We start from the raw sequence: 288358 nt of genomic DNA on the forward strand, positions 1-288358 counted from the left end.
CAGAGGCCACACCCATGGGCCAGATATGGCTTCCTTTCTTTTAGAGGCTGGCCTTTAAGAGGTTAAAAGAAATAGGGCTGCATGATCTCTGGAAAGAGCACCAATAGAGCATTTGCCTGGAATCTAGTTGAGGTTGAATAAATTCCCACTCTTAAGCAAGATGGAAATAAAAGAGTAAAGATTCGGTCCAGGACACAAAAGGAAACTCAAGTGACTCATTTCTTACCCTATCCCTGACCCGACTCTAGTTCGGGGACACTATAAATGCCCTCAAGTGGAAATAAAAAGATGGAGATTCCCAAGCTCTCTTTACTAGCCAAGACACTGAGAAGGAATGACAGGAATTTCTGGAGTGTCCCTCTTGGGGCTACATTTTTATCTTTCTCCAAAGGTTGAGATGGAAACATCACTACCATCTTTGGGAGAGGAAGGCAGTGGCGTTGATGATGATGTTGGCAGAGGCAAATGGGCCAGCAAAGATGTCAACATTTCTGAATACAGTGGCTTGGGAGCTAGCTAGGAGCAGCTCTATATGGGGAAAAATGGTGAAAGCACCTCAGCACTAAAACAGTGACTCAGGACAACACAATACAACCAAGAAAGAGACAGGTCAGCAAGACCCTGACCGGGAGCTCTGACGCCTTTCCCTTCAGGGGTCACTGCCAGACAGTGGAGAAGGCAGAAGCTAAAATGGAGGTGGCGAGATTAACAGATACACAGAGGGTAGGGTAACGAGTTAACCAGGTGCAGACAGGGGACGGTGGCAGTGGAATGTGGAGCACAGCAGAAAGCTGGTGGTGGTGGTCGCCTCAATCCCCTCTCCAGGACCAGGTAAAGTGTCACATATTTGCATATGTTGCTTCCTTCTGGCGTCAAGTGGGAAACATCTAAACAGGGTTAGGACTTATCTAAGTGTTAAACTAACAAAAAAGATAACTTGCTCCATGATCTGCCCAGGGTTTATTTTCCTGTTATAACTTACGTTGCACTAAAACAGATACAGGAGAAGGTCTGTACCGTAATAAATGTGGCACCTGTCAACTCCTACCAGAACTGGATAATGGGGAAGGACAGGGCAAGGCACTATGAATAGCTCTGGCCACAGAAGGAACTGTGGCCTTAGATGAGATGCAATGATACGGAGGATGCACTGGGCTTGTTCTGACTAAAAAGCAAGTGGGAATGCAAGGTCTGCTGCTGGAGGAGAGCAGAAACCAAAATTCCTGGGAAGGAAAAGGCTGGGGAAAGAGATGCATGGGAGAGGAAGGGCTTTTAAAAATGTCCTCATGTATCAGGTAATCGAGAAGGCCAAGCACATGTCCAGGGCTGGAAACATGCTCAGAAAAAGTCCAAGAAGACCTAAACTTTCACCTCTAGCTGACCTTCAGACTCTGCGCAGCAGGGAGTGAAGACTGAGGCAGGGCTGTAGATGGACCGTCTAAGCACTGAAGGAGTGCCCCAGCAAAGACCCTATGCAGAGACTGCCAATGTGTCTTTGTCTTTCTTTTCCTTTTTTTTTCTTTTCTGTGGCTCCAGGCATTTAAAGAAACTCTGTCAAAACACTAGCTGACCAGTAAGCAAATGGAACACAGACTTCGGTGTGCCCACATGAGAAGTAACACAGAATTTACATAAAAAGTCTAGAAAATCACAAAACAAACCACCACCATCCACAACAAAGCAGCTACAACAAACTATTGGAGGGGGAGTATCTGAATTCTAGAATTGCCACATTATATTATTCAAAATGTCCAGCCAGTAACAAAAAATTATGAGGCATGTAAAGATACAAGAAACCACGGCTCATGCACATATAAAAAAAAATTAGTAGGAACTAGAGTGTATGCCATTTCCCCAAAACTAATACGTCCCTTAACAGATAAGTGGATAAACAAACTATGGTAAATCCATACGATGCAATATTGTCCAGCATTAAAAGGAAATGAACTATCAAGCCACAAAAATACAGAGTTGAATCTAAATACATATTGCTAGATGAAAGAAGTCAGTCTGAAAGGGCTACACACTGTACGAGCCCAATTATATAATATTCTGTAAAAGGCAACACCATAGAGAAAATACAAAATCTGTGGTTGCCAGGGGTGTGGGTGAAAGGGATAGTGTTGAGTAGGTGAAGAACAAGACCTTCTAAAGCGGTAAAGTTCTTCTGTGTGATATTCTAATGGTGGATATACGACACTATGCATTTGTCAAAACCAAGAGAACTTTACAGAACAGAGTGAACCGTAGCACATGTAAATTTTTAAAATATCACTCAGGAGTTCATGGGATCCTAGAATGAAATCCATAATGTGATAAAAGAATCTGACCATTTTACAAATATATGAAACAACCTCATTTGAAGGGGATGGAGAGAAAAGAGGGAGACCTAAGTAATTGAAAATGAGAGGAGTCTATAAGAAAAAGGTAAAAGGACCTGTACATAAGCATTGTACTCTCATCAATAAAGCTATTTTTCATGGGGGAGGGGTTGACTGATCTCATGCCACTATACATGTGAATTGAATAGTTAAGTAAATGATGGCGAATGGCAGTCAGGTTTCTCACTGTTGGATGGGAGGTTACACAGAAGCAAAGGGAAGAGGCCAGAATGATCTATGTAGTGATGAATTACAGCTGGAGATATCAGTGAGAATTCATGCTTAGCTTAATATAGATACAGGCAGTTATACAGAGAAATATGTATAGATACATGTATATACACAGTTTTAGGAAACATGCATATTTTCCCCTGTTCTGCTGGCCTAGAAGCAATGACACCCCAGTGACAATGAGTGCCCCAAGCCCCCAGATCTTGGTTTCTGATACAATTCTCCAGTGAAAGGAAACAGGGGTTCTTGGTAAAATGGATTATTTTAGGACTGGGGTAATAAATATTCAAGATGCACTAGGAGCATCAGAAAGTAAGAAAGTGCTAAAAATAAGTAACTATAATGGGGGTATGTCAAAGGGACACAGGGGTCAACTGAAAGAGCTCCCAATGACAAAAGCTGAAACAGTTTGAGCAACAAAATAAAATAACATTGGATTAAAATTCCGAGTATGAAGTAAACATCAATGAGTCCATAGTGATACCGATACCGATAAATAAATCAATGTGGGAAAACAGACAAATCTCCCCATACAAAAGAATTGCAAATTTTTTTACGTAGATAATCCATACCCAAGCAGGTAGAGTATAACTCCCCCTCCTTAACTGCAGTCTGTGCAAGTGACTTCCATCAAAAGATTGCAGTTTGGAAAGAAGGGCACAAAAAATAACTTTGGAGTAGGGAAACCTAATGAACAGTATCTCTGCCAGGTGACCAAAGTTAATACCAACAGTGATAAGTCATCTTGAGAACTTGTGGTCTTGATGTGATGTGAGAAAAATGGTACTTTGCCTCTGCAGTCTTCCTCCCCCAAACACATAACACCAGTGTAATCATGAGAAAAATATCAGAAAACTCTCAATTAAGGAACATTTTTGAAAGCATCTCAACAGGACTTCTCAAAGATATTAAGATCATCAAAAACAAGGAAATCCTGAAAAACTGTCACAGCCAAGAGGAGCCTAAGGAGAAACAATAAGTAGATATAATGTGGTATCCTTAGTGACCCTGGGACATATAAAAGACATTAGGTAAGAAAAAAATAAGGAAATCTGAATAAAATATGGATTTTAGTTAATAACAATGTATCGATATTGCTTCATGAATTGTCACAAATGTACAATACCAATGCACATTAAGGGAAACTTGGTGTGGGGTATATAACTCAATACCATCTTAACAAAATTTGCGTAAATTTAAAACTGTTCTAAAATGAAAGTTATTTATAAAGAGAACAATGATTAAAGTCATTGTATATTTCCTTCAAGAGTGTTTTCCTATTTTATATACATTTAAATTGATTTTGTTTGTACATATAATCTGGGGTTTTTTTCAATTATTCTAGACATAGGCATTTTCCCTCATTATAAAAAACCTTTTATTTAAATCATTGCAATTGCAGCAAAAATTATGTATGGAGGTACCATAATTTACTCAAACTCTATTACTGTATATTTAAAGTATTTAGAGTCTCTATTTATAAAACATCTTCCACACGGTAGAGTATTTCTTAAGGATTAGATATACGTGGGATTTTTCACTAGTTTTCAAGGATGAGTATCAGCCATGTGGTCATCCCAAGGGCACAGAGTAGGAAACAGTGCTATATGCTAAACACAATGTTTCTCACATTCTCAGATAAGACTGGCCTGCAGATCCTGTTAGTTAAAATGTAGATTCTGATTCAGTGGATCTGGAATGTGGCTTGAGATTCTCCATTCCCAGCAAGCTCCCAAGTGATGCCAGGGCTGCTGAGCCATGGACCACAAACTTGGAATGGCCAGGCCGTAAAGAGCCCTGCGCCTGGATCCCGGTGAGCCGGATTTTCTGCTTTACCATTTCTCTCTCTCATGTGACCTTCAAGAATCACATGCTGGGCTTCCCTCGTGGCGCAGTGGTTGAGAATCTGCCTGCCCATGCAGGGGACACGGGTTCGAGCCCTGGTCTGGGAAGATCCCACATGCCGCGGAGCAACTAGGCCCATGAGCCACAACTACTGAGCCTGCGCGTCTGGAGCCTGTGCTCCGCAACAGGAGAGGCCGCGATAGTGAGAGGCCTGCGCACCGCAATGAAGAGTGGCCCCCACTTGCCGCAACTAGAGAAAGCCCTCGCACAGAAACGAAGACCCAACACAGCCATAAATAAATAAATAAATTAAAAAAAAAAAAAGGAACAAAAGTATTTAAAAAAAAAAAAAAAAGAATCACATGCTATCTGAAAAACACATGCCCCTCCCCACCCCCGCCCCCAACCTCATTCTACTTTCCTCCCCTGGCTGTTATGAATCAGATCATGGATGTAAAAGCTCCCTGTGAACTATGAAACACCTAGTATAAGTATTTTTGAGCTCTTTCTTTCTCTCTCTCTCTCTCTCTCTCTCAATGGAAAGCTCACTGTACAAAGCCCCCCACATTGCACACTGCACTTTTGTAAAAGTGTCTCAAACACAAAAATGGTAACATTAGCAACTAAGACATGCATGAAATGGCTGTAGCACCATTAAGGTTCTTACAGTCCTGGTTGCCAAGAGTCAGACCGTTTAATCCTCATTAGGACTGATATCATTAACTGAAGGAGTTAGGGAGACTAAGTGGCAATAAAACCTGAGCCTTGTTTTCAAGGAAGTTGACACTCTTAGCAGAGCTGGGCAAGGTACCGGTCGTTAGGAATGGTGGAATCATCATTAAGCAGGAGCAAGTCAATCACACCGAAGACGGCAGGCAAACCTTGTGTTTTCCTAGAAACGATGCTCTCAGCAGCATGTTCCCATCAGGGGCCCATGACAATACTCTCACCAAAATAAAAAGGCATGTTGGGGTTTGCATTTCGGTCCCTGGGATGTGTGTCAAGTAACATGAGCTCCAAGAGATATAAACTCAAGACAGACAGATCCAGTGTAATAATCTAACAATGAGGAAAGCACACTTGATTTCACTTATTTAATTGACTGGAAATTAATCAAACAAATTAATATGACTTTTAATCTTATTATCTTATTATGAAGGCTTTGTCAGTGCTGATGGATGGATTAATACATAAGTGAAAAAATAAGTGAATTATAAGTGAAAGAGTGAGTGAATAAGGGTTTGACAGACCCAATCACTTTGAATTTGGTGAATAATGGAATTACATTTTTAACATGCCAAAAGCTCCATTAAACCTAAGGGTTCTAACACGTGTATGAAGAACTCTAAAGCTAACGAAAAGCAGGCAAATCAAATGTACCTACATGCATACTGTGAAATTGGGAAAGGAAAGAGAAAAACAGCAAAAGACTAGATCGAAAAATCCGTGAGGGAAGGAACGAAGCCTATCTTACTCATGTCTATATGTCCAGCACCAAGTACAATTCCTTACACACAATGGGCACTGAATAAATATTGCTGAATGAATGAATGAGAAGGTGATTGTAGCAATTGTGCTAAGACTTTAAAGTGGATGAGAATCACTTGTGGGGTATACACGAAGCCTCCATTTCTAAAAATTCTGATTCTGTGTGTACGCGGTGGGTCCAAGATATTTACTTCTTCAACGAACTATCCCTAGATGACTCAGATACAGGTGAGCCACACTGAGAAACCCCAACCAATTCTTTATAAAGTTATTTCCAGGTGCCCAAAGAGGCACTAGACATGCCATATGACATTCTGATGCGAACAGTTTAATGGCTCAGTATCAAAACCAGAACTTTGATTTCCAGTTCAAGACTTTGCCTCTGTAATGCTAAATTTGCTCGGCCATTGGCTGAATAGATAATTCTGCAAACAAGTTACACTTCAAACTACACTGTATGTTCAGAGATTTCTGGGTCCCACCTTTTCCAAGATATTGGTTAGTACAGTTGTTCTCAGTCCTAGATCAACATTAGAACCACTGGATGGAGGGATTTTAAAAAGACTGATGCCTGAGGTATATCATAAGCCAGTAAATTCACAAATCTGAAGACAGGGCTCAGGGATCAGTAGGTAGGATGGGTGTCCTCAATAGAACCAGCTGGAAGACCCTGCCTCATCGGCACCTGTACCACATTCAGTAAAATTTCACATAACCCCTCTTAACTCCCTCCTCACCATTGGTTGTTTTATTCTCTGAAATATGCTGGACTCAAAACATTTTATATCCTGAATTCTGGTTAAAATCAAGGGAAAAGCTCACTGCATTAAAATGAACCAGAGCAGAAATAAACCGGGAAAGAATCCATCTTTGAAATTGTAGTTTCATGTCATTTACTTTTATTTAATAATTTAGTTTGGAAAGGCCATGGTATGTTTCATTGCCGTGGCAGCTTGAATTTGGGAGGGGGGAAAAGGTTTTGCAAATCCAGTAAATGACCACCGTCTTACTAGCCTGCCCTTGAAATGACCCCCGTTGGCTGAGCTGGTATCCTCAGGTGAGAGAGGCTTATTCCCAAATACATACCTCCCTTTATGAGTTAAAAAAAAAAAGTATGTGCTTTATATATTGCCTATGCTCCAAAACAGATTAAGAAAAGTTCTTAAATGTAATTCTATATATATAAGGGAAACATACATTGGAAGTAGGTGAAGACAATGAAACAAAGAGAAGCAAGGGCACACCCATAAAATGAAGCCAAGTATGAGTCTATGTCACGGTCTTCTCTCCCCAGGACTCCCTGAGGCTCCCAGGGCCGCCCCAGTCTCCCCAGTACTATCAGCTTGCATGGTCTTCTGATGCTGATTTCATCATGCTGATCCCACCCCTCCCCACTGACTCACTGCACCCAGTTCCCCGTCTAGCATTTCTGCCCTGGCAGTGTTCCTCCAGCTTTGGCACACACAGGAATCTCCTGGAGAGCCTGTTAAAACCCCAGATTGCTGGGCACCTCTTCCTGAGTTTTTCATTCAGCAGGTCTGGAGTGGAGCCTGAGAAGGTGCCTTTCCCGCAAGTTTCCAGGTGATGCTGAAGCTGTGGGTCTGGGGACCACACTTTGAGACCCACTGCTCTTATGGTTTCCAATACAACATGCACTCTTTGGATCAGGACAATGTATTTCCTCTGACTTGCAAGGCCATGCAGTTCTGGCTTCTCCCTTCTTCTTTAGGTCTGTTTAGCAAGATTCTCTCCTGAGCCTCTAAGCTCCTACTACAACGCCCTTCACCCAGTTTCTTAAGCAAGCCATCCTTCCTTCTCCCACACATACAGTTCCCTCTCACCACTAACCTCATCTCACAACCCCTGCCCACCCCTAGTCCAATGCCCTCTTTGTCTAGTTAACTCATATGTCATTTCCACAGGGAAGCCCTTCGTTTAAATCAGTTTTTCTTGTTCTATACTCCCACACAAGCCTATTCCTTTCCTCTACAATTCGTATCTCAACTGATAACTATCCATTCATCAGTGCGACCTGTGGATTAAAGTCTTTCTTCTCCTCTACGCTCCAAGCCCCATGAGAATGGGAGCTGTGCTTGGTTTTGTGTACTGATTTATCCGGAGGTCCTGGTGTTACTGAACTAGGTTCTTTTAGCCCCATGTGCAGCAGGCCAAAACACTAAGGTTTACAGCAAAGAGAGGGCTTATTCACAAGGCAGCCAAGCGAGGAGATGCGAGAACAAGTCTCAGATCTGCCTCCCCAAAGGCAATGGGCTCAGGGTATTTCTGGGATAAAGAATAAAGAAGCATCATGGTCTGAGGCATGGGGAGTGTGGGAAAAGGCGGCTGGAAAAAGGTGTGGTAATCATCATTCTTCTCTGGTGCAACTAAGCTATAGGCCTCTGCACATTCAAAAATGGAGGTGCTTAGCATGAACTGAGGGTGGGGTTTTCGGCCTCTAACATCAAAATGTCACATAATGGACGCTGGCAGGCTCAGAAAGAGGGTTGGTGGTCCTGTCCAGTCTTAACCGGCTCAGCTCCAACTAGACACAGCTGACTCCAAGTTCCTGGAAAACAACTTGGGCAATCATCTCACTGTTTAGGCTACCTGCTGCCTGGAGGACATGCAAATCTTTTGCAGCAATATTTAAAATGACCTTGATTAGTGAAGGCAGGTTAAATGGATTTAACTGATGATTACTCACCGTTTCACTAGCACACTACTTGGGACAGAGGAAAGCCATTTACTTTTAGTGGCATAAGACTGCATATACTTGACAAAGTTGATCTCACATTTAGCTCTAACTTTCTAGCCACAATGTAAAAAAAAAAAAAAAAATGCTATTCACAGTCTATGTTACCCATAAGTTTCAAGGAAATCAATTGTTCAGAACTATTACAACCATCTCTGATTCTCTGATTCTTACACTGGCGTGGGGTCGCATGTAACCCAAACCTGCTAGTCAGTCAAAAGCAACAGAACATGCATTGATGTCATTCCAACTGCAAACCCAGTAATCAGGGTCTTGGCTCCTGTCTCTCACTCAGTGCCCAGCGTGGGCTGGGGGAAGACTTCCAGAGCATGCCATGGTGCTGATGGGGAGACACAATGTGATATTCTGCAGGTACATTGCTGATGGCTGATGCTCTGGTTTAATCCAGAGTTGACTTAGAGCCCTCAGAGGAATAGGTGGATTCTACATACTCCAGGCCGTAGTCCAAGAGTATTGTTTCTCTCGGCAAAACCTTTGAAAACTTGGATATCACCAGTGTGTTTAAGATTTCAATCCCTGGCAAGGATAGTTTGGGTGGGTTCCATTAAAGAGTGAAACCTTATGCTTTCCAAGCCAATCTAGATGAGGAATCTGAACCTTAGACAAGCTGCCCGGGGCCTCCTGGGATAGCCAGGGTCACATCTATGATCATTTTAATACTCATATTCTGGCCTCCCTGATCTGTAAGCCTAAAGCTTTCAGGCTCCAAATCTGTTATAGGAGACTGCAACGGAGGCACAAAGATTCGTGCAGTGGAAGCATGTAGGCTGAACATGGGTCACAGCAACCTGAGTTCAAATCCTGCCTGCGACAATGGCCAGCTATATCTCTTGGAGTAAATTATGTAAACCTTCTCTAACCACCAGTTTCCTCAACTGGAAATGTTAAACGTGTTTTTAAAAGATTAGGGATAAATAAGATAATGTATGTAAAGTGCCCAGCTTATGAAGTATAATAAATGCTAGGTTTTTTTTGTTTGTTTGTTTTTGTTTTGTCTTCCATGACTCACGATTTTAATCAGCTATTATTTTAAGAAACCCAAAGCTTGACATACTACCACAAAGTGATGTCACAGGAATTTTCATTTGTGAAGCAAAGCAGATTTGAGGTCAGGCTAAGCTGGGCTATCAGCCTTTGTTCTTGTTCCCTCTAACGCCTTGAGAAAGATGCAGTGGATGCTTTTTTTAAAACATTAAAATAGAAAAAAGTGACTCCCCAGGGCCTAGCGGATGACGGAGCCTGAAAGAATCAGGCTGCCTATTGCTCTCAGCCAGGTGGTGGCAGGGAAAGGCACCTGGGGCCCACCTCAGAGGCTTTTGTTCACAGCTGAGTCCTGCAACCAAGGGTGCTCACGAACACCTTGTAATTCAGGTATTAACCTGGTGTGCTCAGCTGCCAGACCTTCTCCCCAGTGGTTTCTGCAAAGAGTTTTAAGTTTGTCAGCTCATTTTTTACTTGCAGCATCTAACTTGGGAAATGGCAAATGGGCTTGGGCTGCCCCCAAACTCTGATTAGCATACAGAGCACTACTTAACAGAATTTTCCATTTTTAATATTGCTTGGAGTACCATAGTCAAGCAGCACTCACTTGGCATCAGGAGACATAGTTTGGACATGACTCTGCCCATAAAAGGGCATCCAAGGAGAGGGAATGGCATGTGCAAAGTTGCAGAGACAACCAAATAACTTGGGGTATGTAGAAAGAATGTGGAAACTCAGTGTAGCTGCAGCCTTTGGGTTCCTGGGGTGGTGATGGAGAATGAGGACAGGCAGGGATGTTGGGAAGAGTCATAAAAGGGCCCCTGTTGTTCCAGAGCTCTTCTTACTCTCATGAGCCACAAGAAATCAGCTCATGTAGGGTAGACATGGAGGTGTGGGCGCAATCAGATTGTGATTATGAAATGTCAGTCTCACTCTGGCAGGCTTTGTGAAGGATGGAGAGAAGATAATGTAGACACAAGGAAACAAAACACCAGTTGGGAAGCTGTTGAAGTAATCCAGATTTCTAAATTATATATATACATATAATATACATATTATATTTATATAATATTTATATAATATATTTATATAAAGTATATATATTTTTTCCTTATGTGAACATCTTAACCACCTCCTAACCATGCACGAACACACACACACACACAGTTTAAATAGAGAAATTACAGTGAGGATAAATAATAGTTATTAAATTGAGGAGGTGATCCTCAGAAAAAATCAACTGGATGTAGGAAGAAATGGGGGAAAGAGCAGGTGTTCAGTTTGCTGGCTTAACCTGTCTGGGTGGATAAAGAAGTGATCATGAGGAAAGCTCTAAACAAATGCCTTTCCCTCTAGGTTTTGGTTTTGCCATTTGTAAGATTAGCAGATTGGAAGACAGAACTTTACTGAAATAGAGGGAAAATGAGTGATCTCTGTTGCAACCACTATTGTGCCCAAGGTGGTCTTCTGGTCAGCAAGCAGCAGCTCTATTTTTGGAAAGAAGTTTGTGGTTTGAATCTGCAGCATGAAGCTCCACATGCAAATATTTAAAGAAGGGTTAATGTTTCAGGACATGTTGCATCTTTGAATACTAGGATGAGAACTTGTGCTTGATGAAATAATTCCATAACATGAGATAGATAACAGATACATAAATGTGGCTTCTCAGTGGGCCTGGGCTATTTCACTGAAAATTCAACCAAAGACAACATTTCTCAAAATTTGAGTTCTCTGCAACAGGCATCCATGAGCAGGTTCTATACCCTTAGATAATTTACATAAGTTGTCTCAGCCTTCATTTCCTTAACTCTAAAAGGGGTAATTAATACTGATCTCATCAGACTTCAGTGAACCAGAATAAGAGAAAGTTGAGTAAGATGACCACCATACAGTTTGATATATAGAAGAGCTCACTTGAAGTTAATCATTCCATCCTTCTGTTTAGAGGATGCAGCCTCATGTAAAGGAATATCTGATGATTTGGAATCAAATAAACCTAGAGACTGTCTTATGAACTTGAGTAATTTAAGTTCCCTGAGTCTCAACACTCTCGTCTGTAAAATGGAGACGGGAGTAGCTACTTTACATGGTTGATGAAATATAGCCAATGATGTTTCATTTAACATTGTTCAGTGTGTGGTAGTAATAAATTGTACCAGCTGTTACTGAATGAGCTTCAACAAAAGCAGGGTGTGGTTATGAGAGGTTTGCTCAGACAATTACAACCAATCCAGGAAAGAACTGGAACACTTCCTTTTTAACTAAGTTTACTGGTGATGAATATGTGGGAAAGATGGAGACCTCAGCTCTAAGTAAGTCTCTGAGAAAGAAGTGATGTCTAAATATTATTCTTTTCTGCACAATTTATTATATAACAAGATTATAACAATTCAATTAACAGCAAACAACACATTTGAGCACTGATCAAATACTATGTGGCAGACGCAGTACTTGGTTTCGAAAGTAATAGGAAAAGAAGAAAGAAAATACAAGATCTCACCTGCTTCCCAGGGAAAGTGATCCACAAGCAAATAAGAGTAGGGCATTGAATCAGTCTTTTAGTTAAGAGTATGCACATATGTAGCAATTCACAGACCTATTTCTTAGCTTGCTTTCTTTTCCTTAGGTGACCAATACGTGCCTTTACAAGGAGTTAATTCCTTAGTTAGGAATGCACCCAACAATTTTGACTACTTGAAGGACTAAATCACAAAGGTAACAGAAGACTGTGCTCTCTAAGAGAGGCTCACACAGAGACACGAAAAGACCTTGAACATCTATAAAACATGGGCCCTCATCGAGGGAAGCAGAATGCATTTTCTATTTCTAAACAAACTTAATATTTTTCATCTGGAGTTATTTCTATACTGTCAGCAGAAAAAAAAAATCTTTGCATGTGGTTGTGTATTTATGAGCGAGTTTTATCTCTAAACAGATTTGTAACTAAAAACAGAAATATCTTTTTATGGGAGACAGCTGGTTGGGAGATTAAAGATATACATGGAGAGAGAAAGGGTCTCAAATTAACAAACATTCCTAGACATAGAATGTCTGTGAGTATTAGGAATCTTTTGACTTGTGACCTAAAAAATATCTAATCCCCACTAGTTTCCCAGGATAGATTTCAGCCTCTTTGGCACTTAAAAGAAAAAAAAAAAATCTTGGAAAGCCTAGTACAGAGCTATAACTCTCCAAAATCTCAAGGAATCAGAGATAACCTATAAATACTATGTGGGGCATAAAATTCCTAAATATGCAGTTCCATTTATGGGATTCAGAAAAAAAATTAACCAGTCAAATCAGGCCAATTCTGGGCTTACTTTCTCCTTCCTGAAATACAGAAAAAGATGTGCTTCTGAAATTTTGGATTTGATCTCCAAATTTCAAGCCTCTGCCACATGTTTGTGCTGGGAGTGTGCTGTAGTTGCAATAAGGCTATTCTTGGGTTTATGTTCCAAAGGGCACTGATAAACTTGAATTTTTAAACCTTTTTATTGAGGCTGGGTAAAACACTTTGAATCTGGTAAACTAATCCCTAAATTGGATTTATAGGACACCAATGATTAAAATGTCTCTAGTTATTTCTTCCTAGTCCAGCAATGGCTTTTAAAATAAATGGCCAGTGCATAGCACAGGGAGATCAGCTCGGTGCTTTGTGACCACCTAGAGGGGTGGGATAGGGAGGGTGGGAGGGAGACACAAGAGGGAGGAGATATGGGGATATATGTATGTGTATAGCTGATTCACTTTGTTATAAAGCAGAAACTAACACACCATTGTAAAGCAATTATACTCCAATAAAGATGTTAAAATAAATCAATCAATAAATAAAAGGGCAAGAAAAATAATTAATTAATTAATTAAATAAAATAAATGGCCAGAACTCAGGCTGAATTCACTGGAGGCTGTGGTCACTGTCAGGAGAACACTGGTGAGAGAGGGTTTGAGGAAAACCACTTTTATGTAAAGAGCTCCATGCCCCAACTCAAGAATCACATGTGCTTTAAGTTGATTTAATTCTTGGAATCATCTGAATAAGACCAAGGCATACAGTTGGCTATACTCAATGATTTTAACAGCAAAACCAAAGTTGCAATCATCAGGGTTGGCTGATGCAGGAGAAATTAAGCAAAGTCTATTTCCCACACTCCTCCCAATCTAGCTAGGTGTTTCTCACAACTCCATTATTAAAACTGACTTACACATTTAATCTATTTAAAAAGCACAAGTATGCCTTTCTCATATATGGGAAACCAATATCAACTGCCACAAGCAGAAGGTTAAGTACAAATAAATACAATGAAAATAAAATAGTCCTAGAAACGGTTGCTCCCTGAAGACTCTCAGTCTGATGCCTACTCTTTGGTGGTGATTGTTTTTTAAAGGGAGGTTAGCAAGTTTTAATAGATGTTAAAGATAAATTACCAATAAAGTCATTGCATGGACTGACTGACTACTGAAAAAGTTATACATTTACATTTTGTAATATTTATTGTCATGTGCTCATACTACCATGAACAATCATCTATAATAGCATCTGTGGTTTGTATTTCATGCCTTGGGAAATCCTTCTCTAGTGGACAGCTGCTGCTCTATATAGAAGCCTTATCACTTGGTAATGCACAACTTTTTAAGAGCTTATGAGTCATTAGCACCTGGGAGTGGATGAAGTTTAGATTCTTTCTTGATCTCCTTCCTGACCATCTACCCTGCCTCATATTCTCCATTCCAGGGTTCAGACACAGGGTGAAGCTTTCCTTTACTCTTGCAGGTCTCCGTGCTTTTACATGTATTGCTTCTAGGATCTAAAAATTCTCTTCCTCAAGGCAATCCTTCCGCTCATAAACACATCTTTCTCCACTTAAGCAACTTTCATTCACCTACTAAGACTCAAAAAGCCATTAGAGAACAAATGGATTATAGATATTAAGTATGCTACACTTGAAGGAATTAATCAGAAATATTTTGTTAAAGGTATAAAGGTATGAGTACAAGAATGATTACTTTAGTATTGTTTGGAAAGACAAATATGGAAGTAATGGCAATATCTATAAATATAAGACTGGCTAAATGACCATGCTCCCTCCATAAAATATAATATTTTGAAGTGGTTTTAAAAATGGAGTCATCTATATACTTACATGGGAAGAGAGCCACTTTGTCTATACAATTTATTGAATGCCTCATTGCTATTTGCCTGGATTGATTAATTCATTCATTAACTCTTCACAAAATCATTAAGGGGTTGCAGTATTACCCCATATTACAGATGAGGAATTCAGGACACAGGAAGGTAAGGCCATTTGCCCAACATCACCCTGTTAGTGTAGAGCCAAGATCTAACCCAGGAATTTTAATGCCTTAGATAGTTCTTCTGAATTTTAGACTGTATCGTAGGGCTTGAAGAATATATGTTAAATTGTTAATTTCGTTTAACCTTGGAAGGAAGTACCAGATTCACAGGGATAGCTCTGTATCCCCAACTGAGCCCATGGTGTTTGTTCTCATTGCCTAATTGGCTGATGCCTTTAAGCCCCAGTTAGAGGGTGGAGACATGAGAGGGGACATGTCTACTTATGCTCTGGGTCCAGTAGCAGGCTCATAGTGTTACTCTGTGAGCCCTGACGTCTGGGGTAAAGACCTTCCAAAAGGACTCACCCCTTCAGGACTGGTTTATCACAATCATATTCCTACGGATCTCACTTGGGCTCACTAGCTCCCAGTCATGATTCCTCACCACTTCCCGCCTCTTTGACTTTTCTGTCTGGCAGTTCTTGTACCTATCTTACCTAGCTCTGTTCAATTTTACCTCTTCTAAGATTTAGGGTTCTTCTTAATGATTCCTGAATATCAGAGCTCAGCTTATTCCCCGTTTTTGTGGTGGGGGAATTTTTATTTCCAGAGTAATGCTGAGCCTGCACAATCGTCCCCAAGTTAGGATGGATAGGACTGAAGGTGATTATAGCCTGTGGTTTTAATCCTTGGATTCCACCTGCCTTTTCAAGGTGAAGCACAGAGATACAGTCTAGGGAGCTGTTGATGGAAGCACTGAGGCAGGAGCTAGCTTATTTTTAAGTACATAATAATCACTATTGGCAAATCTATTCTGATCATCTCTCTTTGAAAATGAAAGCTCTGGGCAGTATGACAAGTATTGTGAAATACCACCTTCCTACTGACAACAACATAATTATTATTATCATTGTTATTATCCCACAGAGGTTTATTTGCAAACTTTAAATGGCAAGTATTTTTATCTGGTTTCCTGCCAGATACCAGGTGTCCCTCCCTCTGTCTTGGTTAATAATGCCTATAAACATCAATTGGAAATAAGTCTGCTGTTCTATGAACATTTACGTGACGCAAAGTGGCAAAAGATGACTGAACGTTGGGGGACTGAACGATGGCAACAAGACCATCATTCCCGTGGGTCTGATATGGGGCAGACACTATTATTTTCTTCATATTCAGAATCTCTCATATTCTCAAGATAACATCAAGGTAAACTTTATTAAACCCCATTTCAGAGACTGGGATATTGAGGATTTGAGAGGTCATGTGATTTGACCACGGTCATCAGTAAGTGGTAGAACCATGACTCAGACACACACCTTCCTGACCTAAAAACCTCAACATGTTATCCAATTCCAGCTTCCATGCCCAAACCATAGACTTGCTTTAGTAACTTCCCATCTTTGAAAGGAGTTCCTTTGACAAATCTGAATGCTAAGGAAATTCCTCTCTAATTTCCGGGTTGTGGCCACCATGAAGTGGTGGGGACATATGGGTAGGCGTTTGCTTTTCTCCTTCCTCCCCGCAGCTATACATTTTGGAAGCTCCCAAACCTTGGCGCTGTGCTGCATCAGCACACAGCTGTGGGATGTCTTCCAGAGAAGATGTTTATTTTCACTGATCCTCCCTCTCCCGAGGTTTGGTGTTATTTTTTTTAAATGGGTTTAAGTGTGAACAATCATCATCCACATGAAATCTTCCAGCTGCTTCTGAAGCTCTTTGGAGACCAAGGTCCAGAAGCCATAGTCTACCCTGCCCTGCTGGAGGTGCTCTTTGAGGGAAGAACTCTAGGGCAGGGGCGAGGCTGGGAGGGAGCACAAGCCAGGGAAAATCCAAGCCAAAGATGCCTCTGGCCCCTCCGTGGCTGAGGGGGGCTGGCTGATGGGATGATCGGCAGATACGGACAGCCCTTCCAGCGCTGCTCCTGTTTATCTCCCTACTGGTCCTTTTTGTGGATTCCAGGACTTGCTTCCAAGTGATTTTTATTTGGTCTAAAGCAAAAGGCCCCAAGCTTTCTGTCAGGAGCTGCAACTTTTCACCAGATCAGAAGGTAATGAGATCTACTGGATACATTCCAAGTGTATTACAATGTTGCATTATGCACTTAAAAAAACCCAAATAAACAAAACTTCTTTATTGAGATAAAATTCACCATTTTAACCATTTTAAAGCATATACGGTGCAGTGGTTTCCAGAACACTTGCAATGTTGTACAACCATCACCACTATCTAATTTCAGAATATTCCCATCACATCATCTCACTGAACCCCATCCAATACCATGAAGGAGGTGTTCTTGTTGGCACTTTACAGATGGGGAAGTGGAGTCTCAGAGGCTTGAAGTGACAAGGGCTGCAAAGGTGTGGAGTGCGGGAACTGGGATGCAAGTACCAGAGTGCCTCCTTTCCAACCTCAGCTGAGCCTATGCGCCAGGGGCTGCTCATAGTAAGGTTTCTCGATACATGGAGACATTTAAGTGCCACTAAAAACAAGTGATTTACTTCTCGTAAGAAACCCAGAAAATCAGGTGGAGGAGAAACATTTGGTGGCATAGAGTTTAAAAACCTATCAGGGAAAAATTAGAGAGGTAGCAGGAGACTGCAATCTGTAAGTTACAATGGGGCCTGGGGGGTTTTGACTTGCACGTCAATACAGCAGAGGGTATAAATGAAAAAACAAATAATACAACAATAAAAGTATGTGTTCCCACCAGAAAGTCAACACATAGGTTCGTCCCTCTGTATCTTCGGGGCATTGGTTCCAGGACCCCCCCATGGATCCACGGATGCTCAAGTCCCTTATATAAAACGGCAAATAACCAAGACACATCCTCCCATATACTTTAAATCATCTCTAGATTACTTATGATACCTAATACGATGGATGTAAATACTATGTAAATAGATGTAAACACAATGTAAATGCTATGTTAATAGCTGCCTTCTGTGGCAAATTCAAGTTTTACTTTTTGGAATTTTCTGGAATTTTTTTCTAGAATACTTTTGATCATCAGTTGATTGTATCTGCCAATGCAGAACCCGTAGATACAGAGGGCCTACTGTATGTTGGGTCCATATCTCGTTATTTCAGTCATGTCTCTGCAGAACTCTTCAGCACGTTACTCTGATGAATGAACGTATTCTACACTCTTATCCAGGTATCAGTAATTTAGCCAACAAACTAAGCAGCTCATGTAGGGCAAGACTGGGTTAGTATAGATGGGAAACATTAGTTAGGAAGAATATTTACAAGATTGAGGAGAGGTCATGCCTGACACATGATCACTCAGCATTAGGGGGAGATCAACTTGGGCAGCAAAGACAGGCAGCAGGAGAGACCCAAGGATAGACGGTTCTAATCTCCTGCATCAGAGAGGGCTTCAGGCAGAATCCTAGAGGAGAAGGGATACTGAGCAGCTCCTGAGGCCACACCCAAAGCTTTTATTTCTCAATTAGGAGGCTTCCCTATTGCTTCCTCTCTTTCTCTGTAACATTCTGTCTCTCAGAGATGCTGCTTCTTTATTGCACAGCCTGGTTCACATGGGTCCCCAGCATAATTCTCATCACCTCTTCTTGCTGGGTTGGAGGTGAGAACTGGATGTGGTCTTCCAGATGGAGTTATATCACCCGTTGGATCTAGAGGACTGGCTTCAAGGTCAGAGGTGTGGTTTCCTCTTTCTCACTGCTGGTCAGTTAACTCCCTGCGGTTCTCTTTCTCCCAATTTACATTGGTTTTGGGGTCTGAGGTTTGCAGTTGAGCCATTCTTCTATCTGAGCCCTCATCCTCAACTCTCTTTTTCCTCAATGACTCCACTTCAACATGACACATACCCCTTTTTAATTCCTTACTCTAAAACTGCTGAAAATTCCCCATTCAAAAGACAACATTTAAAAGCAAAGAGGTCAATTTCTCTCCAAATTTATCTCTAAGTACCTCCTATGCAATTCCTATCAAACTCCCAGCAAGATTTCTTTGTAGACATATAGACAAACTTATTCTAATATTTATATGAAAAAGCAAAGGGTATAGAACAAGTAAAACAATTTTGAAAAACAAGAATGAAGGAGTCACTCTATCTGATGTTAACAGTTATCATATAGCTACATTAATTGAGACGGTGTGGTATTGGCAGAGGGAAAGATACAGAGCCATGAACAGAATAGAGAACCTATATATAGACCCATGTAAATATACCCAACTGATTTTTGACAAAGGCACAAAAGGATAGCCTTTTCAAAAAATGGTACTGGAGCAACTGGACATCCATAGGCAAAAAAAAAAAAAAAAAAAGGAATCTTGACCTAAAACTCAACTCAAATCTTGTACAAAAATTAACTCAAAATAAATTGCAAACTTAAATAAAAAATGTAAAACTATAAAACTTCTAGAAGAAAATAAAAACAGGATAAAATCATCAGGATCTAGGGTTAGACAAAACACCTTTAGCCTTGACACTGAAAGTATGAACCCCAAAAGCAAAATGCAATAAATTGGACCTCATCAAGATTTTAAAAATTTGCCCTATGAAAGATCCTGATAAGGGGATGAAAAGACAAGCTACAGACTGGGAGAAAATATTTGCAAACCACGTATCTGGCAAAGGATTAATTTCTAGAATATAAAGAGAACTCTTGAAACTCAAGAGAAAAAAAGAAACTAACAGAAAGTATTCAATTAGAAAATGTTCAAAAGACATGGAGAGATAGTTCACCAAAGAGGATATATTGATGGCAAATAAGTACATAAAAAGATGCTCAAAATTATTAGCTATTAGGGAAATGCAAATTAAAGCCACATTGCAATATCATTACATGTCTGTCAAAATGACAAAATAAAAAATAGAGAAAACACCAAATATTGGCAACAATGAAGAGCTACTGAACCATTCATGCATTTCTGGTGGAAATGTAAAACAGTACCACGACTCTGGAAAAGAGTTTGGCAGTTTCTTATAAAACCGAATCTGCAACTATTATATAACCCAGCAATCACACTCTGGCATTTATCCTAAAGAAATGAAAACTGACATTCACACACAAACCTGTACATGAGTGTTATCAGAAGCTTTATTCACAATAGGCAAAACCTATAAACAACCCAAATGTTCTTCAACAGGTGAATCGTTAAGCCACCTGTGGCTCATCCATACTGTTAAATACTACGCAGCAATAAAAAAGAAATGAACTATTGTTATACATAACAACTTCAGTGGATCTCAAGGGAATTATGCTGAGTGAAAAAAGACAATCTCAAAACATTAAATACTGTACAATTCCATTTATATATCATTCTTGAAATAACCAAATTGGAGAGACAGAGAACAGTTAATAGTTGCCAGGCCTTACGATTGGGGTGGGGAATTGGTGGGTGTAGCTATAATGGGATAATGAAAAGAAGCCTTGTGATGATGGAAAAATTCTACATCTTGATTTAATTGTGGTGGTGGTAATAAAATCAACACATGTGACAAAACTGTACATAACTATATATGCATACAAATAAGTGCATATAATTAGTAAACCTGAATAAGCCTTGTGAATTGTACCAATGTCAATTTCCTAATATCTATATTTTACATAGTTATAGAAGATGTCATCACTGGGGTAAACTGGGCAAAGGATACACGGGAACTTCCAAACATTCTTTTAAACTTCCTGCACGTCGATGATAATTTCAAAATAAAAAGTAAAAAAATAAACATTTCCTTGAGCACAGTATGTCAACAAATGATTCCCATTTTTTTCCTCCCATAAAAAAGAGCCTACCTGTATTTGCCTCTCATGCTTCTCTTTCGTTGATTCTATCACTCACAATCTCATTGAACCTCCTACCGATTCATTCTAATTATTTTCTTTGAGGTCCCTGGCAATGCTTTGGTCTCTTCTCAGTCTTTTAGAGGGATTTGATCATGTGGTGAATATTCACCAAACTCTGTCCTGAAGAACACTGATTTGATTAAAGATATTTGAGTAGGAAAATGTTAGCTGAGTCTGTTATTCAAAAGCATTTCTAAAATGTTGAGCAAAACAACTTGCTTTACTGCCAAATTGCTGAGAGCATTTAATGAGGTGATTTACTTTATGTCCTTCTAAGAATCTGTCAGAGCTTGAAACAATCCCTTAAGTATCTTTCCACATACGCTTTCTTTCAGGGAGCTAATTCATGGGACTGGTGTTCCACATGAGACCACTTTTGGCAATTCTGCTACGCAGTACATAGCCCCACACCCTTATACACCCACACGCACTTACACATCATTCTTTTTATATTCTTTCTCTGACCTGTGTGTTTCTTTGTGATTCATGTTGCCTGTTCTATTAATGTATCCCTAAAGGCTCATTATATTCCTTTCTTGCAACTTCCCATCCTGTTTCCCAAACGGTAATGTTTATTGTCTCAGGACAGTCAGTATCCAGGACACATATCTTTTTATTCTGCCTCCCCACACTCCGTGTCAATTTTCATGGTTTCCTTTATCTCTATGGGGCATCTTCTAAATCTGTCTCATTAGCCAGATGTTGCCTCTCTAATTCACACTCATGTATCCAATCAGCAACTGGCACCTCCATCTGGGTTGTGAAAGCAGCTCCAAACCAACTTGTCCAAAGCTGCGTTGCAGTTTCCCAATCCTGATTATGATGGACTGAATGTGTGTCTCCCCCTAAAATTCATATGTTGAAGCCGTAATCCTCAATGTGGTGGTATTTAGAGGTGGGGCCTATAGGAAGTAATTCGTTTAGATGAGGTCATGAGGGTGGGGTCCCCATGATGGGATAGTGTCGTTTAAGACAAGGAAGAGAGACTGGAGCTCTCACTTTCTCTGCCATGGGAGGAAGGACACAAGGAAACAGCCACCCTCAAGCCAGGAAGAGGGACCTCACCAAGAACTGAATCTGCAGGCACCTTGATCTAGAACTTCCTTGCCTCCAGAACCGTGAGAAATAAACATCTGTTGTGTAAGACTGCTATGGTATTTTGTTAGAGCAGCCTGAGCTCACTAAGACACTGGTGTTCTTCTTAGTTTCCTCATTTCAGGAAAAGCCACCTCCACAAACCCAATCATCTAAGCGAGACACTTGGAGGTGGTTCTACCACCTCTCCCTCCAAATCATAGTACCAGAATTACCAGTTGCAGAGTACCAGTACTTACCATATGAATTAGGTCGTATATACCCATTCCCTTATGGAAAATGTGATTTAGATGTTAAGTTCATACCAAAACAAAAGTAATGCACCTATGTCATAAACCTCTATTTGCCAGACATCAAAATCCAGAGTCTTTTCACTTAACCATTCCACCTCCTTTAAATTCAATATTTCAACAACCTTTAATATTCATTCTCCCCTTTCCATCTTCTCTGCAGTTCCCCATGGCTTCTTTCCTAAACACTTGTGACAGTCTCCTTAGCTAACTTTTCACCTCCAATCTTTCCCTTCTCTATTTAATATTTCACAGCACCATTACATTTTCATGACCTTCAGTAACAATTATTGCCTTCCACTGGATACTGAACTAAGTTTACAATTTTTAATCCCAAAATTAAAATGACTTACAATATGTCCCACCCTCTACCTCCATCTGTATATATAAAACTGCACTATTTTTAAAAATCAAACCCTCCTCTTTTTAAGTACTTATTTATATCTATGTCTTTGGTTTATCCATTTATTTACTGGTATCAGAACCTCTGGATTGGAAGCTCTGGGTCCAGTCTCTATCTTGCTTAATATCTTTTAGCAACTTGTATAAAATAACCTAAAGAACTTTTAAGAACATATGTGAGGAGGAAACCATATGGGAAATAATGTGATAACAAGAAGAGATTGATGTGAATTCAAGCCATTGCCCACCTTCACAGCTATTGGGTTGGCCCAAAAGTTCATTCGGGTTTTTCCATAACATCGTAGGGAATGAGTTGCAAAAGGATTAGTGGAAGAATGGATGCACGAATATAAGCATACATGGATGAAGAGGTAGCAGATCACAGTGTGTGTCATAGAATAAGATTTAAATATGTGGGGAAAAAAACAGCTAACTTCCTACATTGCTCAGCCTAAGACACCAAACAGGGAGAATTGGCTTTGCTAATCCCCTACAGATGAAAGCATGAAGACTCTAGCGTTACCCAATTCTCAGACTCCGCCTTTTTCCTGCCATCCTAGGAATAACTCCTACCTAGTTACCCCACATGAAATGAAAAGATACATTGAAAGACCATAAAACGAAGGGCAGGATATGTTGTCCTGCCTGATCAGTGGATTTCCAATGGACGTGAGTTTTCTCATCAGTAAATTGAAGACACTGGATAAAATAATGTGGTAGGATAACCCTCTCCTTAATCATGCCTTGTGAATCAGCCATGAGTTAAGCTCTTTCCTAGTGTGGCTTCCACTATAATGGCCTCAGAGAACCATGAATCACTTCCTGCATGAGCAGGATGGGACTATGGGGTCTCAGTAGATCACCTGCCTCTGTCTGAACTTCCCTGGATAACCCACCTATCTGTCTTCATTTCCATTGCAGGCTTGGTTCCCTGAGACGAAGATTAATGCTGCAGGAACTTTATTATGGAATATTCTTGGGATCAACACCTGTGGAAGGATAGGGATAGAAGCAGAATTGGCTAGACAGAAAAGTCAAGTGCAGTGTGGTCTCAAAAAGGGATTCAAATGACTTCAAGAGGAGCGCTGAAACCTGGATGGCCTTTTAGAGTTGTCTCCAGTTATAGTGGAGAGATGGGCCTTTATATCCCTGTGTCAACTAGACTTTGGATATAGGCTGCCCCAGTTTGAGCAAGGCAGTTCTCTTTAGCCAAGGCACTTCCCAAAGGGGACTGACTGCCTGGGGGCTATCTGCCAGTGGCACTTTCAGTAGCTGAACAATAGGCTCTTTCTTCCTATAATGGGTCTGGGTGGACCATTATAATGATGCATTCTGTTCCCTGTCCGGAAATCAGTAATGCCTGGCGAAGAAGTGGGAAGGCTTTGTGTTGGCAGAGGTGTCTTAGAGAATGGTTGGAATTCTTGTGTCTTTCTCACTGTATGGAGAATGATCTGTCACTAGTGATAGCTACCCACGAATTCCTCAATAGGCTCACTGTCACTGACACTAGTAGAGGCACCTACTGCCTGGCCTGTCCTCTTTCTCCCAATATTTTGTTGCCTGGCTTATTTTATTCTCCCATTCTCAATTCACCTCCTGGCCAGAAGACTTCATTTTCACTCCCTTCTGATAGGTCTCCATTGTTCTTCTGGATGGATTGCTTGGAATAGGTTCCTTCATATAAGGCTGACTTGATGGGTAAGCAATTTGATGGAAATTTGTGGAAAATGGATGGATTTATGGATGAGTGGATGGGTATATTTGATGGAAAAAGAGTTCCCTCTGGCTAGTTTATCTTAAATTCCTCCCTCTGTTCCTTTTGTTGCAATATCAGAAGAGAAAGAATGAAGCTCAAACTGGAACTTTGGTTGGAAAGAAAGAAAGAAAGTAAAATAAAGTACACCAGTGCCAAAGGGAACCAATCTTGCTGATCTCAAATGCACCAGGCTCAGGTCTGTCTCTGTTTCTTGCCTATGCACAGTTCTCTCCATCTGTGATTTTCCTGGTCTCCACTCTCGTTTCATCCATCCTTCCTGATCCAAAAGAATTCCCCCAGACATCTCTGCCTTCAACAATTTATCTTGTTCTCTGAACCAATTTAATACTCGCTGCCTGAATAACAGAACTCAAGGTAAGAAAAATTCATTGATCACCTATTCTGTGTGGGGACTGAGTTATGACTTCAAGATTAAAGAAAAATGGCCAAAACTCGGTTCTTCTTTCAAGAAGTTTGTTTTCCTTTTATACATATTTCATAGCAGTACAACATGGTAGTCATTACCACAGAAGATGCAAGACGTGTTGCGAACAGAAGGTGTATGGTAAATGCTCACTAATTTTTTTAAATGAATGAATGAATGAATGAACAGATTTGCATTTTAGCAATCATTCAGGTTGCATAGATAGTTATGATGCAGGAAGGCCAGGTAGAGGGTGTTGCCTGAAATGAGATCGTGAAAGAGGACAGTGGCAGAGAGGTCAGAGAATTAACCAGACAGTTGAGAAAATGTTGCCCTGCTCAGGGACACACACAGCTTCTCTCAGGGATCTATCAACACAGCATGTCGGGTCAATGAATGAATGGTGACGAGGTTTGCACCCTGTCATGTCCAAAATAATAAATTCACAAATTTAAAGAGAGTTTATTTTCTTTTTCTTACTATTTTAAGTCTTTTCTTGCAACTTCACATTTCTCCTTTTTCACCAGTTTGTAGCAAATTCATTTATAGTTCAATTTAAGTAATGGAGCATTTTACATAGTGATCTTTTCACATTTAGAATAATCACCCGGTTGTTTTCCCCAAACGTATTTATATTAAGGCTTTTGGGGAGCAAATTTGTAGTCTGCCAGCCATCAAACGTAAAATAAAGCCAAATTTTAGCAGTTTACCAATGAAATAAAACAGACTGAAATCTGAGTTGTCAAATTGTCAGTTTGGGTTCGGGAGTGACCAAATGAGGAAGTACAGGCTTTCTCCTAAGCTCAGTGCTATAGTACAGAGCACCTCGTTTATTGCTGATTTTTAATACTCGTAGTTTTGAATTTCAGACTTAAAAAAATTGTGTCTTTTACCCATCCCCCTGCCACACATGCATACACTCACTAGGCTCAAGCTATAAAAAACAACTAATTTCACCCCCCCAAACACTGTTTTTTTATTCTTCGTGCTTTTGTTCATGGGTTTCTTCAGTGATAAATGTCATCTGTAACTCCCTGTTGCTTAACTCCCAGATTTCCACTGTGAGAATTAGCCACTGTCTTCTCTGTCTTGCCTACATCATATTAATATGTGTCATTATTGATGTTTGGCACAAAAGCTGTGTTTGATAAACATCCACTGAATTAGATAAATGCAGGGACCACAAGAGAAAATAAAAGACCAAGAAAGAAATGCATTTGTAAAATCTCAATGAACATACAATTCAGATTTTTGCATTTCATTGGATATAAACTATTATATTTAAAGAAAAAATACTGTAAATAAATATTAACTCTAGTTAGTAATGTGCATACTGAAGTAATTAGAAGACGTATACAGGTATCTACCATTTACTTGGAAATGTGTAAAAAATAGATGGATCAATGATGGATAGAGGGATAGATAGATGGATAGATATGTGATTTGCAAAACAAGTAAAATGTACATGGTAGAATTTACGTGATAGGTATGTGCATGCTTACTGTAAAATTCTTTCAACTTTGCTGTATGTTTGAAAAATTTTATAATAAAATGCTGTGGGAAAAAAGGTGAAAAGGAAAGATTAACCAAGGAATGGATAAATGCAAACAAAGTAATCAATATGATCCCTTTTAACTCTGACAATCAGCATTACCTCAATTTTTTCCTCATTAACTTATTTTTAAGTACCCACTATGGTTCACATAACAATGTTGTGCTATAAAATAGGTAAGAAGGAACCTTTGCAAAATATTTCCATGGGAGAAGGAGACCACTAAAGGTCACCCAGGTGGTCACTCCCTTTATGCATACTTACCCCAAAATTTATCCATCAATCTGAGATGAAAACACAACTCATAAGTTCAGAGATTAATGATGGTATATATGTGTTTTTGAGGTATGGGCAGAGACATTTTATGAAAACAGCCAACCCAAGATTTGTAGCAGGATCACAGGGAGCTCTGGCCTGAAGCCATTACATCATTCGTATACAAAATTTTATTTATTTGGATTTCAAGGAAATAAATTAAGGACACATTTGAGGGGTGAGAATGAAGCTTTGTAAATCACATATATCTGTCTTTAGACTTTAGAGTTTAGAGTAGACTAATAAATAAAGGCTGGAGCTTGGTTGGTTAGATCTAAGGAAGGTGGATAAAACACTGCAGTAATGGGGACCCAGGTTAGCTAGTCCCTTGGGACAAGCACCTACCTCACAAGTTAATTCACAAATTAGTTCACTCACTTTATACTTTAAGTATTCTCCAAACTCTCCATACCTTAATTGCCTCATCTGTAAAATGGAGCAAGAGTCTCTACCTGAACTTCCTGCTAAACTTGGTGGACTGAACACATTGGTTTGTCTCTGATCCCTCCTAAGAGTTAACTAAAATGACACTATAAGACTAAAGGGGCCCAAGTCTAAAAGCACAAGGAGAACAAAGGAGGAAATCCAAGAAGAAAATGAATGAAAACACAGGAAGCACATGAACGAGAACACTGACTTAGTAGAAGGGACACAGTTAGGGGCATCAACAAGCCAAGCCACTTTGTGTCTGTTTTGAGAAAAGCTCTGAAATCAGACACTCCTGTTGTCTCCGAAGGCAGAATGCACTGTAAGACTGGACTCAGGTGACTTCCCTGGTAGCGCAGTGGTTAAGAATCCGCCTGCCAATGCAGGGAACACAGGTTCGAGCCCTGGTCTGGGAAGATCCCACATGCCACGGAGCAGCTAAGCCCGTGCACCACAACTACTGAGCCTGCATTCTGGAGCCCGTGCTCCACAACAAGAGAAGCCACCGCAATGAGAAGCCTGCGCACCACAACGAAGAGTAGCCCCCACTCCCCGCAACTAGAGAAAGCGTGCGTGCAGCAACAAAGACCCAACGCAGCCAAATATAAATTAAAAAAAAAAAAGACTGTACTCAGGAGGGCTTCTTCATTGTCTTTATATAAGGTTGCTAGGATGCTCAGGTCAGTTCTTCCATGCTGTGGGTCCAAGTCACCACCATCTCCCAACTTCAGTAGAAGACTGAACTTAATACTTAGAGAAAGAGAACCAGAAACTCTAGCCCCAGACCATGAGGTACAGATGAAAGTTTAAATGAGACAACATACCCAAAAAAGAGAGATTAAGTGAATGTTTACAGACTGAAAGATGAGACTCCACCTCAAACCCTTTCCTTGTTTGGCTCCTGGAATTCTGGTAAGCAGTCTTAGAATTGCAGGAAATGTGAGGATTCATTACTGGAGAAACTGACCAACTCAACATAAATGGAAAAAAAATAGATTAATGGACGGATAGATGGATGGATAAATGGATGGAGAGAGAGAAAGAGAAAGAAATATCATATAAAGCTTTTGTAGAAATAAAAAGAGAGGGAGAGAAAGATGGAATGTTTGACAAGAGGAAGTGTATATAAAAGAACTGAATCTCATCTTCATGCTAGGAAGTCATTAGATGGTATCTAAAAATGAAAAAAAAACCCAATATGACCTTGGGCATATTAATTAGAAACATGAAGGTATACACTTGGTGAAGACAACCAAATGATTTGAGAGCAATTGTTTCTGGGTAGAAGATATAAGGCTGGGGAAAGTTTGGGCAAGAAACTGCTGATTTTTGTTACCTATGTTATAGAATAATGTGATTTTTAAAAAACTATGCCCATATTGTACCTTTACAAAAAACTAGTTAACATAGCACTAGGGTAACATACGCCGTTGCACATAGTAGGCAGTGGGTCCTAGTGGTTAAGATGTAAGCTCTGAGCTAGGCTGTCTGGAGTCTTCCTCTGGCTCCACAGCCTTACAAGTTGTACGGCCCTGGGAAACTTATTTATGCTCTGATTGCCTCAATTCTCCTATCTGTACATTGAAGACAATTTCATAAAGAAAATGAAGGACCAGATGAATGGATAAAGAAGATGTGGCACATATATACAGTGGAATATTACTCAGCCATAAAAGGGAACGAAATTGAGTTATTTGTAATGGGGTGGATGGACCCAGAGTCTGTCATACAGAGTGAAGTAAGTCAGAAAGACAAAAACAAATACTGTATGCTAACGCACATATATGGAACCAAAAAAAATGGTACTGATGAACCTAGTGGCAGGGCAGGAATAAAGACGCAGACATAGAGAACAAACTTGAGGACACTGGGGGTGAAGGGGAAGCTGGGACGAAGTGAGAGAGTAGCACTGACATATATACACTACCAAATGTAATTGGATGGCTAATGGGAAGCTGCTGCATAGCACAGGGAGATCAGCTTGATGCTTTGTGACCACCTAGAGGGGTGGGGTAGGGAGGGTGGGAGGGAATCTCAGGAGGGAGGGGATATGGGGATATACGTATACATATAGCTGATTCACTTTGCTGTACAGCAGAAACTAACACAACATTGTAAAACAAGTATACTCCAATAAAGATATTTAAAAAAAAATGAAGGACCCATTTCATAGCTTGGCTGTGGGATTAAAGAATTAGTAAATTTCAGTGGATTAGTTTCCAGCTAAGTAGGAAGTGCTAAAAAAGTATAGTATCATTATTATACACAGCCTAGTATCATTATTATACAAAGCCATTGAAAAATGATGTTTCTATGTAAAAATATACAATAAATAATAAAAAGATAATAAGGTCTATATTGGGATGTTTGGTATATTTTTTTTAAAAATAGGAAAATCCTAGAAATAGAAGCAACATGTAAAGACTGATTTTCTCTTAGTTGTGAAGTTTTCTGTACCTTCAAAATTTTCTGCTGTGAACATATCTCACTTTTATAATAAGAAATAAAACCTTGATTTTAAAATGCAAATGAGTTTTGGAAGATAAATCTGGCTGTCATAGGGAGAAATGATGTGCAGATTAAATGAGAAATGGTAACATCTGGCACAGCCAGACAAGATATTAGCTTTGTCCAAAGGTAATATTCCGAAAGCAAGGTGACTTCACTAGTTTTATCCAATCTGGGCTCCCGTTGTGACCTGGGGTCCTGGCAACACACATACCCATCTCCACCAATATCTAAAGAAATTCCTTTAATCACATGCATGTGCAACAGTGATAAAATGTTTAATCAAAAATGACTTAAGGGCTTCCCTGGTGGCGCAGTGGTTGAGAATCTGCCTGCCAATGCAGGGGACACGGGTTCGAGCCCTGGTCTGGGAAGAGCCCACATGCCGCGGAGCAACTAGGCCCGTGAGCCACAATTACTGAGCCTGCGCATCTGGAGCCTGTGCTCCGCAACAAGAAAGGCCGCGATAGTGAGAGGGCCGCGCACCGCGATGAAGAGTGGCCCCCGCTCGCCGCAACTAGAGGAAGCCCTCGCACAGAAACGAAGACCCAATACAGCCAAAAATAAATTAAATAAATAATTTTTTAAAAAAAATGACTTAAATTATTAGTCATAAGAACTGCTATATATCAGTGTTTAATAGGTAGTAAACAATTTAAAAATACTTATTGATTGAACAGATAAAAACTATTGGGATAAGAATTACATACAGCCAAAAATAAATTAAATAAATAATTTTTTTAAAAAAATGACTTAAATTATTAGTCATAAGAACTGCTATATATCAGTGTTTAATAGGTAGTAAACAATTTAAAAATACTTATTGATTGAACAGATAAAAACTATTGGGATAAGAACTACATACAGCTTACTGTATCACTGTCTCAAGCGTAATATTTTAAAACAACCCATAAGAGTTGCTGATTGTATTCCTGATTTAAACCTTTAATTCCGCATTCATCGGGGAACTATTCAACCCTGTTAACAACCACTGTCATGGGGCCAGTGTATCAGCTGAAGTTTCTTCTGGACTTTTTTCCTGGTGCTGCCCACATTCTGCTGATGTGCTTCTATTCAGTCCTCTCTGCTCCTTTTCACATTTACCTGCATTCCACTCTCTTGTATTAGAGCTCTTGTTACCCTATGCATAAAATCCCTGGCTTTTGCTGATGTTCTCATTAATGTTCACTTTATGTAACTTAACATGGCAAAGAAAACTCACTTCCCTCCAAAATATATGTCAAATGTTTTCATTCATTCATTTACTCATTCATTCATTCATCTGTTTTGTCAACAAATGAGTACTGAGAACATACTATGTTCCTGATGTGCCCTGATGAGCAAGACATAGTTCCAGACCTTGAAAGCTTAAGTCTCGTGGAGACAAGAAACATTTCCCTTTACCTCCACAAGGGAGTGGATGCATGCCTCAGTAGAGGAAAATATAGGGTGCTGATGGGCATGTATAAGGAAGCACCTGATCCAGAGGGGGTGAGTCAGGGTGAACTTCTTAAGGAAGGGAAACTGTTCATTACCTCTGTTCCACTTTTCTAAATGGAATGCCAACTGGTGCTGCATTTCATTCTTCTGTTATTTCTGGGGCAGGTATAGTCTCCTAATGTATGATCGACATAACACATCAGTGTAACGTCATCAAATAAGCCCTACATTTACAACAGCTCAGGGAGCTTCTGTTTAACTTCTTCTCAGTCTGTTACTCTAAGCAAAATTCTGACTTCTATTAGAGCTGAAGAGCAAATCTGTCTTGTTCGTATTTTAACAAAAGTTTTTAGCACTGCTTCTCACATAGTAGGTGTTTTATGAATACTGGTTGGATAAATAAATAAGAGAATGGACTGTAGAAGATGAATGTTCACTCATCTTTCAAATTAAAGGGGTGGAAGAGATGCTCACCAAGTCCTGTTTCAGCTCAGAAATGCTTTTAGTTATATGTCAAATAGATCTTTTCATAATAATATTGGCCTCTTTGGGCTTTTCTTCAACTTGCCTTCAACTGCCTCAAATAAAAGACATCAAACAGGAACTTCCCTGGTGGCGCAATGGTTAAGAATCTGTCTGCCAGCACAGGGGACACAGGTTTGATCCTGGTCTTGGAAGATCCCACATGCCGCGGAGCAACTAAGCCCATGTGCCACAACTACTGAGCCTGCGCCCTAGAGCCCACAAGACACAACTACTGAGCCCGAGTGCCACAACTACTGAGCCTGCGCCCTAGAGCCCATGAGACACAACTACTGAGCCCGAGTGCCACAACTACTGAAGCCCGTGTGTCTAGACTCCGTGCTCCTCAACAAGAGAAGCCACCACAATGAGAAACCCGCACACCGCAACGAAGAGTAGCCCCCCCTCGCCACAACTAGAGAAAGCCCGCGTGCAGCAATGAAAATCCAACACAGCCATAAACAAAGAAATAAAAGAAAAGAGAAAAGAAAGGAAGAAAGGAAGAAAGACATCTAACAGTAAATCAAGGGGCTTGAGTCAAATGCTTATGGACCAAAGGTATGATGTAATGGCCTTGGACCCTGGAGTCAGACAGTTCTCGTTCTGATCCTGGTGCTGTCAGTTACTAATTGTGAATCCCAGTGTCAATTCAGACCCATTCTCTGGGTCTTGGCTTTTATCATCCTCAAAAGAGAAACAGCAATATGTGAGTGACATACAGAAGGCACTCAATACATATTTGTTGAGTGAATGAACTCAACAGAAAACTAGATGAAATAACCTATCTGTATTACCTGACATAAGTGTTCAGGTGTCCATTTCCTCCTTCCATGCATTTTACAGTCAAATGCAAGTAAATAGGATGATGGCAGGAATAATGTTTCCTCTGGATTTGAAAAAAGTATGCGTTATGGAAAATATTTAAAGGAATAAAACTGCATGACTTTCCTACTTTCCCACAGAATTTAAATAGAAAGGAACAAGTGAAACGAGACAAGCAATTTATTAATCCATTTCACAATAGGCCCCTATTACATTATCTTTAAGGTCCTTTAACAAACAAAAATTAATTTCCAGACCCACAAGTTGCTGGCACATTGACAGACTCCTCAATTACAGGGTCTTTGGTTTAGAAAATAATGATTGATTATTTTAGACTATATTTCACTTAGTTATGGATGAGACCCTGAGTATGTACACAGAGAAATTATTTCAAAGTTATTATGATTAATAAGTGTTATAGACAGGATGTCTGAGTTACTGCAAAATCTGAGACAATGAAAACAATTTTCTAGGGTATCTGAAAGGGTTGTTCTGAGGTAGATGACAGGAAATTGGGAAAATGAATTGTGCTTCTGTTTATTTATTCCACAAATATTTATTTGGTACTTTCTAAATATCAAACCTTGTGTTGGCCACAGGAGATACAAAGTTAGAAGAGACATGATTCCTGCCCCAAGAAGATTACAATATGATGGAGGAAACCAAATCCTACACAAATAAATTCAATGCAGTGATAGAGGTACCATGACAGAGCTCAGAGAGGACTCTCAAATGTGCAACTTTATTTGATGTGCTAAACAAACAAACACACATCACCTCCTACACAAGAGGACACAAGCTGAAGTTGTAGAGATGAGTAAGGGCTTCCTGGATGGACAAGCGCAGGGAAGAAGTACCCGATAGTTGAACCAGCCTGCGCGAAGGCAGCATTATGCTTAGAGGCCCCTTCCAGGAGCTTGACTGTGGAGTAGAGGGTACCAATAGGTGAATGGAAAGATGAGGCCAGGGAGGTGAACTGTCCATTGGAGGTTTGCAAACAAGCAAGGAAAGTGATCACAGTCACATGTTAAAGAGACCATTCTGGTGTCAATATGAAGGCCTGAAGATGGCTAAAACTGGTCCCATGAGGCCCTTTGAGAAACAATATGGTAAAGAGGGGGAGGCAATGCTGGGATCCAAAATCGCAGTTGGATGCAGTAAAGGTAAGGTGACCCTCAGATTTCTGAGTAAGGGTACTGGGTGTGGGGTAAAGAGTGAGGTCACTCACGGAGGTAGGGAACTCAGAGAGAGACAAAGTTTGATGGGTAGGATACATCAAAAAAAAAAAAGTTCACAGAGATCTGAACTAGAGGTGTTTTCCATTCATTAGAGATATATTCTTAACTAGATGTGATAAAGTATTTGACATAGTTGTCTTGGTTTTCCAAGTAAGGATCCAAGCTCTCTCAACCCTCTAGTTATTTTAACGCTAAGCAATGTGGAATGCTTTATGCTTTAGCCTTGCCAATGGAGTATAAGGGGAAACACCAGTCATAGTAATTTTTGTGGTAGTTGTTCTTGCTTTGGGATTCATTACTTGCTGTAAAAAGGGAGAGAGACTCCTACCTGATTCACAAGGTAAGGATATTAGGAGAAGGTCCGGCTAGAGGTGAGGAAAAGTATAGAAATTCATGGCTTTTCTCAAGCTGGGTTCCAAGCCCATGTTTGTGTGTTTAGTTACACAGGAATAAAAATTATAGGAGAATAAAATCTAACTCCAGGGTGACCTGAGGTGACTTCCATCTTCTTCCCATGGGTAATCCTTGAGATGGGGTTCTGTTCCTAATCTGTCGGTCTCTTTTTGTTCCATCTGTATCAAATTCCTTGGCAGAAGAGTTCAAGGAAACAGCACTGACAACAGAGATAAGATGTCACTGGATGGCCAGCTAAGGGTGCACCAAGACAAACAAATTGAAAACAAGTTCTATGTGTGTAGACAGTGGAAAATAGGGATTGTTCCAGGAATTGTGAAAAAGCAAACATTTAGGGAATATAAAGCCCTGGACAGGCAGAGATCTTACTCTTTTCACTTCCAACCTTTTGATGTAACATTCCTTAGACCAAATCCCCACAGAGGCGGTCTTATGTTACTAGAACGCCCCAAAATGGGTTGGAACTCTGGCTCAGTTGCTCTGTATATGACCTGGGGAAAAACTGCTGAATCTCTCTGATGTTTATTCACATTTATATATTCATTCATTCATGGAGGCAGGGCAACCACAATTGTCATGTATTTGGCAGTGCTTAAATGAAAGAATAAATTCACATTTTACAGGTGAGGAAACTAAGGTGCAAAGAGAGGTTACAGGGGGTTCATAGTGGAGCCTGGGCTTGATCCCAAGTATCGGGATAGTTACCGCGAGCATTTTCCATAGGAGATCGTAAAGGAGATCTCCTACCCTCTGCTTCAGAGAGTAGCAAGACTATGAACTTGATTTGAGTTCCTTGGAATCATATCACCATTTTTCCTCTGTTCTCAGATCTGTTTAGGGTTGTGGGGCTTCAAGGGTAACTTGGGTAAAAATATTTAAGTAATTTATCAACCCTCCACTTTGCTTAGGCTGTTCAGCTCTGGCCTAAGGGAGTCAAACCAGGAGCCTTGCTCACCAATAAAGGCTGTCAATCATTCAGTCCATCCTTGTCCCCAACCCACTGAGAAGAGCTGGAGCAGCTAAAGGGAAGTTTGTTATTATTTATGGAATAGCCAGTACATAAATATGGTCATTCAAGATGCACGCCTTTTATGGGGCTTCCCTGGTGGCGCAGTGGTTGAGAATCTGCCTGCCAATGCAGGGGACACGGGTTCGAGCCCTCATCAGGGAAGATCCCACATGCCGCGGAGCAACTAGGCCCGTGAGCCACAATTACTGAGCCTGCACGTCTGGAGCCTGTGCTCCGCAACAAGAAAGGCCGCGACAGTGAAAGGCCCGCGCACCGCGATGAAGAGTGGCCCCCGCTCGCCATAACTAGAGAAAGTCCTCGCACAGAAACAAAAGACCCAACACAGCCAAAAATAAATAAATAAATTTAAAAAAAGATGCACGCCTTTTAAAAAAGAATTTTTCACAAAGCACCCGGCTGATCTCCCCGTGCAATGCAGCTGCTTCCCCCTAGCTATCTATTTTACATTTGGTAGTGTATATATGTCAATGCCACTCTCTCACTTCGTCCCAGCTTACCCTTCCCCCTCCCCGTGTCCTCAAGTCCATTCTCTACGTCTGCATCTTTATTCCTGTCCTGCCCCTAGAGGGGTGGGATAGGGAGAGTGGGAGGGAGACACAGAGGGAGGGGATATGGGGATATATGTACACATATAGCTGATTCACTGTGTTATACAGCAGCAACTAACACAACACTGTAAAGCAATTATACTCCAATAAAGATGTTAAAAAAAAAAGAATTAAGGTAGAAAAGAAAAAAAAAAGAATTTTTTTTCTGCAATAAAAGGAAGTAATGATTATCAGGGCAAGACCCATGAAATAGCAGATAAGAAATAAAATAGGCTTTTATTAAGTCACCATTTCCAAGTGGTGGAAAGGGAAATAAATACCAGAAGGCAGAGCTAGGGGCTGAGAAAATATTGCCAAGGGTGGAGTCTCACGACTTGACTATGAAGCAAAGACCCAGCGAATTAAATATGTTGGTGAAATCAGAACGAATTTTCAAGTTCTCCACTGACCTTATGTGCAATGCTTCTTTGTTCCCTGACTTTTAAGCTCAAGATGGACCCTTTAAAATTTTTTTTCTTTTTCTGATCTCTCTTGATTTCATTTTAAGACGTTCTTAGCCGTTGTTAGGCTCAAATAAATCCTTTGATTCATTAGGATTCATTGAGATTTTATAATATGCTATTTTAAATAATACTGCAATTAACATTCTTTGTGCTCTGTGTTTTTATTCTCTGGTAAGCTCTCTTGTCTCACCTCTGTGTGCTGCCTTACAGCTATCATAGTCAATTTCATATGTGTATGTATATATATATATGATTTCATATTGTGTGTGTATATATATATATATATATATATATATATATATATATATAAAATTTTTCTGGTAGGTTGCCTAGGCTAGATTCTGACTGCTTTTATTTTGTAGGTCACTGCAATGTCATATTCATATTGAAGTCTTTAGTAAACTGTGCTTTGTGCTAGGAAAAAAGTAGAAACATGTTAATTTTCCTTCTCTTCTATCCTTAAAAAAAAAAATCTCACTTTTTAGCATATTGATGAATTTATAAATCAGGCTTTAAGGTTTTATTAAGTTTCAGGTAACAGTAAATTAAAATCTCATTCACAGATGCTTCATTAATTTCATGTTACCAATAAATGCATCTAGATTTCTTGCTACATTTGAATGTGTCCTATAAATATATATTAATAATGAATTCCTAGCAAGAAATATAACACATTGTTGTATAAAGCGTATTATAATGACAAGTATTTTTAAAGTATGTGTTTAATACATAATTCAAATGATCAAAATGTGGGTGTAATAAATCATAGCAGAGTTTAGAAATGAACTTTTCAAATGTGTATATGTAAATTTCTAGCAAGAATCTTTCTATTTCTTTCCATTTTTTTTTTTGTGAATGTGTGGGTTTGAACAATTACTTGATAGGAATCCACACATACTAATGGTTTCTAAGCATATCATAATTAATATGTCCTCCTAAATGTAGTGCAAAGGTAATTTTCTCTTTAAATTACTTTAATAGAAACAGTAAAAATGCCATAGCTTATGTTTACCAGATAGAATATCTTAACTGTGGCTCTCCTCTTGTTTCAATGAGTTCAGATACTGATATAGGCTGGGTCACTATTTTTGCTTTTGTGTGGTTTAGACAGAGCTGAGGAACTTGGAATGTAGACGGAAAGAAAAAGAACCAGGAACATCCAAGCTGTCTTCTCTCCCTGGATACTGTACCTTCAAATAGTTACCCTGAGGGTGTCAAAAATAAGGATCATCAGCAGGGAAGGGGGCTGACACTGGCTCTAAGTAGATGACATTAGCTCAATCTAGTCACAAATAATTAAATTGGAAACTATGTGTGAGTGTAATCGGTCCAACTTTAGAAAGAATGTCTGATCAGCCCAAAGTATCACAATATAAAGAAGACAGCCTTAGAGCTCATGTGTTTCCTGCTACTGGAAGTATTTATGCAAAGGCAAGAAAACCACTTGATAAGGAAGGCGGTTTCCTCTGGATGACCATGAAAGTGTCTCTCAACTTGGTTATTTTATGATTCTCCCCCTAGGTCAGAGGCTCCTGAGAGAAAACAATAGCTCTTGTGGATTCTTTTTTTTTTTTTTTTTTTTAAAGATTTATTGATTGATTGATTGATTGCTATGTTGGGTTTTCGTTTCTGTGCGAGGGCTTTCTCTAGTTGCGGCAAGTGGGGGCCACTCTTCATCGCGGTGCGCGGGCCTCTCACTGTCGCGGCCTCTCACTGTCGCGGAGCATAGGCTCCAGAGGCGCAGGCTCAGTAATCATGGCTCACGGGCCCAGTTGCTCCGCGGCATGTGGGATCTTCCCAGACCAGGGCTCGAACCCGTGTCCCCTGCATTGGCAGGCAGATTCTCAACCACTGCGCCACCAGGGAAGCCCCCATCTCTTGTGGATTCTTAAATCAGCAGGTCAAATACCTGGGGGTCACCTAGGTTGGTTTTATTCCTCTATGAGTCTGGTATCTCAAAATCTTAGAAACTTGAAACAGAGGGTACTTCTAGACATCTTCTGGCAAAGAGATGTCACGTTAAAGAAACCAGTGTTGAAGGACAGAGAGTGAAATGATTTAATTAAAAATCACATAGTAAGTTAAGCCTTGTTATGGCTTGAATTGTATCCCCAGAAATTCATATATTGAGGTCCTAACCCTCAGTACCTCAGGATGTCACATCATCTGGAAACAGGGTCATTGCAGATATAATTAGTTAAGATGACTTCATTAGGGTGGGCACTAATACAATACGACTGGTGCCCTTATAAAAAAGGAGAAATTTCAGACACAGAGATAGAAATGCACACAGAGAAAACACCATGTAAAGACTGGAATGCTGCCCCAAGTCAGGGAGCTACCAAAATCCAGGAGAAAGGCCTGCTGTGGATCCTTCTCCAGCACCTTCAGAGGGAGCATGGCTCTGTGGACATGCCTTGATTTCAGACCCAGAGGTCAGATTTCTCTCCTAGAATATGTCCAGTTCACACCCATGTCTGAAGACTGATCATGAAAGAGCAGAATTCCTTTACATTTAAAATTGTACCCTCTTTAATATTTTGACATCTCTTTGAAATCAATACTGTAAATTAGAACTCTTCCAAGATGAAGCAAATCTTCACTTATTTTCTTGCTCCATGTTACAGATATTGCCAGGCTATACTATAGTGGATCTTCCTGTCTAAGACAATCCCTGATCTGTAGCATGAATAAACACAGTGGCATCTGATACCTGGATCCCACTGGAATTTTATTTAGGTTCTGCTTGATTTGCAAAACACTTTGACACTTTCATTACCTGATCTCTTCCTACTATCAATTCCAGAAAGTAAGCAAAGAAGCTAGTATGCTACTTTAAATTTTAAAATGTCCTCATTTGTAGAAAGATTAAGTGGACTGTTTAGGATCACACAGCAAATTAATGACAGAGTAGGGACCAGTGTATTGGTATTTTGTGCCAAATGCTTTTCATCTAGTGGATGTCTGCATGTGTTTTACTTCCTTCGATATGGAACTCTCAAATATCTACTGTATCTACCTTGGCAAGGGTTAAATACTTTGGCTTCATTGTTTTCTGGTTTGGCCACATGACTTGCATGGTGAATGCAATGTGAGTGGAAATAACACGTTTATGTTTAAGCAGAAACCTATACATCATCATGTGGTCCCAACATGCATAGTCCCTCTGGCATAAGACTGGTAATATTCCCAACAGAAACTTTTCTTTCAGCTTGAGTCTGGCATAAAAGTGGCACACTGCAGGCCACATCCAACATATGATGGTCATGTAAAAGTGGATGAGAATAATCCTTGGTTGTAAACTATGGAGATTTGAGGGCACTTCCTTAGCATAACATAATATAAGCTACCTGACTAATATAGACTTCAAAGAAGTTATCTTCTCTATCCAGCCTCTGGAGGGAAGGTTTTACTGTTTTCCAAAAATCAATATAGGGACTTCCCTGGTGGTGCAGTGGTTAAGAATCCGCCTGCCAATGCAGGGGACATGGGTTCGAGCCCTGATCTGGGAAGATCCCACATGCCGCGGAGCAACTAAGCCCGTGCACCACAACTACTGCGCCTGTGCTCTAGAGCCCACGAGCCACAGCTACTGAGTCCGAGTGCCACAACTACTGAAGCCTGCGCACCTAAAGCCTGTGCTCTGCAACAAGAGGAGCCACTGCAATGAGAAGTCCGCGCACCACAACAAACAGAAGCTCCCGCTTGCTGCAACTAGAGAAAGCCCACGCGCAGCAACAAAGACCCAATGCAGCCAATAAATAAATAAATTTATTTAAAAAAATCAATATAGTAAAAATAGATATTGAATGTATTATGCAGACTCTTAATTTGATACATTAATATAGATAAATTAAATACCTGTGTGTGATAAGACCTAAAACTTACTGAATATCTATTATGTTTTTAAGCATTTTATACCTAATTTTCTCTAACTCTCTCACATCAACTCTGAGTTGTTGTGTGGTAGATTGTAGAAATGTTAACAAATTCTTTCCCTTCCTGTACCACACCTTAGTAATGTTAACATAGCAGGTCCTCCATGTAATGTAAGAGCTAGGAAATGTTAAAACAATAACAACAAGAGCAACAACACATTTCCTTTTTTAAAAAATGTGAAAATTAAATCTCAAAGAAAGGAAGAGACATATTCAATATTTCTCAATTAAGGTTTGTGAGAGAGGCAGTACTATAACCCAGTACTCTCTACCTCAGTGTTAGCATAATTGACTACCTCAGAAGAAAGGATTTTCTTGAGAAGTGTTGGACTTGTGTTCTTTCCCTTTCATCTATTTAACAACATTTATCTAGAGTTCCTCCCAGTCTAGAAGGTTGAATCACTCCTGCTTTGCATAAAATTTTAATTGTGAATCATTTTCATGATTGGTATCATCAGGGCTTAAATCATAGACCCACTGTATGATATGTAGACAAGAAGGGGCCCAGCATCTCAAGGTAAATGTGGAGTAGAAAAGTTTGGGACAACATTCAAGTAAGTTCTCAGTTTAGTAAGAGTATCTACGAAGATCACTATCTACATGTGGAGCTACTAGGATGGAAACCAAATACACGAGACCAGAGAATAAAGGTGGAAGGTAAAATCTGGTAGAGTTCCCTGACAGTGAAGAGGGTTATCAAAGTGTATTTTTTTAAAAGATCCTGATTTGTGAATGTGGACACTGATGGAGCTGCTCCAGGTGCTAACCTGGCCTGGACATCCAGAGGTGGGAAATGTTCCTTTCAGCAATTCAGGGGCAAAGAAAGTGCTAGATCCTGTGAATTTATAGTGGCATCAATTAAAAAGCCACTATAGAAGATGGTCTCATGCAATTGACATGCCTCAGAGAAGGTTGCAAAATAAACCAAGAAATGAGTGTAAGATGTATCAACCACTCATCACCATACATTTGAGAGTGGAGAAAAGGCCAGAAGACATAAGCAGCATCTGTCCTCACATCTTACAGAGGGAAAAACAATACTTGTGGAAAACATGAGACAACTGTAAAGAATGCCTGAGATCAACTACATATATTGTACAATATAAATCACTGTTAAATTGTTTTGGCATCAGTATAAAACTTAAATGATTTCAACATGAATGAAAAGAAAAAAAAAAAAAAAAAGCAAACCTGCAACGACCAGAAGAAAGGTAGAGGTTTAGGAAGAAAATATAAATGTCTTAGGTGTAAGAACAACACGGACAAGCATGTGTATAAGTTGGCATACAGACGGACAAGAATGCTTGTGAGGGTGGAGTTGGCCAGAGGAAGAGAAAGGACTTGCACATATTTTAGTACACTTAGGCCTATGACCTGTTCATTATAACCGCTTGCCCCTGCATCCCCTCTTGCTAAAATCAGAGCTCTTTCTAGATAAGCCACTAGGGAATATCTGTGTGATGTGATACAATGAAGAGGCACTGGCAGGGATCCTTTCTGCCCCCTGTAGTTCGCATTCTAATGATACTCACCCACATTTCCTAAGTAGAATCCTAATGACTGAGGTCTTTGACTCTCTCTTTCAACATTTTAAAGCTTTGCTGAAGTGTTTGAAAATTCATTATACTTTATTTGACTTCCTTTTATTGTACAGAAATAAGAAGTCCCTGATGGAATTCTGGAATCAACATTACAGATACTGCACCCAGCAAAGTAGAGGAGAATCTTTAAAAAAACCGATGCTCCCTGTAAGTCAATTAAGCATTTACACAAACATGTATGTTCACACATGTGTGCAAGCATATGCACCCACCCACTCACATGTGTATCATGCATGATACAGTCACACATTTCCAGCGAAGCCAACCCCCCACCCCTTGAAAATGAGGTCTACCCATCTTTGAAATAAATTACACATGTGGCAAATTACATGGGAAAAGAAAAAAACAAAAAAGTCCAAAAAAAGGCAATTCAAAAGGGTAACAGAACAGAGAGTAGTAGTTAATTATGATTTATAAACTTAAGTTGCTAATCATTGTAAGAACCAAAGAACACATTTAATTTTAAATAACATTAAAGTAGTGAAGTTGCCTAGATGAAAACACAAGCTAAGGAAATGTATTTAAAGACTGAGAAACCACATTTTTTTAGGAAATAGCCCAAATGTCACCTTTTAATTCAGCTTTCATCATTTAACATGAAGGCAAGTAGAACTAACACAGAATAATAACAACTCAACATTTCCTAGATAATTGTTATTAAGTGAAATAATGTGTGAGTTTTTTTCTTCCCTTGACACAAGTTGCATATTATTGGCAAAAACAAATTACCATGGCAGTTTATAGTTTTGAACTCTAATGTTCTTTGTGCACCTACTCCGTGCAAATCATGGTCTAATAGTCTCTATATTATGCATATACAACTAAGCAGAAGAAAGCATCATATCTTCTACTTTGAAAGCAAAAAAAGACATTAAAATGGTATAGAAATTTTGATATTACAGAAATCACCTTCATAATATGTGATGACAAAGGTAACAGTTATATTTGATTACATAATATTATGTTGAATTATAATTCTGAACTTCCCTGTTTTTGCCTTCTAGCATGTGAAACAAGAAGAAAATTTTAGTAAAATATAAATCGAAATGTGCTTCTTTAGGCGTATTCTACTTGCCAGTTCTTTACCACCTGGGAAGTGATTCTGTTCCTATACCAATCACTCCAAGTTTAACATGGATTGATGATCAGAGATAAAGGAATAACTGTGTGTCTCCCTATACTAAAAAGTTTTAAGAGACTAAAAACCTACCATACTCTCACCCTTTTTAAAATGACGCATACATTTCTACATAGCACCTGAGTTTTAGGTTCATATCCTACTTGTTTTCCTGAACTGCCCAAGTAGAGCTCATCTGTGCCCCCATAGAATCTAGCTCTTTTTTAATATTTATATATAATAAAACTGCACACGTGCTGAGCACTTATTCTATGTCAGGCACTGTGTCAAAGATTTTACAGAGATTTCCTAATTCCTCAAAAATAATCCATTCGCTGATGGGAAAATTGAGGATTAGAGTTTAATAATCCTCCCTGAAACATCAGGCTGAACCGGTGGAGCTGGAAGGGACCTCAGGCAGCCGAGCTTTGCAGGATGTTCTTAAGTCTCAAGCAGTGGGACCCATTTGGTGGATGGTTAGATGGCTGCTGGGTTGGTCAGTTAGTTGTTTGGTCATCTGTTTGATTGGTTTGCATGCCTTTCCCAATAAACAGGGAGCTTCTTGACAATAAGGATTACAATTTACTTATTTATTCCTGAAGCACTGATCTTCTACCACAAACTAGACACTGTTCTGGGTAATTGGGATATAACAAGGAATAAAATAGAAAAAACACCACAGTCTATTGGAGTTTACTTTCTGGAGGGGGAAGAAAGACAAATACAACTTTATAAATAGATAGTGTGCCTGGTGCTGTAAAGTCCTTATGAAGAAAAATAACCCAGAAAGTAGAATAGGGAATGTAAGCATTTAGAAGGCAGGAGAGCTAATTTATAAATGGTAATCAAGGAAGGCTTCAAACTGAGGTGGTACTAATTCCAGATCAGTTATTGCAAAGGCCATGAAGCATGACTATGTGAACTGTGTAAAAGAAACACCAACAAGAACAGGTGGTAGAAGGTGAGGTCAGAGAAGTAGCAAGATGAGGGAGGGACCCATCAGATAGCCTGAGACCATTTAAATCCTTTAGTTTATGAATACAGAATGGTTCCCATTCAAAAGGTTTTAATTTTTTTTTCAAAAAAAAAACAAACTTGACCTGACCTTGACCAGGTCACTCATTGTCTCACTGATGCAGAATCATTACCAGATAAATAATAGGGTTGGTAATTGATTCCTTGACATCTGCAAATCTGATTTTAAGTTTCACGTGTAAATTCATATCAGTATAAGGTCTATTCTTTAATGACTTGATAAAACAATTTGCAACCAAGACCAGCAATGTCCAAGATCAAAAAAACAAGAGATGACCCTAGACTAATGCTAGGTAACTATACTGTGCTCAGGACCATGGTTTTTTTAAGAATCTGGCCATTTATAGGATAATTTAAGGTGTTATGTGAGGGATTTAGTTACCTATTCAGCATTGGCTGTTGGAATACTCAGAGCAAAAGTGGATTGGAGGGGGGGCAGAGAAGGAGAGGAATGAGAGAAAAAGGAGGAGGAGGCAAAGGAGGAGAAAAAGACAGAGAAGAAAGGAGGTGAAGGAGGAAGAGAAGAAGGAAAAGAGAAAAAAAAAAAAGAAGTAATTTCTCAAGGACAGAAAACTGGACAGTCGAATCAGTCAAATCCGGGTTCAAATCCCAACTCTTCCACTTGGACATGAGAGAAGGCTGGCTGCCAACCTGCAGACATCCCATTTCCCTTCTTCCTTGATCACCTTGGTCTTATCTTCATTATCCTCTAAATGGCAATGTCACCAGGGAGACTAAGCCCACCTCAACTTCATGATCTGAATCTTTCTTGGTGTAAGGTCATATTATGGTGGTCTCATTTACCTTGCTAATTGAAAGATTTGGTGTATGTAGGTACAAACTCTATATGAATCTACAGTAAGGCTCTGGGAGAGCTTCTGGAAAAGCTTTCTGTGATCTTAAAGAGACACAAGACCGAAATGGTCCCTTAGTTCGGCCTCTAGAGAGTGCCAGCTGCATGTGCCAAGCTGCCTTATTTGGACAAGCTAAATTAAGGGTGGCAAAATGTGAAGCTGTTGGAAACCTGACCCACTGGGATGATGCTGAGTCACTGAATTAAACTGTCTTGGACTTGAAATAGCAGTAGTATCATTTAAGCCACTTTCAGATGGGTTTTATGTTTGTTGCAACTCAACTGAAAGCCAGCTAAGCAATGAAATTCACAAGACAAGTGATCTCCTTCCATCCACCAAATATTTAGTGAGTCCTAAGAACCATTCTAGGAGTGAAAGGTGCAATGATGATAAGGTTTCTTAATCCTGCTGAGCCTTAACTTACAAATTTGCAAAGTGGTGCTACTAATACTGACCTCATAATCTTGCTATGGAGAACAGGTTATTATTATTATTCTTCTTGAGCTTTGGAAACTGTAGGAAATCAGCTAAGGGATTATTATTGTATAAGTGGAAAAGTTCAACGGATGCCTCTGGCTGATAAAAGTGGTTCCAATACGAGCTTTGGTAATTAAACAAAGACCCCTCTTCAGAATATTAATGCTAAATGAGGATGTCTAAAATGTAGGTAAATTTTAGTTCCTTACCCTGAAGAAAGTTAGGTAATACCATTGTGGTGTCATGGAAAGAACACAGTTTGGAATCTGGGATCCAGACAGCTATATGATTTATTGCTATGTGACTTGGGGAAAGAACATAATTTCTCTTGATTCACTGAGAAAATAGAAACTATATACAGAAAAGAAGTTCCACCTGCTCCCATCAGCAATTATACTAACGTCTCTATCATTATCTGCAAAGGTGTGTCTTTGCTCCTGTTAATGAAGAGTGAACTCACTATGATTTGCAGGCCAATTTCTCCAGTATGCCCTGGGCTCTCTCTGACCTAGCCAAGGATCTCTCTTTTGCTGTTATCTTCTCTCTTTTTTGCATTATCAAGTTTCCCCTATTGACTGCATTGTCATCATACAAAATCACTGTAATATTTCCCACTTCACCAAAAGCTCTCCCTTTATCCCAGAACCGCCTTAAACTATTGCCTAATATCTATGTTCCCCTTTACAGGAGAACTCCTAGAACAAGATGTACATTCACTGTCTTGACTTTTCCCCTTCTTTGTACCCATTCCAATTAAGTTTTTAATGTGACCATGCCACTGGAACCACTCCTGTCAATTATTTCTCTCACCTAATACAATGGTCATTTATTAATCCTCACTGCACTTATCACATCAGCAGCAATTGACATAAACTCCCTTCATCTTTAAATACATAACTTGGTTTTAGAGAAAAACCGTAATTCAAAAAGATACATGCACCCCAATGTTTATTGCAGCACTATTTACAAAAGCCAAGACATGAAAGCAACCTAAATGTCCATCAACAGATGAATGGACAGAAGATGTGGTGTATACACACACGTACACACTGGAATACAATGGAATATTACTCAGCCATAAAAAAGAATAAAATAATGCCATCAGCAACATGGATGGCCGTAGAGATTATCATACTAGGTAAATTAAGTCAGACAGAGAAAGACAAATATCATATGATATCAGTTATATGTGGAATCTAAAAAAAAAGATACAAGTGAACTTATATGCAAAATAGAAATAGACCCATAGACAGAGAGAACAAACTTATGGTTACCAAAGGGGAAAGGGGAGGGAGGGATAAATTAGGAGTTTGGAATTAACATATACATACTACTATATATAAAACAGATAGCCAACATAGATCTACTGAATAGCACAGGGAACTATACTTAACATTTTGTAATAACCTACAAGGGAAAAGAATCTGAAAAAGAATATATATATATATACATATATATATACACATATATATATATGTATATATATATGTATATATATATATATATATATGTATGTATGTATATGTATAACTGAATCACTTTGCTGTACACCTGAAACTAACACAACAATGTAAATCAACTATACTTCAATAAAGAATTTTTTTAATAAATAAATACATAACTTGGCTTCTGGGACACCACTCGGTTCTCTTCTTACATCACTGGTCATCACTTGTCAGTTTCTTTTTCGTGTTTTCCCTCATTTGCCCCTACTTTAAATAGTGAAGAATCCCAGGGCCGAGTCCTCCTTTTATTTATCTAGCTCTACCTAATACCTAGGTTATCTCATTCAACCCTTTGAATGTTGAACTCATGTGTTTATCTGCTTATTTGATTAAACATCTCCAAATTATTCCATCCCAAGCCAAATTCCTCATTTTTTCCCATCCCACCCTGAAATTGGTTCCTTCTACAGTTTTCTCTTGGTAAATGGCAACTTTATCTTACTATCTTTATCTATCTTTACCTCAGTGCACAAACCTGGGTGTCAGGGCCGAGTCCTCTTCTCTCCTCACATCCCATTTCAAATTCATAAGCAAACACCAACAGATCCATCCCTGAAATATCTTAAATCCAAGCATTCTTCATGTTCCCTGCTGCGACCTTCGAGTCCAAGCTACTAATTTCTTACCTGATTCTGTTTTGCCTACGCTGCTCCCAATCTCTTCCCCTCACAGCAGACCGAATGACCCTTTTAAGATCAATCATGCCACACTTTAGCTCAGAATCCTCCAAATGCTTTTTATCTTTTTCGGTAAAAAAGCCAGAGTCCTGAAAATTGCCAGCAAGGCTGACGTGACTCCCCTGCCACCAACCACCACCCCGTGACCTCCTCTCCTACGACGTACCCCCCTCACTTATTTTTTTTGCAGGGTTCAAAGATTATGTTTATTATATAATTTTTTTTCATATTTTTATCATGTAATATTCCTTAACTTTATTTATTTATTTATTTTACATCTTTATTGGAGCATAATTGCTTTACAATGGTGAGTTAGTTTCTGCTGTATAACACAGTGAATCAGCTATACATATACATATATTCCCATATCCCCCCTCTCTTGTGTCTCCCTCCCACCCTCCCCATCCCACCCCTCTAGGTGGTCACAAAGCACCGAGCTGATCTCCCTGTGCTACGTGGCTGCTTCCCACTAGCTAGCTATTTTACATTTGGTAGTGTATGTATATGTCCATGCCACTCTCTCACTTCGTCCCAGCTTCCCCTTCCCTATTACTCAGCCATAAAAAGAAACAAAATTGAGTTGTTTGCTAACACATATATATGGAATCTAAAAAAAAAAAGGTTCTGAAGAACCTAGGGGCAGGACAGGAATAAAGATGCAGACGTAGAGAATGGACTCCCTCACTTCTTTCAAGTCATATTTGCTTCCTTTTCTCCAAGTACCTCCAGGGCCTTTGCATCTGGGGTTCTCTCTGCCTGAAAGCTTGTCTCCAGTTACCTACCTGGATAGCTGCCCCACTTCCTTCAGACCTCTAGTCAAACATCATCTTTTCTATGAGGCTTCTAAGACCAACCCATATAAAATAACCCCAATAGCACTCTAGTCCCTTATTCTATTTCGTTTTTTCCAAAGGAGTTTGATCAACTAACATACTATACGTTTGTTTCTTTCTCATATACCCTCCCCTCTTTGTAATATAAGCAGCACAAGACAGCAGTTTGGTCAACTTTATTCACTACTGTGTGTGGAACTGTGTCTACAATGTCATAACCTCTCCATAAATGCCCACTGAAAGAATAAACAAATAAATGTACTAATCATCTATGGTCATACAGACTATATACACAAATACTAACATCACACGTGAGTAGATTTAGCATTTGTGTATATTTCCTTCTTATCTTTTCCTACCTATACACATACCTTGTTTGTTTTTCTATTCTTTTGTCTTACAGAGTGGATATCTTTATATATATATATATATATATATATATATATATATATATATATATATTCATTCCATTTTATATTCTAATTGTTTCACTTAACATGAAAAGCAAACCATTTTCACACATTAAACTTTTCATAAATGAGTCTTTCAATGGTGAGGTAACCTTTCTTCAAAGAGATGAGTCAGATTTTACTTATCCATCTGCCCATTACTGGACATTTAGGTTCTTTCCATTTTTTATTTCACTCTTCTTATTAACAGGATAATAAGCATTTTTACCAAATAATTTTTTACTATTTCAAATAATGTCCTTAGGATCGGGTGAAAACAGAATGGGTGGGAGAGTGATGAGTTCTCTGAGATTTAAAAGATTGTTTATATAGCCTCCCAGAAGGGTTAAACCTGCTTGTACTCCAATACTGGGTTTCCTTGGCCAGCCTTGACTTTATGCTGATATGAATGTATAGCCTTGGTAAACTCTTTTCTTGTATTATTACTGTATTTATTCTTATTAATTCTCCACTCCTAGCCATTTCTAGAAATACATTTCTTAGTCCTGTTTCCAATGCTCCAGAAATACAGTGAATTTTTTTTTAATTTTTTAAATAATTAATTAATTAATTAATTAATTTTTATGGCTGTGTTGGGTCTTCGTTTCTGTGCAAGGGCTTTCTCTAGTTGTGGCAAGTGGGGGCCACTCTTCATCGCGGTGCACGGGCCTCTCACTATCGCGGCCTCTCTTGTTGTGGAGCACAGGCTCCAGACGTGCAGGCTCAGTAATTGTGGCTCACGGGCCCAGCTGCTCCGCGGCATGTGGGACCTTCCCGGTCCAGGGCTCGAACCCGTGTCCCCTGCATTGGCAGGCAGATTCTCAACCACTGCGCTACCAGGGAAGCCCACAGTGATTTTTTAAAATTAGTTTTCTTAAAGGAGTTGGATCACCCTTATCTTGATGGTCAGTGAGGCTCACGCTTTTTCATATGGAAAATGCATGACGTGGAGTAACTTGGCTATTTTTAGTACCACTCTGCTTCCAGAACTTTAACCTTTTCCACCAATCTTTACATGCTATGCTTTCCACCTGCCTAATCAATTAATATGAGTATTCATATTGGGTTGCATTATTGAAAAAATGTTTTCACAATAGGGTTTTAGGCCTCACTTTGTCCACACACCAGTGTGGACATCACTATGTTGTCTTGGGAAGAACATGGCCTTTGAGTTAGTTGGGTGTGGATTCGAACACCAGCTCTAACACATTCTAACTCTGTGACCTTAGACAGGTTGCTGAGTCAACCTGAACTCAGCTTCTTCACCTATAGGAACAGTGGCAGGAACTCATAGGGTTGTGGTCAAAACTGAATGACAACTGAATGAGAACAGTATATAAAGTTCTTGGAAAATTATAGAGTTGTTAGTTCTCTTTCCCTTTGTTCAACCAACTGTAGATTATTCTTTTGTTGTTGTTGTTGTTGTTGCTACAGGGGTCCTCCCTAAAGGAGGATTATACAGACTTATACTGTTAAACTCTAAGGGCCATGTGAATTGCTTTGGTCAGTGAAACATGGACAAAGCGATGTGTCACTTCTGAGCAGAAGCTTGGTCAATCACGCCTTGTTGTACTCTAGGTAATGACAACCAAAGGAAGACTACTCTATTAGCCTGGGTCCCAGAGTAAAGATGACAGAGGACAGAGCCCATAGCTGACCCTCAATGGGCATGCAGCATCTGAGAAAGCAGAACCTCCATTTTCTGAGTCACTAGGATTGGGTGCATGTATTATCACAGTTTAATTTTAGCCTAACCTGACAACCGACCCCTACAATAAAAGAAGCATCTAGAGTGTCTCCCCACTTCAATAACAAAAAAGAAGCATCTAGGGTATCCAGGTGAAAAAAATGTAAAACAAACCAAAACACACACAAAAAAAGCCATGCTAAGTATGGCCAAGATTCTCTGTGAGTTATTAAAATTATTTATAGATGCTACTTGCCCTCAAAGAGATCACAATCCATTATTTCAGCATATGTTGTTATAAATTATCTCTTTTCTGTTCACACAAGGGAGGATGCTCCCTGACCTGGAAACTTGAAGGAGATGTCAACAAATGTCCTTCTGCCAAAAGGGTGTGGAGTGAAGAGAGATTTTTTTTGTTTTTCTCATTGTATCTACATCATATTCTACATATATCCCAAAGCGACGAGCTCACTGCAGTGTCTGTTATTGTACAAGGACAAAAAGCAATTCCACAAGCTATTTTAGTTTTCCTAATGGAAAAACTAGATGCTGCAGATGAAAGAGTTATTAGAAAAATAAGTCTTAGCTATTCTATAAAAGAATCCAAAATGTGCTGCACATCCTGGCCAGTCCATCAGCACTGCAAAGGTGTACATTAACAGACAGGATCTCTAATCAAAATATATCTTATATTTCAAGACTTTTTCCCCAAGAAAGTAGCCAAAGAAGAAGAAGAGCCAGAAAAGACACCTGAAGTGAACGTGTTTTGATGCATCTGTTTGATGCACCTGTTTCCAACAGCAGACAGAAGCTCTGCGGCTAGTATTCACCCAGGCCACTCGCCCAACTTCTATTTTCTCTCCTCCCTTTCCTGGCATTATGGTTCCTTGTCTCCACTCTCAAGTTCTGCTTTTGATGATGTGCTTCTCTGTCCCTGATCTTTGCCATTTCTTCTTCTTTTGTTTAAATGTTCAATTGTGATAAAATACACATAATATTAAATTTACCATCTTAACCATTTTTAGGTGCACAGATCAGTATTGTTGTCCAATCAATCTCCAGAACTTTTTCATCTTGCAAAACTGAAACTCTATACCATTAAATAACAACTTCCAATTTCTCTCTCCCCAGTGCCAGCAATTACCATTCTTAGCTTCTGTTTCTATGAGTTTGACTACCCTTGATACTGCACGGAAATGAAATCACACAGTATTTGTCTTTTTTGTGACTGACTACTGTCTTTATTGTGACTAAACTATGTGCTCAAGTGTCCTCCGCGTTATAGCATGTGTCAGAATTCCCTTCCTTTTTAAAGTTGAATAATGTCCCATTGTGTGTATATATGACATCCTGCTTATCCATTCATCAGTTGATAGACATGCGGGTTGCTTTCACTTTCTGCCTATTGTAATTAATGCTGCTGTGTACATGGATATGCCATACCTTCTTAAGGCTGACTTTGTGCAGAACCTCAGCACAAGATAAAATGAGTTTTCTCTTCCCTCCCCAGGTGCGTCTGGGTAGGGATCAAACATTGGAGCTGGTAGTGGAGTGAGGTGATGAGGCACTTGCCTTGGGCATAAAGTCAAAAGGGCTCCAAAAAACTCAGCAATCAAGGCCCATAGTATTTCAATGCACTCTTTTAAAATACCAAAATTCATGCAAAAAATCCATGGTAGACAAACTATCAAAATTTTATGTAGAGACAATAACAGTAACTACTGTACAGAGCCATATTAGCACCAAAAGAAAAAGAAAAACATTAGTAATATTGATCTTGCCTTTATTTAAAATTTGTCATTTTGTTCATCATGGAATTTTTGCATTATTTTTTTTTAAATACTGCATTAAAATATTATCTGGATTAGTGAGCTTTTTGGTACCTTCATAAATGGTGTGACACCCATGACAAGAGCCTCCATTTCCTCACCCTAGTCCCAGCCCTGTGGAACAGATTAGAATTAGGTGCTTATGGTCCCCACTGGCTTTATAAAATCAGATCAGACCAAGCAATAGCTTCTTTATTATTATCTTTCTAAACTGAGAAACAGGCCAAGTTCTATAGCTTAAGTCATCATCAATCTTGCCCATGATCCTACCAAATATATCATTCTTTGAAACACCCCTTTTTGTGAAAATAAATTTTTCATGGCCAAATTGGTTTTGTAAGTGATCAGTTAAACACAGCTAAACAGATATTACTTGAGAATGTCCAGGAATATATGCTGAATGTGCTACTATATACTTATGTGTCAATATATGAGTCTTTTAGGTAGGTAGAGGCTGTTATTATATTCGTATTTGAGCAAGAAAGCACATTTTCAAGCACAAATCCAACTTGGACATCCAGGGAAATGCCTAGACAATCTTGGGGAAGAGATCTCAATAAACTCGAAGTAAATGTACACAGCTTGTGAAAAGGTAAATTGATAATAGGCATGCTGACACAACCTAAAAAATGATGTCACAACAGAAAGTTGAAAATAGCTCACTTGCTACCCCGGGGAAAGGAAGTTTACATTGGGGGATTTAACAGCCTCCTGTTGTTAGATAACACACAGCTTCATGTAGGAGAGAGTAGGAGAAATGTGAGTTATTGTTCACAACCTTTTTTTGGCTGATAGACTTCTCATTGACAGAAAAGTACCATTTTGCTGATTTCATTTTAACTTTCATAAAATCATCATTTAGAGTTGAAAGACAGGGTCAAAGCTGGCTTTATAAAAAGGTAGGGAAATGAAATTGATTAATTTGAAGGCATGGGAAAAGGCTTCTCTCTCAGCATAATAATGGCGAAATCCATTTCACTGGGTGAGACAATGCATAGGAGTTTCTTTTTATTAGATATTGGCAGATCAGTGGTCTTAAAGACATCCCATTGTAGAGTAGACAAAGTTTATTGGCTGCTCTCCATATGCCAGCTCCTGTGCTAAGCATTTATGTGGATTATCATATTTAATACATATGATGGTCCCATGAGGTAGAAATTATAATTACCCCCACTTTACTCAAGAGGAAATTGGGTTCAGAAAGGTTAAGTCACTTACCTAACTCACATACCTAGTAAATGATGGAGCTTGGAGCAGAAGCTAGGCAGTCTGACTCACTTTGCCTCATAACCTCTAGAGGCTAGAACCTTAAAACCTTTGCCTTCTAAGTACCAGCAAGCATTAAGTTGGCATCTATCTGGGAATACAAGCCATCTGGCTAGGAACAACTTAAATAACATATCTTGAAAGAATTAAAGAGCAACAAAGGGAACTGGTGGCAGGACTGTCAGCAGCAATTCAACAGGTTCACATTTTTTCATGCACACAATAGTCGAAGAGAAAACAAGAACGAGCACCCCATGCCACGGTGGAGTTGTCACAGTAAGGGCATTACTTCCTACGAAAACAGAAGATTAAATCTATCTATACCACATCATATCCACAAACTTCCAGAGAAAGAAAGAAAGTTAGAGGTAAATGATTCTCAAAACCTGACTGTGGTAAAGACATTCACTCTCCTCCCAAAACCTATGTCCCACTCCTCGTTTCTCAGCTCCCTTCCAAGAGGGCCATGGGGTGAGTTCTGACCAAGGGATTTGGCAAAGATTTAAGAACTACTACTGCATGACCCTTCAGCTCTTCTCTTTGCCTCCAGCAAGAACATAAATGGCAGAGTCAAAGAAGGAGTATCTTGGATGTTTCTGCAAAGACGACACCTTCTGAATAATACTGCACAGTATGTATGTACCACATCTTCTTTATCCTTCCAACCACTGATGGACACTTAAATTGTTGCCATATCTTGGCTATTGTAAATAATGCTGCAATTAACATGGGGCATGCAAATATCTCTTCAAGATTCTGTTTTCATTTCCTTTGGATATACACCCAGAAGTGGGATTGCTGGATCATATGGTAGTTCTATTATTAATTTTTTGAGGAACTTCCATACTCGTTTCCAAAGTGGCTGTACCAATTTACATTCCAACTAACAGTGCACAAGGATTTCCTTTTTTCTACATCCTCTTGGAATCTAAAAAAACCAAACTCGTAGAAATAGAAAGTGCAACGGTGGTTACCAGAGACTGGGGGGAACTGGGGAGATGTTGGTCAAAGGAAACAGACTTGCAGTTCAAAGATGTGTAAGTTCTGAGGATCTAATGTACAGCATGGTGATTAGAGTTAATAATACTGTATTATGTATTTGAAAGTTGCTAAAAGAGTAGATTTTAAATGTTCTCACCACAAAAAAGAAATGGAAATTAATTATGTGATATGATGGAGACGTTAGCTAACCTGTGGTGATAATCTTATTGCAATACCTAAGTGTATCAATCAACATTTTGTACACCTTAAAATTACACACTGTTATACATCAATTATATCTCAGTAAAGCTCGAAAAAATAAAGGGAAAAATAAAAAAGAGGACATCTTCTTTAGAGAGTCATACAAGCAGTGGATTTGTTGAGTAAGAATAAAATTTAATGTGATATGTTTCTGATATTTCATGTTTGATTTGTTACCACAGCATTACATAGCCTATCCTGATAAATACATGGTATCAGGATCACGTAGGGAGCATACAAAAAAATACAGGTTTTAGGCCCACACGTCAGTCTACTAAATCGAGGATGGAGCAGGAATCTCTGTCTTTACTCAGCTAGGATATTCTAATGATTAGCACTTTAAAAAAACACTGTTAGATGTCAGCTTCCTGCTTCCTCTCCAAACCCTACCATGATTGAAACACACACACACGAAAGTCCACATATATTGGAGCTAAGCCTTGGGTATTCTGGCACAGTATAAGGAAGAGCATGGATTTGGCTACCAACGTTGCTATTTATTACTGGCCTATTTATTGGGCAAATTATATAACTCCACTGAGCCCACTTTTTCTCATCTGGGAATTAGAGATAAAAATAGCATCTATTTCTGGGGTGATGGAAATATTCCTTTCTTGATTAGAGTATCAGATACACAAATATATACATTTGCCAAAACTTATGAAGTTATACAGCTAATATAGGTGCATCTCATTGAATTAAAGTTTTATAATAATAATAATAACACACCAGTCCCTACTAGGCAGATTAGTGAGGATTAAATCAGATAACCACGGAGAACACTTAGCCTGATGTCTGGCATTTTTTGGAAGTCTGGCTATTATTAGAAAATAGTAGCTATTATTACATTTATATTATGTGCTATGTGTTATGGATTATTTATTATGTATCATTATCAGAATATCCTCCAAAGTTACACATATCGAAAGCCATAGATTTGAGAAGGTGGGAGGAAAACTTAGGCTATTTTAGACTGAATTGTGTTCTCAAGATGTATTTCTTCATGTTTTAAGTGCATAAATTCTCTTTACCAAAAGTATTTCAAAAAGCAAATTTCATACTTACTCTGTGTCTTACAGAATGTTTTGAATTCATACCTCAGCTTATCCATGACTTATAATTTTGCAAATGGTGCATGCTCCAACACACAATATATATTTTGTTATGCCTCTGCTATAATTAATCAAGCAAAAAATGAGTATTATATTTCCTAATGATGACTTTGTGCCTGCAGAGAAAAACCTTTGCCACAATGTTAATATATCTATATGATCGCCTGCATCAAAATGCACAATGCTTAATTCGAATTTCAAGCTTTAATTGCTATAGGCCATACTAATAGGGATTTTTTTTTTAAATACACTTTCCGTAGGTTTTCTCTTTAAGAAATGCTACGTAGTATAATGATATATGACACCCAGAGAACAACAGGATAAAAAATACCAAGCATTACAAATGTGTTTGGAGACAGACAGATTAAGTTCCTACAAATTTTAATTTACCGGAACACAAGAAAATGCACTTAATAATAATAGACTTTAAGAATAAGGCAAAAGTTTTTGTAGTAAGAAATGTGTGAAATGGAATATAGACTATTCCTTCAGGCAGACCCCAGGGAATATGTGAGTGTTTACTGAGCTTCTCTTCTGTGCCTTGTTCTGTGTGGGGACGCAGACAATGAGGAAGGCAAGATTCCTTTCCTAAGAAACTTACACTTCACATTGGGAATGTTACCCATAGTTGGGGTTTTGATAAATTGCCAGTCTCCTGTCTCTAGAACTCAAAACAGTAGCAACAACAAACACAACAAGCTCAAGATTAAAAGCCTTAAAATAAAATAAATGATAAGTATGATCGTCACAAAGAGATAAATGACTCTTAGGCAACAGAAAGATTTGGCTGTAGCACAACTGCTTATATTAACATATTTGAAGAAAAGTGCGGCTATCAAAAGAGAGAGGAGAAGGAAATGACAGACAGATTTACAATGTGTCCCAGCAACGTTTGGGGGGTGAAACAGAGGCCAGACATGCCCACATGGACCCCTCTTCCTTTGACAGGGCTGATCCTATTGCAGGGGTGGTGCACAGGCTGTGAGTCTGAAGCACTGACAACTTGGATCTTCCCTGTGCTCTCCTCCTTCATTTGTGAGGCTCCCCAAAATCTAATTATAACAGGTCTTTTCATGCAATTCCCAACACACACACACACACACACACACACACACACACACTCTTCTTAGACTTTTCATTGTTACCAACTTCACTAACATGTTTAGTTTCTTATGAATAGTGGATATAAGTTGGCTTTCCCATAAGAAGATAGTAAGCACATGTTGAGTATTTACTATTTCCATATAGTTTACATTTTCTTTTTGTTTAATACTCTTAAGAACCCTAAAAGCTTGATATCAGTATTCCATTGTTATGCGTAATCCAAATGTCCCCTCCACCTTTAGTTTATAAGCTGCAGGGGAAGTCTTCTTTCTCACTGATATCAACTCAGATCCTCAACTCCTTTTTAATATCCTACCCCCCCAAAACAATTCAATGTCGTAAAAGCATTATCAAACATGATAGAACTGACTGAAGGTGTTTGGCAGGAAAATAAAGACGAGGACTTAACACTGCATCTATATAGAAAAAAAATTTCCGTTAGACATTCCTCTGCTCCATAGTCACCTCCTAGCTTTGATGCCAGTGGTATCACCTGAAGTGGTGTGATGTAGCAGCCTCGTACAATTTAGGCTCTGACTCCCGATTTTTCATCTCTCCACCAGTGAAGGTGCTCAGTCACAGCAAAAAATTCTCCTGGAGCTATAGTGTCCTTGAGAAGGTAATTTGGGAACCACATTGAGTGTCTTCTTGCTCCTCACCATCCATACCACATATTATTTATTTCTTCAAAACACATATGGGGCCCCTCTTAAGAAAAATTCTGGTGAATGAAGTTTCTTCCCTGCCTTACAATGAGATTGTGTGCTTCTGTTTTGTCCAGATTCAGTGCATTCTTCACAGTTAGAATACCCTGTAAAACTACTTAAGACCTCCAGCTGGCATTTCCCTAGTGATACTGTAACTTGCTATATGCATCTCTTGCCACTTGCACAGGAAAGGAAAACAGACTCAAGAGGGAATAAAATCCAGTAGTACAAGACAGCACATGATCCTGAATCTAATTTTGTGATGCAGAGGATAGCATCTACAGGAGCTTGAGAGAAAACACCAGGAATTAGAGAAGTGAATCAAGACTTTGTTGGGGTGCAGGTCTTGAAAGATGGCTGCAGAATGTATGACACATAAAGAGAACATCGTATGCGTAAAAAAAAAGAAGGCGCATGTACTTCTTATATATTTCCATATATTATTCCACTGAGGCTAGCATAATTATCTGAATCAGCTCATCCAACTTGGGTTTTTAAGTCCCTTGGGGGAAGAGACTATCTCTATTAAAATTGCTTACAATCATTTGTTTTCAGATATCTTTAATTTTATCATTCTTGATGTACTGACAATATCTCCAAATCTTCTCACCAACTTTGATTTTCCAATTCCTATTCAAGTTCTTCCACTTACCCTACCTAGGTCCCTTTTGATTTCTCCTTTGGAGAAGATGTGTGTGAGCCATACACATAAATTGACCTGTTCTCATGCAATTGTGAGGCAGCTCTTCTTATGAAGGATGCAGTGGCCACAGAATTAAGTGGATTCATCATAGAAAGAATTAAAGAATCTGTCTTTGATAACTGCAATTTACACAACCAGCAATGTACACCTAGATACTCAAGAAAGAACATTTCAGGAACAGAGTATCACTTTTTCCCAAATTAAATCTGATTTAAGCCTAGGATTATCATACGTTATTCCTCTCCTTTGATTTCCTCTCCTCGCCTCTTCCTTCCTCTCTTCTCTTCTCCCCCACCCTCTCTGTAAAACAGACAGGTAACTAATTTTGTGCTGAGACATACATGGGCTTGAGCGTTACTATCTGGCCAACCAGGAGCAGAGGGTTTCACCTCCCAGAGCCTCAGTCCCCCACAACTGCAAAATGGGGATGAGAGCATGGACCATTCAGGATTGCTGTGCAGGTTAAATGACATAGTGCATGCAACATGCCAAGTGTCTAGCAGAGGGAATATGTACCTTTTACACAGTAGCTACCCTGCAAATAGTAATAGTAATAGTAATCATAGTAGTGGTGGTAGTAGTAGTATAGTAGTAGTTTTACCATTAGTAGAAATAAAATTCTTTCCGAGGCATATGGTACTCCAACTAGACTTTTTACAGTTTCTATTAAAATTTATATTTAGATGAGATCATGGTGGTCCTGTAATATCTTCTCCTACCCACAGCAGAAGCCCCCCTGTGAAATATGATAATACCTGTCAGGCGGACGGCCAGTCTGAGTTCCTGTGCCTGACGTGAACCAAAGCCTCTGTTCTGAGGAGCACAAGATCTAGTGGCAGAGACCCTTCCGGCCAGATATCTGTCCTTAGGCTGAGCAGCATTTTCTCTCCCTCCCTGAAGTTTCTATCCATCAGTCCCAGTTTCGTACCCCCCTGGGGTGAAGCAAGATGAATCTAATCACTCTTCTTCATGACAGTGCTTTAGATATTTGAACAAAGTGACCATGTGCCCCCAGAGCATTCTCTTCTACAAACGATACAGCCTCAGATCATTTCTCCATGTGGCTTACATTCCGGGCTCTTCAATGTCCTGATTGTCAGTGTGACACCCAGGATTAAAAACTCTAACACCGTCTATGGAAGAATACAGAGGGCAGAGAACCACCTGTGATCTGCACTGTGTGTTTAACAATGTGGCTAAATCAGTTGTCAATCTCTTTGTGTTGAAAACTTTGTGTTGAAAACTTATCAAGTGTATGATTAAGTAAAACGTACAGATCTATGATGTGTGTGTGTTTGTACAGGTAAGTTGTACATGTGTATGTGTATTTATGTATATGTATATACACATATATTTGTGTGCATATTTCTTGTCCTCTCTCGCTCGCTAGAAATGATCCTTGTTAACAGTTTTAATCTCACCTGCAAGTTATGAGATTTAAATGAGTCTACATGTAAACTGCTTACACGGATCAGATGACTATAATGCTACCTATTCTTATTTTATCTTCACATGCATTAACGTGGTCTATTTGCCAAGGTCTGCGACAGGTTCTAGAGATATTGATATATCTGGGAATATGTATCCCTAAATTATGTATAAAATATGGTCTCTGCCCTTAAAGAAATAAGAGCCCTGGGAGAAAAAAAAATTTTTACATGATGGGTCAAGTACTGTACACTGTTCCTGACTTATGATGTTTCAACTTTACAATGGTGCAAAAGTGATACACGTTCAGTAGAAACTGTACTTGGAATTTTGGATTTTGACCATTTCTGGGAAAAATAATCTTACTTCATTTTATACATCTGCCACATCCAAAACAGTTTTATCTGATGATTGATTATTTTATAGGACGTCTTCCAACGTTTGCTTCTGTGACTCAACTGACGTAAAGAAAATAGACTGTCTGGGGCTAGTGATACATGGTCTGACAATCCCTCGTGCTGGGCAGGGCAGCGAGCCTGAGGCTGCCAGTCAGCCACCCAAAAGCAAGGGTAAACGACCAATACACTGCAACCGTTCTGTACCAGACAACCGTTCTGTTTTTCACTTTCAGCACAGTATTCAATGAATTACATGAGATATTCAACACTTTATTATAAAATGAGCTTTGTGTTAAATGATTTTACCCAACTGCAGGCTAATGTAAGTGTTCTGAGCACATTTCAGGTAGGCTAGGCTCAGTTATGATGTTCTGTTGGTTAGGTTATTAAACGCATTTTCGACTTAACGATATTTTCAAGTTACGGTGGGTTCATGGAGACGTAACCCCATTGTAAGTCAAGGAAGACCTTAAGAATTAGGCACGTGGTGGGGTGCACAGAACACAAAGGAAGGATACTAAGTTCATACTGGCAGCAGGGGAGAGAGATGGGCAAGGAGTATCGGGAAAATATTTCTGGAGGATAGGACACCTGAGCATGGAATTTTCAAAGAATAAATTGGAATTAGCCAGAGCATAAAGGAGCAAACTTGTTCTAAGCAGGGGGAGGAATATATGCAAAGAGGATGATGCTGTGGGCATCTGAGCACGGGCAGAGTTGAATAGGTTTCCATGCATTTGGCTTCAGGATATAGAGGCATTATACGATGTTAAATGTCCAGTTCATAGGAAGTTACCATCCCAGCAGACTGAATGCTTGCCAGTTTACATCTGAGAAATACCAGCGCATACTGGAATGAGAAAGCTCTAGGGAGACACCCAAGCTCCACAATGTCTAAGCCGTACCACCCTGGACATACAGCTTATCAGCTGGCGTTACAGCTTCTTCATCCGCAAAATCAGTGTAATTACACTCAGCAATAACACAGAGAAGGCACCTCCTTTCCAGTAACTGCTTAGGATGCTGCTGCCACTACTGCTGCTCACTTGTGACGTGATATTTAAAACAACATTGGCCGAATAAAATGTATAAGTACTCTAGAAGCCATGCTGTTAACAAAAGGAAAGCAAAAGATGTTTATTGTGGAAAAGCAATTACTGGGTGCTGGGCATGAGGGTGAGAAATAGGGTTAGGAGGAAAAGGCTGGAAAGGACTAGCTGCTATTCTCAGCTGCCTTTCTGCTTTGAAATCATACCTCCTTACAAGTGTTGATCTGGATAAATCTATTTGTTCCACCAGAATCTTTTGTAACTACACAAACTTTTAGCTGGAAAAATAATCTTACTTCATTTTATACATCTGCCACATCCAAAACAGTTTTATCTGATGATTGATTATTTTATAGGACGTCTTCCAACGTTTGCTTCTGTGACTCAACTGACGTAAAGAAAATAGACTGTCTGGGTGCATTTTCCCCTTCCATAGATATAAGAAAAGCTATAGGAGGAGAGCAAATCAGACTGTAAATACACATGATAAATTTTGCTTCTGTTGATAAACCTTTCTTAGTCAATCAAGAATTGCTTGTACTGGGGACTTCCCTGGTGGCACAGTGGTTAAGAATCTGCCTGCCAATGCAGGGGACACGGGTTCGATCCCTGGTCTGGGAAGACCCCACATGCCACAGAGCAACTAAGCCCATGTGCCACAACTACTGAGCCTGCACTCTAGAGCCCGTGCACCACAACTACTGAAGCCCGTATGCCACAACTACTGAAGACCGTGCACCATAACTACTGAAGCCTGTGCGCCTAGAGCCCGTGCTCTGCAACAGAGAAGCCACCGCAATGAGAAGCCCATGCACCACAACGAAGGGTAGCCCCCTCTCGCCGCAACTAGAGAAAGCCCACACACAGCAACAGAGACCCAACACAGCCAAAAATATACAAATAAATGAATAAATTTATTTTAAAATATATATATAAATATATATATATATATAAAAGAATTGCTTGTACTAAAGACTAAATGATGACTATATGTCACATAGTAGAGAACTACTAATGTAATTTGGGCCAGTTAATGGATTCTGCTTTTACTCTATTTTCCCTTCATATTCTATACCAAATCTCTTTAGAGGAGCTGGCCTGACATACGTGATTTTTTTTCCCCTCCTCTTTGGTCATCATCCCTCTTCGAGGATGCCTTCTTTTAACCTCTTTGGCAGTAAACGTTAGCAAACATTTATTGAACACCTACTGTATGTCTGTATGCTTGAGAGACAGTGATAAAGTATCAGTGATTATTGGTCTCTAGCTGTCTCCTGCAGAGGGACAGTGGCGGGACAGACGAGCATAGGGGATAATACACTGTAGCAAAATCAAACTGTAGACAAGACTGTGGGAAGGGAAAGGTCAGGAAGTATTTTTCTGAAACGTTTGATGCCTTAGTTCAATTTTGAGAAATGAAAGCTAATGAGAAGTAGGAGTGAGATGAGTGAGGAGCACAGGAGAAGAAAGAAAACACTCACTGAGTATTTACTATATTCTAGGCACTGCGATGTATCACCTTTCTAACTTACAACAATTCTCTGAAGGAGGTACCGATGTTATTAGATGTGGAAAGTGAGGATCACAGAGGTAAAGTATCTGCCAACAGCAAGTGAGGGCCATAACCAGAATTCAAACTTGGGCAGCTCAATTTCCAAGTCCATTGTCTGTGTCATGGAATCCTGCTCCCTCCCCTGATAGGAGCAGAGAAGGAGAAGTTAAGATGAGCAATGGTATGGACACTTTAGGTAAGAAAGTAGACAGGTAAAAATCTTTGGAGGCCTTGAACAGCAAGGAATTGTTGACAAATGGCCCTGAGTGGCAACATCAGGGGACCTGGCTGACCTTCGCACTGAGCTCTGGGGTCAACTGAATGCCCTCCGTGTCCTATCACTTGTGTTTCAGGGCAGGACTCCGACTGACACAGAATCAATATAAATGTATCCTTTGGACATACTTTTGAAAAGCTGTGCCTGGAGTGAAGGTAATCAGTAACCATGGACTTTCAGAGGGAAACAGAAATGTAGAAATCTTTCGGCCAAACTCATTTTAGACAAGAAGTGGCTCAGAGAGAGGAAAGTATTTGTCCAAAGTCGGCTCAGAGCTGAGGGATTTCTCTTTTTAACTAATTAAACATCAGGTGACACTGTCTTCCTGACCCAGGAGGATATTCGCGGGCACTGGAAAGGAGAGCAGCCTAGGGCCCAAAATGATTTCATAAAACTGCAGGTTGGGTTCCCAGCAGGCCTTACGCGCGGGAAGATGGCGGCGTCCCGGTGGAGGTCTTGAAGAGATCGGATCAGTATGGCGTTGGCGTCGGGGCCAGCAAGGCTGGCACTTGCTCGCCCTGGGCGGCTCGGTCTTGGGAGCTGTGGGGCCCCAAGACGTGGGGCCTAAGAGTGGGGCATGCGCTCCACGCGGAAGCCCGAGCCTCCTCCCCCGGACGGGGTGTACGAGATTCCTGGACTGGAGCCCATCACCTATGCCGGGAAGATGCACTTTATACCTGGTCTGGCGCGGCGAGTCTTCCCGCCCTGGGACCCTGGCTGGACGCACCCGAAGTTCCGCCACTTGCCCCCGCTTCACGAGCACCCGCTATACAAGGACCAGGCCTGCTACATCTTCCACCAGCGTTGCCACTGCCTGGAGGGTGTAAAGCAGGCCCTCTGGCTTACCAAGACCAAGTTAATAGAAGGCCTTCCTGAGAAAGTGCTTAGCCTTGCTGATGATCCAAGGAACCACACAGAGAACCAGGATGAACGTGTTCTGAATGTGATCTCTCGTGCTTGTCTCTGGCACTCTAATGAACGACATCCCCAAGAGAGAGACCTACTGCCCAGTCATTGTAGACAGTCTGATACAGCTGTGTAAATCCCAGATTCTCAAGCATCCTTCTCTGGCCAGGCAGATCTGTGCCCAAAACAACACGTTATCCACCACCTGGAATCGAGAGTCTACTCTTATTCAGGTCCATGGTTCCAGTGGAGCCCAGCTGAATGCCAAGGATCCTCTGCCCCCCCAACGCCTTCCAAGAGGAAGTAGAAGCTACTAAGAATCATGTTCTTGAGACCTTCTATCCCATATCTCCCACTATGGGTCTTCAGGAATGCAATGTTTATGATGTGAATGATGACACAGGATTCCATTTTGTGTGTGTGTGTGTGTGTGTGTGTGTATCTCACATCTTCTTTATTCATTCATCTGTTGATGGACACTTAGGTTGCTTCCATACCTTGACTATGGTAAATAATAATGCTGTGAACATTGGGGTGCACATGAAAAGACCCTCAGCATCACTAATCATCAGGGAAATGCAAATGAGGTAACACCTCACATCTGTCAGAATGACTATCAACAAAAAGATAAGACGTAAGTGTTATTAGCAAGGATGTGGAGAAAAGGGAACCCCTGTGCACTGTTGGTGGGAATGTAAATTGGTGCAGCCACTATGGAAAACAGCATGGAGGTTCCTCAAAATATTAAAAGTAGGACTACCATATGATCTAGCAATTCCACTCCTGGGTATATATCCAAAGAAAACAAAATCATTAATTTGAAAAGATCCATGCATCCCTTCTTTCTCTCATCCACTTGAAGCCACTATGCTCTTCGTCAACAAATACAATCAGATCACTTCTGCTTAAGAAAAAAAAAAATTCAACAACTGCCCATTGCATTCAAGATATAATTCACGATTCTTTCCTTGTCCTACAAAGCCCTGGGTTATCTGTCTCTGTATTTCCTCAAAGCTCATTAAGCATCAGTCTTACAGATATTTTTTAGCTCCTCAAAAGTTCCAAATTCCATCTTGCCTCAATGCCCTTATGTAGTCTATTTCTTCCATGAATGTTCATGTTCTCTCCCTACACTTATCCTAACTAGCCCGTCTTCATCTTTTAATTCTCAGCTTTGATTCATACCTTTACGGAGACCTCCACTCACCTCTCCTTACCACCTCTCCCATATAAATTAGTTCCTAGTTATATTCCCTTGTAGACTCTGAGCAGTTGTCACATTTAATTATTCATTTATTAGCAAACTATTTGAGTAAGCTGTCCAATTTTCTGAGCTTCCCTGTTCTTACCTATAAAATGGGCATAAGAATACTTGCTCTGTAGAACAGTTGTAAAGATTGAAATTAAAGTACTTAATAGGCATTCAATGAATAGCTATTAAAAGTGTTATTCTTTAATTCTACCCATGCCCAGAACAATACTCTTTGCAATGGGGAATCAATCATGGCTTAAGACCCAGAACTAAAGTGACTGTCAATCAGAATAGAAAGACTTTTCTGGAATATTGTTTCCAAGAAGAAAGCTCTTGGGCCACCTGTGTAAAATACTGCATTCCATTTTGACCTACCTTTGCTCTATGGAAACATCACTATTATCTCTTAGCCACCAAAAAGGCAACTGAATAGGGAAAGGGAAACACACAACCACTAGATAAAGCACTGAAATAGTCTATGCTGTGTAAGTTCACCTATCTTAAGCTGAGGACACTAAAGAAAGATTTTTTTTTAAGTCTTCTCCATCAGCTAAGGATCATTTCTGCCTTCCCTTCTCAGCACTGATAGTCAGTGTTTCAACATTCATGAAAACTGGAACACAGAGCTCTCAAATCCTGTAGTCTAAATCGTAGACTATTTGCAAAGCAAGCCGGTACCAATCTTGAAAATACTTCCAGTGGTTCTCCAGGAGCACAAAAATATTTAAATGCACCTATTCACAAGTTTAAAAAGTAACGTAAATGTATGCACATACGAACATTGAAATAGCCCTCTGTGAGGCATTTTATTAAGCCAATTTCTTTGTCCATACAACAAACAAACAAGAATTAGAAATCAGAATCAGAACTGTCATTATGCATACCTGTAATTCATTTTAAGAAATTCATATGTTCTAGAAAAGCTGCCTGCACACCACCACTTTGTAAATTGGATTATATTTTTAAAAGCACTAAACAAGGTAGCTATTTTAATTAGCTTTCGAATAAAACCTTTGGTAAAATGCAGAATCATTTTGTAGTGTGAATAACTGGCATCATTAAATTCACTTTGTAAACAAGGGACACTTGCACCACATTTAGATTCAAGCAGATGATTCATCTGCTCTTGGTTTGGGGATTCATTCATTCAGTTAGCATCTTTCATGCATATATTATTCATGTATTCATTCTGCAAATATTTACTGAGTGCTTACCATATGCCTGGCACAGTACTGGATGCTCAAGACACAGGAGTGAATGAGAGAGATGATGTACTTTGCCTTCCTGAAGTTTATAGCCTGGTGGAGCAAGATGACCAATAAAAACATGTAAATTAAAATACGTAATATGATGTCAAGTACATATATGTTATAAACAAGAATAAAGCAGACTAAAGGGATAGAAAGTGGTAGACTACAGGGGATTAGAGCATCGAATGGGTGATTCTGCTGGTGAGAGAGCCAGGTAAATCCTGATTAAATAGGCAAAATGAGGGAGCAGACCATGAAATAGGGGCAGGGTGCTTCAGGCAGAGGGCAGAACAAATGCAAATGTCTTGAATCTGGAGTACACGTGCATTTGAACAACAAGAAGAAGATAAGTGTGGCTTGAGTGATCAAGGGAGAGATTGGAAGATCAGCAAGATAGTCAGGGGCTGGCTCAAGTTGTACCATTGACACTGTGGAATGGAGGCAGGCAGGAGGCAATTGTTCTCAGCACCAGTAGGGGCAAGGGATGAGTGACCCTCAGAATCCACAGATTTCTGCCCATCACGGAAAGGTATGGTTTTTCCATATAGATCAACATACTTATATCTTTTCGCTTATATCCTCCTTCTTCCTCTTACTTTCTCCACTTCTGCTGACTTCCCCTTCCTCTCTCCCTTACCGCCTTTCACCCTTTCATCTTTTACCCTTCCATGAATACTTTTTTGTGTACCTACTGTGTTGCAGGCACTGTGCCTAGGGATCCGATAGATGCCCTCTGCCTTGGGTGTAGAGGAAAGTTCTTCTCTCTCTTCCCCACACACCCCCAAACATATCAAGACTAGAATCTGTTGCATGAGCTTCTCCACTCAAAGGGCAAGCTAGTGGGATGACTTGTGAGTCAAACATACATAGGCTGGAATCCCAGTTCCAGTACTTACCAGTTGTATTTATTTCAAGCAGGGCATATAATTTTCTTGTCTCAATTCTCTCATCTGTAAAATAAGGATAATAATACATACTTTGAAGGAATGTTTTGAGAATTTCTAGTTTTATATATAAGTTGGTGATTAATATTATTACATTAATATTTCTGCTTGCTTTCTTCCTTTACAACTGGAACTTCAAAGTAAAGGGAGGACATGGTTACAATTTGGTAAGACACTGAAATCGCCTTCTGATCTTCTGTCTCCTCTAATATTCTAGAATATTGTATTCATGATTATAGGATATAACCTATGGGACCTGACAACCCAAGATGACCCAGAATGGTGGCATGATGGAAATCTGTTTCTGCTTGTGGGAGAGTGCATTAATGGCCCCAACTCTTTACACTTCTCTGTATTCAGACGCTTTGCCATGCAACTTCTGAAGCTTCTTCCACTAAAAAAGCAGATTATATTTCTCCACCCATTAACTTTCAATCTGGCCATATGGTGTGCTTTGGCCAACAAAATGAGATAGAAAAGATAGTTTCCAGTTCTCAGCCTACTGGAGACAACCTCAACCTCAAGACACCACACATATTTCTGCTTGGCATCTTGTGCAGTGACCATCACCATGAGAATATGCCCAAGCTAGCCCTAAGGAGGAGGATGAGAAATACAGAAAGCTGAGTGGAGTTACCCCAGCCCAGCCCCAGCCAACCCACAGATGTATGAGAGTAAATAACTGTTATTTTAAGTCACTGAGTGCTGTGGTTATTCATACCCTAGTATTACTGTGGTGATACATGACTGATATACTGGCCTTAATTTAATAAAAATATTTCTTAATTAACATTATCAATTAATCAAATATATTGATTGGACTTCTAATGCACCAGGTGCTGGAGATACGGACAAAAACCAAAAAAGGTATCATCCCTGCCCTCGGGGAACTTATAGTCTAGGTGAGAGGGAAAGACAAAGAAACGCTACAGATAGAGTTAAAGTGGATTATGTTTGAGAGATAGGGGATTCTTGGAATCAGGGCTTCGCCCGAGATGATTGCCTGACTGCTCCTAGTGGTGGAAAGAGGAAATGCATCTAAGAGAGGTTTTCAATTTAACAGAGTCTTGACTTAAAAACTCCAGAATATCAGCTCTGGAAGTATCCTCCTCAGAACTTATGTTGAGTAAGCTCTCATTTACAGCCATGGGAACTGAGGCTCACAGAAAGAAAATTACTTACCCAAGGTGATTCAGTGAATTTGCAGATCTAGGACATGAACCCAGGGCCCCTGCCCCCAAGGTTGGCACATCTAATTCTATATGACCCATGACAGGCCTTACAGTGTCAGTAAATTTTGAACTGCTAAAATATTCTTGACCAGAAGTTTTATTACTAATATCATTTATGATAAGATTAATCTCCATCATTATTATAATTCATACTGTAACATGACTCCTTTCTTGCTCAGGTGATTTAAGGTGTGACAATAATCAGACCTCATAATTAATAATAGTAATTAATAACTTTCATTTATTAATTTTTATTTATTTATTTATTTTTGGCTGTGCTGGGTCCTCGGTTCGTGCGAGGGCTTTCTCTAGTTGCGGCAAGTGGGGGCCACTCTTCATCGCGGTGCGGGGACCGCTCTTCATCGCGGTGCGCGGGCCTTTCACCATCGCGGCCCCTCCCGCTGCGGGGCACAGGCTCCAGACGCGCAGGCTCAGCAGTTGTGGCTCACGGGCCCAGCCGCTCCGCGGCACGCGGGATCCTCCCAGACCAGGGCCCGAACCCGCGTCCCCTGCATTAGCAGGCAGATTCTCAACCACTGCGCCACCAGGGAAGCCCAATAACTTTCATTTATTGAGCCTCTGCTTTATGCACAGTGCTTACTGCTCTAGGTATGTGGGCACGTTTAATCCCTGCCACAATCTAGGCACAGATTACAAGCCCCATTTTACAGAATTGGAAACTGAATCTCACAGAGATTAAAGTCTTTGCTAGTAAGCAGCAGAACCAGGAATCAGACTCAGATCAAAGGCCTGTGGCCTCCCCACTTATCTCTGTGGCCTCAGCTGTGGGAATCTCTATCTGAAATGCCTGGTTCAGAAAAGGCATACCTGTTCAATCTTTCTCAGTGTTCTCCCTCTGCCTGGGGAAGGCATGATGCGGGCCTACTGCAATGTGATAAAACCATCTCCCTATTTGGATCTTGCCTCACTTTTTATACCATTTACCAAAGGATGCCTCTAGAGCAGGAAACTTTGAGAAGGCCCGGGGTAGCCTGGGGCTTCTAAGTGAAAACAAGGAACTGACTCAGCAGGGCCTGGCTATCTTCAGAGTCTGAGGACAGACGCATCAAAGGGATGAGAGCCTGGTAACTTTGATGAAGGAACCAACAGGAAATTACCAGCCTCTTGCTGACAAGGACAAAGACAAGAAAAGGCCCATTTGAGCCTCATCTCTGTCTGGACCGGAAGAGTCAGGAAGCAGAGGGGACCGTTCAATCCTGCCTCCCGAGCAACCCTGAACCCTGGCTTCCTCCCGTGAAGAACAAGGTGAAGGAAAGGTGAGGCAAGTTAAGATAAACACCCAAACTTTTGGCTGCTGGATGAACTGAATCTTTTAATTTAAACTGTCAGTGGGTTCTTTTTTTTTTTTTTTTTTTCTCTTTTCCTTTTTTAATCCAAACTGTAATCACACAATACTCCACCCAAGTGCTTGATATGGATTTCTAAGACAGATCCTAACATAGTCATAAAAAAATCCCCTCGGAAATGTGCACTTTGTACTGTGTCTATGTGTAGGTGTGTTTAAAATGTCACGAACTGGAATGCCTAACTCTAGTTCCCAGGAATTAATCACTTAGAAGAGTGAAAGGGGGGAATTAACTTGCTTTAACACTTATAAGACTCTCCAAAGCCGTTGCCAAAATAGAACTTGCTGAATAGAAGTATGGTTATCTTTCCATAAGAACTAGAACTCTTTTTTTTTTTTTTTTTTTAATATTTCTCTCTCTATAAAACTGCCTTGCAAAGTTTTCCCCCTGGGGCTCAGCTGTAGGTCATAGATACTCCGGGAATAAAGGTGTAAATTTTTGCCTTCCTTTTTGGTTATAATTCAATGAATTTTAATAAATGTATAGATTTGTGCAACCATCATCATTATCCAATTTTAGAACATTTTCATCTCCCAACACAGTTCCTTCATGCCCATTTGCCGTTAATTCCTATTCATACCGAGACAACCACTGATCTGCTTTGTCTCTATAAATTTGCCTTTTTTGAATATTTTATATAAATGGAATCAGAAAATATCTGGTTTCTGCATCTGGCTTTTAGCATGTTTTAAGGGTCATTCATACTGTAACATGCATCAGTATTTCTTTTCTTTTTAATGCTGAATACTATTCCATTATATGGATATACCACATTTTGTTTATCCACTCACCCATTGATGGACATGTTAACTGTTTCCAGTTTTTGGCTATAATGACTAACGCTGTTATGCACATTCAGGCACATGTGCCTGTGCGGACATAAGTTTCCAGCTGTCTTAAGTAGACTCCCAGGCATAAAATTGCTGGGTTGTGCAAAGGAATATTGAGTGCTGCTATACACTGGGTTCCATCTGACTCAGGTGTGCAATGTCAGTAGAAATCTGCCAAGCAATTTTTAACATACTTTTGAAAATCCGCTGATGCTATCATTCACGGAAGGGATGGTCTAAAAAAACCGACCACCACCAACAAACAACTGCTGTCACTTAACGAATTCTGAACCAAAAAGCAAAGAACACATTCCGGATAACGTCAGGTCAAATGTGACAAGGCTCATCCTTGGTCCTGTCTCCAAAATGGAATTAATGAAACTTTTCTCACGGATCAAGCGCTGTCCTAACCATCACCAATCCCCAACATCATTGTATACCTGCAATTAGACTGATGAGCCCTTCACGGTCCCTTCCTGTTTCCACTTTCACTTACGTGGAAAGCATGAGAAAATTCAGACAAGCATTAGTAGACAAACAAGAGCAAACTCCGAGTATCTCTGAGGGAGAGTGGGGCCCTCTTCCCTCCTCTCCTCTGTAACTTCATTTATAAGTGGAACCGTTGAGGTCAGAGCACCCCATCACCATGTTCTGCCCCTTTACAGTGCGGGGACCTGGGCGGTGGCGTAGGACATACTAAGCCCATACAAAGTTTCAGGGCTTAGAGCAGACAGAAGTGGCAGATGAAAAGACAGGACCAGAGAGGATGATAAAGGAAGCAGGCAGAGTGTGGAAGGGACCAACCTGTGGAGGGAGAAGAGACAGGCACCGCGTCCCACTCACTGCGCTCTCGGGGAAAGCGCTCCGCCTCCTCGGCCTCGCGAGGGCCTCGCACCGGCACGTGTAGGGCGAGGGTTGGGGGGTACCTAGCGCCCAGAGGCCTGTCTCCTTGCGGCATTTGGGAAGTAAAGGGGGGCCGCTTTACCTCCCAGCGGGAAACTCAGCGCCCCCGCCCCCAGCCGAGGAAACGGCAGTTTAAAGGCCACGGCCACACACGGAGGGCGAAGGACGCGGCAGCTTGGCTCAGGACGCCGGCTGGGGCGGCGGCCGACGCCTCAGGGATCCCGGAGCCGCCAAGAAGCCCGCGGGCGCACGGGGGAGCGTGGGCGTGGTAGCCGGATGGCCCCGCCCCGCCCGTCGCCCCCGCGCGCGCAGCCCCGCGCAGTCCCGTGCCGCGTGCAAACGTGAGGGTTCTGCGGACCGCTGGGACTCCGGCGCCCAGGGCTGGGAGCCCGAGAGCCGGCTTTGGCCGCCCCCACTCCCCTCCCACGACTACAGTCCCTTCCCCCTTCGCGCACCCTCCGAGGCTTTCTCTTCATTCTTCGACCTCATTAGTGTTAATTCCTCGACTCCTCTCCGCCCCTCTCGCCCAGCTTTCCCTCCGCTTCCTCCTTCCCCTTCTTCGCGGGCCCATCACTCCTTTTCCGTCCTCATCCCCGTCCCTCCTGGGATTCCTTTTCCCCATTATCCGTTTGCTGCTTCATCTTCCCTCCGTCTCTGCTTTTTCCGCCGCCTCCCACCAAAGGAACTTGTTCCGGCCAGGGGTCCCCGCCAGCTCACAGTCGTCCCCCTCCACCCTAGGGACGGCGGCGTGTGCGGGTCCCAGCACCGCTCCCGAAGCACGAGCGCCCCGCCCAGTCCCTGGTGTGATTCCGAAGCCCAGGCCCCGCCAGCCTTTTCTCCCGGCGACTCCGCGAGGGCAGGAAGCAGGCCCGGGGCCCCCTCCTCCAACAAGTCCTCCTGGAGGGCTACGGGGGCCACCCAGGGAGGATGCAGGCACTGCGCCCTCAGGCCCGGTCTCCCGCAGAACCGCACTTTCCACCGAGCCGGGGCGGGCGTGCGGCGAGGGGGCCTGAGGCAACAAGTGACGCTGCGTGCGGGCGGGGGCCACTGTACCTGCCTGGCACGGGGGCCGGGCCGACCCTGGCTAAACGACCCCGGCACCCGCCTTCCCCACACTAGGCTTTGGGGATTGGGGGGGGGGGAGGGAGAACTGGGAGAGAACAGAGACGTGGTTCTTCCCAAGTCCAAAGTCTCCCTCCCCCAGGTTTCACCACCCGCGCCCCAAGCAGAGTTTGCTAGGCATGGGGAGAGGGAGTAGGGCAGAAGCCACCGACGTGGAGGGATCTTTGGAACGTGGGGCGATGGGGTGAGGAAGCACGATGCCGGATTGCCTCCTCCACTTGGCCGACGCTTTCCCCCTACCCACCACCCAGGCCTCCTGGGCCAAGGGCCCAGCCTGACCAGCTGGAGCGGATTTGGGCGAAGGAGGAAAGAGGGGCCCCGGAGCCCTCCCCAGTCTCCCTGTGCCGCCCTCCCTGATTGGCTGTGCGTCCCTGGAGCCCAACTTCAGTCGCTCTGGACTCCGTCTGAGCCCCAGGGGAGCCGGAGTGCGGCGACCCAAGGCGGGAAGGGGGCGGCCACGAATCCCGGGGGCCCCTGGGGGGAGGGACGCGGACGGGCCGGCCCCCGCAGCCTCTGCGAGGCCCAGCTCGCCGCGACTAGCGGCCTCCGCTCCTCTCCGCCCCCCGCCCTTTCCTTCCCTCCCAGCGGCGGCCTCCCTCCTCCTCCGCCCCCCCCACCCCGCCCGCCACCTCCCCCCGGTTTCTCATTCCTGCCACCAGCGCGCTCGGCGGCTCATTCCGCGGCCGCCGCCAGACGAGGGGAGCGTCGCGAGCAGATGCCGCGGGGGCCGCTCGCAGCCGCCGCCGACTTGTGAATGGGACCCGGACTAGGGCCGGGGCTGACACCGCTGCGCTCGCCCTGCGCCAGCGACCGACGGCCCGCACCTCGCGCCCACCCTCCAGGGCCCCAGGTGAGGCGCACCGCCAGTGCCTTCCTCTCGCCTGGATGGGGCTTCTTCGGGTGGGGTGGGGGTTGTCTCTGGATGAGAATGTTTGGGGACGGGGGAGGACTGACTCGGGAAGGTTTCACTAATGCAAAGCAGAACCGGGGGGAGGGCGGAGGTAAGAGAAGATTTGTTTAAAAATCGAAAAGGAAGAAGCGAGCCAGCTGTGGGCGCGGGCAGCTTAGGGGGCAGAGGCGCCAGATGTGCGCTCCAGCCTCTCCCCCAGCTCCGGCCTTTTATGGGGTCTGCGCCGAAGCCGCGAGACAGGGGCTTTGCACCCGGCTGGAGCTAGAGGCTGCAGAGCTGCGCTCCGGACACGCCGACTGCCCCCCGGTCAGGTCTCCGGGGAAAGTCGCCCCCGGCGCGGTGTCCGCCCGCCCGCGCTGTGACTCTTTCCGAAAGCGAAGACATGACCGCGTTTTGCAGGGTCCCTACGCCTTCCTCCCCATCCCCGCCGAGCGCTCCCGGGGACTCAATTCCTCCATCGAGACCGCCGGGGAAGCCCCGGAAAACGGAAGGAACCCAGCTCGGGTCGGCGATTTCCCCCGCACTTTTACAGCGTGGGTTTGGGTCCGCTGACTGCGGCTGGGGCTGCCGACTGCGGTGCGCGCGCCAGCCCTCAAGCCGGAGTCTCTTCGGGTGCTCGGGGGGCCGTTTGTCAGCACCCGCCAGCTCAAGGGGTGACCCGTGAGCGGCTCAGACTCGGGCTCGGCTCTGGCTGGGTCTTGGTGGAGCTTGCCGGGGTCAACGTTAACTTTGCGAAGCAAGCCTTCTCCGCAGCCTGCGCCTCCTCCCGGAACGCGCCGAGCCTCTCCAGCTCCGCACGCACGGCCTCCCTCCCTCATCTTTGCCCCGGAACGGGAGCCGGGGGTGAGGAGCTTGGAGAACCCCGCAGAATGTGGGGGCCGGCGAGGAGAGCACCCCTCTCCCCCTACACCCGGGTACAGCTGTAGGAGGCCTGCCTGGTGCTGTGAAGAAGAGAGTCCCCAGAGAAATTGGGGTCAGGGAGGCCCCCGGGTCGCGCTTCTTCATCCCTTTCTTGCCAAGGCCTTGCTCCTTGCTTTCTGGGCGGGGGTGGGGTGGGGGTGGGCGGTTGTGTCCACACGCCTCCTTTTCCCGGGTGAAAGGTTTTCGAAATGCTAGAAAAAGAAAGCCCTGTTGCTTTTGCTGATAATGCAGCAGGAATTTAACGGGCCAGAGCACTGCTATTAAGAAATTGCATCTTTTAATTATTTAATAATGCCATCCCTGCATGACGACGGGTCGTCCCTAAGGGGTGGGGTGGAAGGTTGTTTCTAAAATCCTGCTGCATGAAGGTATACATCTGCCTATAAAGTCTTCCCTCCCGTTTCCCTCTAAAGAAATCTTTTTCGGATGGCTCTGCAATCTTTCCTGGTTTTCCTCTTCCTATCATTCCTATCAGTTTTCCTACGAGGCAGAGTAAGTTTTCGATTTAATCACAGGGAAGCCACGATAATTAATCTGGTGAGAGGATGGATCGATTTATCACTTGGGCTTGCAGCAAACATCGATGGTTTTGCGGGGTGTCTGGATTTCCCAGGGACCGAGGTGTAGAAGTGTTCTCAGGAGCGAGGATCCGCCAGCATCGCATGAGCACATTTGCCACGCTGGGCTCTGAGAGCTAGAGCCTAATACCATGAGAGAGAAGAGAAGAGGCTGACCTTCTTTTCATTAATCCTGTAATTATTTTCCCTACAAATACAGAGATGCAGCCATCAGAACCCAGAAGTAATCACTGCCCAACCCCTGCTGCAGGAAGCCTGGTCTTCTTCCAGTAGAACAAAGGAATAAAAGTTGCAAAACAAAGAGACAGAGGGTTGGGGCCAATGCCAGAGGGACCCTGAAGCTCCTGGTCACTGAAGTTCCTTAGTCATGAGCTCTAATTCAAAGTTTTAGAGTTGGCCAGTGGGCCCTAGAATTCAAACCTCTGTGCAAGACTGAAATCCTGCCTAGTACAAAGGAATGTGAGTAGTTTTCAAGTACAGACCAGGAAAAGGCATCTGAGAGGCCAGGAAACTTTCCTTGAGTGAGAATTATCTTTACATCTTGCTTTTGAAACACTGCAAATTAATACATTTAAAATGTCTTGCAGCTGCACTTTATTATTAATAATTATTATTACTATAATTATTTTCCTTGTTATTTCAGAGTCTGTATAAGCGGGTCATTTTATTACATTGTCAGAAAAGAAAGAAAGAAATAACCCTCCCCACCCCTGGGGGAGGGAAAATGAAATGAAGAGCCGCATTGAACGGACTGAGATAGGATAATCTGTTGAGGCCCAGACATGTAGATTTACTCAAACTGAGCTTATTGCTTACTAGAAAAATAGGCTTTTGAAATAGCTCTAATTGAAGCACTGGACCATCTTGATAGCACTTCAGAACTTTCATTATGTTCAGCATTCTTATCGAAACACCAGACAGTAAAATTACTAGAAACCTAAATTCTGTTTTCAATTAAGATGCAATATTTTGTTAATTTGAGAATTTTTTAAAAAGTTACATCTGGTTTTTTACGACCCAGAACTCATGTTTCCTCTTTGCAGTGGTGGCTGTGGATGTGTATGTTTGTTTGTTTATTCGTGTGAAGAGGAGGGGCAGGGTTGGCGAGCCATGCTGTGATTTGGGGGAATACAGATCAATTTCATGCTCCTTTAATGCACTTGTCTTCATAATTCATGGTTTTTCTTCCACTTTGAATAGAATTACATGGCTGCTTTGTAAAGATTTCTGGTTTGGGGACCCTCATATGGGAAACGCCATGACTTTGACCTCAAGGCTTGATTTACAATGCCAGAGCTACAGTCCCATGAGCATAGTGTGTCCCAGAACCTTGCCTGTGAATGTCTGTGACTTACGAAGTTGACAGTTCATGTAAACTTTGATCTGTGATATTCAAAGCTATTTTCAGAACCATCTAAAGATCTGCAAATCTGATTTTAGTCTGCCTTCATTTTCTACACATTTATGTAGGCAGATGTTCCAGAAACATGATCATTTCATTTAAGTTTATTTTCAATATTGATTTTTTTCACTTTGATCATAGGAATACCTTATCATTAAATAGTAATGATAAGACAGTGGTCTATAGAGTTTGAAAGTAGGTAGCAAATCTTTTTTTCTTGAACTGTCAAATTTGCAGAATAACTATAAATTCCTAAGTTTTTTTTTTTCCCTAGAAAATCTCAGCATTCTGTAAATTCACCAGCCAATGGTTTAAGGGATTGAAATGTGTTTGGGATGTTTTTCCCACTTATGCAATTGGTCCTTGTTCCATAAAAAGTTACCTGATTTGTCAAGAACCCCTGTTCTAGATTTACCAAAACATCGTAGTTGTCAGCCTTTCCAGTCCAAAGTTATTGCCCCTGAAATATGTAAATATCTTTGGTCTCTCTCTGTCTCTCTATTTATAGGTATGTGCGTGTGTGTTATTTAAGGGACTAGGGGAAAAACATCAACAGGTCTGGTAAAAAAAATAAAATAAAACAAAGCTGGAGAAAGTTGGACAAATTCTGATGCACCAGCAGGAGTAGGAGTGAGCTTTTCCATCAGGATTACTATGATAGCCATCCACAGCCTCCTCTATGGGCAAAGAAGGACTAAAGAAAACACTCGAGGAGGATAATTAAACATCTTTCTGCTATAATTTTACGCTGACATTGAGAGCCTTGTGCATCTCTGGAAATGGGCTCCTTCGCGGAAGATTGCACTTCTGGCCACTAGAGGGCAATGGCACCCTTCTCCAACTTTGTGCGTGGGGCCCATCTGCTTTTGAGGGCACCATGAAAAGCGGTTTTGTTACGAGCAGCCTTGTCTGGACCTCTCAGGAGAGACGGAATTCAATCTAGCTGTGGTTCAGGCTACTGCTTGAGCAGTTTATCAGGATTAACATCTTTCTAGTCGGTGGATCCCGTTACCTTCACTCTCTTCCCATCTTGGAGTTTACTAGAAAGTTGCAAAACCTGAATCTTGAGATGTCTGAGCAGGAGATGGATGGGGGCTGGGCTGTATGAGAAACAAGGTCAGTTCTCACTGAGTCAGTGATCTGGGAGGATTTTCTGGCTCTTTTTTTTTTTTTTTCTTCCCTGCAAAAAAGCATCATTTCAGACTCCGAGAGGAAGGGAATGAATAAAGAAGAGAAATATTAGTGAGATTGCTGTGATATCATTGCCTATTCTTTCAAGAGGTTTTTGAAGATGTCTGCAAGACATTTTTAATTTGCAAAAAAGAATAGCAGTTTGATCTTTGGTAAACACTTTGGGGCATGGAGTTTTAATAAAACAGTAAATGTTTTACTACTACCTTTAAACCATTCTTGATATTGCTGTACAAAACCTAACTTTAGCAGAGTGTAAAATTTAATTCAAGATTGGTCCTCATGCCCTGGAGTTTAATCATTTGACTTTTTTTTCCTCCTCAGTGATATGGAAATTACTGCTTATGATTAAATTGCATATTCCAGGCTGCACAAATTTATATTTGTTACTGTTTGATAGTGTCATTATGAAATTCAGAAGAATGAAACAAAAAACTAATGCTATACTATAATTAAGAGGAAAGCTGTATTTAAAAAAATAAGTACTGTCTTAAGTAGATTCTTATTTGTATCTTTTTTTTTTTTTTTTTTTTTAACTGAGTACAGTTGCCTCCCTGGTGAATCAGCAGTGGTGTTCTTTGCAGCTCTGAGTGTGTTGGAATGCATGGGCAGTTGATGAAGGAGGGATCAATGCAAATGGATTATGGGAGGGAGTATTAAGTAACTCAGTGGAAAGTAAGACAAAGTGTTTTGTAAACCGAAGCTCACTTACCGCCGGACAGTTTATTTAACTTTTAAAACGAAGGCACTTTTAAATTGTAAGTGCTTGTGAATAATGCACGCTCATTAGAACTGGAGGGAAAATTTCACTGTTATTTGGTTTAATTAGCCGTCAGACAGTCACAGAGTTCCAAGATGCTTATAGAGATAAAGCATTGTTCTCAGAGTCTCTGTGGTCAGGGTTTCTGCTCAGGCAGAGCACCTAGTACACAGGATGTTAAATGAGATGGGAGTCTGAGAGAGAAGAAGAGAGGAAAGGAAGAAAGAGGAGGGGGAGAAAAAAAGAGTGTGGGAGAGACTAATGATGCTGTTTCTCATGGCAGGCCAAGGACTGGTGTCTCTCTCCCCTTTGCTCTCTCTTTCTACTCATTTAGACCATGTGAGGTGCTGAATCCAGAAAGCTGGCATACACAGCCTTACAGGCCACAGTAAACAGTGGCCAGAGCCTTATTCTATTGCCGTCTGGCACTGAGTACTCATCAAAGGATATTGTGAATAAGCATTGCCTTTTTCTCGAATTTTTCTGGTTATTCCAGTTGAAGAAAAACCTTCATTTACTCCATGAACCTCCTTATTTGCTGGAAATCCTCCTGACACGGTCCTCTGCACTGGAATGATTTCACAAATTAAGATTACTTCTCCACGTTCACTTTTCTTGAAGAAAATGGCCACCATGATGATCACCTAACATAGCAACCATAGCAGTGGAGGCCCCTACCTGAATTTAGTTTAAGACACACAGAGGTCTCTTTCCAGCCATTGCTAGGCTCCACCAGTGAGATCAAACAGTGAGAATTTAGCGCAGCATCCCTGCCATGGATGCTGATTTATTCTCAGTAAGAACAAGCATGGATGAAGGCAGGGATAGACATATCCTCTAATTATGGTACATTCACCCCCACCATGATCTCTGGGTATGTGTTACTGATGATCACATCCTGAACACTCAGGCCTATTACCATCATCCCCCAGGCCTGGACCACCTATTCAGACTTAGACGCAGTATTGCCGAGCGGCAGGGCCAAGATCAGGGTGAGGAGAGTGAGGCTAAGACATACAAGTGCAGGGTTAGATCCTGTCTGTCTGTATTTATTTATTGGCCACACCACATGGCATGCAGGATCTCAGTTCCCCGACCAGGGATCGAACCCGCACCCCCTGCAGTGGAAGCGTGGACTCTTAACCACTGGACCTCCAGGGAAGTCCCAATCCTGTCTTTATTTAAAATGTTGATATTTTGCTCATTGTGGATTTTTTCTAGTGATCTTGATTTTTTAAATATTTCCTTAAAATATTATTTATCTTGATTACTGAGTTTTTTGGCATCCCCTTATATTTTGTGCCCAAGGACAGAGCTCCACCTGACTCACCCTAGTTCCAGCCCTGCCCAGCAGTTTGATTCTTCTCGATTCCAGCTCCATTGCTTACAAAGTAGTAACCAAAAATGAGCTACCTTACTTCTCTAAGACTCAGCTACCTCATCTGTGAAAATGGAGCTCCTCACAATACCCATGTCCTAGGATTGTTGTAAGATAACATAAGGATTGGGTGCAATGCCTGGTTCACAACAAGCACACAGTGACTGCTTGGGCCTTGTCCTCTGAGAAAGAGACCTGAGCTTCACTTTTGTAGACTAATGGTGGCAGGTAGAAGTTCTTCCTCACAATTTTTAGGCCAAAATCCTTCACTAAACTTTCCCTTTGGCTTGAGGCCTCTCCGAATTAGTGATGAATTGTTTATTAGTACCTGCCTTTTTTAAAAAAAAACATTTCATAAGTTTGTGACCCATCCCTCTTCCATTTAAAATATTCAAGAGGCAGTCGAGATTTTAGAGATAAGTACCGCTTTTGAAAATTGCCTGCCTCCTTCCTACCTTTGCATTTTCTCCCTGCTTGTTTTTACATATGGGTTGCTGTGGAAGAGTTGCCCTGAAGTAATATCTTACTGGGAAAGCTTGCTAAGCATGTGATGTTGAGATATTCCTCACAAGGGTTGCTTCCCTTTAAAAGGGACGCATTACTATTCCAGACTAGCTTAAATGATAATTACTCTCTTGAAAAAATGTCGCCATTTCCGGAATATGCCTGTTTGTTTTTCAGGTAAATGTAGTTTGGGGTTTTCGGGAGGGTGAGCAGTGACAGTCTGACCCGTGGGAAGACTGCAGCTTGAAGAAGCTCTTGCCCTCTCTGCGCTCTTCCTCGGGCCCAAGCAAAAACCCAGGGATTTGGCATCACGTTAAAAATAGCAGGAACCCTCACCCCCACGCAGCTGTTGATGGTGCTCTGTTTTCACACCCAGTATCACAGTCAGGCTGGGCTTTCCAAGGCTCCTGGTTCTTCCAGATTGTCCTGCTGTGTCCCATCTGTGGCCTCCTTGTGTCATCTGTTCCTACCCCAGGCCCTATGCATTCCCTCCTGAGTGCAGGGTGCAATGAAAGGAAGGCTCTGCCTGTGTTTGCTGGGAAAAGGGCAGGGGAGAGAGCCAACTTTATGAGATGCTACTCTGTGAAAGGTGCTGCACCCACTACCTCCTTAATTCTATGCAGTCACCCTATGAGGAGGGTACTGTCAGCTCCATTTTACAAGCGGGTAAAATGACCCCCAGGAGGATTCCAGACACTTGTCCAAGCTCACCAGGCTGAAGGAAGGAAAGCCGGGTGTCCAAGCCTGTCTGACTCCACATGCCCAGCAGTTTTCTGCTATGGGTGGCGTGTGTTGCAATCCTGGGCCTCCTCAGCTTCCTGGAGAAGAGCAGCTAGACAGAGAGCTGACCCTGTGCCCCTACAGGATCCCAAATCTTGACCATAAAAGGAGCCTCTGAGATCTTACGGTCTAACTCTCCCCCTCAGCAGGTTTTCTGCTTGCCACTAATCCTGCAGCTGCTTAAATGTCCTGATGACAGCATGCTAGCGACCTCTCTGGAACCCCATGACATGAGAGGTGATTCATCAACTCTGTTCATTAAAATGCCCCCTCATATGAGGAGCTAAAATACCCCCCTGCTGTAACTTTCTCCCAACAGTTACTTTGCCCCTGCTCCCCATCACTTTTTCCTTCTCCTGACAGCCCTACAAATATTTGAAAACGGCATCCAGTAACAGTTAAAATCCAATAAAAAGTATTTATTGAGCACTTAGCTAGTTTCAGGCACTGTGCTAAGAACATTCTATAATATGAGACTTAGCCACAGTGACCCTATGAGCTGGTAAAGTTATTGCTAGCACCTTACAGAGGAAAAAACCCAGACATTCCCAGTGTTCCACAGCTGGTAATTGGCAAAGCTGGGATTCAAACTCGGGTATCTGACACCAAACTTAACCCCTATGTCAGTGTGCTCTGCCGCTCAGCGCTTCAGCTAATCTGGCGAGATACAGTTTACAGACCTTGCACCATCCTCATCTCTCCCATCTACTTCCACTCCATTTTGTCATTGTCCCCATTAACATGTGGCATCTTAAATCAGAGTCTCGATTGCAGTCTAACCACCATATGGTGATTGGACCTCCTAGTTCTGTAGCAAGGACTGGACATCCCACTTTACCAAGTAGAACTCTCAGGAATCAGATGTTTGAAGTCATTAACTGAACTATCAGCTATTCCAGTCAACCTTCTTTTAGAGCTGAGGGTCCAGGGACCCAGAGAAGAACCGTGACTTGCCTGAGTCACTTGGTAATTTAGGAGCAGAGGGAGCAAGAACTGGGGAGCGGGGGTCTTGGCTCTTAACCCAACCTTTTACCACGATCTAAAAGCAAAAGCCTTTTTATTATTTTTCTAGAGTCTATATACCTGTGGTCTGATTCTTATTTAAACATATCATTGGTTCAAGTATCTATCTATCTATCTATCTATCTATCTATCTATCTATCTATCTATATATTCCCCCTGTAACATCATTTGGCAGTTAAATAGTAACATCTATATATGGGGCTTTGCATGAACCTACTATTTGGAAGTCATGGTCAGCCAATGCAGTGCCATTTGATAATATTTTACAATATGTACCATTTGACTTCACCCTTCAGCTCTGTCCTATCTGAAAGACATCTACCACTAATACCTCCATTCCAAGTTTCCAGAGATAACAGAGTAGGAATGGCATCCTCACCTTGCCACCCCTAAGCTTTCACAGGGCCCTCTGGCAGGGTTTGGTTTGAACTCCATCTCAAACTCCATCTCAAATTTCTTTGTCCCGTACTTTATTGAAAGGCCTGGGCTGGGCACAATGAAATGGTCAAATCACAGGGCCTTCCCTCAGAGAGCTGACAATATCAATGGTGCAGAACATACTAGGTCTGTCTGTAAAATCTCAAGGCCTCATACTGTCCGTGCTGCAAAGGAAGTATAAACAAAGAGGACCACAGTACTCAGTGATCAGGGGTGGTTTGGGGAAGGAAAAACAGCATTGCACTGCTGCATGGTAGGAGGGGGCCCTAGAGGCCACCCAGACCAACCCGTTATGCCATTCCTGGCTACCATGTGCTGGTGATGACTGGAGCTCCCTAGTCATATGGAGCTCACTGCCCCTGGATGCAAACCACTGAGACATTAGGAACTTTCACTTTTAGAAATACTTCCTTAGGTTGAGCCAAACTCTGTTTCCCCAGAGGTTGTATTCTTTGGCACAAGCCTTTGATGTCATGCAGAATAGATACAATTCTTCCTCCCCATTGCAGTTATTCAGGATCTAAGTTGTCTTCCAGGATGCCTTCTCCCTGGTCTTAACATCTCTAGAATGAACACCCCATTCATTTTTGCTCCAGCCCTCCTCGGAGGGAAGGACTGAAGACAGAAATCTAGAGGCAGCTAGACTCTAGACTATCAACTCCCTTCTACACACTTCTTTTATTGCAGCCCGAGGCTACATTACATTAGCTTTTATTGCCAGCCACATCACCCAGAGGACTTATGCTCCACAGTTAATTTGTTTGTTTTTCCTTACGTGCTGCTGTTAAGTGACATTTCCCCACCTGTCCCTGTACACATAAGACATGATAAGGCACCTTCAGCAGTGCTAGGGAGTCAGGCTGCCTTGCTTCAAAGCTTGCCGCTTCCCAGCTGTGCAAGTCACTACATCTATTTCTCAATGTCCTCAACTGTAACACTGGGTTAATGATGTCTACCTTATAGGATGGTTCTGATATTAAATGATATTAATATATAAAAGTGTTTAAAGAGTGCATGGAATGAGGTTGCTGTTATTATTATCTCTGTTATACTTCATATCTATAGTCTGGGTCCATTGATCCAGTCTTCCAAAATGTTTTTTAAATTTAAACCTTTAGTCTATTGTCCAGAATATCTGTCATCTCTCCTAGCCCCATGCAATAGGTTGGTTTACTCAGACACCTACCTTTCTTATTAGAAACGAAACACAACACAACAATAAAAAAAAACAGAATAGAAGCAGGGACAGAACCTTGTTAAACTACAGAAGACACTCCTTTTGAGTGATTCCACACCTTGGAATATAATATTCTTCATGTTACTCATTTCTTGTAATGCATCATTGCCATTTTGTTTGCTTGTTTGTGTGTTTGTTTGACTGCATAGCACCCAAACCCCCTTCCTGTGTTTGGAGACTAACCCACAATAAGACTCTATAGACAGAAAGCCCTCCTTCTACTCCACAGCCTTGAAGGGCCATAGAGTTGCTTCCCTAGCTCTCATGGAAGCTAAAACGCTGATTCAACTTCCCAGTGTGCTTTAAATTTGGATTCAGTATCTTACACTTACGCTTACACTTACGCACACACGCGAACACACACACACACACACACACACACAATCACTGGCCATGAAGAACTCACTCTGGTCATTGCAGCAGTGACTGCTGTATCATCCAATTTCCAGGGGTAACCAGGGTGGTGGAGCAAGCTATCGCTACCCATGTTCAGCAGGGACAGCCACAGTGCCCTCACCCACCTGGTTCTGTGGCAGGATCTGGTCTGTGGTTCTGACTGCCCAGGCTCCTACACTCCTGACCATTTTCTGACCCTGCTTCTCTAGTCTTCCTGCAAGCACTGTGCTACCCAGAGTCTGTATCTGTTGCTTTGAACTAAGAAACCCAAAAGGCTTCATTTCCCTGCATATCCTTGCAAGACTGTTGTAAGAAAACTTATCCCCTGTAATAATGAGTGGGGTATCTGGCTTTTGAGTTCCTCTCAAATGCTTAATAGAATGTTGATAGACAGTTAGATGTTAAGGTGTGAGGATAGAGCAGAGAAAGCCTTTATTAAACATTGAATGGTCCAATTTGGGTTGAGCAAGAATTGGGCAGGATGTCAGGACCTGAGCAGAAGCCTAGTGATAGGCTCAGGAGCTCAGAAGATGAAGTGGGATTTCCATAGGCAGCTATGGCGGACAGCATAACTGCTAGGCATCTGAATGGCAAATGGTCTCTTGGAAAGAACAGGGCAGGTTGTATGGTAAAGTGGCCCATGGATGCTGGCTCTGGAACCAATGCAAAATTCCCAAAAATATTATCCAGAGAAAACTAAGGCCAGATTCAGGGACAAGAGTCCAAGTAGTATTCTTAATCGCAGGGCAGCCAGATAGAAAGGAGTATTCTGAATTCAGAGCCAAAATCTTGGAGAAGGCAGGATGGAATACATAGGAGCTCTCTAGGCATTGATACGAGCACAAAGGATGCCCCCATAAGAATGGGCAAATGACCTCACCACATCCCAGCTTCTGGAGGGGACAGCTCCCACACCCTCCCAGCATCCTGGCCTCTTTGTTGGCCCAAGGATTGGATGATCAGGTGGAAGTTGTCAGTGCTTAAATTAGGGCAAATTAGGGCAGCAAGGAAAGACAGAGGAAAGCTTCCTCTGCAGTTGGTCCCTTATCATCCCAGGACAGCCTAACCCACTGCTGAAAGGAATCAGCATCATCCTTCCAGAGAGTGGAGCTTTCAGGGAAGCTCAGAGTTTCAAAGCTTCTGAGACTTGCTAGCCTGTCTGCCGGGCCAGGGAGTTAAACCATTGAATGGTTTTGATTTTGTGGTTGATGGCACCCCTTGCCCAGACCTGACCCAGTCGACACCAAGCTGCACAGAAGTCTCGGAGCCATGCATTTCAGCTTCTGTGTGGTACTCCCTGACGGGTCACCGTGGACACAAATCCAGATCACAAACCAAGAATGACCAACTAAACATAGGTGAGGCTGGTTGGGCAGCTACATCAATAGTTATCTTTCCACTGTCTGTTTTTAAAGCATGCATATTTAAAGGTTTTAAATATTTCACAACATATTTAAAGGTTTTATAAAATATTTCATTGACAATAGCAGCAAAACTGTGTTTAAATTCCAAATCCAAATTGAAAATCCAGCGTACTTTATGCAAACAACTCCAATTCACAACACTTTGCCCTAAAATATCCCAATAGCGAAGGGAGCTTGCTCTTGAACTGTCTCACTCCACTATAGACTTCATATATAGACACAGCTGTAGTATAAGGTGTAGTTTTCATTTTTATTATTATTCTTGGGAACGTAAGAAGCACTATATAAATGAAGCATCACTATTAGTATTATTAGAGTAAAAACTGCAATTTAGCAGTTAGAACTGGGCACACTCACCTTCAAAGTAATGCATTGGCGATTCTTGTGTTTTATTCATCACTGTTCCTCCTGCAAACCTTACAGAGAATCTTCAACTTCAGCAAACCTCCACAGTGCGTTTGGGAGCATTAGTCAGGAGACTAATGCAGCCTGAGAGGATATGTCTTTGAAGTGAGGGATGGATCCTGCAGAATCATTTCAGCTGCTCTCTCCGCATGAACCCCCTCCTGCCGTGCCCCACATTGCAAGCCAGAGAGGGACCCGGTTTTCACTTACACAGAGGCATGCCTCATGTTCTTTTCTTATTGGGTGCTTAACTTCTGTCTCATTTCTCATGAATGGAGAAAGATAACCTGTCAGCAAGTTTGCAGCCAATTGCTGACAGATTTTCCCTAATAGGCTGCCCTGTGGTTTCCTCCTTCTAGGCAGACCAGCCTAGTGAAACCCTGGCGTTCTGATAAATAGCTGTGTGGCCTTGGGCAAGCCAATTAACCTCAGTTTCCCCATCTGTAAAGTGGCCTTTTGGGTCCTTTCCAGCTCTAAAATGGTCTGGCTCTCAAATCTTCTTCCACAAATCACTTGGCATGGTGCCTTCTGACCATCACATCTCAGCATTCTGGAGAAGGAGCCATGCAGACAAAAACGCCAGGATGTAAATGCACAGCTTTGTTTTGCCTGCTGGTGATAGTGGGCAGAGGAGGCATGCAGGGTGGTGAGTTTGGGACTCTTTGTGAAGTATGTTGCATGTCAAATTTAGGGCTTTGGACTTCATTCCCCAGGTTCTAGGGAGCCTTTGCGAGTTTAGAGCAGGGGAGTGATGTGTTCAATGCTTTATTAAATGATTTCTGGACCAGCACTGAGAAGAACTGACAAAGGGGCAGAGACTGTAAACAGGGAAACTGACAGGAAGCCGGGACTAGAGGGCAGCATTATTACAATCACTGACGTGTACTGAGCATTTACTATGTGCACACACAGTGCTCAGCACTTCCCATAAATTATCTCAATCCATCCTCACTACAACCTTAATGAGGTGGAAGCTATAGTTATCCCCATTGATAAAACATGGAAACCAAGACTCAGGGTAGTTAAACAATTTTCCCCAGTGTTACGTCGCTGGTAAGTGGACAATCAGGGATTTAAACAGAGAGATTTTATGTTCTTCACTGCTCTGTTACAGCAAGACAGACTTAAGAGGCTTCCAGGATAGGTTCATGGATCTTGTTACTGATTGTCGATAAGGAATGGGAATGGATATTTTGCCAAGCGCTTACTGAGTGCCTGCTACTGAGCCTTCCAGAGATTATCTCTTTGCATCTTCCCATTAAACCCCAATATCACACTGATAGACAGTTGCAAAGGATTTGAACTCAGGATCTGAAAGAACCAGAAAGCTTTTCCTGTGACTCTTCTAATGCATCCCAAATTGCTGGATTCTTGGCTTTCTCCCCACCTGGGATGATTTATAGATGACACCAAATATTGTTTTCTGTCATGTGCTCATACGACTTAACTATTTTAAAAGATGTGTTAGGCAGGAAAGAAGTTGTGATTCCATGATTCATGTTCTCTCTTGATATTTTGGTTCCTGTCCAGCCCTGGCATAGGTGAAGGGAAGATGCCATCAGCAGTGTCACAGAAGAACATTTATCTGGCACCCAGGGTTCAGAATGTGTTTCTAGGGGATGTTGAGAGAAGACATGCAAACCCAGTCTTTGTCCTTCAGTGGGCACTCTCTACTTCCGCAGCAAAGGTGGGAGAAGAGAGTCACACTGCAGCTGCTCTGATGCATATTAATAAGGACCCAGGTTTCTGAGAGAGAAAAGAATCATCTACACTGGATTTGAACAGGACATGAAGAGGGAACAGATTTGACACTCCAAGCTAGGACTCAAAAACAAATGCAATTGCAGACACCAACCTGGCAAAGTCTTGTTCAAAGAGATGAAGTCCACGGGGTCTCTGTGCTTAGTATTTCTTTGTCTGCTCTCATATTGTTTGAGCATTTTCATCTGTATTCCCCTTGATCCATCCATTTCCTCATCCCTAATTTGTTAATCAACTCACCGTGGGACAAGAGGGAACTCACTTCCCTTGTCTGGATTTGTTTCCTCTTTTGTAGAATAAGAAGGTTCCAATGGAAAACTGCCTCCCTCAGGAAGAACAGCTGAGCTCTGTTTAAAAAAGTCCAAAAAAGAAGAGTCAGTCACCCTGCTTGACCCAGAGAATACCTGTATTATTCTCCTCTTAACCCAGCTCCTGGACTTCAGATTTTCATTTGGACCGTGAAAACCAAATGGGTGGTAGGCTCTTGGAAACTCAGAACTTAGTCCTCAGCTCTGGCAAAGAGCCTCCAGAACCTGTTCCAAACTCGTTTAAATCAACGGTTATAAACACAAAGCAAGTGAGACAAGCTTTGTGGGTAAGAATGTCAATTGATTAAATTCATGGAAATAGCATCACTCCTCAAAGATTGCCTGCCTTCGCTTAATGTTGAAAATATTGATACTATCTCTAGGATTGTTTCCCCTGTTTTTACATTTGCATGGGAAATGACTCCACTAACATTTTTTTCTGAAGATGGTTTTCTTCCTCTGAGAAAGTTACATTGACCGTATCGGTTTGGCCCACTGATCATGCCTCCCCATGCAGGGCTGATTTGGATGCAAAAGGGAGCTGTTTTAGAAACAGTAACTTTACCTGCTTTGTTGCACAGGGCTCAGTTGGGCTTCCTACTGGAGAGCATTGAGAATGCCATTCACATGCTCTTGAATGCGAGAAATTGTGCTAATACAACTTTAATTTTTGTACCAAATTGAACAAAAGTAACTAACCAAACTAACTAACTAAGAAATTAGTTTGTCAGAAATAATCACTGGCTCTTGCAGAGGTGCCAGGTTGGCTAGTTCCTGAAACGTGACTGTTACTTCGTGAGGTGACATTTGTGTTGGGCGGGTGTGTAGATGGAGGTCATCCAGCGTGCTGGACCCGGTTACACCCCCTGGGGAATTCCTAGGGGCCATTCCTGGCAGAAGCTTACCCCAGCTAGGAATATTCCCTCATCTCCCACTGTATTTGGCTCCCCTTCCGCCTCATTCCCAGTGCCCTGCTGGGCCTTGTACAAAAATAAGACAAAACAAAACAAAACAACCCTTTATGTAAATAGTTTGATTTCTATGAAATTTATGCTTGACCTTAAATAAAGACATTGTGACTTGATGCTGTGTCTACAAAGGTGACCCTGGGGATGCAATGTAGTTTGGGAAAGGCTTCTGTCACTCATTATATTGAACATGTAGAAATGTTTTAAATCTATTATCTGTGAGGCCAGAAGTCTTTTGGCTTCATATTTCATAGGCTAACTTTTGAATGTTATTTCCCCAAAGCACTCAATAATTTTTGCAGGATCCAGGACACTGCTAATACTTCTGAGTTTCCAAAGTCAGCGTGGGTTCCTCCTCATCTTTTGGGGTTTCTCTTTTGAGCTAATGCAGCACAGAGTGATATAAATTCAATATCCTCTCAATGCCCTGTCGTGCCTTCATAACAACAGTAAAAATGTGTACCATTCCTTGATGATCTTGATAACGTGCTTTAAGTTCATTATCTCTAGTTCTGTGGCAGCAGGGAAAGTCTGATCTGAGTATAGAGCAATGATTAAAAGCTCACTGTGAAGAAGGTTCAGACTAGGAAGGTTGAGATTTCACTGCCACCATTTTTCAGCATGTGTGGCCATGTGTATATAACTTATCCTTTTTTTGTATCAGTTTTCTCATCTGCACCGTTGGGATGACAACGGCATCTACAAAGATCTGAGTACTTAGTAAATGTTAGCTAATAATCTGTGAGTGAGAAGTGTATTGTTATTTCTATTCCGCAGAGAGGCAGTGGAGATCCAGTGAGTTTAGACACTCTTGCCCTGGGTTACTCGCCAGTGTCACGGCGAGTGACACTGTGGATATTGTATCCAAGTTCAAGGACTCCAAATTCATTTGTTCCTTTCTGTTCCCTCTACTAAAGTTTACTCAGCTATTGTTTCTCTCTTCCACCCCAAACTCTCGTCTGGATTTGATGAGGACTAGTTTTCCATTGCTTATGAAGGTTTCATGCTGTACTTCTTAAAAAATTGACATAAATAATGCTCTCTTTCCCAGCATGACTCATATTTGCATAGCTCTGAGGATGTTAAGAACTCAATTTTCTCCACTAAATCCTTTGGTTTTGAGCTTTTGTATGTTTATAATTGAAATATCAGAACGATAGCTCTCTAAGCCAGTGCTGTCCAATAGACACGTAACGCAAGCTACCAATGTGAGCCACACATGTAATTTAAAATTTTCTAGTAGTACAATTAAAAAAGTAAAAAGGAAACATGTGACAATTTTAATAATGCATTTTAAGCCAATATATCCAAAATATCATGATGTGTAATTAATATAAAATGATTGATGTGATATTTCTCATTCTTTTTTTCATACTAAGTCTTTGAAATCTAGTGTGTATTATACACATAAAACACATCTCAGTTGGAACTAGACACATTTTAAGAGCTCAGTAGCCACTTGTAGCTAGTAGATACTGTGTAGATAGAGCAGGTCTTAATTTTTCAAAAGACAATTTATACAACAAAATTTTTTAAACAACTATTGGTGAGGAAGATGCTCTGTAAGACACATTATTATGTTATCTAATTTTATTCTCAAAACAACCCTGTACTTTCACCCTTATTTTTCAGACGAAGAAACTTAAGACTCAGGTTATGTAACATGCTTATCATTATGCAGCTGGCAAGATGCAGAACTTGAATTTAGATTTCACAGGGAATTCCCTGGCTGTCCAGTGGTTAGGACTCCGCACTTCCACTGCAGGGGATACAAGTTCAATCCCTGGTCAGGGAACTAAGATCCCGCAAGCCATGCGGCACAGCCAAAAAAAAAAAAAAAAATAGAATTTAGATTTCACAAATTTTGTCTCCCTTTCCAGGGCTCTTCCTACAATACTATAACCACCTGATGATGATGATGATGGTGATGCCACGATGATGAAACATTAGTAATATTAGCATAATAACTCTGTTAACCCCTGGTATTGGTGAATTTATAACACTTTCTCTTACATTGTCTCACTTAAGGTTGTGTTTATTCACATATGATAACACAATCCTTTAAAATAAGTACTTACATCCTAAATGAGCCCCGAGCAGTTTGGAGATAGAAAGGTCCAAAGCGAACCAAGAAGATGTGATAACTCAGTGAACCCAGCTGCTTCCAATGCCAGGTTTATCCAGGAAATCAGATTCATGTGAAGGTTAGAGAGAGTTTCAATGGAACGTATAATAGGAACAGTAGGGAGATGCAGTGTGGTGCTTGGGCCATGTGGGTACACACGTGTGTGAACATGCTTGTGTTAAGACCTGGACAGAGGGAGACAAGGAAGGCACAGGAGACAGGTTCACAGCCACATGTCAGTCTTGGCACCTTTTGAACCACAGCTTCCTTAGCCCCCTTCTTTAACACTTCTTAGCTCCATTGCAGCTCTCCCAAGTCTCCATCCCAAAGCTGGGTCTAACAGAGGGATCCATAGAAAGGGGATGGCCAAGATAGAGTCATTCTTACCTACACCCAGAGATAATCATGGCTTCTAGAAGTAGGAGTGAGCTAACGTTGACACAAGCTTCAGACCTTGCAGTGTGGGCTACCTGTGAGTACAAAGCAAAATACATTAGATTAAAAATGCGTCATCCATCAATCCATACATTTAGCAAGTTTTCATGATACACTGATAATCAGTTAGGCTGGAGATAAAAGGGTGGACAAGACAGACATAGTTTCTACTCTTATGGACCTTATATTTTAGTTTGAGGGGAAAGCCAATAAAATATAAACAAATGAACAAAATATTTTTTCAGTAATGATGAGTGTGATCTGTAAAACATGGCAATGTGATGTGTTAGGAAATGACTGACATTTGAGAATGATAGCCATGCTCTCTGCCCATCCCAGCTGAGGAGTACAGCTGATGAAGATGATTGTGATGTTATTTACCATTATTGGGGGCCTACAAAGTGATGAGTAGAGGAGAAGAAGGAAGGAAGAAGGAAAATAGAAAAAAGAAGAAGAAAAGTGAAAAGGAAGGAAGGGAGGATTGTAGGGAGGGAGAAAAGGAGGACAGGATATCAGTGTCATGGCTGACATTTTTCATAAATGATTACAGGGAATCCCAACATTTGTTCTGAGAGTCGGGTCCCCTCATGTTGAAGGACAGCCCCAGAGAGGGAAAGGAACTTGACCAGCAACACAGGTGAGGTCAGGGCTCTGCCAAGGGCAGAATCTGGGCCTCTTGGTCACGGCATGTGTGTTCATGCCCATGTCTCCTCATGGGTGTTCTTTGCCTTTATGCCAGGGATGGTCTGTCTTAGCAATGATGTATTGGAGTAGTGCTATGCATCTCTTGGGGCTTCTGAGAGGTGGATGAATGTGTACAACAAGTTTGTGTAAGTAAATGGTTGAAATGGATAGATTTATTAGAATAGAGTTCCTCTGAGTAATGAAAAGAAGCGTAGAGACGATGCCTGGAAGAATACAGCCCGTGCATATTGGAGGGATTGCTTTGAGGGAGAAAGTTATTAGATTTTCACTTCTGACAATATAAAAAAAAGCAACTAAATGTCCATATCAGGAAGAAACATTTACATTAAATCTGAACTTCTGCCTTCATAAGAGATGTTAACTATTAGTGGAAGAACAGAGAATTGTTTTCTCAGAGGGCATTAAACATAGCAATTGTCTACCCATCTTGCATATCACCAATAAATGCCATTCTGGTGGAGATACCCTGGTTGCCCCTTAATCCAACTTCCTTAAATTCACTGTCTCTTAGGTTTTCTTAAGAAATTTGAAATTTTACTTTTGGATGCAGGTAAGGAGACATTGAACTGTCATTCAGGGGAGTTAAAATGTGTCCCTGACTACTGTCAGGAGATTGTATAACCCCTTCCATTTCTTTTGAGTATGAAATTTTCTGTAGTTTCCCATTTGTAAATATTGATGTATGCATAATGCCTCATCCAGGATTCTATGAGGGAAACGGAATCAATAGGATATACATATATTAAGAGATTTATTGAGAGGAATTGGCTTAAGCTATTGTGAGGGCTGGTGAAGCATGTCTGAAACCCAAAGGGCAGGTGGGCAGGAAGGACGGACGGGAGCTGCAGGGTGTGAGCTTATGCTTCAGTCCTCAGGTGGGATTTCCTCTTCATTGAAGAAGCTTCCATTCTCTTCTTAAGGCCTTTCAACTGGTTGAATCAAGCCCACCCTGATTATCTAGGATAATCTTCTTTACTTAAAGAAAATTGAGTCTAGAGTTTAATTACATCAACAAAATGCCTTTGCAGCAACACCTCGATTAGTATTTGACTATATAACTAGAGACTATAACCTAGCCAAGTTGACACATAAAGCTGACCATCACATGTAGTAACTACATTTTCTAAAAACTATATTTTAGATGGTGTAGTATAGTAATCAAAGGGTATAATGAGTATGAAGGAATGTAAAATATGGTATTTCTCTTAACAGTGTGAGAATATGGTCGGCCATACCCAGCTATCTAGAGCTCATCTCTTCCAAAGATGTTTGGAGACATCTTGGCATACAACCAAGTAGTTGTGATTCTGTCTTGAAACTCACTATGATGTCACACTGAGAGGCAATGCAGCAGACTGGACAGAGCTAGGAGTGAGGCCAATCTGGACTCAAAGCCTGGCTGTGCTATGTAAGAGCCATGTGAGTGCGTCTGTGACTTAACTGCACGAGAGAATAATACACTGCCTCGTAAGTTCTGGTGAGATTCGCTTGAGACTTGAGACAGGCTTGTGCAGTGGAAGGCAATATAGATACATACATGCATAGCTATGTGTATGTATGTATGCAAACACACACACATGCACACAGAAGCTATTTTAGCAAGCATCCATTTATACACAAAGCATCTACTAGGTAATAGCCACAGTGCTAGGTACTAGGCACATTGAGGTAAAACTATCACAGTCTCTTCCCTTAAAGTGCTAATAGTCTGGAGAAGGAGGATATAATTAAATTGGTAATTGCAGTATGTTCTGATCCATGCTGTAATGCACACATTTAGAACCATAAAAAGGCCTCTTAAATGTTGAATAACTGAAAGCAAAATTAATTAGCTAGAACTCTATTCTTTGAGTTTATGCTCCTTGGATGACCATGAGGACCAACTCTGCCTTAATAAGGAATTACTATGTGTTAGGGTTTAACTAAAGCTCTGGACAGGCTGCCAGGAGAAAGGTGACTGGATTCCCAGAGGTTGGCCAGGTGAAGAGCTTAGACAGTATGGTTTATTTACTTGTCCATTTATTTATGGCTGTTTCTGTTCTTAAGAGAAGTTGAAATGACCTTCATAAATACCAGCTCTGCACTAAGATTTCAACAAAATAAAGTTAAAAAGAAATTAAGATGGGGGGAAGCAAGAGGAAGGTTGTAAGGCAGAGCAAGAAACTTCACTGAAAAGCACACCATAATTTATGACGTACAGCACTGTTCCCTAGTAACCTAAGCAGCTGGAGAAACACCAAGAGTTAGACAACCACCACAAATGAAAAATGCATTAGTTTCCAGGTGAGACAAAACATTTCTTGGCCCTGATGCCAGTAGAATTTCTTTCAAAGAGACTTATAAAGAGACCAGTGCCTTTAACAGTATAACAATAAGCCCAGAAAACTGCACACATAGTATACATATGTATTTATATATATATGTATAGATGTGTGTGTGTATATGTATGTATACACACATATCTCTAGGGTTGCTTAATTCAAGTGGGGGCCCAAGCATACTAGACCAGCTTAGTAATCAAGATTCTTAGGTAGTGACACTTGCATGGAATTTAGAAGATCCTGTCTCAGTCCAGCATCTCCCCAGTCCTCTCCACGTTCCTTTAACACACTGCTCCGTAGCTTCCTCCCAGAAGGAGCCAAGAGGACGTGGGCTAGAAATAGAGGAATATAACCAGGTAAACCAGAGCTGCTGATTGTTCTAGAACCACACCACTCTTCAGAGTATTGGGCTCGGAGCCACTGAGAGCCCTGAGTTCTGGGCATCTCTGTCTCTAGTCTCCTCTACTAGCTTCATACAAGGCTTTTCTCTTTGTGGCCCCAGAGTTTACCTGTCTATGAGTGGGTCACTGGACTCCTAAAAGTCTTTGGGTCTCAGAAATAAATAGTGAACAGGTACAGCATCCAAGGTGGGTTTTAGCCTTTGGCCTCCCATGAACTCCTGAGAAAAGAGATTTTTTTTTTGTCATTACTGGAAGCTTAATGAATCTGTTTAGTATATCACATCACTACATAAACAACATTAACACAGGGTTCTTTTTATTTATATATAGACGTACCTTGGAGATAGTGCAGGTTTGGTTCCAGACCACTGCAGAAAGCAAGTCACACAAATTCTTTGGTTTTCCAGTGTGTGTGAAAGTTACACTGTAGTCTACTTTATACTGTAGTCAAGTGAGCAACAGCATTATGTCTAGAAACATGTACATGCCTTAATTAAAGCTACTTTATTGCTAAAAAATGCTAATCATCATCTGAGCCTTTAGCAAGTCCTAATCTTTTTGTAAGTCACATCAAATATCCCTGATCACAGATCACCATAACAAATATAACAATAATGGAAAAGTGTGAAGTATTGTGAGAATTTCCAAAATGTGACACAGAGACACGAAGTGAGCAAATGCTTTGGGAAAATGGCACCAATAGGCTCACTCAGCGCAGGGTTGCCACAGACCTTCAATTTGCAAAAAAAAACCCCAAAAAACAAAAAACAATATCTGCAAAGCACAATACGGTGAAACACAAGAAAATAAGGTATGCCTGTATTTTCCTGTAAGGAAAAGCCTCTCAGGATGAGGAGAAACCACAGTGTCTGCTGGAGAATCATGGTTAATGGTCTTGTGCAGGAATGGGACAATGAGCCTACGATTTGAGCTGAGTTATAAGAGAACTGGGGAGATGTGTCTGTGGACCAGGTAAATGGCCACCTGGCACCTGGCCTGGGCTTGGTCACATAGCTGTAGCCATGTCCCACAGCTCCTCTGTGTCCCAGGAGTCCTTACCAATAATTGGAAGATAGTGACAGCTGCCATCTATATTATGGTTGATGTGCAAATGGCTATATAAAGAGAGAATTATACTTAGGGATTTGATAGTGCCAAAGACACCAAGAAAAGGGATTCCTATCACTTTTTAAATTTTTTATTTATTTATTTAATTTATTTATTTTTGGCTGCGTTGGGTCTATTTGTTGCACGTGGGCTTTCTCTAGTTGTGGTGAGTGGGGGCTACTCTTCGTTGCATTGCGTGGGCTTCTCATTGCCGTGGCTTCTCTTGTTGCAGAGCACGGGCTTCAGAAGTTGTGGCATGCAGGCTCAGTAGTTGCGGGTCAGGGGCTCTAGAACACAGGCTCAGTAGTTGTGGCGCACGCACAGGCTTAGTTGCTCCGTGGCATGTGGGATCTTCCTGGACCAGGGCTCAAACCTGTGTCCCTTGCATTGGCAGGTGGATTCTTAACCACTGCGCCACCAGGGAAGTCTGGGATTCCTATCGCTTTGGTCCAAAGGACTTCCATTTCCCTTCACTCAGTGTGAGTGAGCACCTCTTTCCTCTGCTCCAGGCTTAGAGATAGCATCACCAAGAAGCTATGGAAGAACACTGCCCTGGGAGTCAGGAATTCCAGATTCTCACCCAGATTCTGTCATTTTTTAGTTATACTTCAGGCAATTAACTTTCCCTCTTGGGGCATCTGTTTACACTTTCTTTTTTTTTTTTTTTTAAATTATTATTTATTTATTTATTTATTTTTTGGCTGTGTTGGGTCTTCGTTTCTGTGCCAGGGCTTCCTCTAGTTGCGGCAAGCGGGGGCCACTCTTCATCGTGGTGCGCGGGCCTCTCACTATCATGGCCTCTCTTGTTGCGGAGCACAGGCTTCAGACGCGCAGGCTCAGTAGTTGTGGCTCACGGGCCCAGTTGCTCCGCGGCATGTGGGATCCTCCCAGACCAGGGCTCGAACCAGTGTCCCCTGCATTAGCAGGCAGACTCTCAACCACTGCGCCACCAGGGAAGCCCTACACTTTCTTTTTAAATAATGGAGCTAAACTTGGTGACCTCTCAGAACCTTTCCAGGTCTGAGAGTATACCAGGTACTAATTACAGTTCTACAAGACGGAGCTATGTGAGTGAACCAGACAGACCCTGCCCTGTATGAGACTTCTGTTGGAAGAGGCAGAACATCCATGATAGGAACATCTCAGATTGGGATAGTTGTCATAAAGCACATAAATAGAGTCATGTAATAGAAAGAGCTGAAATGGCTCACTCAAGCTAAGGAGACCCAAGAAGACGTCTCTGAAGAAGTGACATAATTTGATGTTCCTCTTCATCCTTGCAAACTAAACGGTTAAAATGACATCTGAAAGAATAGCTTTGTCCTTTGCAAATTCATCTCAGCAATAGCATTAGATGACAGAACTGATGTACAGAGAGGTCTCCTGCACTAAATTCTTTGTGGAGTGTGCCAGGATATAAATAAAGGAAAATAAATAGAGAAGATCTTTGCATCTTGAGCAAGCTCTGGACGTTTATAGCTCTGGGACAGGGATGGGGCTCCATAAATGATTTTCAAGGTGCATTAATCAATCCAGAGACTGTTTACTGAGCACCTACAATGTGCCTGACTTTAAGCAGGGCACTGAGGCTAGGATGTTTAATCATCTAGAATCTTCCTGCAGAAAAGCCTGGTCTAGAGACAGAAGCAGTATATAAAAATAAATATCTCTCTCCCACTGTAACAGTGGTGGTGGGAAGGGATATGGGACACTCAGGGACATTGGTAACAGTGCTGGTTTGCCGAGGTATGATCAAAACAGTTCACAGAAAACACTAAGGATGAGTGTTTCGGTGCAAAAAATAAACCACCGAAGTTATTTTAAAGTAATGATATTATTTCTGCTGAGATTTTACAATATTCATCTCACATTTTGGGGAATTAATACTAAAGAAGTAGCTTGAAATGTTAAAAAAATCAGATGCACAAAATATTCATCATAGCAAAAAAAAGAAAAAAGAAAAAGAAAAGAATGCTTAAATATCTATCAAGAGTAGATCAGTTAAATAAATTATGGTATATTTTTATGGTGGGCTGTAATTGTCACTGGAAGTATTCACAAAGAAGATGTAGCTACATGGACATATGCTTAGAGTCAAATGTTAAGAGGTGCAAAGTAGGCCACTGAATTATCTGTTCAGTGTGATTTCAACTTTCTACATACACACACCAGAGGATGGAAAGGAGTCATGGAAAGGAGTCATTCTGAAATACCAGTGGCAATTATGTAGTGAGGGTATGATGAATTATTTTGTTTTCTTTTAAAATTTTATCATTTTTCAATTTTTCATTACTGCACATTAGTACTTGAGAAAGAAACATGTTGAACGTAACTCCAAACCTAGGGTATTTGGAGAAGAATGAAATAGTGGTTCCTTCTAGTTCAGTCTGTTTCTGATGAATTAGTCATTATTCCTCTGTAACAGAAGCTGAACCTTGAATTCAAAAATAAACTTTACATTTTGTTAATTCTAGGCTTTTGCAATATTGCAATTCATTTCTACTGTCCACATTTTTTTTTCCTCTCTCCAAATTTAAATGAAGCAAGAGTAGAAAGCATATGTGAGTTTAGAAAATCTGGTTTTATTGTGTGTTTCTGTTGGCAGTCAGGAAGAGCTAAGGAAAAGGGCAGATCTATTAGAAATAAAAAGGACCTTAGCATAGCCATTTTATAGCTAAGAGCGGTAAGGCTTAAAGATGAGGGGTGGTTTGCCTATGGTCACGTGGCTAGTTTATAGGGACATTAGGCATCATCATGGTACAGATGTGGAGAGTAAGGCTAGGAAGGATATGGCCCAAGATTCAGTGTTGTTTTGGTGGTGATGGTGGCGCTGTTTGTAGAGGTATTGGTGATAATGATGATCATGGTATTTAGAGGCAGAATGAAGACTAGGGATCATGCTCAGTTAGAAGTTCAATGCAGTTGTCGTAAGAGTGTAGAACCTTCAGGATACATCCTTTTAAAACCAGAAGCACAATGTCAGAAAGAGAGCCAGTACTAAATCAGACAGAACTTAAGGTCTAGATTTAAGCATTGCTATTCCATGAAAACTCAGAACATGTCAATTTTCAGAATAGAAATGTTTATCTCCATATCTGAATTTTAAAATTCATTGTGCATATGTTCTGTGATTTAAAAGTAACAGTCTTTTCCATTTTTCTCATTCTATTGCAAATTGCAATCGCACCATGCTATCAAAAAGTTATTTAGTGACAACTTCTGGGGAGCCAAAAAGTTTCCTGTAATTTGCATATATTTTCCACATTTGGAATGCTAGTGATTACATTTTTTTGTGTTCACTTAAAATAATATATTATTATTGAAAATAAATATAATAATAAATGCAAAATGTTGGCTCTAATGACATATGCTAAACATTTTCACAGTGCAGCACAGCATATGCTTAGTTCTTCATTAAGAGATTTTAAAATAACTCGTATTTAGCAAGAATACATTATCTTTTATTCAAAATTAATTATATGCTGTTTTGTGTGCCATAATTTAAAGTGCTACCCACTTCTAATACGTAATACGCAAAAGAAACTATGGTTACAATTCATTAGAATTGGCTTCTTTCCTTTGCAATTTAGTGGCATAATGAATACATAGAGCTGAAATGCTATTTGCTACTTGAATCAAAAGTTACATGAAGTGCTGATAACTAACAGTTACAAATCCTTCATTTTTTTAATTCACAGCATGCCTCAAGAGAATGGAATAAGTCATGAGAGTAGTTCAGGCATAATTAGTTATTTTGCCATTCTTTGATAGTTTTTTTCTAATATAAATTCATTTATTTATTTATTATTTATTGTTGGATGCATTGGGTCTTTGTTGCTGCGCACAGCTTTCTCTAGTTGTGGCTAGTGGGGGCTACTCTTCGTTGCTGTGCTCGGGCTTCTCATTGCGGTGGCTTCTCTTGTTGCGGAGCACGGGCTCTAGGTGCACGGGCTTCAGTAGCTGTGGCTCGCAGGCTCTAGAGCACAGGTTCAGTAGTTGTGGCTCACGGGCTTAGTTGCTCCGCGGCGTGTGGGATCTTCCCAGACCAGGGCTCGAACCCGTGCCGCCTGCATTGGCAGGCAGATTCTTAACCACTGCGCCACCAGGGAAGCCCCTTTGATAGTTTTAAGAACAAGTTTTTAGAAGGGCTACTGAAACTAGAGGGTAGAAGAATATTTAGAAATCATTTTGTATTCTTCAAACACAGAGTGTTATTAAATTGTTTGGCATGCCCAGACAGACACTTCTTTGAAAGCAAACTATGACTTTTGTAAAGAATTTGATTCTAGGTATCTGTTAAATAAATGTAACATACCTTCTTAAAAATGAAACCACTTGTCTCAAACAGTGACCTGGAGATGTATTAGTTGTCTGGTTAAGTGACTGCAACTTTTGTTTGATCGTCTTCTCTTTCAACTCTTTTTCTAGTGATAAGGAAAATGATAAGGTTAAATCCTTAGAGAGGGTAATATAGCTCATGACGGGGAACCCAGAGTTGGAGCTTATGTCTCTTTGTTTAGGTAAGGCTGCTATTTGGTTTGCATGCAACTTACTCATATTGTCACTCAACCTTAATTATTAGCGAGAAGTTCAATAATGGAAGCCCATGTGAATACCATGTTACCTTAAAACTAAGCAGGATGGAAGGACAAAAGCAAAGTGCATCGAAAGTGAAAATGAAAATTTCTAAATGCAGTTTCCATTTTTGAACGGTATGGTGACATCTTGACTTCTTCATTAAAAGTGACAGGACCTAAAATACTTCTACTACTACTCATGCTGACCAGGGTGAAATAAGATGAGTACTCTAATACTTTGCTGATGGGAGTATAAATCAATACCGGAGGGCATTTGTCAAAGTTTTTCTTGAGATTAAACATATACAGACCCTTTGTCTTAATTGTTTTACTTCTGGATATCTAGCCTGAGGAAACACCTGAAACACAAAGATTGAGTCACAAAAAAAATGTTCTTCCAGGTGATTTCTTACGGTATATAAATCATACTTTAATAAAGCTGTTAAAATTTGCTCATCAGATTTTTTTTATTGGAGTCAAAAGTGAAACCATGCTAAATGACTAGCCCTTAGAGGAAATCTTTAAATAGTAACAGTTCATTCATACAACTTAGATTTGAGAAGTCATTTGTTAGATTTATGAAGATATTTTTAATAATATGGGAAAATGTGGTATAGTTTTATCAGAAGATACATAAAAAGAATTGCATGCAAACCACAATCTCTACTATGAAAAATAAATTTTAAAAAGCATGGTTAAAATAATTAGAAGGTAATAAACTCAGATGGTAACTAATGATGGTTATCATTGGGTGATAAGATTATCAGTAGTTCATTTTGCAGTCATTTGTTTATTTATTCAAGTAAACAACTTGAATTTGTTTTAAACCTCTGCATTTTCAAAATGTTCTTCCATGAAAATGAATTACTGTTAAAAATTAGGAGAAGGGAATTTTAAAATATTAAAGTGAGTCGTTGTCTTTTAGCGGCATCTTGATGATATCAAAGGATGACCACATGTGGCATATTTTAGAGTAGATTCAGCTATAGTCCAAAGATAGTCCTTACCTGGGAGGAGGACCCAATTAAATAGGATTGGCAAAATCCATTACCATTTCACTTTCTCAATCATAGTTACCATGTATCAGCCTTGAGATAGCACGTGGAACATGTTACATCACAAACAATTCACCTAATGCAATCAATTTACATAAATCCTCCCTCTGACATTTAGCCAACAGTGGGGTTTTTAATTTCCATCATCTGTATCAACTGTAATCAAAGTGTTAAGAGCCTGGAATTCTGAATTTGCTCACTACAGCAGTGTGTGGCGAATGACTGGCATGAATAAGGCAGCCCTCGCTGCTCGAGACCTTCTCATGGACAGGTCGTCGGTTCCAGTCTAGGATGTAAACGCATTTCCTGCAACTTGTTAACTCAATTACACCGTCCTCTGAATTGCTGCAAACATTTTTTATACAAAGCAACTTGCAGAGTCTCTATGGTAGCTGACACTTGATAATTCCTACGGGAAGGCATGAAGAATTAGACTAAATTCCCTGGATTCTGAAAGAAAGGGAAAGCGATTAAGAGACTGAAATTGCTCAGGCTGTGCTGCTGTCATTCCTGGAGGGAGCAATCCTGTGTCAGGTGCAAAATGTAGCAGCTCTGACTACCCCGTACCTATCTTCTGGGACATTTCCAATTCACACCTGACTCTGAAGCCTGCTCTCAACTGAAAGATTCCAGGGTGTGCTGGTCTAGAGCTTCCTTTCCTCTCAAATGGTATCATTTTTTTTCTCGTTTAAAATTCACTCTGAAGGTCCTAAAGTCGAATATTTGACTTAGATGTTTTCACACACACACCCAAATTAGATGCACTTTCTCTTACTCTCTGTTGTGGAACACCTAAGAGCATACAGTTCTGTGGGATGTCCAATCTCTAGGCCAAACCCTGGCCTTCAGAGCAAAGGGTCTTAGGACCTATTTCCTTACAAGCTCTGGGATTTGTCTTTGTTTTCCAAGGGTTTTATAGGAGGTGGTCTGCACACCGTCTGCTTCCATGTTCCCGGGGACCCTGTTTCAAAGGAAGCTTCTAGGACCCTAAACCCAGCCTTGTGCAGCCGGATGGGGGGGGGGTTCTGAGAAGCTCCATTTATAACAAGTCTCCAGGTGATGGGGAAGCTCTGTAAAGTTTAAGTGGTGCGTTAGCTCTTGTCCATTTTCAGAACGCGTCCACCCCTACTGCCCCATTCTTTACTTCTTAACAGCTTTCTTGACAGAGGCACATGGATACTCAGAAAGGGGGAATAAACATTCTAATATCCCAGAACCAACAGAGATGAGTCTAGGACTTGACTTTCAAAATGTGCTCCCTGGACCAGCAGCATCTGTATCACCTGGGGTTGTGTTAGAAATGCATTTAGGGTGGTCCATCCAGTGATTTTCTGAGTCAGAAACACTTGGAGTGGTTTGAAGAAGTCATCGGGTGCTTCTGATGATTTATAAAGTTTGAGAACCACTGGTCTATGGTATAGATGCCCAGTCTCCCAGCGCTAGCTGCATGCCTTCATTTACGCAAGGTGTTCACCTTTCTGATTTCTGTAAAGGATGAGACAGTGCTTTCCTTCAGACCACAATTCTTTTTAGAGAAGCTCACAGACCTGAAGATCCAGAAGAGATTTTAGAATCAATGTCATAGGCAGATGATGCCTTTAAAACAGATAGCGGTCCTACCAGGAAGAGGGAAAAGTTTGGTCTCTTAAAAGCAGCCTCCAGCTAGTCTGACAAGACCCACTGGGTTTTAAATTAGAAGACAGGCTCCTAAGTTGAAGCTGGTTCAGTTGAATCTTAGTATTGACATGTACCAGCTGTGCAGCTTTTGGGAATGCTCAAGATTATCTGACAGCCTTACTTTTCGTATCTGAAACAGATATAATGAGAGTTCCTTTCTTTCACATGGCGATTTTGAGGCAGTGAGTGAAAAGGGCTTTGCTGAGGGCCCGGTAATCAGCAAGTGCCCAAAGAATGTCAGAAGACCTGTAACCATGGATATGCATTGCAGTTTTCTGATCTTTAGTTCCCTCATTTTAAATTGGAAGTAATTGTAGTGCCTAAAAGTGGTGAGTTTCAGTAATAAAAAAAACGGAACTGAGTGAATCTACGCAGCAATAGACTCTCAGATCTTCCTATGAAAGATGAGAGGACAGAGACTGGACCTGTCTGCATCCCCAGCCTCCAGGACTGGTTTCAGCACATGTTCAGCACTTGCTGAATAGACACGTGTGCAATTAATCAAGAGCTAAATTTTACAAAAGGAGCTATTTTCAGAATCTAGTTATATACTATATTCTTAAGATAATCTAGATATCTTATTTTGCTTATGATAATCTTTATGATAATATTGTTTATGATAATTATGCTTATTAGTAGGAGCAAAATTCTTTGTCTGATACTCCCAACAACCCCATGAGGAAGGTAGAAGGTACTTATCTCGTTTTACAGAGAAGGAACCCAAGTCAGGGAGCTTGGGTAAACTGACTACGGTGGAATGGAGTGACAGTTTAGGTTATCTGACCTCAGGGCACCTATGCTTAATTATTCCGCTTGCTGCTTTAACACTCTGGGCGACTTTAGCTGGTATTCTCTAGAAATAAGCAACAGGGGTGGACGAGGTTAGAAATAACTTTTTAAGTACCTGTGGGAAACATGGAAAAAGAAATTATGGAAACATGGAAAAAGAAATTATGCACTTGGATGAATCAGTGATTTTTTTAAAGCCTGTAGCTATAAGCTAATTAACTCCTAGCCAAAGTGAGAAAAGAAAGGCTTTTTTTGTTGTTGTTAATATAACGTTAAACTCTGTTCTTGTTAGATATAATACAGAAAACACAAAGACAATTGTGCAGCTAAATGCATTGTTCCAAGGTGAGCACCTCTAAGCCACCATCCCTGTGAGGAGGGAGAAACATGCAGGACATTCCCTCCGCATAAGCGTGACCACTTTTCTGACCTGTATGGTGATCACCTTCTCATTGCCAATGTGAGCATCCCCAGACACTATAATTTAATTTTGCCTGTTTTTCTTTTTTTATCTTTACGTAGTCCTGTCCAGTTTATTTTAATCTGTAAGTGCTTCCATCACTCCCTGTCATTGAAGAAATGGAATAATCCTATAATACAGGGTTTCTCAGCCTCAGCATTACTGACATTTTGAGCAGGATAATCTTTCCTGTGGGGGTTGTCCTATGCGTTATAGGATGTTTAGCAGCGTCCCTGGGCTCTACTCACTAGATGCCAATAGCATCTACTTGCCAGTTGTGACAACCAAAAACATCTCCAGACACTGCCAAATTCACCTTGGGGCTAAAATTGCCTCCAATTGAGAACCATTGCTGTAGAGTTTCCCTCAGTCCTCTCAATCTTCTGAAAATTGGATCTTGGATGAGAGTCTTAACCAGATTCAGATTCAATTTTTGTGTTTATTTTATTCATTGTTAAGACTACTTCCTAGGTGGTGGTGTGTACTTCCCCCAGGAGGCACATAATGTCTGTAATTTCTCTTTTTGTGATGCTAGCCACCATTGATGCCAGTGCCTAGATCCTTTGTAAGGGGTTGCAGGATGTTGACATGCCAATTCTATCATCCCCTAGCCATTGATTTGTGAGAACATCTGTATAAAGAGAAGCCTGCCTCAGCTACAATTTGGGTGCCAGTATGGTCTGAATGGGAAAGGTATGATACAGGTTTTCCATTCTCCTGGAATGCCTTTCACCTATCAGCCAGCCTTTACCATTCTTGCCATTTAGACACACTCTTCTCAGCTTTTAAGACCCAATTTATCAAATGAGTCAGGACCAGTGTGACCCCCTGACATCAATCACCTCATAAGGTCAGCCAGCGCTCCTGTGCTGCTCAGGCTCAGTATGAAACTTACCATGTTGGGCATAATCATTGGTTGTGATTGGTTCCCATGTCCTCTCTCACTAGGAAGCGAGGAAAGACTGTTTCTCACTCTTCCTTCATCTCACTGCCTAGATTTGAACCAGGCAACCTGGTACCTTGGAAGAAGCACAGGCTTGGCAGTGAGACAAAACTGGACACAAACTCCAAATCTGAAAAGTAGCTGCTGGGTAATTCAAGCGAGACACTCAACGTTTTGGGGCTTCAGTGTATTACTTGTCAAAATAGAAAAAGTAAGATCTCACAGAGCTGTTTTTCAGGATCAAGTCATTTGGAACAGTGCTCATGGGAGACACATTCACTACAAATATACGGTGTTCTTTCCTATTATAAAAGTATCTCCTGTTTAAGGAACACTTACTATGGGCCATGCTCTACTACGTGTGCCCCTTGTGTGCCTCCTCATTTGATCCCCCTGCAGTGCCCCTATCCTGTGTGGTAGGTGAAGGAAATGAGGTTTACCACAGTTAAGCGGCCTGTCCAAAACTTCCAAGCTGATGGTGGGTTGACTCTAGACTAAACTCAGACCCTCCTGATGCTAAAATCCATTCTGTTATCCACTGTGCATCCTGCCTTTAATTGGGTGTTAAGCTTTGAATGAATGGATGGATGAACAAATGACTAAATGAATGGATATAAGAAGATGATGCTAGAAGTTTATTATCAAATAATTCTTTCTCCCCAGAGGGCTTCTTTTTCCTGAAATTCAGTTAAATCTGGGCTTTTCATTTCACATTAAGGCTGAGGCAAGAAGGAGCAGAGCCATGATTTGGGTGTGGATGTTGGGGGAAAGTAGAATGTCAGGTCCAGTCCGGCTTCTGTGACTGTCCCCGGTGGTATGGTTTGCATGCTCCTCACCTGTGCTCAGACACTGCCTAGCACTTTTTTCTAGCCAACTCTTCCCCCTCTTATGATGAGGGGCTCACTGGTCTACACAGTCCTATTGGCAGAATAGTGCCCTGGGTGAGGCCTATGTCCCTGCCTCTTCCTTTCTACACAGCTATTACCTGCTAAAGGGTGAGTTTCCTAGCTGTCACCTGGGCAGACAGTGGAGCTGGGAACCTGGCCAGATGTCAGGGTGCTGCTGGAATGAATTTAAGCTGGCATGGCCCAGGAAGCTGAGCCTTCTTGAAAAGGATGTGGGTGGACAGGCAGCCCTGTGGTTTCCTCCAGGGGGTGGGGATCTCCTGTCCACAGCCTCTGAGTGGGACCTCATCCAAGTGGGAAGGGGAGAGACTGTTAGGTGAACTCCCACTGAGATGGGAAGCAGCGACACTGGGCAAGTGCTGGGCGTGGTGCGTGGACCAGAGCGGGTCATCAGCACCTCTCTCTCCTTTGTTCCCCTCCCTGTTGGGAATGCTGCATGGACTTTGTGTGACATTTCCTTGAACCCATTCTGTGTTTACACTACAAGTCACATCTACGTTTTCAACACAAATTGATTTCAGAACACATTAGTAAACTATACAGCTATTTGAAGTCAAGTTTTATTTCAGAATATATTCAGAGTGAAGATTTTTGAGTGATACGATGCCTTTATGGTTTGGAGAATACAAAAAAAAAAAAAAAAAAAGCCCAGGGTCCCTTTGGGATGTTCTGGGTTCTGATCTAGCAGATAACATTCTACTCTGATAGACAAAGTCATCCACCATTTTGATCGGCTCTATTGTATTGCAATCGATAGCGGACACTCTCCCTACCTATCTTGTGTGACCCATCCTAGCATTACTATTATACTGAGTGGCTCATCTTTGCAATACCATTAAATTTTCATATCAATTTTTAGGATATGTAGTTTGATGGATCAGTTTAAGTATTTAAGAGAAATAATAGAATAGTGAATACAGAGAGGTGTGTATTTGCAGTATTATCCAATATGAAATATATTCAATATATAAAAATTATATATATGTGCATTTTCGTATATAAAAGCAAATCATTTGAGAGATGAGTTTTACTAAGAAAATACAATACAATTCTATCTGGCAAGGATTCATGGAGGAAAGATTATATCCCGGGCTCTGCCATTCCGTAAAGTGCTGGAGATACAAAGATGAATAAAGTAGGACACCTGTCCTAATGGAGGTCATGGTACATCCGGGAGCCAGGCATGTGAAGAAACAACCATAAAGGGGAAAAAAAAATCACAAAGAATGGACAAATTAAACTGCCAACTTTTGTACATCAAAAACATCATAAGCAGACTTCCCTGGTGGCACAGTGGTTAAGAATCTGCCTGCCAATGCAGGGGACACGGGTTTGAGCCCTGGTCCAGGAAGATCCCACAGGCCGCAGAGCAACTAAGCCCGTGCGCCACAGCTACTGAGCCTGCGCTCTAGAGCCCGCAAGCCACAACTACTGAGCCCGCGTGCCACAACTACTGAAGCCTGTGCGCCTAGAGCCCGTGCTCCGCAACAAGAGAAGCCACCGCAATGAGAAGCCCGCGCACCGCAACGAAGAGTAGACCCTGCTCGCCACAACTAGAGAAAGCCTGCACGCAGCAACGAAGACCCAACGCAGCCAAAAATAAATAATAAATAAATAAATAAATTTATTTTAAAAAATATCATAAGCAAAATTATGACTAAAGAGCAAATCTGGGACATACTCAAAACTAATATGATCTAAAGAAGTATTTTAATATTTGAATAAAGAGCTCTTGCAAGTGGATAAGAAAAAAATACCATCACCCCAATGGAAAAGAGGGGAAAGACCTAATAATACAGTTCCCAGAATTGTATGTGTGACTGTACACACACATACACACACACACACACATACACACAAACATATGAAAAATTCAACTGTGTTGCTATTCAAAGAAAGAGAAATTGAAGCAACTATGCATTTACACCTTTTACAAAAATATATGGGTGGAGCAGTTGCTACCATGACGGGACAGAGGAGTGTAATGGCCATTTCCACCCTACTGGTGGGTGTGTTAATTAAAACATCTTTTCTGGAGAATAATCTGCAATATATACATAGAGCTTTAAAATATCACCTCTCTTGTCCCAGCAGTTTTACTTGTAAGCATCCCTCCTAAGAGAATACACAGGTATATGGACAGAGATTAATGCACAATTAAGTTTGCTGCATTGTTACTTATAATAAGAAAAAATTAAAACTACTGAATAGCCCAACAGTAGGAGGTTGAATGGTTATATAATTTGTTGTCCATCCTGACAGGCAATTACACTACTGTTAAAAGAGGGTTCCCGAAGAATGTTTAGCAGTGGTTAGGTCAGGTGCAGTAGAAGAAAGATCTCAATTGTGTTTAAAAATAGGGGAAAATAGTGGAAGGAAATGTTTATTTTCTCATTTATACATTTTATTTCTCAAAATTTTGACACTGAGTATGCATTATCTGGTAATTTAAAAATATCAATAAATAAAACCTAAGAACTGAATTGATAATCACAATGCAATGTGAGTCAAGAATTATACAAAGGAAAGAAAGGTTTCCAGGAGATTGATCATTTAATTCCACTTGATGAGTCAGGCAGAGAAAGCTGGAGAAAAGAGATGGATTTTAAAGACTGAGACATAATTTGCCCTGTGGAAAAGGGAAAGAAGTTCATTTTGGGACCTCCAGGAGCATGTGTTGTGCAAATGACAGAAGCATAAACATACCTGGCATGTTGAAGGGATGAAATTGATCTGGTTTGACTGGACCATGCACTTTGCAAGGCACAGGGCTCAGCTGAATCAAGAAACGTAAGAGATGCCAGGCTGTAAAAGGGTTTCCATTTTCAGGCCATGCTAAGGAGTTTAAGCATCAAAACATAATCACAGAGTCTGGAAGACTCACAGCTGAATGCTGATTGGGAAAGACACACATACACACACAGAGTAAGATACATTTCATAACACAAATCAAAGTAAAAGCATATATATAAATATATGTATAAATGCTTTTCAGAAAACATCTTGGGGAGGGGGTAAAAAAATCAGTGTTTTCTCTATGATAAAATCCAAAGAAAACCACGGTAGGAAAAAAATTGCCATACTTAAAAATACTGTTTTTTTCCCCATCGTTAACTCTTCCCTGTCCTTCAAGGCTTCCCAGCCTTCAATAAATCTGTTGGAGAGGCTATTCCTGAGCAACTCTTCCTATAGCAGCTGTTCCTTCCTCCTTGTTATCTATTAGTGATCACTACTTAGATTGTAGACTTCATACAGACAGTGAAGAGACCTATCGTACATGCCATTGTATCCCCAGCACCTAGTAAACAGAGCATGCTTATACTCCAATAAAGATGTTAAAAAAAAAAAAAAGTAAAAGAAACAAAACAGAGAACTAAGAAAAGAAGGGTTAGTGACTAGTTAGGGTAAGTCTAAATTTAAATTTACTCAAAAATAGAGTAATACTATTTTGATTACTGTAACTTTGAAATATAATCTTTCTCAAGATTTAAAAAAAACAAAAACAGAAACAGAGCATGCTCAGTCATAGCGCCTACCTGAATGAATTCACCATGCCCCTGTACGTGAAAGGCTTTATCAGAATTCATGAGGCTGGCTACTTCTGTAACTTCTCATGACTCAGACCACTCCTAGTTTAGGAATAAATGCAGGCGTGCTGGAATGGGGTGATATCACTTTTTATACACATATGGGTGTTCATTTTGAAACTGTTGTTAAGTTTTGGAGACAAAGAGTGGCTGGATAACCCTTTGCTTGTGATTAGGCAGTCAGAAGCCCTGGGCTTCTGCCACAGAGCCTTCTCATTTAGCCTCTGCCACAGATTCCCCAAATGGTATTACTGATAGTTTTGCTTTGTTCCTTCAGTTTCCTCCCCTGTGCTAAGAGGCTCTGAACTCCCTCTGAGTGGCTGATTCTAGGATCCCACCACAGGAGCATTCACTGCTTACCTACCTCATGATCTCTAGTGCAAAGTACAGCAGGAAGCAGCAGCTGACAAATGCTTGACGGCTTGTTCATCAAAATGTCTGTTAGATTAGAATTCTTTACGTTTTGAGACTGATAACACCATCCTATAAAGTTTCTGGGAAGTTCTTGAAGAAAATATCTGTTTCTTCCAGTGTGACAGGGGATTTTTTACAACTGTACTTCAATGGGAGAGTCCATGGTTTCCTCTGGGGACTCTCTATCCCTTTATTAGGGTAATAGCATAATATGAAACACAGTTAGCCCTCTGTATCCACTGCATTCACGGATTCAAACAACTGCAGATCAAAAATACTTGGAAAAAAATTCCAGAAAGTTCCAGAAAGCAAAACTTGAATTTGCTGCATGCCAGTAACTATTTACATAGCATTTACATTATATTAGGTATTATAAGTAATCTAGAGATGATTTAAAGTATATAGAAGGGTGTGTGTAGATTATATGCGAAATCTGCACCATTTTATATAAGGGACTTGAGCATCCATGGATTTTGGTATCCGCAGGTGGGGTTCCTGGAACCAGTCCCCCTCAGATACCAAGGGACAACTGCAGTGTTTTTGCTGATGCTAATACTGAAGGTATTCTATCCCCACTGATATATTAAATGCTCCTGCTGCCACCAGGAACACTGATGTATCACATGTCTCAAGCAGAAGGCAGAGGTTTTGAGCTCAATAAATATATTCATATTTACTCCATAGCAGGGGTCTGTGAATTGTTTTTCTACACATGGAAACAGCAGAGTGAGGGCAAGACACTGTGAAGTCTTGTAGACAAACACCATCACAGATTTAGTTCCCTTGATTTCACTCTCAGTGTTGGGGAGATTCCTTTGACTTTTATATATTGTCGGAATATATATCTATATTTATATCTAGGGGTAGACATGGAAGAGATTTCCAGAAGAATGAACAGACGACGCCATAATTTGTTTTCAGTGATAATGCATCTCCGGGGGGTGGGAGTTTCTCAAGCAAGTGATTATAGTCCGAGAATCAGAGGATCAACATAATTGCCACCTTCTGCTTCAGAAACACTTGAACTAAATGTCTCTGTGTTTCCATACCTGTGAATGATGTGGACATGGGTGTTAAGCACACAGAGAACGTACAGATGCATTACTGGCCAACATAAATTGAAGTGAAAATATTCGAGAAGAGTAGGCTTTATCCTTGATAGGAAGAGGTACGATGCTGCAAAGTCTTGAAGATGAATAGAAGAGTGAACTATATAATGTTAAAGCTGTTTTATCTGTCCCATCAAATATGTGGGAAGCTTGATATTGCTGAGTTCTATAGCTGTCTAATGACTTAATATTTAATTTAAAAGGATTTCCTCCTTTAAGCTTGTTGTGTTGATTGTAAAAACCTGTACAGTTCCTTTTAAGGTACCTCATAATTCACTTTTTCATTGTCTTGACTGCAAGAAAATTGTTAGGATACTGTGTGGGTGAGATGTAGCATTTACTAATTTTATTTTTCCTTTCTTTTCTCAGTTGCCATTGTGTTTTTGCATTTGAGTACCACATGTATAATTAGCCTATGCAATAGCTTCAGTTTCATTGTTATTAATTATCCTCTTTACATTAAATTTTCACTTTTCTGCCACAGGCGCCTTATGGTAAAAAAAACCATTTTCTTCTGGAGCCAAGAAAGGAAGTACACACATGTAATGATCTTCTGTATCGTGCCAGGCTCTTTGCTCTATTATCTCATTTTACCCCTGTGTAATCATCAATAAAGATGCTTATACCCATTTTTTTCCTCAGATAAGAAAACTGACATTTAAAGAGATTAAGTGATTTTCAGGTGTTCATATGTTGGAATGGTAGAGTCGGAAGTTACACCTGCCGGTGGCTTTACTTCTTCGTGACCTTTGCATAGAGTGTTTGCTGAGGAATAAGAGCCTACGGGATATTTTTTTCCACTTAGAAGTAACATGGTGTTATGGAAGGTGTACGGAATGTGCAGTCAGGCAGGTCTGGGTCCCATTTATGCTCCTGATACTCCCTGGATGCCTGTTGCAGATTGGTTAGACTCTCTCGAGTCTTAGTTGCCCCTTAAAAAATGGGGTTGACCAGAGCTCTCTTTCCAAGTGTCTGCAGGATTAGAAATACCAGACTCTCCCAGGATGGGCTGGATCCGAGGGAGCTATTCTTCTCTCTTTTTTTTTTTTTTTTCTCCACCCATCCTCCGTTTTTTCAGTCTGTGAGCCATTGATGGAGGTTATTGATGGCTTCTCCAGGTGGAAAAGCAGCTCAGTGAGCCCCAGAGAAGGCGGGTTTTCTTTTTCTGTCTGTCGGCATCACCCTGTAAAAGAGAAAAGAAGAAGCAAAGACAGCCATGCCTTTCAAGCCGGGATACAGGAATTGGAAGAGGGGTTTGTAGGCGATAAATCAAAGAAAATTGTCTAGAATTGGTACAAACGAAATTTGAGCTTAACAAGTGCTGGAGTGGTGAGGCAGGATTTGTGCTCCTCTAGCTGAAACGCAAGTACTGTACCTCCAGGGGGAAGGCAGCTTGTTGGCAAATTCTCAGAGGCACAGGAGTACTAATCTCATCCTGCCTGGGATCAGGGACTCATAGCCTTTCTCAAAGGCAGAGCTCTAGGCAGTCAGTCAATGCCCCTTCTTTCCCGGCACACCTCCCTTACCAAAAATATTAGGTACTGTGTACTGAGCCCCACCACAAACCGGGCACTCGACTACAACAGGGGAAAATTACAAACAAGTGTATATCCAAAATTACAAACAAGTGGAGCTTCTTATTAATGTTCAACTTCTTGGGTGCTTTTCTTGGACTTTGGGAAAGGTAATGTTATTGTTTGTGTATCATACAAAAGTACATATATATGAATTATCTCACAGCAACAATTTAACCTTCATGACAGTCCCCTAATCATGTCCATTTTATAGATGAGACCGCTTGTTCAGAGAGGTTAAACAGCTGCCTCAAGGTCACACAGCTATTTGGGACACAGCTGGTCCATTCAGTGCCATGTGGTCTACACTGGCTTTGCAGTAGCACCTTGTCCAGGGACAGTATCCTGGGAGCATCGGGCTGTGCCTGTTTCATCAAAAGAGATAAATCTGCAGGGCTGTATTGCTTGTTAGAGGTAGATTCTCCTGAAATACCCTTTTAGCTATACTGTGAAAGCCAGTGATTCAAAGATCCTTGCCAAAGGATCATCATAAATCCTGTTCAGACAGAGAAATCCCTGAAGGAAGAAAGGTTCTTTGCAGTGGCCCACAGCCTGGAGCAATAGTGTCCAGAAGAGGGAAATTTGCAACAATGCTTGAATGAGAGCCAAGGGGCTTGTTGACATGGGCAGGGGCACAGATGGTCCCATAAGTAGGATTTGATGAAGAGTCCCCCTCCCCCACAGGAGAGTGGGTAAGGGCTTTTGGACGGTGTTGCTGAGTGGCCACTGTCACATGTGGATTCTTATAATCCTCGGCCTGAGTTGCTATGTCTCATTCAGAGACAAGCAAGCTTGTCTGATATTCTGTCCCAGACCTTGGTGAAAATTAAAGGCATGGCTGACAGTCATTTCTTCCAGTCTTCTTTTCTCCATCCTTTTAGTCTAGTGAGGATGGCAGACCAGTCTGGCAGTACACACCCCCCAAATGGTGGAGAGATGAGCAGATCACCAGACACACAAGCTTTTCCTTCTGTGAAATCAGTCTGCTCATGTTTACCAGGATCCACCATGTGCAGGACACAGGGATCTGTGCTAGAGGGTGTAGGATGCGAGGGAGGAGAACGGTAAACTTTGTGTGTGAGTGTGTGTGTGTGTGTGCATGTGTGTTTAGGGGTGCTTTCTTCCTTTTGAAAGGATATTTCCAGGTACGTGCATTTTAATAAAAAATATATTAACCATTTCTTCCACCCAAGGATGGAAGATGCTTTAATATCACCATGATAAGTTTTGCATTATTCTGTATAACAATTAGGAAAGGCTTATACAGAGAAATACTATTCTGAACATATATTCTGAGACAGGGTTGGACTTGGAAACAGAGGTGAAAATTACACACAAGGGTACATCCATGGGAGCTTCTTATTAATCTTCAACTGCTTGGGTGCTTTTTTTGGACTTCAGGAAAAGTAATGTTATTTTTCATGCATCGCACATAAATCTATGTGAATTATCTCACAGCAACAATCCTATAAGGTAGACACCATTAGGATCACATTCTAAATTTTAAAAAAGAAGGTTCAGAGAGGTTAAGTCACATGCCTGAGGTCACACAGCTAATATGTGAAGGAACCGTCACCTGGACCTCAGGTTGCTACATCCAAAGCACCTGCGTTCTTGCTCCTCCCTGGAATTTTATTGAAGGGCAGTGAAAGAGTTAATTTGGGCATGTCGAACTAGTGCTGTTTTATTACTGTCATCAGCAACTTATTCCCTATGGAGCCTGGGTGTTTTTGCAGTGCTAACTGATGCACAGCCCCATCCTGTCCTTTGTGACATTCCTGTCCCTGCTTCCACAGCCAGGCAGAGGAACAAGGGAAATAGAAAGTTAAATGAACTCCCCAAAGGGCAGTCACCAGAAGTCAATGGGTATTTGCTTTATTCTATTTGTTTGATTTAGAACAAAACAAAACAACGACTGTTCCCTGCCTCTGGGTCCAAGGACTTAGCAGCAGATTTAACAACAGCGGTTCCCATGAATAATGAAAGAATTTCCAAGTTGTCTGAAAAACGACCACGACATCAAAGAGACACACCAAAATGAAGCTCAGGTGTTTACTTCCTTTCCCCAGTGACCCAAGCCTCAGCAGCATCATATCCATCACCTGGGCTCTTATTAGATATGCAGGGCCTCAGTCCCCTCGCCCACACCTGCTGGAGCAGAACTACATTCTACTACTGTCCCCAGGTGACTTGCCCAGTACCGCCCAGCCAAGGCCAGGGCCAGGATGAAGTGAGGGAGTCACTCAGCAGGGTCTAAAATTTGAGTGCCCAAAAATGCAGTGATCAACATGAGCAATTATTTAATGCAATATTTTAAAAATGTTTTTAAAAAATTTTAAAGGTAGCTGGACATCTGCAGTATTCTCCTTTCTGGATCCTTGGGGGAGAGGGCAGGAGAAAAGGCTAGAGAAGGTCTGGCAGCTTTGATTTCTTGTTTTTGCTAGATAGTCTGAATTTTCAGCAAGAGAAATTGCATTGAGTGAGTTGTTTCTATTTTGGTCTGCATACCTCTATATTATTGGATTTTCCATAACTGTAATTATACACAAAGAATGTACCATTATAACCTGAACATTTAAGTTCCAAGTTCAGTTCGACTGCCGAACATAGGTCATACTAATGATGATGATAATGATCAAAGTAAGTAGGTAGCGTTTATCGAGGCCCTGCTGTATGCTAAGTGCGTTACATGAATGAACTTATTTAATTTTTACAAGAACCCTAGGAGGGAGGTACCGTTTTTATCTCCACTTTAGAGATGAGGAGATGGAGGGATACAGAAGTTAGGTAGCTTGTCTGAGGTTGTCCAGTTAGTAGTAACTACCGGAGGTCGAATTCAGATCCAGGCAACTCGCTCCAGAGACTGCTCTCTTTACTGCTTTACAAATCTACAAATAAAATCATGAAAAATGAATTTACATGGTATTCAAAGTTCTAAAGCAAATTTATGCACACTCTTTTTCCTTCAGTGTGCAAGTATTAGGTTGCCAAGTGTCTTTTTATTTTGAAAATGTCCCTTTTTACATTTTTTTATGTTAAAATGCTCTTTAATAAAACAATGAAATGAGAGTAATAGACGATAGTAGTTGCCTTTTAAAAATGTCCATAAAATTTTGGCTGCCATTTTCTTTTTAATTCAGCCAGGAGTGGGTTGGGGAGAAGATGCTTTTTAGTTGGAGGGAAGACAAATATTTCAGGGTCCTCCTTGCTATGCTGACAGCATCTATGAGCCCAAGTGGGCCCCATGTGGCCCTGCCCCGCCCCGTCTTTGCTTCTGCTGCAGCCCCTGCTCTCGCCTCTCCGGCTGGTGTCTGTGTGGAACTCATTAGCAGTGGGTGTGTGTCTCGCCACAGTGGCTCATTCTCAGGGCTGCCAGCAGTGCCAGGGATCGGGGCCGCCTCTCTGGCTGTCCCGGGAGGCTGCCTCTCTGGGCTGTCCAGTACAAAGCTGGGCTGCACCCTCTCATGGCCCTGCAGACTTTGGTGTCCCCACAGGAGGTGTCCTAAGATCGAGGAGGGAAGGTGCCTTGGAGATGGCATTGTCACCGCCGGATCCTGCCTCTCAAAGAAGACTCTAGGTGGCCAGCTGCTGCTCGGTGACCTTCGTGATGGTGGAGTGAGTAGGCACTGGATTTAACGCGCCTGGCCTCTCCATCTGCTAGCCCCGGGGGGGAAGGTGCCAGCGACACTAGCCAGCCTGGATGAGGGACAGGAATAGTGGCACAGAGATCCCAGCAAAGGGAACTGGCTTTTGTGGACACAAGCTCAGTGCCGTTTTATCTATGCCTTGCCCACGCTGTTGCAGCTGTCCCCTCCGTACCTCTCTGTATGCTGTGCGCTATTTCTGTACCTGCTACTCACGTCCTGACCCCCATATGATTCAGGGTTTGTTTGTAATTCTGGCTTGGGCGTTGCTGCTGCCAGAGCCAAGGCTCAAGGCTCAGCCTGGACTGTTGATCCTATGTTAGGAGTTTCCGAAAGTTTGTTTTGGCCCAGCTTTGAGAGAACTGGCGTGGGCTGGGCCCTGTTGCCAGATTGTGGTGCCTGGGGACATGCACTTGGGGCGCTCTTTCCACCTCTGTCTTTGTCTGGTCTCCTCCTCATTAAATCTTCCTGGGTCTGTGGAGTTGACTACCAATTGGTGCCTGACCTACTTACTGGGAGCCACTACGTTCCCCTTTACTCAGCGTAATAAATGGATCATAACGGCTGGTTCACTGTGATTCAAAGCGGACTCTTATTTTAGAGTCCTTTCTACCTCCTTGGGGTGTGTATTTCTGCATGTGGATACATATATGTATTCATGTGTGTGGATGCATGTGCATCCAGGTGTGTGTGTGTGTGTGTGTGTGTGTGTTGTGCAGCTGCCTGAATGAAGGCTGGCGTTTTCCATTGCTATGTTGGGATTTTGCTTTTGGACAGCAGTCCTGTTGCTTTGTATCGAAGAATAGTTAAAGGGCTTGCTGTTTTCCCTGCGTCCATCTCCTTTCATTTTCTACTTGGAGCACCTTCTCTCAAGCCCGGGTGCTTACATTTTCTGCTCTTGGTGTCAGCTCTGTTTGCCTCTCTTCTGCCAAAGGGCACCACGGAGTTACTCAAAGGACCTTTTGAACTGTTTGTTCAATGAATGAAGAGCTCATTCGGGACAGTTACTGGGACAGCACATGCTTCCAACTGGTCCCTGACTCATGCCTTTTGGCTTCTGCCTCTGCTGATCTCAGAAGCCACATGGGATGTTGGTTTTGTCGGTGTATCCCGGTGTCTGACCTTTTCAACACCATTTTATCATGCATTTTGAAAGATACTTCCCCCTAACAGACTGCATTTATAAAGTAATAACCAATCTGTGTTCTCATTTTTAATTAATCATATATACATAATTGTCAATCAGAGTTTCCGATCAGTATGAGTTCATCAGAGTTAACATTTATTTACTTACCAAGCGCCTTCCATATGGCTGACCTATGCCAGGTGCTGGGGATAGAAAAGTGAACAAGATTAGCGGGAGTCTTAGTGGGAGTTTCCAATATATAATATTCCTGTTAACTCATCATCTTAATTTGGGTAAAATTTATTGAGCACCCTCTGTGTGTTTGGAGTGGTGCCGAGTGCCTCAAGTGTATCACCTCTTTACCTGCTCAGAGCGACCCGGTGAGTTAGGCATTAGAGACACACCACTTTTCACGTGAGGAAACTGACAAGAGTTACAGAGTTGAGTCATTCGCTCCAGGTCACACATTTAATTACAAGGCAGAGGATTTGAAGTCAGGATTATAATACTCTAAAACTTTCCCATGGATATTACAGTCACCAACTCCCTGAATTCCTTCCTTTTCTTTTCTACTGGGTAGGTGTTTGCTTTTGTGGGCAGGAGAGTGACCTACATTTTCTCCATGTTCTACTGCTTCTAGTTTAGGGTTTTCCCCTCAGTTTTACTGAGATATAATTGACATATAACATTGTACTAGTCCAAGGTGTACAATATAATGATTTGGTATATGTATACGTTGCAAAATGATTACCGCACTTAATTAACATCAATCACCTCGCATAGTTACAAATTTTTGTTCTTGTGATGAGAACTTTTAAGATCTACTCTCTTCGCAACTTCCAAATATATAATACATGATTGTTTGAAGTCTCTGTTTATAGTTTAGTTTGAAGTCTCTGAAAACCCTAAGTACAAATGAGTCTGTTGCCCCATAGAATAAATGGAGCTTCCAAGTTTCCTAAGACATTCAACTTACTCACCTCCTGATTGCTTAGATGGGGAAACTGAGTAGCAAAGGGGCTTGCCCACGGTCACACCGTGTCAGAGTCTGAGCTTGAACTCAGCACCCCTGATGTGCAGGCCAGCTGTGTTGATCACAGCACATTTCCTCGTTACTGGCTAATTTATTCTGAGCTAGGTGGTACATCTCAAGATATCTTCTGGGTAATTCTATCCAGGCGTGAGGTTAGGGCAGCCAAAATTAGATGATGATGCAAGCTCATTAAGCGCAAGGTCTAATTTTGTCCACCCCTTTGTCCCCAGTCTCCAGCATATTCCCACATCCACCCTAGGAGGTCAGCAGGTGTGTGTTGGATGAACGAACTGGATGAAATGAAGGGGAGCCTCCAGGGATAATCCTCTCGTGCTATCTTTTTGGTAGTTGCTGACCTCCCTTCTTGGATTCTTCCATACCACAGGGTACTTTAGAATCAAATTGATGGTATCAGCATTTAATTTGACACTTCGATGATTCAGTCATTTAGTATCATAAACTATTTTCCTGTTTCTATTTTGGAATAAATTGGCTGGTTCTTTTGGTACCTCTCGACAGAATAGGTATTTTTGTTTGTTTTTTGTTTTTCTGGGTTTTTTTTTTTTTTTTTTTTGGCTGTATGGGAAATTGATAGAGGGATCTCAGTTATTAGACCACTAGTTCACTTTGGGTGTGGCCAGCTCACATACCTTCCTTTCAAGAGAGACACTTCGAGTTGCATGATGAGACTATAAAATTACAAATTTATGTCTAGGACAGATAATATTTTTAAAAATTATAAAGAAATGAGGAAGAGCGGGAAAAAAACACCCATGGTTCATTCACTCTGACTCATAAATTGTCCTTATTTTTCTCCTCCCTTCCAGTACTCAACTTAGTCAGGAATATTTTTACATCATCATAATTGGAGTAAAGACTGTGTTTCATAAGGAACCACATTTAAATAGCCCAACATGTTCTTCCGCATTGCTTTACAGTTCACATAATTTCAGCTTTGGGGAAGGACTGCTATTTCATGCAGGGTGTATACTGTGTCTTACTTAAAAATTGTCCTATTACAAGAAGGCAATTTTGGCTTTATGTGAATAGAAAGACGTAGTTCTTATTGGGAATCTGGGTGAAATAAAACGGGATTAGAAAAGATTTGCAATACCTAGAAGGTCCTGTACTTCAAGTCAGTTATTCCATATCCACCAGCTTGTTAAAGCTCAAATGCTCTGTTTCCTTAATGAAAAAAAAAAAAAGAACACTTGAAACATGCATAGAGAAGCCTAGAATTGGTCAATACCAGAATTTTTTTGGTCCTTTTTCTATTTTTAATAATTCAGATAGTTAAGATGCCTTTAAAAGCAAGCATCTTTCCTAATTGCCAGGAGCATTTTCCTCATTTCTGAAAATGGGTAGCCTTTAACTGGCAGGCAAAACAACCAAAGCAATAAACATTGAAAGCTAAGCACTTAGGAAAGCTAACCTGGTCTTTAAACTTCTTCAGGAAAAACAATCAGAACGGCAGAAAACGGTTGGAGTAAATCCACCTGCTCACGTTCAGGTCAAAAACCTGTAAGGATTAGTCCTTAAAGGAAGTTATGGGGCTTTAGGGGATGAGGCTGCAGAAGTGATCTGGTGACGAGCTGACTTGGAAGAGAAGGTTGGGAGCGCTTTCACTAATTCTGTTTGTATCGTAATTCGGCAAGGTCACTGGAGAGGATCTTCCTCAGGCCACTAAAAATAGACAGTCTAATAGATCCAAGCATGCTGTCATCTCTCCTCTCCTTTCCTTTCATCGTGTCTTACTTGGGGAGCTCTCTTCATTCTTCTCACCCGCCTGCCTCCTCTGTAACTCTGCGTTTGCTTTGGATAAGCCATTTGTCCCCGTGTGTCGGGCATGAGAGGGAAGGCAGGGAATGTCAGGACCCCCACTCACCTTGCAGTTATCAGATCCATCCTTCCTTCCATCCTCCTTCCCTCCCCCTACCTTTCTGTCTCACCTTAACTTGGCCCCCAATTCTATGTGTTTATCTCTGCAAAGAAACTGGCACATAGAACTACTCAATATGTAATTATTGAATCAGTGAAAGAAAGAATAAATGAATGAATGGTGAGAGCTGTGGAGAAGGCAGTGTTCTAGTGAGGGAACAGTGGGGCTAGGAAGACCTCTCCCTCCCTTCAGTGTACATCCCATTACTGTTGTAATACCCTCCTCTTTCCACTCCCTTGTGCCCACCCCCACTTCCTATGTAATATGTCACCTGTTCATGTATGTGTTCTCTCTGTCTAGTCATCTGTCTGTTGTTGTGTACATCTGTCCCTATCTAAACATGCACATCCACTCAGCATGAGGTTCTGTAAAAATTTCAAGGAGTCATTTAACTCCTGGATTCATTATTTCTATTTTTTCCCTCTTGATTCTGTGAATTTCATGCAGATTTTTGTGAATAAAATCTTACTCCCAACCCTGCTATGTATAAAATGGACAAAACAGAGCCTGTGTGAATTAAATAGGAGAAAGGAGAAAGATGTAGGGATCCCAGAACCCTCCACCCATACTGCCCTCACCCACCATAGCCTGCAGTAGCCTTCGGGGTATCTGGGAATTACCCAGTCTCTGCTAAACACAATTAATAGAATCACTGGATTAGATCACCACTGAGTTTCCATTTTGCCCTTACATCCCGTGATTTCTGATGTCCCTCAAACTTCATGTCTGCGTCTCTGTGTTTAAGTTTTGTAGCAAATGCAGATAATCATGCAGTGGGTGCTATAGGAGCTATAATTAATGCAGACAACAGAGCTTCCGCTCTTCATTAAGCTCACAGGGACTGGGGGTGGCAGACAAATGTAATTATTCCCTAAAACAATGAGGTATCCTAGGACCTAAGGCCAGAATGGCTGATAAAGATTGTAAGCAGTAGGTATTGCCTCTCATTCCATCAAATACTGATTGAGCATCACAGCTGATTTAAAGGGATCCTAAGATTAAATCCATTTTAAATTTTCTGTGTCATTCATCACTAATTGTTTGCTGTTTGTTTTTCTGTTCACTTCCTAACTCTGCCACTGGGTGAAAGCTCTGCAGAAATAGCAGCTGTGATGTTTGTACTCTAGGGTCTTGAGCAGGATCTGGCACAGAGTAGATACTCAAGAAACACTGACGGAGAGGTTGAATGGTTGGTAGGGACGATGCTGTGAAGAGCTGTGGGTGCACAGTCGGGAAAGGAAGGTGAACTATCAGAAGGCAATCATTTTGTTAGGGCCTTGGGGAACAAGAAGTTTATAAAGATGAAAAGATGAAAATGCATTCTGTGTAAGGCAAAAGCGGGAGCAAAGGTAGGGAAGAGTGAGATCATACAGTAAGTTGAGCAAAAAAAGATCAGTCCCTGGAAGGAGCTGCCCCAGGTGAAGCTGAAGGCTGGCTCAGCTCGGTCATGAAGGGCCTTCCCTGGGGGTCAGGGTGAGGTGAGTATGGAAGCCCTGGAGTCAGATTGCCTGGGTTTGAAGCCTTATAAGCTGGGAGACTGGGGTACATTAACTCAGCCTCTCTGTTTTATGATTCTCCATTTTCAAATTAATGTGACGATCCATGTAAGCACAGGACCGAGAACAAAGCAGGCTTGCTTGTTGTTAAAAACAGAAGAGGCCAACCCAAGGAGACATCCGATGCTTTGAAATCAGGAGTGGCACAAGCAGACTCGTGGTGTAGAGTGAGCATGTAGCAGCGTGTGGAGGATGGACTGGCTCTCAAGTCCTCCTGCGAGAAAGATGCTGCCTGCATCCTCCCCCAACCCCCTCCTTCCCTTACCTGCTAGAGACTCTGAGTGTCCTCCATGTGCCAGCGCTGCCAAATAATTCTAGTTCCATTATGTTTACTCTCAGGATATTGCTCGTTGCCTAAGGCAGGGTCATCTGTGTGAGAACCAATGGGATAAATAACTGTCTGGCATCAGTATCTGGAATGGCTGTGATCTAACTGAGGACCAGTTCTCCCTTCATGGGCACGTGGTCTTGCACCTGATGGTGTTTTCCTGTCCCTTTGTGTGACGCAGCCCTGCCAAGTGTATGACTTCTTAGCCAGAGCTCTGCCTGTGAACCTTGGTTCAAATTATTTTATGCTGTCATCTCTCCTTTTTTCACTTTTGTTATGTAAAGCAATACTATATGTTTTCTGTGCTACATGCGTCTTTACAGGCAGCCTTAAATTCCCTTTGGAATAAAATGGGATGTGCGTAAAAAGCATGACATGAATTGTAGAGAGAGGCAGGGTGGGTTCTGTGCCCAGTGAGTTTTCAACCTAGCTTCTTCTCCAGGAAGACCTAGATTCCTGGAGATTTCTAGACTCTGCTCTCACCTCCACCACCAGGTGGGGACTGACATTTGTCTCTTCCTGTCATTCTGCCTCTGCCCTTGGAAGAGAACCAAGGTCATTCCCCTCACACATATGATCTGACACTGGGTATTGATGAGGATCCTGCAGAGAAACTGTGGGATGTCTGAGGCAGGGTCCCTGTGGGCCCCACTCCTTACCCACTTCCCACTCGGGGCCTCGGTCTCTCCTTCCATAAAATAACTGCAGCGTGATGGATCAGTGTCCCCCTCCTTCAGTCATTCATGTTTGTCTTCACAATATCTGGGTACCACCCACACTGTTATTAATATTTTCTTTTGACTCATTCTGCTTCCCTTAAATATTTTGAAAGAAAATTATATCATTATCATTGATGGCAAACTAGTACCTCTTATCATAAATAGAAGGTAACCCCCAAATAGATAAAATTAAAAGGAAACTATATAGTTGAGTCTACTCTGAGCCTGAGACTGCCTTTTCTGTTAAAAGAGAGATTTGCTCAGGAATCACTGCGAATGGAGACATTCCCTTTGCTGAGATCAGGATTGAAAGGTAATTGAAAAGGTACTTCTCTGCTTCCTGATTCATTGTCATTTAATGCCAATAATAATAGTAGTAATTTGTTGGGCCCCTATTGTGTCAGGCATTGCACTATTTCTTGTATGTCTTTATATAGAGTCTGTATAACAGAAAAGTGATACATTTTTTATCATGATGATGTTGACGAATATTTAGTGAACAATTAATTTGTGCCGGAAACAGTAGTATACTTTACATGTATTATCTCATTTGTCCTCACCACCAGGGGCTCTGTGGGGTGTTGTAGTGCCCGTTTTACAGGTAAGGAAACAGTCCTAAGTCACGGAGCCGGTGAGGAGTCAAGCCCCATATTGGGAACAGGCAGGACTGAGTTCACACCCAGCAGAGGCTGTGCTTCCTGCCAGGGTCTGTCTAATCCACAGTGTGGCCCCCTGCTCTCTTCCTGCTTGCTGGGTGACACGCCCACTTGGTTTGGCTCCTGGACAGGGTCTTCTGGCTTTCTGCAAGGTGACCAGACCATCTTGTCAGGGACCGTGAAACCTGGCTGTGTTTACACGTCTCCCCAAGAGCTAAAGGAAGACTTTGCTTGCCCTCATGATCTCCTGCACAGGCAGTGTCCTCTTAAAGATGGCTTCATCATGATACCAGGTTTGCCCCATGAAAACACAAACTCATAATGACTATTAGAGAGGGAAAGATCCTAGAGATCTTCTAGCTCACTATTTTCCCAACTGTGGTCAGAACCCTGCTGGAAGGAGTTGGGCTGCTTTTAGCTGGGGAACTGATTTTTTCAATTACAGAATTCTGTAGACTCAGAATAGGAAAGGACCTTACTGACCATCAAGTCCAGCCCGGTCCCCAGGGTCAAAATTTTGTATAAGTTGCTGGATAAGGAATGTGCTTTAAATATTTTAAGAAATAAGTGATCAACATGTTAATAGTGTGTGTGTGTGTGTAACTTACACACTTACAGTTTCACACAGCTACAGATATCAAAGTCCAGATATCAAAGCCAGATATCCAGCCCAGGCTGAATTTTGAAAACCTGTTTCAAAATTCAGCCTGGTTTTCTTGGCTGAAGCCTTAAGACAGAGATTTAATAAGTGGATATTGCAGTGGAGGACCTCACAGAGCTTCTGATTTGAGTACAAATAGGACCATTTGCCTGTCACTTCCACACTAATGATCCAAACCCAGTCTAATAAGATGACCCAACTCTACACAACTGTGGACAATGCCACTTTTCTCTTCATTTTCTGTTCTTATCATTGAAATTGGTAAAAATGGACTTCACTTGTAATCATTTGAAAATTTTTTTAAAAGATGAAAAGAAAGAAAGGGGTGATGGTGTGTGTGGGTGTGGGTGTGTGGGTGTGTGTGTGTGGGGGGAGGGTGTGTGGGTGTGTACATCTGCCTGGGAGGAGAGTCCAGGGGGAAGAGCCTAGATAAAGCTTCCTACGAGGATATTAGATTCTTGACATTGCATGTGATTTTTCCCAAGATCTTTAAGAATGTCAAAATTGGTTCACACAAGTAGAGAATACTATTCCACCAATAAAGTGCAGCAAACTATAGCTGAAACATTTTAATGGCCCACTTCCCCTGCTGAACCTGAATGAATCCAGTGTACTTAATGAGGTGTGATAAGGATGCAGAGTGCCTGCTAGACTCGCTTGCTGGCTCACATGAGCCTCTCTATGGCCAAATTCGTATTTGTTCCTGGAGAAAATTTCAAGTCACCACCTAGTGTGGGCCTTCATTGGCACCTGTACACAGGTGGGACTTTGGTATTAGGGACTCATACTGGATCATTTGTTCAGAAGCTATTTGGGAGCATTAGTTTGTGCCTCTCTCCACCTGATTTACAGTAAGCAAGAAAACATTCATGCTTCTTGCCCTTGTGGAGCTTGTAGACAATTTGAATTTGTACAGCTTGTATCTTCAGAGTAAGTGTCTAAGAAGAGATAAATAACAAAATGACATTTTCTTTTTCTTAATTTAATTTCACATTGCAAAAGGACAGTCTCACGTAATTTTGAGAAGCCTGTTGCTTTCTGAGTGTAATGGCCTCAGAGAGAACCCCCTCCTATTATATCATAAATCAGTCTCATTGCTATGGCCAGTGCAGCTTACTCTTTTTACTATGAGAAGATAGTAGGAGGCCGTGACTATTTCTAACACATAGCATTAAGTCTGCAGTGTGTGTGTGCGTGTGTGCGTGTGTGTGTGTGTGTGTGTAAATACTCCCCTGACTTTGTGAATATGAAGAGTTGCAAATAAGTGGCTTTCTTGGTTGTATGGAAGTTGCTCAGATTTGATGAAACACTAGAGATACTGTTTCAGGCCTTGGGTCATAGTCAGAGGTCTTTGCTGTTATCATTTCATTTGGGGGTGGTGCTTCATCAATGTTTGCTCTCTCTCTCTCTCTCTTTCTCTCTCTTCCTCTCTCCCTCTCTCTCTGTCTCTCTCTGGCCTGGTAAAGTGATGCATTCCTTGATCTTTTTTTTTTTTTTTAATCATTGGACCATTTCCCTAAATTAGTGCCCTAAGTTATGTCTGGAGAAAATAGTTGAGTGTAGCTGTTGGATGAATTGCTATAGATTCAAGCTGCCTGTGTCCTGGCTTCCCCGTTTAGTGGCTTGGTGAATGAGGGCAACTTTATTCAACATTTCTGTGCCTCAATTTCCTAGTTATGAAATATAATCATAGTACCTGATGTATCAGATTGTTATAGGATTAAATTATATATTATAGGAAAGGACTTAGCCCAGGACCTGGCACATTGCAAACTCTCAGTAAATGTTATAAATCATCTCACCTGTTTGGATTAAGTTGTGTCTACATGACACGCAGCTCCTGGGGGTGTTGAAGAGCTGAAAGAGTTAGCATCACATGTACGTGACTATAATCATGCCCTTAAGTCCTCAAAGATGATTAAATGCTTCACTTGGCATCAGAGGTATTTGGGAAATATCGATCACACTTTTTCAAACTCAGTACATGTACAAACACATGGATTTACTGTCAGTCACTCAGGAAGTACCTATTGGTTACCCAGTCTTGTTAATAGCCAGTTGCTTACAAAATGATAGTCTATTTTACCGATCTTAACTATTTTAAAAAACAAAGCGGACAGCTCCATATTACTTTTATCAAGGCTGAATAATATGGGCCAAGTGAGTATATTATTATACCCCTTTGAAAAAATTATGAATTTTATCTGTCATTTGACATCAAGTAGATAAAAAGGCAATAGACTTTCAGTGTTTCAAAATTTTACAAATACAGTTTTATGGTGGTTCTCTGTTTCACCTCTACCATTTCTCTATTTCTCCAATAGGCCAAGCCCTTTAGAGGGTGAGCAGGCTGACCCAGACCAGACAAAAATGAGTATAAGATGTGATTTCTGTCTTCAAGGAGCTCAAAGCTTCCTTGGATGCAATGTTGGAAGGGGCAGACAGCCATAATAACAAAGAACTCTACCCGTGGGAGAAATCAAGACGTAATATGGAGTTCTGACGGAATCTGGAAGCCCTCGAGTCCACCCCAGGGAGCAGGGTAAAGTTCCAGCACAGTTATACCAACAGTGAACGGGAGGAGAATTCAGCTGAGGGAACAGTATGTGCAGGGAGGAGCAGAGGTGCTTAGCCTGCCGGGCTCAGGGAACAGCAGGCCTTACCTGGGCAGGAGGTGAGGCCAGGACAGACAAGCGAGAAATGCGTGAGCTCCGTCGTCCAGTGCGGGCATTTCCTGACCTGGTAGGGAACCATTTAGAGTTTAAATATTCTCGAATTCTTTACGTAAAGATTGCTGTCCTTCTAAGAAGTAGGTGGCTCCTACCAGAAGGAAGTTTCTGTCTTGTCCTGGGTGTTACTGTCAAATGTTGAGCTATTTGTTCATTCACGGCAAGGAGACAAATAAGCTAAATAAACTATGGCAGAGGTAAATACTGTTCCAGAACAGATGTGATTGTGTGTGCCCTACTTGCTTTGTTGACTCCAGCAATTCTTTCTGAAAGTTTTCCAAATGACCCAGTAGATATCCCAGAAATTCTCCTGAAGTTGGGTTATATTTATTTTTATTTGCTTGCCACCTCCTCCTTACCCTCCTCCCACCAAAAAAATAAATAAATAAAAAGTAAAATTGCTGCTATTTTAGGGCAAAAATAAAATATACTCTCTTGGAGAAAGGCTTTTTATTTTCCTTCGATTCTAAGTGTTCCCGGGTTCTATAACAATATAAATAGACTTAAGTGTGTGTGTGATTTTTATAGTGGATGTGTTTAGCTTTCCCCCCTTTTCTGATGTTGAATTCCTTTATTATTCAGTAGAGGAATCATCATGGCAAAGTGGGAAGGCAGATCTTTGGGAGCATGGGAAATTTAGATTTGCATTCCCATTCTGCTGCTAATTAGCTTTGTTATCTTGGGCAAGTTATTTAACTTCTCTGAGGTTTAATTCCCTTCTCTTTTAGGAGGTAGGAACGGAATAAAACAAGCCCCGCCCAGTGCTGCTGGGAAGATTAATTAAAAGAAAAATGCACGTACAGGCACCAAGGCTATATATATTGGGGATATGTAGTGGGTGACAAATAAAACTGGAGCTCCCAGTATTGCAAGTGTTAATATGTTAAAGGGGAGAAAGCGAAACTCCATCATTTAGGCGAGAAATAGGGATAAAATGTAGAGTAGCAGGAGGTTTGCTCATATGCTAGATGACTGTTTGTTTATTCATTTCCCAAAGATATTACAAAGGCTGTGAATATTTATTTAGTTCTGCTCCCAATAGCCCTTCTAATAGGGAATTATTTGGGTACAACGAAAGACATTTGTAAATGCGGCTGATAAGACTGACACTGGACAAGGAGTGTTTTGTTGGACACAAGAATTCTATTGTCACTGGCTTCAGTTGTCAAGTGCCCGGGGAACCCAGAATTTATGGTGACAGCACAATGGGCCTTTCAGGGCCCAGCAAAAGAGCTGTGAGATCCCGCTCCCCGGCTTTTCAGGGCTTCTAATCTTTTTATCGGGCCCGGACAATGCCGGATTCAGCTGCTGCCTGCGCCTCCTGACTGTCCATTGGCCATCAGGTATTGTGCGGTAATTACCATGGTGACAATGGACTCTCTCTACACCAGTCCATCGGTGCTTTGGAAAACGGCGAAGGTTGTCACTTTGTATTAGGTGCCTCTAAAGGCATGGCTTACTTAGAAAAACTACTAAAGAGAAATAAAGATAATCATGCTAAGAGTTTGATTTAAAGGGCCACTGTGTCAAATCCATTTGGAGCCCAGGAACTCTTTATGGATGTTTTCCCGTAATTACAGCCAGACGCTGGGCGTCATCCCTGCACAAGCAGTGAGTAGCCGGCCTTCGAGATTTTGCAGGGAGCCCTGAGCTGTGGGCAGCTGGCAGCCCTTAAAGTCCTATGGGAGCAGAGGTCTAAGCTGAGCCATTGTACTTTGAGGGATCCCTGAACTTCTTTAAAAACTCAGTTTCCTCATCTGAAAAGCAATGGTGTGGAAAAATGCTTATAGATTAATATTAATTATATATTCCATGAATGTGTATTAATATATGCAAATATATGATTATTAATCAATATATGAAAGCTTATCCATCTACCATAGGGCTCTGTGAACAGCAAATATACAATAAAAGGTAAAACTAATTTTTTAATCATGCACAATTGAAAAAGCACAATCTATACCTTTTCATAACCACAGCTACTAATCATTGAGTGCCTACTCTAAGTGAGGTATTGTATTTATTATCACTATTCTTTACACTAATCCTACAAAAGAGTTATTAATATCCCCATTTTATAGTGAAGAAACTGAGGCTCAAAGAGTTCTTGCCAAAGTCAAATTAGCTTGGAAGAGGCAAAGCCTGGATTTTAAGTCCTGTCCCCTCACACTTAATAGCTTCTTCCCTCATTTTTTTTTTTTAATCGTAATCTACAAATTTATCTTACAAAATATGCTTCACCATATGGTTTTGGAAGTTGGGCGATAACAGGAAAGAAAAACACCCAGTGGTGAGTATTTAATTGGGTTTATTCATCCCTTCAACAATGTCAGGAACATGTGACACCCATAAAAGGAAGAAGCCCCCATTTGCAGGGAACCCAGGCTCTACTGCCTGTGCCCCTTCTACTGTCTGCAGAGCAAGAAAAACACACAGCAATATCAACAAAACAACTTGATGTTTCTAGACCAACAGAAAATTATATGGCCTTTGCTTGACTTCTTTGCCCAATAAAAGTTTCAAAAACCTGATATTTTATTGTTTAATAGTAATGTATTTAATCATAGTGTGTATTACTCAGCTCCATACCAAAATATCTCAAATTCCCTGTTGTGTTGTTATACCAAAAAGTAGAAATTATGTTATCACATCCTAGAGAAACGGGCATAATTTCCCCGGGGAAGTAGGTCTCGTTGTGGGTTCTTAAAGCTGGCAGGAAAGGAGTAGATTTTTTAGTGATTTGGTCTGCTGCTTCCTTGCTCTATGAAGTTGGGTATTTACCACTTAGCCTCAGTTTTTTTCACCTGTAAAATGGAGCTGTCACTCTCTCCTTGGGCTACCCTGCTCCACTCAATGGCAATTCTTTCCCTTTTATCCCCAGCACCCCTGTGTCATACCTATATACACAGTTAGTGGCCTGAGGATCCTGAAGCATGCACTGATGGAGTAAGTGGGGTGGGGACTATTTTAATCTAATTCACATATACTTTCAGCCCTTATCCTCCCCCACAGCACTATATGTTGGTGTTTTTGTTGCTGGAGTGCTGTTGACAATGATCCTGGCACACGCCTGGCCGGGCTGAGCCCACATTCCAGAGGAAGACCCACACATGGAGAGCTATAAGCCAGGGTATTTGATTTGGAGCAGAAATCCTAAGAGAGGGATGGCAGCATGACTCGTGAGTCAAAGGGAAGGATGCGGCTCTGCATGTACTGAGTCTTCAATACAATCAGAGCTCAGCAAAAGAAATTTGCCACAATCACATCCCCATCTGTCCCTGAGTTTCCTCCTTGATTTTGATACACTTGCCAAGTATTTTCTCCATCCCATTTTACACCTTTTACTTCATGGTGTTCCTTTTCCTGATTTCTCAGTCTCTGAACTAATATGTGGCATGGAGTGTCTGCGCCTCCAAAAGGTTCAGTACTATGGGTAGCTGAGCACAGCAATGGAAGGGGCTGGTAGAGAGCAGTGGTTCCTGTACTTGAAGAGGGCCCGTGATGGCATGCAAGCCTTGGGAAATGAAGGGAAGATGCCCTGAGAATAAGTAGGAGTGGGTGCAGCAGGGCTGCGTTGTATTTTTCTGTCTCAAAAGGGACCACATGATTCCAGGCCTTGGAGGAGTCATTAGATGTGGGGCAGGGCTGGGGGGAGAGGGAAAATGAACATTCCAACCAAGAACACCAATGCAGAAAGAGAACACCTGCACTATACCTGCCCAGCCCTCTCAAACCTAATGAACTCTTTTTTTCCCATCAATTCTGTTAAAAGCACAAAAACAACTTAGATTTCTTCTGTTCATTTTTTTCTAAGAAAGATGGTATAATCATATACTACAGACATTGTCCACAGAACCCAAAGCCCCTCTTTCTCAAATGTTTGCAGTGATCAGAATTCATAGACGATTCACCCATTTATTTTTGCTTTCTTTCCAAGGCTCTTAATTGTCAGTGCAAGCTTTTGGTGAAAGGAGTTTTAAAGGAGATATTTTGCAGGGAGGTAAAGAATGCAAGGTCAAGTGGGAGTTCAATTCGTTTTTATAGATTTGAGAAGTAAACTTTTAAAAGCACAATGGCTGTATCATGAACTGATTGGAGACCAGAGAAGAAACACAGGCTATGAAGTCTGCACTGCTGGATTCTGATCCCACCTTGGGTGTTATGGGCTGTACACCTCGGGCAAGAGTTTGACCTTTTTGAGTGGTGGGGTGAGATACCCTGATGAGTTCATGATATCCAGAGTGGATATATGCATTTAAAGAGAATACATTGGTAAGGACTGCAACAAATGCCGGTTCCATCCCTGTTTATGGTCTCCTATTTATCCATTTCTGGGTAACATACCACCCCCAAATTTAGTGTCTTATAACAACTATTTATCATTACCTCTTACAGTTGAGTTGAGTGAACTCTTCTGGGCAGTTGTTACTTGGGCTCTCATGCTGTGTAGTCAGATGGCTGGAGTCACATGAAGGTTTGAGTGGGTTGGATGTCCAAGATGGCACCTGGACTTACCATCTGGCTCTTCAGCTTGGATGCCTGGAACAGCTAGAGATGGCTGGGCATCTCTCTCGCTCTCTGTGCAGCTTCTCCACATGGCTAGCTGGAGCTTCCTCACAGCATGGAGGTCTAGAGCATTCAGACTTCAGACATGGCAGCTGACTTCTCCCAGAGCAAGCTTTCCAAGAACACAAGACAGGTTACCAGGTTTTTATGACTCAGCTTCTGAAATCATATAGTATCACTTTTGCAGTGTTGCATTGGTTACCCAGGGGCAACTCAGAGTCACATGGAAGGGGACCACATAAGGGCATGAATGTCTGGGCGTGTGATTCAATGGGGGAGGGTTGCTGGAAACTGGCTACAACGTGGTTGCAAGTTGGGTCCTTCCTCATCAGTTATGTGCTGAATGAACTGCCCCCTGTGACTCCATGTGCATCTTTTTATGACTCCATGTGCATCTGCTACTCTATCTTTGACATCCTGGAGATAGCACACCTTAGGACAGTTTTCCTGTTCTTGATACAGTCACCAAATCAAGGAGCCATGAACAGATTTCAGTAGATGTACAGTTCATCCTCAGCCCTTCACCAGAGGGTTTTTCACATGTTGTTGTTGTCCTTGTTTGTTTTGGAGACAGCATTGTGTGTGAGGAGCTGTTAGGTGGAACCAAGACGAAGCAAGGAAAAGTGGATTTAGGAAAAATGAAGGATAACAAAGTCAAAGTAAGAAGCTATTTAAGCCCTTAATGCAGCCCGAGTTGATCCTAGAAGGTAGAAGTTCTGGAGAGGAAGGACATTCAAGAACTCCTTTATGCTGTTGTGTCAGGGACGCTATGCCAGCCGCACCTTCCTTGGTTCAGTGCCTCGGTTTTGGAAGACGACAGCTGTTCAGACACTCCATATTCCTCTCTTCATTCATTCAGCAAATATACATTGAACAGCTGCTCTGGGCTAGGAAACGTGTTAGACACTTCAGGAGACGTGAAGATGAATCAGACCCGAATCCAGGCAGAACACAGCCCCACACAGAAACTCCAGAATGTGGTGCAGAGCAGGAGGGGGGCGGAGAGGAATGTCGCCTTGACAAAGAATTGCAGCTCTGTCAGCCCAGTGCTCTGCTTTGCCAGCATGGGGATGACATCTCCTATCACAACTGCCACCACTGTCACTCTTTGCCCTTGAGTCTGTCATTCCATGAGGATTCGACAGCACCAGAACAGTGCTTCTCCCTTTAGGAGGGAAGGAACTTGCTCTGGACGCCAGTAAAATGTGGATTCTATCAGCAACCGGCTCTAAGACTTCCTGTCTCCCCTACAGGTTTGTTGTTAGTGCTAGAGCAGATGCGTGTAAAGTATGTAGCATATTATAAGAAGTTGGATGTATGACTGCTTTTATCTTTGTTACCAAAGTTCCAGATGCACAAATGGTTCATCAAACCATCCTGTGGGTACCTCTAAATCCATGACAAGTTTTTCCCACTTTGCACACAATTGTGATAATTTGTTTACATCTTTCTACACCTGGACTGTTATTGTCTGAGAAAAGTGTGTCCTATGCAACTGTGTACCCCCAGTGTCTAGTAGTGTATCACTTTATTGATTCATGTCACCTCTAGGTTACTAACGATCCTTTCACTTTTTGCAGAAATCACTGTATATTCGGCTCAGTGGCCTCCTGACGATCATTCCTGTTGCCATTTGTTGAATGACCAATCAGATGGGTGGAGTTTTGCGTTATAGAAATTGGCAGCAAGTATCCAATGGGTGAAGAAGGTAAGATGGACCAGCGTTACTGAGTGTTTCAAATGTAACTATATTTGTGGAGATGGAAACGATGGCTTCCAGGCCCATCGCACAAACCTGCTGTGGTTTGAACTTTCACAAATCCAGAGTAGAATTTGACAGGGAAGTAGGCCTGGGCTTTGAGGAATGTGATTATTCACTGTTGTTACTGGGTTATCTCTATGGAGCACCTATTATGTTCCCGTACAAGGATGATGGTAGTTTTTTGTTTTGGGGTTTTTTTTTGACTATAGAAGGTTCAGAGGAGAAAGAAGGAACTAAAGGGGGTTATAATTCCTTAGCAAGAGCTCTGCTGGATAGACTGACTAAGGCAACCGACATGTTGTTTTTTATCCCCTTTTCTTCTTTTGAAAAGAATTCTCTAAATATGTACAAGGTGGCTTACATGCCACAAGAAAAAGAGATCGCTAGGAGGCTGAACCTTTTAGATCGCAAAAGGCAGAGCACTAGATCACAAGCCAGGAGGATGACTTCAGCTCCAAGCCCTGGCTCTGCCGTTGATTGTCCGTGTGCCCCTAGGTTAAGGAGCTCTTCTCTGGGCCACAGGGTGGTTGGATCCAGAGTCTCTAACAGTCCTTAAGTCTTAGAATTCTATGAATGTATTTACCTCCTTTATCTGCTCAGTGGTAACTGGAGCTATGTTTTATAGGATGTCCAAATATTCAAATAAAAATTTAAGAATTAATTCTACCAGCATGACTTTCCACACTTTAGTGTCCTAGACCCATCCTTCCACGTGTCGGTGGCTCATCTCCACGTGTGTGTCCATCAAGTGCCTTAAATGCAGGGGCCAAATACAAGTCATGATTTTCTCCTCTAAAGCTTTACCTTGTCCTGTGTACCACATTTCAGCCATAGCACCAAAATTCACTCACATCCAAAACATGGGAGGGATCCCATATGCCTCCCAACCCCTACCTCCAATAACAATTGATTCCTGTTGATTTACTCTCTGACTATCTCTGAAACATTTTTATTTTTCTCTATCCCCACTGCCACCATCCAAATGCAAGCCAGATCCCCTTTCTCCAAGATTTTGCCACAGTTGCCACCTAACAGATCTTTTTGCCTCCAGTGTTACTTCTCCCCCCGTCAGCTCCAGCATGATCCATCTTTCATACATATCCTGAACAGTGTCCTTAAATCCAGAAATTATGTTACTTTGCTACTTAATCGCTTTCGATGTTACAGATCTGAACTCCTTCTCGGGCTTCTAGAACCCTTCGTTGATGGGGCCACTGTTCTGTTGCCCAGAGTCACTCTCAGCTGCTCTCTGCACACCAAGCCCTCACTGTACACGTCCACTCTAGGATCTACTATAAGGCACAACCTTTATTTCCCCAAAGCCCAGTAATCTCCCTCTCTTCACAAGCTAAGTTTTACTCATTTTATACCTTCACTTGGACCTCACTATCTCTAAGGAGTTCTTTCTGATCCCTGAAGACTGGGCTTTGGGTGTCTCCTAGGCTTTAGTCATCGAGAGTACACCATTTACTGTGATTCCCACTTTGGGTTGTAATTGCCTGTTTAGTTGTCAGTCTTCCCAGCTAGACCTGAAGGTTCTTGAGGATTGGCCTCATTTTGGAACCACCAGGCTCCCAGTTGCAAGCACTGTATCTGGCGCAAAGTAGGTTCTCAATAAATATTTACTAAACGTATGAATAGAGACTTTAAGTATAGTTTGAATAGAAGATGAAGAAGGGGACCTGATGTTGCCACAGAGAGAAAAGTCACAATGTTGACAGCTAACAGGTATTGAGTGCTTACAATATGTCAGGCACATAAGGTCTTTAAAGGTATCACCTCCCTTAATCCTTGCAAAAACCTACTGTGATAGATTCTATTAATATCCAAGATATTACAAATGAGAAAACCGAGTTTTAGAAAAGATAAGTAACTTGCCTATGGCCATATTGCCATACTTTTATCCTTGGACGTTTTTATCCTTGGAGGTCTGACTTTAGCTAGAGCTTTTATCTTTGACTACTCCTTTCTTTTGTCTTCCCCAGAATTAATCTGGTCCATTATAGACAAAAAACATTTCCTCCACCTAAGGCTTAAGACTTTTCCTGCAGCCCACACAAGCTATTTTTACTTAGATGGTCAGCCCCTGTGACTGGGGTGTGTAAATCTTTGGTGATTTTCCAGGTGTTTTACACTCATATTTTAATGTGGGTTTGTTCTGGGACAAAATTTCAATTTGGGGAGCCCCCCCAACTCTTTCTCCCATGTTCTGGTCAACGTTTGTCATGGGAATAAACCAATGAATGAAAACGCTCTTAGTGAAGGCAGAGCCACACTTTCCTGCAAATGTACCAATATGACTTGGAAATTATGTGGCCAACTCCTCTCACATTAGCATATTTTGCACTCATTTGCTCTGAAGCCTGGCTCAGCAGAGGAAACGCATCCCTCCTCTGGAAATGCCTGTGAATGATGATCATCTCATTTCTGCCAAGCCAAATGGGTCTCTTCATTTCATCCGACCTTTGAATTCTTCAGTAGGACTTGCGGCTGACATTTCCTTTTTTTCTTGGTAATAGGGACAATTAGAATGAGGTATCAATGAAACAGAGTCAGAAGTTAAATAGAAAGTACTTCAATTTAATTTCTCTTCTAGGAAATCGTTTAGGTTTTTTTTTTTCCACTTATAAATTAAGAACAGCCTGTTTTGAAGAGTTCTGCATAGCTTTTATTCCAAAGAGAGGAAGGTAAACTATTCTAATGTTTGTAGCACCCTTAAAAAAAACACAGCATGGTACAGATGGAACAGTCCTTTGATCTTTCAGGATAATCTTCTTGTTTTAGACATAGGATTTTTTTTTTTTTTTTTCCTAGAGGGAGGAAAGGACTTGGATCATACTATAAGGTTTTGGAAGAGCAAAATGAAACTTACCTACAGCTTTGGCTCAAGACTCAGATTCTTGATCCCCAATCCATTCCGGATGGCAGTGTTTCTTGAACAAGTGCCTGTGGTGTGCCAGGATACAGGCAGGGATGAAAGGCTCTTTCCCTGTCTTCAAGGAGCTTACAGTCAAGTATAAAGCACTCAGAATCCTAGTGGGAAGGAAAGAGAGGGTGATGGGAGGTAGAGAGAAAGACTTTTCACAAATGGCTGTGAAGGGGTTTGGACTTAGGGATCAACTCTCTGGCTGACTTCTAGGGAAATCCACTTGAACTGCCATTCCTGGTACATTTTTCTTACTTAGGCACCTCCTCAGAGCAGGAGAGGAATGACCTGAGTAGCTACAGGACAGAGCTTCCTGGCCCTGCTACCTCACTGAGCTTTTAGTAGGGCATTGGGGCACAGGTTCGAATGTCTTGAAGCGAAAAGTATTTGCTGTTATACTCATGACAAGTGTACACACGTTGAGACCCTCCTGACTGATCATCAGCAGGGGCTGCTCATCACAGGCCACCCAATTATCTTTCATTTGCATAAACATTTGCATAAAAGTCAATCCCAAAAAGCCCCTTGGGGGGGCAGCTCACCTGTGCTGGAGCAGCCACCAGGCTCTGCATTGTCCCTGACAGTGTGAAATGTCGGCAGCCTGCCTCCTAACCCCCTCTGCCTGCTGGGTCTGTCTGTGAAGGCACATTTCCTATTTTTAGATATAGGCCACTGTGGAGAAAGAGGCCAAGTATCTGTCTGTAGCTGGTGCCCTGAGAATCATAAACAGACACTCAGTTCACTTGCTGACTCCTCTGCAGATCTTCAGTGTGTACAGTGTGACTGTCACTAATGCAATCAACTAAGGGATACAGGAAGCTCTCATGTGCCAGGTAATGTAAATATCCCACCTTTGCCACAATCGGTACTAAAGGACAAACTTCAACCGAAGCCATGGTCCTCTGATCTTGCTTTATTTAAGGAATGGTGAACAAAGTGCACAGACCCTCCTGATCAGGACAGTGAGAGCTGATGTTCGATGCAACGCCCATGTGCAGACACTGTGCTACGTGCGTTATGTTCATTGTCTTGTTTGATGTCAGCAACGCTTTGGTATGTGCCGTTGTCCTGATTCTTTTCTGATGAGGACACGGAGGTTCAGAGAGGTGGATGAACTTCCTGAGGGCCAAGCGATGAGCCATGTGTAGGGCCAGGGCCTCCACGCCCCAGTACAGTACCGTAGTGTCTCCAGTGTGTCTCTTCCAATTCTTTGGTGTCTTGCCTTCTGGTCTTAACCAAGTTGGATGGTGGTTATATTACAATTCTTTTGGTGGTCATATAATAAATCTCCATGTGGGTTATAAAGGAGACAGACCTAGGTGCTGCTGGCTAACGCAGCAGTGTGCTGCTGAATGTAGGCACTGAGTGAGAGGTAACCCATGGGGACAGGAAAATCATCAATCATCTCTTGAGAGCCATTCCTATTTTAGGCCTTGGACTAGGTGCCGATACAACAGTAAACGAAATGCACATGAATCAACACGACAGTTGTACCAAAGTCATGTCTTTAAAGAGCACCCCTTCTTGTGATGGAGCCAGGTCAGCAGTAGATAACCATGGCTTAGAGTTTCTTAGAGACAGCGCCATGGGTTCGTAGGAGCACAGAGGGACTGACTCTGATAGAGAAAATCGGGGAAGGCTTCAGTGAGGAGGTGACCTTTGGGTTTCGATGTGACGTATGAGTCAGAATTTACCAGGAGACAATCAGGAAGGATTTTTCAAGCAAAGAGAAAAGTGCAGAAGTTCTTGAGCCAAAATATTCATGAGTAGGTGGTCTGTTTGTTTGTTTATGTAAATAGGTAAGACAGTTACAAGGTCTACAGAAAATTAAGTACTCTTCAATCCCCATTTTCTAGTCTGTCAGTTTCCTTCCCTGGAGGCAACTACTATTTTCAGTTTTCTACGTGACCCTCCAGAGAGCTTCCAGGCAGCTACGACGCTACAACCACACACCCATGTACTCGCTTCTTCCATGTTTGTATACGTAGGTGGTATCCAACTGTAAACACTCGTATGTACACTGTTCTACACCTTGATTTTAAAAAGAAAACTTTATTAAGTTTCCCCCCTTGTTTTTGTTGCTTGTTCTCTGACTTTAAGCTTTCTTTAAATTTTAAAACATTTCAAACCTACAGAAAAGCTGCAAAAATAGTAAAATTAATTCTTATAAACACTTCATCTTGAGTCACTGATTTTTTTAAATCATTTTCCCCATGTTCCATGCAACAGCTGTATGAACATAATGCCTAATCGAGGTACAGCTTGGACGTCAGTTACCCAGACACTTAGGTGAGCTTCTTCTCTCTCCCCAGCACTTACTTAGCAAGATAACCAAGATGTACTTGAAACCAAGAATACGTTCCTCTCTTTGTCAGTTTCCCTGAGATGCCAGAAGCAGCAAATGTACCCCCAGGATGGAGATGGCAGGAGGGGCCCCTCTTTGGGCCATTTGCTACCCACTTGACGCTCATCTTTGGGAAAGGATCTTCCGCTGTCTCATCAAGTAGGGGAGTCTCAGGCAGGTGATCACGCTCTCTGCACACTTGCCTTCTGGACCCAGTGGTCCAGGATGGGAACAGACAGTCCCGCTGAAATCTACTCACTTCATTTCCGGCAACCAGCCACGTAGATAGTGTGACTTTTCTGTTCTGCTTGTCAGAGTCAACACGGCATCTCAAAGGCTGGTGTAGGGTTCCCTCCTTTTAAAGATCAAAGCACTTGAACACTGCTCGTTTATCTGTGCATTTCCTCCATGCATTACATGGCAAGGAATAGTTTGTTCTCAACGTGAGAGGGACTTTGAGTACAGTGACAGGCAGGAAGTAACCCAAGAAGACAGTGTGATATGGTTTTGCCGTCAAGTGCTCTGGGCCCAGGAGGATTGTTTTCAGGTATTCATTCATTCACTCATTCACTCATCAAATAATTCCTGAAAGACACCGTGACATTCTTTCATGCTTTGTGCCAAGGCCTATGCGTGCTCTTTGCAGGCTGGGTGCTCAGTGTCTATGGGGTGATAAACATATCTGGGCTGAAGAAAGTAGGTGAACCTGAGAGGGGTCAGGTGGAATCACCAGGGAATGACTTCCTGGCCATTCAGTAATTGATTTATTCATGTATCAAACACATTTACTGACTGCTTACACTGTGCTAAATCCGCACATTCACCTGTGACTAAGATTACTGCAGTTCCTGTTCTCATGGAACTCATAATGCCAGTGAAGGGGGCTCCCCTGACCCCCTTCTAAGTCTACCTGTTTTCTTCAGTTGGGCCCATCAGGAAGGTTCAGCTGCTCCCAGAATGTTTCAGGACAAAATCAGGCCATTGCCCATCAGCCTCCCAGCCCCATGTGATTTCCAAGACAGAGACTCACCATTTCCTCCAGAGGCTACTAACCCAAATTACCCTGTGCCCTGTGGGGCATGCAGAGCTCAAAGCAGTTTGAGACAGCAAAGAAGGAAGGGTAACAAGACATTAAAATCATCCACCCATTAACCGTGTCTGCTGAGAATCTAGAAGGCTGCAGCCAGACACCTGGCAAATGCCTCCATTTAGAGGCTTTAGAAAAATTGTGGAGGGGCCAGTGAGTTCATCTTTTCAAGAGGCTCTGTCTGAATTTTAGAATCTAAGCACCATTTGAAATGATGTTAGGTTTCCACAGCAACAGTTCTTATACTTTTTTTTTTCTTAAAGAAAACAAATGTTTAAAAGTTTGACCACATACCTGCAAGAGCTAGAAGGAACCTCTCTAAATGAATATCTAGCAAGTTCCCTTAAGTATCACATTTCTGTCCATAACAGATGCTATTTTGGACCTCTCAACATTCCCATTCTCTTTTCAGAATTTCCACTTGAAAAATGGACCTAGGAGCATTGTTACTCAATACCCCTAAACCATTTGCATCATGCTTTGGGCAAAGAAAAGGCCCTTGTCGCTTGTGTAGCTGCATTCTTGTCCAGGGTTTGCGCTGGACCGCACAGTGGCAGGGAGCAGCCTGCACTCACACGGGAAGGGCCAGGGTCGCTGGTGACCAGGTTCATGGGAGCACATCCGGCTCCCTGATCTCTTCCCGAGTCCTCCTCCACCGAGCTGCAGCAGGATAGATTCTTCTAAAGTCTAAATTGTATCAAGTTCCTTCAGTCTAAAACTCCAAGCTTCAGAAGTTTGCGGTCTTTCACAGGATAAATTGCAGGTCCCTCCGCCTGGCTCCTAAGACTGACATGATCCAGTCCCCACCCCCTCTCATCTCTTGAAGCCCCTATTCCACCCTCCCAGTTAACTCCCCATCCATACCGTATTGCTGAGGGTCCCTGTGCTTCATGATGCTTAACACTCCATCCTCTTGCATCAGTTTTCCTTCTCAGTCTCCATTTGTCTGAAGATGCTGAGAAGGACCCTCTCTTCCAGGTTCCTGACTCCTGAGTGCCTTGGTTCCTTGGGGGTCTTGATATATCTTTATGGGCCCTGGGCATCTTTGCCTTTATGAGCTCCTTTTTCTATTAAAAGAATTAAATGTTATATTTTATGACTGCTTTGGTATGAAGATGAATACAATCTTTACCCTCAAAGGTCAATTTTCCTTCTGACCTTAAAAGAAACTGAAACATTCCTGTGAGCCCATAAAGGTATTGTGGACCCCAGGCACAATACTTCTACCAAATGGAGAAGCCTCAGGGGCTTGGCACTTTCTGTTCCCTCAGTCTCGGTCCCTTCACATGCCTGGCTCTCCATTATTTAAGGCCTTTCCTGATGTCACAACCTGTAAAGGCACACCCACCACGCGGTTATTCGGTATGTCATCATTCTGTCTTATCCTTCACAGGAGTCATCATAATGTGTGAATATCATGTCTATTCCCTTTCATGGTTTACTTTTTTATTATCTGCTTCCCCCATGAGAGTCTAAGCCCCTCGAGTTTCAGAGACATGGTCTGCCTTGCCCACCCCTATATTCTCAACATCCAGAGCAATGTGGTCCACACTAGTAGTAGCTCAGTAAGTATTTCTTGAATGAATGTCTAAACCAACACCTAATTCTTGAATGTTTCTCTTATGGGTCGACAGGAATATGATGGTCGGTTGCCTGTCTTAGAAAATTGTGTGTGGCCGAGGGCTGGAGCGTGAGCTCCTCCGTGCTGCTGGGTTGCTCAGAATTTTCATACGCCTCTCTCTCTATTCCTCATTTTCTCCCTCCCTCTCTCTCTCTTGCTCTCGCTCTCGCTCTGAGTTCCTCCTGGGCCACCATTCACATTGGAGTGGCATCGGTTCCCGGAGCACTCCACTCTGGGGATGCCAACAGCTGCATCATGGCTTTCCCGCGTGTGCATCTGCACATTAACACAGGCCTTTCGGGCCTGCTCTGGCTTGCCTGACCCTAATCCCACCGGGAAAGAATGTGCATCTGTAATACTCTGGAAAATTGGGGCTGACATGTAGCTTGGTACCCAAAGTGGTTTCACTCAAGCAAACACAGAGAATAATAGCCATGCACTTAAATGCTTGAGCAGATATCAATTGGAGGAACGTTCCAATAATCCGTGTTTATAAAGCCCGTGAGTATGAATTTTTGAAATAGCACTTACCCCACTTTATTCTTGACAAATGATGTTTGTAGCCATTGAGATATTTTATTCCAGTTATGTGCCAGTGTTGTGGGGAGAAGGCTTCTGACAATAGCAGGACATAAGCCATTTTTTACTGTGCCTCTATCACTATTCCCGTTGCTAAACTCGACTGGACAGTTCATTAAGATGAAAAATTAACAGCACATGCTTTGGGGAGAATAATCATGGAACATGACAGCTTGTGGAGGCACTGGCATTCAGAGAAGCAGACAGATGACAAACGTGCTGGTCTTCGGAAGGAGTGGTGATTGGCCAGTCGGTCAGGAGCCAGGCATTTACTGAGCGCCAACTTGTGTGTTCAGCCCTGAGCTGAGGTGCCGGGGGAAAGAAAATGCAGGCAACACGGCCTTTGCACTCCAAGAGCGTACCATCTATTTGGGAAGGCTGGGGAGATTTCAGCTGTCAATCTGGAAGCCCCAGAGGGGTGTACATCAAATGCCTGACACTTTGGTGCTGACTGTAACTTCAGGAGTAATTCAGTGTGGACTTTGGAGAAGATTTCTTAGACCTTGAAGAAGAATAGGATGTTGATTAGTAAACTGTACTCTAAATATAGTAGCTGCTAATGGCTATGATTTTGATTTTGGGAATTGGTGAAATGTTCTAGAATTAGATAGCAGTGGATTAATGTACAACTTTGCAGATTTACTGAAAACATGGAATTGTACACTTTAAAAGGGTGGACTTTATGTGAATTATATCTCAAGAAAGCTGTTATTTTTTTTAAGTGCTAAATTACAGTAAATCTTATTCAGAGTAAATCTTGTTCAGGGAGTTGAGCTTAGTTCCAATAGAAAAAAGGGATGGGACAGACTGACATTGATAGGAAGGAAGCTCATACCCATTTTACAGATGAGGAAGTGAAGGGTCAGATCAGCTCCTGCTTTGCCCATGAAGCCACAGTGAATAGTGGGGCTGAGTCTTCACCTCTAGCCCTTCTTGGCTCCAGCACTTAGATGCTTCCCATACCACTGTCCTGGTGCCCAGAAAAAACAGACCCTGGAATACAACAATAACACGAATGACAACAGTGACAGTGACTTCCCTCTGTAGAGCACCCTCACCTCTTTTTTCTCTCATTTGTTCTTACGGCACCCCTGTGACGAGTGATCAGTATGAGTGTGCCTGCATCTGTGGAGGTGGGGTCTGTCTTAGGAGAAAAGGAGGACCGGGAGAAAGGAGATCACATCTGCTTTCCAGGCTGCATAAAAAACGCTGAATTCTCTTCTTCAGGCATTCAGGGTGTTTCCACCTCCACTTAGGGCTCTGTCTCTCCCTGGACCTTTATACGCATCCTATTTCTCCAGGGCAAGCAGAATTTCTAAGTGAAACCATAGAGATGTGGAATCCACGGATATTTAGAAACAAGGCTTGGAATTGGGTGTCCTGTCCGTTAAATATAGAAGTCAGTGCTGTTTCTCTTCTCCTCTGTAGAAGGAGCAGATACACATTTCTATTGTAAAGCACACGTCTAGATTAAAGTCACTTAAATCATTATCTCCCCTGCAGTTCATAAGAGAGCTTTTGATGTCATTCTCAGCTTACTAGTGTAAATAATGGGTCAAATTCTCATCCTGTTGGACAGGATGGAAATCTGACTCAGGATTTGTAAATACTGCTGCATTTCATTTATTTTCACGGGGACATTTTCTTCCCCAGCAGACAGTGAAATAACAGCATCCTGGGAAACAGCCTGTGGAGGAATCACGATGCATTAACCTAAGCAGTGAGATGGAAACAGAAGCTCTGTTTGCGATCTCCCGCCAGAGCCCAAATCCCGGCAGTCCCCACTGTTTGGCTGCGTTCAGGAAGCGTAAATAAAAGTAGATCTTTGTAGAGTAAAAAGGAGCTGAGATTTAGGAAATGGGAGTCTTTCTCAAGCAGCAGACATCCTCTTTCCCAATTTCATTACAATTTTCTTAGCTTTTAAAGAAGTTAAATGAATAAAAAAATAATAATAAAAGATTAATACTTCCTGAAATATATCCCTGCCTATTTCAGAGTGTTTGCTTTTTTCCCCTCATTGAAGGGTCTGGACTAGTGGCCTGACTCAGGGGTGGGAATGGCCAGGTTCTAATCTTGTTTCTTGCTGGAAAGTGACTGCTCTGTGCGCCTCTTTGCTAATTTGTCGAATGTGGTCAACAGTGGGGTGATTATTGTAATCGCCCAATAATCAGTGTCTATAGGGATTTTGTGACCGTTGACGGAGCTATTACCTCTAATGCACTTAGAACAATGCCTGTCACATAGAGACGGCTTCCTGAACAGGGCTCAGGGTGGTGGTGATGGCAATGCCTGGGTCTACACAATTCTAAATATCCAGGTGTTTCCAAATTCAGGTTCCTGTAGACAGAAGTGCGCAGTGAATGACGGAACCCAGGTCACAGCCAGGTTTGCACGGCACAGGCACGCAGGTTTGCCCTGGAGGGCCGGCCTCCCCTCGAGCTGGCCTGAGTGTCAGCCTGTGAACACGGCAACAGGCACGGCCTCCCTGGGCTCTGCTGGCGCCGCGTGCTGGTTCCCGTGAACAGGGCCCCTCTTTGCAGAAGGGTGGTGCCAACTAAAGTGTCCCACAAAATACAGAAGAAGCACAGTGCGCGGGGCGGGAGTGGTGTCACACAAAATGACCTGGGCTGGAATTTCGGGTCTTCCTCTAACTGTGACTTTGAACAGAACAGTAACTCTCTCTTGTGCTCGTGTTTTTTTGTTTTTGTTTTTAATGGAGCAGGAGGCAGTGACCGTCTTGACTGTCTCCCAGGGTTGAAGAAGGACTTGCATGTTTTACATTGTGAAACTGTACTTTCCTTCTCCTTGCCCAGCGCGATGTAGCTCAGCACAGAGGAGAAGGGGCCACGGCGTCCCCCTCTGTGCATCATCTCAGCTTCCTTGTGAACCGCTACGTGTGACTTCTGCTGAGTGCTTTACCCTCGTAAAGTTTCTGCTTTCTCATCTGTTAAATGGGTGTATTAGTTTCCTGTTGCTGCTGTAACAAACTGCCACAAACCTAGTGGCTTTAAAACAACACAACTTTATTATCTTACAGCTGTGGAGATCAGCAGCCTAAAATGGGCCCCATGGGCTAAAATCAAGTTATCCATAGGGCTCTGTTCCTTCTGGAGGTCCTAGGGGAGAATCTTATTACTTGTCTTCTTCACATTCTAGGTGCCTCCTGGGTTCCTCGGCTCATGGCCTCTTCTTCTGCCTTCAAAGTTCATCACCTCATCCTCTGCTTCTCTCATCCATTTTCTCTCTCTCTCTCTCTCTCTCTCTCTCTGTCCCTCCTGCCTCCCTTTTATAAGGACCCTGTGATTACACTGACTCCACCTGAATAATCCAGAATAATCTGCCCATTTCAAGACCCTTAATTAAACCACATTCACAAAGTCCTCTTTGCCTTACAGTTTAATACATTTATAGGTTCTGGGAATTAATACATGGACATCTTTGTGCTGGGGCATCGTTTGTACTCACAGGACTGTTGCAAGGATCAAATGAGACAATGCATGTAAAATACTTAGCACGGTTCCCAGCACATAGTAATAACTCAATACATGTTTATTCTCCTCCTTAGAATCACTGATAATGACATTTGCTTGCATACCTCCAGGAGACAGCTAGGGATTGCCACAGTTGTAAATGCCCAGCTCTGCACGCTGGCAGGAACAGTGGCCTTGTTTGGCCGTGGCTGGAGGCTTCCACTCATCTTAGCCCTGTAAGGAAGCCAGTCTGCGAAGATACTTCTGTCTGAATAATGCTCCCTCCAACAGAGTTAGCCTGACCAAGTTTTGCCTCTTTTCTAAGCTTCAGCTTTCTTATTTGTAAACTGAGGTTAGGGGGAGGAGCTTGACTCTGGGGCCCTGGGGTTCAACGGTTCTTCTGTTGAAAATCTATGAACTGTAAGAAATGATCACAGGTGAACCAAAAAAAGTGCAGGTTGGTGTTAAGGTATGCTTACTGGCTTCTCAGGGAAAACAGCCCATTGCAAAACAACAACAACAGAAACAGCTATCATCTTCTCTTGCTTTCCATGAGCCTTCATCAGGGTTTCTAACTGCGGGTGCTTCTGGCTCAGGCTGGGCCATGTGATGACGTAGACAGGAGGCTGGCACTGGGTGCTTTCTGTAATGTGTGGATCCCAGGTAAGTGAGGATGTGAGCTCAGGTTTCCAAGATTAAGGTGGGGGCCGAATTCTTCTATTTAGAAGATACATCGTTCGTGGATCCAGGATTGGAGAGGAAAAAAGCAAAAAGAGGAAGAAGCCTACTATGTGTCAGACACGTAGGGATGCTGTCTTTGTATCACTTAATTCCCACCACTTTGCCTGGGCTGGGGAGCATTTTATGTCCATTTTTCAAATGAGAAAACAGAGTGTGAGAAAGATTGACTAATTTGCCTGATGCCTCACAACTGGTAAGTGACTCGAGAAGAAGGAAGTTGAATTAATACTTCAGATCCAAAACGGAGCTTCTTAGCTATAGCAGTGAGCCTTCCTCAGTCTGGGCGATCTGGCTTTCTCTGGTACATGGCAGGCCACTGTGAAGTGACTTGGTCAGCCCCCTGAATGTCTCCACTCTCCCTCCCTAGTGGACAGAAAGCCAAGGCCACAGTATATTTCATCATTTCCTCTTTTACCCAAATTCTTGTGAAAAAAATCTCCATCTGCCCTGTCGTCTCCTTTACAGCCCTCTGTCTTCCCATCTCAAATCCCTCTCTTTCCAAGTTGTTTCAGGCAAAGTCAAGTGAGGGATGTTTGCAAACAAGTTGAAACCCTTGCATCCCAGTGATCCCTCTCGCCTCTTGAGCTCACCTCCCATTGGAAGCTGGACACTCGTTGCCTGTGACACCGTCTTCACTGGTGATCTCTCTGGGACTCTTTTGGGGGATCTGTGTTTTGAATCATTTTAGAAGTGGCAAGAGCACTGTCTTGGGAGAATATTGGAAGCTTGTCAGAGCCACCCAGAGACAAGATGGCTGCAGGCCGTGAGGAGGTTCTGCCACTTAACGTGGGTTGTGGTGAGCAGTGACTTGTAACTCTGATGAGATGGGTCTGCATGTCTTCTGTGACTCAGAAGCTGCCTCCAACAGGACATTTGGATGCATGGATTCAGGTGTTGGCACAAAATCAATCTCTTTAATTGCAAACCACAGTCCCTACAGAGGAGGAACACAGCAGGCACCTTCCAAACAGGTGCAGTATCAGATCCAGCACCTCTAAGAGCCCTGAGCAGAATGAAGCCAAGCCTTGACTCAAACACAAATCAAGCCTTGAATCTGACCTGGTGCAAGGTGCAGTGAAAGTCAGGAGGCTCTAGGGGCGGAAAAAAGAAAACAGATACTATAGAGTATTTTTGTTTCTCTATGAGAAAGGCTGTACTAATTGGGCAATCCTTAAAGTCAAATTGCTAAAAGTAGAACCTCTAAGATCAGATGGTCAGGGGTGGTATTAGTTGTGTGACCTTCAGTGAGTTATTTAACCTCTCAGAGTTTCAATTTTTCACCTATAAAATGGGGATAACAGTAGTAAAAAACCCATAGGGCTGTGTGCAGATTAATGAAATAAAGCATGTAGACTGCTAGGTGCAGTATTCAGCGTGGAATAAGCACCCCATGATTGTGAGCCCCCCCTACCATCGGCTGCTGTTAATCAGCTGTGTCCTCCTGGATGAGAGGAAGGCCAAACGGGAGCTGATTTTGGAAACCCTGTTCCCCCTCAAGGAAATTTTTTCCTTTCTTGGGGCAGTATTTTCAGCCTAAGCCCTACTCTCAGATAGCAGCCTTCACCTTCACTAGTATCTCTGAACATTAGTCTGACTTATTCTTTCAGTCTCCATCAATAAAACGAGGATAATAATAACCCTTGCTTTTGTTGGCTGATGTGTAACATGAGCTAATGTGTGTGAAAGTCCTTTGTAAATTACAAAGTGCTATAAAGTATGAATTATTATTGTGATTGCTCCATTCTAGGCATCTCATAAACAATGCAGAAAATTAAGGATGAGTACTACTGGTATTCAAAAAGCATTTATGCCTTTTTAAGTGTGTGACTATAAACGATCAGCAGATGGACTTGATACTGCAGTCTTCAATCTGGCTTAAATACTGCCCACTGAGGGCAGCGTTCTAGCAGGGGCAGTGCCAGCAGGCAGTGGAGCATAATGGTTAGTGGGGGCAGCTCTGGGATTCCACCAGGTTTGAATACCAGCCACTGATGTGCTTTGTGACTTTGCCCAGAATTACCAAAGGACTTCTGAACCTCACTTTCCTAATCTGTAAAGATAGTAATTCGTACCTCACTGAGTTGCTGTGAGGGGTAAGTAAGATAATGATCATCAAGCTCTGGACACATTACCCAGTATGGTGATCTGGAGGACCTAGAAACCTCCCTCATTGCAGCCCCCTTGCCTTCTGACTGACAGGTGTGCTCTCTTTCACCTGAGGATTCCCACTGAAACGCTAATCAGAGTTAGAGCCCTCGCTATCACCTGGGCTCCCAGCAGCCTCACTGAGGCCACTGCCACGCTCACTCAGCAGCCCAGCACCTGGCTTGCCCTGCTGTTGTTCAGGCCTCCAAGGTCAGTTCCAGTATGGCCAGGCCTTTGCAGATTCCAGTGCCTCCTATTGATAAATCTGTGTGTGTGCTCAGTGGGGTGGGGCATGATATAGAGCAGGAGACCACCTATTAAAGCCAGTGTGAACAGCCTGAATTCTTGGCCACAACCCTCCAGTGGTGAGGGGCCCACCTGGGCTCCAAGCACCGTACGTTACCAGCCAGATCCATCTGGACAGTCCAGACACAGCCACGTGCACACTGATTCAGTGACAAACCAGAGAAATGTAAAATTGACCTCAACACTATTAAGTTCTAGGGGCCGAGGCTTTAATGCTGACAATGATAAGAAATAGTATTTATTGAGCACTTACTACATGCCACATACAGTGTCCAGCACCTCACAAGAATTATCTCATTTAATGCTCACAACCACCCAAGGAGAAATGTGCTATACTATTCCCCCGCTTTTCAATTGAAGGCATGTGATGAGGAAGAGCAGAGGCAGGCTTTAAACCCCATGCTCTTGGCCACAGCAGTGCCCATGGCTCATGGGGTGGGGGGTGGAGGCTCATGGCCTGGGGGCAGGTGACTGGGAAGAACTGACAATCACAATGGTCTTGCTCAGCCTGCACTCTGCCCTTCTCCTTCTGTGTCAGTGTCCTGGGGCTGCCATAGTAACCAGGTACCACAAACTGGGTGGCTTAAACAACAGAAATTTGTCTCACAGTTTGGGAGGCCAGAAGTCCAAAATCGAGGTGTTGGCAGAGTGGGCTTCTTCTTGAGGGCTGTGAGGGAGAATCTGTGCCCCGCCTTCCTCCTAGCTTCTGGGGGCCTCAAGCAGTTTTTGACTTATAGATGGTGTTCCCCAGTGACCAAATGTCCCCTTTTAATAAGGACAGCAGTCATATTGGATGAGAGTCTACCCTAATGACTTCATCATCATCTTAACTTGATCATCTGCAAAGACCCTATTTGCAAATAAGGTCACCTTCACAGGTACTGGGAGTTAGGAGTTCAGCATCTTTTAGGGAAACAATTCAGGCTATAATACCATCCAAGCTCATTTCTAGGGTTACCACTTTAGACACAAATGTGTCCACTATTAAGTCTTTTCCCACAGACTCAATCAACAAGTATTCATTGAATGCTTCCCACGTGCTCAATATATCAAGCTACCCACTGGAAGTAAGATGATGAACAAAACACATGTGACCCCCATCGTCATGGAGCATGGATGATGCACTCTTGGAGAATTTCAATCACTAGACCCTCACAGTCCTACAGCTAAGCCTTTTATCAGTAATTCCAAATGCCTCATCTAAAGGGATAAGTGAATGTAGCTTCATCGTTCTGAGTAAATCTAAAGAGAGAGTAACCGGACATAAATATTAATATTTGATTAACTTCATTTGCATGTACACATCTCCAGTTCATCTATTGCTTTGCAAAGTGGCATGTGATTTCTTAAAGTCTCTGTGTGTTTTTTTCCCCTACTTTACTGGTAGGGTGTCATCACAGGCCTCCCAGACCAAACACTGCAAATAGAATGATTTTAACCAGTGTACCACTTATTAGATGGAAGAGCAATTAGCCTGTGCTCTGTTTAATTAAGCCTCACTTAATGGGCAAACGTTTTCTTTAACGGGCTTACTGTCACCTCCTCAGTTATTTAAGCCAGGTCATTTCACAGCAGGGGGAAAAAAAGAAAGAGATAGGAAAAAAAATTCTCATTTGCTCCAAGTCGATTGGTCTGAGGAAAAGCTTGGCTGTCTAGAAGATGCCTAATTGCCTCTGTGATCCTGTGTTTAGTCTCTATTTAGTCTTACGCTTCTTATTGAAACGCTAATCAGGGTTAGGTCTCACCTCTTGAATGATTTTGTAAAAACTTGATATTCCTCTGCTTAGCTAGGAGTGTCTGCATGCAAGTATAATGCCACTCCGACTGAATGGAAAGATAACTAATGCCCTTAATTTTGCAAAGAGGGCTCTGATTTGGTACATACAGTACAGATCAGGGGAAATCAGAATAAAATTAATTTCCTTCTTTGCATAGGCACCACCTCTGTTATACCAAGAGCCACTTTTCTTTGGCTGAGTTTGTTGGGGATTTGGAGAATGCTTGGAACGTGTATTTGAGCTTATTTCCTGTAGCTGGGGTCAAATTTAGGTTATGCCATTTTATCTGGTGTCAGAACTTGGGGAACTTAACTTCTTTGACTCTCCGTTTCATCTGTCAAGTAGGAATAATTATCCCTACATCACAAGACTGTAAGGAGTTCAAGTATCATTCATGCTCCTAGCTCAAGGTCTAACATTGCAGGCATGCAATACAATATATTACCTGCCTCTCCCTTTGTTCTCTGTCCCTTCCCCCAACCACCAACCCTTGAAGGTGGGACAGATGTGGTTGGTTTTGGGTTTTGTTTTTCCCCCACAGTCGTAACACACTCACCTTAAATCTGAGTCATAGGCACTCTGCTGCTTCTGAGTTCTAAGGTCTTAACACGTCTAACGATGAAAAATGACTAATTGAAGCAGACACCCATTTATTTTGACAGAGGAGAACCACAGTGATGGACATTTGGCTATTTTTGCATGGTCAACTGACTTGCTGCTGACTTTCCGTCTTTGCATGCTGCAGTACAGGTATGAATCCATGCATTGCCTTCACCTGCATTGGCCAAAGAGTAAACGCTATCAGTATTATAATTATTATTTATTATTTCTGTTTGTGGTCTGCCTTGTGCCTAGCTTTCCTGCCTCACCCACTTCCTCTTCTTGAGCAGTTCCTGTGCTTTCACAGTCCCACATTCCCATTGTTACCCAAACACAGCATCTAATTCCATGCCTTAGATGTTTGTTCCTGCTGGTCTGACCCTGAACATCCGATTCATTCATATATTTCAAGACTTAATTCTGGCTTATCAAGTAAGTCTTCTCTGACTAACCACATCCTCACGCCCTCATTTATGTGAGTCTCCTATGAGTTCTCTCAGCTCTCTCATTTCCCCATCAAAGCACCGTCCACATTGTTTCCCAGTTTTCCAGTCTGCTGCCCAGCCTGCCGCCACCACCATGAGACACCCGGTGACTTGAGGACCATGACAACATCCTCTTGTTATTCCCTCTGCTTAACTCAACACCAGGTTCCCACTTCATGCTGAGGGCACATTTGGCAAATGCATTTTTATTAATTTGTGTGTGTGTGTGTGTGTGAATAAAGATACATGAATGCTGCCTTATGAAATGACCTTGGAAGTTGCCTGCTAATCCAGCATGGTACATGCTCCTAATATGAATGATCCTGACTCTCAGATTTGGGTATTGGTTATTTTCTCAGAACCAGTGTCAAGTCAGAGGATGAAAGAGAACATTATTCCTAATTCCTCAATCATTAGCACTATAGATAATCCTTTCATCCTTAGGCCTTTTACATTGTAGTTCACCTGTCAATATCCAGTGGCCTATTCTACCTTCTCCTGGGAAATCTAAAATCCTTCCGTGGTTTTCTCTGACCTCAGTTACACTGATTTTAAAAGTTCCCAAACTGTCAACATTTACCCAAATGTGATCTCTTCTGCCCAGTGATGTTGCTTCCGTGAAGAAATAGGCAAGAGAATTCTGAGTTCACAGAGAAGATATTTGAAGACAAAATGATTCTGGAAATCAGGATAAAAATAATTTGAAGCTTGAAGATTGGCTTACCTAGTCCTGTTCTTTATTTGTACAAATGTTTCCATTTTGTCAGACAAAATACAGGACTTCCAGTTAAATTTGAATTTCAGATAAACAACAAAGTGTTTTAGTATAAATATGTCCCCCAAATTTTATAAGACATACTTGTACTAAAAATAACTGTTGTTTCTTTGAAACTCAGATTTATTTGGATGTCCTGTACTTTCATTTGCTAAGTCTAGCACCCCTGCTTTCCACTAAAGTTAATGACCTGCCCACTATGATTTGATAGGCTTGACATCAGGCATGATAGGGTTGGAAACACGCAGGCTTTCTGAGACCCAAACCAGTATTCATTCCTATATCATATGATTGGGAGTGGAAATTTTTCTACTGTAACACAAAGGGCTTTTGGCAAGTTTGTGATCCTAGAAATCTGCCCCATCTTAGCAAAGCAAGAGTTGGTTCAACATGCAACCCAACTAAGAAAAGTGAGCCATATTAAAACAGTTTTATCAAGGGTAATTGCAACATAGTTTTGTCAGTTCAGCACACCACAAGCCTGACTGCAAATGCCGGGTGTGTGCCCATTGAGGCCAGGCTCTCTCTAAAAAAATTGCTGTTGTTTTCCATTGTGTAGGACATTGAGAAAGTAACAAAAGCAACTGTATTGAGGATTACCAGAGCCATACAATAGAATATGGGCAAACAGTTTACTCTGAAGCCATCCATTTATCCAGTATGCATGATGTCTAGTTGTCTCCAAAATAAACTCCGATTCTCCATGCTCACTAAGGAACTGACTTAAAATTCTTTAGCCAGTTATAAGTAAAAGAATTTTCACTATTCTGCTATAATCTGAATTTCTCCTCTTTATCATGCTTTCTTGTTCCAAGATGGCTTCACTAGAGAAAAAAAAAAAATCACATCCTTGTCTTAAGGTTTTCATTACTCTTTTTTTTTTTTTAACATCTTTATTGGAGTATAATTGCTTTACAGTGTTGTGTTAGTCTCTGCTGTATAACAATTCATTACTCTTTGCAGAAAAAAAAATGTATCTTTTCTCATCTACCTGCTCAAAGTGCAATCTCAGTGCCAAGTTTGTGACTTGTAATGATTTGAAGGAGACATTGCTTCTTTTAAATATGTTCAACAAAATGTCTGCTTGCTTTTTCTTATGACCCCAGGAAGATATTTTTTGGATTTTGGTTTAGATATGCCTGGTGTTTCACTCTGAGTGTTCTCAAAGTGAAACCTCCGTCCCCTCCTCATGTCAAGAAACCTATACCCTATACTCACTTACGGTAAGAGTCACTTTTCAATCTGGATACAATCTGAAAAGCCACTCCTTTTTCAGAAAAGCCATTCCATCCTGTTGCCAGGATGCATCCTGGGTAACACTTAAATCTTTCCTCTTCTGTAGGAAGATCTTAATGGTTACCCAAGAACTGAAGGCTGGGCATCTGTTGAAGAGGGTGTACAAGCTGGTGAAATACTGACATAAAATAAGAATTTAACTTATGTAGCAGCCGAGGGTTCAGTTCACTCCCTGCTGGATAAAACATGATTCAGCAGCAAGGTGCAGAGACTCTGCCATAGGGCCTGTTGGGACATCTCAGCTGCAGAGTGGGAAGGGCAGGAAGGTGAGACACAGGCGTGTGTGTGTGTGTGTGTGTGTGTGTGTGCGCATGTGTGTGTTTGGTTGGAGCGGTTAGCTAGAATAACTCTAATGCAGTAGAAAATATTAGGATCCCAGAATCCCAGAGTCCTTGCTCTGGGTTGGTCCAAAGGGTATACATCTGAGGGGGAAGTACAGTCATCACCAGAGTTACACAGCAGATACAGGCAGGAGGCAGCATCATTTACTGTCTCCTCTGCCCAGATAGAAGGGAGACCCCAAGAAGTAGGTAAAAATGCCAGAGGCAGGGGCAGACCCCAAGGAGAAAAACCTGGCATGGCCTAGGTACAACCTCAAAGCCCTAGGCAGTCCAACTGGGCTTATCACCAGAGAAGCAGTCATGGTGAGGATTAGGTAGTGGGTTTCCAAAGAAACAAGGCATCAACTCATGATGTGGAGGGCATGGCTTCTGAGGAGGGATAAGAAGGGGGCTTTAGTACTGTCCTTCCACTTCTACATTCCAAAATTCTACCCACCTGTTTCCAGATCTAGGTCCTATTTCCTTTCTTGGTGAAGTGGCTATGCCATCCTGAGTATATTTTGACCTCTCTGAATGTTCATCTTTACTGTTCATTTTAATGAGCTACTTAATCTGGGGTTGTTAGTATTTTCTGAATGTGTATATTTGTCAAATCAACTAGCTTTCAAATTCTGAATCTTCCCTCCCCAACACGCCCCGACCTTGTGAGTTCTGGGTGGGATTTATTAGGTTGCTGGAATTTAGATCTTAAAACGTCTATGCATAGAAGAGATGGAGGATGGGAATTTAGACCTTGGGGATGCAGAGGGTCCCAGCCTGGGATACCCAGTGAAGAGGTTGGATTCAGAAGCAGGAAGAGACTGAATGAGGAGACCAAGTCATGTTTCTATGTCCCTGAGGGCAGCCATCCTTGAGATGCAAGAGTGGGCATCTCTGTCATGGATGTCTTGCCAGGAAGGCTAAGTAAGTCCTTGATGATAAAGTTCATGACTTATACAAAAACTACTTTGCTGTTCAGTCTTCATCTGCTCCTTGTGTGACTGGGGCAACTCTGGTCCAAGGGACTTCCCCTTAGTAGGTGATGCTAGAGAGCCCATTCCACTTTACCAGCAGTACCATGGATTGCAAAAGTCTGCCTTTCTGATAAAATCTTTTTGGAAAGAGGTACTTGATTAAAGGATGTAAGATTCTTGAGAGCAAGGGCAGAACCCATCCCCTGCTGCTCATGCTTCTCCTGGGGAGACATCATGGCATACCTGGGAAATATCCCATTGTACTTTGTCACCTTGGTGCTCTATACACTGATTAAAGTTTTATATTTTTTGTTTGTTTACGTAATTTTGTTAAAAAAAAAAAAAGGTTATTGTCACCTCCTCTCCATTTGCTGTTAAAAACAGGATTGAATCTCCTTTGCAGTGTGGGTATTGAAGCAACCAGTGGTCTTCCTGTCAGAGAATACTTCTGGGCCTCACCTTGGATGCCCTCAGATGAGCTGTTGATGTGTGGGACTTGCCTCCATCAAGGCATAATCCTTCCTTCCATGAGCTACATACCTAATCTTTTCAATGATGATTAGCTCATGAGATCTCACAGAGCTATCTCACGTTGGGCTGGTTCCTATTGTTGGAAGACATTTATTGTCTGGCTGCCTTCCTATAGTTCCCTGCACCACTTGCATATTATTACTCATTAGCACTTCCTTTGAGGCTGAGGCAGTGAAGGATGTAGAGCAAAATTTTGTTCTAAAGTGGAAAATATTGTGAGAGAGAGGTTTGGAAATCATGATTCATTCCTTCAAGGACTGTTTGGAAGAGTGGGGCAGGCTGGAGAACACCTAGGGAAGGGTTGGGGCAATTCCTCTAAGGAAATGTTAAGGGACTGGTTTTGTTTGAAGTGGAGAATTAATTGCAAGACTCTTGGAGGAAATACGCACTCTCTAAAAATGCCAGTAACCTGAGTTCCTTGAGAGCAAAGAATATGTTTCACCTAAGTTTGTAGCATTTAACTATTGCAGAAATCCTACAAATATTTATTAAGTGGTTGCAATGTGGAATAAGATCTTGCTGAGCTCTGAGCATCCCCAGAAGGAAAAATTAAGACCTTCAGAGGACAATTACAGAGAAGTTCATCATCAAAGGTGGAAAGATAAGCGCTTCCTAATGGGCCATATATGGCTTCAAATTTCATTTCAGGTGCCAACTAAACCGAATGCTCTGAAAGTGAAGTTCCTCTGGCCCTTGTTTCCTTATCTGGACAAAGGAGGCAAGAATGCAAAACTCCCAAAGATGCTGGAGGGAGAGAGGCTATAAAGAATCTATATAAAGCACCTAGCACCTAGCAAGGTGCCTACCACACAGTAGGTGCTCATAAAAACAGAACCTAGTTTGTAGATGATAACTCACTAACAGTTATGCCACCCCCCTCCTCCCCATGGACTGGGCTGTTTCAAAAGGAGGCTGAATGGAGAATGAGTGATTTGCCAAGATGGCCTCCCCTAACTCAGCCAGTCAGGTGAGCCCACCCTCTCATGTGACAAGTACTTGGCAGCTTTGTCCATACTCTTTATGATTGCTCCATTCTCATCCCATATCAAGGATAACTGAAAGACCCTTAGTCTCTGCAGAGAAACTTCTGGCCTTTATCCCTATTGAGTCTGGGTCCTTGTTGGAATCAGCCATCCCCCTCTCCCCAGCAAACACACCATCCCTTAGGCAAGGAGGTCAGTGTCTTCACAAGTCACCACTACAGAATCCCCTCTGGTCCTGGGGCAAACAAAAAGGATGCCTGTGTACATTTGCAGCATCTGGCAGATTTTATAACCTTATCAGAGAAAAGGAGTGAAATCACATCTCCTTTCTGTAACAATAACAGGTCATTTACATTTATCTACAATCCACACCACTAAAGGTTAAAAGCCAAAACTTTAAAAATTACTCAAAGAAATGGAAGTTGCCACTGCTGTCAGCATTTCATCATGCGTCCCCTCACCTGTGTAGCCCACATTATGCTTTTACAAAGAGCTTCCCAAACCATTATCTTATTCGACCCTCAACTTAACTGGGGAGCCAGGGAGGTCATGCATCATTTGCCCTTCTTTTCAGAAGAGAAAACAGATCCACAGAGGTGAAGTGAGCTGTCGGTTGTCAGTGGTCCCATGGTTTCCTGAGCCCGACCTCCTCCCTAAACCAGGAGATTATAGGCACTGAAGCAGGAACTTACTAGCTGTTGCTGGATTGAGACAGCAAGTCTGTTAGGTATCAAGATCTCAGGAGCGGTTTCTTTTTTCCTTTATTTTTTCTAAGGCAGCTGAACTGCTTTTCAAGGAAGCATTTTGCCCAGTCTAGCTGTGTGTCCTGTTTGCCGTGGAGCATGGGGCCCGTTGGTTCAGCCGTTCCCCACCCGTTGTAGTCCTATCCCTTGATTTTTCCAGGCATTCTGCTAATGTCATGTGGAGAGTCACCGTGTTACCCAGCCCTTTATTTCACAGATCGGAAAGCTGAGGTCTAGATGATTGGCCGTAAGCAATGAGTTCACGGCAGGTTTTGAATGCCTAGAACAGTGTTCTTTGTCCGCCTTCATTCCCTGAACAGACACTTCTGCTTAAGATGAGGATGTTTTAGTGCCCAAGACCAACGCTGACTAATAATAGAAGTTGTTTTTTGATGATTGAAATCACCATTGAGCACTTGAAATGGGACTAGCATGTGCAGGAAGTACATTTTAAATTTCATTTAATTTAGATGAATTTACATTTTAAAAGCTACATGTGTCTAGGCTGCTACCATATTGGATAGCACAGCTCTAGATCAGTGGTTCTCAGCTTGAATGTACACCGCAACCACCTGGGGAACTTCAAAAATACTGAATCCTGGTTTCTTTGCTTTCAAGTGGTTTAGAGTAAGGCCTTGGCAATGGGATTTTTCAAATAACCTCGCTCCCCCCTGGTTAATTCTAATATGCAGAAAAGTTCTTGAGACACTATAGTCTAAATTTTAAGCCCTATGAGGGGCAGAGGCCATGTCGGCATATACATCACTGTAGTCAGGGGCAAGGAATTCAGTGAGAAATTAGCTATGTTCCCAAATCTTAGGGAACTTTATGTATCCTAGGGAAAAGGAAGGGTTAAAAGTGCCCTTATTAAATTGCTTAAAAGGACAGTGTGATCAAAGGAATGGAAATGGTCCTTCTTCCTGGCAGAGGGAGAGGATGAAGTAGGTCTCTTTGTGATAATGACTCTGGTAATGAATTATAAGTAAGGTATGTATTTTTTCCAGAAATGCATTTGTAGCAGTAGATGTTTTTGCCAAGCAAGTGAACTCACGTCTGTAATTCACAATAGGATTAACCTGGGATTATAGAAAATCTAATTAAGTGAACCATAGCATCTGAGACCCACAAAAGACACTTAGCGTTGCCTTTGAAAGTCCTGCCTGTCTGAGAGTGTTTGGCGTATGCTTCAGAAAATGCTCTGCACACGTACAAGGCACTTGACGAGTTTGCTGTATCCCATTACTTTTCTTTTATGCTTAACTTTTTTCAAAAAAAACCCCTTACTTTTGATAAATGACATTAATGCATTTGAAAAGAAAGAATTGGGCTTCAAAGATTGGATTATTTGAAACCACAATGCGATCATTATGAAGCTATTGCTGGTGTCTGGTTTCTGAAAACAAGGAGGGGCGGGGACTCTCTGTGGGGTATGTAAAGATACAAAAAAAGCCATTTAAAATATGGCAGAGTTTAGTCTACTCTTAGCATGATAGCATAGTTTGGGGAGGTCCATTAGAAAGAGACCTCCAGAACAGCCCACCGACACTCGGGTAAAAATCAGGCTTCTGATAATTGGAAGCAGCTTGACTCTCCATTCCTCACTCCTGTTCAGTGGCTGATTAAGCTGGACGGATGCACGTGGACCGCAGTGGATTGAGGTCACAGGCTGGCCTTCTCAGAATTCTAAAGGCTCTCGGAGGTGGTGATTGGAGGCACTCTCTCTCCTCGCCTTAGTAATTATTTCAGAAAACCACATCAAGCCCTTGTCAGTTATTAAGGGCACCCTGGGATAACTCCTCCTCTTATTGTTTATGCTTTAAAAAACAGACTTTGTGGAAAGTAGTTCTCTGCAGGATGTCACATTCTAGCGAGAATATGTAGATTGCTTTTCCTCTTCCAATTCTCCACTGATCATCTTTAAAGAGCTCCCAGGTCCTTATTTCTGAATGTCTGTTCCTTTCTTGAACCTGGACTGGCCGTTTCCATAGAAATCGTTTTGAAAAGGAGGACTGCTTTTAATCCAGGTTTTGAGGGGAAAGGGCAGGGTAGATGTTATAAAAATTATCTTTCACTGTCGATACTTGTTCCTCCCCCTATATTTTCGCTCTATACAGTGAGGTCTTTAGATTTTGTTCATGCTCTTTTATTTTGCAAGTTACTTATCATTTCTGTATCTCAGTTTTCCCATCTGTCTGTTGAAGAAGGATGAATAGTGGAAATCTAAGCTAGGATTTCCCCCAGTTCTGAGATTCTAAGATTGATTAATGCAGCAAAATGTCCGAACTTGAAACAGAAATGCTGACACTGACAATACCTACTACTGGAAGAAGCTGGGAACTGGAGTTACTCTGAGCTTTCCACTTGAACGTCAATCCATTGGCTTTACAAGCTTAATATGTTCAAAACCAAACTCATGCTCTTTATCCCCAAACGAGTGTCTTCTTCTTTTGAGGCCAGGAGCAGCAACCCTGTCTTCTCACTCTCCCCAGACTGCAGTTGCATCCTCTGTCCTCAATCTGTCCAGTTCCCAAGGTCCTTCACATCGCATGATTTCTAGAAAGGCCTTCTTTCCTCCATACAAGGCTTATTTTTCTAGTTCAGAACCATACTATCTCTCACCTGAACTATTGCAATGACTCCAGGAGTCTCCCTGGACTCATATATTAGTATCATTGCATTTAGCAATCCCTATTATAAATATCGGTTTGTCTGTATCTCCTTACTGGACAGCCTCCTGGAGACCTTTGTAAGGCTTGCACCGTATTGCATGTTGTATGTGTATTATATGCCATATTCATGCATCCAGGGCTTATAGTACATATTTATGTATTCTTGTTGAAGGAACAAAACTCCTAATTTATCATCTTTATCACCTGCTGTGTCTCAGCCCATGTTAAGTACTACACGGAGTTCTCTTCATGCACCATCTTGTTTCATTTTAGAACTCCCCCGTTAAGACCGGTCCTGGTGTTCTTCACATTTTCAGTATTGCAGTGTGGAGACCTACAGAGGTTGAGTCACACACGTAGTGAGTAGTAACTCTTGAGCTGTAATCCTCTAACCCCATCTGACTCCTGAGCCCATGCTCTCAACCATTTTGTCAGAATTGCCATTTCTCATGTTGGTTTATCCTATATACCCCTGACAGCTCGGACTCCATCAATCTCCTGACCAGAGGACTTAATGGATTCCCACTGTCCATCAGGTAAAGTCCTGATGCCTAATGCCAGGTTTTAATCCCTGTCACATTAGCAGGTCTTGCATTGCCTAGGCCCAGAGGGCACCATTCACATTACATCTGATGTAAGTGGGACTCCTGGAGTTGTGCATGGAGCAGCCCTGCCAGTGCAGCAGGATCCAGACCTTCTAAATGAATTTTCATCTCTCTCCATCCAGGGAAAGTTGCTGTGTCTCAGCCCAGCACAGACTCACAGCCTCCTGTAGACAGCTCCTTAACAGGAGCTATTGCCAGTCTTCTATTTTATAGAAGGAGAAACTTAGCCCCAAAGGAAGAGTGTCTTTTCTAAGGTTACACAACTGTTTAGTGGCAGAACCTTTGCTACAACACAAGTGTCTTGACTTTTGTTCTACATCTCTCCCTATTGCCCAGTATTCCTTGGAAATTTAGAGAAGAAATAGGCATTTTCTACATCTGAACAAAGGATCTCCACAGCTATAGTATTTCACCCTTGACCAGGGGAAGAATCACCTAACTTTTCCTCCTGATTATTGTATTGATAGTTTACTAGGTTTGCTGTTTGATGATAAAAGAAAGCACTCAAGTTAGCTCATGTACAAGGGGCTTATTGTCATCCGATGTATAGGGAGGGCAGTGCAAACAACCTCATAGAAATTCAGAAACAGAATATCAGTAGGGCTGGGCCCCGTGGAGACAACAGCTGGAGGGAAGTCCTTGATTGCCAGGATCTTCAGATAACAGGGCCATGTGCTCTGCCATTTACGTGGCTCAAGGACAGAGGCCATGTTTGTTTCTGTTTGGTTTCTAACTGACTTGCTCATACCTTGATTTCACTCAAACACTGGCCATAAGATGTCACCTTGTGGCTACTCCATCCCCCAGGTGCCTCATAACCTTTCTGTTTCAGCTCCCTTACTAACTGGCAAATGGTCCTGTTTTCTTTCATTCAAGTTCCCCAGTGAATCTGATTCACCCAGGTTATCATTTTGAATGAGGTTACACAGTTTGATAAAATCAGGGGTTGGTTTATGGTTTGGTTATCACTGGACTACATGTGGTTCAATCATCCATGGCTCTGGGTGAGAGTGGAAACTCCAGATGTGGGAGACTGTTAATATAGGTATTTGCTTGGAAGGGGCTGGAGTAGGCAAGTACCAGAAGGCAGGAGTGATATGCTACAAATTCATCTGCAGAGATGTGGTCACTGATTCCTCTGTGTTCTTTTACTCAGTCCTGTTTGCACTTATCACATCATACCATCATTTATCTGCTTAGACAACTGTTTCACCATTGTTTGAGTAGAGTCTACAGATTAGAGAGGCACTGCAGCCTCCAGGGTCCAACCCAGGTCTGGCACTGTGAAAAGTTACTGCTGAATGAAGGAACCAGGAAATAAAGAAAGCTTTATAGATATTCACTGCTCTGAGACAAAGAGAGATTTACATACAGGCCTTTGATACCACAAATGACGTTACATTATGTTGAGCATCTGTTTATCATTACCATTTTTGCCCTAATCTTCCCTCAGGTAATTTCACTCATGCAGAAGAAAAATAGAAAATAAGATCTCTCTCTTTCCACACATTCATATAGGGTGTGTATTCATAGCCCGAGATGATACTGATGACAATGTTATTAACTGTATGTGTTGATATATTTTATTCATCTTAATGATTAACATTTTAAAATATTACAGTGAGAAAAAGACTATCTTAAGGATTAGGTAGAGCAAAAATAATAAGTTCTTCATATCACAGACTGTGTTTAGTCATCTTATCATTTGAAGATGATTTAATTACTTGAAAAGATTAATAAATAATCAGTGAATGATTCTATATGTTTGGGGTCTGGGGACTTAAGATGGATTTCTAGAATACTCTGTGGCCACAAAAGCCTAAGAATATAAAGGCTGATTGTACATACTTAAATGAAATTCACATCTAACAAAGATTTTTTTCAATGTCAAATACAATATGGAGTTTAGACCATCCTTGGAGATGGTCTAAACCATGTCCTTGTGTTGAAGATCAGGAACATCGACTCTTAGTGTTTGGGAGCCAGGTAAAGCCATAGCATGGGTTTTGCAGTCACATAAACTTGAATTTGAATTGCAGCCTTGCCAGTGTTTCAGAGTGTATCCTTGAGTGATTTACTTAATCACTCACAACCTCAGTTTCCTTGTAGATAATATTGTGGGTGATATTTACATACAGTTGTGGTGAAAATACACTTAAATGGTGTATATCAAGCCCTGAGTATACTGCCCAGTACTACAAAAATCAAGCACCTTGTCAAGGATAATTTCAACTATCATTACCTAATTTTATATAGCCCATAAGTGATGGAACTAGGATTTGGACCCAGGCCTTCCCAACACCAGGCAGGGACTGATCTTTTCACTTCCAAAGCTGACACTCCTGTGGTTCTTTATTTCTCTAGAAGCAGAGAATGAAACTTACATGGAACAGTTTTAAACATTCCACTTGCCCTTAAAGCACGTCATGGTCATTGATAAGGAGCCCTCTTTGCTACCTACTTTAACATTTGAATTTGGTATCAGAGAGTGGAGTAACATATACAATGCCTGCTTGGCAGTCTCTGCTGTGTATTCTGCACCTGAGCAGAAGTGACTGTTACCGCAAGCTTATGCTTTGCTCCAAGCGTAGAAATCGGGAAAGAAATGTGATTCCGTAGTTCTTGTAATACTTCCTCTCCCCATTCTCTGTGATTTCCACAGACATGGCATAATTCCTGTGATTTGATTTGAAACTAGAGACCAGCTCAGTGCTGAGTGATGAGATCTGAACGGGGAATAAAATATGCTTGAATTAATTTGCATAATGGAATCCGATTGGTTACAAAGCTGTGTTTGTTGCAGTGGGGACCAGAGCCCCTGAGCTCCTGACAAGAGGACACTGCACTTGCACAATAAGGTTTTGAGTTCTGGTGGGCTTGGTAATATTCTTAATGTAATGATAACCTGTCTTTAACTGTAAATTAACTCCCTGGAAATGAAAAGAACAGGTCAGCCCGTCTGATCCTTCCAGCTCTGTGGGGGAGGAGAAAGCTAAAAAACCAAAGCCGCTTGATTTTTGCTAAGCGTTTTCGTCTTTTTTTCTCTACCCGATAACAATTTCCAGCAGGAGTCCAAATATACTTAAACACCCGTATGTCATTTTCTTTAACGGAGACAAAAGCAAGCACAGTGAGTTTTATGCTCAAGGCGCAGTAGCTTATGACGGGCTATCTGCTCTCAAGATAGAGGGGCGAGCCTTCCACTTAGAGCTGGTGGTTTTGCAAATCCATTTTCCTGTCATGTTATTACTCCTGTGACTTTCAACAACATTTATTTTTCCTTGCAAGCAATATGCTCCCATCATAAAATAAAGTCCTCCTATATGTTTTAGTGGAACCTCAATGCTTAGACATTCTGGCATACTGCTAGAAAGTGCTTAAATGGAAGGACTGTTCAAGAACTGCCTTGGGGGTCTTTATTAAAACCAATTAGAACACTGATATATTTCCTTAGTTGTTACCAACGTCAAGGTCTTCTTAGGAGGGCGGTCTCCTGTTCATTTTCGTGAGTGATTCCTGCAAACTCTGTACCACTGCATACATCAACCAGATCTCTAGATTTTAGGAGCATTTCCAAATAATAATAATAATAATCTTTCTGAACACATCTTTTTTAACCTATACATATAGAAATTCTGAAACAGGGTGTTTGAAAATAAAAAGCAAAGACTTACTTTTGTGTACTAGTGCTGTTCAAGGACCTGGTTGTACTGTGTTGTTGATGAACTGCTATAATCACTTCCTGTTCCTCTTCACTTTGATCCTTGCTATAAAATGCTTTATCTTCCTCTTTCTAGTTTGGTTTAATATTTTAGTTACAGTATTACCCCCCACCACAGTGCCACCAAAACTTAAATTATTTTCATCATTAGACTATTATGATATGTCTTATGATATGTGTCCATATTTGATCTTCAGCCTTCTCTTAGAGAGGCAATATCACATGGGATTATAGGGGATAACAATGCAGGTCTTGGAACCAAGCATCCAGTGTTCATATCTCAGCTCCTCCACTTGCTGGCTCTGTAACTATGAGCAAGTTACTTAATCTTGCTATGCCTCAGACTACTTATCTGTAAAATGGGGATAACAATAATACTATTGTGCAGAGTTATTGTGAAAATTTACGACATAACTCATTGAAAGCGCTTAGAAGAATGTTAGGCAGACAATAACACTGGACAAATGTTTACTGTTATTAACATTTTCATCATAGTCATATTATGAGTATATACTAGGTTCTCATACTGGTCTACTGCACATGGCATCTAGGTTACTGTTTTTATCACAGTGTCCATATCGTCTCCTTATGAATCTCAGAAACCAACAAGTGGTGATAGCTGGTATTGCTCAGTGGTTAAGGACACAGACTCTAGAGGCAAACGTCATGGGCTCAGATTCAGCGCTACGATTTATCTGAAGCATAACTTTGCACAAGTTGCTTAATCTATCCAGGCCTCAGTTTCCATCCTTTAAAATAAGAATATTCACAGTACCTATTCATAACTTTGTTATAGAAATTAATGGATGAGTTACTATTTGTAAGGTTTTTAGAGCAATAGCTAGAAAAAGCTTTTGCTAAGTAAATTTTCATTCTGAAATTGAATTAAAAAATAATGTCTTAAAATTCGTCTTAACATACCTGAGATTAACCATTAAAATAGCTTTATATAGTACATACAGCCATATAAGCACTTATAAATAATGGTTTCAAGGAATTACTTTTAAAAGCAAGTTGATTTTGCTATTCTTTCCAACAGAAGAAAATAGATAATTTCACCTTTTAAACAAAGGGTGAAATTTATTGTTTATTGGTCATGTGGAAACTCTTAAATTCATTAGTATCAAGCTAGAATTTTTCTTCTGTAAAGGAAAAAGAAAGTTGTCATCTAGTTTCAACACGTTTAGTGTCAGAAATAATTGTGCTTTACAGCAAAATGGCAGCCAGAAGAAAGAGGTGCAGAAATATCAACTTTAATTAAACCCTTTCTTTCAAATACACTTCACAGTTTATATGCAAGAATAATTTATCACCGTGTAAATGAACACTTAATAATTGGCATGGTGTAAAATGGGCAGAGATCTTGTTGCACCATATGCTTTTTCTTTTCTATTTCTTCTTCTTGAGATTCTATGGTGGCAATATCAAGTTTGAACTTGAAGTATGGGGTTCAAATCATACATTCAGCTTTTATTGGTGTCCTGCTTTGAGCTCAGGCATTGGCCATCTAATTGTGAATAAGATATCATCCCAGCCATTAAGAGGAAACCAGTATAGTAAGGAGATGGTGTATAATCAGAAGCGCCCCCAAGATATCTCACCCCAACTCCAAACAAGAACATGAACCTGGAAACCACTTGTAGAAAATGTCACCCAATGGCTCCACTTTACAGGGAATGAGGCAGAGCCACTGCTCTCGGAGCTGAGGGAGGACCCACCACCAGCTAAGTGGCAGATTCTTACTCATATCTTTGGCTTTTTGACGTAAATGCAGGTATCTTCCTATGGCTTCACATTGCCTCAGTGTAGGATCAAACTCCTTCTGGTCCCTCCCTGTGCTCTTTCCATGCAGTCAGTTTGCCTTGTAAGAAACAGCATTTGATGTAGTATTGATATGCCTGAGTCTCAGGGTGAAGCTGTTAAGTGAGGACACTGCCTTCTGAATCTTTCTCTCTCTTCCACACAGCCTTTTACATATCCCAGAGTCTGTCTACAACAAACACTAAACTCCCTATTCCCTGCAAAGGGTCTTGCATAAAACATCATAAAATGGTCTTGAGGACAGTGATGGACACCTGAAATGAATGCACATCTGTGGCCTCCCCAGATAACAGTTTGCCATATTACAAAGGAGCAGAAAGACTCGGGTTGATGAAATCAAAGAGCCTCAGAAGAAAGGGGTTCTGCACCAGCAAATTAGAATGCCACCAGTTCCCTTATTTTTGAGACCTCTAAGGCCAGAGGGCTGTGGTACCTCCACATAACTCTTATTCCTCAATTCCTGTCTTAGAGAAAGCACCTCACCCCTGTCTTTTGGGCATCTCCACCTGCAAGGCAAGAGTACTTCCTTCTGCTGAGTGAGGGCTGCATGCTTGGACTGTGGTGCTCTAGAAAGAGAGGAAGAGACCCAGTGTGTGCCCAGTTCCCTCTCTGTCTTCAGCCCTGCATGTGTGTACCAATTCTTGTCATCCCTATTGTTCAGATGAGACTGAGGAGGCTAAGAGTGCCTGACTGACATGTCGAAGCCACCCTGATTGAAATATATAGACGTGGTATTCCAATTCAGCTTTACCTGACCTCCAAATCTAGGTACATTTCACTCTGCCAAGATGCATTCTCTCTCTTTCCTATTCCCCTCCCCCCACATCTAACCACTTCATCCAAATCAAATAGCAAAGAATTAGGTGATGGTTTTTATTCCTACAACACTCAAGAATCGCACCAATTTCACTGGTACAGCCACTATGGAGAACAGTATGGAAGTTCCTTAAAAAACTAAAAATAGAGTTACCATATGATCTTGCAATCCTACTCCTGGGCATATATCCCGAGAAAACCATAATTCGAAAAGATACAAGCACCCCAATGTTCACTGCAGCACTATTTACAATAGCCAAGACATGGAAGCAACCTAAATGTTCATCAACGGAGGAATAAATAAAGAAGATGTGAGATATATATATAAGAACCAAAGTGCTAGAGAGAGGACTGGAGTGACTATAGGTGAGAAACCACAAGAGGCATGGAAAGGCATTAGCAGCTCATATATATATATATATATATATATATATATATATAATGGAATACTACTCAGCCATAAAAAAGAATAAAATAATGCCATTTGCAGCAACATGCAGCAGCATGGATGGACTTCGAGATTATCATACTAAGTGAAGTAAACCAGACAGAGAAAGAAAAACATCATATGATATTGCTTATATGTGGAATCTACAAAAAAATGATACAAATGAACTTATTTATAAAACAGAAATAGACCCACAGACACAGAAAACAAACTTAGAGTTAGCAAAAGGGAAATGGGGTGGGGGAGATAAATTAGGATTAACATATACACACTACTATACATAAAATAGATAACCAGCAAGGACCTACTGTATAGCACAGGGGATGATAATCAATATTTTGTAATAGCCTATAAGGGAAAATAATCTGAAAAAGAATATATATATATATGTATATATAAACCTATATATACACACACACACATATAACTGAATCACTTTGCCATACACCTGAAACTAACACAACATTATAAATCAACTATACCTCTCAATTAAAAAAAAAAAAAAAGAATCTCACCAGTTTCATTTAGACCCACTGGTGTTGAAATGAAGTGTCATCCTCCATGCCCAGCAACTTTCTGAGAGTCCCTCCCGTTGGGGATGGGGGTGGTAGTGAGGACAGTCTGGTTCCGGGAACTAGGGGTCCGACTTGTTTCTGAGAGGTGCTCCAAGGGGAGAGGATGACTGCCCAGAAGAAGGTGTAGGATCCTAAGATAGGAGAATGAGCTTTGGAAGTTCCTTAGGGGAGAATTAAGTTTCCAGCACCAGAAAAACAAAGTCCCGTGAAGAAGCCCAGAAACCTGAGGCAGGAGTTAAGGACCAGACAGAAGAACCAGAGTGCTGGAGAGAGGACTGGAGTGACTGTAGGTGAGAAACCACAAGAGGCATGGAAAGGCGTTAGCACTCATCTTTACTATCGATGAGTAGCTGAGTCATGGCTGGGTGCCAGGAACAAGACCTTTGGACCAGCTGGTGGGGATGCTGTTTTATTTTGCTTTTCCTTGTTGGAGAGAGCTTATAAAGTATCCTTGGAAAGACTGTCAGGTTAAGGTAGGATCGTCAGGTTCTTGGGTGGACACTGGACCGGACAAGAGCAAATCTTGCTTACTGAATTGACACTATATTGATCCAACAATGGGAATTTGACCCATTATTTCACAGACAAATGTTTTAGTGGCCATCAGTGACCATCTTAGGGTCTGCCCCGACCTCCCATATCTAGAAGGATTCATTGTGGGCTTCCTCCTTTCTTATACCATTCAGTAAGCCGAACAGTCTTGGGACGTGCTGTGCTTGTGACCAGCTCTGGGCTTTGGGGCACGCTGTTCCTTCTACCTGGACATCCCATCCATTCCCTTCTTATCACAGTAACTCATCTGATGGTTGTGCCCATCCATCCCATCCTCCAGGAAGTCCTCCTTAACGGTCCCCACTCTCTGCCGTCTCCATCCTCAACCCCCATCAGTTATGTGTTCCTCTCCTGGCCGCCCATAATGCCCTAAGTTTCCCTATTACGAAAACATACCCAAGCACAGTTATGATCATAATAATAACAGATAAATATGAAGCGTTTACTGTATAGCAGGCCTTGTGCTAAGAGACTTAGGGGTATTACCCGTGTATCTTGCAGTGAGTTCGATTCGCGAGCCCATTTCATAAATGAGCAAGCTGAGCTCAGTGTTGGCTTACCCCAAACCCAGAGCTAGAAAATGGTAAAACTGACACTCAGACCTGGGCAGCTGGATTCCACAGCGCACACGTTTTATCCTTATATCGACCTTGAGGGGTTTCTTCGTGTATGTGTTTATCTTACCCACCGCGTGGTAAACGGCCAGAGAGCAGGGACTATTTCTCACTGGCGTCTGCAGCCTCAGTACCCAGAACAAAGCCCTAACAGGGTCCAAAGTGTGTCAGTGTTTACAGAATGGAATTGAAATGAAGTGGGGATGGAGCCTGCGACTAGTCTGACCTTTCTATCTCCCTGCAGAGGCCGACCGGGGAAGTGGGCAGCCCTGACGTGATGTGCTCAGCGAGGAGAAACATTCCAGTCCGAGAGAGCTCGGCGTGACGCGTGGCAGGCCACCACTGGCCAGGCCGCAGCACAGTCGCTGGAAGGGGTGACAGCCGCGTTCTCCTGTGCCTACCACGTAACCAAAAATGAAGGAGAACTACTGTTTACAAGCCGCGCTGCTGTGCCTGGGCATGCTGTGCCATAGCCAGGCCTTCGCCACGGAGCGTAGGAGCCACCTGCGACCCTCGTTCCACGGGCACCACGAGAAGGGCAAGGAGGGCCAGGTGCTGCAGCGCTCCAAGAGAGGCTGGGTCTGGAACCAGTTCTTCGTGATAGAGGAGTACACCGGGCCTGACCCCGTGCTCGTGGGCAGGGTAAGGCTGCTGTCACTCCACATTTATTTCTCACTCTCCACCATCCCTGTACTAGGGTATGGTCAGAACAAAAATATAGGAGGGAAAATAATAATGGTCTGGCCATCAGTAAAAACCGCAAAATCATTGTTCATACATCCTTCTAGCCTTTTTTTTTTTTTTTTTAGTTCATAGACTTATCCATGTTAAGAACACTTCAGTTTTCCACTTGATGTTATGCCCTTAAAACTCTGTTTTTTAATGGTTACACAGTAGTCTACTGAATAGAAATGATGATTATTTATTTAACCATTCTCCAACTGGGGGCATTTCCCCTACCACATCCAAACCCCAGCTTGGATGCCACCGTTTGTGTTCTTATGATGCTCTGGACTCTTTTCATCATAGCTTTCCTTCCTGTAGTACACGTGTCTATGTATTCATCTATCTCCCTCACTGGACCCTGAGCTACTTTCCATCAGGAACAGCGTCATTTGTGTATCCCCAGGTCCTGTACCAAAGTCCAGCTTTGGGGACGCCTCTGTGAATATTTGACAAGATGAATGGATGTGTCATAAGAATGGGTGGAATTTTATCCACTTTGGCTTAGGGATGGCGAAACCCATTTCAGAAGGCTTGAGAGTCTTAGTACTACTGAGAAATCCTGCATTCTCTGTGTACCCCCTCCAAAAAGTGCAAGGGTAGAGAGTTCAAAATATGTTTGAGGGAGCTCCCTGGTGGTCTAGTGGTTAGGATTCGGCACTTGCACTGAGGAGGCCCGGGTTCAATCCCTGGTCGGGGAACTGAGATCCTGCAAGCTGCACAGCACAGCCAAAATTAAAAAACAAAAACAAACAAAATATGTTTGAAAAACTGTCTGGGGCTTCCCTGGTGGCACAGTGGTTGAGAATCTGCCTGCCAATGCAAGGGACTCGGGTTCGAGCCCTGGTCTGGGAGGATCCCACATGCCGTGGAGCAACTGGGCCTGTGAGCCACAACTACTGAGCCTGCGCGTCCGGAGCCTGTGCTCCGCAATGAGAGGCTGCAACAGTGAGAGGGCCGCACATCGCCATGAAGAGTGGCCCCCACTCGCCACAACTAGAGAAAGCCCTCGCACAGAAACGAAGACCCAACACAGCCAAAAATAAATTAATTAATTAATTAATTTAAAAAAAACTGACTGTCTGCTATATCAATTATGGTAAAACATACAGCCATCTTTTAGAGGACACTGACATGAACTGCGAGGAGATAGGTGTTCACACACATAAGAACATAAAGCCTGTTATGGGAAGGTACAGAGTGAGGCAAATGGTAAACTAGGGTAAAATAGTCCTTGGTCTCAAAGAGTTCAGGGACTAGTGGAAAAGAGACACTTACCTAAGCAATTAAAAAACTAAAACAAGAAGCAGAATAATAAAGAAATTCACTAGCAATTCAATCTACATGGTAAAGTTTGGGAGGGATGAAGGGCAGTTTCATGGAGACAATGGTAACAACTTGTGACCTGAAGGATGAGTAAGAGTTATCCTGTGAAGGGGGAAAGGGACAAGAGCAGATTTGTGGGATGATCATTTCTGAGCCTCATAGATTCCAATGAAGTTATCTTAGTTGCTGCTTAACTTGAGAAGAGCATTCCATATTTATGGAAGTGACATCTTCGGAGGAGGTTCATATTAGTGTCTCAATACTATTGTTAAGGGATGGAAAAGTGCCTTTTTGAAGAGATGTACTAGAGCAATTTCATCATTTATATCCAAAATGGAAAGATTACACCCAAAGTAGAAGTATCCTTGAGGAATGGAGCACAGGGAAACAACTGGCACATAGAATTCCTTCCATCAAGGAGATGGGCTGTGTGCCCAGAGAGGAAGAAGAGACTTGAGCCACAGCAGGAGCTGTGTGGCTTGAACAATGTGGAGAGCTGTGCGTGAACTGTTCTGAGAAAACAGAACATCTGCCACGGGGACTTTCTCAGTGGGGAGCAGGGTGTGTATTAGGGTGGGGAGTGCAGAAGAGACAGGACCTAGAGGGCCGTTTCAGCATCTCTGTGGAGCAAGCAGGTGTCATGCCTCCTAAAAGGCAGCAGATGGAAGAGGATGGAAAATCTAGACACATGAAAGTGAGCCTGATGTCGGATTGGATGGGGGTAAAAAGAAATAAAGTGGTTGGATCGTATGGAACTTCCTTTTGAGACAATGCTGATCTGTAGTTCCCCATGAATAGGAGGATTAGACTAGGTGACTTGTTCCCTAAAAACCTTTGATTTGATGACATTCAAGGTTGCGTGATTTAAGATGCTCTCAAAAAGTGGAATTTGGCAAACCATGGACTTCTGGATTTCCTGCAGGAAGCACAGTCTGCATCATGCTGTGCTCTGCAGAGGGGATGCCATCAGTCTTGGGAGTTAGGAATTGGCTGTGTCCACCTCAGCAACTGATCCCTTGATAGCACTGAATGGTTTGCCAAACTGCTTTTTGTGTTGAAACTAATAAATATCATTGTTGGTTGTATGGATCATCTTTGTTGGAGAGGGAAAAAAAGGAATTTATATCCAACTTTGAACTCTGAAAACAAGATAAAAATAATGAGCAGTATATTTAAATTTTTTTCAGTTATTTGGTTGATCATGAAATTTGTTTAATTCCCAAGAGTCTTGCCAAATTCATATGTAATATATGAAGGTCCCTAGAAACATTCCTTGTCTAAACACTCCCATTAAAGTAAGTGTTGCATTGATTTCCTTGTTGCGCATTCACGTGGCTGAGCCCCTGACTTTTGCCAGGTCTGAGGCAGGGAAAACAAATGAACATAAACTATTATTGGGGGTTAGGTGGGGAGCCAGAGGAATGGGGGCAGGGATCCTGCCCTCACCGTGGAAACTTGTATGAAGACTGGGGCAATTTGGGTCATCCTTTTTAGCTTCATATATTCAAATAGCTTTGTATATTACTCGCAAACTTCCTTATTCATAAGAAATGTGTAGTCATAATTTCATGACAGCACATAGCTTGTTATGAGTAACAAGTTCTGAAGGAAAGTATGCTTTTTTTCTTTTCCTGAGAAGCACTATAGACTAAAATCAACATGTAATTTGTACCTACAGGTATCCCCCAGAGCTGAAATGTTTGGTGTTTCACTGAGGCACTGTAAATCAGTTAGATATTTTGGGGGAAATTGAAACAATACAAAAAATTTTTAAAAGCAATGTGTTCAATCCTGCTTTGTGATTCTGGACAAGCTTTCTAGGTCTTGGTTTCATAATAATAATAATTAAAATTGCATTAATAATATTAAAACAGAATTATAATAAATAATAAGATAATAATTATAAGTAGTAAGCATTATTATATTTCAATGTCATTTGAATAAAGCTTTTTAGTTTATACTAGGTTTTCTTACGTAGTAGGTAGAACCAAGGGCTTTTTATCCACTTGGCTACTCTTGAAGCCTATAAGAATGGTGAAAGTAATGCTTATCTTTTCCCACAAAGGGTAAAATGAGGGCAGAGGAACTCATCAAGATGATAGCTGCAGAAATTGAGGTTGGAAAACAAGGTACAATAAAGAGTTTATTGCTACAGGAAAATTGGATGTGGTCTTTGGGGGGGAGTTCCATGTTACAAAACACAGAGCAGAGTCAAGGCAGAAGGCACAGGTGGGTAGTTAGGAGACCTGGATGACTTCCTGGCCCTGCCAACTGTGGATTTAGGCAAGTTCCATCATTTCTCTGGGCTTTGTCAACAGAGGGGAAATTCCCAAGGATATACAGTCTTTCTATGTCTAAGAGCTGCATCACCCCACCCCACCCACCCCATGCTTATGATGGGAATGGGGGCTTGTGCAGGCAGCTTCCATCCTCAGCTCCTCATACTTCCTGTGCCACACAGCAGGTCTTCCAGAAAGTCTGATCAATGGATTGTTTGAGGTAACAAAAGCCTGGTGTCCTTTGGAATCTTAGTGTCCTTTGGAAGAGGACTGAAATTATAATAACATCCATACAATTGATGAGGTCGATTTATATGTACCAGTGTGGAAGGGTCCTCTGAATTTATTGTGGTAGGAAAGCAGAGGTGAAGAGTCGTATGTGCACTATGCACTTTATTGTGTAAAAATAAACCAAAGCACGTGTATCTGTATAGATATTCTTGCATATGCATAGAATATGTCTTAGAGGATTCACAAGAAACTGGTCATAAGAGCTGTCTCTGAGCAGGGAAAAAGAAGGAATGGGAATCAGAACTTATAAGATTTACTTATTGCACAAATGTGTGTTTTTTATTTTCTATAGTATGTGCATATTTCTTTCAAAATAACTGAACTAACGTATATTATATATACTTTGTATGTGTGCATATGTAATGGGAGAGGGGGAGGGAGAGCATGAAGCTTAAAATTTAAAAATGTTTGGACCCTGGCTTCACTGCTCCCCAGCTGTGTGACCTTGGCCAAGACAATTATCTTCTCTAAGATTACATTTCTTCATTTGTAAAATGGGGTGAGAACATCTCCCTCTCAGTGTGTGTGTGTGTGTGTGTGTGTGTGTGTGTGTGTGTGTGCATAAACAGTGTATTGTCTCAACAGCATGTGTGTCTCTACCTCCCCAGTGCATCCGTCCTGGAATTACAAATCTTAATTTCTCTTTTCCTAGCTTCATTCCGATATTGACTCTGGTGATGGGAACATTAAATACATTCTCTCAGGTGAAGGAGCCGGAACCATTTTTGTGATTGATGACAAATCAGGGAACATTCATGCTACCAAGACATTGGACCGAGAGGAGAGAGCCCAGTACACGCTGATGGCTCAGGCGGTGGACAGGGACACCAACCGGCCCCTGGAGCCGCCATCAGAATTTATCGTCAAGGTCCAGGACATTAATGACAACCCTCCCGAGTTCTTACACGAGACCTATCACGCCAACGTGCCCGAGAGGTCCAACGTGGGTACGTAAGGGCAGGGGAGGGCGGACCCACTCCACCTGCAGGCCTGGTGTCTCTGTGGGTGGGCAGGCTGGTGCCTATTCTCCCAAATCGGGAAGTAGAATGTATGCTGTATCTTCTATGGCAGAATAACAAACAAAAAAATTTCATATATGTAGCTGAAGTTTCAAATATTTTAAATTGCCCTGAGGTTTTAAACTCTAAGCTTACAAAATATGAGGAGGTGTGGAAGAGTAGGAAAAACGTAATCAAATCCATGTCATCCTGGCCCTTGTGCTTATTAACCTTGTGACTGGGAATCAGTTGCATCTGTTCTCTTAGCCTGAGTTTCTCCTCTGTAAAATGGGGATAAAAGTTTCTAGTCATGCAGGATTAGATATAATATACATCTGGTCGCTAGTGCTAGTTGGTGTTCAATAAGTAATGGCAATATTTGTACCATGTAGGCACCATGCTAATTAATGATTTACATGCAGTATTGCATTTAATCTTTGCAGTGACTCATCTTTGCAATGAGGCAGGTCCTATTTGACATATTTTGCAGATGGGAAACCCAAGCTAGAAACAGGTTAATTAATTTATTCAAGGTCATCTGAGCTATTAAGTCAATCCAGAATATACACCTAACCATGACACTGTGTCATCATCTGTTAGGATAATTCAGAAGAAGCTATGTCTTTTATCATGCATAAAGACACATTACATTGTTAGAGGACAATTCTGTGAAAGATTTATTCAACTAGCTACCTTCTCCTGGCAATAACCTTTGTTTGGCTTTATAGAATGCATGTAGTTGTGGTCTTTTGAGAAGCATGCCTCATATTAAGAAGGATTTGTTTTTCACACAGTGATCAGAGCTGTACTAATCAGGGAGTGAGTATGGTTATGTGAATCAGAGATTTAAAGTTCCCATGAGGGCTTCCCTGGTGGCGCAGTGGTTGAGAATCCGCCTGCCAATGTCGGGGACACGGGTTTGAGCCCTGGTCGGGGAAGATCCCACATGCCGCGGAGCAACTAAGCCCGTGCGCCACAACTACTGAGCCTGTGCTCTAGAGCCCGCGAGCCACAACTACTGAGCCCACGTGCCACAGCTAGTGAAGCCCGTGCGCCTAGAGCCTGTGCTCTACAACAAGAGAAGCCACCGCAATGAGAAGCCTGCACACCACAATGAAGAGTAGCCCCCACTCGCCGCCAACTAGAGAAAGCCCGTGCACAGCAACGAAGACCCAATGCAACCAAAAATAAATAAATAAATTTAAAAAATAATAATAAAATAAAGTTCCCATGAATGTAAGGATCATCAGGGCCATTTTACAGATGAGAAAACTAAGCACCAAGATTGGGAATCAGTTTGCTCAAGAGTGTTAGCTACAGAAGTGACTCTACAACTCTAAGCTCCTTCCATTCTGCATATAGAACTTTTGATGCTAAAAAAAATTGTCCCCTTCTTCTCCTCCAGCTAAAGTCAAACCCTTCTCATACTTTGTGAAAACCCAGCTGAGCCTTTTCTGCCTTCTTCTCTTCCCTTTGCCCTGCCCAATTCTTTAGTTTCTCAGTATTCACCTGGGGACTTTAATGAGAAGTAGCAGACATCAAATAAATCAGTAAATAGGGGACAGCATTGTCCGCAGCTGAGCCAGGGGACAAAGGCCAGCTATCAAACATGATGCTCGAGGGCAATTTTCATTGATCCCACCTCTTGGGGCAGCTTGGTGCTTAAGGAGTAACATCAGACTTTGCATCGTGGCCTATGAGAGTAGAGTCTGCTGCCAGACAGTACTGGGTTGGAATCATGGCCGTGCCTCTGACCAGCCAGGTCAACCCAGACAACATCTTACATCTTTCTCAGTTTTTGTTTCGTTATCTATACAATGAGGATAATGTAAACTCTAACGAGAGTTAAACAACATAGATGTAAAATACAAAGAGTTGTAATGAACTTAGTGGATTCCTCGAAGCAAATTAAGCATAAAAAATAATACTTTCCCTAGCTCTACCATGAAGGTAGAGAATAGAGCTTATTAACTCCCTTATAAATCTCCACTACTTAGAATAGTGCCTAGTTATGTGGGAAGAGCTCAGAAAAAAGTTGTTTGTACGAAATAATGAATTACAGAAAAAAAAAGTGAGATTTATTTTTATGCCATGTGAAAATCACTGACAGCCTTGTAAATTAAAGGGTTGTCAGAGGCTGTGTAAATGGGCTCCCTTGCCTTTCACATAGAACCTGGTCCCTCTGCTGAAACTGTCTCGGAAAGAACTTGGGTTTGGTTGTTTGCTGGGTAGACTCCTGACTCTGGCAATAACCCACTCTGAAAAATAGGTTGCAAAACTTCCTACCTGTCATACTAAGTACCTCACAAGCACAGTGAATGTAAAAACACCCAGCAGAGGGGCAGAATACATGGAACATGCCCCAAACAATGCCTGGCACAGAGGAATTCTATAATAACCAGCTCTCTCCCTTGAGCATCTCCCCTGCCCCATTCTGAAGCCCAGCATTTCATGCCCTCAGATACTTGTGACCATCAAGGAACAGAGGTTTTTTTCTAGGAAAAACAGAATCCCATCTTCCTTCAATTCCCTGGTTTCCTTCCATTGTGACCCACAAATGCTTGCCTTAGGTCTCACCAGATGTCTACTGGTGGTTTGTGTTATATGACTACCAGACCTGTTAGAGGTGGGAAGATGCAATTTTCATGCCAGTAGGGAACAACATTCTGTACAATATTTATAGCCATCAATTAATTAAAATGTAGTATTAGCAGCCATTTTATTACATGCAAACAACAATAAAACGATGTATTTATTGCTCTGCTACAGATGGAAGACTGCACTCTGTCCTTTCATGAAAAGCAATTCATCATTAATTATCCTTTATTATACTCTTTGGGAAGATTTTTATTTAATTATTTGATATACTGAACATTCCAGTTGCATGGGTCTTAGAATGTTTTTGCAATAATGTTCATATTATTATTTTAACTACTAAGTATAGCAGGATGCACTATGAATATAGAAAGTTCATTTTTAAGCTATGGGAATTAAACCAAAAGGAAAGGAGAGAGGGAGGGAGGGAGGTTATTTTTGCATCTCAATCCCGGAAAATGAAAGCATGTTGAATAATTTTGGGGCTCTCCTCAGTTTTTAATCTTAAGATAAAACTTTGCAAACTAGAATATAATTTGAAAAGCTGAGGGACTGTTGCTAATGACTGTATTTCACTTTTAAGGAACGTCAGTAATCCAGGTGACAGCTTCAGACGCAGATGACCCCACCTATGGAAACAGTGCCAAGTTAGTGTACAGTATCCTGGAAGGACAGCCCTACTTTTCAGTAGAAGCACAGACAGGTACCGTGGAATGGCATTGCGATTTGCGACACATTGTGAATAAGGAGTCCAGGCCTGCTCACTAAAACTTATTTGAGCCTTAGTTTTCTAAAATATAAAAAGGGCCACCTAACAAGACTATTGTGAGGATCAGACACTGTGCATGTGCCTGGCCTAAGGGGAGCATCCAGTGAACCGTACTTGAATAAGGAGTCCAGGCCTGCTCACTAAAACCTATTTGAGTCTTAGGTTTCTAAAATATAAAAAGGGCCACCTAACAAGACTATTGTGAGGATTAGATACTGTCTGTATTGCACCATGTCACAGTAATAAATATAGTCTTAGATGCAACTTTTCTCTTAAAACCATATCTTAAAATTCAACTTAAACTTAAGAATTTATCTTAAAATATGTTTTATCATAAAATTCAACTGTGGATCCAAATTAAGAGACCACAGGACTTGAAGACTGGTATGAAAACTGGCAGCTCTCAAAGCCAGGGCTGGGGATGGTGGGGCTGGGAACTGATGCTCACGTGTGTCTGGGAGGAGGCATATCCCCAGCCTCCTCCACTGTGCTTAGATTCCCAGCGGGCGTTAGCATCCAAGAAGGAGGCTCTGCAAATTCCGTACAGAAAACAAATAGCAAACCGAAAGTGAACAAACACAAACAACCAAAACCCATGCCAAAATGTTTCACTCCATTTGTACCAAATTTGATCCTAGGATTCTTTTATCAGAATAAACACTAAAGTCCTGTGAAACTGCTAGTCCACGATATTACGCCCCAAACTCATTTCTTTCTTCCACAACATACCCCCATGTGTTTGAAAGATGTTTACAAACAATCCGCTTTTATTATTATACTTAAAATTTATCAAATATATATGTTTATATATATATACATAGCCTGCCAATCAGATACTTTGCCCACTTATTGAATATAATTTCCACTTACCTATGTAATCATTTATTTGTAGCCTCTTTGCTTCAGATCACAAATTATGGGGCTACTTGCTATCATTTCATCAAAGGCATTTACCAGTTAATTTTGCCAATTAATTTTCAGATTAACCAAGGATAAATGTGGGATTTTATATGGATTTTTGAGATGTTAAAATTGCTGGAAGGACTCCAGTTGCAACTTTCGTGTCTCAGGGACTCATAGTTAAGAACCACCAATTTGAACCTACCAAATTATTTAACAGACAAGAGAAACGAGGCTCAGTGAGTTCAAGGATGTTGCTGAGAAACATACAAACGTCAGGGTCAGAAAAGGATAAGGGCTTAAAGCTTCCACAGCACTCTCTTATATTTCCAATATAAATGTTACCGTATCTAGAGACAGAGAAAGCTTGAATATGTTCCCAAAAGATTTAAGTGAGCATGGTTTCCACACCAATAATGTGCTAATATCCAGAGATGATGTAGAATTCAATTATTAATGTATCATTGTTTCCAGTGATAGCAGATAGTAGACAGTAAGTGTTTGTATAAGCATTGTATATATTTTTAACCCATTTGGTATACACTTAAAAAAAATTAATATTAACATTTTAATATATCACCTTCTACTTTTAACTTAATATGGACCATAGAAATGTTTCTAAGAATTGCATGCAGGCATAGATAGTCAAAAGATTCTGCTGGCAGTCCAAAAGCACGGGTTTATGTTACTGATGTTCATGCAGTGTGTCCTCAAATATATCAGTCTTTAGGATCTTTAAGTGTCACACCTGAGAAGGATGAGGTATTACTTGCATTTACAGTACAACATATAAAACATAAACTTTTAATGCTATATTAATAATTATGACAATTTGCTAGAAAATATATCTATATGATGCTCCAGGTATGGCTACTTGTGATGATAATTACCATGTTGGAGTGACTCTTCTGTGAGGGCAGGTGCTGTTCTATTCATCTTTGCTTCCCCTGTGCCTAGACCTTCTTTGTTATAATGTTACCAATGAATATCTGTGATGTTCCCTGCTCACCTGTCCAGGTATCATCAGAACAGCCCTTCCCAACATGGACAGGGAAGCTAAGGAGGAGTACCACGTGGTGATCCAGGCCAAGGACATGGGTGGACACATGGGCGGACTCTCAGGGACAACCAAAGTGACGATCACACTGACTGATGTCAATGACAACCCACCAAAGTTTCCACAGAGTAAGTAGGTGGGCTTGGCTTTCACTTTCCAGTGGTGCCACAGCCAACTCTTCTCTGACACATTCCTGCTGTACTCAACTTTCCAGAAGAAATCTAGAAAAATGGAGGCTCTTTATATCATTCTTGCAAAAAACAAGACAACAAAAAACTTAAGTGGAGGAGAGGTAGTGGGAGAAAGTGGAGACATAAAATGTTCTGCAGCCCTGGGAACATTTTGCTAGGTGCTCATGGTGTGATGTAGTAATTAATTAACCTTTCTCTGTCTCAGTGTTCTCATTTCTAACCTGGATATGTAATAGTACCTGAATCAGTTATCTATTGCTACCTAACAAACTGCCCCAAATCTTGTGGTTTAAAACAATTATAATCGTTTATTTTTGTCATGAGTCTGCAATTTGGGCAAAACCTGAAGGAAGCAGCTTGTTTCTGTTTCCATAGCATCAACTGGCACAGTTTGGGGCTGGAAGATCTACTTCCAAGACGGCTCAGTCACATGGCTGGCAAGTTAATGTTGGCTGTTGGTTCCCCTTCATATCAACCTCAAAGGAGTGGCTTGGATAGGTTCTAAAAGTGAGGCGAGCCCCAAGGACACCAAGCAGAAACTGTATTGCCTATTGTGACCTAGCTTCAGAAATCACATAGCATCATTTCTACTATAGTCATAAGACTGCCCAAATGTAAGTGGAGTTCTTGTAGACCCCACCTTTCAAGGGAAGGACCGTTAAAGTCGCGTTGAAAGAAAAGCATGTGGGCTTGGAGATACTGTTTGGACTATTTTTGCAAAATACAGTCTTCCACAGGGCTCAATTAACAGGATGTCGTTAGAACTAAATGAGCTAGTGTAAAATCTCACAATGTTATCTGGCATAAGTTGTCAACAAATGTTAGACATTATTATCAATATTATCTAGGGGATTATGGCCTTTCTACAAAATTGATAGGCTTGCAGCAGGAAACAAAAGAAAAAATGATTTGAAAGGTCATTATTAATAATCATAATTAAAATGACTACCATCCTTTAGTGAGTAGTTACTACTATTACAGATCTCTATGAGAGCCTCCATTTTACAGATAAAACTGAGTTCCATGAAGGGTGCAGTAACTTGCCCGAAGGATACGGCAAAGCCAGATTTTGTACACAGATCTGTTATGTGTACGTTATAGTATAGACAGAGGTACAGTGTGATCGTAGTGATGCTGCTGCTGCTAGTTCTCGGGGAGTTCACCATGAAAGTGTCTGCTTCATTGACGAGGAGGGCAGCTGGTAGAAGACTGTGAGTTTATTGCCAGAGAGATGGCACTTTGTATAAATGAGAGAACAGGGAAGGCCACCAAGTATGGCCCCAGGAAGGCACCATGCATGGTCACTCAAAGGAATCCAAAGACAACAATCTATGCAAGGGAGACATTGAGATAGAGGATTACAAGGCAACAGCCAGTTCTCATAAAGTCACCGCAGAGATGAAGACTGCCCTGCCCGGTCAGCCACAAGGTTCAGCATCCCCAGTAAGCTTAAGCCTCACGGAGCGCTCTAAGAAACTGCGTGCTCCATTATCCACTCTAAAGCTGGCTGGTATGCTGGATGGAAAAGGCCATGCAGGACTATTAGCAGGTAGTGATTAATGCCCCTGCTCACATACAATCATAGAGTAAAGTTACGTCACTACTGTGAAGATACCAGTTTTACAGCTATGAACTTGACGAAGACTTAGAGAAAATCAACTGGGAGTAGGTTTTTCTAAATCTTCATGTAAATTGGTAATTATCTGCAGAGGCTCCCACCTCCCACTTGTCCTTTACCATGGAGGGCATGGTGTGTTTAAGTTAAATATGGATCTGAACTGAAAGTATTCACAGCCAAACAATAGATTGGGTTGGCCAAAAAGTTCATTCAGGTTTTTCTAAAAGATGTTATGGAAAAACCCAAACAAACTTTCTGGCCAACCCAACAGATAAATGTAGGCAGAGTATTAGAACTGATAAAATTCACGTAAGGGGAAACTAAAGCTTAAAGAGCTTAAGTAACTTGCCCAAGACTACTTGGCTTGAAAGTGGTAGAGGCCAGGTTTCCAACCCTTGCTTCTCTACGTTGTTTCGCAGAGAATATTTTTGAATTGTGATAATGCAAATAAGATTATCTCAAATCTCACTTCTCTACTGAAAACCTTTCAGTGGCTTCCCACCAAGTTTAAAGAAAACCTGAAGTCTTTTCCATCTCCTGCAATGCCCTTTGTGCACAGTTGGGCCCCAGCCTCCCTATATACCCTTACCAGAAGGCTGCAATCACACTTGTGGTCTTGCTGTTCTGTATGTATTCACTGTGTTCCCACTTCAGGGTTTTTGCAATTTGCTGCTTGCTTTGTTTATAATTTTTATCCCCAGGTATTCACATGATTTGTCTGGCCCAGTCCTTTCAGGGGACATTCACACACACTCACATGAACAAACACACTCACACACAACATACATTTATACACAGTCACACTTACACTCTTTCATTATCCTCTGTCCCTCACTGCACTTTATTTTTCTCCTTCTTAGCAATGATATCAGCGTATGTATACATTTGGGGTTTTTTTCTCTTTAGAATGAGGAAAGAATCTTGACTCTTTCATTTACTACTGAGTCACCAAAGGCTAGGACAGTGCCTAGCATATATTAGGTTCCTGATACATATTAAACAAATCTATATGGAAATGTCACACTATGAGAAGCTTTTCAATATAAGGTATCAGTTAATCAAATGGTGAAGGAGGTAAAGTAAGAAGAAAGTCAGATATACAGCTGGAAGGATCATGACCATGAAGGATACAACTTGCATTTGATTTTAAAATAAATATGGAGCTACGGAAGGCTTTTAAACAGGGAAGGGTGTTCTTTTTCTGGGCACCTGGCAGTGCCATATGTGAGCCTTAGAATTAACTTACGGACCATTCCAAAGACATAAAAAGAAGTTTTGATTTTTTTGAATGTGTGAAGATATACATGGCCCTCCATGAGTTCCTGATGGGAAATGTAACTGGGCATTGTTTTCCTTTCTCACATGTGACAGGTGACCCCACCCTACCACCCTGGACCCTGATATTGTTTCATCATCCTTTGCAGAAAACATTTCTTTGACAAGCAAGCCATGTGGGATCTTCCTCCCATCCATTCACTTCTTTCATGTTTTCAATCAATAGAAAGTTCAATGTCAAACCCTTTGAGAAATGTATTGAGATTCAATGAAATCTAAAGTCTTACAGCTGCCAAATAAAAGGGAAAATAAAAATAGATGTCTTCTTCTTCTAGGCGTATACCAGATGTCTGTGTCAGAAGCAGCTGTCCCCGGGGAGGAAGTGGGACGAGTGAAGGCTAAAGACCCAGACATTGGAGAAAATGGCTTAGTCACATACAATATTGTTGATGGAGATGGGATGGAATTGTTTGAAATCACAACGGACTATGAAACACAGGAGGGCGTGGTGAAACTGAAAAAGGTGAGTTAGGGTGAGGAATCAGATACGGCAGTGGTGTGGCCTGCCTTGCCGAGGCACCGCTGCTGGAAACAGGGAGTTGAAGGCTAAAGAAAGGAGAATATGGACAACTGAGGGCTGGACCTGACTTTGCAGTTGAGCTCTGAGCTTTGGGGAGATAACAGAACTGTATTCCAGAGGAAGCTGGCAGAAGGGGCCGATGATGCCTGCCTGAGTTTGATGGTTAGTTTTTGAATGATTTGGGGAGTATAGTCAATAATAATGTAATATCTTGGTCTGGTGACAGATGACAACTAGACTTAACATTTTGAAATATATAGAAATATCAAATCACTATGTTGTGCACCAGGAACTAAGATGGTATTGTAGGTCAATTATACTTCAAAAACAAGCAAACAAATAGACTCATGGAAAAAGAGACCAGATGTGTGGTTGTCAGAAGTGGGGGGGTAGGGGGAGGGGAAGTTGGATGAAGGGGGTCAAAAGGCACAGACTTCCAGTTATAAGATAAATAAGTCCTAGGGATGCAATGTACACTGTGATTCATATAATTAACACTGCTGTATGTTATACATGAAAGTTGTTCAGAGAGTGAATCCTTAGAGATCTCATCAAAAGGAAATTCCTTTTCTTTTTCTTTTGTATCTATATGAGATGATGGCAGTTCACTAAACTTAGTGTGGTAATAATTTCCTGATGTATGAAAGTCAAATTTTTATGCTATACACCTTAAACTTAGACAGTGTTGTATGTAAATTTTACCTCAATAAACTGGGAAAAAAAAGGGGGGAGTGATAATACCTGCCCTGAGATTGCTGGTTAGTTCTTATATGACTTGGCACAGTTTCCCCATGGAAAGAAAGATAGCTAGATAAATCTAGATTTTGGAGAGACAGCCCTGAGCATACAAGAAGTTCCCTCTTTAGCTCTGCCAAGCTGAGTCTGTTAATATAGACTCTTTGGAACTTTTCTTATCTCAAACATCCAAGGTCCATTACATTGCTGGGCCTTCTATGAAACTTAAACCAATCCTCTGCTTGATTTTCCCTCAAAACTGAACCTGAGAAGCAATAATAATGGGCCTTCCCTCATAGTCAGCTAAATTGTTGCTAAAAATGTGTCCCTGAGATTAATTCACTACAAAACTGAGATTATTGCTTGTTCTTGTTTTGTTTAAAAAAATCTAACATTTACTCAATTCTAAATATTGGCCAAAGCCTGAGCCTCTTATAAGCATTCATTTATCTTACATGATAAAAATCATATAAAGTAGATGTTATTATCCCAGTCAGCAATGATACCTCAGTTTAATTGTGAGGAGATTGGGGCTCAGACAGATTAAATAATTTGACCCTGTTGTAATCACACAGCAATTTAAAGACATGGAATTCAAACTTAGTGTATTCTAGAACATCTTCCCACTCAAGACGTTTTGCAAATAGATGGACCGGAAAGGGGTTATAGAAGAGAGCCAGATTTGATTCACTTTCAGGTAAAGAAGCAGTTACAGTATATTCTAAAATGGTTTTACCCCTGATTTACCACTTGAGAAATCAACACTTCTCCATCATCAAAGTATATGGAGTATTAAATCTGAATTGGATGATGGAATTACCTTGGTTTTAATCAAGTATTCATTTTCAACTTGGTTTTGTAACATGAATATTAAGCTCCTTGGTGTGATGGAAAAGATTGGCCTGGAACACTGATAAAAAAAATTAATTTGAAGAATCAATGAAGAGGCCAGTAGCTGGAGAGGAGGCAAGGGTGGGGCCGAGGGAGATGCCTGGGAGGAACCTTTCAGTAGGGAGAGCAAGGAGAGAGGTGTTCTAGGAAGCCAACTGTTCACAACATAAGGAAGCATTGTTGGGTTTGGGGGAAATATGAGGGGACCCAAACAAAGAGAAAGTAGAAGTGACTGTCATAAAAGAATATGGAAGTCGGGGTGAACTCTGGATACTTGGAAAAGTCAACATTAGTGATGATGAATGGTGTAGCCACAGAAGCCTAATCACCAGTCACAAGGGGCTGGAGCAATCACTTCTTCTGGTTTCTCCTCTGGAAAAGTAGCTGTGTGACTATGTGTAGCACAGAGCTGTCAACTGGCTTTGTTAATTAACATTTCTATCCCTCCTGCTTGCCACTGACATATAAGCAGTGACATCAGCGATTCCTGCCTCCCATCCTTTGCTGTTCAAGTAACTGGGTAGTTGGTTATGCTTAGGTTGTCACCTGTTTTCAATGTATTCAAGGTATAAACACACACTGTGTCTCTAAAATCTGAAACATGTAAATCACCCCATGGAACTAACACATCGCACATGAGCTCTCTGCATATGATTAATTTGCACATTTTCCCCCAATTCAATGTGTTTCTTCCGGGCAAAGGAATAATCTTCTATAAAGCACTGATGTTTAGGTTTAAAACAGAGTAAGATGTTCTTTAATTTGTAAAAGAACGTTTGCTTAAGCTTATAACACAATGTTCCAACTGTCCAGCAGGAAAAAAATATTGAGAGGTGAATTTAATAGAGTAAAATGATGGATCCTTATAGAAATCATTATATATATGATTTAATAATATAAAAACATATAGAGAGATCCGTGAAAATATTTTTGTCTTTTAAAAATATTTTTTAATATAGTTTTTTCACTCATTCCTTAATTCATTCAACCTTTTTCTACCAAGAGTTATTGAGTTATTATTATTTGTCAGGCACACCCTTTGTGAGAGGCTGGACATCTAAAACTGAAGAAACAGAGTCCTGGTCACAAGAAGATCACAATTTAACAGGACAGTTAAAAGCGAAAAGACAATTAACATAGAGGGGGTTTTCCCAGCCTTGACACTATTAACATTTCAGGACAGAGAATTCTTTGCTGTAGGGGCAGGGCTGTGCATTGTATGGTGATTAGCAACATTCCTGGCCTCTCCTCACCAGATGTCAGTAAGCACACATCCAGCCCCACCAGTTGTGATACTAAAAATACTAAAAATAGCTCTAGCTCTAAACATACCTGGGGTGAGGTACAGCAAAATCACTCCCCAGCTGAGAAGCAACTGTGATAAAGTATGATAAGATCTGTGACTATGGGTCATGAATGACTGCTTACAGGGGGCAGTTCTAGAGCTGAGCCTTCATAGATGAATAGGAAATTACCAGATAGATAAGGAGAGGAAGGTCAGAGAAAATGAGCTCACGAAGGACTGGTGTTGAGGGAAATAGGACACAGTTAAGAAACTTGAATAAGTTCATTCTTGAGGGTTTTGAGATGGATACAGTGGGACCAGTTGAAGAAATCTTGTTGGAATTCAAGGGAGGAATTACAAAGACCTGAAGAAGGCAAAAGAGGTAGAGGTGAAGAATTCAAGAGTTATTTAGGCGCTAGAGTCATTCATTTATTGAATAGCTTAGAAAGCAATAAATATTTCTTGAGTACTCTGTGTCAGACACAGTAGGTGTCAGGATTATAATGGTGCATGAGAGAGAGAAGCTGCCTTCAGGATATTGAGACAATCTCTGTGTGCTTAGCAAAATAAAGATGAGACTTGTAGGTGGCTTGGTAGACTTGGGGAGGAAAATCCAATCGTGCAGCACCTTTGACCGAGTGGGACTCCAATTATCACTGAGAGATCCCGGCACAGTTTCTGAGGTATTTACTTTCAAACAAATAAACTGCTTGTAAAGCAGTGTGAGAGCAGCATTAGAAGGCATTTTAAATATTTTTAAAATAATAATTTTAATAAAGCCACTCTTATGCCTGATTATTTCTTTATGTTCTCTGTCCACATGTAGATAGATGTGATGTGTAACACGTAACACAGTTGCAGTCATAGGTGATCGGATTTGTTAACTTAATGGCACAACATAAGCATTTTACGTGCTGCTATATAATATACATAATTATTTTTAATGACTACGTAACATCCCATCCTATTGATGGACCATGATTTCCTTAATAAAATCTCACAGTTGGATTTGGTGTTTTGTGTGTATGTTTCCCATGATTAAATATAAGCCCTCTATGATATCTAAACGTCATGCATTTTTGAATATTGTTTGTTTGGGTTTTCTGTTGAATTAATCCCCCAGGGAGAATTTTTAGAGGTGGGATTAGTAAACTCAGGGGTATTGAGATTTTTATGGCTTAAGTAGTATGTTGCCTCATTTAGCTTTATTTCAACTACTCATAACATGGATATAAAGGTTCACATGGGAAACTACCTTAAATCCCTTTTGGAAGGAGGCAGGGAATAAATTGTAGGCAGATGCTTAAATGTTGTCCATCCATCAACTCTGCTTCCCATTCAGTCACAATGATTGGTACATGTGATCACTTGGTACGGTCATTACTGGGCATTGGGGAGGCAAAGATCAGCAAAGATCAACAAGACTCAGTAGAGTCCTTTGGGATGCTCCTCACCTAGCTGGGGTGGGGGATGAGGGACTGCAGATGGGCAACTAAGGGGCCACACAAATCTGTCTGGGGGAGATGGGGAGGACTTCACAAGCCTGGAATGAGCACCAGAAGACAGTAAAATCTCACCAAACTAGGAAAGGGCATCCCAGACAAACACTTGCAAAGATCTGGGGAGCTTCGCTTGAGATTCAAAAAGTATCAGTCAAACTGCAGCATGACTATACTGGCTTCAACAACAACAAGGCTTTCCAGTGGAAACAATGCTCTGGGTCCTTAGGTATATGTCTAAACCAAGTTCAAAACTTTCTGTTCTGGGAGAATCAACAGGCTATCTGAGATCAGAAAATTTCTTCTTACCTGGTCTCAGAATATCATATTCATGTTTTAATTTTGTCTAATAATAGCAGAGATTTTTGAGGAATTGCAGCAGTCTCATACCTTCAGCCTATAAATATCATTTCTTTCTGCTGCTCAGTAACCCAGTGAAGGACAAAGATGCTGCTGAGTCCGGAATGACGGAGCAGCTGGTGACAGATTTTGCTTCAGGAAAAGGGAGTGTTCTCTGACTCTGGGGAGATGGGGGTGGAAAAATGATGGAAAAAGTGTCAAGGGTGTTGAATGCGTTTAACCTTCCTGAAACTGGAATCATCCTCAGTTTAGAGTGCTGGAGAATTAGGCTAGGACTAAGCCCTATGATTATATGCCCATTCAAAATAATACCAGGCAGATGATGACAACATGGCAGGCAGATGCTAGCCTTAAAAGACCCAACACATGTGGGAGTTCAGTATCATCCAGAGAGCTAATTAGAAAGTTCTGTTTCCTAGGCAGGAAAGCTTGTTTCTCTTCCATAATTTTACTTTTCACCCTTTACTGATTGATTCACAGAACCTTGTCTCCTTCAGATTTAGGGAGTGCTTACCATCAATTTCTTAAAAATGACAGCCATTCAAATGCTGCTTCTTAATATTTTTTCACGTCTGTGTAAAATCTATATTGTTTATAATTGTTTTTCTTTAAATGGACTTTTTTTACATACATGTATTCTTTTAACAGGGAAGTATTCACACTGTACTATATCACTTGCCATAAGTAGGAGGTAACCTAAAAATGAATGCAGTCAAAACAAAACGATGTCATTACATTCTAGCTAGAGAGTTATATCATAGTCTCTTGAAAGGGAGATCAGGAAGCATAACAGGTATGTTAAAAGTTAGCAGTATACTGAGCTGTCCTTGACGTGTTTGGGAATGGAAGAATTGGAAAAGGAATAATAAGATCAGTAATTAGGATAATGTCATTCAAAAAACCCACCCACGCAAAATTACCCATAAACCACCTTAAGTCAGTGTATGGGCCACTGCTGGTAAGGGTCCCAGACTTTGAGAAATGCTACATGGTCAGAAACTTTAAAAATGAGACTATCAATATGATTAAGCCAGAAGTGTGTATGTGTGGAGGGGAGCAGTCATCTAACAAGACATTGCTTTTTTCTTTGCCTGAAATTCATTGACTATTTTTATCACCAAGATTCTTAGTACTTTTCAGAATGGGCTATAACATTTATTTTTATAATGTCTTAATTCCTTTCCTTAAATGATTTTAGTGACTGAATTGGGCAGCCTTAGTGTGTTCATAGAATGTGGTTCACTTTCGATGATGTGGTCCTTCTGTGTCTGTCATGCTCCTAGAATTACCCATTAAGCACATTCCAAGTTTCAGCAATTGATTTGTCTGATTTTCTAACCAAATGGCTCAGGTAATTGGATATTGAATAAACACTGATTTTCTCTCTTTGAACAACTATTCATGGTGCCCTATAGAACAATCAGGTTTTTCTTTTCCATTATTCTTTCAAGGAATTGGTTGTCAATCTTCTCTTCTTTCTTGCCAGCCTGTAGATTTTGAAACCAAAAGAGCATACAGCTTGAAGGTAGAGGCAGCCAACGTGCACATCGACCCAAAGTTCATCAGCAATGGGCCTTTCAAAGACACCGTGACGGTCAAGATTGCAGTGGAAGATGCTGATGAGCCCCCCATGTTCTTGGCCCCGAGTTATATCCATGAAGTCCAAGAAAATGCAGCTGCTGGCACTGTGGTGGGGAGAGTGCATGCCAAAGACCCTGATGCTGCCAATAGCCCGATAAGGTACAGAGAGATTTATTTTTAAATCCTGGATGGGGAATTCCGGAGGCAAGAGGTCTTAGGAAATCCCTATAGGAACCAGGTCCTTCAGTCTCAAAAAGGGTCCAAGATATCATTCAATGTAAACAAGATGAAGACTTAGAAGACATGAGTTCTACTCCACCTCTGCACCAACTCTTTGGATAGACTTGTTCAAGCTCCAAAATTTCTGGAGCAGATTTCCCGATGTATACTAGGTGATGTAAACCTTAGCTTTGCCTGTCTCAGAGAACTGTGGTGAAGTATAAATAATGATTGTGAAATAATAACAGTAATTCTAATTTATTGAACACCTTCCTATGCTCCAGTTACTGTACTAGGGGTGTCAGATATATAATCCAATTTATCCCCTCAATGTTATTTTCTAGGAATTATTATCTCTTAAATTAAGAGGAAATTGGGGCTCTGCAGGGCAAAGTGACTTAACCAAAGAGACACAGACAGTGAACAGGAGGCTCAGAAGGCAAGCTTTGTCTATCTATCTAACTGCTGAGCACTTTGAAGAGATAACAAAGTGCCCCTCAAATTTAGGATGCTTTTATTATCACAAATATACTTTTGTGACTTAGACAAGAAAGCTAGAAAAGCCATTTAGAACCTTGTCTCCCTCACTCCCCAACCTGAGCTAATGACCAAGGAGATTGACGATGAAGATGAGAGGGTGATGAGAAAGAGGCTGAGAAGGAGGCTTGAGTCACAGATTCAAGGCATGTCCATATAGGGCAGAAATGTAAAGTTGGCTGAAACCTGCCCTGGACTGGATTCTAGCAGGTGTTTGTTTTTCCATGGCCACTCCCCTAATTCCCTTCTTGCCTAGATTCCTTCCTCTGCCTCCTCATGGTCCCCCTGCCCCCAATCTCCCACCTACCTTTCCGTCATCCTGTAGCCAGACTGAGTGTTTTAAAATGCACATCCAAACATCACATCATACTTCAGTTAAACAGCAACAACGACAAAAAAAAATCATTGATCAAATTGTTTCCCATTGTCCCCTACTCCAAAATAGTCTCAATTCTCTTACTTGGCTTAAGGCTCTTCTTCGAGCTCCTCCCCCCCAATTCCTGCTGTGTCCTGCTGGTCTCTCCTGCTTTTTGTCTTACTCTCCCTTGTCATCAGACTCTCAGTTGCAGCTAGACGGGGCTACTTCCTGTCCTCTTCTAATTCCTGACCTTCGCGTGTTCTTCCTTCTGGTTGGAGATCTCACTCTCATCCTTTCCAACTTGCTACATGGTACTCATTTTTCCCATCTCCACCTAGGTGTCACCTCCTCTAGGGATTCTTCCAGGGCACCCTAAGGTGGATCAAATGCAGCTTCCACCTCACAGCTCTCACCATACATCACAATGACAGCTTACACTGTGTTGTCCCTGGCACAGTCAAAGAGGGCCAGGGATGTGTCTGTCTAGGTCAGGGGTTAATAAGCTACAGCCCACAGAACAAATCCAGCCTCCATCTACATTTTGAGGAATCCCTATACTGCTTTCCATAATGGCTGCATCTTGAACAGGTATCTGCACTCTCGTGTTCAATGCAGCATTATTCACAATAGCCAAGATATGAAAACAATCTAAATGTTCGTTGACAGATGAATGGATTAAGAAATAGTGAGATATATATATATACACCCACATATATATATATGTGGGTGTATATTATATATATAAAACAGACTATTATTTAGCCTGAAAAAAGAAAATCCTGCCATTGGTGATAACATATGTGAATTTGGAGGATACTGTGCTAAATGAAATAAGCCAGACTCAGAAAGACAAATATAGCATATCACTCATATGTGGAATCTAAAAAAGTCTGACTTATAGAAACAGAGAGTAGAACACTGGTTGCCAGGGGCTAGGGAGTGGGGAAAATGAGGAGATATTGGTCAGCATGGTAACTATAGTTAATAATAATGTATTGTAGACTTGAAATTTGCAAAGAGAGTAGATCTTAAGTGTTCTCACCACACACACACACACACACACACACACACACACACACACACACACAGGAAGCGGTTGCTGTGTGAGGCAGTGGCTATGTTAATTAGCTTGATTACGGTAATCATTACACAACGTATACTTATATTAAAACATCACGTTGTACACATTAAATACAGACTTTTTAAATTGTCAATCATATTTCAATAAAGCTGGGAAGAAAAGTAAATAGATCTGAGTATGAAAAAAAATTGCCATGGACAATGGAGTTTTTCTATTTATACCAAAGAAAATGCTGACAGAGCAGAAGGAAGTCCCAAATGTAAATGCTGTTCAGTTGCCTTTAAGTCTTTGAACATTGCCCCCTTGGGGAGAAAGGAAGGAAATTACCCTTTATTGAGCATCTTCTTGGCCCCAGACAACCCTGCACTAAGTTATTTAAGTTAATCCTCAGACACCCTTGAGGCTGTGATCACTTTAGGGTCCAATAGATGGAAATACTGAGGCTCAAAGAGATGATGTGAATTACCCAAAGTCACATGACCAGTCAGTATTGGAGACTGGATTTTAGTCCAGAGCTGCCTTGAGTCCACTATGAGCAGTTTACTCTCCCTGGGCAGCCACTAATGGAAAGATTTCCCAGGAAGGTTTGAGTACCGTGCTCTCTGTGCAAGAAGATACATCAGGTAAGGACTGAGGAGCTTGGTAACACCTTTAAACTACTCAGAAATGTTCATGGTGTGAATTTTAAATGAGTTAGCTTTGGCCTAGAATATCAAGGTGCATTAGCAGCTTTTTAGAAGAGTGATGATGTAAAAACACATGGAACAGCTGCTCATTTCCTTGGCACCTCGTTATCTCCAAGGATCCACATCTGTGATTGGTTATTTGGGTCATATTTTCAGTGGAAGCTATTCTGTGCATGGAGCCATTTTTCATGTCTATAATTATCCAAAGATGCTCACTATGGCCCTTGAACCAACCCCCCTCACCCACTCAGGTCCTCATTCTTAGAATTGCCAAACAATTCATAGAATAACATTTAAAGTTTTTTATTCAGTGGGTCTCCTAGCCAGACTACCTACTTTCCTGAGTGCTTATCTTCACCTTTAAGGACATTTGTGTCCTTAAACATACTGGGTAGGAGGGCCTTATAGTGTCAGCCAAACTCTTAACTGCTTCGAAATTTCTGCAGCTTTCTTCTCAGACTCTAGCATTAGAGACCTTTTCGTTTACCATTGCCTTCCTGAAATATTCTTTCCTCTTAGCTTCACTGGCAGTGACCTCTTCATGCCTCAGACGTACCCGGTGTCTCCACTAGTCTGAGATCTCAGTCCAGGCACTGGGGGCTCCCTGACACTCAGCCTTTCACACTTCAGACTTTCTCTCTCTCTCTGTCCACTTATCTATAGAGTTTCCGTCCATGCTACTGATTGAATTGAGTTAATGCTCTAAATTTTCTGCCTCTAGGCTGATCTTTCTCCCTGATTCTAATTCTGTTCTTGTTCTGCTGTCTGCTCTGCATTTTTACCCACTTCCTTTGTCCTTCACTGGCTCATTCATTAAAAACATATTTTTGAGCCTATACTTCTTGTGACATACTTTAAAAAAAAAGACCGACTATACCCCTGACTCTGTGAAACCTCTGATAAAGTTGAATCTTGCTCTCCTGGTGTGGCAGCATAGTCCTAGTGGAAATTCAACCTCTCCTTCCTGGTAAGTTGACTTTGTATTTCCCAATGTCTCCCTCTCTGTGACACTCAGGCTAGAAACTGTCAAGGACTCTCCCAGACTCCCACAGATCTCCAAATATCAACTGAGTCCTACTGGTTCTGTCTTTATCACATAGTCTTCTATTCCCTCTGTCGCTTCTTTTTTTTTTTTTTTTTTTTTTTTTTTAGAAATTTCATGTAATGTCTGAAACATTTATATTAACATATTTCCATACATATTTCCATACAAATACAAATATAAGATTTTTAGAAATTTCATATAATGTCTGAAACATTTATATTAACATATTTCCATACAAATACAAATATAAGATTTTTAGAAATTTCATGTAATGTCTGAAACATTTATATTAACATATTTCCATACAAATAACCCAATGAAAGTTTAGTATTAGTTGTTTTGTTTGTTTTTTTATACTGCAGGTTCTTATTAGGCATCAGTTTTATACACATCAGTGTATACATGTCAATCCCAATCGCCCAATTCAGCACACCACCATCCCCACCTCATCGCAGTTTTCCCCCCTTGGTGTCCATATGTCCATTCTCTACATCTGTGTCTCAACTTCTGCCCTGCAAACTGGCTCATCTGTACCATTTTTCTAGGTTCCACATACATGCATTAATATACGATATTTGTTTTTCTCTTTCTGACTTACTTCACTCTGTATGACAGTCTCTAGATCCATCCACTTCTCAACAAATGACTCAATTTCGTTCATTTTTATGGCTGAGTAATATTCCATTGTATATATGTACCACATCTTCTTTATCCATTCATCTGTCGATGGGCATTTAGGTTGCTTCCATGACCTGGCTATTGTAAATAGTGCTGCAATGAACATTCGGGTGCACGTGTCTTTTTGAATTACGGTTTTCTCTGGGTATATGCCCAGTAGTGGGATTGCTGGGTCATATGGTAATTCTATTTTTAGTTTTTTAAGGAACCTCCATACTGTTCTCCATAGTGGCTGTATCAATTTACATTCCCACCAACAGTGCAAGAGGGTTCCCTTTTCTCCACACCCTCTCCAGCATTTGTTGTTTGTAGATTTTCTGATGATGCCCATTCTAACAGGAGTGAGGTGATACCTCATTGTAGTTTTGATTTGCATTTCTCTAATAATTAGTGATGTTGAGCATCTTTTCATGTGCTTTGTGGCCGTCTGTATGTCTTCTTTGGAGAAATGTCTATTTAGGTCTTCTGCCCATTTTTGGATTGGGGTGTTTGTTTCTTTGATATTGAGCTGAATGAGCTGTTTATATATTTTGGAGATTAATCCTTTGTCCGTTGATTCATTTGCAAATATTTTCTCCCATTCTGAGGGTTGTCTTTTCGTCTTGTTTATGGTTTCCTTTGCTGTGCAAAAGCTTTGAAGTTTCATTAGGTCCCACTTGTTTATTTCTGTTTTTATTTCCATTACTCTAGGAGGTGGATCGAAAAAGATCTTGCTGTGATTTATGTCAAAGAGTGTTCTTCCTATGTTTTCCTCTAAGAGTTTTATAGTGGCCAGTCTTATATTTAGGTCTCTAATCCATTTTGAGTTTATTTTTGTGTATGGTGTTAGGGAGTATTCTAATTTCATTCTTTTACATGTGGCTGTCCAGTTTTCCCAGCACCACTTATTGAAGAGACTGTCTTTTCTCCATTGTATATCTTTGCCTCCTTTGTCATAGATTAGTTGACCATAGGTGCGTGGGTTAATCTCTGGGCTTTCTATCTTGTTCCATTGATCTATGTTTCTGTTTTTGTGCCAGTACCATATTGTCTTGATTACTGTAGCTTTGTAGTATAGTCTGAAGTCAGGGAGTCTGATTCCTCCAGCTCCATTTTTTTGCCTCAAGACTGCTTTGGCTATTCGGGGTCTTTTGTGTCTCCATACAAATTTTAAGATGATTTGTTCTAGCTCCGTAAAAAATGCCATTGGTAATTTGATAGGGATTGCATTGAATCTGTAGATTGCTTTGGGTAGTATACTCATTTTCACAATGTTGATTCTTCCAATCCAAGAACATGGTATATCTCTCCATCTGTTGGTATCATCTTTAATTTCTTTCATCAGTGTCTTATAGTTTTCTGCATACAGGTCTTTTGTCTCCCTAGGTAGGTTTATTCCTAGGTATTTTATTCTTTTTGTTGCAATGGTAAATGGGAGTGTTTCCATAATTTCTCTTTCAGATTTTTCATCATTAGTGTATAGGAATGCAAGAGATTTCTGTGCATTAATTTTGTAACCTGCAACTTTACCATATTCATTAATTAGCTCTAGCAGGTTTCTGGTGGCAGTTTTAGGATTCTCTATGTATAGTATCATGTCCTCCGCAAACAGTGACAGTTTTACTTCTTCTTTTCCAATTTGTATTCCTTTTATTTCTTTTTCTTCTCTGATTGCCGTGGCTAGGACTTCCAGAACTATGTTGAATAATAGTGGTGAGAGTGGACATCCTTGTCTCGTTCCTGATCTTAGAGGAAATGCTTTCAGTTTTTCACCATTGAGAATGATGTTTGCTGTGGGTTTGTCATATATGGCCTTTATTATGTTGAGGTAGGTTCCCTCTATGCCCACTTTCTGGAGAGTTTTTATCAGAAATGGGTGTTGAATTTTGTCAAAAGCTTTTTCTGCATCTATTGAGATGATCATATGGTTTTTATTCTTCAATTTGTTAATATGGTGTATCACATTGATTGATTTGCGTATATTGAAGAATCCTTGCATCCCTGGGATAAATCCCACTTGATCGTGGTGTATGATCCTTTTAATGTGTTGTTGGATTCTGTTTGCTAGTATTTTGTTGAGGATTTTTGCATCTATATTCATCAGTGATATTGGTCTGTAATTTTCTTTTTTTGTAGTGTCTTTGTCTGGTTTTGGTATCAGGGTGATGGTGGCCTCATAGAATGAGTTTGGGAGAGTTCCTTCCTCTGCAATTTTTTGGAAGAGTTTGAGAAGGATGGGTGTTAGCTCTTCTCTAAATGTTTGATAGAATTCACCTGTGAAGCCATCTGGTCCTGGACTTTTGTTTGTTGGAAGATTTTTAATCACAGTTTCAATTTCATTACTTGTGATTGGTCTGTTGATATTTTCTGTTTCTTCCTGATTCAGTGTTGGAAGGTTATACCTTTCTAAGAATTTGTCCATTTCTTCCAGGTTGTCCATTTTATTGGCATAAAGTTGCTTGTAGTAGCTTCTTAGGATGTTTTGTATTTCTGCGGTGTCTGTTGTAACTTCTCCTTTTTCATTTCTGATTTTATTGATTTGAGTCCTCTCCCTCTTTTTCTTGATGAGTCTGGCTAATGGCTTATCAATTTTGTTTATCTTCTCAAAGAACCAACTTTTAGTTTTATTGATCTTTGCTATTGTTTTCTTTGTTTCTATTTCATTTATTTCTGCTCTGATCTTTATGATTTCTTTCCTTCTGCTAACTTTGGATTTTGTTTGTTCTTCTTTCTCTAGTTTCTTTAGGTGTAATGTTAGATTGTTTACTTGAGATTTTTCTTGTTTCTTTAGGTAGGCTTGTATAGCTATAAACTTCCCTCTTAGAACCGCTTTTGCTGCATCCTATAGGTTTTGGGTCGTCGTGTTTTCATTGTCATTTGTCTCTAGGTATTTTTTTATTTCCTGTTTGATTTCTTCAGTGATCTCTTGGTTATTTAGTAACGTATTGTTTAGCCTCCATGTGTTTGTCTTTTTTACGTTTTTTTCCCTGTAATTCATTTCTAATCTCATAGCGTTGTGGTCAGAAAAGATGCTTGATATGATTTCAATTTTCTTAAATTTACTGAGGCTTGATTTGTGACCCAAGATGTGATCTATCCTGGAGAATGTTCCGTGTGCACTTGAGAAGAACGTGTAATCTGCCGTTTTTGGATGGAATGTCCTATATATATCAATTAAATCTATCTGGTCTATTGTGTCATTTAAAGCTTCTGTTTCCTTATTTATTTTCATTTTGGATGATCTGTCCGTTGGTGTAAGTGAGGTGTTAAAGTCCCCCACTATTATTGTGTTACTGTCGATTTCCTCTTTTATAGCTGTTAGCAGTTGCCTTATGTATTGAGGTGCTCCTATGTTGGGTGCATATATATTTATAATTGTTATATCTTCTTCTTGGATTGATCCCTGGATCATTATGTAGTGTCCTTCCTTGTCTCTTGTAACATTCTTTATTTTAAAGTCTATTTTATCTGATATGAGTATAGCTACTCCAGCTTTCTTTTGATTTCCATTTGCATGGAATATCTTTTTCCATCCCCTCACTTTCAGTCTGTATGTGTCCCTAGGTCTGAAGTGGGTCTCTTGTAGACAGCATATATATGGGTCTTGTTTTTGTATCCATTCAGCCAGTCTATGTCTTTTGGTTGGGGCATTTAATCCATTCACGTTTAAGGTAATTATCGATATGTATGTTCCTATGACCATTTTCTTAATTGTTTTGGGTTTGTTTTTGTAGGTCCTTTTCTTCTCTTGTGTTTCCCACTTAGAGAAGTTCCTTTAGCATTTGTTGTAGAGCTGGTTTGGTGGTGCTGAATTCTCTTAGCTTTTGCTTGTCTGTAAAGCTTTTGATTTCTCCATCAAATCTAAATGAGATCCTTGCTGGGTAGAGTAATCTTGGTTGTAGGTTCTTCCCTTTCATCACTTTAAGTATTTCATGCCACTCCCTTCTGGCTTGCAGAGTTTCTGCTGAGAAATCAGCTGTTAACCTTATGGGAGTTCCCTTGTATGTTATTTGTCGTTTTTCCCTTGCTGCTTTCAGTAATTTTTCTTTGTCTTTAATTTTTGCCACTTTGATTACTATGTGTCTCGGCGTGTTTCTCCTTGGGTTTATTCTGTATGGGACTCTCTGCGCTTCCTGGACTTGGGTGGCTATTTCCTTTCCCATGTTAGGGAAGTTTTCGACTATAATCTCTTCAAATATTTTCTCTGGTCCTTTCTCTCTCTCTTCTCCTTCTGGGACCCCTATAATGCGAATGTTGTTGCGTTTAATGTTGTCCCAGAGGTCTCTTAGGCTGTCTTCATTTCTTTTCATTCTTTTTTCTTTAGTCTGTTCCGCAGCAGTGAATTCCACCATTCTGTCTTCCAGGTCACTTATCCGTTCTTCTGCCTCAGTTATTCTGCTATTGATTCCTTCTAGTGTAGTTTTCATTTCAGTTATTGTATTGGTCATCTCTGTTTGTTTGTTCTTTAATTCTTCTAGGTCTTTGTTAATCATTTCTTGCATCTTCTCAATCTTTGCCTCCATTCTTATTCCGAGGTCCTGGATCATCTTCACTATCACTATTCTGAATTCTTTTTCTGGAAGGTTGCCTATCTCCACTTCATTTAGTTGTTTTTCTGGGGTTTTTTCTTGTTCCTTCATCTGGTACATAGCCCTCTGCCTTTTCATCTTCTCTTTCTTTCTGTAACTGTGGTTTTTGGTCCACAGGCTGCAGGATTGTAGTTTTTCTTGCTTCTGTTGTCTGCCCTCTGGTGGTTGAGGCTATCTCCCTCTGTCGCTTCTATACCTCACTCTCTTATCACCTCACTCCATAAAAAGTATCAATACATCACCTCCTTAAGTTTCCTCTGTTCCTTCCTTCACTCTCACTAGCTCAGACCACCTTGCCCACCCTATCTTATTCATCACCCTGATAGTCTGAATCAGTTTATTTGTTCCTATGATCAAAAGCCTTTCATGATTTTTCACTGGCTATAGTATGAAAGTCATACTCTGTAGACTGACATTTGATCTGTCCACAATGTGTAATAGCAGCGACAACAACAAAAATCAGAGCAGCTATATTTGTTGTTCTGTTTACTATGTGTGAGGCACTAGGTTATGCATCTTCAACATCTATCATTTTATGTAATTCTCACGGATAACCTAAAAGTTAGGTTACTATTAATATTCTAGTTTAAGTGATAAGTAAGCTGAAATTCAAAGAACTTAAGTGGCTTTTCCAGTATCACTCAGCGTATATGTAGCCAAGCAAGAACTTGTACCTAGGACTTTACAAAACCAAAATCCATGCGCTTCACTTCTATAGAATAATACTTGTTAATTACCTTTCTTCCTGTGAGCCTGTCTTGTCATGTCAACTGGATAGTAAACTCCCTAGTGGCAGGGACAAAATATTCTATTATTTTCTCTTTATTTTCACATAGAGCTCTGCTGAGGGTTTAGTCACGGAGCCTCTACTGACATTTATGAGGTGTGTGATAGTTTATCTTCTTTCTCCTCACTGGGGAAGGGGACTCATCATTCCATTCTCATAGGGAGCTGTGAAGTCAGCGATATCATGGATGAGCTTATGTTTTCTATATTGCGAAGTGCTGCTCTGCACTAAATTCCTCTCTTTTGGAAAGAACATGATCTAGAACTGGAAGATCCACGTTCTAATATTGGCTCCCCCAGAAGCAAGATAATAGACCATTTGCAAATCCCATCGTTTGTAGATTGAAGAGACTAAACTCTGTGACATCCATGGTCTTTGCTAATATTCTCTAATATTCTTTGGTTTTATGGCCCTCAATGAATGCCTTCAGACATATGTACAGTTGGCCTTCTATATCCATGCGTTCTGCGTTGATGGATTCCATGTCGATGGATTCAACCAACCACAGGTCCAAAATATTTGGGGAAAAAAAGTCCAGAAAGTTCCAAAAAGCAAAACTTGAATTTGTGGCACACCAGCAACTATTTACATGGCATTTACATTGTATTAAGTATTTTAGTAATCTATAGATGATTTAAAGTGTACAGGAGGATATGTGTAGGTTATATGCAAATATTATGCCATTTTATATGAGACTTGAGTATCCATGGGTTTTGGTATCCTCAGGTGTCCTGGATCCAATCCCCCATGGATGCCATGGGACAACTGTCAACACTTATTAAAGCCAGGTCTCCAGAACTTTATCCTGGGCAAGTTATTTTACGTTACTACACCACTCCTCTTGACCCATCTTCTACCTCACCTTGCCCCATAATATTCTGGAAATTCTTTTGTCTTTTGTTAGAAAAAGGCAAATTTTCTAGTGGACAGAAGTAGCTGAAACCTTCCAACTATGCTGTTAGGCTCAGCCTGGGGTCATTAAAGTGTGGGGAGAATGCTCTACAAATGAATGGCCAAGTCCTCTTTGCATATTTCACAATGGAATTCAGAACCAAGCTACCTGAGAACCCCTAAAACCAAATAAATTGAATAAATTTATTCAAAATATAGTTAGCATTTTCCTTTAAGTAAGGAGAAAACTGATTTTTTAGTACCGTAAATGATCTTTGATGATAACTTAAGACTATTTAATATTTCATATGCAAAAATCTGGCAAATGTTCCATACACTTGTGACTTTCTGAGTAGTTTGGGAGCAAGGCAAACCCACTTCCCAAATGCAGGTTCATAAATATTCAGATGGTGGGTGATTGTAGTAAATACGAAGAAATATGCAGCATGTTATTCCATTTCTCAATCAGATATGCAACATATTATTCCATTTCTCAATCAAATATGCTAAACAGCTCTTTCATTCATTGTCCTGAATAAAGAATTCCAATGTAGCAAAATGATTTCTATAAAAGATTAATGTATGAAGTTTGAAAAGTAAATCTGATTAAAAAGAAAACCTAGCTCAAGCAATTCATTGAAAAAGTTGCTTTAAATATAGCATGGAGAAAATATTCAAATATTAAGCTGCTTGGAATGTCTTGGTCTAATTGCCTCATTTGCATTCTGTTTAGGTATTCAATCGATCGTCACACTGACCTGGACAGGTTTTTCACTATTAATCCAGAGGATGGTTTTATTAAAACCACAAAACCTTTAGATAGAGAAGAAACTGCCTGGCTCAACATATCAGTTTTTGCAGCAGAAATCCGTAAGTATTATCGTAAGGGTTTTGATCCTACTTTACCAAATATTATTCTTTGAGACTTTCTATATATTCTGGAAAATAACAGACAGCTGAGATAGAACAATTTTTTTTTTTAGTCTTAAACATATTTTTCAATCTTTAAAATTTATTTTTGGTCGTCTATCTAGGGAGACATATAAGCAAATAGAGATGTTTTCATTTTCTTTGGCAGAACTGGGTACAGACTTGGCACATGAGCTGATAGCCTGTAGCAGCTTGAAACTCTTAACCACCACTGAAAGATTCCCCACTTTATCCTCAGTTTTGTTTAAACCCAGAGCAGCAGAATCCTTAGAGCCAAGATTTGTGGGTTCTTTTTTACCTATAGACCGGTGGTTCTCAAACTTGATCATGCAATGGATTATCATGAAAGGCTTGTTGTAACAAAGATTTCTGGATCCCACCCTCAGAGCCTCTAACTCAGGTCTTGGGTTGGGTTGGAGAATTTTCACTTCCAACGAATTCCCAAATTGTTTGATGCTCCTCTGGGGATCCCACTTGGAGAACTGCTGTTGTGGACTACACTCTGAGGGGGCCAGGCTCCATTATAAGCATTTAGAATTAAACCTCAACAGAAAGGGAAAAGTGGTTTATTTCTTACTGGTCTAATGTTGACCTTTATTCTAGGACATCCCCCTCACATTGGATTTGGCATACTTTGGATTTTAGGTGATTTTTGTGCCAACAGTGCCTTTCCCCGCAGGGCCTGAATGAGTGGCTGGAGCTCACTTTTTCCCAAGAGTAACCTTGGACCAACATGGATTCCTCCCTTGCACATGTTTACTGTCTCAATCCTCTCCTTTCAGACAACCGGCATCAGGAAGCCAAAGTCCCTGTGGCCATTAGGGTCCTTGACGTCAACGACAATGCTCCCAAGTTTGCTGCCCCTTATGAAGGCTTCATCTGTGAGAGTGACCAGACCAAGCCACTTTCTAACCAGGTAACGCTGCTCTGCCTTGGCTATGAATAAGCATTTAGAAACAGAGTTTGGTTTTGAGAGCATCACCTGGAGATACTTCCCACTGCCCAAGAAGGCTTCAGAGCCCTGGTTTAGCTCTGGAGCTATGTTCTCTAATTAAAATCAGGCTTCTCAGCCAGCCAGGAATTTTTGAATGAATGATGTGCCAATGTCAGCATGATTTATTTATGGGCCACCTTTCTCTTTCAGCCAATTGTTACAATTAGTGCAGATGACAAGGATGACACAGCCAATGGACCAAGATTTATCTTCAGTCTACCCCCTGAAATCATTCACAATCCAAATTTCACAGTCAGAGACAACAGAGGTTCGTACCAAGGTTCCTGTGCATTCAGAGAAGTAGAAATGGAAAATAAATGGCTTTTATATTGCAGAGCACAAGTATTTCCCCTAATCTTAATAATGCCTTTCTGTTGAAGAACAAACAAGAAATAATAATGCCACCTTTATTTTGAGATGTGGGCTTTCTTGGTGCATAGGAATAAGTGAGTCTAATTTTATTTTACTTTTTTTGTTGTTGTTGGCTTTGATATTCACGAAGCAGTGCGAAAACCAAGTGGGGAGGCTTACAGGGTCAATACGTAAACAACTTCATTTATCTTTTTTTTAAGAGGTTGATACATCCTTAGGGGGAAGCATGGCTTTATGAATATTGATATTAAGTAAAGCATTGAAAGAGATTAGTTCAACCTTGTAAGGTAATGTAATCTTTCAGCTGTCCTTCCCTTCCCAGCATAGTTTTAATGCAATGTGGTTGGGTACAGAGCTTGATACCTAAAGGTAGTTATGGAATTATTGCCTGAAGGACATGAATAAAGCATTGTTTCTCTACTGTAAACATGCAAAATTTGATGTGATTTCTACTTCTCATTTCATTAGTCAAGGAGGCTCTAGACTTGGAAATTATTCGAAGTAGTTGTTTTTTGTTGCTGTTGTAGTATAGGCCCAAACTGATGCAGTCCCTTGACAAAGTGTATAGCAGAGCCAAGATCAAAAAATAAATTTCTTGACTCCTGACAAGACTATTTTGGCCTGCACCTGTTCCTATAAGCCTGTGACAATGCAGGTCTGTAAAAACAGGAAGACAAATGCCATGATTTGACATAGGAATAAAATGTCGTCCTTCTGAACACATGTTTTCATTAGACACATGCTAGCTATGTACGAGGTTATAGATATATTGCTTTCTTGATGACTGAGATCAGGTTTATAGGATCTTAAATTAATCTAATAAGTAATATTACTTTCCCCATCACCATTATCAATGTTATCTATATTACACATACCAGTAACTATGTTCTAAACACGGTGCCAAGATCCTTCCCATACTTTATTTAATTTTCTCAACAGCATCATAGGTAAGGATTATTATTATCATTCCCATTTTGAAGATGAGGAAAATGAGGGACAGGCCATTAAGTAAATCAGCCATGTGGGAGCGAGACCTAGATTTTAAACCTGGACATTCAGAGGCTAGAGGTTGCAGCCTGAACCATTGTGCCCCATGCTCCTTGGATTTGGGGGGATATGACCTGGCATACTTTATTATTATTTCTTGGACTGATTTGAGCATTTCATTATGATCCTTATATCTGTGTGTTCATATAATCCCCAATTTACATTTGAGGTCTAACTGCTGGATGTATTTCTGGCAATATCCCTGTTTATTGCTGGACACCTCCTGAAACAGCTGGTGTTTCTAGGCTTTTCTTTGCCAACTTTGCCTCCATCACCTGCCTTGTCTTCTTTTTATGTGTGCAATAATATTTAGTTGCTGTTTACCCTCTGAAAACATTATACTAAGACCTATTGTTCTCTAGGGACTTATAAATATTTCACTTTGTCACAGTTCTTCGGGGACACCATCTATATTTTCAAGGAGATTATATTACCATGGAGAAGCCAACCTACTGCACAATCTGTTTCCCCTGCCCTTTCCTATAAGAAACTAATCCTTTGTGGAGCTACCACTTTTGCAGGGAATTGCTACTTTTTAAGAAAAATGACTTTATTAACTATGGCAAACAGTTAATGAAAACTCCCATGTTTAGAGCTATTACAAAACTTTAAAGCAAATACAGTCCTATAATTATCATTTAATAGAGTTTCTTTCTACCAGATCCTAAAAGTAATTACATATTGAAGTGATCCAAAAAGAGTAATCACATTCCACATCCTATTAATAGCCTACTGAGTTACCAAATTTCCCAGCTGAGACTGTTTTCCATAGAAAACATGAGATAATGGTTTACAGCATGCTGAGTAAAAGCATCAGATTTCTCTCTCCTTGAGTGCTTACTTCCATTATGCCATGTAAATAATTAGGATTGTGTTTGCCTAAACTCGGCATAAGTGTTCGGCCTCTTTAAAAATATAAGAGGGGAAGCCATCTTAACACACACAAGCCTTTTATTTCATTTTTATCTTACTCCATTCTACAGTCTGAGCTTCAAAGACAACCCAGCAGGCAGCAGGAAAGTAGAACACTGGATAACTCTTCAACATATGAGTCCATCTTGGGCTAATAATATCAAGAGTGGTGCTGTTTGGGGAAATGAAGAGCTGATCCACCCAGGCTTTGAGATGCATTTACTTTGAAAATATTAGACTTATGGCATCTTTAAAAAACACAAGGAACATGTAATGAATAAGAAAAGTGCAAAGAAAAAAATACTGAGTATAGCGCCTCTCATTTATGTAGTTCTTCATTGGATTATAAAACCTGCTAATGGCCATTGTTCCACTTAGTTCCTAAACAGCCCTAGGAGGTAGGCATTTTGAATATTTTTATCCCCATTTCCTAGATGAGGAAAGAATATGAAACATCATAAGATTCAGAGACTTGCCCAAGGTCACTCTAGCAATAAGTGAATTGAACTAAAATGTTTGAGTGTTTAAAGGGTTCTGTCTCGTGTAGTAACACTTTATATATTATGAATATAGAGCTTGTGTCTTTTCTAATTAATTATTTTCTTTAAAAATCTTTGTTTACCCCATAATCAAATAACAACGATCTTCAGAAGAGAAAAACTCTAAAATAAATTCATCAATCTAGTATTCCAGGGAAAGTGTGAATAGAAAAGGACAAACTGTACTTCAAGTTTAATTTTAATCACAGCCATGGTAATTGTTGTAAAATATATTTGCAAAGAATTTTATAAGTTTCTTCTACTGCATAATTAATACATATTCCTTGTAGGAAAATTATAAAATACAAACAAGCAGAAATAAAATTAGAAATAATAAAATAACTTGATAATATACTATCCAGAAATAATCACTGCTAATTTTTATAGCTTTCCAGACTTTTTCTTGGCATATATTTTGATCTTTAAAAAAGGCAACCGTAAAATGATGTCTGCTTTTTTCCCTACATAATAATACATGATATGCATTTTTCAGCATCAGTATACTTATGTCAACATTTTTTTTCCCTAAATATCCTCCTAACTTCATTACAAAGGTATATGATATCAGTTGACTATTGTTGTGTAAGTACGTTGTTTTCACACACCTTTGCCAAATATCTAATTATTCTTTTAGGATAGATTCCTAGAGTGGAATTACTGTATCAGAAGCTTTTGATACTTAATTGACAAATTGCCTATCAGAAATATTATACCAATTTATAATAGCATCAGTAAAATAGGTAAGCTCCCATTTCCTCACATTCAGGCCAACTCTAGATACTATTATTCTTTTTAAATGATTCACAAATTGATAAGTAAATTATAATCACATATCACATTTAAAATTTTCAATTCCTTTCATTACTAGTAAAGTTAGGATTTTTTAAATAAGTATTGATTCTTTTTTTTTCATTGAAGCTCTTTTTATTTTTTATTTTTTGCTTTTATTTATTTATTTATTTATTTTTATTATTTTTGGCTGTGTTGGGTCTTCGTTGCTGTGTGCGGGCTTTCTCTAGTTGCAGCGAGCAGGGGCTACTCTTCATCGGAGCGCGTGGGCTTCTCATTGCGGTGGCCTCTCTTGTTGCAGGACACGGGCTCTAGGCCACGGGCTTCAGTAGTTGCGGCACACGGGCTCAGTAGTTGTGGCTCGAGGGCTCTGGAGCACAGGCTCAGGAGCTGTGGCACATGGGCTTAGTTGCTCCGTGGCATGTGGGATCTTCCGAGGACCAAGGATTGAACCCATGTCCCCTGCATTTGCAGGCAGATTCTTAACCACTGCGCCATCAGGGAAGTCCAAAATTTTTTTTTTCTTTTTTTTTGGCCACGTGGCATGTGGGATTTTAGTTCCCTGACCAGGGATCGAACCCATGCCCCTTGCAGTCAAAGCCTGGAGCCCTAACCACTGGACCACCAGGGAATTCCCTGATTCTTTTTTTTGCTTTATAAATCAGCTACTCATGTCCTTTACCCAGTTTTTGAATTGTATATTCATCAATTTGCAATTGATTTATAAAGTCTCTTCATCTTTTAATGCTGTTAACTTGTGACTTATCATACCCATTGCATAGATTTCTCCAATGTTTCAATGTCCTTTCAGTCCTGATTATGCTATATTCTGAAGTATAGATGTTGCACTTTTTGTATCAGTTTTTCTGCTTAAAATTATTCTTAGCAAGACTTTCCTCATGCAAAAGTGATATCAATATTCACCTAGTTTATCTTCTTTCTTATATATCATGTTTCCCATTTCAATCATTTATCCATGTTAAATAAATACACAGGCTCCCTTTGTTGGCCATTTCCTAAATATCATTTAAGAAATGGTCATTTCTAATTGCTTTGCAATGCCGTTCTTTTTTTCACCTACATTACATACTCTTAGATTTTTTTTTTTTGGACTATCAACTCTCCCTATTCTATTTATTCTCATGATAGTATCATATTTTTCTTTAATGGTTGCACACGTATAATATGTGTGTTAAAATCTGACAGGGGTTTTGTCTACATTATTTTCATTTTATTACTCTTTCTTAGCTTTTGGTTTCTTTGTTCCTCCAGATATAATTTAGAATTATTTTTCAGGTGCCTGATAAGTATCTTCATGAATTTTATTGAGTTTACCTTAAATTTATGGATTAATTTAACAACTAAGAATTTTAAAATATTCTTCCTATCTAGAAGCATGATCTGACTTTCCACTGACTCAGTTCTCTTCTTATTACCATCAGGAATGCTTTATAGTTTTCTTCATTTTTGTTCTATGCATTTCTTACTAAGTTTACGGCTAGCTACTTTAAATTTTGGATACTATTATGAGGTAGATTTTTAAATTATGTATATTTTCTAAGTGACAATTTTTAATATAAACTATAGCTCTTTTAGTTAGTTCATTTATTATTGGACATTGTTCTAAAGTGATATAACTTCTAAGCTTATTTTCTTAGGTTTTGTAGGGAGACAGCTACATAAAAATTAAATAATAACAATTTGCTTCATTCTTTTTTTTAATATTTGGGTTATTTTTACAAATTGCATAGATTTGGATTTTATATGTGAAATAATAGCAATAATAATGGCTTTACTTGTTACTTTAATGGGGATATTACTTCTAGAGTTTCATCATTAAGCATAATATTGGTTGTTAGATTAAAATTAAGAAGATTAAAATTAAGATTTGTGTTATGGTGTGTGTGTGTATTTTAGGAAGTTTCCTTTCCATTAGCATTTCATTTTTAAAACATGGATGTTCAATTTTTTTTTTTTTTTTTTTTAAGGATTTTCTTTTTAATTAATTAATTAATTTATTTTTGTCTGTATTGGGTCTTCGGTTCGTGCGAGGGCTTTCTCCAGTTGCGGCAAACGGGGGCCACTCTTCATCGCGGTGCGGGGACCGCTCTTCATCGCGGTGCGCGGGCCTTTCTCCATCGCGGCCCCTCCCGTTGCGGGGCACAGGCTCCAGACGCGCAGGCTCAGCAATTGTGGCTCACGGGCCCAGCTGCTCCGTGGCATGTGGGATCTTCCCAGACCAGGGCTCGAACCCGTGTCCCCTGCATTAGCAGGCAGATTCTCAACCACTGCGCCACCAGGGAAGCCCTGGATGTTCAATTTTTAATCACGATTTTTGGATTCTAACAAAGAGACGGTATGATTTTGACCCTTGACCTAATGACTTGATAAATTAAATTGACATATCCTGATACTGAACCTCATATTTTAAAGTTCCAAACCTCTTATTCTAAACAATGATAAAATATAGAGAAAAGAGCAAGAGTTAAAGATTAAATATTGGCTTTAGCAGTGAATAAGACATAGTCCCAGATGTCAGGAAATTCCCAAAAGCACATGCAGCAAAGTTAGTTATACGGTGAAAGCACAGCTAATTTTGATAGTGATTATTTCGTGACCTACCTGCAGAGGAGCTGTAGCTATCATGATGGCCTCCAAACAGGCTGTCTGACTCTAGTCTTGTCCCCCCTTAACTCAGCCCTTACTGATAATGTCTTTCTTCTTAAAATTCTTCTATGGGTCTCCATTTCTGGTGGATTTAACTGAAACTTTATAGCCTAGTGAGCAAGAAATGATATGATCTACCTCCCATAAACGTTGCATCTATTATCTCCTTTCTCTTGCTACCTTAAAACGTAGGCTCCAGAAACTTCAAACCACCTTTAGTTTCCCAAATATGCCATGCTCTCACATGTCCATGCTTTTGTTCTGTGGAAAATGTACCCCCCACTGCCTATTATACCTCCTCTTTCAAGTCTCACTATAAATGAAGTCTCTTAGGGGAAGCTTTGCTGGACATTCCCAGCCCATTTGGATGCTACGTCCTCTGTGCGCCAGGAACACTGCACTAACCTCTAGTATTTTTCTTATCACTCTGTGTTCTAAGCATACATTTCCCTGTCTGTCTCCCATTAGAATATGAGCTCTGTCGGGGCAGTACCCCAAAACTTAAGAAAAGTGGGTTAACTGAATGCATGAATTAAAGTGAAAGAGTAGATGGAAAGACATGTAATGTGCTTCAGACATTTCAGGGATTAGTTATTACTGTGGAAAAATGATTATGTTATGAGATAAGCTTCAGGCTGAAAAAGACAACCCATCTTCTGGTGTTGGAATGCTCTGTAGGAGCCAATACCACATCACCCATCCATTCATCCTTTCATTATTTATTATTCCACAAAGTTATATTGGACATCTAAGGTTTGGATCCAGGAAGAGGTGACTTTCAAATGTATTTATTTTGCAAGTGTATTATCTAATATGGGCCAAGTTATAGATCAAATGAACTCTGATACCTGATACATTCAGTTAAGTTTGAACTGCTAAAAAAAAAAAAAAAAAAAAAAAAAACAAAGAGAACAAAAAAGAGTTTGTATGGAAAGCAGGCTTGGCTGGGTAAGGAAAGATAGCCAAGACAGACTGACCCTGATTAGACCAATTGGCAAACATCTTTCTTTCTTTCCTCTCCCCCCCGCCTTTTTGGTCTAAACTAAGGACAGTTCTTTTTTTGATGAGCAGCACCAAAAATCATCTAAATATGCTTCTGGTTTTTCACTTTTATAATTCAAAGATAGACAAACAGATTTCTGTAGAACTTTTTTCCCCCCTTAATTGCTTCAATATGGAATATGCTCTGTTGGCAGATCAAAATGGCAGATGGCTTTTAATGCCCTGCCATTTTCACTGTATAAATAATTATGTTCTCTTTTCTGCCTGAAATTCATTGCTGCAGTTTGTCCAACACAGAATACAATTTATCTGGAAAGCCACCCCCTCCTCAACCCAAGAGAAAGAGAAATAGGTCTTCTTGGTGAATCAGACAGATTATTCTTTCAAAGTTCCCTCTGGTCACTGATTTAACTACTCTTGGGATTTCTCAACTCACTAAAAGACCCTAAATGTTTATATCCCCCTGAATTCCTTGGTAGTTTTCCTTGTCTTAAACCAAGAAATATATTCCTTTCTCCCTCCCTATCACCAAGGAGAAAATTGTCCTCTAACAAAAGTGGAGGGAGAGTTGATTCTAAGGGATGTGATAATTTATAACAATGAAAAGTCTATTGATACCACAAACAGGGCACACTTAGATGCCTCATACACACATGCACATAGGCAATTATTCCACAGTGTTATTTGTTGCATTTTGTATTTTGCCGATCCCTCAGTATCAAAGGTGTTAAGTAAAAGATCATGATACTCCCCCTTCCCCGGTAGTATGCAGCTCCTTGATTTAGAGGGGAAACATTACAGCCATCAGAGTCTTGGATCAAACAATTTTCTGCATTAATATTTTAAGGCTAGTCTCATAGAATTTACCTCATTGTAGCATTTCCTTTATTCCAAAATATTGAGAAAATAATAGATTTCTTTTTGCCCCTTGCATATTGGTTTGTTTCTGAAGGTGTGTGTGTGTTTCTGGAAGTGCTATGGGAAGAGAGGTGTTGAATGAGTGCCCTTAATTCTTTGTAGGTCTCTCTGACATAAAGTCTTAGGTTTCTAAGAGCAGCTCTTTTATCTGGGACCTGAGTCTATCTGGATTTAGCTATAGGCTGTGATGGGGTCCATCTAATTAACTAACCATGTTGGGGAAATTTGGTTAAAAAAAAAAAAAAGATCCAATGTAATTGGCATGCAATAATATCAGGATTCTAGGGTCTGCTGTGCACTGGGGAAAATATAGTGAAACCTAGAGGAGTCTGAATCCTAGTTTTGTTTGTATTTTCCATGTTATTGTGATCAATTGCTTCCCTCTTTGTTTCTCCATTTCTTTTCATATAAAATAAAGGTAATTATACTTTCTGCACATAATTTAAAAATTCTTTGGGATAAGGTAGGCGGAAGTAACAAGGAATAAGGTTTGCACATATTAGCAGCTCAATAAATGTTAGTTAGTTGAATCTGACTCACCCTAAATAATGAGAAAAGAATAATGAGACAAAGAGATGAAGATATTTACCAGGAACAAGATCCATAATATTGATAGAGGCAGCGCTGATCGAGTTGGGTTCAAACGTACAAAGTGGGAGAAGATGGAGTCTACAAATTGATGGCAAGCTTATCAGTAAAATCTGACTGTGTGGGAAAGCCAGATGGATGCTGAGATATAGTGAAAGAAACATCCTTCAACTGTTTAGTCCTCTAACACACAAAATACTCCTAACCGAACAATGATGAGTGAGCAAGGTTCTTGCCTTCAGGGAGGTTACTGTCCAATGGAGAGGACAGACATTCAAACAGTTACCATAGACTGAAATATGAGATATGAGCCGTGACTACGGGTAGATAGACGGCTCATATGGTGTTCAGAAAGACAAGAAAAGATATATACGCAAGCTATTAAGTTCACCTTTAAGCATTAGTCATATCAGAAAATTAATGCTACAAACTTTAAAAATGTTATTTGAAATTTCAATTATTTCAGTCCCTCCCTCAGATTCAAGGTGGCAAATACTGGCTTCAAAAATTGAAATTAATTTTTCAAAAATCACATCTCTAAATGAGTATTAAAAAACCTAAATAAGGAGACTTTTCAATGATGTCTTTTGTAATTGTATAGCATGTGTACTTCTGAAATTATTAAACTTGAAACTCCACTGAGACTTTTGGGACACACTATATATATATTTTTTTTTTCATTATTCTGATACAGCTATTGCCACATTTCTAAGGAAAGTAGAGAGGGCCCAGAAGAAAGTAATCAAATAATGATTATTCTGCTAGTGACTGCATAACTGTCTTCAAGTGTGTGGAAGCTTTTAATGTGGTAGATAGATCTACTTTGTCTCTGAGGTTTGAGCAGAAAGGGTAGAGTGGGTAGATTTAGGTCAGAAGTGAATTAAATAAGAGCAAGGCTTAAGGCTTGGCCTAGATTCTCCATATCTTTTTTTTTTTTCTTTAACAGTCTCAAGAGATGGGCTCCAGTCTGATGCAGACAGCGCCTATCTTCACAGGCTAAAGTATCTCTGATCAAGTTGATCAGTGGGGGAATTTTTAGCTTTGGAACAGAGAGGGACAGAGGAAAAGAAGTGGTAAGGAAGAGCATCTTAAGATGCTCTTTAGGAAAGCTAATGGGGCAACATTCTCTCACCTTAGGCCAAGCCTCTCTCCTGACATCATGGTGAGAGCAGAAAGTACTAATCCTTTGCTTCAGTGATCCCTCTTTTCAAGTTGTTAATATGCAGGGGCTATGCCCATATACTGCCCATTTTGCCCTGTTCCCATTATTTTTTTACCTAATAAACGGTTGGCACCCTGTGCAGTCTATGTATCAAAGGTTGCTCCCCTATCATAATTTTCCCTTTTAATATCAGTTGTATATATTCCTCCCTTGGGTGACATCATCATCATAGCCCGTACATTTGCATCTCCAAACTGGTACCATGGAGACCATCATTATCAGGAACTTTTACATTTTGTTAGTGTAATGACAAAGTGTGCAGATAAAAACAGCATACGATTAGGAGTCCAGGTTGTAGCCATAAAAATTTGAAACCTGAATTTATTTTCCATTAATAGAAATACTACAATTTGTACATCACATATACTAGTAATTTATAGCCTCATTCGCAAGTTTTTGCCTAAGTAGGGGTAAGAAAACGGAACTGCTAACTGCTTCCACATTTGTGGCCAGGGAGGAGAACACTGGGTGTCAGGAAGAAACACCGAGGTGCTTGAAAAACATTTTCTTACCATGGGAAATATATCACCCAGGATTGAAGAGCATGAACTATCTTCCTACCTCTGGATGATGAGCCCTTCTATGTAGGCAATTGCATTCAAAACCGCGATGACATTTCCAAGAATTCACTTTCCTCTCTTTGTCAATATGTTTCTCTTCCTCATTAGTCTACTGCACCAAGAGGAGAGCTTCCAGAAAAGAATTAGTATTTACTGAGCATCTCCGACAGCCTGGCACTATGCTAAGTACCTTTATGAATGGAATCAGATATAACCCTAAAAATTATTAGTTTTCTGGATGAGAATACAGCAAATCAAGACATTTACCTAACATGTCTAAAAGTCAGGCAATTGGATATGTAGAAGAGTCGAGATTCAAACCCAGGTCTGTCTGACCCCAAATACTGAGAGATTTGCTCTTTGGAAGCTTTATAAAGGAGAAGGATCTGAGAAATCTCTTGATGGAAATTTAAAAATCCATACAACATTTGTCATTTTCTGCCTCATCTTATTAACCATGGAGCCAATTTGACACTTCCCTAAAAATGTGTCCTCACAGAAGCTCTTATTTTTTCTTGGGTCACTGATAAACCTCAGAAATATGTATGTCCAAAGTAGGGGGACCCTCTCAAAGATAGATAGGGAGTAGCTGGCTAATTGAAATAATTGAGATGAGAGAATCTGTAGCCAAACTTAAGATGCAAAATTGATTTCCTAGAGGGATTTTTTATTACTGTTTGTTTCTTTTTCCATTTGTTTTTCTAGAGTTGATTTTCATGGAGTCCCTGCCCATAGTGGCTCTTTTTGTTAGTAAAAGATCAGTGATCAGAGTGGACCACAAGAAAGACTATCAGAGAACATGGCACTGTCTCCTCTGATATGGCCCTCCCCGAGAAAATCTCATCCCCCCCATTGGTGCTGGGGCCACTTAGATCTAGAGCGGGGATATTTTATGCATTCATGCCACAGCAACCACCTAAGTGCCACAGTAACCACCTAAGTTCCAAACTAGTCTGGTTAGACATGTTTCTTGTCTAACCATATCTACCCTTCACCAGTTCACCATCCCTGGAGGATCTCAATACTGGTGCTAGGTTTTCTGGTAGAATGATTCCTGAGCCCTCTGGAAGCAAAGCCCAGAGGACAACCATGGGCTTTTATTATATTATTTGGTTCCAAAAGCAACCCCGTGAGGCATGCTTGATATCAACCAGTGTCCTCATTTTAAAGATGAACAAGTGAGGCTCTGACAGGACAAGTGACTCATTCTAAAGCATGGATTTAGAATATGCCCAGGAAGAGACCTTCACTCCATTTATCTTCCACCTCTCAAACTAATCTTAAAATCCATATGTGAAACATGTTTGACTAGAAGACAGTTTTTAAAAGTTCTCGAGATTCTACTAATGAATCACTCAGAGACAGTAAATGGTTCAGTCAGCCGGGTACTTTGATGAGCTTCCATTTCATAGTTACAGTGTGTCTGAGAGGACTCAGCTGTTCAGAATGTGAAACATCTTGAACTCGCAGGCTGGTGTCCTGCTCAGAAACATGTTTTCCATTAGTGTTTAATTTTCAGTTACCTTCATGTGTAAGCCAGCCTGCTGTGATCCGGAGGTACAGTCTTGCATGGATGGCACATTGAAAAATAGATTTTAAATTATGGCTTCCACAGGTTTAAAAAAATAAAAACACTCAGGTCACATTCCCTCCAAACTACACCATGGGTAACAGGGTGGGACCCAATAGATAAACTAAGTGAATGCCCTCTTGGGGATGTCATTTGTATCAGAGAAGTATATTTGACCGAGCAATTAATTTGCTTTTCTTCATAAATTTTTCATACTCATTTTTATTGATGACGGCATTTGTGCCATTTCAGATCACTAAAATGTGGTAGATATTTTAACATTTAATTTGTGAAAGTCTTACTTGAATTCAAAAGAAATTTATGAGACGGAAAAAATAACATTTGAATTAATTATGTAGATATGTAATTTTTTTGTATTTGTTAAGCATACAACAATGTTATAGCCTAGAAGAGAAAAGCACGGTCAGGAAACTGAATGTTAACATTCTATTTGACCAGCTTATTTTTATTTTTTCATGATTTTTCATAGTATATATAATTTTCCTCCAGTGGTAAGAGCAATATATGCCAATCACACAAACTTCAGAAAATACAGAAATGAGGGCTAGCTGTTCTGCCCTGTTTTTATTGAGAGATTGGCAGCAAAGGGCAGAGGATCCGTCATTAATAAGTCTTCCCAAAAGCTAGCAGGTACACCCACCTTACCTTCTGCAATACTCAGAATATCTGCTCAGTCCTAAATGAGACTGAATCTGCCATTTGTATATATTTTATCTCACAGAGAATATATTACATTTCCTTTAACCTAAAATATATGAATTCAATTTTTAGATTCTAAGATAATTTTTCCTACCACAAGAGCTAATTCATGGTCCTGTCAATCCATTCAAAGCATGCTGGCTATTGGGCCATCATGTTGGTCATAACATTCTTATTGCTATAAATTACTGATTCCTAACTCACACAAAAATGTGTGCCATATGGAGGATGTGTGTGTGTGTGTGTGTGTGTGTGTGTGTGTGTGTGTGTGTGTGTGTAATTTGATGGAGTATATTCAAAACTTCCACAGTTTTATAATAGTGATGTTTTCCAAACGCAGAGCATATGGCCTGGAAAAATTCTTTTTGGCTGGTACAGATCTGCAGAAAACACGATGAGGAAGCATTTGGGGGAATAGGTTACAAACGATTGGGAAATACATGAAAACCAACATCTGGAACTTGGGTGAAACTTTTCCCAGAACAAGGTTACGACATTTGTTCAACAAATATTTATTGAATGTCTGCTGTGTGTCCAGCACTGGAGAGACTGAGATGAATCAGATAAAAGCCCCTACTCTCTAGAAGTTCACAGTCTAGGAGAGACCCAAGTAGTTATGCCACCAAATAATGACAGGAGAGTGGGAGGCTGATTTCTGTAGGAACGTACAGTGGGATGGGTCACAAAGGAGAAGAGGGGAGAGGTCTAGAAAGGGCTCCCAGAAAGTGACTTTTGGATTCAGTTTTGAGGCTTGAGAAGCTCACTTGTCATGATCAAAGGAACGGCTTTGGGGGGCATTAAAGCAGAGGGTCAAAGCCAAGGCGTACAAAGAGTGTAGTGTGCTGGGGAACAGACATGAGTTCTGCACAGCAGGCTGAACTGGGGCGTGTGGGAAGGGGCGGGCATGAGCCTGGAAGGCAAGGTAAAATCTAGATCAGGGAACTATCTGGTGATCCACCGCGCAGATGTGGGCTGTGTTGTGTGAGCAGCAGAGAAAACGTCATCTTTTTAAGCAGGAGTGACATGTTTATCTGGGTGGCTGAATTTCAGAGAAACTGTAAACCTGCTGCTGGGTTTATAAAATATTTCCACTTTAAAGATGATATTTTCCTTTAGGACTTATAGGTGGGTTCATAGTTTGGGCAAGATTTGAGGGTGGATTAGAAATCTCTCAAAAAACTAACAAATACTGGCCAAAGGCTTGTCATGAAGTTGGGAAAGTGCAAACATGAAAAAGAAGGGTTTTGTGTGTTTTTTCTCACACTCGCCTATATATTTAATTTTATCATACATTAACATAGAGTGTGTGATTGAAGCCCATACTTTCTTGTATTTGAGGAAAGGGACAACACCCAAACAGAAAATGGTGTGGTTACCCAGCCACTGAAGGCATTTATATCGACGAAATAAAAAAGAGCTGATTTCTGCGTTTCGTTTCGAGATGGGACAAAACTCAGGGATCCTTGTCATGCCAAATGACTGCGGCTTCTATAGATGTCTAGATTAAAGAACAAGTGGGGAGGATTCTGGTTGTAGCCTTCGTGGTGAGAAAAGCACATTCAGATCAGCCAAGCTGAACGCAAAAATGTGAAGTCTGTGATTCCGTGGTCTTGCTCTGCAAGTACACCTTGTCTCCCCTCTTCCAACAGACAACACCGCAGGGGTGTATGCCCGGCGCGGAGGGTTCAGTCGGCAGAAGCAGGATTTGTACCTCCTGCCCATCGTGATCAGTGATGGCGGAATCCCTCCCATGAGTAGCACCAACACCCTCACCATCAAGGTCTGTGGGTGTGATGTGAACGGGGCACTGCTGTCCTGCAACGCAGAGGCCTACATCCTGAACGCCGGCCTGAGCACCGGGGCGCTGATCGCCATCCTTGCCTGCATCGTCATTCTCCTGGGTAAGGGACCTCCCAGGTCACCTGTAGGAAGGGTCTTTTAACCAGATGCCCATCCTTGAAACACATATTTCTCAAGTTACCAGGAATTGTACTATATACCGTGGAGGCAATTTGAGAAAAAAAAGAGGTGGTTCCTGCTTGCTAGTGTATTTTAGGGTACGGCGGGGGAACAGGCAACTTAACAAGCATTAGAGCCGAGTTGGGGGATGGTTGTGATGAGCAAATGCCGGGCATCACAGGACTGCGTAGCAGAAGACATCTGGGGGCATCAGCAGGGGACGGGGTTGGACATCAGAGATTTTGCAGGAGAGGAATTTAGGCAGAGACCTAGTATATGAACAATGGTGTGCCTTACAAGAGGAGTGAGAAGAGTTAGCGGTAGAAAGAATAATCATGATGTCAAAGACGGTCTATGAAGGACTCAAGGAACTGGATGAAGACTGGCCTGGCTGAAGCTGGATCTGGGCTCCTCCTCTAGATGTCATATGTAATATCTGGGTGCATGTGTCAGCTCATGGGGACCCCAGAGCAGCTTTTCCTGCACTTGCCTGCTGAGTTAGGTGCCCCTCTTCTGCACATGGTCCCATCTGTGGTTTACTCTGTAATAGCAGGAATGTGCTGATGCAGGTAACATCTACCAGTGCCGGGCCTCAGGAAGATTAGATCAGTTGTCCCAAAGTCTCAGAACTCGTGTATGACAAAAAAATCAGGATTCAAATCTAAGTATGTCTGACATCAAATTTATACTTGTTGCATGATGGTTAGTTCTTCACTGAATGAATTAATGTGTCCCTGATACATAGGGAAGAGCCAGCAAGTTTAGTTCAACCAATAGTTAATGAGTATTTTCTGGGTACCAGGCCCTGTGTTCAGCCCTGGGGGATAAAGAGAAGAATCATACAAGATCTCAGTGATCAAAAAGTTCATAGTCTATTGAGGAAAATAGGCATGAGCAGATAAATTGCAGAGGCACATGGTGAGCACCATGATAGAGACACGAACCTAAGGCAGTGGGGGCACAAGAGGAGAAAGTATCTGACATTGACTGGGAAGGTCAGAGACAACTTCCTGGAGGATGTAACGTACTTATCAGATGCTGAAAGAGCTTTCCAGCTGGGGAAAGGGACTGGGATGGATGGATAGTCCAAGCAGAGGGAGCAGGAAACAGAAAAGCTCTGAGAAGTTCATAATCTAGTGGTGGAGGCAGATGTGTGAACAGTGTGACATGAGTCATGGTGATGGCCAGGTGGGTACATAGAGTGGATACCAATAGCCCTGTCTGGTATCAGAATGGGATATCAGGAAGGATTTTTGTGATGAAAGATAAAGAGTCAGCCAAGCAAAGAAAGTGAAAAAGAGTGGTCCTGGTAAAGGTGCTGTTAAAGAAGGCACAGGGGAAAGACACTGCCTGGTGAGCACTGGAAGCTGTTCACAGTCTGGTCAAGTGCAGACCCTCATCCCTGCATCTCAGAGTGATGGTGGACCCAGAGCGGCTCTCAAGTCACTTGCCAAATTCAGCCACAAACATTTTCTTCAATCTTGCTGAGTGTGCGGGCGAGTGTTCCAATGGAACATTGTGGGGAGGTGGGGGGGTTGATAGAGAATGAAACAGTGTCAGAGCTTTCCTTATAAGCAACTCTGCTTATTCATCCTAGACGACCTGAGTTTAGTGGAATCCCCTCTCTCAGGGAAGAGACAGTTACAGTGGTTTTATCTGGAGTTTCAGCTGACGCTGTTTCCCTGTGTTCAGATAAATAGAGAAGATTTGTCATTTGTCTCTTAGGGATCTTTATAAACTACCCCTCTTCTATACAGTGGTGTGAAGAGAGTCTAGACATGCTTATGATAAGATTTCTTATAAAGGTAGAGTAAAGGTCAATGCTGACCCCACCTCAGAACTCTGGGCAGGGGCTCAGCACCTCCTGTAGAAAGTTAGGACCTCAAGTCTCTGAATGTCCTCATTTGTAAACTTTGGAGAGGCAGCTGTCTTCCTTTGCAAAAAGAAACAGGCATAACCCACTTTTAAGAGGCTGCAGACAGACATATTTAGAATCTTCCTAATTCTTCTGAAGATGACTTCCAAATAGTGTCGGATTCATTTGTAAAAACTCAAAATAGTTGCAACTTGCCAGTTTGTTTGGATATAATATTTTCCTGGAAGCATTTTGCAGATGAAGAGCCAGGTGGAGGGCAACTTTGCACATCTTTGGGGATTCCAGGTAAAGCTCTCATTTCATAGACTGGTCCCAGTTCTGAAGCATGTGTACACCATGCTTTAAGGTAAGCAGAGTTTCCCTGGGAAAAGAACCCAGAAGACTGGGCTTAACCTATGCTTCCTTTCTTTTTTTTTTTTTTTTTCCCTCTAGTCATCGTAGTGTTGTTTGTGACACTGAGAAGGCAAAAGAAAGAACCCCTCATTGTCTTCGAGGAAGAAGATGTCCGTGAGAACATCATTACCTATGATGATGAGGGGGGTGGGGAAGAAGACACAGAAGCCTTTGATATCGCCACCCTCCAGAACCCTGACGGTATCAATGGATTTATCCCTCGCAAAGACATAAAACCTGAATATCAGTACATGCCTCGACCTGGGCTCCGGCCAGCACCCAACAGTGTGGATGTGGATGACTTCATCAACACAAGAATACAGGAGGCGGATAATGACCCGACCGCCCCTCCTTATGACTCCATCCAAATCTATGGTTACGAAGGCAGGGGCTCCGTGGCGGGCTCCCTGAGCTCCTTAGAGTCGGCCACCACAGATTCAGACTTGGACTATGACTACCTACAGAACTGGGGACCTCGATTTAAGAAACTAGCGGACTTGTACGGTTCCAAAGACACGTTTGATGACGACTCTTAACAATAACGATACAAATTTGGCCTTAAGAACTGTGTCTGGTGTTCTGAAGAATCTAGAAGATATGTAAACAGGTATTTTTTTAAATCAAGGAAAGGCTCATTTAAAACAAGCAAAGTTTTAACAGAGAGGATACATTTAATAAAACTGCAAGGACATCAAAGTGGTAAATACTGTGAAGTACCTTTTCTCACAAAAAAGGCAAATATTGAAGTTTATCAACTTGGCTAGAGGAAAACCACTTGGCATACGAAATATTTAAGAGAAGGGGAAGTCTAACGGTGAACTCACAATGAAGGGAAATTGTTTATGTGTTATGAACATCTAAGTCTTTTTTTCTTCTTTTTTTAAAAAATTTGTCAAAGAAGCTTCCACAAAATTAGAAAGGACAACAGTTCTGAGCTGTAATTTCGCCTTAAACTATGGACACTCTATATGTAGTGCATTTTTAAACTTGAAATATATAATATTCAGCCAGCTTAAACCCATACAATGTATGTACAATACAATGTACAATTATGTCTCTTGAGTATCAATCTTGTTACTGCTGATTCTTGTAAATCTTTTTGCTTCTACTTTCATCTTAAACTAATACGTGCCAGATATAACTGTCTTGTTTCAGTGAGAGGCGCCCTATTTCTATGTCATTTTTAATGTATCTATTTGTACAATTTTAAAGTTCTTATTTTAGTATACATACAAATATCAGTATTCTGACATGTAAGAAATGTTACGGCATCACACTTATATTTTATGAACATTGTACTGTTGCTTTAATATGAGCTTCAATATAAGAAGCAACCTTTGAAATAAAAAAAGATTCTTTTTTAATTATGGGTTTGATTCTTAACATTGAAAAAAATTATTTCTAATGACCCATTTATAATTCTAATTTAAGATATTTGTGATCTTTTAATAACTCTATTTATGATCTGTTGTAGTCTGCTCTTTTATTGTTTATTTAAAATCAAATATGTTTTACAAATGTTTTTTCAGACAAGATTCGGTAGCATTGTGTAAAGCTTTTTTGTACATTCTTGGTGTTAGCTTCCTGACTTCTCTTCACATGCATCTTCTATAAATGAAGGATGCTAAAGATCTAGGTCAGTCTATGATTTTGCAATACTTGTTATATAATATGCCTTTATCTTGTGTATCAGTAATTTGATGGTTATGAGAAACGAGCCCATGAGGGAATGAAACTATCAGAACTCTGAAATTCAAGACGTAGATTTTATGCCCCATACCGAGCATTTGAGGGTTGGGGGGGTGAAGAGTCAAAAATATACATTTGCCACGTGTAGTTATCAGATCAGACCTCCAATGTTATTCTATTTTTCCTTACTTTGATCTTGCCAGGCTATCATAATGACTCTGCCAGTTGAAACTGCTTATTTTTCCTTTTATAATTTTAACTCCTCTTAAAACAATGTGGCATTCTAAAGTTTGATCAAAGAAAGAGCAATTCATTTCCAAACCTTGTTTTAAAATATGCTTTGGGCCATAAGCTCAGAATGAGGACAGGGACCATGGTGGCTTCTGAGGGTCAATGCCATTTGATCTGTGAGCATGCCTGCAGTCTCCTGCAGTCCCATCTTGCTGCCTGGGGGTTGGGACTTCTGTGAAGGACACTTCACCTGCTCCATAGGGCCAAAGGTCAAAACATAGCAATACTCGGGGAAAGAACATACAGGTTATGCTATGCTGTAAGTGCTTTTCCTCTTTCCCCTAGACAGAGGGCACACACTTTCTCTTGGATTGCAGATAATTTTTAGATTATCTTCTTTTTTTTTTTTAACTTTATTGTGGGAGTTTGTTTCAAGCAATTTCTTGATATCCTGCTACATACTATTTTTATGACTCAGTCAAAATGCATACAAAGAGAAATGTTTTGATGAAGTGCTCACTTCCACATTCCTTTGCATTTAAATCAAATTGTCTGAACACTTCAACGGAATAAATTCTGTGGACAATGTCACTTTGGAATCTTTCATTTCAGTGAAGGATTGCACACTCTCAAGACTTCCATAATTGCAGGTTTTGTTCATTTTTTATATGGTTTTTGTAATCCAAAGAACATTTTGCTAAATTTGCACAGATCTCCAGTTGAATTTGAAGTGAAGAAATAACTCAAAAGGAAAAAATGAATAGCACTGGGGCTTCTCTGGTGGCACAGTGACTCAGAATCTGCCTGCCAATGCAGGGGACAGGGGTTCGAGCCCTGGTTCGGGAAGATCCCACATGCCGCAGAGCAACTAAGCCCGTGAGCCACAATTACTGAAGCCTGCGTGCCTAGAGCCCGTGCTCCGCAACAAGAGAGGCCACCACAATGAGAAACCCGCACACCGCAAGTAAGAGTAGCCCCCCCTCGCCGCAACTAGAGAAAGCCTGCGTGCAGTAACAAAGACACAACGCAGCCAAAAATAAATTAATTAAAAAAAAAAAGAAAATGAATAGCACTTAAACAAATATACAGCTGTAAGTAAGCCTGTCACCGTGGATGATCCTTTTTTCTAGGAATGTATTTGGATTAGATTTGACAACTACAGTTTCACATTTTTTATGTTTAATTTTTTTTAAAAAAAAGCTGTCTACTTTTCAATAGTTAAAAATACTTGTTTTTATTTTTATTTTTTTCCTTTTTATCTTCTCTTTTTTACTTTAAGCCTCTATTGTTTGTAGAACCCTCTTAGAAGCTTGGGAATAAAACGTCTTTCCCGACTAGTGGAGTCCTTTTTTCATTTGGAACATGTTACCTTAAAAGCAATCTTAGTTTAAGTGGTCCTTCCTTATTTCAATATAAAGTAATCACTGCTTTATGACCTGGATTCAGCTAAAGAAAGGACTCTGCTTTATTATTCTTGTCCTTCAGTAGTAGGTATTGTTTCAATCATCATTCATTCACTCCTTCATTCACTCATCAAAATCTTGTAGACCCTGTGCTAGTTTCTCAAGCTTGCAGAATGTCTTGTTTCCTGATGTGTTTCAGGCTTTCCAACCCTTTCCAAAATATCTATCCTTTTGCCTTGTAATCAGCTATTTACCTCTATGCCCACCCACCTCCCCAGACAATGCATCAGGCTATTTCCTCTCCTTCAGAGTTGAGGGAAGAAAATAAATAAAAGACATAACAGGATATGGTGAGATGTTGACTGTGAATGGAGGGTATGCCAATCATGGCCTTTCTGGACAGATCTTGTGTTTAGCGAAGTTGCATTTTATACGCCACTGTTTCTGGCATGATGGAGGAAATAAGAGAGCAGATTATCTATATCTCTTGGAGAACTCATTAAAAAATACACATTCAAGTTGCCCAGAGAGTATAACCCTGTGTATAGGGTGACACCTGGTCAACAGTATTTGAAATTGCTCCTGGGTAATTATGCAACATCCTTCACCTCTTTTTGAGAGCCTCTGTAGGACAATGGGGGGTGAGTTGGGATCTCTGAGCAGAAGAGTGGCCAAATCTAGCTGCCAGGCAGTATGGAGGACAGATTAGGAGCATATAAACCTAGAGGCATGTCAGGAGGGTTATTATGAAAGCCAAAATGTGATAGAAGTATCCTAAAATAATTCAGTAAATTGGTGATGGAAAAGAGGCAAGGCTTTGCTGTTCCTGCACTGCCACCAGCCTGGTCTAACCCATCATCATCTCTGACCTGAAGGACGAACACAGCCTCTTAGCTGATCTCCTGCTCCCAACTTCTCCACAAAGAAGCCAGAGGGATATGAACTCCCAACTCAGACCACATGACTCCATAACTTAAACCTCTTCACTGGCTTCCCAAAGTCTTAAATGTATATCAATTCCCTTATTTTATTGCTTTACATGATCAGTGCCCTGCAAATCTCTCCAACTTCATCTTACTCCATTCTCCTATCAGTGTACTGTGATCCAACCACCTTGGCCACCTTTTAGTTCCTCGTACAGACAAAATGTGCCCCCTCTTCCATCTAAAGCAGCTCACTCTCTGTTGGTTTCCTTCGTATCAATTACAACTCTGTAAACTTACTTTACTTATTGGCTTTTCCTGTATCTGTGAGTCTGACCACCCCACCAGAATGCAAGCCTCAAGAGGGCAGGGATCTTGTCTTCTTGTATTCCCAGTTCTTTGCATTTTGTCTGAAACATATCAGTCAATACTTGAATGAGGGGCTTCCCTGGTGGTCTAGTGGTAAAGAATCTGCCTTCCAATGCAGGGGACCCGAGTTCAATCCCTGGTCGGGGAACTAAGATCCCACACGCCACAGGGCAACTAAGCCCACACGCCACAACTATTGAGCTCACGCGCCTCAACGAGAGAGCCCGCATGTCGCAAACTACAGAGCCCACATGCTCTGGAGCCTGCGTGCCACAACTGGAGAAAGAAAAGCTGCATGCTACAACTGGAGAGAAGCCCACGTGCTGCAACAAAAGATCCCGAGTGCCTCAACGAAGATACCCCATGCTGCAACTAAGACCTGATGCAGCCAAAATAAATAAATATTTTTTTAAAATACTTGAATGAATGATGGTACACTGATAAGGCAGACTGATCAAGATTTGATGACTGATTAGAGAGTGCCAGTGAGATACTAAGCTTCCTTACTTGAGAAATTGAGAGGATTGTGCTCTTGGTATCTGGGATTGTAAATCCAGAAGGAAAAGTGGTTTAGGGGGAAAGAAGTTGAATTAAGTTTGGGTTGGACTTGTAAGTTAGAGATGCTTGTGTGGCAGCTAGGTGGAACTAGGTGATCAGAAACATGGATTTGCCACTTAGCTCACTACAGAAGTAGGGCTGGGCATGTGGAGTAAGAGTCATCAGGTGGTGAAGTCTCAGGAGTGACTGTATTTCTAATTGGGTTTCACTGCTCTCTCCCAACTTTAAAGGAGTATTTCGACGGTAAAGTAAGTCCCTCTGGTGTTGAAGAGTAATGCTGACTTTAGTTTTATTAATAAGGATCATTAGTAAGCATAAACCTTATCCTTGTAGGTCAAATGCTTTGAAAAATAAGAAGAGAGTATTAATTAATGCATTAATTCTTTTCGTCAATTAATGAGGCTTTTTTTGAGCCCGTAATGTGTGGGAGAACGTGTACTAGATACGACACTGATCTCATTCCTATGAGAAGACAAAGTATGTGCTACAATCCCCACCTTACTAGACCAGAGAGGCTAAGTGTCTCTCCAACACATACACAGGAGGTGATTGTCAAAGCTGGATGGGAATAGATCTTGTTTCTTCCACCTTGGTCAAGGGTTTTATCCTTTAAACTTGAAGAGCTAACAGCGATGACTATTCCTCATAATCAGTGACTTAGCTCAAGCTTGGCAGTAAGAACTTGGGATGGACACTCCTTCAAGCTGCCATTCACCACAGAGCTGGATAATAGGATCTAGTCACACCTCTGAATGCCCAGCCTGCCTTCCAAGTCCAAAGTGATACATGAGGCAGGACTGTGAATTCTTTTTGCTGGGGTTTGCAGTCTTTCTACAGTATGTTGCAAATCAAATATAAAAGAAACTGATTAGGCATGTCATAACTCTTTATAATATGTTTCACAGAGAAGTTTGATATTCCATCCTCTTCATTGCACTAAAATTGTGTGGGGGGAAAAATGTCAGTCTGGAGCCTTTGTCAGGCCCCAGTAGACTGGGAGTAAGAACTGAATTTTCATTTTGCAGTCTAACTCAGCTAATGATTTTTGTGATCAGAGGCTACTGTCTTCATAAAAGGGCCTTCTTCATTCAAGGTGTTTGAATACATTTTTACATGTGATTTTATAGCTCTTGCCACTTTAATCAGCTGATGGCCTGCACATGGTCATCTGTCACAGGCTCACAGAGGCAACACTAGTCTAAGGCTCAAACCTCATGGACCTCAAATCTTCAGCTCAAGATTAAAAGCAATATACTACCCCTTGTTGGGTGTGGCATTCATTGCATCACTGTGTGTAAAGCCTGGCTCCAACACTTACTAGCTGTGTGACTTTGGCCAGGTAACTTGACCTCTCTGAACTTCATTTTCTACAAACATGCAATGCAAATAACATGGCCACTGGTGGTAAAGAATAAATGAGCTCATGTTTCTAGAGCCACTAACAGTTCCTAGAACAGGGCAAACCCTTAAAATAAGGTAGCAATTATACTGTTAGCGTCAATATCCTTTTCCCAATCCCAGGTTGCAGAACAATGTAAGGGAAGAATTTCATTTCCTTATGCCTCCCTTTTCCTCTTCAAAATCAATTCATTCTATCATCTCTCTGTCCTGAGCCAACAATAGAACATAGCTTGGCACACCATAGTTTAGGACAGGCGGAGAACTGATTAAGTTTCCTACCAGCAAAAAAAAAAAAAATTTTTTTTTAAATAAGGCTAATTACCTGATGAATGAATTCACCTGTTTGACTACAATGGCTAGCATGATATTGGCAAAGCGCCAGGTAAAATAGGTCTTAAATGTTCCATTAGAAGACAATAAATAAACTCACATGATTATGAATTATATTTAATTGGGTAGAAACTGTGTATCAAGTGATACATGGAATTTGGATGAGCTTGTCGAGAACTGCACAAACTGACATTTAATATGGGGAATTTCATATTCGATATATTTTTGCTCACTTGTTCCAAAAATGGAACTCCTTTTTAATAGACATAACTCTGAAAATATTTAGATTTGAAGACATATAATTTCATTAGCATACGTTTTTTTAAAATAACCATCCTGATGAGTTTAATTTAACCACAATTTTTACTTCATTTAGCACTCAGGAAATTGGAAATTATTTTATGCTATGGTAATTTTCTTCCTCTTTTTTTTTCCAAACACTAACTGGAATGTGAATGAAATAGTAGTGCTTGGAAACATAATTTTCAAATTATTCTCTTATAAATCAGTAAAGAGGTGGTCAGTTTGATGATGGTGACCTAGCAAACTAGATCAGTGGGGGCACCCACCTTTTCTTTTTTTTCTCTTTGGGTTCCTAGCACAAAATAGGTGCTGAGTAAATATTTGGGGCAGGAATATAGGGATGAATGGGTAAAGGAAAATAAATTCTTCATTTTATGGTCTAGGTATTATAGCATTTTAAAACTACTAGAAATGTATATGTGAGGATTCCTCTGGGTATCTTCCCTCACTCCCCGCCCCCATGTTTTGATAGTACCATTATAATGCTTTGGATTTAGATTTGTCATGACTGGATATTCACCCAACACATAGTCAGATCAAATTGGGCCTGGATGCACTGAGCAGATCAGTGAAGTGCCATCTGATAACCTATGTGACTTGCGAGCCCTGGAAAGTCCACTTAATGTCTGTGGGTCTCACTGACTTTATACCGTGGAGATATGTAATCTCTGTCTGGCATTCCTCCAAGAACTCTAGGAAAGATGGACCTAGAACAGGAAAATAATTAAATGCATAATTGCTGCACAAATGAATGATTTTATTGTTGTTTTTGCTGTTATTTGGGCTGTTTCCTACAATAAACCAGATATTTCAAGCATCTGCAAGAGATAACTTCAGATCCAAAAGTGAAGACAAGGGAGATTGGGCTTCTCTTTTGAAGACTTTGATCCAATAGCCTCAGGGCAGGCTTTAAACTGCTTCTAAGAGATGGCTATTTCATTTTGCCATGTAAGGACTGTGGCCCCAGGGGTTCTCCCAGACGCCTCTCAACTTTGCTGCAGATACTCAAGTCCCTTATATAAAATGGCATAGTATTTGCTTATAACCTAAGCACAACCTCCTGCCTACTTTAAATCATCTCCTGGGGGATTGGTTCAAGATGGCGGAGTAGAAGGACGTGCACTCACTCCCTCTTGTGAGAACACCAGAATCACAACTAACTGCTGAACAATCATTGACAGGAAGACACTGGAACTCACCAAAAAAGATACCCCACATCCAAAGACAAAGGAGAAGCCACAATGAGATGGTAGGAGGGGCACAATCACAATAAAATTAAATCCAATAACTGCTGGGTGGGTGACTCACAAACTAGAGAACACTTATACCACAGAAGTCCACTCACTGGAGTGAAGGTTCTGAGCCCCACGTCAGGCTTCCCAACCTGGAGGTCTGGCAATGGGAGGAGGAATTCCTAGAGAATCAGACTTTGAAGGCTAGCGGGATTTGATTGCAGGACTTCAACAGGACTGGGGGAAACAGAGACTCCACTCTTGGAGAGCGCACACAAAGTAGTGTGCACATTGGGACCCAGGGGAAGGAGCAGTGACCCCAGGGGAGACTGAACCAGACCTATCTGCTAGTGTTGGAGGGTCTCCTGCAGAAGCGGGGGGTGGTTTTGTCTCACCATGAGGACAAGGACACTGGCAGCAGAAGTTCTGGGAAGTACTCCTTGGCATGAGCCCTCTCAAAGTCCACCATTAGCCCCAGCAAAGAGCCCAGGTAGGCTCCAGTGTTGGGTTGCCTCAGGCCAAACAACCAATAGGGAGGGAACCCAGCCTCACCCATCAGCAGTCAAGCAGACTACAGTTTTACTGAGCTTTGCCCACCAGAGCAACAGCCAGCTCTACCCAGGACCAGTCCCTGCCATCAGGAAACTTGCACAAGCCTCTTAGATAGCCTCACCTACAAGAGGGCAGACAGCTGAAGCAAGAAGAACTACAATCCTGCAGCCTGTGGAACAAAAACCACATTCACAGAAAGACAAACAAGATGAAAAGGCAGACGGCTATGTACCAGATGAAGGAATAATATAAAACCCCAGAAAAACAACTAAATGAAGTGGAGATAGGCAACCTTCCACAAAAAGAACTCAGAATAATGATAATGAAGATGATCCAGGACCTCAGAAAAAGAATGGAGGCAAAGATCAAGAAGAGGCAAGAAATGTTTATCAAATACCTAGAAGAATTAAAGAACAAACTAACAGAGAAGAACAATACAATAACTGAAATGAAAAATACACTAGAAGGAATCAATAGCACAATAACTGAGGCAAAAGAACGGATAAGTGACCTGGAAGAAAGAATGGTGGAATTCACTGCTGTGGAACAGAATAAACAAAAAAAAATGAAAAGAAATGAAGACAGCCTAAGAGACCTCTGGGACAACATTAAACACAACAACATTTGCATTATAGGGGTCCCAAAGGAGAAGAGAAGGGGAAAGGACTTGAGAAAATATTTGAAGAGATTATAGTGGAAAACTTCCCTAACATGGGAAAGGAAATAGCCACTCAAGTACAGGAAGTGCAAGTCCCAGGCAGGATAAACACAAGGAGAAACATGCCGAGACACATAGTAATCAAATTGACAAAAATTAAAGACAAAGAAAAATAATTGAAAGCAGCAAGGGAAAATCGACAAATAACATTCAAGGGAACTCCCATAAGGTTAACAGCTGATTTCTCAGCAGAAACTCTACAAGCCAGAAGGGAGTGGCATGATATATTTAAAGTGATGAAAGGGAAGAACCTACAACCAAGATTACTCTAGCTGGCAAGGATCTCATTCAGATTCCACGGAGAACTCAAAAGCTTTACAGACAAGCAAAAGCTAAGAGAATTCAGCACCACCAAACCAGCTCTACAAAAAATGCTAAAGGAACTTCTCTAAGTGCGAAACACAAGAGAAGAAAAGGACCTACAAAAACAAATGCAAAACAATTAAGAAAATGGTCATAGGAACATACATATCAATAATTACCTTAAACGTGAATGGATTAAATGCTCCAACCAAAAGACACAGGCTTTCTGAAAGGATACAAAAACAAGACCCATATATATGCTGTCTACAAGAGACCCAGTTCAGACCTAGGGACACATACAGACTGAAAGTGAGGGGATGGAAAAAGATATTCCATGCAAATGGAAATCAAAAGAAAGCTGGAGTAGCAATACTCATATCAGATAAAATAGACTTTAAAATAAAGAATGTTACAAGAGACAGGGAAGGACACAACATAATGATCAAGGAATCAATCCAAGAAGAAGATATAACAATTATAAATATATATGCACCCAACATAGGAGCATCTCAATCCATAAGGCAACTGCTAACAGCTATAAAAGTGGAACTCAACAGTAACACAATAATAGTGGGGGAATTTAACACCTCACTTACACCAATGGACAGATCATCCAAACAGAAAATTAATAAGGAAACACAAGCTTTAAATGACACAATAGACCAGATAGATTTAATTGATATTTATAGGACATCCCATCCAAAAACAGCAGATTACACTTTCTTCTCAAGTGCGCATGGAACATGCTCCAGGATAGATCACATCTTGGGTCACAAATCAAGCCTCAGTAAATTTAAGAAAATTGAAATCATATCAAGCATCTTTTCTGACCACAACGCTATGAGATTAGAAATCAATTACAGGGAAAAAAACGTAAAAAACACAAACACATGGAGGCTAAACAATATGTTACTAAATAACAAAGAGATCACTGAAGAAATCAAAGAGGAAATCAAAAAATACCTAGAGACAAATGAAAATGAAAACACGACAATCCAAAACCTATTGGATGCAGCAAAAGCAGTTCCAAGAAGGAATTTTATAGCTATACAAGCCTACCTCAAGAAATAAGAAAAATCTCAAATAAACAATCTAACCTTACACCTAAAGGAACTAGAGAAAGAAGAACAAACAAAACCCAAAGTTAGCAGAAGGAAAGAAATCATAAAGATCAGAGCAGAAATAAACGAAACAGAAACAAAGAAAACAATAGCAAAGATCAATAAAACTAAAAGCTGGTTCTTTGAGAAGATAAACAAAATTGATAAACCATTAGCCAGTCTCATCAAGAAAAAGAGGGAGGGGACTCAAATCAATACAATTAGATACGAAAAAGGAGACGTTACAACAGACACTGCAGAAATACAAAGCATCCTAAGAGACTACTACAAGCAACTCTATGCCAGTAAAATGGACAACCTGGAAGAAATGGACAAATTCTTCGAAACCTATAACTTTCCAAGACCGAACCAGGAAGAAATAGAAAATATGAACAGACCAATCACAAGTAATGAAATTGAAACTGTGATTAAAAATCTTCCAACAAACAGAAGTCCAGGACCAGATGGCTTCACAGGTGAATTCTATCAAACATTTAGAGAAGAGCTAACACCCAACCTTCTCAAAGTCTTCCAAAAAATTGCAGAGGAAGGAACCCTCACAAACTCATTCTATGAGGCCACCATGACCCTGATACCAAAACCAGACAAAGATACTACAAAAAAAGAAAAATACAGACCAATATCACTGATGAATATAGATGCAAAAATCCTTAACAAAATACTGGCAAACAGAATGCAACAACACATTAAAAGGCTCATACACCATGATCAAGTGGGAGTTATCCCAGGGATTCAAGGATTCTTCAATATATGCAAATCAATCAATGTGATACACCATATTAACAAATTGAAGAAGAAAACACATATGATCATCTCAATAGATGCAGAAAAAGCTTTTGACAAAATTCAACACCGACTTATGATAAAAACTCTCCAGAAAGTGGGCATAGAGGGAACCTACCTCAACATAATAAAGGCCATATACGACAAACCCACAGCAAACATCATTCTCCATGGTGACAAACTGAAAGCGTTTCCTCTAAGATCAGGAACAAGACAAGGATGTCCACTCTCACCACTATTATTCAACATAGTTTGGGAAGTCCTAGCCATGGCAATCAGAGAAGAAAAAGAAATAAAAGGAATACAAATTGGAAAAGAAGTAAAACTGTCACTGTCTGCAGATGACATAATATTATACATAGAGAATCCTAAAGATGCCACCAGAAAACTACTAGAACTAATCAATGAATTTGGTAAAGTTGCAGGGTACAAAATTAATGTACAGAAATCCCTTGCATTCCTATATACTAATGATGAAAAATCTGAAAGAGAAATTAAGGAAACACTCCCATTTACCATTGCAACAAAAAGAATAAAATACCTAGGAATAAACCTACCTAGGGAGCCAAAAGACCTATATGCAGAAAACTATAGACACTGATGAAAGAAATTAAAGATGATAGCAACAGATGGAGAGATATACCATGTTCTTGGATTGGAAGAATCAATATTATGAAAATGACTATACTACCCAAAGCAATCTACAGATTCAATGCAATACCTATCAAATTACCAATGGCATTTTTTATGGAACTAGAACAAAAAATCTTAAAATTTGTGTGGAGAAACAAAAGACCCCGAACAGCCAACCAATCTTGAGGGAAAAAAGTGGAGCTGAAGGAATCAGACTCTCTGACTTCAGACTATACTACAAAGCTACAGTAATCAAGACAATATGGTACTGGCACAAAAACAGAAATATAGATCAATGGAACAAGGTAGAAAGCCCAGAGATAAACCCATGCACCTATGGTCAACTGATCTATGAAAAAGGAGGCAAGGATATACAATGGAGAAAAGACAGTCTCTTCAATAAGTGGTGCTGAGACAACTGGACAGCTACATATAAAAGAATGAAATTAGAACACTCCCTAACACCATCCACAAAAATAAACTCAAAATGGTTTAGAGACCTAAATGTAAGACTGGACACTATAAAACTCTTACAGGAAAACATAGGAAGAACACTCTTTGACATAAATCACAGCAAGATCCTTTTTGACCCACCTCCTAGAGTAATGGAAATAAAAACAAAAATAAACAAATGTGACCTAATGAAACGTAAAAGCTTTTGCACAGCAAAGGAAACCATAAAAAGACGAAAAGAGAACCCTCAGTATTGGAGTAAATATTTTCAAATGATTCAACGGATAAAGGATTAATCTCCAAAATATATAAACCGTTCATGCAGCTCCATATTAAAAAAAGAAACAACCCAATCCAAAAATGGGCAGAAGCCCTAAATAGACACTTCTCCAAAGAAGACATACAGATGGCCAAGAAGCACATGAAAAGCTGCTCAACATCACTAATTATTAGAGAAATACAAATCAAAACTACAGTGAGGTACCGCCTCACACCAGTTAGAATGAGCATCATCAGAAAATCTACAAAGAACAAATGCTGGAGAAGGTGAGGAGAAAAGGGAACCCTCCTGCACTGTTGGTGGGAATGTAAATTGATACAGCCACTTTGGAGAACAGTACGGAGGTTCCTTAAAAAACTAAAAATAGAATTACTGTATGACTCAGCAATCCCACTACTGGGCATATACCCAGAGAAAACCATAATTCAAAAAGACACATGCACCCCAGTGTTCATTGCAGCACTATTTACAATAGCCAGGTCATGGAAGCAACCTAAATGCCCATCGACAGACGAATGGATAAAGAAGAAGTGGTACATATATACAATGGAATATTACTCAGCCATAAAAACGAACGAAACTGGGTCATTTGTAGAGATGTGGGTGGATCTAGAGACTCATACAGAGTGAAGTAAGTAAGAAAGAGAAAAACAAATATCGTATATTAACACATATACGTGGAACCTAGAAAAATGGTACAGGTGAACCAGTTTGCAGGGCAGAAATTGAGACACAGATGTAGAGAACAAACGTATGGACACCAAGGGGGGAAAGCAACGGGGGTGGTGGTGGTGAACTGGGCGATTGGGAGTGACATGTATACACTAATGTGTATAAAATTGATGACTAATAAGAATGTGCTGTATAAAAAAATAAAATAAAATTCGAAAAAAGAATCATCTCCTGATTACTTGTAATACCCGATACAATGTCAATGTTATGTAAATAGTTGTAAATACAATGTAAATGTTATGTAAATAGTTGCTGGCCTGCAGCAAATTCAACTTTTACTTTTTGGAGCTTTCTGGAATTAAAAAAAATTTTTTCCCATCCGTGTTTGGTTTAGTCTGTGGACACAGAACCCACCTATGTGGAGGGTCAACTATAGTGGTTTTTAGGTCTAGGCTATGAGGAACCTTGATCCTTCTAGTCCATTGTTTTCCAAGTTTGGAATGTGCATTTCTGCATCACTGGTGGTTGGAAGAAAACATTTACATGGCATTAACAATACTAAAGAGAGAATAGTGTCCTCTTTTAAATTACTAAAGTGATAATATACACACAATTCTCCCTCTGATTGGAATCCGCTTCCTCCTTAGCTGGTTCTTTCCCAAACCACCCAATCTAAAGTTTCCTTCTATTCCCTATTGCCTATCACCTTTTACCTATTGCCCTTCTGTCATTCTTTGCAGAATGACAAAGACTCTCTCCTTTGACTGAACTTTAATCAGGCTCCTCTGACCCAGCTGCTGGATTAGGCCCAAACTTGGCCTTTTTTGTCTTTGTAGAATCCAGTTTGAGCAAGAATCTTGCTAAATCTGTTTAGGGAAAATCCTCCACCCTCCATGTCTTAATCACCATGGCCTGTCTTCAGCAAGAATTCTGTTGGGTTGGTCTACCGAGAATCTCCCTTACCTTTGAGGTTTCCTCTTAGTAATTTTCTATCCACTGACCTGCTCCTTGGATACACATCTCCACTTGTCCTACTGGAACTGAGTTTGATCTCTCTCCCCTACTACAACACCTCACATAGTAGCCCAACTTGAAGAAAGTGTGCCTTACAGTCTTTAAGAGATATCATGAATAATTTTTTCTTTAACAAGAATACATGTATCACTTTTTAAGTTTTTTTCTCTTTTCATTGCTTTGTTTATTTTCAGTAAATCTATTTACTGTCTAGACTGTAAGCCTTTTGGGAAACAAAGACTTCGTATTTTTCTCCATGATCTCCAATCCTAGACCAGAGCCTGCTGTATTGTAGATGTTCAATAAACAACTGTTGGCCCTTTAGGGATGTTGGTAAAACTTACATTGCTCCTTCTGATGGGGTAAGGCCTAGTTTGGGGCTGTATGTCTAACCACTGCAAATCCCGTTTTAGAAAAGGAGATAAAACCTCAAGCCTAAAGTCCTCAGCGGCAAATGTCAAGATAGAATTTAATAACATGGTTTTCTTTCCGTGTGTATATTTGTGCAGTTACCTTCCATACCATGGAGAGTTTTCCACTCATAGCAATAATACAACGTTTTCTTTTAAAATTGTGACATTGTGATTTATAATAAGAAATATATATTTGGTCTCCCTCCCATTTCTGGCACAGAGCTCTGTAGTGAGGTGGATGATCTTAGAGTCTGTCATACAGAGTGAAGCTAAGTCAGAAAGAAAAAACCAATACTGCATGCTAACACATATATATGGAATCTAAAAAAAAAAAATGCTACTGATGAACCTAGTGGCAGGGCAGCAATACAGACGTAGAGATAGAGAATGGACTTGAGGACACGGGGTGAGGAGGGGGAAGCTGGGGCGAAGTGAGACTAGCATCGACATATATACACTACCGAATGTAAAATAGCTAGCTAGTGGGAAGCAGCTGCATAGCACAGGGAGATCAGCTCTGTGCTTTGCGATGACCTAGAGGGGTGGGATAGGGAGAGTGGGAGGGAGGCTCAAGAGGGAGGGGATATGGGGACATATGTATGCATATGGATGAGTCACTTTGTTGTACAACGGACATTGAAACAGCATTGTGAAGTAAGTATACTCCAATAAGGATGTATTTAAAAAAAAAAAAAAAAGAATTCCCTAAGTAGAGAGAGAGAGAGGTATCTTTTGTTATGTTAATTAGGTGACCTTTTGAACACACCTAAGGATATGGGGGCTGGTTGCTGACCATCCAGGGAGGGGAGAGAGGCTGGAGTTTGAATCTAACCACCAATGATTTAATTGCCAGTGATTTAGTCAACCATACCTATGTAATGAAGTCTCCCATAAACCCAAAAGCAGAGGGTTCTGAGAGCTTCCAGGTTGGTGAATATGTTAGATTTGGGGAGAGCGGTGTACCTGGAGAGCTTAGAAGCTCCATGCCCCTTCCCCTTACCTTGCCCTATGCACCTCTTCCATATGGTTGTTCCTGAGTTATATCCTTTTATAATTAACCAGTTACCAAGTAAGTAAAATGTTTCTCTGAGTTCCCTGAGCTGCTCTAGCAAATTAATCAAACCCAAGGAAGGGGTTGTTGGAACCACCAATTTATAGCCAATCAGTGAGAAGCACAGGTGACAACTTGAACTTGTGATTGGCATCTGAAATAGGTCAGGGTGAGGGCCAACAGTCCTGTAGGCCTGAGCCTTCAACCTGTGGTTCGGTAACAACACCATCTCCAGAATAGTTTCAAAATTGAATTGACTTGTAGGATATCCAGTTTGTGTCCAGTGATTGCTTGTTGGTGGGGAAATTCCACCCTCCACTGGAATTGGGTGCAGAAACCTTTAAAAATACATCTGTTTAGATAAAAAATGAGCTATTTAAAGATAAATGTATATTATTTAAACAGTTATTCAAATATGTTGACTGGGAAGAGGGTGGGGGGAGGAGGGTGATGTTGAATTCAGCGGTATCCTGAGAGTTGGGGCAACACTGATGATGTCCAACCAGTCCACTTATGGATAAAAGAACTGAGGTCCTAGAAGTTGTTACGTTGCTTCAAGAATCAGAGGACCAACAAGAGGATCTGAAAAGAAAATATGGATCTTCTGCTTATGACCTTACTCTCAGTTCTAAGAAACCTGAACTCCAGAGTTACCAGCCATTGAGTCAGTTTTTTACTGCCAGGTGTTTTTTTCCTGCCCAGATACATTGACTTTCTCCTTACATCCACCATTGCTCTACTTAAATGTCACCTCCTCAGAAAGGCCTCCATTGACCACCTTATGTAAAATAATATCCCTTCTCTCTGAGTCCCTTTCCAAGCCCCTTATCTCATTTTTTCTTTCACTGCAATTAGCACTACTTGACATTATAATTGATATCTATGTATTGTTTATTATTTGTGTCCCCCGTCCCACCAGGATGAAAATTCCATGAAAACAGTGGTTTTGTGTTGTTCATCTGTACACACAGAATCTAGAACAGTGCCTGACATATAAAAGAGCTCAATAAATAATTGTTGAACTAATGAATGCATAACAATAAGCATTATCAACCCTAGGTTTTTAATGTTTAGTTTTAATCGAGTGAGACTTCATTCAACTTCTTCTTTCAGTTCCAATTATTAATAGCAATGACGTTGTCAACCAAATGAGGATTAGAGAAGACAGTATAACTGCATTCACTCCTTGAATACAGGCATTTCAGATACTCAGAGCCATGATTGATCAGCAACTGTTAACCCCTTATTGGGGTTTTCCCTCTAGCTTTTCCAGCATCCCAAATGTTACAGCACTGAACAGCTTGGCATCCCCAGTGCTAAAGAAGCGACTCTAGATGAAGTGAATACAGCACTACATGAGTGCACAAAGAGCTCATCTGGCCATTTTTGAGGCCAGATGAGCTCTTTTGAGGACCCTCTTTTGAGGGTTCCCAATGTTTAAGTGAAAGAAAGCTTCAAGGGGCTTCCCTGGTGGCGCAGTCGTTAAGAGTTCGCATGCCAATGCAGGGGACACGGGTTCAAGCCCTGGTCTGGGAAGATCCCACATGCTGTGGAGCAACTAAGCCTGTGCGCCACAACTACTGAGCCCGAGTGCCGCAACTAATGAAGCCCATGCACCTAGAGCCCATGCTCCACAACAAGAGAAACCACCACAATGAGAAGCCTGAGCACCGCAACAAAGAGTAGCCCCCGCTCGCTGCAACTAGAGAAGGCCCACGCTCAGCATCAAACACCCAATGCAGCCAAAAATATAAATAAATAAATAAATAAAATAAATTAAAAAAAAAAAAAGAAGAAAGCTTCAAAATCCCATTTTAATGACCCAAAAGGATGTAGAAAGCTGTGCTATGAAGTGAGTTTCTGGTTAATGAGATACATTTTTGTTTAAACTATGATGCATTATTATACCCAGACAGGGTGGTAAAAAAGGAACTAAAGCAGTTATTAGTCATTCTGGTAATGTTAAACACCTGCTCTTACATCTTACCTGTAATGAATGCAACATGAACGTGATTCCCAGGCTCAAGAATCAAATGGACAATTTACTGGCAGCCTGCTCTGTTCTAGAAATTAGACCCATTTAATATTCATAGTCCTTCCCTTTCAATTGTTCAGCATTATGGGTAAAACTCCAAATGAAATAGAATATATTCTAGATACCACTCACTGTGTGGGATTTTTTTTTTTTAACTCTCCAGCAAGATAATTGAAGTCCCAAAGATCCAAATATCCCATAGCCATAATTTTTGTTTGTTTGTTTATTAGAAACAAGTAGGGGCAGGGTACTTCTTATGGGTATGCTAGTTCTCCCTGAGACAGTCCCAGTTTTTGTTTGTGGTTCTAGAGCAATTTTTTTAAGAGTGCCCCTTTCATTCTCCAAAATGGCCCATTATGGATAATAATTTATATGGTCATCCTACCAATAATTTTATCCCACAGTATGTTGACAGTGTAACAGGTTTTCAGTGGCTCATAGAGACTTTTCCCACAACCGCAGAAAGGTGATCAGCCTACTGTAGGAAGGAATGAAAAGGAAAGAGACCTGAGACTCAGTCTCATTAATCTTAAAGCAGTACTCCACATAAACTTCTACCATCTTTGCAGGCTTAAATTTTAAGACTGATTTTTAAAAAGCAACCTTAACCCTCTTCCCCAGGATACAGAAATACTGAAAATAAAAAAAAAGAATATTGGGTTTATATTGTTTATACAGTTTGATGTTCTGTATGTTTCACTTAACATAGGAGCAGTATTCAATATCAAAAAAGTTTTTTTAACCCTTACTTAAATTATATTACATTACTTAAATAATATTATATAGTGTGGATGAATCCCCACTTATGTTTTCATTAAATTAGCAAATATTTATTAAACGCCTAATTATAAGCTGGACACTCATCACTGCCCAGGGAAAACAAAAGCAAAATAGAACAAGTGCCTGCTGGGGATGTTCAGATGGAGGAGAAACCTAGAGATTAAGTAAGACTTAGGGGATATAGCAACCAAACAAAGTATCTTGGATACTTATTCAGTCTTACTTAGATCTTTATTCTAACAAACAAAATGCTAAAAAGAAAAAGAAAACTTGGACACTGGGACACTGATTGGATATTTGATATTATTTAATATTTGATAATAATTTGTCATTATGTTATTGCTAGTGTGATTCATTTATTTAAAGAGTTTTTTTTCTTTTTACAACACATACCAGAATACATATATTATGATGCCTGAAATTTACTTCATATAAATTGGGGCTGGGGATGGGGTGGGGAATAGTAAGGTATATGGGTGAAATAAGATGGTCCATGTGTCGGTAGCTGCTGAAACTATCTGATGGATACAGGTGGGCTCACTCTTCTTTCTACTTTTGTTTTACATTTTCCATAATAAAAAATAAAGAAAATGTTCAAGTGGCTTTACTGTTGTTGCTGTTCTTGATAATGTAGGGGAGCAAAATTTGCCATCCCCAAATATGTCTCTTTGGCATAAAAATCAATTTAGGCTGATTATTTTTAAGGCCCAAAACACTCAGAAAGAACCTTTGGCCTTCTTCTTAACCACTTAAAAGAAGGGAGCCATCACCATAGATAACTAAGGTATGAGCCAGGTGTATAGACAGGAGGAACCTAGCAAGGTCCGATTGTTAAAACTCCTCTGTGTGCCCCACTGTCTCTGCAGGGCCCAGCAAACATTTGTTTACCAAACATTCGGTTTTCCAGCTCCATGTGAATTGCTGTCCTCCCCACTGAAGGACCACACCACTAGCCCCAACATCCTCTTTTGTCTTTACCTAAAGATAGTATTTGAGGTTGAGGATTTCAGCCATTTTGGCAAGTTACTCAGTTTTCCTGGGTCTCTCCCACATATACATGTTATTAAATTTTGTTTGATTTTCTCCTGTTAATTTGTCTCATGTCAATTTAAGTCAGACCAGCCAGAAGAACCTAGAAGGGTAGAGGAAATTTTCTTCCTCCACAGCAATAATGTCTTGCCCTCATCCCAGACTGATTGATTCAGAATGAGATGGTACTTAATGCATCTGTATTTTTTAAAGCAGTGCCTTATCTAGAAATATTGGAGCCAGAATAAAAAGGAAAAATTAGTAATACTAATTCTGTCTTTATTTAAAGAGTTGATATTTTCTTCATCATGTATTTTTTGCATTAATTCTGACTTTCAAAAAAAGTTTGCATTAAATTTTGTTTGTCTTGATAATTGAATTTTCAGAGCTCCCTTGTATTTTGCACCCAAGGCCAGTGCCTCAGGGGCAATTCCTCCCCCCTGGGATTCTAATGCATGTACAGTGAGGGCTGAGAAGCCTTCTCCAGTGACTAGTCTAGGCCAACACATCTCAAAATTGAATGTGCATGTGAACCAATTTGGGATCTTGTTGAAAACTGACTCAGCAGGTCTGGAATGAAGCCTGGGATTATACATTTTTAACAAGTTCCTAGGTGTTGCTGATGCTTCTGGTCTACAGAACAAAGTTCTGAGCTAATCTGAAAGGTATGAGGTAAAACATTCCTCATAGGTACATGGAACCAAAGTGAATGCTATCCCACTGCAAACAGTCCCCTGTCCACGTGGAGTAAAGATAGAATGGATGGGGATCCGTGTGCTGCAGAATGTGACTGACAGTGACAGAACCATCTGGGGTAAATCATTTCATAACCCACAGGACTCCCCATTAAGTAAATGGAGATTTGAAAAACAAGTAGCAATAGGTCTGAGACTCCTCTAGCCATTAATGTTGACCAGGGCACGACCTTGATTCTGCCAGAAGAAACCCCCAAACACAATTTCTTGGAAATCACCATTGGTTGCTTATCTTACTTTATATCCCATTAAAATATGTCCTTCAAGTCCCCAGTCAAGTCTGCCACATTTGGATGAAAAAGTCCCTCTCAGGTCAGCTGTCAGTGGGCAAAACCTCCTACCTGGAATATGTACCAAATTCTGTTGCTTTGGTTTCATGAGTTCAGCTCAAGGTGGGTCAGGCTGTGACCAACAGCTCTCTGACTAGGGAAATTGTATAGATTTTGTACCTCAGACAGCAACCTTGGTACTACAAAGAATACCACTGTCCTTTTTCTTTTTAAGTCTGTTTAATCTCCAGGGGCATGTTCATTCTGCCAAACTGGAGGAAGTGCACCCCAGCCTTTATTGCCCCTCAATTTCCTATTCAGGGTTGCACTGGAATCCGGGAACCTTCTGGAAAATGGAGGAAAGACCTTTAATCTCCACCTCAGTGCAGTCTCAGCAGACACCTTGTGGGTCTTGTGGGGCAGCCCAGTAAGATGGACATCACACCTTTTTACCTCAGTTGAGGGTGGAGGTGGAAACTTAAATGTCTCCCCTCTCACTGCTATTATTTCTTCATTGGGTTTCATGTTTTACAAAACAGTTTGAAAAGCTATTTGACTTTAGGCTATGTCTGCTTTCTCCAGGGCAGATATCCTTGAGGCTAGAAGCTCAAAACATTTTGGCAGCCTTTTTTTTGTTTGTTTGTTTTAATAGAATAGTGTGGGGTAGAGAATATAAGAAGAATCAGGTTTGATTAATATTTAGCAAAAGTATTCTGCTATTTCATTCTGGTGATGGGAGAGGACAGACAGTAAGCACAACAAATCAGTAATAGATAATACAGTATATACAGTTGTAATTATAATTAAAGTTATATATAGTTGTACAGTGAAAAGTGGTAAGGAGGAAAAAAAAAAAAAAGAAAGTGGAAAAGAATTGTCAAGTGGAGGAGAAGTTACTCAAATTTTATATCGTCTGGCCAGAGAAGTCCTCAGTGAGAAGCTGGTATTTGAGTACAGTCCTGAAGGGGAGGAGCAGCTAATCACACAGACATCTGGTGTAAGAGTATTTCAAGCAGTGGGAACAGCTAAAGCAAAGACAACTGAACTAGAAAGGCAAAGAGAGAGATGGGAAAATACGTATGTGAAATACGGCAGGTAAAGGGATCCCATCTTTAATACCCAGATGGCTCAAATAAGTCAATAAAGTACTAATAGACAGATGAGTAAAGATTATGAACAAACTGCAAAAGAGTAACTGCACTGACTAGCAACAGCCCAGAAAAATCATGTATATATCGTCACTGACTAGTAATCAAACAAATATATACTAAACTAAAGTAGCATTTAAACTGCTGTATTTCAATGAAACCAAGATAAAAACAAATACAAACAGCTAAAATTATAATGCTTGTCCTGGCAAGAATTCAGAGAAGCAAACACATTAGTGTTCTGATGGCAGAAATGTAAATTGGTATACTACTTTGGAATATCAATTTGGTAATCTGTATCATAAGCCAAAATGTCACAGGAGCAGTCATTCTACTACTGAGACTCTATCCAGGGATGTCACCCAAATACGGAAAAATACATGCATGTGTATATTCATAAGAGTGGTCAGTGGTATCGAAGCAAATTAAATGTCCAGCAACGTGAAGTGAGCTAAGGAATTATGGCACAGTCTCTCAATGGATTAATATGTAGCTATCAAAAGTGATGATTCCAAAATGACTAAGTAACATGGTGACACGGTAAATGCTTATGACATGTTGTTACACAGGGGTGGGTAGGAAGAGAGCAGCCTCAGTTGTACCACATGAAATAGATTTCTTAGAGAAAAGAGATACAAGAGGAAGGAGGACAAGTTAGCCATCTTGAGCAGACAGAAGTTCTGACTAGAGTTTACTGCAGGCATTATCCTAGCCAACCCGCTCAGAGCTTTCAGTATGGCATTAATACCTTCTCTAAATAATCATTTTATTTTATAGGTACATTCCTTTATTTGTTCAACAGAATAAAGGGGAAGATAATAGATGTCTGTCTGCCCTAGTCACATCACAACTACAGAATCGTTTCTAGATATGAAAACCCCAGTTGTCAAAAAGTACTAACAAATTGACATTTAAGTGATAAAGGATCTTGAAACCATTTCACAAGGATAAAGGCCAAAGGTACAGTCCTGGTAGTCTAGAAAATAGACCTGTCTGGATGTGTTTAGGACTGACAATAATCCCAAGGATTATCCTGTGGGATGGGGTTAGGCTTCCTCCAGGTAGTATAGTGGGTGGGAATAATAATTTTAAAAATTATTCTCAGTGTAAGGAAGGACTATGGAATTTATGCTTTGGAAAATAATAAGCTCCCCATTACTGGTGGTATTTAAGGAGATATTATAGAATCACTGATTAGGGGTATTGCTTATACATTGATTGTTGGGGATTTAAATCTAAAATCTAAGGGTCCTTCATTTATTTATTTTTTCAATTTCTAAATACTCTTACCAAACCCAGGAATGTTAGGGTTGGGTGTGGGTATTATAGGTCTAAACACCTATACTTCTCAACATCACAATGAATATTTTGACACAGCCCCATTTTAAGAAAATCTAGCTTTTTTTTTTTTAAACTAAAGAAGATGTATGGATGGCAAATAAACACATGAAAAGGTGCTTAACATATTAGTCATTAAGGAAATGCAAATTGAAGCCACAATGAAAACCACCACTAGACACCTCTCAGAATCGGTAACATAAAACAAATAAACAAAAACAACAACAAAAATACTAAGTGTTGGCGAGAACATGGACCAACTGGAATTCTCATACGTTTCTGGTTGTGTGCAAAATATTACAACCGATTTGGAAAACCTTTCAGCAATTTTTCTTAAAGTGAGGCATACCTACTCTGAGGTATTTAAACAAGTGAAATAAAAACAACTGGGAATGGATAAACTGTGGTACATCCAATAAGAAGAATGAACTATTCATACAGTTAACAACATGGATCAGTTTCAAAAGCATTTATGCTCAGTGAAAGAATCCAGCTTCAAAGGCTGCATACTGCATGCTTCCATTTATATGACCTTTTTACAAAAAGAAAACTATAGGAACAGTAAGCAGACCAGTGTTTGCCAAGAGTTGGGGGTAGGGGGGAAGTCAACTACTAAGAGAGATGGGGGAATTTTCTTCTATATCTTAATTATGGTGGTAGTTATGTAACTGTCTATATTTGTCAAGACTGGCAGAACTCTGCTCTTAAAAGTGTAAATTTTACTGCATATAACTTACACCCCAATAAAAGAAATGGAAAAAAAAGTAATAGGATACAAAACTTTGGGGCCTTAATAAACAAGAGCATCTTCATCCTGTGCCATCCTCCCAGCAAGCTTCCTGGTCCAGATCTGAAATCTCAGAAGGTGGGGACCTAGCCACTTGGCATACCTATGTGTACTTAACATAGGGTGGGCTTAATGCCAAAACCAGGCAGCTTCTCAAGCTGCCAGGATGTATTCATCAACTCCCATTAATCCCATTAAGAACAAGCCAATGACTTTAATTTGGATTCCTGATTGAACTATAAACTACACTCCATCTGCTTCGTAGTCTAAGCAACGATAGGCCAACACTTCTTGGAGAGGAATTCACTTAAATGCTCAAATAGGGGAATTGGGCAGCTGAATATGTTGGTGCCCAACCTCTGGTGATTAGGGAGACCTCCTTCATTTTGAGTGTGAGAAGGGACATTTTCTTGATACGTCCATATTCATCACTTTTAGGCCCATCTGGCATTTGTGGGGGTACAGAAAGTTCACTGCATCTGTTCATACAGCTGTATGAGTACATTTCCATCATCTGTTTGTGCACTTCCACTCCAGGCTAGCAGACCTGCCCCAAGCAGTCCTGCTCATTCCTGATGTGGGCAGCAAGGAAGGTTTTCCAACCTGTGCCTAAACTCTCACCTCTTAGTTGCTACTTTACTTAAATTTAAGAAAATAAACTTTTCTGGTAGGGCTGGGGTCTTTACTTTGTGACCAGAGAAGGATTTTTAGAGCCTTATCAATACAGAATAGTTCCAGGGGAGAGGATACAGCTGAAGTCTGAAGTCCAAAAACCTGTTTGATGAAACAAACAACTGAAGTGATTACCACAGGTAAATAGATTCTGTCCTAGGTTGCTTCCATGTCTTGGCTATTGTAAATAGTGTTGCTATGAATACTGCAGTGCATGTATCTTTTTCAATTAGAGTTTTCTCTGGATATATTCCCAGGAGTGGGATCGCTGGATCATATGGTAACTCTTTTCTGAGTTTTTTAAGGAACCTCCATACCGTTCTCCATAGTGGCTGCACCAATATACATTCTCACCAACAGTGTAGGAGGGTTCCCTTTTCACCACACCCTCTCCAGCATTTATTTGTAGACTTTTTAATGATGGCCATTCTGACTGGTGTGAGGTAGTACCTCATTGCAGTTTTGATTTGCATTTCTCTAATAATCAGCATTGTTGAGCATCTTTTCATGTGCCTGTTGGCCATCTATATGTCTTCTTTGCAGAAACGTCTATTTAGATCTTCTGCCCATCATTTTTGATTGGGTTGTTTGTTTTTTTTGATATTGAGCTGTATGAGCTGTTTGTATATTTTGGAAATTAATCCCTTGTCAGTCGCATCATTTGCAAATATTTTCCCTTATTCTGTAGTTTTTTTGTGTTGTTTATGGTTTCCTTTGCTGTGCAAAAGTTGTAAGCTTGATTAGTCCCATTTGTTTATTTTTGCTTTTCTTTCTATTGCCTTGGGAGACTAACCTAAGAAAACACTGCTACGATTTATGTCAGAGAATGTTTTGCCTATGTTCTTTTCTGTCTGTTTACATGGTTCTCTCTATTGAACTTCTGTTGGCTCTGCCATTTTGCTTCTACAATGGATCTACCAGCCTCCTCTTAATTGCTCTCCACCAAGATCTCATTTGTTCTCCACAACATCTATTGTCTTAGTCCTTTTGGGCAGCTATAACAAAACAGACTGGCTATCTTATCAACAACAACATTTATTTCTCACAGTTCTGGAGGCTGAAAGTCTAAGATCTGGGTGCCGGCATGGTTGGATGAAGACCATCTTCCTGTTTCACAGCCAGCACCTTCTCACTGTGTTCTCCCATGGTGGAAGGGGGTAGGCATCTCTCTGGAGCCTCTTTTATACCCTCGTGACTTAAGTACCTCCCAAAGGCCCCACCTACTAAAACCATCATCTTTGAGGGTAAGAACTTTAACATATGAATTTGGGGGAAACACAAACATTCAGACCATAGCACTCATAGGTAAGGAAGCAGAGTGTGGAGCTCTTGTCTTTATGACCTGCCTTTCCCCTGGGCACTGCACAGAACTGGGGATGGGACCCAGTTTTCCAAGAGTGACACCAATGCTCCATTATTGGACACTGTGTGGAAGCAGAAGTCCATGGTCTTCTCAATTTGCCTCTCCCAGAATAGAACCTCCTCTCTATGAATGAACTGGGGTGGAGGTGATGGGGAGGAGTTGATGGAGGGTTGGGGCTGGAAGCATTCTCTTCTCCTAGGAGTGAGGGATGGATGGAGGGAAAAGAGCCTCACACCTTTTAGCCTATTGACTGAAATAGAGAATAGAGACTCTGTGACATAGGGGTGGGGGATAAAAACCCCGCAAGCAGCCTGCCTCTCCCAGGTGGACCAGTAACCCCGCACTGTGAGCTGGGGAAGGGGGAGCCTCTCTCTTCTTGGGTCCAGAGTAGAGTGCCCAGGGTAGAGTTTTTTGTAACATGGAGCTAGCGGGGAAAGGTAGCAGGTCCTGGCTCAGATGCCACAGACTCTTGCTTTTCATATTGAAATTTAGTAAATTTTCTTGAATACATATTTCTTCATTTGAGTATGTCCTTGAAACCATTTCCAGATACCTTAAGTAATCTTTTTTTGTTTTGTTTTATTTTTTATAATTTCCACCAGTTAAATTTATTTTTTTGCTAGGGAAAGGGTCCACCAACCTCCTTACTCCACCATTTTAGAAGTCTTGGAATTATTTTCTTCCCACAACAAGTGTATAATATACCAAATCAGGGAATGAGTGATGTTTTGTCCACACATGATCTCTATTTGCTTACCTTGTCACTTTAATTTTATCTATACAAACTTACATCGCTTAAGCCTGGATTTTTGAAATTCTGCTCCAAATTCACCCTTCCCCCATGCACTGAGTTTTCATTTATCTTTCTGTTCTTTCTATAAAAATAAATACAATTGTGAGTATTTATTGACTTCTTTCAAATCATTGACTTTATTTCTCTGTACCACATTTGTATGTGCTTAGCATATGGAAGGGGCTTAATAAATATTAGTTTCCTTCCTCCCTTCCTCCCTTCCTTCCTTCCTTCCTTCCTTCCTTCCTCTGCATCACTTACCTGCTATGCCTTAGGTTTAGATGCTAACCAAACCTATCTTATCTCCCTCACTAGACTATTCAATCTCTGAGGGTAAGGATGCCCATTTTTCTTTCCCTAACTTTCCTATGAAGCTGGCACTACACTTTTCAAGTGGCAGACACTCAATACATGTCTGTTTATTGATTAATTATACTCAGCAAAATTGCCCATGCTGGAGTTCTTCTGGAAAAAGGAAAGGTAGAGAGAAAGTGACAAGACAATGACCAGCATCAGATTATGTATGTTTCAGTAGCAGACCAAACTGTGGAGGAGGCTACTAGCAGTCTCGCTTCCTTACCTGGACTAAATCTCAGGCTGGATGATCAGGGGTACATGAGAGCTGTAGGCAGTGGAAAACCTGGGGCAACAATGAGCATGTCATCACAAAATGTGAGAAAGAGTCCATCCAATGTGGGAAGAATGCACTGGCGTTGCTAAACATGAAGTCCAGGTGTTTATGGAAATCTTGCGGCAAAACTTTGCTAAGATAGCAGAAGGCTGGCAGTGCCAGGTGCAGAGACCTTCCAAAAAGAGCTGATATTGACATTTGTGGGACACCAAACTCATGCCAAATGAGAGAGGCGTAGGAGTAACAGCTGAATCAAGACCAAAGTTTGTATCAAACAAGTTGGAATTTTCTCTTTAGCACAATTCAGGGTTCAGGAACACCAGAGAAGTCACAGAAATATGTATGTTTATTGTATATTAAAGTAGCCAGACTCTCTGTGCTCTGTGGGTGGGCTGGGTAGAAATGACCCTGACCAGGGAGGGAGCGAGTTGGCCTCTGTGTCTGATGTTGTGTGTGTGGGCTGAGAAGCCTCAAATGTGAAATTTATGAGCACCCGAGTCTGATAATGAAGGGAGGCAAACGGAGACATCTGGGCTCTGCGCGTGTGCACAAAACATCGCCCTGGCAAGGACAAGAAAAACTTTTTGATAAAAAGGTGCCTTTTAAAAATTGACTGCAAATATTACACATTAAAAAAAAGAAGCCTGTATACCATGTTCTTGGATTGGAAGAATAAATATTATGAAAATGACTATACTACCCAAAGCAATCTACAGATTCAATGCAATCCCTATCAAACTACCAGTGGCATTTGTTACAGAACTAGAATAAAAAATCTTAAAATTTGTATGGAGACACAAAAGACCCCGAATAGCCAAAGCAGTCTTGAGGGAAAAAAATGGAGCTGGAGGAATCAGACTTCCTGACTTCAGACTATTCTACAAAGCTACAGTAATCAAGACAATATGGTACTGGCACAAAAACAGACATATAGATCAGTGGAACAGGATAGAAAGCCCAGAGATAAACCCACGCACCTACGGTCAACTAATCTATGAGAAAGGAGGCAAGGATATACAATGGAGAAAAGACAGTCTCTTCAATAAATGGTGCTGGGAAAACTGGACAGCTACATGTAAAAGAATGAAATTAGAACACTCCCTAACACCATACACAAAAATAAACTCAAACTGGATTAAAGACCTAAATGTAAGACCAGACACTATTAAACTCTTAGAGGAAAACATAGGAAGAACACACTTTGACATAAATCACAGCAATATCTTTTTTTGATCCATCTCCTAGAGTAATGGAAATAAAAACAAAAATAAACAAATGGGACCTAATGAAACTTAAAAGCTTTTGCACAGCAAAGGAAACCATAAACAAGATGAAAAGCCAACCCTCAGAATGGGAGAAAATATTTGCAAACAAATCAACGGACAAAGGATGAATCTCCAAAATATATAAACAGCTCATGCAGCTCAATATTAAAAAAACAAACAACCCAACCCAAAAATGGGCAGAAGACCTAAATAGACATTTCTCCAAAGAAGACATACAGATGGCCAAGAAGCACATGAAAAGCTGCTCAGCTTCACTAATTATTAGAGAAATGCAAATCAAAACTACAATGAGCTATCACCTCACACCAGTTAGAATGGGCATCATCAGAAAATCTACAAACAAAAATGCTGGAGAGGGTGTGGAGAAAAGGGAACCTTCTCACACTGTTGGTGGGAATGTATTGATACAGCCACTATGGAGAACAGTATGGAGGTTCCTTAAAAAACTAAAGATAGAATTACCATATGACCCACAATCCCACTACTGGGCCAGAGAAAACCGTAATTCAAAACCGTAATTCAAAAAGACACATGCATCCCAATGTTCATTGCAGGATTATTTACAATAGCCAGGTCATGGAAGCAACCTAAATGCCCATCGACAGATGAATGGATAAAGAAGAAGTGGTACATATATACAATGGAATATTACTCAGCCATAAAAAGGAACAAAATTGGGTCATTTGTAGAGATGTGGATGGATCTAGAGACTGTCATACAGAGTGAAGCAAGTCAGAAAGAGAAAAACAAATATCGTATATTAATGCATATATGTGGAACCTGGTGGTGTGATGTATGAACATTTTTAAGACTCTTGATACATTAATGTCAAATTGCTTTGCAAGACTTCCACATCAATTTACATTTCTATGCAGTGTATAGGAGTTCTTAGAAAGATAAATATTAAGACACAGAGAGAGTATGTATGCCAGAGTCTCTAGGTAAGAATTAATGGAATGAGCTGCTGGGTATCACCCAAGAGATGAAAGGAAATATCATCACATCAATCATTTACAAATAGAGAATATTCCTGGCATATACCTGAATAATAAGTGGTTGATTGTTCTTGGATAATCACCTTTATTCAAGAGCCAACGTCTATGATACTACCTCCATGACATCCTCCCACATACTCCAGCCAAACTAGGTTACTCTTCTCCTTGCAGATATTCCTTCAGAACCTTTCCTCTGACCTCTCTTCTTAAAATTAGTCCTAACCACAGTGCTGACTCAAGTTCAGGTTCATCACAGGGACTCAGGAAATGTTTGCTGAATTTAATTTCTATGTCCAAAGTCCACGGGAATATGAAAAGAATGGAATCAAGAAGAAAGATGAGCTGCACATAACTATGGAGAGACAGGATGAAGTTAATGAATCAGTTTATTGTGCAAGGTTGGCTCTCTCTTTGGTCGTGATAAGGAAACTACTGGCATCAAGATTTTCTGAAGGCTTTGGGGAGGAGAGACTACAGAGAACTGGTATAGGCTGAGGTCATCCCACATGTGGGGATATAAGAGATTTAGTAACTCATATCTTGAGAAATGTGCTGGTGTCTGTGTACTGTGATAGGGTCTCATGGGGGTCTCCTGTAGGGAGTGTTAGGGATGGAGGTGAGGGGAGCGTTTCTTAAAGGGAATGGGGACTCCAGCTATCAATCGCCCTGGGAGGAAGTCATCTTGAGCAGGAAAGAATCAGGGTGAGAAAATCTCATTTCTGTAGAGGCGTTCAGTGTGGCCTGTGTCCAAAGGAGGGGGCAAATAGGCTGTACTTCTTTCTGCTATAATCAGATCTTCAACACAACCTTCATGCACCTTGCTGGCCATGTCTATGCAGCCCTATGTGGATCCCAGGGAAGGGGCTTATCCTAGGACCAGAGGACAGGGCGGCAGAGGAACACAGAGTGGGGGCATGCATAGAGTCACCGTCCAATGCACAACTTTTCCCAGGCAAATGGGGACTTCTTCAGGGTCACTGCCAGAGAGTGAGCTGAGGTCAGCTAAATGAGGAGGTGCAGAAAAGATCAGAGGACCTGCTCCTAAGCACACCTGAAGCATCACCTTGGGGACCAGTCAAGATGAGCTCATGATTGCATTCTGCACAGCCAGTTTCCAAACACAAAGGGTGGAAGGAGCTATGTCCATTCTAACTCACGTCACACAGCAACACAACAGGGACAAGATGACTTAATCTGCTCGGGTTTTTCTTCTCCTCCTGCTACAGAACGTACACATATGTAGACTTAGTAATTTCTCAGTCACCCTATATAGTCAATGATTATGCATACATTTTTCAAGAGATGATATATATAATTTATATTAAACATAGGTATTATATTCTGGTTCAGGAAAGTCAGAATCTGGACATCTATAAAGAAAAGTTCAAAGGAAAAAAGAATAAAAAGCTTAAAGAGGGAGAAATTGATCCTTTTCTTTACCAAAAAAAAGTAAAACATAAAACCTATGAAATCAATTAGCCAAGGTGCTGGAGATGTAAAGATACTGGAGATCCGAACACACAAAGTAAAGGGCAGGCATTTTATTAGAAGGTTTATAAATAGCCTTTGGGTATGGGGATATGATTATAACTGATTGAATCATTTTCTTTAGTGTTTATTTGATACATTCACTGCTACTTAAACATGTTTGAAATTAAAGCGGGTTAGCTAGGAATGGAAAGACAAAGGCAAACTTGGAGAACAAAGAATTTCCAAGGTACCAGAAAAACTGAATCTTTTAAGTGTGAGTGTGTATGTGTGGTGGGAGTGGAGATGATCCACTCAGAGTGAAAATCCCACCTTAGGGAGATTAGAAGGAGAAAACCTGAAAAAAACAAAGCTCCCAAAATACAGGGTTCATAAAAAATTTGATAAACAACATCTATCGTATAGTTTACACTATTGAGAGAAGAAACTTACATGTGTAACATAAAAATAGCTTTTTTAAATAAAAACATTACAGGATGCAACTAAATGCCATAAAAGTACACAAAAAGTATAAAATTAGAGAAGTTGCTATCATTATTAACATCAGTTAGGTAAACTACTACTACTCCTTCCATCAGGAGAGCATCCTTCATCTCTGCATGTACAAATGCCACCAATCTCTGTTATATTCCAAATCAAAGACTGCCTCTTCCCTGATCAACAGTGCTTTATATTTCTATGTCACTTAATTATGATAGTTTCTTTTAGACAGATTTAGTGCCTCCTCTGGAGATCCCTACTTTGGAGTTTTCATGTTTAGTGGATATTTGCTAAATGCATGCAGGAGAAAACCTTGTCATTTCAGTGTTCTTTATGAATTTTAATTTCAGTAATATAACAGTTGTGAAAGTAAAGTCCTATTTGCACATTTATACCAAAGTAGAATTACCTCAGTCCCCCTTCAACTTCAATATTTGATAGTCCCACGAATCAAAGGGAAAATAAATAGCCCCACTGGTGAGCTTTGATTGACACAGCCCATCTATTCTGGGCAAAGTTCTGTGCTCAGCATGGGGATGGCTGAATCAATAGAACACTAAAGCCTCAAACCCATCTTGGAGATGTTTGAATGCCCGAATGGAAATGTTGACCTTTTCTTGCTGGAAACTCACTCCTCCATTAAATGAAGTTGCAGCTGCAAAGAAAAGTGCGTGGTCAGCTGGAGTCAGAAAATAATTTCACAGTGATTGGATGTTGATCATTCCTGACATCAAATCCCCTACCCTGATGCTGTTACTCTAGGCCCTCATTAGAGGGCATAACCTGGAATGGTCTGGTCTCCAGCTCCTCTCTGAAGCAGAGCCAAGAGAAATGAGATTTCAGGAAGACTGGCCAAGGGACAAGCCACCCATACATTCTCCGAGGGACTCCAGGGTGGATCAAACAAGACATTGAAAAGCTATCACCTGAGAGGTTTCAAAGGAGAAAAGAACAATAATGTAAAATTCTGGCTTCCCTCCACTTTCTAGGAAGAGGAAAGGTGATATGTTCCTGGAAGACAGAGATCTTAGAAATGGATGCTGAGGACACAGTTTTCCCTGGGCTCAAGGTGAGGTTCAGGGATTTTTCAGTGAAAGCCTTGACATTTGGGGGGAAACCAGTTTTCCTCGATACCTTTAGGATGAAGGATGTGGTCTTTTGAAAAAGAGACAGTGCACTTTGAGTTCCTAACAGTGAGGATATCAGAACAGGTGCCAGTTTCTCTGTCTCATAAATGCTGAGTTTGTCACTCAGTGGGAATGATTGGTCCCTGAGATGCCTTTGAGTCATATCTGAACAGAGAGATAAGAACTTTTCTCCTTGACTTTAGAAGACACAAATAGAGCCTAAGGTCAGAAAGGGTCAGGAAACTGGATATAGTTAGATCTCAAGAGTGCTGTTTTGTTTGTTTGCTTTTAAACGGTCAGACCAGAATGGACTGAGCTCCCTTTGGAGGAAGAGGCATGAGCTCATATCCTCAGAGATGTCCAGACATGTGTATTCAGAAAGACTTCTCTGCAATGTTAGCAAGATATTAAAGACGCCCGTGAGCAAGGAATGGATGGGGCAGTGTCTTGGGTGTCCTTTAAGGCTCACTTTGATCCCCAGAGTCTGAAACGTCATTTTATCACCTGTAAAGTGGGAATTTAGAAACATCCCGCCCTCATAGAGAGCGCACGAGAATTGAACATGCCTAACACTGCACACCTATGGCAGGACCTTAATTAAATTCGGTTCTCTCCTAGACAATTCAGCTCCAACCCAAGCTTCGCTGTTTCTGGAGTTGTGATTAACATTTTAAATACATATCATGCTCCAAGGTGTCCACCTGAAATGTCTCAGGAAGAAGAAGTTTTAATAAGTACACATGCTTACAATGGTGATATGCTGACATTTAAAAGCAATAATATTTGAACTGAGCGAGGAAAAAGGCTGGCACCGCAACGTGACTGCCCTGCGTAATTGCCTCGACCCTTTTCTTGTTATGAGGCATGATTATGCACCCAAGCTCCGTGTGGCACTGCATGCTTTGTTTGCAGGTGAAATCTAAATCCAATGCCAGTCATTGATTTGCTATTGCCCTGTTTGTTTAACGTCGCTGTCAGAAAGTGGAAATGAAAATCTCGTGATTTTTCTCCATAACACTCATACCCAGACCTCTGCGAGGTAAGAAACTCAGTCCAAAGGGAACAGTATCAAAATTACGTACTCAGTAGAGACACAAGGTAATCACCTTTTTTTCTTTGATTCCTAATGGGTGGCTGTGAGTATTAGGAAATTTCACTAAGTGTTCAAAAAAGCCATTTGCTTAACATGTCTTTAGTCCATAAGTTAATGTACATATTTAATCTAGTCCGAAATAAAACATCAAAAGGAAATTCTCTGCAACAAAGTAAAATTATTATAAAATATATTTGGGCATATACATGTCAAATAATGGCTTAATGAATTAGCAGATGCTAGCTCTTTTGGGTATAAAACTATATTTTACAGCAGCAAAACATAACACAGCATGGTGCTTGTACAAAATCAGACAAATGGATCAATGAGACAGAAGGGAAAACCTGTATGTGTAGGTACCCATATGACTTGTAAAATTGTAGCATTATATAATTGGAAAGAAGTGACCATTTTATAAATGATGTTTGTAAAATTAGCTAATTTTTGAGGGAATGAAAATTTCAATAAATCCTTTGCATCTATATACTAGTATAAATTCCTAATGGATAAAGGACTTACATATAATCTAAGCACAGAAAATGAAAATAAAATCAACACTTTATGAGAAAATACTTATACATTTTGAAGTAATATAATCTTAAAGGAAAAATCCAACAGTTTTATCTCCCATAAAATGAAAATGTTCTCTACAGTAAAGTAAAACAAACAAATTTAAGTCAGATTTAGAAAAAAAAAGGCTAAAATCATCAGCAATGGTGATGATATCTAAAATACCTGTTGAATTTACACATATTGATAATAAAACAATTACAGATTATAATATATATTAGTACAGAAAAATTCTCAAGTAAGGAAGAACAAATTGTAATCAGAAATGAGGATACAGATGGAATGTTTTCATCTGCTGTATAATCAAAAACAGCAAAATGGAGTAATTTGGCATTTTACTTTTGTGGTGAACTAGCAAATTGTTATGCTATGGGGGGGCAATGAAGATTGATAGAAACCTTTACCTTTTGGACATCAACATACAAAACGTCCAGAATCATGAAAATATTCAAGCCCTTTGAAAGTGCTAACCAAAGAATTAATATTAGGGAAGTTATTCAATGGCAAACCATCTGTCTGATAAAGGGTTAATATCCAAAATATATAAAGAACTCATACAACTCAATAACAAAAAACAAACAATCTGATTAAAAAATGGGCAGAGAAACTGAATAGACATTTCTCCAAAGAAGACATATAAATGGCCAACAGGAATATGAAAAGATGTTCAACATCACTAATCATCAGGGAAATGCAAGTCAAAACCCCAATGAGCTATAACCTCACACTTGTCAGAATGGCTATCATCAAGAAGACATGAGATAATAAGTAGTGTTGCCGAGGATGTGAAGAAAAGAGAACCCTTGTGCACTGTTGGTGGGAATGTAAATCGGTTCAGACACTATGAAAAACAGTATGGAGGTTTCCCCCAAAATTAAAAGTAGAATTACTATGTAATCCAGTAATCCCAAAGGTAATAAAAACGGGATATCAAAAATATATTTTCACCCCATGTTTATTACAGCATTATTCACAATAGCCAAGATATGGAAACTACCTAAATGTTTGTCAATGGAATGGATGAATGAACAAAGAAGATGTGAAATACACACACACACACACACACACACACACAGGTATGCATTGGGATATTATTCAACCATGAGAAAGACAGAAATCCTGCCATTTATAACAACATGGATAGACCTTGAGGACACTATGCTAAGTGAGATAAGTCAGACAGAGAAAGACAAATACTGTAGCACTTATATTCGGAATCTAAAAAAGCTAAGCTTGCAGAAACAGAATGTAGAATGGTGGTTTCCAGGGGCTGGGGGTGGGGGAATTGGGGAGATGTTGACCAAAGGGTAGAAAAATATCATTAGAAGATGAATAAGTTCTGTAGATATAATGCAGAGCATTGTGATTATGATCAACAATACTGTATTATATACTTCAAAGTTGCTAAGAGACTAGATCTTAAATGTTTTCACCACAAAATGCAATGATAATTATGCCATGACAGAGGTGTTAGCTAACTAGCTAAGGCTACTGTGTTAATCATATTACAATATATAAATGTATCAAATCAACAAACTGCACACCTTAAACTTACACAATGTTATGTGTCAATTATATCTCAATAAAATAAAATAAAAAAGAGTATGTTGTAAAGGATAAAAAAATTTTTTTAATCTCAAGATATCCTTTGGAGCATTGTCTGAAGCTTGAAAAGAAAAATGAGGGAGAAGATAGAAGAAAATTTACAAAAGTGTCCAGTTTAGAAGTAGGCTTAGGTCAAGCCACTGAGTATACGTGTATGGGGGGAGGCTGTGAGGGGAAGCATTTCCATCAATGATACTCTGAAATGCTTGCTACAGTTTTTGGAAAGAGCCTTTGGAATATAAAGGATACAATCTAATGATTTTCAGCCATGGCTACACAGCAGTAGCTAGGAAAGTTTAAAAAAAAAGACTGACTCCTGGGTCTAACACCCCACCAATTAAGTCAGAATTTCTTGAAGACCAGGCTTCTGTTACCTTTAAAGTTCACCAAGTCATTATAATGTGGAGACAAGATTAAGATCCTTATGTCAAAAAAGCATTTTAACATCAGCTCTCTTACAGCATTCCAGGAATACGTAGTTTTCTGTTTCTTTCCTTTTTTTTTCTGTTTCTATCCTAAACAAGCATAGAGACAAAGCCAGACTACCTCAGGCCTCAGTAAAATTGAGTAAGAGAAAATATTTACTACTGTGTTTATGTATTTAATGTATTTATTTACATACTTATGTGTTTACACTCTTTTAAAATTAATATTTTACCTGAGTATATGACTTATGATTATAAAATGTTCTCATTATAAAATTAATTCAGGTTCATATTGAAGTTTTAAAGGAACATGAACATAAAACTCAATACCACCTTAATTTACAGCTCAAAGAAACAACTATAAGTTTTTTGCTGGATTTTTTTCCCCACTCTCCTTATGCATGAGTTTGTATGAATTTTTTACAGTTAAGATTATACTATGTATAAAGTTTTAATGGTATGTTTTCCTATCAAGTCCTGTATTTTTTGTTTTTCCCATATTAATAAAAAATCCCAGGATATCATTTGAATTGTTTCTAATTGCTTGCTAGATTTTTTTTCTTTCCTTCCTTCCTTCCTTCCTTCCTTCCTCCCTCCCTCCCTCCCTCCCTCTCTCTCTCTCTCTTTCTCTTTCTTTCTTTCTTTCTTTCTTTCTTTCTTCTCTCTCTCTCTCTCTCTCTTTCTTTCTTTCTTTCCTTCCTTCCTTCCTTCGGCTGCACTGGTTCTTAGTTGTGGCACGTGGGATCTTTAGTTGTGGCAGGCGGACCTCTGAGTTGCAGCATGTGGACTCTTAGTTGCAGCATGCATGCGGGATCTAGTTTCCCGACCATGGATTGAACCCAGGCCCTCTGCATTGGGAGCGAGGAGTCTTATGCACTGGACCACCAGGGAAGTCCCTAGATATTTTTAATTAAAAAAATTTTAATTGTGTGAGGAGGGATAATGAAGTTGCCTGGCTTGTATATGGTTCCATATGAATTATAATAACAATATTTAATCATATCTGCCCTCGGAAAAGTTGTGAGGCTCAAATGAGATGAAGCATGTAAATTCCTTAGCATAATCTCTGTCGTTTAGTATAGGTAAATAAGTGATTAGAGTGATAGGGCATCTTTTGTTCTATTATTTGGTTTTACTCCTGGGTTCCTGAAATAACTTCACATCCAGAAAGGTGAAATGGGTGTTTTGTGTTATTCATAACAATCCCCCTTCAACTATACCTGAGTTTATGTTAATAAGGTGATTTTTGGAAAGCCCCTAGATAACTACAGGATGGGAGCTGGTTGCCAGGGGAACCAACCAGGTGATTAAAGGGTTGGAACTTTTAGTCCAGTCTGGACCTTCTGAGAGGGGAGAGGGGCTGGAGACTTATTCAATCACCAATGGCCAATGGTACTTAAATCATAGGTACAATACAAAATGAAGCCTCCATGTAAGCCCCTTATGTACAGATTCAGAGAGCTTTAAGGTTGGTGAACACGTGGAATTGTTTGGAGGATGACAGCATGGAAGCTCTGTGTCCCTTCCCACATACCTTGCCCTATGCATCTAATCCTCTGGCTGTTCCTGAGTTGTATCCTTTTATAATGAACCCATAATTTAGTAAGTAAACTGTCTTCCTGAATGCTGTGAGCTATGCTAGCAAATTATCAAACCCTAAAAGGGGGTCGTGGGAAACTCGGATTAACAGCCAGTGGGTCAGAAGCACAGGTTACAACCTGGACTTGCGACTGGCATCTGCAGCGGGGTCAGTCTTGTGGGACTGAGCCCTTGACCTGTGGGATCGGATGCTACCTCTAGGTAGAGAGCATCCAGTTTGAGTAAAAGTGTAGGACACCCTGCTGACGTCTGAGAATTACTTGGTGTGGGGCATCCCCCATACATTTAGTGACCAGCAGGGTCAGAAATGTTCTGGAAGTAGAATGTGAGAGTAAAGAAGAAACAGAGTTCTTTCTTCTTCAGGATATTTAACCAATGATTCATTTACTATAAATTCCTAAGGGTGATAGGCACAGAGCATGTTTAAAAATTTTTCAAACATGTCATTAACGAGTAAGGTGGTGCTAGGTTTTGTTCCTATATAGTACATGAGGGTCCCAGTTTCCAAAACTCTTACTGGCACTGGGTATTATGTCTCTTATTCATTCATTCATTCATTCATATTTGCCAAACTGATAGTCAAATTATATATTGTAAATTTTCATGCATTTGATTGCAGGGAACTGAGACTAATTTACAGGCTTATTGGACAATGTGTTTTTTTCTTTTATGTTCAGAGTATCTGTGTTTTTCCTAACCATACCATGTTGCTTTTCAAAATCTTAATTTCTCATTTCCATTGCTGTGTTGCCACCAGAATCTTCAGACTCTGTATTCATAATGACAACAACAGCAGAAGGCTCTCAGTTGTACCTTTGGAAGGAGTGACAAGTATCTAAGTATACTGCAAGGCAGTGAGGACGCCTGAGGTAGCCAAGTGTCTGATTCGTGGCTTTACATTTCCAGCCTTGGAATCCCTTTTGCTGGTAAGCTGCAGTCCCCTGGGAAGAGAATGCTTGTCTGCTGTGCTTCCTGTCTGGCAGCTGTGTGGGTGTTGGCTCAGCTTCCTGCAGAACTCCCCAGGGATCAGGGCTCCTCCTTTCTTAGCTGGTTACCACTTTTAGGGGAGGAGAGGCTGGGATGGGAAGAATGGGGGTGCCTTCTGCTTTGGTCAGACAAGGTGCATCAGAAGGAATGAGTCTGGACCTCCAGGACTCACCGAGGGTGAATGGGAGAGAAAGTCATCAAGACCATTCAAGACAGACAGGCTAAGACAGCATCCTTACAGAGAGGATGCTGGGCTACCAAGTAGGTGATGCTGGGCTTTATAAATGTCATCATTTTGCCTTTGTACCTGGTTGGCAAGAGGTGTGTATCATAGTCACCATTTATAGATCATGAAACTAAGCCTTCAGTTTCAGCTATTTCTTTTTATCATGATTCCGGTTCCATCTGGCTTTTGACCATCATTTCTCTCCAAATCCTAGCAGATTTAGAGTCCTATGTGGAATTCACTGGCATCTTCCTCTCGTGTGTGAGATAGCACCTGTCTCCCCACCCACGCTTTCACCCCATGGGGGCAGGAGCCAGGGGTTATTCTCAAGCCAGAAGCAGCAGGATCACAGAATGGTTTGGCTGTGGTCTGTGCCGTTTCTCCCATAGGATGTATCAGAAGTGCGCTCACTACCTTCCTGTGCAGTGGGGCTCGATGGTACAGTAAAAAGTTATACACTTGTTCCCTTAAACTTTTATATCACCCCTTGTGTCTTATTAAGAAATTTTCTTACTGTCTCTTGGTCTTTGATCAGGGAGCTCAGAACACTCAAAATGCAGCTAACTTTGCTACCTTCACAAGATTGTCTAGCACTAAGGGAGGGTCAGCTGGGATGGTGACCACTCAGCCAAAAATAAAAGAATTATTCAAAAGCAAGATCAAGACACATTTAGTTGTTTGGTTTAAACTATCTGCTACTATAATTTGTCAAGTGCCTGTTTTCTTTGAGCAAAACCACATCCTAATATCAATCTCTGCTTTTCCGTATCTTATATGGCATATACAAGAGAGTATGTTCTGTTTTTGGGGGGGTGGATAATAAGTATTCTGAGTACTTTTCTGCTACCAAAATTATCCCATTGTATTGAAATCTGTCCCTCTACTTGCCTGTCTCTTCAAATAAACTTTGAGCCTCTCAGGCAGACACTAAATTGTTTTGATCATCGTAACTCCAGCTTCTCATGCAGTGCCCAATCTGTACGTAAATAATTACTGAATGATGAATGAGTGAATGAATGAATGCATAGATATTGCTTTGAGTTCCAGTCCTCTGGCAATAAAGTTAAGGGTCAGCTTTTTCTCCCTCTGACAAATGTGTAATCTCAAACAGACAAAATATCGGAGAAATTTATAGCTAAGGAGGGACCTTTAAGAAATCCTATGATCCGGACATTTTATTTCCCTAGATGTCTAAGAATTATGGCAAAAATGGTCTAAAGTCATAGGGTGCATTCAAGCAATAGTTAGGCAGCTAGATAGATAGATACTATGCTTTATATATCTATATCAACACACATATCTATAAATCTAAACATACCTGTTTATACATATCTATGTGTTCATGTGCACATATATATGTGTATACACACACATACAAAAATATATATTTTTAAACTGGTTCACTTTTTTAAAAAAATAAATTTATTTATTTTATTTTACTTTTATTTTTGGCTATGTTGGGTCTTCGTTGCTGCACACGGGCTTTCTCTAGCTGCAGTGAACGGGGGCCACTCCTCATTGCGGTGCGTGGGCTTCTCATTGCGGTGGCCTCTCTTGTTGCAGAGCACGGGTTCTAGGTGTATGGGCTTCAGTAGTTGCGGCACGCAGGCTCAGTAGTTGTGGCTCGCAGGCTCTAGAGCACAGGCTCAGTAGTTGTGGCGCACAGGCTTAGCTGCCCCGTGGCAGGTAGGATACTCCCGGACCAGGGCTCGAACCGGTGTCCCCTGCATTGGCAGGCGGATTCCTAACCACTGCGCCACCAGGGAAGCCCTAAACTGGATCACTTTTAAAGAATACTCACTGGATGCTAACCTTCCCCACCCCTCGCACCCCACCCCCCCGACACACTGTACGAACTTCTGAGGATCACTGATTTGAGAGACTAGCTTGAAGATACTAGGACAGATGCCACGGAACCAGCCAGAGGCCCACTGTGATAATCCAAGCTGAGAGGGACAAAGCCCTAGGCTCAGGCGGCATGGAGAGAAGGGCTCTGATTGGGGTGCAGCCAGCAGGGGGTGACTATTCAGGAGATAAAATCAAGGAGACAATATTCTTGTTCCTTCTCTTCTGGGAGTGGATCGTGCCTTGAGTTTATGATAGCACTGTTCCTGGCCTGAGATGTTCTTTTTAAGTGAAAGACCAGAGGGGCCTTCCTTGGTGAGGACCACATACCAGGGAGAATATTGTTTCCAGCTCTTGAAAACTTAGAGCTGCAATTTATCAAAAAGTCCCAGAATTTGAGGTGTTCCTGCATTGAGCAGATGACCCCTCCTCCCCCCGCCCCAAGTAAGAAGACCCAAAGGCTGGTGACACAAAACAGTCCTTCCTCTGACAAATGGAATCATGCATTCCGGAACAAATCCCCAGGCGCCTTCTGCCTCACTTATCTGTGGAGTTTTCCTCTTGTCTCTGCTCTCCCCTTTAACTCCATCTGTCTTGTCTGTTGTTTGCCTCTGAGTGCCATAGGATGATATTTTGCTCTCTTCCTGGCCTTTGCAAGCAAACACACTGCCCCAGAGGAAACTCTCGCCTTGGGTTTTGCAGTAGACCTGCCGATGTTTTTGACTTTGACCTCACTCCTCTGAAGCAGGGCTTTCTGGCAGCCTCATCTAGGCTCTTATCTTTCCTGTCCCTGCAGGGGAGTCAGAATGTCCCAGGGAATCATTAATCAAGGGCCCCATCCTGACATCAGCTCTTTAGAGGCTCTTGGTGCCTTGAGTGCATCTGGAGGTCTAGGCAGACCTCACCCAGCAGCTTTTATCCACAGACCCTTCCCAGAGCAGTGAGCTGATTGATGGCAAAATGGAGAATTAAACATCTATGTGTGGAAGACCAGAAAGGCACAGAAAGAAAGGAGTTTAAGTGCACGTGCTTGCTGGAGGAACATTATCCGTATCAGCACGGTGGTTTCTCTGAATAACGCCCATTTCCTCTCATGATTACTCACCTGTAAGGAAAATCACCCCAATGTAACATCAGTCCTGGTTTGTCACATCATATTAGGAACTTGAGCTGCTTCTCCATCCAAAGAATTGCAAAAGACCTGGGATCTCTTTCTCTTCCTTTAAGATGTGTTGAAGTACTATTCTTTTCAGTTTGTTTCCTGACAACTTCTCCCACCCTAACTCTGCAATGAATCTCTACTCCCAGAAATAGTTGAGACCCAGCCACCACACTTCAGAGAATACTCTGGGGGCTAGGGGAGGGAGGATGATATCCCCTTTGTCTTACTGAATATGTGTCATGATCAAAAGGGGCCACACTCATGCTGGGTGAGGTTGGAACTGGAGAAGCAAAATTCATCTAAAAAGGGGCAAGAACTTCTAACAATGTCAGAAACAAATCAAATGCACTGTCTTGGCAGGTAATGGGATTTCCTATATCTGGAGGTTTCCAGAAAACGTTAGATAGCTGTCTTAACGACAATGGAGGATTCAAGGTTATGGTATGGAGCCATGTGCTTCTAAGGGCTCTTCAAAATCTAAGATGCTAGGAGTTTCTTCTGCACTTTTCACGCTTCCCAGCTTTCTCCTCATAATATTTTAGAATCAATATTCTATATTTTAGGCTCAAATCTCTTACAATGACGGCACATGTTTTCTTCATAGAATCTTGACAAAGGGCCCCATTAGGGGACACGATTCTTCTGCAATGTAGAACACACTGTTTTTGCTTCCATTCCTCAAATGAAGTCCCAAAGTAAGTCTATGGGATCAGATACCTAATTCTTCATCTTTCTAAAGTGGTTTAGAAAAGTTACCTGCAAACTTAAGTAGCTGCATTGTTCTAAGTAGAGAAGTAAGTTGCCTACTTTTTATGATTGGAGAGTTCTTAAGTGTGAGAAGAACTTTTCTAATGAAATGCCAGCATTCTTAGTATACTGGTAGAGAGTGAGGATACCTTCAGATCCCCAGGTGCCCCTATCCTCTACCTCTGTTAAACTGTATCATTCCCCTGAATATGTGAGACAAGTGCAGATGTCATGAGTACCTTGTACAGCCCAGGATACTATGGGAGGAACCAATCAGAGAATAGGCAAGTTACTGGGGAAGCATTTTGGATTTGGAGCTACATGATGCTTGAGCACAGGATTTGAAGTCTGTTAGATAAATACCAATAGATCCTGTCTCAAGGATCTATTGAAATTATTGTAGGATCTACTGGTATTTATCAGTATTGACCTCTTGGAAGCAATAGGTATTATTAATTCCATTTTATTAATGAGGTATTCATTAATTCAGATTCAGAGCTATAGAGGTCAAACCAGAATTAAAACTTATTAGCAGACTATAAGTACTGATTTATTATTAATTATTAAGATAATAACTATCATAAGACAAAAAACCACAGATGATTTTTTTTTCAACTAAAGGGTCCATTGGTTTTATAAATTTGATAGAGGGGTGAGCTATTTCATAGGAACTGAACTTACGGAACTGACATATGTAGAGAAGACGTAGAAAGGAGTCACATGTTTAGGTAGAGTAGTCTTTGAAGCCCAGTAATTCTCAGTGGTGGACATGGTGAGCTGGTGACATAATTAGGTCTAAACTACAAGGTTGAAAGGGATTCTTGCTGGTAGAATTTGATTTTTACATATTTAAAATGTCAGAGGGGTTGGAAGACACTAAAGAGCTTAGCTCTCTCTGGATAAAGATCTACTCTTATGGGCTTAGTTTCACGATGTGGCCAGATGGTCTAATAGATTGAGGGATCCTGGGCAAGTAGGTGAAGAAAGTCATAGTGGTCATACACTATACGCTAGGCACTCTGCTTGGGTCTTATATGTGTTTCCTTGTACCTTTACAACAACTTGAGAAGCAGATGCTATTTTTGTGAAGCTTTTTCTATTATCAGGAAGCATGATATTTTAGAGCAAAGAATGTTCTCAAAATTGCTAGCTGTTTTGTGACATGTGCCATGCTTTTATCTGCCCTAAAATGCTTCCATTGAGTATCCTTGCCTTGATCTACTGAAGTTTGGTTCATTCTAGCCAAAGCCTCAGTGACTCCATAGTCTGTGAGTGATCTTTACCTCCTTTATTTTTTTTTTTTTTTATAAATTTATTTATTTCTATTTTTGGCTGTGTTGGGTCTTTGTTTCTGTGCGCAGGCTTTCTCTAGTTGCGGCAAGCGGGGACCACTCTTCATCGCAGTGCGCGGGCCTTTCACTGTCGCGGCCTCTCTTGTTGCGGAGCACAGGCTCTAGACGCGCAGGCTCAGTAGTTGTGGCTCACGGGCTTAGTTGCTCCACGGCATGTGGGATCTTCCCAGACCAGGGCTCAAACCCGTGTCTCCTGCATTGGCAGGCAGATTCTTAACCAGTGCGCCACCAGGGAAGCCCTACCTCCTTTTATCCTTTGCATTTTAAGATAAACTTTATCATTCTTATCAGATTATGTGCACAAACACACACACTATAGAATTACATTGCATTGTAACTGTTGATTTATGAGTCTTTCCATTTCCTGAGAGTACAAACAAGGTCTCAATCATCTTTGTATCCCCAGCTCTCAGCATAGTTGTTATACAGAGGATGTATTCAAATTGTTGAATGGATGAATTTATAATTGAATTTTAACTTTTTTTTTTTAGATCGTCTCAGCAAAGATGATCTTTAGTGTCAGGCATAGGTAGTACTGGGTGAAGAATAACAGGATTACAAGGTCCACCATTCCACACCAGGGTAAGATGATCCTTTTGTTTTGTTTTAGAATCTTCTTTTAAGGAAGCAATTTCAGATTAATGGAATGCTTTTCTGCCAACTTGTATAAATCATAAAAGAAACAGAATAATTTATAAAATTTTCATTCCAGCACTAACCAGTCATTTTCAAAGCAATCAAACATGAAGGCATTTCTTGATGATAATGAGTGTGGGTGAAGTGGGAAAACTGGGTTTCTGTAACTCAGGCTTTCTCCAAGATAAAGTAGTATCACCCTTCTCGGAAACTACATCATCATCATTATTATGGGGGTCCCCTTGAGATATCAGCCCTATTCACACACATGCATTATGGAGGGTCTACTCCATCCTGCTGTCAGATGGGCTCCTAGTTAGCTATTTCAGTCTTAGTGAAAACAGCTCTTTGATGTGTGATCTCATACATAAATGGCTATTTATGCTGGGCTTTCCTCTATCCCAACCCATCAAACCACACTCCTTAGAGATTTCTTATTGAATTTTAATGTATTATCGAAGCAGAAGTTATCACGTGGCAATGGAATTTTCCTCCACATGCTGCTGTCTGTCATAATATATAGTCTTTCCTCTACTACATATCAAGCTACTCAGATACATATGACTGCATTATGTCAGCATTTGTCTTTCTTAAAGAGTTCTGACACAAAGGATACATTTGGAAGAGAAAATTTTTCCTCTTTTTTGGAAAACGTCTCTGAATTCAAATGTGTATAACAGTAATGACCAGGAGTTTGGTTTCTTCTCTTCTCTTGCTGGAATGTCTAATCAAGTAGACCACATTGGACATTTCTGTCATAGAATCACAAATGTGGTCCTATTAATGCAGGGATAATTCAGAAAGCTTTGCAGTCCTGATCAGTCCTGGTATTTGATCTTGACTCTACCTCCAATTCTAACAATGACTTGTATATAATATGTTTAATAAGTAATAAGTGATACTATCACTGTTGTCAGGCCAGTTCAAGGCTTGGTGACATGGCCACGAGTCTCAGGCACTCCATACTAGTCCTGTCTTACATGCTGGCCCCTCAGAGATGATTTCTTCTACTTGGATCCTATTATCTGCTGTTGTAGTGGAGCTGAGCTCTTTGAACTCATGTTCTATATTGCAACGCACAAGGTGCTTTATGTCATATGGCTTTTGCCTATCTCTTCAGTGTCAACTATAACTTTTCCCTTCTCCTAGTTTGTATACCACCCTAGAGAAGTACCTATAGACAGAATGATCTTAGACAATTTACTTAACTTCTCTGAGCCTCCTTGCCTGTAAGGTGGCAGTGATCATGGTACCCATCTATGGGTTGTTGGAAGACTAGTTGAATTCATGCACACAAGGTACTTACGAGCATTTCAAGCCTATCTACAGTACTAAGAGGCTGACTGGATACAGAGAGTTCAGGTAGGAGTAAATTGTAATAGAGGTAATGAGAGTTCAGAGTGGAGCAGTGACAGCAATGAAAATGCCTAACATGTATTGGCAGTTTTACATTCCAGGTACAGAACCAAGCATTTTATCTGAATTGACACCCTTAGTCCTTGGGAGACCCTGAGATGTAGGTAGCCCTATTTTGAAAATGAGGAGCCTACGTTTCAGAGAGAGAAAAACAAAACAAGACAAAAATCCCTTTTGGTTGGTAGAACCAGGATTTGATCACCGTTTACGTGAAGCAAAATACTAATCTATTCTTGAAATAGAAAAGAAACAGAAAAATAACAGTTTGCATTGTGCTCATTGCTTATAAAATGCTCTCAAACATTTTGTCTAACATGTTTCCAAAGCATACAGCAAAATCACAAAGAACCATATTTAAAGTCTGATATAAACAGGAATATTATGATTTAAAGAGAAAGAACTGAAAACTAGGGGAAACGGTTCATTCATGCAATGAAGTACCATGCAGCCATTCAAAAAAATAGACGAAGCCTATTTTGACGCTGGAAAACATGCTCTGCATGTTTTGAGTTACTGAGTGATACAAGCAGCATAGGGAGCAGCACGCATGGTGTGATGCCATGTTTATGCATGAGCACACGTTTTGTCCATAATCAGAAAAAATAATTTAACTATTTAAATTTGAAAATCAAAATAAACTCCTTTCCCCACACTGGCCAAAACAAAACCAAATTCCCCATTATATTAGTTTCTAATGACTGTCTCCTCTACTAACCTGTAAACTCCATGAGGGCCATGGTCATGCCTTTCTATCACTTTATCCCAGCACTTAGCACAGGGACTGGCATAGGGTGTACTTTCAAAAGGAAAAGGTTTTGTTTGTGTTAATCATGGATGTGTGCATATACAATGTAATGTGTAGTAGAAGCCTAGTCATTTAGATGCCTCTCTCCTCAGTTTTCCCAGCTGTAAAATGCCAGATAAAAGTTTTTCATTCACTCGTCTGTAGTTGGTAGGAAACTTTTGCTCATCTGATAATCTTTTACTTTTGAAGTTTCTTCTTAAAACAAATAAACAGAAATTATCCATAATCCTGAGTTCCCATCTATTCCCCATCACAGAGAATAAGCTTTGCTATTGCTATGCCAACACAGAGGACAGAGCTGGAGGTCCCAGCTCTCTGGGGCAAAGGGTACCACGTTTTCCCTTTGCTTCCCACTTGTGATGAGAGGGTCACTGGAGCCCCACGTCATCAAGTTTCAGCGTTTATAGCGGTCTTGGTCTTGCCCAAGTGAACCTTTTCCTAGCTGTCTGATAAGGCTCTTCCTTACCCACTCATTTGATCCATCTCCCACTTCCAAAGAGGAAGTAAATGGACATTATTGTAACTAGTATTTGGGCAAATTTATTATCTGATTAACAAACCAGGAAAAGTCCCTTCAAAGAGACATGTGAAGGTAGGAGCAAAACAAGGGCAGGGTTTTTTTTTACCCAGGACAGCTAATGACAGTGGAACTCAGTGGGATTCGAATTGTAGACCAAAAGTGCAGCAAGAGGTCATAGCAGAATATAGCAAATTTAAGAAGAAAATTGTTAGTAAGAACACACACACACACACACACACACACACCATCAAATGATGGGAAGAATGAGAAAGGTTTGAAAATTTTGTGTGGGTTAAGCAAAGATAAGTCATGTAAAACAAAAATATGCAGCAGGTACCAGAGGAGGTCTCTTATTTGATGCTGTCAGTGACAGACTTGATAACTTAAAGCATTTGGAATAAACAAAAAGAGTTAAGTGCAAGGAAAGTCTTTTGTAGCAAATGCTTTGTGGCAGACACACCCTTCTCCCTAAATCTATTTCAGATATGCCAAGCTTCCTAATGCAGAGACTTAAATATTGGTGTTCAGCTTTCATATCCCACTCCATCCTTCTTTAGATTTCAAAGAAAAAAAAAAGAAGACAATGTGGAAATTCTGGACTAGAATTCTTCTAAAATACATATATATTCTTCTAAGACACTTTTAACTTTCTTTTATCTTTTCAATTCACCATTATTAAGGTTCACACCATTTTTGCTCTTGAGTTCAAAATTTTGCAGGAACGGCACACACATGCATGTTCTGGGTTTGCCTTGACTTCATTTGTGTCCAACTTTGCTAAGCTTGCAGATACCAGTTTGGGGACATTCGGAGGGAATGCAAATGGCCACCAGGATTTTTACTGATCAAAGGGAACATGTTTAAACAATCCTCAATAGATTTACAAATTAGAGAACTCCCCACATTAGAATTTCATTCCTCGAGCACTTCCTTCCTTTTAACTGCATGCTAGCTCCTTCATTACACTGACGTTCTCCATCGATGTTTAATGCTGCAGCTGCGTTTTCCCCCCGGTGTTTGTCTCTTTTAGAGTAAACCATTAACTTGCCATTTCAATCTTCTAAAAAAATGCTTATGATTGACAAAACTTTGTGAAACAGTAGCAAATTGGAAGAAAATTAGTGCTACGAATGAGGAATAGCTAAGCAGTACTTGGAGAGAAATTTGCCATTGTGGGCTAACAGTGTAATTGGCTGGTTAAATATATTATAAACAGGTTCAGCTTATACTCCCACCTCTCTCTCTTTTTTCTTTCTTTCTTTTTTGTTCCTCCAAGGCTTAAAGTCATACAATTTCATGTCCCTTGGCTTTGCAAAGATTTCCCGTTTTTTTCTAAAAATTTGAAACATTTTTGTTTGGTTCATTAAAAAATGCACGCCACGAATACAGAAGGTACTATATGATAATCATCTTTGTAAACATGCAGTGGCACAAAACCTTAAGTCTTGTTGCCTCACTAGCAATGAGTGGCTCTCTCTTTTTTTTTTTTTTTTAATTTTTATTTATTTATTTATTTATTTATGGCTGTGTTGGGTCTTCGTTTCTGTGCGAGGGCTTTCTCTAGTTGCGGCAAGTGGGGGCCACTCTTCATCGCGGTGCGCGGGCCTCTCATGATCATGGCCTCTCTTGTTGCGGAGCACAGGTTCCAGACGCGCAGGCTCAGTAGTTGTGGCTCACGGGCCCAGTTGCTCCGCGGCATGTGGGATCTTCCCAGACCAGGGCTCGAACCTGTGTCCCCTGCGTTAGCAGGCGGATTCTCAACCACTGCGCCACCAGGGAAGTCCTGAGTGGCTCTCTTAATCAGTAGATGCCACATTAAATGAGCCAAGCAGGCCAGGAACCTAGTTAAAGTGGGCTTTTATGTTCCTAATACTTGTGTATTTTAAATTGCAGCATAATTTACATATAGTAAATACACACATTTTAATGTAGAGTTGAGTGACTTTTGACCACTCAATACTGTTATACTGAAGGAAATCAGATTTTTAAAAAGTAGACTTTGAGGGACTTCCCTGGTGGTGCAGTGGTTAAGACTCCGCCTGCCAATGCAGGGGACACGGGTTCGAGCCCTGGCCTGGGAAGATCCCACATGCCACGGAGCAACTAAACCCATGTGCCACAACTATTGAGCCTGCGTTCTGGAGCCTGCGAGCCACAACTACTGAGCCCATGTGCCACAACTACTGAAGCCCACGCACCTAGAGCCCGTGCTCCGCAACAACAGAAGCCACTGCAGTGAGAAGCCCGCACACCGCAACGAAGAGTAGTCCCCACTCGCCGCAACTAGAGAAAGTCTGTGTGCAACAATGAAGACCCAACACAGCCAAAAGTAAGTAAATAAATTAGGAAAAAAGTAGACTTTGAGGCATTAGTTTTATAGGTTTTCATGCCCCCCACCCCCGAATGATATAGGAAAAATCCCTTGTGAAGCGTTCTCCTTTAATTCTTCGTAAAGAATCCATGATTCTAAATCTAAAACTAGCCTTGTCCAGAAGACTTGATTTTTTGAAACAGCAGTTGGGTGACAGAAGGCAATTCAATGGGGTATGATGGCTAGGGTGAAAAGTCAGCTACTTTTTCCTGGACTGAAATTTAAGTCATTTAAGAGGTGCCGATTTTAGTCTTTCTATAACTACCCTTGGATCCCCAGTTCACAGCTCTGTGTTCTGAAACAGAACACTGCCATGAGACAGAGCTGGCAAATCATTTATGTACTTATTTACTCATTTCTTTATTTTCTTTGGGTCTACAGCAGCAAAATGCTGGTACAACTGCTAATTAAAATAGCTTTTAGACATTATACTTTTCAATTAAGATGCAATTCACTAAAACAATCAATTATAGGTTATTACAAAATCTCAAAGGTGACTTAAAATGCAATAGCACAAAATTAAGAGACCATAATTTTCTCAAGAGGGCCACCTTTATTTTGAAGTGTTAGCTGGCAAACAGTGTATGATCTCCCAAAAAGTGTGGTAATTATGTCCACTCCCTTCCCATGTCTGACTAATGTATTAAAATAAATTAAAAGGGTAGTTTAGAAATATGTCTCTGAAGTTGGCCCCATATTATTAAATCAGGGCCCAAGAATCATATTCTTTATGCCAACTTACCAGAATTTTTACTGCCCTTGAGATAAACACAAATTGGGAATAGCTACCATCAGCTTTTGGAAAAGAAGCATGTGCTATTATGAAGGCTTGTCCTTCTTTCAGATTTGCTAATACACCCCTGTAAGTACCCAGATGTGGATACGTGCATCATTCTGGTGCATTCTTCTCCTGACAGAAGTTCACAGTGGGAAAATTTTCATTAGGCAAGAGCTGTGGGTGTCATTAAAAAAGAACATGATTAGTATTGACTGTGGGAAGCAAAGGTCAGAGAGGGGCCTGCCTTTCCCATTACTGCTCTTTTTCATATGTATCTAATCATTTCAGGTCCCAATGAGTCCTTTGTGTATGGAATTCCTGCTTTAAATGTTGTAATACATCACATCAAGGTTCATCTCAAAGAATGTGCTTCGAAAGCTGCTCCAATTTTGCTGCAGCAAATTTATTATTTAAAGAAAATGCTGTGACATACAATATTTTAATATCTTTAAAGTGCAGGAGGGCTAACACAGAGGGCAAAGACAGGGAAGGGAAGATGAGCGATAACCTTCATAGGTTGCTATTGGAGAGGGACTTCCCAGTTTGGCCAGAGAGATCAAAAGTGGTGGAGGATCCAGAAATAACAGAGGAGGTCAGAGGAGAAGGCCTTTTTTTGGCATTGCCCTGCTCCTAGAGCACTGTCTGTGGCATTGGCCCCAGGAGGCAGGAGCTATAGTGCAAGGCCTGATGCAGAGCCCATTTCCCCTCCTAGATTGCGGCAAGGCTGCCTTAGCCTCTCACTGCCTCTCCTCCTTCCAGGCTCTCTGCCCAGAAATGCACACCCAGGGACCTCAGGCTATGCCCCACGCCCAACTCTTGTCTTATCAGCAGAGCCTAGTGTGGCTGGTTATTGTCTCTGGTCACTTCCCAAATCTCCAAGGAATTAAAAACCAGTGCAGGACTTCCCTGGTGGCACAGTGGTTAAGAATCCGCCTGCCAATGCAGGGGACACGGGTTCGAGCCCTGGTCTGGGAAGATCCCACATGCCACGGAGCAACTAAGCCCATGCGCCACAACTACTGAAGCCCGCGTGACACAACTACTGAAGCCTGCACACCCTAGAGCCCGCATGCTGCAACTAGTGAGGCCACGCACTGCAACTACTGAAGCCTGCACCCTCTAGGGCCCACATGGCACAACTACTGAGCCCGCGTGCTGCAACTACTAAAGACTGCCTGCCTAGAGCGCGTGCTCCGCAACAAGAGAAGCCACCGCAATGAGAAGCCCGCGCACTGCAACGAAGAGTAGCCCCTGCTTGCCGCAACTAGAGAAAAGCCTGCGTGCAGCAACAAAGACCCAACGCAGACAAAAAACAAAACAAAACCAAACCAGTGCAGTCTGCTTGGGCCAAATCCTGGAGTTCAAGGGCATCCCCTCCCCAAGAAGAAATCTGCAGCCCCAAGAAGCACATCGGTGATGTCAGACAGCCTGGGTTCCCGTCCTTCCAGGCATGCACTTGGAGAAGACCTTACTCCCTCTGTGCTTCAGTGGCCTTATTCGCAAAACCATAGGCCTGCCTCATGTTGTCTGGACACGTCAACCATGCACTGCGTGCGACATGCTTGGCAGAGCACCTGCCACAAAGCAAGGACCCAGTGTGTTACTTCCTTCTTCTCCCCCTCCTCCAAAGCATCTCCCAGTATCTTATCTCTTGTCTGCCAACTCTTTAATGTTCTACAGCCCCAGACAATTTGTTGGTGCCATCAACATGCCCTTGGGGAGGGAGATTGGTTTCTTTTGCCTGAATCTTAAGGGTTTTGATGCAGGAGGCATGTAGCTCTGTGCCCTTATGAACTTTGACAAGCACACGATTTAGTATAGGGGAGAAATGTGTATGTGATTAATATTCATATTTATATTTATATCTATACCTATATCTATATCTATACCATCTCTCATTCTTGTTCTAAACTTCCCAGGGATCAGATCTGGGATTTGCCTGTATATTTCATAGTGCATGGAAGGGAAGGGACACTAAGCATGGATTTTGGGGGAAACCAAGAATCCAAAATGAATTCTGCTATCTCCATGAGGCGGAGGAAGGGTAATATTCCCAGCGCTGGTGTTAAAGTTAATAGACTGGATCATAAATGAGTTAGATAGGTGAATAACAAACTAAAAAATTTAAAAAGTCCTCTCTCCTATATGTGGCATTACCCTCACCTTTATGGTAAAAATATTCCCCTATCTGAACATGTAAATAAAATGCTCTGACATTTAAAAGTGTGATGTGCAGAAGCTTCAAGAATCCTCCAGTGTTTAAATACCTTTCTAACACATCTTATTCCCACTTCATAGATGAGGGAACCGAGGCTGAGAGAACAAATGTCAGCCAGAAGGAAAGTGGTAAATCCAGCTAGGGATCAAGATGATCTTTCTGAAATTCAGTCCATGTGACAATTGCTCTCCTCAGGAGTCTTCACTCCATAAGGCTTGGTGCTAAGATTCTGGGCCCCAGAATCAATTAGATGCTGAGAGTGTGCTAAGCCCCGCTAGCCCTGGGGACTTCAGTTTTTCCATCTGAAAAGCAGAAATGACATTGTTTGCCCCATGAGGCTTTTGGGAGTATGAGGTTTGATTGCATTTGTGAAAGTGTGTTTTGCCAAGCTTCACATGCGCTTCATGCTTTTAACAAATGTTGCTTTCACTTCTTTCCCTTTGGACAGTACTTTTGATAAATAAAGTAAACCTTACCCCATTTCTCAGATTAGGATGCCCAGGCCACAGCTGCCGAGAGCTTGCATGACTTTATGTTTAATAAAGAGGCACATGGAAGATTTATCTCCCAGATGTGACAAATGGGCCCTTTCCCTTTTCATTAGCTTGTGGCAGGCCATATGTTGAAATTAGAACCTGTCATCTCTCTTGATGACCTTTGAGCTATTGATCCTTGTAATTTTCTTAAATGAATATTCCATCTGCAGGACATGTACCTGCCAATTTCAGAGATCAATACCATCCTTTTCGGTGTCATTACAGGAACTTGTAATGTCACCCCTCAAATGGATGCTTGAGTCACAGGGAAGCAATTCATTCTGTCCAGTGCAAACACACCTCAGCATTTTTGTTGGGAAATACAACAGTCTCAGGGAATCACTTTCTCTAAAGAGCATTTCTTAGTGGGAAGGATTTACACTCAATGGGGAATTTGAGTCAGTCATTTGTATGGTCACTGAACATTCTTTTATTACTTTAACCACCTATGATGTGTCAGACTCGGTACTAACCACAGTAACTATAGTCGGTGCTACCTAGGATGTACACACACGCATACACACTTATGTATATTATGTGCATATTCACATATATGTATGAATATATATCTATACTTGTATGATAGAATCTCTGATTTGCAGAGATGACATGCACATAAATAACTACTAAATGACCAAATATATTATATGTCCAAAGGGAGAGACAGCAAATAAACTATGAAAATCTAGAAAAGAAACCATTTCCACATTGCCTATATCAGAGATGACTTCATAGATTGTAAAGTTTGGGAAGAATACGGACAAATGCACATCAGGAAGGAGAGGGTATTGAAGAGAGAAGAAAAAGCATAAGTGCAAAATGTGACTATGAAATAGGGGGCAGATGAGTTCAGTATAAGCTGAGAGCAGGGACTTTTCTCCCTTATCTTCATTTCCTGGCACCTTTCAGCAGCACGTAGTAGGTGCTCATTAAAGTTTTGTTGAGTGAGAGTAGATGTGGATAGACTAAAAAACAGTTGGGGACAATTATTTTTCTTTTATAATAACATAAATGTTATAGATCTGATCCCTGGGAAATTTAGAGCAAGAAGGGAGATATAGGTAATGGCTATGGCTATGGCTATGGATATAGATATAGGTATGATTATATATACATAATCATAATATATATGTGTGTATATATATATATATGTATGTGTGTATATATATATATGTATGTGTGTGTGTATATATATATATATATATATATATATATATATATATATATATAACTATGGATATCAATCACATATACATTTCTCCTCCTGTGCTAAAATGTGTGCTTGTCAAAGTTCATAAATATTGTGCTAATGGTTGACCTTACAAATATATAGTATTTGAAAAACAAAGATTACTTCATTTCATTTAAAATGTGGTCTAAAGTTCAATTTTTCATTGTAGAGGGGAAATTGCCAAGGTCTATCTGCTTCAGCAGGAAAAAGCCCCTTTCTGAGCTGTAAGTCTGACGTGTGGTTTGAAGCGCAGTGGTTTGGAAGAGTCTTCTTTTATTTCTGGCTGTCCTTCAAATTTGTAAAGGCCTGGTGCTGAAAGAGCCTGAGATTCTCTAAGGCTGACCCCATCAGAATTCATCAGCGAGCACGGAGCAAGCCCCTGAAACCATACCCCGTCTGGTGTGCTCAGGATGTACAGCACGGAGTAAGCTCCTGAAACAATACCCCATCTGGGGTGCTCAGGATGTACACAGCCTGGAGGCAGGGTGAAGGGTGGCACCCTCACGGGCACTCAGCATTTGACCTACATTCCCTTAAAACTGTGCACTGGTGGTAGCCCCATCTTTGGAGCTGGTCATGTCCTTGTTGAAGAAAAGAATTTGAAAGAAGGCATGATAAAGGGGTTGAAGGTACAAAGGAATGGAGGAAAAGTCTTTCAGTAGCAAGTAAAAGAAATCTGACTCAAACTAACCTAGGGCAAGGGGTGAGGGGTTGGGAAGGAGGAGGATGGGAGGGGAGGGGCGGGGAGTATTTACTTTCTCACATAATGAGAAAGTCTGAGGTTGGAGTCAAATGTCTCCAGTGACTTCAGGAATATTGTCATCTCCCTCTCTTCCCCTCCAGGTCTCTTCTCCTTCTTCCTCCCCGTTTCTACATGTCTTAGCTTTAATTCTCTCAGTAAGTTGCCCTCCATCCCATAGTCAGTTATCCTGGAAAAAAGAGACACAGGCATACCCAGCTCCAGGCTTCCACCAGCTCAGTTTTCTGAACCTGAAGGAAATGGAGAGCTTACTTCGTCTATATGCAATCCAGGCTGGTAACAGAATCGTCACTGTGTAGTCACTGTGGCCACTGGGATGGGGCACCCTGAGTGTCCAGACCCAGGTCAGATGTGCACACTCAGGAGGATGGGATACTGTGACTGGCAGCCAAAGCAGAGAACAACATGCTCCAAAAGGGATGTCTGGAGTGGGAGGCTGTTATTAAACACAAGAGAAGGAACCTGACATTTCAGAAATGGAGGAAAGACCTTTTTAGGCAGTTGACCACACTGACTGGTGAAGTAAAAAACTTTTTCAGAGTCCTCACTCGTTTGGTAAGGGTAGTCGGTTAGAAACAGAGCAAAGAAAGCAAAGCTCTGGGCATAGCACAATATTCCAGTATGTGGCAGAGTGGCCTGATTCTGCAACAAAGAAACTAGGACCTCTTGAAATGCTGCAGCCCATACTCAATGTTAACTCTTTTTAAAATTTCAGCCATACTTAATGGATACAGCTTTTGCAACAGGCATAGTCTTGTGTTCATTACATAAATAGTAATATTGATGATGATGATGATAGTCTCAGGTCAAAAATATACCATAAGTCAGATGGGCTTAATCATAAGGGCTGTGCATTCTCAAACTACGTGGTGGTCTGTGGAAGGAGACAGGGAAATTAGGCCTGGTAGGATCAGGGTTGAGGGAACTGACTTGGTTCTTAAAATAAAAATAAAAGATAAAAAAATAAAAATAAAATAAAATACTGAGCATCAGCTCTATGCCAAACCTCGTCCATTTCTTTTTATATGAAGCTCTCATTCAATCCTTCAGAACTTCCACCAAGAGGCTATTATCACTTCTGAAGAGTAGACCAAAATACAAAGATTTTCTTGTACAAGGTCCAAGAGTGACCAGGTTAAAACCTACTTTGCCACAAAGAAACAAAAGCCAGCAGCAGGGGCACACGATGTCAGGATATATCCTTCCAATGCAGTTAGCATTACTAGAATAGGAAGACAAAATGCTTCAGGAACACAAAGGAGTGAGCACAAAAATGCTGCTAGTCTTGAAGGCTACAGAATATTAGATGGAGTGAGCAGACGAAAAGGAAAGCTGCACATTGGGAATGACATTGTAACGGCTCAGGGTTCTTAAAGATCAGATATTCCATTGTGAACACCTGACCCCAAAGGTACTTGGGAAGTGCACATTAAAGGAGTAAATGAAAGATAAATGAATGAATGAATGAATATTTATTCATTCAGCATTTTTACTTATAAACCTTCATTATTAATTCACATGATATATTATGTCTGCTTGGGTCTTTGAGGAGTTGAACAAATCAATATGTTCCTCATCTCATTTCCACAAAGCTTTCCAGAAGAATGAAGTTGAGAGAGAGATAGTGTGTGTGCTGGGGGTAGGGGGCTCATCCCTGCCCTCTTCCCATCCCTGCCCCTGGACAGCTCTTCCTAAGGGGTTTGTAAATCTCTGCCTATGCCCCCAAATCCTGGTGTCTGACGAAGAAAAACTTCCTGTGAATTATAATTTGCATTTTTTTTCAATATAGGGCAGTCAGAGTGAAGCTTTGTTGTGGCCGCTTAATTTGGAGGGCATTAATTTTAGCCCTGCAAAGGACCAGTGGTACAAAAACAATTAGGATCTTTTGTCAAGTTAATTAAATTTTACTAAGTGTAGTAATCTCAGTGGGCTTTGTACACCAGAGGTAAAACTAATTAAAACGCAAATTCTTCCTAGTCTAATAAGGAGTTCTAACTTGGGTAGCTGAGGAATGTTGTGCATACTGAGAGATATTCAAAACTAATTTATAATAAGATGAGGGCAAACCCTTAAATGGCTCAGTTCTGTTGAAGGCTCACTTGAGGATGCCAGTAAATATGTTAAATTGGAGGCGGCCACTTAAAGAAAGGAAGGCAGATTGGCAAACCTTGCTGGGCTCAGGAGAAAAAGGGATCCTGCTTAGACAAATTAGGATGGGGTAGCCCGTGGAAATGAGGTATCCGGTTGTATCTAAAAAGTGCTGTTTTCTCTCCAGTTTCCTTCTTTTCATTAAATTCTCCCAGGGCAGACTGAGCTAATGGCAATTGCTTTTCCTGTAGTATCCTTTTCTTAGAAAGCTACATGGAGCAAGAATGTTTAGTTCACAAGGATTTAAGTCAGTAGTTGATCCATACCAAGTCTCCTATTGCACTGACAACCCCATTTTCAAGATGAGGTCATTGAAAGACTAAAAAATTCACTCTGTTCCAGATATTAGCAGAGTATTAAGATGGCAATCCAAAAATGGCTCAGTCTTAGACCTTCCTTTAGAAACAACCGACACCAATTTCTACCTCCTGTCAAATGTGTATGAATATTTGCGGTTGAGAAATTCAAAATGATTGTTGAATCACAATGGGCAACCTTCATATAAACTTGGGCACACTTCAATTGATATGCTATTACTCGCCCATTGATTGAAAGTGGTATATACCTGCTGACATTTTCCTCATTTCTCTGTCTTATTTCACACCCTGTGGTCTGGCTCTGGACCTGATAGCCCACCGACTTTGGCACGTGCTGCCAATATCCTTCTAATCACCAAATCTAATGGCTTTTCTTGGTTGCTACTACCTTCAACCGGATTGGATCATTTGTCACCTGACCACCCTGTCCCTCCTGACCCACGCTGCTTTATTTGGTTCTGTGATGCTGTTATAAATGCAGCAGGACCTGCTGGGAACAAGCAAGAGTGAAGTCTTTTTCTTGCCTAGTTTTGCTCAGTAGGTACACTAGGATCTGCCTGAAAATAAGTGAATGCCATCTTATTTGATATCTACAATAAAACTGGAATATTTCCTTGTTCTGTATTATTTTAATATTTGCATTACGTAAGTAATGCCTGCTCATTATAGAACAACTAGGAAGAACAGAAAAATACAAGGAAAAGAAAAGGTGTGTAACCAAACCACAAATTTATTATTTCCCTCTTTTTTTTTTCTTCTATTTTTCCTTCATGGTCTTAACATAGCACCTGTATCTATAATCATCTTTGTCATGTAGCACTGTAGCCTGAACATCTTTCCCATGTCACTGAAAGTATTACAAGCAATTCAGTAAAGTGGGAAGAATATGGACTTTTTCATTTGGCACATCTGGTTTGAATCCCAGCTTTACCTGATCATGTAATGTTAAGCAAGACTACATTTTTTTTTTTTTTTGTTAGTGTAGATTCTCTGTCTATAAACTGGGGATGAGAAGGACTATATCTTAAACTTGATAATAGGATGAAAAGGGCTAATGTTTAAAAATTGTCTAGCTGTGCAGTTGGTATTATTATTATTTGGAATAAGTGTTTAATGGTTCACAATATTTCATCATGTAGATATTACATAATTTACTAGAATTAGTCCCCACTTTTAAACATTTAATTTCTTCAGTAGTTTCTCATATCAATAATTCTAGAAGGAATGTGCTAACATCTTTATTAATAAAATTTTCTATACACAGACGTGCAAGTTCCTCCCTAGAAAGTTTGCACCAACTTCTCCTCTTGCCAGCTGTGCATTAGAGGGTTCCTCTCCTCTTAGCGCTTCTGGCTGCCTTGTTGCCTTCAGCAGGAAGAGGGAGGGCCATTCTAGCACCGTAGCCACTGGTAAAAGACCAATGGCCTCACCAGAAGTCTCAACTCAAGCCTTCTGCCCAAGACTCAAAAACTGTTACCCCAACCAAGGTTGACTTACCAGCCTATATTTTTTAAGGAAATACCACTTTTTACAGGATTCTACCAGTAACTCTGATTAACTGCTCCCAGTTCTTCAATATCACTTCTCTCTCCTTACTCTAAAATACAAGGAGGCGAAACACTCTGTAGTGGGTAGTCATCAGTTACTCTATTCACTGAATAGGACCAAGCTGCAATGTCCCAAACTCTGTTCTCGACTCTGGAAATACAAGATAAGGATGAAAAGTATTTTCCTTTGAAAAACTACTTGATTGGGTGGGGTCCACAGAAATAGGCTCATCACTAATGACACTCTAAAGTAACAAGTGATATGGCGGGGAGACATTGGAATATGGAGGGGAAAGGTAAGAAAGGTGATGAAATAGGAACGCTTCTCTTTTGAGCTGGGTCTTTAATATTGAGGGTAATATTGAGGGTAAATTTAATATTGAGTAGTCTAGGAAACCCAGTGTTGGAAACAGTTTAGATGGGAGGTCATGTTGGGTAATGTATCTCCTATAGTTTGTGTGGCTGGATTGGACCTGGAGGATATGGGATGGGAGATGAGGCTGAATCAATGGGGGAATCATAAGGACAGGGCTCAAATGCCATTCTAGAGAATCTGCATTTTATCATCTATGTGTTGGAGGATCGTTGCAGATTTTGATGGAATTTGCTTTGTCAATCAATGGCTTAAATTTACTGAGACATTTGTCTGAACCATGGTGATTGTGGTGAAGCTAAGAGACTCAATTCACTCATCTGAAGCTAAGGGGAGGGTGCCGCTGCCTGTCCTAACTCACAGTTTGGTGGCAGAATCATGTGGCATGCCATAAAATAAGCAAAATTAAGCTATGTATAAAGTAACATTTTCTTCCAAGAGTGTTACACAAAGGGAAGATACCTATAGGGACTGCCATCATAGGCCTTCAATAATTGCAGGGCAATAAGCTAATTACTGTGTTTTATCTTCTTCCTTCATAGAGCTCCAAGCTGAATGAACAATTAATTTAGGGCTATGAACAAACAAAACCACCAATAGAAGTGACATATTAGGGTACTCAAACTTTGCATGTTAACCTCAGCTTTCCTTCCCAAACCCAAAGGCTCTTTATATGTGCTCATGGGTTACCAGAAAAGCTAGTGTGGGGAAACCCTGCTCAGAGTCGGAGTTCTAATGCAGTCAACATTTCTACAATACAATTGTATTTCTACAATGCAAACATTCTAATTCTTGCTCTGTGACCTTGGATTCAATTCTAGGGTCCAACATTCAACCCATTAGCCACTGTAGACTTTCTAATCCCAGGAGCACTGATGACAGTAGTTATTTTAAATCCTATTGATTCAATGCCTCTTTTTATAACACATATTTTATAATATTCCCTTCATCATCCTGAAATGAAATTCATAAATAATATAAATTATCTACATACATCATTTTTATAAAATCAGTGCAATGCCCTAATCGTGATACAGAAGAGAAATTAAAGATAACAGATTACAATAAAGTAATAACTATTATGCACAAGTATTACTGTGATAATATTAATAACTATTTCCCATAATTAAGTTATAATGTCTGACATGACATTATAAGAAGATATAATGAAGTAGTAAGATACCTATATCCATACATAAAATCACCATGAATGGAACAGCCAAAAATACAGGCTGAAACAGATATATTTTACTGGCAGTATAAACACCAGTAGGGGAACTTCCCTGGTGGTGCAGTGGTTAAGAATCCACCTGCTAATGCAGCGGACATGGGTACAACCCCTGGTCTGGGAAGATCCCACATGCTGCAGAGCAACTAAGCCCGTGTGCTACAACTACTGAGCCTCCGCTCTACAGCCTGAGAGCCACAACTACGGAGCCCGCATGCCACAACTACTGAAGCCCGTGTGCCTAGAGCCCGTGCTCTGCAACAAGAGAAGCCACTGCAATGAGAGAAGCCCGCGCACCTCAATGAAGAGCAGCCCCCACTCGCCACAAATAGAGAAAGCCCGCACACAGCAACGAAGACCCAATGCAGCCAAAAAAAAAAAAAAAAAAAAAAAAACCCACAGCAGTAGGGGGTATTTCTCTAACTAATAACTCTTTGTAATTTTTTATTTTAACTGAAGTATAATTGACTTGGTAAGATTTTAAAAATCTACCTTCCCCAATTTACACAGAAGGTGTATTTCTGAAAAATTCAGTGCATTTTAAAGCAATGAGATAAAAGCCACATGTTTATATGTAAAATGGACTTGAATCTAGGTACATATAATTATAAAGAGGTTTTAATCTACCTAACTATCTGATGGACTTTCAAAAGTCATATAGAATGCACGATAATTTTTCATTGTACAGGACAGTCCTTGCTTTGCATCCCTGACCCCCACCCATTCAAATACCAGTATTGCCCCCCACCATCCCCATCATCATTAAAACACACACTCTGCGGTGCTCTCTTGGTTGAGTATCCAAGGTCCAATGTCTTACATTACTTATATAATTACTTCTGAGGTTGAGTGTCCTAAATTCCATAATATTAAGGATGCTGAAGGATTCTTGACTCGCAGGAAATTGGTTTGTGTTAAGACCTGCTATTATGGACTGAATTGTGGCCCCCAGAATTTCTATATTGCAGTTCTAACCTCCAGTACCTCAGAATGTGACTGTGTTTGGAGAAAAGGTCATTAAAGAGATTGAGGTCATATGGGTGGACCCTAACCCAATAGGACTGGTGTCCTTATACGAAGACATTAGGACACAGACACATACAGAGGGTAGACCATGTGAAGACACAAGAGAAGAAGGCCATCTGCAAGGCAAAGAGAGAGGTCTCAGAAGAAACCAACCCTTCCAACACCTGATCTCAGACATCTATAGTATCCAGCATCATGATAAAATTAATTTCTGTTGTTAAAGCCACCCAGACTACTGTGCTTTGTTATTGTGGCCCTTGCAACTTAATACCCTACTTTTCTACTACTACTATGATTACCATTCCAACTATAATTATTACTACTACTCTACAACCACTACTGTGACCCCATCATCACAATTAGTAATATTTGTTGAACTTCAACGGTGTTATTTTTATGGTACTAATTAGTCCTCATAACAAGCAGAGAAGCAAGCTAAGCCTCTTAGCTTAGCTTAGGCCACTCAGCTACTAGGTGGCAAAATGGGCTTTAGACCTAAATACTACCAGACTCCAAAGCCCATGTTCTCTACTTCTATACTGTATTCTCCCTCATGTTCAGGTGAATCATGCTTGAGGTACATCAAATGTTTGGAACACAAGTCTGAAACCTCTTGGGCCACTATTAGGGATGACACCTATGAGTGTTCTGATTGGGAGGAACTTGTTCAGAGAACTTGGCTAACTCTGCAACAGATAATCCTGAAATGGCAGGCGTTTATAAATCATTTACGATATATTAGAAGTGGTACGGTATAATGGTTAAAAACATTGATTTCAAGGTAAAGTTGCCTGGGATCAAATTCCAGTTCTGTCATTTACAAAACAACTATCTTGACCTCTCTGAGGCTCAGTTTCCTCATTTGTAAAATGACAGTTCCTATCTCATAGGGTTACTTTGTGGCTAAAGTGAATTGATTTATATAAAGAGGTTAGAACAGTGTTATGAAATGAAGTGCCAATATAAGCTACCTAGGGACTTTACAAATGCCATCTCATTAGTCCTTACAGCAGCTGAGAGAATTTTGCTCTCTCTGACACTCCAATCAAAGATCAGAGAGGTTTTGCAATTTTCTCAACATCACATAGCTAGTAAATGGAAGATCAGTGTGACTCCTCAGCCTTGTTCTTTCCAAACGATCTATTCCTTTCCTCAAATATTTCCAAAGATCTTCTACATATTATGAAGAAACAACACTGTCCCTCCCCTTCCCCACCCTACAGATATCCTCTATTCTTTCTGCCAAATAATACACCTAGCTTTTTCATGGCAAGGTGAGATATAATATCAAGCCCTGAGATTGTGTGGTGTGTGGCTATTTTCTATTTTGCTGGAGAAAATAGAAAAACACTCATGGGTTAGTTTATTCATTCAAACCAGAAATAGATCCCTGCAGCACACCATTTCATATGCCCCACAAAAATGTGAAGATGTAAAGGGAAAGATGTAATCTATCACCTGGATTTTTCTTTTCCTATTTGGTGCCAAATATTTGAAGACATTGAAACATCTATATGCTCAATGAGGAAAAAATATCTGGAACAAGCACCATATTTTTTACTTTCCACTCAAATGTTGCAGCAGCATGTGGATATACCCAGGTCTTTAAAGGAGTTAAAATCTTTTTACCTGAATCTGAAGGTCATGTTGCAGATGGAACTTGGCTGTGTCCACACCAGAGCATGGGAAATCACTATATTTTGGTTGCATGAAAGAATTGTCCCCATCTGTCCCCGCACCCCACCAAGAAGTGTAGGAATGTATTCACCACCAGATTAAAACCAACATCAGTTTGAATCTTTGCTCTACTGCACTCTAAGTTCTGTGAATATTAATGAAAATTTCTTTGTTGGATGGTTCGCTGCTTAAATTCATCTGCCGTTCTTCGGTTGGAGTTATTCAGGCAATTAATGTTGAGCATGTGCTCACTCTAATAGGGGCCAGGTGTAGGGCATGGGGATGCAGGCAGTGTTATGTGTCTAAAGGTCAGACTTGTGAAATCCAGCACAGGAAAGATGGTAAGGCACCACCAAGATCAGTAACTTTGAATATATTTTAGTTGCAAGTGATATAGAGGCAGCTGGTTTTTTATTCTTATTTGATAACCTTTGATAAGTCTGAGGTCTAAAACAACTGGCCTATGGTGTTTCACCTATTGCTTTTATGCTACCAGTGCAGTCCAGGTGGCTCTTGTGGATTCCACCACTGTGTCCACAACGGGATGTAAGGTGTTGCCAGGAACACCTCTGAAGCAGGACATAATTATGAAGATCTGGGTGATAAACTCAATTACCACATGCAATTACTTCACAGCTACAGACCAATTTCTTAACATTTGTGGGCCTCTGCCTCCTCACTGTAAGATGAGACTAATAATGGTACCTACCTTGCGGGGATGTTTGAGGTTTAAATGACTTCTTAGAAGTAATGTTCTTGGAAAAATGCCTGGAAGAGCATAAATACCGAGTTACCAGTTATTGTTAGAGAGTTGGAACAGCTAAACCACTTCAAAACAATGTCGAGATCAGAAGGATTAAAAATATTGACTTGCTAAGCCCAACTATCCAAATTAGTTTGCCTGGTGCCAAAGTACATTGTGAGACAAAGAGGATGATCATAGAGGTCAGGCTGGTTTGAATCCAAGCTTAGTGGTTCACTAGTTGATTTTTCTGGGGGGGGCCGGAATTGAATTTCTCTGAACTTCTTTGAACATATTTTCTCATCTAATATGAGAATAATAACACTTGCCCATAAGACTTCAATAAGAATTTAAAAAGTAAAATACATTGTGCTTAGTAAAGAGTAATTTAAATAAAGGACTCAGACCAACCTTTCCAGCCATTTTTCTCATCACTCTTTGAGATGCTGAATGTTTGTTTACATATTTAACTAATTCCTGGAAACTTCTTGTCCTTTTATCCAGCTGTACCTTTGCACATAAGGTCAATTTTCTGCAGTGCCTTTCCCCTTGTTTTGTGCCCAGCACAGCCTACTCACTCTTTGATACCGTCGTTTGCTTTTACAGAAGAGTGGGGAAGCAAAGCTATGAAGAACGCCCTGCTTTTCGGTCAGATCCATGGGGATTATAGCCATGGGGATGGAACACAAGTAAAGCGGCTAAGAAAACAGGCTGGTAGCTGAGTGGAGAAGAGCCATCGCAGGCAGGAGAAGGTTTGTCCCTGGTTAAACAGCTTAAGACCTGGTCTGTTCCCTCAACTGCCAAGCATGGAACAGTGAAAATGTCCTCTTGTGACACATTGTAGCACCAGCTGTGGGTAATGTAAATTGGTACAACTTTCTTGGAAAGACATTTGTCAATATGCATCAGAAGCCTTAAAAATGTTCATAACATTTGATGAGTAATTCCACTGACAAATATTAATACATAAACAAAAGTGGACTGATAAATGAGGACAAGATATTCATCAAAATATCATGTATTCCTGGGCTTCCCGGGTGGCGCAGTGGTTGGAAATCCGCCTGCCAATGCAGGGGACATGGGTTCGAGCCCTGGTCTGGGAAGATCCCACATGCCGCGGAGCAACTGGGCCCGTGAGCCACAACTACTGAGCCTGCGCGTCTGGAGCCTGTGCTCCGCAACGGGAGAGGCCGCGACAGTGAGAGGCCCGCGCAGTGCGATGAAGAGTGGGCCCCCGCTTGCCGCAACTGGAGAAAGCCCTTGCACAGAAACGAAGACCCAACACAGCCAAAAATAAATAAATAAATAAATAAAATTAAAAAAATATATATTATGTATTCCAGACCTAAGTTCAAAACCCAACAACATAAAATTCATTAGTCATGCTACATCTATGAAATGGCCTTCTTTTCAGGCATTAACCATTACACTGTAAAAACATTTAATGACATGGAGTAATAGTCGTGACACAATCTTAAGTAAGAAACAAAAAAGAAATCTTTTTATGAAACACAACCCAAAGTATGTACAAGTGTGCATTATAGAGGAAAAAACCTACCTCAGAAATGAACAGTGGCACTGTTGCAGAATGTTGGTTTTGTTTTATTTTATTTTATTTGTTCCCTAAAATTAACTCACATGAGCAGGAGAAGCATTCCTAATGTTACGCAGGTATTCCTTTGCTTTAGTTTGGTGGCTCCCTGAGGAGTGTGCGTGGACTGGGTTACCAGGACTGCTCCAGAAACCCCACATGTTGCTATTTAATCTGGATCTCAACATCCCTGCCATGTCATCAGTAGCTGCTTCCTGGTGGACCCCTGGGTGGTCATGGACACCCACCCTGCCCCAGCGTGGAAGGGGGACACGCGTAATATCTGGATGTGGTTTTGGCTGCAACTGGCACACTCGCTCCCATATATGTGAATGTTTCTGGTTAAAGGCCACCATTTACTTGGTGTCTGTGCTGAGCAGTGCAGTAGGTGCTTTAAATGTCTTGATTCTTAAGATTCTGAAGCTCCAAGACAGGGTCAGCATGATGGTGAGACAAGCAAGACTCCTGGGGTGCAAAATTTAAGTAGATTCTCAGGGTCACGTGTGCCTCCTTAAATTTTACACCCTAGGTGCCTCTTTGACACCACCTTCACCCTGGCCCTGCTCAGAGAGGTGAAGTAACTTGCTCAAAGTCATGGAGCTGGCAAGAGATTGAGTTTAGGATCAATTCCAAATTCAACTGATTCTGAACCCCTTGTCTTTTTATTTATATCCATCTGTATATTTTTAAAAGTGCAGTATAAGTAGACAGCGCACTTATATTTGTGTGTGTGTGTCTGTACCACGATGCAGTATAATTCTTCATACTTAAACACATGAAGAGGTTGTCTATCTGCTCAAATGGCAAGCACCGTTTCAAATCGGCGCCATCTCCCCCATTTCGAAGGTGAGCGCTGTCAGGCACATCCCCAACCCTAACTAGAAATTGACACACAGGGAAAACAGCTACATAGTCAAAGAAATATGATACACAAATGGTTCTCCCAGCAGTTCATGAATTCTGCCACTCTGTCCTTGGCACTCAAGACTAATGTAATTAGACATTGCT

General features: G+C 40.9%; 1 protein-coding gene and 1 pseudogene across 2 annotated transcripts; both read left to right on the top strand.

Moving 5' to 3' along the window:
* The first annotated feature begins 63407 nt into the window (after positions 1-63407).
* Positions 63408-73508, top strand: LOC103011067 (39S ribosomal protein L37, mitochondrial-like; annotated as a pseudogene).
* On the top strand, positions 73384-221775 carry CDH11 (cadherin 11). Of its 2 annotated transcripts, XM_007198049.3 has the most exons (13): positions 73384-73588; positions 133844-133971; positions 169795-170192; positions 174822-175116; positions 178346-178465; positions 180449-180616; positions 183908-184095; positions 190409-190662; positions 202087-202223; positions 203066-203199; positions 203428-203545; positions 217833-218084; positions 220451-221775. In XM_007198049.3, exons 3-13 carry the CDS (start codon positions 169965-169967, stop codon positions 220945-220947), a joined length of 2391 nt encoding a protein of 796 aa, XP_007198111.1. In that variant the 5' UTR covers positions 73384-73588; positions 133844-133971; positions 169795-169964; the 3' UTR covers positions 220948-221775. The 2 variants fall into 2 exon arrangements, with proteins under 2 accessions (XP_007198111.1, XP_007198114.1); XM_007198052.2 differs by lacking the exons at positions 73384-73588; positions 133844-133971 and adding an exon at positions 151753-151772.
* Positions 221776-288358: the final 66583 nt, after the last annotated feature.

The sequence above is a fragment of the Balaenoptera acutorostrata genome, chromosome 19 (genome assembly GCF_949987535.1).
Source record: "Balaenoptera acutorostrata chromosome 19, mBalAcu1.1, whole genome shotgun sequence".
NCBI lineage: Eukaryota > Metazoa > Chordata > Mammalia > Artiodactyla > Balaenopteridae > Balaenoptera > Balaenoptera acutorostrata.

What these genes read in the sequence shown, in the direction of transcription:
- CDH11 (XM_007198049.3), top strand. Translation starts at nt 169,965, where the DNA reads ATGAAGGAGAACTACTGTTTACAAGCCGCGCTGCTGTGCCTGGGCATG. An exon ending in GCGTGGTGAAACTGAAAAAG is followed by an intron (nt 184,096 to 190,408) that starts GTGAGTTAGGGT and finishes CTTTCTTGCCAG; the next exon opens with CCTGTAGATTTTGAAACCAA. An exon ending in GCTGCCAATAGCCCGATAAG is followed by an intron (nt 190,663 to 202,086) that starts GTACAGAGAGAT and finishes CATTCTGTTTAG; the next exon opens with GTATTCAATCGATCGTCACA.